The sequence below is a fragment of the Excalfactoria chinensis genome, chromosome 8, assembly GCF_039878825.1.
Source record: "Excalfactoria chinensis isolate bCotChi1 chromosome 8, bCotChi1.hap2, whole genome shotgun sequence".
Lineage (NCBI taxonomy): Eukaryota > Metazoa > Chordata > Aves > Galliformes > Phasianidae > Excalfactoria > Excalfactoria chinensis.
In genome coordinates this window covers 27,347,189-27,635,546 of record NC_092832.1, presented here as the reverse complement: position 1 = coordinate 27,635,546, position 288,358 = coordinate 27,347,189, and the positions used below count along the sequence as shown (strand labels likewise).

The following is a 288,358-nucleotide window of genomic DNA, read 5'->3' as shown; positions in this document are numbered from 1 at the left end:
TGACGATCAGAGCATGCACACCCCGAGCTCTTCCTGCACTGCACTGAGACCTTCACTGACCCAAACCCAGAGCACGGGTGCTTCTAAAACATAGTTGTAGGAATCCAAAACAGTACAGTTTACACCCCCCCAAAAAATGTAACTAATTAGATCCAGGCACAAAAGAACAAATGGCTTCTGATATGATCGCTGCCTTACCATTGCCAGAGCAGAGAGGGAAATGAGGAGATGATAGATGTGTGCTGGATGGCAGGACACAGGCATGGGCTTGCTCCCCAGGTCTCCAATCTTCAGCCTGTAGGCACACCAGGACATATGCAGCAGGGAGCTGGCTGCTGTCCCCTAGGCACAGCCTGCTGCCTTGCACCATGAGGGCAGAGCAGGCGGTGCTGCTTCTCCAGGGCTCTCCCTCCATTTATTTCCTGTACATCTCCCACAGCCCCAGCTACTTGATCCACTTTCAATCCCATTTTCCAGACTCCAGGCTAACACTAAGCAAATGCTCTTATTTTAAGAACATTGTTGCTCTGAGTGACACATCCTTCATTTCCTGTCATAATAATTTCCAATAATCTTTTTCTATTATAAAAGTTACGTGGGCATTTTCCTTCCCTTCTTGCTCAAGGTATTTCTGGTTGCTTATTATTAGCTTTGAAGCTCCCATACCACTGTCCTTCTCCCCTGAGGACACAGAGCCTATCATGCTTGGGTGGCACAGTGCAGCCGAGAGACAGACAAAGCAGAGGTGCTGGGATTGAGGCTGTGTGCAGCACCATGGGTTGGCTCCAGCATTCAGCCCTTCCCTGCTCCCACCTCATTCTTTGCCATGTGCTCTGCTCAGAGCACACCCCTTGCCCAGCCCTTTGCCTCCTGGCAGAACTGCTAACCATGCTGGCAGACAAAGTATTTTGCAGAGAGACCTTAATGTCCTGCTTTCCAAATGCAGGAGGACAGTAAAGAATTTCTCACAGGGTGGGTCTGATCCAAAGGCAGAAGGCAAGCAGAGGTTTCCCAGCCCCTTGGGAGGACTTTAGATTGAGCCTTTCTAAACTTTTTTCTTCCTTCCCTGCTGGATGTTAATTATGACAGCTTGCAAGTCAAGAATTTAGTTCTCAGTCACATCCCAATTTCATTCTCAGTGTAGATGAATGGCAAATTATTCATTCCCTCTCATCACAGTGGGGTTAGGATCTTCGGTATGCAAGTGATAATATTAATTGCCCGGCGTGTGGTCTTCTGAAGAACAGAAGTTAGAAAGAGTTTTCCCACACCCAAAGTCATTAGAACAGTGCAATTCTTAATCCGTGTGTTATTATTCCAAATGACACAGTAATAGACCCTGTACTAACAACAAATACCTTTTTATAAGCTCTGCGTTTTCCTTCATCACCGTTTTCCCTCACAGGAGCTCCATGCCATCCCAGGACAGGTGCCCTGGGGCAGATGGGTGCCCCTCAAGCTGCATGGCCATGGCTCAGGGCTGTGGTGGCAGAGAGGCCAAATGCATGTATTCCTTGTAACTGCAAATGCTTGATCTGCCTTAAAAACCCAGAGTGTCACTGATTAATTATAGCATGGCTGTGGCATTTGCAGTTTGCCCTGCTTCCAACCACTCCGTCATGCTGATGTGTCCCATGGGAGCACTGCAGCCCAGCAGTGCCTTGGGAGCACTGAGTGCTGCGGGATGGCTGCACCTGAGAAGGGAGGTTCTGTTCCTTCTGGAGAGTGTGCATGGAGACTGGGAGGGGGCAGCGCTCCCGTGGTGAATACAATGAATTCTTCAAACAGCTCATAAATCAAGAGTCACTTGGAGAAGGAGGCACTGCATCTCCTCTTCCCCCTGGGCTGCCAGCTGAGGCATACACGAACATGCTGCCAAGAGGAGGCGTATTCTTTCATATTATTTTTTCCTTTTTTTTTTTTTCTTTTTATTTTCCTTTTTCTTTTTCTTTTCTTTTTTCTTTCTTCTGCTTTTCTTCTTCTACTTTTTCTTTTTCTTTTTTTCTTTTCTTCTTGCATAAACACATCTCTATTGGTAAGGGAGATGAAGACAAAGGGGAATGGCTTTGAACTAGAAGAGGGGAGATCTAGGTCAGATGTGAGGAGGAAATTCTTCACTCAGAGGCAGTGAGGCCTTGGCGCTGTTGGCCAGAGCTGTGGGAGCTCCATCCCTGGAGGTGCCTGAGGCCATGGGTGGGCATTGGGCAGCCAGAGCTGGGGAGGTCACCAGATCACCATGAAACCCCAGAACTCACCCACAGCTTTGCATCCTTGCCTTTAACGGCAGAGGAAGGAGGCCAGAAATATTGCTGAAATCAGGGAAAGGGTTAGAGTTACTTCATTTCTTTTGTCCAACTGGCAAGAAATTCATTTCTGTCCCTTCTGACCTTTCTGGAAGTGTTGACTGAGGGAAAACCCTCCACTGCTGCTCTGCCACCAGGGCTCCTCACTGCTGAGCAGTCCCCATCTCACCACCACACGTGCTGCTGAGGAGTGCACTGCTGCACTCAGTGTTCTGGGTCAGTCTCAGCTGGTAGAATCTGCTCTTGGAAAAAAAACACGTGGAGACATTTCAGCACTGAGGTCCATTCCGTACAATAGGGGCACCGAGATGATTCTGGTGTCACAGTGGAATACAAATTGATTTATTAATGCCAGGAAAATCTGCACCCTTGAATATATCCCAAAGCAAGTTGGAAGGTATTGTGGCAGGGTCATTACTGTCTGCTCTATTAGCAGGACCTGGAAATAGATATTTTAACTTTAATTGAATTTCATATAAGTTGGAACCTGGCCTTTAACAGAGGCTCCATTTTAATTTATCGCAGACCCAGACACTTGCTTTAGGCTCACCAATTTAGCCCTCAGTGCTGCTGAAGAATTTTTACCCCCATTGCATTCTAGCATTTGAATGCAGAAACCTTAACTAGAAAATCAGCATGTTTTTGCTTTGGTGTTTTCTAATTTAGATGTAACTGTGCCCAGTGGGAACCAGATGTCTGACTTCTATTGCCTGAAGTTGTTCAAACTGTCTAGCAGCTAACTGGGTTAAATTGGCTGTTCAATGTGGAACAGAAGTGTGTGTCCTTGTGAGTGCCCAGAGCGGTGCTTCCACACAACTGGGAGCAACACCTTTGTGATGACCTCAAGTCCACAGCCAGAGGCTCCGTGGATGCCTCCCATTCCCCAGAGTCATGTTTTGGGGAAGGCTGCTGTAGGAGCCCCTGGGACCACAGGGTTTCAGATGTGGAGAAGAACAGGAAGTTGACATTGGTGGGAACTGAATAAACAGTTTTGTTGGAATCTTCTAGCAGTTTATCATTCGCTTTTCTTTATGGAAAAGGGAAGCACGAGGTTTGGGTTTTTGCATGAAAACTAGAAAATTTGGTGGACCATCCTTTTCAGTCTTCAGTAACAGTGGAGAGGTGAGGGCTCAGGAGCACCCTACAGATTGCAGGAGACTCCATCACCTGCCCTCCCCAGGCTCATGTGCCTCCTGCTGGAGCTGGGCGGATTGGGAGCTCCCTCCTTCTCCCTGCCTGGGTGCAGCTAAGGGCCTCTGTCCTTGGTCAGCCTAAATCATGGGATGATTGCTTTTGTATGGCGGCAGTGACAGCAGTGGAGAATTCCCTTCCCTTTACAGAGATCTTCCTGCTATGGACAGTCAAGGTCATGTTGGAGAACATCTGAATCCTGTTCATTTCAGCAGCACATTCTTCACATCTGAGCAGCGATGCGAATTTTGGGCTATTCACACAGCAATTCCTCAGCTGTAACATGATGGCATCCTGGATGCTCAGCTTTCTTCCAGCTCTTCCTACATTTCTCAGCTGGTAAAGGGGGGTTCAGGTGGATTCTGGGAAGAAACAGGTGAGGTTTCAAGGAATCCTGTCAGTGCACCTGCAGCTTTGCAGCGAGTTCTCAGGGCACTCCATTTGTGGAAGGCACACAGCAGCAAAGAGCAGCAGGGATGTATTGCTATTGTCTATGCACACATGTGAAGCAGCTTCCAAGCCCCCTCCCCACCACCCTGTGTGGCTGTGCAGAAAGGCAGAGCGACCAGAGGGGGCTGTGCCGTGGGGAGCAGCCCTGCAGGACCCGGCTCATGGCACATCACAGCAGAGCAGAAATAGGGATGCTGATGATGCCTTGCAGCTGCTGGGCATATGTGATGTAAGTGTTAAATTATGCCACAGAAAAGCAAGTTAACGTATTAAACACACTGGAACTGTTTTTAACTTGTTTGTTTGGAAAACAAATATCTATTCCATATTACATTACATTGCTGAATTATTTATTTACAGCTCAAAATACCTGTGTTATTCGTGCCGTCTGCTATTACAAACACCAAATTAATGTTCATTTATTTCTCCACTTACGCCGTGGAGATTGCATTATGACTTTATCAATTGGCTTTTCTTTTTTCAAAGAAACTTATTTCAATCCAATTTCTAATGTCATGTTACAGACAAATGGAAGCAAAGGCCCCCCGTATTGTACGTGAAATCTGTAATGCCGTGGCTCTGGAGTAATGCCTTAAACAATCAAGCTAAATATGTCAAGGGACTTTTTAATGCGCCGTGCTGATGAAGCAAGAGTATTAAATTTATTCAACCATGAAGAAGACTTTGATTATCATACACCTCAGCTGTGCTGTTATGTGTTGACCATGAGGAAAAAAATAATAGAAAATGGAATGTGATTAGTTCCTGATGGGCTGAAATGCCTCTAATACACCTGACATGGAGGGAATTCGTATTAAGAGCTTCCATCAAGATTTTTTTCCATATCTACCCCGCAACACAATGAATCGGTGTCTCCAAAGTGTGATAACGTCCTTATCAATATCTGAATGGAAACATATGGGATGCTGCAATCACTGCGATTTTATTGTTTGCTCCGTTAAGTGAGACGTGCACTGAGCTTCCAAGCCCTGTAAATACCCACACTGATATTTACTTTGGAAAACAAAAGCCATGATTTCTTTGTGCTTTTTTTTGTTTGTTTTCTCAGTAGATTTGATTGCACAGATTGGAGAAACGATTAAGTCACAAGATATTAAAAATTATTTTTGAGCTGCAGCTTAACAAAAGCCTGTCGGTAAGAGCTTAGGAGCAAAATGTCTGTTACACATTTCAGTGAGACATGATTATAAATCATGACACCATTGTCAGCAGAGGGAAAAACTACCAGAAAGTTTAAAAGGGTAATTATGAGTCACCTGGCTTGGCAGCACCGTGGTATTGCTTTCTGCTTCCTAGGCAGGTGCAGAGCCTGAGAGCTTTGGAATTACTGCTAATGAAGGGCCCGGTGCTTGCCTGTGTTTACATGGGAATGGCTGCACCTGTGTGGTTTGCTTCCCTGTTGCCTCCGTGACTCCTTCACACACTCTCCTAGTGGAGCTGTAAGGGGCGAAGCACAGAAATTCCACACAACTCATGAAGAAGTGTGAAATCAAGTTTAAAACGTTGAATGCTGTTAATTCATGTGCATAGTTTGTAGAGGTGGCAGTGGTGGGATTGCAGTGGGAACAGGAAACCAGAGGAGGAAAAAAATCCTGTGCTCAGGGCTCAGAGCCAAGCTCTGCTGGGGTGTGGAGGAAGATGGAATCAGGACAGCTTCCCACAGGTGTGGGGCATGGGGCAGAGATGCCGTGTCCTCCCTCTGGTTGGGGGTGGTTGGTCCGTGGGAATGGTGTGGTTCTGAGCTGGGTGCCCACTGAGTCTTGCATATGACTGATGGGAGAGCACCAGGATTTGTGCATTTTAATGGCGTTTGTGCTGAAGATGATAAATGCAGTCTCCATCTAACAACTCCCAGGTTTGTTTGTTTGTTTATTTATTTATTTTTGAGACATGCTTCTGGTTAAAAACGCTTGCAACATTAATAACACCTTGCTGTAAGGAAGATTGATATACGCAGCGTAGATACTCTCATGGTGTACATTGCCTCTGGTAGACAGGCAATATTGCTTTTGCCTTCAATATTTGGCTGAAGATTGGAGTTCAGGGTGTTCTTTCCGTTCACAGAGGAGTGTGCCCCAAAGTGGTTTCCTCATGCCTTGCTGCTGCCCGCACAGACCCTGTGTGGCTCTGCTCCAGAGCAAGATCCTGCAGCTTCACATACTTTGGGGGCAAAGCCATGGCCCAAACATCTCCTTGCCTCGAGCTAATGGGAAAGCTGTGGGGCCAGGTTTCCACCAGCAGTGATCCCACCTGCAAGTGCCCTCCGCAAATGAGCAGCATGGCACAGCATGGTTCAGCAGCATGCAGAGGAGAGAGGCAAGTAGTGCAAGACTGGTGCTGGTACTTTATTCTCCGATGACAGCAAGAAAAGCTTTCTTCCCTGTCTGTAACAAAGTCCCTTTGAGATTAATGAGACTGCTGCCCCAGCATGCAGCCCTTACTTAGCAGGGGAAACCAGCAGTGGTGCTGCTCACAGTGCCCTGTGCCATGTCTGCATGGTGTTGGTGTGCTGCTGTGGTGCTTCACTGTGAGGCTGGTCCCTGATCAGCCCTTGTGCTGCAAAGCCTGTGAGCCCCAGTGGGATGAAAGCACAGGGAAGCACCCTGCTCAGCAGGGCAAGGGCTTTCTCCTCTGAGCAAGGCACCAGGTTCTCCGAGCAGTATGATGGCTAGAACCATAGAACTATTAGGGCTGGAAAAGACCTCTGAGATCACCAAGTCCAACTCCAGCCCATCCCCACCGTGCCCACTGCCCACATCCCGGGGCATCCCTAGCACTGGGGCTGGTGTTGCGAGAGAGGAGCCTACTTAGTATTGCAGCAGGGCTCAGACAAAAGGAGAGGTAAAAAAAGGACAAATCCACAGCTCACAGAATAATATTTGCTGATTGAGAGGCGTGGGGAGTTTTTCAAAAAATATGGGGAACATCATTTGCAACTTGTTCTTGTGAAGAGAGAAGTCCCATGACAGATTTCAAATATTTGGCACAGCTTTGTAACTTTATCAAAGAAAAGCTTCAAAGTGAGAACTCGGTTCTGGAAAAAAAAGGGAAAAATAGAAACCACAACAAAATCTGAGATCAGGATAATCATGTTGTACCATCAAAAAGGTACAGTTTTTGTGCTTTTTGTGATAGTTTCTGTGTGACAGTTTGGTCTCAATGGCACAGTGAAAATAACTTTCTTGTGCCGTGATTGACAGGAAATTTAAATGCCAGCAAGCAAAAGCCAGTAGGGAAAAACCTCTCAGCTCACATATTGCACACCTTCATGTTAATGCCATATTGGATCCAACAGGTTTCCTTGTGAGTTGATGGGTAATTGGACCCATATGGAACCCAAAAAGTGCATTTTTGGGCTTTCAGCATGAGAAGTTACCTGGGAAACTGTCTCACTTTGGATAGTTACCAATATTCAGCACCACTGCCAAAAAGAGAGAAAGGAGTAAGCCAGAACTTGAGAGCAGTGGGCAGCATGGACCACTGTGTGCACTGAGATTCTGGCGCTGGCCTGGCACCATAATAGCAGATGTCAGCTGCTTTCTGCTGCAGCAACGCTGGGAGCACTGAACAGTCCACCTAAGACCATAATTAGTACCACTCCCTTTTTCAGTCTATTCTCTCCACATCTGATTTAAGGATCTATGTGTTGTTATCCCCCTCTCTCTGACCATCTCTCCAAGACATGCCCAAGTGCAGTCAGGCTGCATGCCCTGGGCACAGCAGCTTTCAGCAGCACAGAGAGGGCTGGAGAGCACAGGAGGCACAGAGGAGCAGAAACGCCCATGAGGAAACCAAGGACTCATTGTGAGCTGCTGATTTCTGGGCTCCCCTGCCCCAAACTGGGATGCCTACAGCTTAGTCATGGAGCCCAGTGCTCCTTGCCATCTCAACAGTGGCTGGATGAGCCCCATGCTGGGTAATGATGTGCCAGCTCTGCGTCCCACATCTGGGGAGCAGGCTTTGGAATGAGAGAAAAATGATTGTTTTCCATGTGTGTGTTTCGGTGTGCTGATAGGTATGTTGGCACACTGTGCTCATTAGGCTGCGAGCAACGCGCAGGGAAACATCCCTGCTTTTGGTTTGTTTTGTCTATAAAACCATAAAACAACTTTAATCATAAGAAAGGAAGGGCCTACAGTCTACTTTTGTGATATGAACTTTTTTATTAGGTCTGAGGCTGAGAGTGGCTCTTGTTAAGAAATACTGGTTTATTGCTGAGAGCTCGGAGATGAGATAAGGGAGAAATACCAAATGTGCACACATGGCCATGGAATGTGTGAAAAGTTTGAGTGATAAGGTCATTGGAGCAGGTTCCTGTTAGGGTGATGGAGATACCACGCTGTATCGTGTGCTCCGGAGAAGTTGAGAAAAATTGCAGGATAATCAATTAAAATTTGTGCTGCTGTGCCCACTCTCAGCTGTCTAAAAGCAAAGTGTAATAAATAACATTCCTCTTTGCTTTCTGCCAGCACAATGTGATTTAGCACACAGCGTTTGGGGGCAGTGGTGCTGTTGGGCTGGTCAGGCCCAGCAGGGGCAACTGTGCGTCAGGAGCTGATGGCCCCACATAGCAGTAACTCCAAAATCTGCACATCCTCCTGATGAAGTTTTGGCCTGAGCATAAGCTTCCCACCCCGTCCCCAGACAGGTGACAGCTGCCAACCCAGGGGCCATTCAGAGAGACCTGGACAGGCTCGTGCAGTGGGACCAGGAAAACCTCATGAGGATCCACAAGGCTAAGTGCAAGGGTTTGCACCCATGTCCTGCAACCCCTGCTATATCAATACATGCTGGGGATCGAAAGCATCAAAGCACAGCCCTGCAGAAAGGGACCTGGTGGTAGTGGTGGATGGCAGCTGGATGAGAACCAGAAATGTGCTGAGAAAGCCAACCATATCCTGGGCTGCACCAAGAGCAGAACAGCCAGCAGAGTGAGAGAAGTGATCTGCCCCTCTGCTCTGCACTCTGAGATCTCACCCGGAGCACTGGCTGGATGTGGAGTCCTCAGAACAGGATCGACATGGAACTGTTTAGTGTGAGCCAGGCACGTCGTGGCTGCACTCCGAGGACGTGTCCCCAAGTGCTGAGAGAGAGCGGCTGTGTTTGTCCTCAGCCCCCACGAGCGCTATTGCTGCAGCGGGCAGGTTTTGTGGTGAGATGAATTGGGCACTTTAGTTAATGCTCCCATTATGCCCACACAAAATGCTGAACAAAGCCTCCCCATCCCTGGCGCTGCACTAATGTTATTTCTCAATTACTTTTTGTTAAGCAAATATGTAGTGTGCTTTAAGTGCTGCATCCAATAATTATGTTGAACTCTTCAGTTCTGCGTGATGGCTTTCTTACAAACCCCTTCATTATACCTGTCATATGAACTTTAAACACTTGGCAAGGCAGTAAGATTACGTTTGAAAAACACGGAGATTATTTTTATGCACACCACCTGTTCGGGAGCATTGGGAGCGTACAACTCAATGGGATGGAGGCATCCCACGTGGAGAAGATAGTATGCAGAGCGACTTGAGTAAATAGCTCCGTACTTATAAAAAGAGACAGAAGTGGAAATGTTTAATACCCGTATACACGTAGGCTGTCAGGGAGGCTTTGTTGCTTGCACCCAGCTGCAATTTATGTGCTAGGAGCTGCTGGTGTTACAAAAAATGTATCTCGGTTCTCCTTATGTCGAGGCACAATTTGAGCCACAATTCCAACAAATAATGCCATTTCTCATTCTCATTAGTTTCAGCAAATAATTTTAGGGATGACTGAGTTCTTTCAATAGGATGGAGCCACTACACAATGCTACTAATTCAGAAAGTTTGCATTTGAAAAGTATTAAGATACTTTATAGGACTAACTTTAAGGGTGCGACCAACTCTATGGAGAATTCCCATCGGTTTTACAGAGGTACATCTCATTCAAGAGCAGCTCTTCTTTAGGATGCTGTTCCACCATAGCCAGGAAAAAGGACAAACACAGTGCAGTGAGGGTGCAGCACTTCAGAAGAGAGCACAGCTTGCACTGTCGTGTAATGACAGGAGAGGAGCTCAGTCAGCACGGCCCCTCTGCTCACTTCCCTCTGCCCATTAGAACAGCCCAGCTCAGAGGGAGGACACTGCCTGGTTCCCTCCGGGCAGCCCTCAGGTCCTCTGAAGCACCCATAGGTGCACAGCTCTGTGTACGGCTCAGCTGTGGCTAATGCAGGGGATTCAACTACTTCAAAGCTGCGGTTTGATTATTTCCTGTATGTTAGTTACATTTCAAAGCCAAATTGTTTTTCAGTGAAAAATCCCATTGTCATTTAAATGGCGTTCATTTGGAAACATCAAATAAAGTTCACAAAATTTTGTGTTTGAAACACTGAAATCAAGGATTTCACTGGGGCTGACACGTTTCATTTCCTCATTCGTAATGGCACTTTTGATCTTCAATTTCCAAAGAGCTTGTCCAAATAAAGTCATCAGTGCCTGTACTCAAAAAAAAGAAGAGAAGCAGGACTTTTAAAGATGAACATTATGACAACATCCCAATTACATAAAAGCCATAATATGAATGAAAATATCTTCATTCACTCTAAAAGACCTCAAAATGTGCTACAGATTTCAATTTACTTTAATTCACATTTGGAGGAGGAAAAGAATTTTGTTGAAATGGAAAGCACAGGTCCTGCATGGACACTTGGGAACGACTGCAGGCAGCTGGGCCAGGGGCAACAGTGCCCCACACTCCCCTTCCTGCAGTGCTGCAAGGTCCTATGGGTGCTGTTCTGCAGAGGGAGCCTGCAGGTCAGCTCCTGGCGCAGGGGAACAGAGCAGCACGCTTCCCTCATGGTCCATGTGCAGGTGCCCCTTCCCACAAGGACAGTGTTGCAAGTACAAGGGTAGGGAGCTGGAACTGTAGCTGGAATTGCAGCACTTGCTGCTTGCAACAACAGCTTGCTGCTGGAATTAACAGAGCAAAGCCCTCCTCCCTGCGGGTCGCTGCCTGCGCTGTGCTCTCCCCGCTCCCGATGTGCCGGGCAGCGTTAACTCAGGGAGCGGCTCCCTGCACAGAGCTCTGCATTGCAGTCTGCAAACTTAATTTAAACAAGTGTTTCCAGGAAATTTCGTAGCAGAAAGGGACGCTCCTCGGACTAAAGTGATTACATTGGCAAAGCCTGAAATCAATTAAGTGTTGCTTTGGGTCTTTATTGACCCAATCCACCATAAATCCAGGCCATTATGCAGGCAAATGCTGAGCACCGAGGGGGTGGGATTGTCCAATAGTACCCAATAGCACTGCTCAGATGGGGGCTAAGCTGAACACTCAAAGAGGAGCCCCGTGTCAGCCTCAGGAGGTGCCTCTGACAGCAGAGCAGTGCCAGTGCAGCACACATGATGTCCTCACACAGGTTTTCTCAGCAATGAGTTCACTCAGTAATCTGACAAGCACAGTGTGCCTGCTCCTTGGTCTTCAAAATCTCACAGCTCCTTAAATAATAAGTATTTATCTTAAAATATTGTCTGATTTCTCTAAATAGGGGTCACTAGTATAAGCTCCTACAGGGTTTGGTCTGTGGCCTTCGCTGCTGCAGTGATGTGTGAGGCTGGATGATGAAGATTAGTGGTAGCATTTCCAATGGGAGTTGGTTTATGAGGAATTGAGTCTTCTGCAAGAACCAATGGGCTGTTTGCTCATCTGAAATCCTTCTAAAATGTTCTTCTGTTTGAAAAGAAAGCCAACGATTTCTCCAGGAGTTTTCTGTTACTTTTTTTCTAGGGGAAACGTTGATACTTTCTTCTTTTTTCAGCCACGCATCCCCCACAAGTGGAACGTACTCTTTTAAAATGTGTGCCGTGTTCCTGTTAAATACACTTTAGGAATGATGTGTGCATGGAAACATTCCTCTGCACTGATCTATGTCACTGTATGATCATGATGCAAAGAGAAGAGCCTCCTGAGCACCAGAGGTAGCTGTGCACCCAATGCACTGTTGAAGCACTGCTGGTGTTGCTCCTGGCAGAACTGCCCAATAGAGTCTGGCCGGGGCTGGAAATTGATCCCCATCTTTCCACTGCAGCATTCGTGCCATTATGTAGCTTCCTAACTTAATTAATGGCTTGAACTTTGAGTTCTCAGAACCTCATTGATTTGGAGCAAATGTGCTCTATCAGTTTACAGAATACAAATCACACCTGGCAACAGTTTTTATTAGATGTCTGCAGCCTGGAAGCCTACCTCGTGCCATGCCAGAAATGTGAGCAGTATGCACTCGTCTGAGCTGATGAGAAGGAATAGAGAAATTTGGCCAGCAGAGCCAGAGGTTGACCTTTGTTATAGACCTGCTGGTCAGGCAGTTTGTGGTGCCTCACAAGTGAGCAGGTTTAGAGGGACAAGAGTAGTGTGGGCCTCCTTGCCAGCAGTGGTCTGTAGTGTGACTTCAGTCCCAGGTGCTCTGAAAATAATAGTTGTTATCCAAAACACACAAAGGAAGATCATGTCCTGAAAAATACTTCAGAAAATGACATCTGTCTGAGCTGTCAGGAGGCCTAAAATAAAGATGTACAGGCTGCACTTACTTATCTCAGCATGTGTCTATGGCACCTGGTAGGCTTGGAGGTATTGGAGTCCCCCAGTGCTGGCACAGACTGTGGAGCCAGTCACATTTCTGAGACAGTGATAGAACCATGGAGTCACTGAGATGAAAGGGGCCTTCTAAGGCCATCTGGTCCCACTCCCCACAGTGCACAGGGACACCGCCAGCTCTACCAGGTACTCAGAATCTGTCCCCTGACCTAAGGCATCTGCAGGGATGGGGCATCACTGCCTCCCTGAGCACTCTGTGCCAGTGCTTGCCACCAACTCTTTCCTTGTATCCAGTCTAAGTCTCTCATCTTTTTGTTTGAAACCACTTCCCCTTGTCCTGTCATTACAGACCCTGATCAAAAGCCTGTCCCTTTCCTTCTTTCAGCCCCATTTGGTACTGATGGTCTACTCTCAGCTCTCCCTGGACTCTTTGCTTCTCTCCAGCTGCACAGTCCAGCCGTCATCCTGTCCTCATAGGGAGGTGTTGCATCTCTGGGAGCATTTTTGTGGCCTTCCCCTGGACGTGCTCCAACAGCTCCATGTGTCTCCCGTACTGAGACTCCACGTATGGATGCAGTATATCAGACAAGGCCTATAATACATTGCTCTTGGTTTTAATGATTCCCCTGAGGTTCCTGGGCCCATTGCTTGAGCCTGTAGAAGGGCAGAGCCTGGTGACACAGCCAGGGCAGCTGGGTTTGCCGCAAGCAGTAGCCAGCAGCAGACCAGGTGGGAGTGCAGCACGGGGCAGGGCTGTGTCCCCATGCCCTTAGTGCTGGGCTGTGCAGCAGCCACCTGCCCTTGGACCAGCCCAGCCCTGAGCCCTACGTGCTGTAGCTGCCAGCTCCCAAGGAGGGAGAGAAAAGTCAATTATACAAGCGAGAGTTGAAATAATCAAATTATTTTTCACTTAATTACAGCTATTCTGGAAAACTATCAAATGATTGCCCTACTTTAAAAATCTTTGACAGTACTCTTTTATGAGGAAATTCATGTATATTAATGCCATTAACGGGAATGATCAGTTAGATAGGGACACATTAATTATATCACCGTGAACGTCAGGCTGACCAAGAGGAGAGCACGTACCCGTCTCCCAGGGACAGGGATGGGGCCAAGTGGGACCTCAGGATCCAGGCAGGGTCACAGCTCTGCCTCTGCAGGGCAGGAACACGTGGGGTACCTGAGAGCTGAAGCACTTCAGCCCAATGAAGGAGAACGTTTAAATTACAAATCATGTGTGCTTCACACGTAAATGTCTTTTGGAAAGATGCCCTAATGGCAGTTAACCACAAGGCATCACCATTCTGGATCAGCTTGGAAGAACCAGCACTGAAGCAGAAAATCGTCAGTGGGTCTAGAGACTGGAATTAATGAACCAGCATGCCTCGGGGAACTCATGATGGGAACAAAAAGTTCAATACACAGACACAAAATACAACTGGCAGAATTCATTTCAGATTCTAGGCACCTCGCTGTCCCCTAACCACCTACTGGGAAGCCCCTTCCTGCATGTTGCTGTGGATGGCAGCCTTGTGCTCTCTGTGCTGCTGGTGTGTTCAGCAGGGCTGGGATCCCCAGGTGTGCATCTAGCAGTGCAGTCAGGCTGGGCCTGGGGATGGGGCTGCACAGGGTTGGGTGTTCAGTGCCAGGTGCTGGGCACTGTGTTCTAGGCACTGGGGGCTTATCAGTATTTGTTGGGCACTGGGAGCTGAGCGCTGTATGCTGGGCACTAGGAGCTGGGCACTGTGTTCTAGGCACTGGGAGCTGGTCACTATGTGCTGGGGACTGGAAGCTGGGTGCTGGGAGCTGGGTGAGTGCCCCCACACTGTGGATGCTCAGCGCAAGGCAGCACAGCAGGGATGGCAGCTTCCCTCAGATCATGCATTAGTCACCATGACTTCGTTATCCACACATGCTTCTGCTCCCGAGTAATTCAATTTGATCCGGCGTTCAGGATAGGAAATAGGCTGATGTGCTAGCTTTAGTGCCTGCATGGTGCGGAGATTGGGCTCTGCGGTGTTTCCACAGAATGCTTGCTTTCTTCTATGTGAGCGTGGGGAAAAATAATGGAATTTGCTGCTGCATTTACTGCCCTGTGTTTTTAAATATAATCTCTTAGACTCCATTTGTGATATTTGGCTGGAACTCAATAGCCCAGGCAATTCTAGGAGCAAACCAGACCTCCAGCCCCTTCCTGCAGCATGCTGCCTGTGTGCCTGGGCCGCAGTTCTGCCACTTCCCACTGCAAACCTGCAGCCCCACAGCTCCTACCTTTGGCTGCCATCAGCTACCTTACTTTCCTCATGCTGGGGATGTTCTATGTCTGTAAGCCCACCACCGCACTGACTCCCATGGATCCCACCACGGGGGGATCTCCAGAGAATGACAAGATGTCACACTGGGGGTGGAAATGAATCAGGTCCAGCAGTCAGCAACATGCATATGTCCCTCACAGGGCTCTGATGGCTGGGCTTCCCTGAGTCCCTCTGCTGCAGGTGCCATGGGGGACAGCTGGCCTGAAAGCATCCTCTCCATTAATTTCACCCCATTACTCCTACTGATTTCTCTCTTCTACCACTGTAAACAAATCTCTCACATCCATTGTGTTTATGTCCTTCCAATGTATTTGTTGGCTGCTGTGCCCCTGGAGCATATTTTTCAAGTCAGTGCAGCGTCCAGGTTTTCATGGTTAAGTAAGAAACAAATGATGAGATAGCAAAGCTTTCTATTAGGAAGCGGACCAAACTGTGTGCTAATTGCTGCACACAGGCATTGTGCAGGAGGTGAGCTGAAGTGATGAGGACATGCTCTGCTGTGTCCTGACAGTGTGCAGCCCATGCACCCAGCAGGGATGGGCAGAGGGGTGTGCATTGGGTGCTGTACAGGGTGAGAGCAGAGCTGAATTGGCCCAAAGAGGGGATGAGTACCAATGGCAGGCAACAGAACGTGCACTTCAAGTGCGGGGGCCAGCAGCCAGCACAGTGAGCAGTGATAAAATCACGTCTTTGGGAAAACTGCACAGTGTGGGGAATTATATCACTGCTTCTCCAACAGAAAATCTGGGATGCACAGTGTGTTCCTGGCTCTGGGCTGCTGACATCGGCAGCATCTGCCCCAACTGCATCCGCAGCACTCAGAGGGTTCCCCTGCAGCATCCCTTGCCCCACTCCCAGCCCCACTGCATGCTGATGGAATCCCATCCTGATCATTTTGGGGTTTGTTTTGGAAGAAGCTTTCTATGCAGCAGAGGAGGACCCTGCTCTGCCAGGACAGTGCACGCGTGTGAGGCTCCAGGGCTGGTTCTGGGTGCAGTTCTCACTGTGTGCTGATGGCTCCACAGCATTCTTGTTTCCTTCAAACACCTGAGGCTGATGCCATGGGGTAATTCCTCCCTTATCCTCTAAATCCTTCTGCCTACAACAAGTGGCAGCTGCTGATGAAGTGACAATATGAGCCAACCAGTGGCAGCTGCAGGTTGTCAGCTGGGGTGACAGAGGGGCCCGAAAGGTTTAATTTCAATTTGAAATTATTTTATATGGAGAAACCATGAGTGATGGGGTTATAACAGCAGCTGACAAATACAACCACATCACTTCACGTTTGTTTCCCGTTAACTAACTCTGTCTTTCTCCCTTCTAATGTCACATACACTTTTGGAGTCATGTTTCAGCTCAAATCTTTAAACTTCCTGGGGAAGAGGTACTCCCAATGTTTCGTTTCTGCACAGCAACAAACACAGAGGGTCAGCAGCTGACACTGCTATCTGCAAACTGTAATTCACTGCTTTGATTTAATCTCAGGGAAAATGGGTAAGCGTGATTGCACATGACACCCAGCTTCCCTCTGTTGTCAGGAGCGTCCAGATCATGCCTGAATTACCAGATGGATAGAAGTGCAGTGGGCTGCTCAGCATTGCCATCCATTCTGGGGTCTTTAGAGTTTCCCAGGGGGAAACTCTCATGGGGTCCCACTCATAGGTCCAACATGAGACACCTTTCTGAGTCTGCTGCTAACATGGAAACCTGCTTTTGTTTCATTTGAATGTTTGGTACAGCCAGAACAAAATGCCACCAGATTTAAGTATTGCTTGTTTCTGCTCTGTTACATCTTGCTTCTGTTCTTTGTCTGCAGCTTTTAAGCGTTCCTCCCATTTTGCTTTCACTACATGGAAATCTGAACTCAGGAGGCTTTGGAAATGAGCAGCATTGGGGCCCTCACCATTCTGCTGTTGCTGAGTGCCCATCCCTGTATCTCTCATGGGCAAACATTCAGCTAATGTGACATTAATTATAATTAGAAAATGATGGAGCCTGCAAGCGGTGACACTGTTCTCTCTTCACAGCGTAGCAAATATTTCTGATGAGATGGCTCTCCTAGTTCATTACTGACCAACTTGCAGAGCAATATTTGTGTTGAGAGACTCTTTTCCTTTTCTCCAGGTAGTTAATAGACAAGAGTGCATTGTCATAAGCTGTATTTTAAAAGGTGAGGCTCCTCCACTGGATGAATGTTGCAGATACGGCGATTTGCTAATAGAGAATAATTGGTGATAGTTGTGATAGATAACCAAAATAATCAGCTCTCCAGAGGGTAAGAAATCAGCAAGCCTGTATTTTGCTGCAGAACTGCTGCCATTCCCCACAGGTGGCAAGGCAGCATGCTGTCTGTTTGTGAACCTGGTTTTATTGGTGATGGGTCAGTCAGGGAGAACTCTCCAATGAAGTGCTTTCCAGTCTGTGATGTAAAGCTCACCTGGCTTGTGGTAAGATGCCTATTTGTGCTTTGTCCTTTATTTGGTCAGAAGTCTCTGTAATCCTCCAGAGGTTATAATTCCTGACCTTGAGTCCAGCTGGTCAGTGGCTGTGTAACTCCACAAGGGTAGAATCATAGAATTGCTCAGGTTGGAAAAAACTTAAACATCATCAAGCCCAACCACAACCTCGCCGTACTGTGCTAACTCTAACAACTCTCTGCTAAATCATGCCCCAGAGCACCACATCCAAAGGGTTTTTAAACACATCCAGGGATGGTGACTCAACCACCTCCCTGTGCAGCCCGTCCCAGTGCTTAATAGCCCTTTCTGTAAAGAAGTTTTTCCTGATATCCAACCTAAACCTCCCCTGGTGCAACTTGAATCTGAACTAGACTAGTCCTGCAACTAGGGCAGACGTCTGTGGAGGTGAACCCATCTGCACTGTCCCCAGTGCACTGTCACCTTTCATTGCTTTTTAGCACAAACACTCCTCAAAATAGAAAAATCAGAAATCATTTTTTTTGTCAGTGCAACAAGAGAAGCGGCACATTAAGCATCAAATAATATCTATTTAACAATCCAATTAAAATATATTTTGACATAAAACCAACTCTCTGCTTCAGTCTGGGGTGACAGAACATGAATTCAGAATAAATTATGCTTCTCTACCATATTTTGTTTCAGTGCAGATTGAGGAAAATCTGATAAAAACTGCATTCTTATTAATGCCCACATTGAGCATTTCCTCCCATCTTTCCTCTGGAGGTGCCCACATGGCAGTGAGAGGGATGGTGGCTCCTCATACAACTTCTATTGGCCAATTAATTCTGAGCCCGGAGCAGGGCTTGTGTTGGCTCACACTCCCGGTCTGCTCTGTGACACCACACGGCTGGGCAGTGCATGGCATGCAAAGAGCTGCTGGGAAATGCTTCGCTCCGTGAAATGAATGGCTCGCATTTTAAGTCCTCCTTCTACAGGCTGAACAAATGCAATTGAAGCGATAATCTTTAGAATTTAAATACCACAGAGAAACAGTAACTAAATTATCAAATTATAAGTAAAGATCAGTTATTCCGCTCCAACCTTTATAGTGAAAATTATTTCCTTGTTTTTTTTTTTAAAAAAAAAAAGTCAAAGAGCCATTACTATTTTCCTGGTTTTTTAAAGAAGTAATGAGCAGTAAACTCAGGCAATTATTCACATGCAGTTATTAAATGTCACTGTTAAACAACAGCGTGCTATGAAGAGACATCAATTCACGGCAGAAACACGGGGCTGCTTTCATACTCGGTGAGCTCTCATTCCTCCGTGTGATGCCCGAATAATTTTATGCACAGCATTTCAAATAAAGGCAGGATTTTTGTGCTATCTGTTTGACGATGATTTTAATTGAACTTCTTCTCGCACCATCTCGTGCGCTAATTCAACCAGCAAAGCCCCCCGTGCGCTACTAAATGATACGAAATTAGATACTCTGTCACATGTTAAACTTGATATATAATGACACTAAGGAATTTATATTGCTTTTACCAATTCACTACCTCAGAGTTTGCAGATCGCTTTACCCACAACAGCAATTACTCCAGCAAGAGCAACTCTAATGAAATGTCACTCTTAAGCACCAAGGAAGAAGGTCAGGTGTCCAAGGAGAACCTGCTCAGATCCACAGAGGGGGAGGAGGATGGATGACCAGAAAGTTTTCTGCCAAGTGCTTTACTCTGATGGTACCTAATGGGCAATCAGAGCGATGACAAAAATCATTACTGTATTTAGTTCCTATTTAAGCTCTGATGGGGACTTCGCAGTCCACAAGAAGGAAAGGCTGGTTTCAAAGAGCAGGTGATGGCTACACAGAATTCATAAGAAAATGATGTAAAATGTCACCTCAAACCAGGGAAATACTTTTAAAAAGCACGTGCCAAAATCTGCAGGTGTGTTTGATTGCTTGGAGGGGAGGACTGAGAGCCACGGGTGCATGGAGGGATGCAGCAGAACCAGGAACCATCACCCCCTTCAGTGCAAGCAGAGGGAAGAGAGCAAGAGCCTGGCATTGTTGCTTTTGGAAGTCACTTAAAAATTAACTTAGAGACCACTGACACCAAACCACAATGAGAACCTGCATGTCTTCTGCTGAGTACTCTGCATTATTAAAAAGAACGCCAATGTGAGGGATGCTGCTGGGAAATCTCCTGGTGCTGGTCCAGTTCTGGGCATCTCTAATACTCCTGAGATAGAAGAGAGTGTTTTCCACTTCATCTGTGGCAAAAATCAGTCCAAACTACTGTGAGGGTGATCTAACAGTACAAGAGGCTTTGTAGTGAGGTAGGTGATGCACCACGCCTGCCAGTGTGGGACAAGCTTTGGATAATACCTCCCATAACACGCTCTAACTTTTGGTTAGCACTGATGTGGCTAACCAAACAGGCTGAACAGGCTGTTGGACTCAAGGCTTCTTGCTGACCCCTTCCAAATGAACTGTCCTGTCCTGTTCAATTCTATTCCATTCTGATCTGTTTTGTTCCATTCTATTTTGTATCAGTTAAGGAGTAATTTATAACCAAGCCAAACAAATGATGGTAGCTTGGATTCCAGTGATTACAGCCTGTTTACAATAACAAACATTATGGAAATGAAGTTCAGACTTCATAATGTAAACAAATCATTAAAATTTTGAAGATAGTTATGATCTTTTAAATAAACACATCCCGAAGTACATCAGAAGGTCACTATGGTGACACAGTGATTAGGGAAGAAGGCTACACTGCCTAAAAGATATCTGAACCAAAGTAATCTCAACTGACCAGAGGAGAACTGTGGATGGAAGGAAATGGAATAAGCAGAGTTTCCAATTTTTTACTCGGAATAATTCCAGCTTTGGAATTAGCATATTTTGAGATGGAAATGGAAACCTTTCCATGTGGAAAAGGAGGAGTAACCACGGCAGTCCACATCTGGGATTAATCCAGTCAGCACAGCCATGCTGAGATGGATGAAGCACTTTTCATTCTGGTATCATGTCAGGATACACATTGGAAGACACCTCCAAGGTTGTTCTTCAAGAAGCCTGACCATTTCAGTCCACCAGAATTCCTGAAGGATTTGGGCTTTCTGGGAGGTGTGGGGCAGTGATGCTGGCCATGCTGCAGTGGTGCTGCAGAGTAATGGCACTGCTGATAAGAGCCTCCACTCACAGACTGAGGGAGGGCAGTATAAATAATGCCCATTAAATAGTGTGTACATGTAACAGACCCTGTCAGACCAGGCTGATGTCTTCTTTTAATAAGATTATGAACTTGGTTGATAAAAGCAATGGCATTGGATGTCTGCACAGCATTTGAATTGGTACCAGATAACATTTTAATTAAGAAACCAGAATAATATAAAGTGCACCTAATAAATATGCAGTTCATTAGCAACTCGTTAACCAGTGGCTCTCAACATGTAGTTGTGTGCTTTCCAACCAAGGTGCTCTCATTTGGGACACTGTGGCTGGCTCAGCCCAACCAGCCATGTCCCTGCTGAATGCAGCCCCTCCTGGTCTTCTGATGCCTGTGTCACACTATTGGGAAAAGATTTTAGAACTTTAAATATTTGGGGAATGTGTTTAGAGAGGACTGTGATCTTTCTTTCTCAGATGTCATTCTCACACAGATACTTTTTATGAGGACATTCATGGATGGTTGCTCAGGTAAGAGTGTCAGTATGGGTTCAGCTGCCAGGGCTATCGCTTTGGTACCGATGGCATCCCACCCCAATGGAGGGGTTACTGCTGATCACCAGAATGTGTGTCTGAAAGCCACGAGACTGGGTACTGCACTCATCATTTGCCTCCATCTTCCCAGACGGGTGAGGTAGAAATGAGCACTGAAAAGAGCACGGACTCTGCTGGCTGCTGAGGAATGCAGGCAAAGGGGTGTTGTGTTCCTTTCCTTGCTGGAGAAATCCTGTGCAGAATACAGAAAGAATGCAGAGGAGCAATGTTTGAGAAATGACGGTGTGGCTAATTTTCCTCCATTTGTTTTGTTGTGTTTTAGGCAGTGACCCATATCATGCAAATATTACACTAACCATGAAAGATATTGAATGCAGACTGCTCTTACACAGTTATTTTGATATTGTACAATATGCTTAATAACAGATTCATTTAGAATTTGATTGATGCAAAATCGTTTCATCTTCTTGCTGGTTGTTTCCAGATGATGAGTGTGAGTCTGAATCTATTATTATGGCAATCCATTAGACACGCCCCAGCCTTCATTTCTCCATTTCTGAAGGTTTGTCTGTACATCCAGCCATACACACACACACTGATGCGAATGCTCCACACCTGAGCAGCCCTGTGGGCTTCCAAAGAAATACATAAGGAGTGGGGTTTGGTAGCTGCAGAGCTTTAGACTCTTAGTTCAATATGACAATTAGACAGGGATTTATGGGATGTCTGCCGAATATTTGTGATTTTTTTATTTTTGTTCATTTTAAATACAGTGTATGAGATTATCATTAAACAACAAAGAAAGTGCTGTCACTTAATCTGATGCTACAAAGAGTGGTTATGAGACTGAAATGTATGTTGCTGGGAAAGGCATTAAATCACTGGCTCTTTTTGCACAGATACAATGTACAGTATCTCGTTGCAGTAAAAGTAAACAGTTCAGGACTGCTAAGGGATGAGTAACGCATGGCCCAGCACCCAGCACTCAGCCCAGCCTGCCCTGTGGTGCTGCTTGGCACGGGCACGTAGGGAATCTGAGGTCATTCCAAAGCCTCTGTAGGCTCAGTTCTGCTCTTCAGGACAGTGGCAACAAAAAAAGGTCTGATTTACAGAGTGACAGCATAAACTATAACTGGAGGCAGCTGCTTCATTAAAGCTGTGCAAATAGATGTAGTTGGTATTCTGGCAGTTCCAAGATATCCAGGAGTCATCTCAAGCCAAAGTGGTTCCTTTAACCCCGTGATACTTTTCAGTGTATTGTGTGACAGTTTCAGGCATCCCTTAAGCACTGACCTCTGACTGCGGAACGCACTGACAGGTATCTCATAATGAACCCCTGAACCCATATGAGTGTGGCTCTGTATGGAACAGAGCAGGAGCTGGGCAGATTGTCGTGGAAGAAAGGAACAGATGGGGAAGCTATATTTAGAAAACAAACAAAAAGGGGTGGGCAAGGAGGTGCTTATATGTGAGAGCTTTGTGCAACATTGAACTCAGCAGTTCTTCTCATTCCCAGGTAAATAGAATGGCCACCCCATATCAGTCACCTCCAACACAGGAGGTTCAGGGACGAGTGGTGAAACCTGCATGCTCTGGAGATGGTGATGGCACCTCTGAGAGAGGCTGGGGTGGGCACATGTGTGACCCTCACCTGTCATCACTGTGTGTCATTACAGATTGTCAGCACATGCCACTGTGTGTCATCACTTGTCATTATATGTCATTTTCTCGTGTCATTGTCACATTATCATCGTGTGTTGTTATCATGTATCATCACATGTCAACACGCTTTGTCATATGTTAAGTGTTGTCATGTGCCATCATTGTGTGTCATTATCAAAGGTCATCACATGTCACTGCCATGTGTTGTCATGTGCCGTCATCACGTTATTGTCATGTGTCATGTTTCATCTCATGTCATCATATGTTGTTAAGTTTCATCATTACATGTCATTGCGTATTGTCACATCACCACATGCCATTATCATGTATCATCACATGTCGTTGCATGTCATCACTGTGCAATGTCATGTGTCACCATGCATGTCTCCGTGTATGTCGTCACGTGTCCCCACTTCTCAGGACACAGCAGAACATTTTGCTGCCTGTTGACTCCCTGATGTGTGGGAGGAGCAGAGGAATTCCCCAGTAACACACCATGCATTCCTCCCGGAGCTGTGTCCATGTGCTGTTGCAGGCAGGCTTCCGTGTCAGTGCTGAGGGTGAACCTCTGTCCTGAGCTTCCTATAAGACAGCTTAGAAGAAGCAGCATTGCTATATTTATTCCTGGCCGCCTCTCAGCACCATCTTCACACATGAAAGCACAGTATGATTTGAAGCAAAGTGTTTTCATTTTAAACAGTTTCAGAATCAGAGTTACCAAAATGTGCTATCATTTGACACTCGCAGCAGCCGCTCTGAGCCCGCTGTTCCTGCTGCTGTTTGCTGAGACAGTCCTTGTCCCCCAGCGTGACATGGTTGGAGTGAGGGGCTCATAGTAGGCTGCTGCCATGATGAGGGGCAGGGAAGGAAGAAAAGCAGCACACAGGAAAACAAGGAGCGCTCTGCCTGCAGGGAACCTGTCATCAAGTATTGGGGTTCTGCTGAGTACTGCGATGGCTTAATATTTCTCTGATGGGTGATGCTATGCGATGGAGCTCACCTCTGGGAGCCTCTGACCTGGGACTGCAAGAGATGAATGGCACGAATATTTGTGGGATGAATATAGAAATGATCTTCTCGCCCATACTCCATGCACGTGCTGGTACGGATGACGCTGCATTTTGTCACAAACTCCTTTTCCAAAGCACACATTCACTTCCGTCTATTGGACTTCAGTTTAACCTGCTGCATCTCAAAAGGCTCAATTTTGGAAAATTAAGAGGCTGAAAGGAATTCACACAAATGACAACCGCAGGGCGTGTGACTTCATGTGGGCCATCTCCCACGTCCAACTCACAGCTTCATTTATCTCCTCAATACGTAACACCCATTTGACCTCAATTAAACTCAATCATTCCTATTACACTTCACCTCTGCATTTGGCTCTTTGTTTTACGGTGCACACCAATATATTACAAAGAATAATTCCAATTATTCTCTTTGTGTGCTGATGGATTAGAGATGACATGTGGCCCAGAGGAGGATGTTCACAGAAAAAAAGGGGCAGATATGGGAGTGTGGAAAACTCTCTTCCATAGTTAAGAACCGCTATCTCTGCCAAGTTCCAGAGCCTGAGAGTGCTGCTCTGACTTTAAATTAGGGAAGCAACTGCTGCAAACTCAAATGTGCTCTTAAAGACAAAACTGAGACATTCATCCTCGTGGCCCAGCGCTGCAGGATGGGCTGTGCACAAACAGGAGGGCACCATGTTTGTGCCCACCAGCACCAAACTCGGCAGCACACTACTGTGAGGGCTGTGGGCACAGCTGGAAAAGTGTATTCACAATAACATTTAACTTTTAATAATGAACTCTTGTAATGATTTCCTTGTTAGTTCTTCAGAAATACAGTGGCTCCGATGCTGCCCTACCTGGCTTAAGATAAAGCAAACACAAATAATAGTGCTTTCTTTTTTATGGTGCAGGCAAGTACAGATTCATTGGTGGAATCACCGTGATTTATACCAGCTGTAGTTCTCACTCACAACATTTAGCAGTTTTTATTACATATTTAATCATCTCTTCGAATATTTCCCCTGATCTCTGCCCTTCTCTCCTGGGATGGGTTCCCAGGCAGCCAGCACTGACACAAGAATATCAAATGTTTATGGCCATTTTTATATGAGTTGATCTGAAGGTACTTAATGCATTGGAAAGGATTCGTCACCTGGCCATTGCAACAGAGTATGTCCTCTGCTCAGCTCTGCAAGCATCATTTACCACCAGTTTGCCACACACAGCTACAAACACAGCGGAAATTTAGCCAGAGCCCAAAGGACATCACTCCTGCTGGAGGCAGACTTGGAGGGCTGCATTCACCCACCCCTTCCCTGGGGCTGCCCCACCGAGTGCACACACTGCACCATCAGTGCTGCTGGCTGTGTCTCAGTTTGAAGATGGGCAGTGCCCTCATTGTGGGGTGGACTCGGCCTGAGATCCCACCACCATGTCATGGACTCAGCCTGAGCCAAAATGGAACAACATGCTCATGTGTGATTATCCTCATCTTTCTGCTCCAATTTGCTACTTTGGGTTAACTAAGTGAGAAGCTTTATTTTCTGAAGACATAAGCCAGCATCTTAGAATGTCATGCAATTAAGAAGAGAAATATTTCCCTGCATTGCAGAGTGTGTGTAAGTACAAACGGAGCTGGCTATTTCCAAGGCTTTAATAGACTCACTTCATGGTCTTTCTGATTATTGAGGGAATGCAGCCTTAATAACCCAAGGCAAACGGAGGAATGTGTTTCTGATAATGGCTTGGTTTGGAAGCTCTGATGCCAGGAAGCAGCCCAGCATATGCTGCTCATCCAATAGGCATACATCGAGGGATTTCCTCGTGTAAAAATAGTCATTAATTCCTGGCTTGTTTTAGCTAGCTCCACTTTGTCACAGCGTCCCGACATCTCTGGGAGTTTCTAAAGAACTGAAATGCATTTTGCCACCTGGAAATATGTCCTTGTATTTTCCTTCAACAAAGAAAATACTTGTTAATTTTGGCATACGCGATACAAATTTGTACACCAGGAATACTGAGAGGAAATTGCTCTCTGTTTTTTCAGTGGGGATTTCTGGGCAGAGTGCTCTGTATGGTACCTTCTGAATGAACATCCTGGAATGTTTCTGAATGTTCCATCTCTGAGGTGTGCTGGGTTGTGACTATGGGGGCTTCTGGGAGCCAGCAGCGCTGCAAGGCAGCTTCAGGAATGCAAAGCAAAATGGGGAGCCAAAGTGACACTGCAGCCATCGCGATGCTATTTGGTGACATGTCTTTGCCAGGTTTATAATAATAAATGGTCTACACAGAGCTGTTTTATTCTAAGAGAACATTTGCTGAATGACATAAAATTTGGAGCCTGCACTCCATTCTGTGCGCACACATCATGCAGCTCTCGGAGCAAATCAGGCAGCAAAAATGCGGTTCAGTCAAGGACCTGTTCTTGTGTTTTAACACCTCTCATTTCCCCGATTCCCATCCTCTCCTCATGTTCTCTCTAATCTTTTTCCCATCTCACACCTCTCACTTTCAGGAAGGGCTAATTTAACTCAGTAACACTCCTGCAAAGTGAGTGGAAAGGAGAAATGAAAAAGCCAGTCATAAAGATGGAGTTACATACATTCGATATGTAATGACTGTACTTAAGATGTACTTAAAGACAACGGGCAGCACCTTCATTACTGGGTTATTGCTTTTTATGGCAAAGTTGCCCTATTGCCAGGAAATAAATCCCAGAATCTCATTGTAAAATGACTGTGATTTTCCTTTCCCAAATACCACAAAAATACTCTCTATCAAAAAAAAAAAAAAAAAAAAAAAAAAAAAAAGCTATGAAAAATTGTAAGGAGAACTGAGAACAGTCAAGAAGTTCTGCATTCAAAATTGGCAGCTCTTTACTCTTGGAAATACCAAGAGATGTCACAGGATCTCACTCAGCACGAGAGCGTTTGTGGCAGGGCAGGGAACCAGAGCTGGAGCGGTGCTTTACGGACCGGCTGCTCGCATCCTTTCCAACTCAGCCCGTCTCCTATTTCAGCTTCTCGTTCATTTTTAATTTAAACGTGTGCTTGACAGAAGTGTTAAAAATGTCACGGAAATAAATTGTCACTGATACATTTTAAATTTATGTTTGCTTTAGGAGAGCTGTTGGCAGGCTCCGAGACGCTGTGATGCTCGTCTCTCTTCCGAAATCAATCAGTGATTTCAGGGCAGTGCTGGGCCTTAGGCTCAGCCCCACTCTGTCCTTCTGGGGGAGCACCCGTGGGCTGTGGGGCAGGGCTGGGGTGTCAGCATGGAACGGAGACAGTTTTCTTTGTAAATGTTGGGACATATGGGTGCTAACTGGGGAACTTTCCAGCAGAGATTTCAGCTGCATCTCATCGTAGCACTTAATGCAGCCAAGATGCCGACAAATGAAAAATAGCACTGCTTCTCACAACTGCAAGGTCACCAGCAATTGACTGTATAAATATATTTACATACACTTGCCTCCTGCTCTGTGAAGGGAACGTCTCCATGTGGAGGTGATTTGTCGCAAAGATTTGATGGTTGCTGCCCCTAGAGGGAAATGAGGCACAGACAGCAACATGCCAGCAGCCGGAAGGGGGATGCTGTTATGAAGGCAGGGTACACCTCAGACACGGGAACCTGCAAGGCCTGTACATAACAGGCAGACACAGGAAGGTTGTATGCCCACATGAGCTGTGGGCAGCACCTGGGACAGGCTGAGTGTCGGGGCTGTCCCTGCAGCCCTGCAGAACCCAGCCCCAGTGTGAGCTGTGTGGTGCCAGCTGGGGCTCACCATCCTATTCCCCACAGAGCTGCTCCATCACCACCTGTGTGAGACTCATCTCTAAGGTTCACACGTGAGAACCTCCCGAAGGTGCAAAAAGGCACAAGCAGACATTTAGAAAGGTGGCTGGAACAAGAATATTGAAAGTATTCCTATGTCTGAACTCACAAAGTGCTGCGGGAAATTGCTGCCACAGTCTGTCCTCCTTTTAGAGCTAATCATAATGAAATGTAGAAAAAAGGAAATTAGAAAATTTGCAGAGTAGAATTTGCCTTTTGCTTTGTAGCTCATACCTATAAAAGCGCTTAGCAGTTTTGTGCTTTACCCGGGGAATGTGAGTGCACATGTACTTTACCTGGTTATTATTTCTAGCAGAAGGCAGCCGTGCCACACCACAACCCACGAGTCCCAAACGATCATTATTAGCAGATCAAATCCCAGCCCATGAGGAGCATATTAACATCACAATTTTCTGGTATGGCTCTAATAACACTGAAAGACAGCGCAGTACAAGAGCAATACAGCACTGCTGCTAATGCCCCAATAAACTGTTTCCCAGGTTGTCTTGTGGAATATTCATCACTGCTCAAATTATACAGCTCTCAAAGTATTTGTACCCACTTTTTCCTTTTGAACTTCTCCAGGTGAGGGATTTTGTTCAGACTGGACCTCAGGGCCCTCCTGCTGACCACAGACTGGCTGACAAGGTTTGGCCATACACAGTCTGTCTCCAGAATGCGATGCACCTGAGTTTTAACTGAGTGCCTAAATGCCATGCTCTGTGCCGCCTTGCCTGCCACCCTGCCCCCTCCCCATTTCCATCCTCATCCCCATCTAGACCCCCATCCCCACCCCATCCCCATCCTATGCCCATCCCACCCTGTCCCATCCCCTTCTCAGCTGCAGCATGTCATGGCAGTGGCACAGAGGGAGATGGCTCCTTCTCCATGCTCTGTGGCTGCCAATCTCTCTTATTTCCAATTCCTTCTCTCTGCAGGGTACCCTGTGAATGCAGATTTCCTCTCCAGCTAGCGAGGCCCACACAGAGCCATGAGACATCCTTGAGCTGTCATACCTTTCTTGGTGGTGCAGATTAGTGTCCTCACAGCTTTCCTACACATACCACCAAACTGTGCACTGTGCCTGTCCGCAAGGCTGAGTGTGGGACCTTAAACACAAGCCACAGTTCACTGTGCTGCTTATATTCTCTGCCTTGAATTCCACCCACTGTAGAAGTTCCATTTCCTGCCATCCCTTCCACTGGTGGAGCTTTACTCTGTGGATGAACAAGCACTGTCAGCAGTGACCATCGACTATGTCTGAGCCCAGGCACAGCAGCAGGGGCTGGGGGCTGCCCACATCTCATCCTGCTGCTGCCCGCAGAGGGAGCAGTGCTGGCATTGCTGCGTGATGCTGCCGGGCTTGTTTATAATTTGAGCAAAGGCAGAGTGAGGTGAAATCACTGAATTCCTTCTCAATTGCAAGACCTGAGCCCAACTCCTTGCAGGCAGAGAGCAACTGTCCATAATCACTGTGTTGCCCGGCCTCTGCCACTTGGTGATTAATAGTCTTTCAATGGCTTCCTGGTAATTTATGGTAGATTATTTGTCAGCAGCTCAAATCTAGTTACTCACTATTGTGCCATTCAGTTCAACATTCACCAACAAAATGCTCACAGAGCCAGCAGGATGGCTGACTGACCGCTGCCCATCTCAGATGACCGTGGATGCTGTACTTTATCCATTGCAGTCAATATTTCAACCCAGAGTTCTTGTCTAGTGGGTTCTGGAGTTCATGGATGAATTATATATGAAAGGTCTTTTTTCTAAATATGCTACCTTTGTGTGTCTACAAGAATAGCTCTCCAAAGTTGTGAGAAGCAGAACAGAAAACGTCCTAATCCTAAAGCTTATGAGAAGTTCGATTTTCTCCGAAGAGCTGGCATGTCACTACTGCAGCTGAAGTTCTCTGGTCTACCAGAGAACCTTGTTTTCATTAAACTGTAACTGAAAAACAATGCCTTGGTGAGAATCAGAGTCTTTTCCCCTGCTGACTGAATGTCTGAAGCACCCTCATATTAAACAGGATCAAGTGGTTGTTCCTGGAGTTGTAAAATGGTTGGTAAGGCTTGAGCATTTTTGTCAGAGTGCTGAGTACCTCAGGTACTGTTAATCATCACAGATAGCCCAACAGATATTAGCCACCCTTTGGAGTGGCAGCAGCAGGATGGGCGCTCCCACAGCTGTGTTTTCAGCTTCCCATTCTCACTGATTTGATGCTGTGGGCATGCCAGTGGGAGAGCTTCCCTTGACTCGTCGAACAAAAATCTACCTTGACAGTAAAGCTTGTGCGAAAGGAAAACATCCGGAAACCCAGGGAGTATTAAAATAGAAGCACTTTGAATTGTCTGTTTTGTTTCTTCTCCATGCAGAGGGAAACATTTGAATGGCAAATGTCTGAGTTCAGTGAGGAATGCAAAATCTACATGCTAAAAGAAAGTTCCCTTTCTTCCCCAAAACCCGTAGGTAGGATATTTCATTTGTGCACATCATTAGTTGACACATGTTGAAATCGAGAGACATAATACAATATAGTGTCATTTATTTATACATAGACTTTTAAGTATTAAAACTCATAGAAACTTCCATGTAAATTCCTGGCCATGACTTAAATTAACCAGCTGAGGGACAGCTCCAGAGGTGCAGCAGTGGGAGCCACGTGGTGCAGTGCAGTTCTGTACGGGATGATGCCCTGCAAATGCTACCAGACCTTCGTGCCAGGGCTGAGCAGCACTCCCTGGTGACCGCTGGGCCCATAACTCAGCTCCACACTGCTTGGGCTGCTCGTTATCCCACGGAGTAGATCGTAACATCAACGATCTGAACGCTTGTCCAGTCCTTGCCATTATATAAATTATTATCCAATATTATCCCAGGCAGAAATATAGTGGCATATAAGGAAACATGGATGCTTTGTAAGAGAGGGTCATGATAGATAAAAATGATAATGGGCACTGTAGTGCCATAATCAAAGTCTAATTGTCTCATTAATTAAGAGCAATATTCAGTTATGTATTGGGTCCTAGAGTGATTATGACTCAAATGCCTACTCAAATGTGTGAATTTATCTTCTGGCTCACGGTTTTCAGCCAGGCAAAGCATTTGGTAGAGGTCAAAAGGTTCAATTGCTGCTTTAAAATGCAGTTGAACTTTAGGCATGAATAATCACCGATCTGCTGTTCAGCTGTATGGGCTGATGCCTCTGCGGCGTGAGGAAGTTATCAGCACAGCTCTCAGCCCACCCTGGGAAAAAGCTTTTCTCTCCTCCACACGTGGCTGTGGTGTGGTGTGGATCCCCTCCTCACACACATCTTTACCATGTACGTGTCCTGAGCCCTATGGCAATGGCTGTCACCTCTCTCCTCCTGGAGCCCAACCTGTGTCACTGCTTGGGGTTCTGCTTTGACACCTGGCTCTAATTTGGGATCCCATCTGACACCTGGCTCTCACTTGGTGAAACACAGGGCTGCCAAAAACTGGGCTGCAGACAAGCTATGGAAGGTACCTGGACCACTCAGCAGTCTGGTTCTCAATGTCTTCGCCAAAACTGCATGGACACATTTCAGTGCAAACACATGAAAGTTCTGCCTCCACCCCAACTTTCTGACACTGACCAAGCTCATTTTCAAAAGTTCCCTGCCAAATATGAAAAGCTTGTAACATGGGATGTTCTGGGGTAATTAGATCAAGATTCAAGCAATTTGCTGTAGGGCCTGAGCTCAGATCATCCTTCATGTGTCTCTTTGCTGGATGTGTCTTTAAATTAGATTATAATGAGCTTGGAAGCACTATTAATAATACAGCAAGATGTGATAGAGCAGGGTTTTATTTCATTTGTATAATGTGCACCGGCATGTTGCTTTTGCTTATATGAAGTTGGCAACTGCCTCAAGTTTATACCTTTTTTAATCATAAAAATCAAATAGACGAGTTTCTAAAAATTAAAACCACCTGAGCTCATTTAAAGTAACAAAATGGGCTTAATACAGAAAGTTTGATACCTTATTCTGAAACAGCATGACTTCAGTTTAGATACCAGCAGGGTGTTGTCCCAGGAGGTTAATTTATTTAAGGAGTGCAGCTCCTGGTTTTGATGAATGTGGCGGAAGAAAAGGAGTTCTGATGCTGTTCCTGTGCCTCCCAGGCCCACCTGGAGCGCTGCAGTGTGGAAGCAGGGCAGGGCTGCTCTGTGATTCAGTGACTATCTCAGTGCTTTATTTTAATGCTAGTGAGGAGAGCGGAGGTTTTGCTTAGGGACAGGTGGGGGCTGTGCCGTGGGGCTGTGCCATGGGGCTGGGGGTGCTGGGGGGGCCATCGCACCACTCACAATGAGGGATCAGCAGTTTTGTGATGTGAGTGCAGGAGTCCGGCAGGAGAGTTACCCGTGTTCTGTAATGAGGCCGGTTTAAAGTTTGATTAATTACCTGGGCATGGAAGGAAGGAGTTTGCTGACGAAATTTGCTGATGACACAAAATTGAGAGCAATTGTCAATACAGGGGAGGGCTGAACTACTGTACAGTAGAAACAGGATGACCTTAAGTACTGTAGTAATGTAATTGGGACAAAACGTAATAGCAAGCAATGCAGGAGCACGCACTGGGGGTCTGGCTGGCAGCAGAGGGAACAGAGCCTGAGCACACCAACCAGCTGTGTGGTGTTCAGCATCATCCTCAGCTGAGAGGAAGGGCAGCAGATACCAAATCTGCAACTTGTGATGCAGCCATCACTAGCAATGGTGAATTGACCAGCAGTGTGAGGTAAAGCACTCATGATCAGCTGCACACCTGTAACCAATTCTGATTTGTATCATGTTTCTAGTTTTGCTCATTATTTTCTGTAAATAGAGAAGAGCCATAATCAATGTTGATTCTTCTATCTTCTTTTAATCAAAAAATTAAGCAGTGCTGAAGTTGCTTTGAATTGCAGGTTTCAGGAGCAGCGGAGAACGCAGTGTCCTTCCGCAGCTCGGTTCCCTCCCACTTCCCCTCCCTTTGGAGAATGACCATTTCTCATTGCTTTCCTCCTAATAAAAACGTCAAAAAGAGAAATAGACCATAAACAAAAATGCTCTTGGTTTTACCGCTCTGTAAAGAGGAAATAATTCAAAATCAAGTGTTTGCATGTCACAGAAGATGGAGATCACAACATGCTCTCTGTCTGTGCCAGGAGATAGGGCTGGGATGAGGGTTTTTATTTGGTGTGTATCTGCTGGGGAGGTCAGGCAGAACATGGCCAGAGCTGGGTCAGCAATGCAGGTCTGAGCATGGCTTTGCAGCTGAAGAGGAGCTGGTGATGGAGCCCCGACAGCTTTGTGCTCACAGTCATTCCCAGGGAGGGTCACAGGAAGGTCTCCATCAAGGCGTCTGAGCAAGTCCTTATGCTCTGCATACATCACCAGCAGAAACTTACTCCCAAGGATTTCAAGTGACATAAACACCAGCGTAAGTGATCTTGCTGTTTCCTTTTTCTCACATACAGGAATAAATATAGATGCAGAGAGGGTGAGAGACAGTAAATTAAAATTGGTAAAAGAAAATGTTTCTTCACAAGTTTTGCCGCTCATTGCTATGAGAAAACATTGGGAGCATCCAATAGCAAAGAGAAAATGCTGACCCTGGCAGATATGGGACAGCTCAGGAGCCAGGGCTATCAGCAAACAAGAAAACCTTCTCACACCTCAGACATGATTCTGGGCCAGCAGACAGCCCCGTCCGTGGGACAAGCGGTGCAGAGGGCTGTGGGGCACCACGTGGGTGAAGCCTGCCTCGTTGAGCACTCAGATGAGGACTTGTCCTGATGCACACCCCGCAGCCTTCAGCTCTGTCCCAGCTATGCTTTTATCTTACCTTTCATCATAGAGCCGATAAAAGATAACTCAGGCTTTCACAGCTTGACCTGAATCTGCAAGACTGGCAGAAGCACGCATCTTCTGATCTCCACTCCAAACAATTTGATATGCAGCTCTCAGGGAGTCTAAAAAAAGAATCCTTTCATCTCAGTTTCCTGAGGTCGGTTTTTTTTTTATCATATTCTAAATTCATAGATAAAACTCCAGACGATTTTATTGGATTAAGAGTGACCACAAACAACCCGGAGTGCCTCCCTATGACGTTAATATGCTCATAAATGATATATTTGTTCAGTATTTCTCTCATTACACGGAGATCACTGCACTTAATCTCATGCAGACTTTCTCTCTCTGCATTTCCCTACACACACATGTGAGCAGGTATGTTTATTTCCAGTAGCAAAACTGAGCAGAGTGGTGAATTATCCTTTTGACCAGGGGATGAGTCCGCCCACAGTGCTGTGCTCTTCCTGTCTCCCAGATGTGAGATGTGGCCCAGTCCCCAGGCACTAATTCAACTGTGGTTCCTAATTCAATTTTGCCAGGCAAGGGGAGGTTTTTGTTTTCACTTTACATAGACTGTGGCTTCAGCTTTTATTCTGCTATTTAAGAGCAAGAATAATTACTATAGTAACCTCACAACCTGACGGCACTCTCTGCCTGGAGGAGGAATCAACCCTGCAATTAGACATGGGGAGGAATAGAGAACTTCTTCCAAGTAAGAGTGTCAATATTTTGTTCGATAGGAAGATTATGATCCCTGCTTCAGGGAAGAAAATCTGGGAAGAAAGCTTTGGTTTTTAATCAGTGACATTATCTAGAAGGGTATAAAAAGGAGCTTTTAAAAACACATTAGTCCTGAATTGCTTTGACACGACCAACTTAATGACACGTACATCTTCTCAGTCATAAAGTGTAACACTTTGAGACAAAACTTGCCTCTCTTAGGTCTGGTTCCTCTTTCCTGCCTGAGCTCTTGCCAACAGGAAAAAGCATCCTGTAGATGTCTGCAGACAGGAATATCACAGCGTCCTGGGCTATCAGCATTATTTAAACACATTACATGATAGAGATCTGAGAAGAATGGGAGGAGATCTTCCTCCAGAACACATGCAGGTCTGATTCACATCCATATGCCTCATAAGCAGCTGCCCTTTCTCCAGGCTGACCGGACGGCCAGTTCCCCTCCCATGGCAAACCTTTGGTGAAAGCCTGGTACAGTTTCTCAGGGTGGGCAGAAGCTCTCGTGTTGACTGCAGGGAGTTTCTGGTTCACTTCTTTCTCTCTCTAAGGAGGGAACAATGTACAATTTGCTCCCAGGCTCTTTCCCTTCTTCTCATCTGTAGAAAGAAGGACCGCTGGCAGGGAAGGGGAAGGAGTTTCCTTCTGACACTGGTGGCAATTAATCACAGCCATGAAAATTTGTTCACCAGCAACCCTGAGCAGTGATTGCAAACGATCATCCCAAGATAAGTCTGGGATTGTTTTAGTTTTCTTCACTCCATAGTGATTTTCCTGGCTGACTCTTCCAGATGAAATTATATTTGTTTTGAGCGTCTTGGATCTTCACAGCACTGAAAACCAAAGAAAATGAAAGGATAGTGAATTTTTGCCTGATTTCAATCCACTAAGATTTTCCAATTAGAAAAGCATAAATTGATCCTCTTTGCTTTAATATCTTGTTGGGCTTTTTAACTTCTTTCCCTGGATACAGATAACAGCTGTGTTTTAATTCATTTTAATTCTATTACCATACATAACCATCGTGCACTGTGATAAGTATCTCTCCCATGCACAAATGCCTTTGAGAACCAACCATCAAGTACATATTTAACCTCACTGTCGATGGAAATAATAGCATTTACTGTATGTGTTTATTTTGTCTCATTTCTGCAGCAAATTAACTTTTTTACACAAACACACCACTGTTTCTTTTCCCGTTGACGTGCTTCCCAGCAAGGCTCCACTCTCTGCTCTCATTCCCCAAAGGATTTTGACATCTCCATTACTGCCCCACTCCACTCATGTCACCAGAGTTTTATTTTCAGTCTTATTATTAAATATCATTAAAATGTGACAGAAAGTTTCACCGAGCTGAATGGGATCGAATCCCTGCAAGAAGTACAATGTATTTAAATAACAACGTGGGAGAAAATTCTATCTTTTAGAAAATAGGTGCCAAGTTTTTACATAGAAACACGTGTGCCGCATTATACATGCTATATAATCCTACAAAGAATAAAAGATTGTTATTCTCATTTTCCAGCTCCGTGTGACAGATTTTATCCGAGTTTTGCTGAAAGGTTAGGCATGTTAAACCAAAGGATAATAAAGAATCTTCCAGTATGAAACCCACCCCATCCCCATTGCCCTCAGTGGTTTTCATGGTGGAGCAGCTCCAGCAGAGAACCAGCTGGACAGTGAAGCCAGGCAGTGGAGCAGCCTGTCTCCCCGTGGGAAGGAGGGGATCTTTGGAAGAAAGCCTTGTTCTTGTATATTCCTCTTACATCCAGCAAATTTTATGTCTGCTTTCAAGAGATCATCACTGATCTTTGCGATTAATAACTTGCAATCACAGCACTAGCCTTTACTAGCTGCCAAAGGAGCTGATGACAGCAAATTAGTTAATTACCGATCTAATTAAAGTATTAATATCTTCCATGTTGGGAGTGGATGCACTTGTGCTCTGCCTCCACACTTGTTGCCCCCAGGCTGTGCACAGCCCACATGCTCCAGCAGCAGCAGATGGCCTCGCTGGCACCACAGGGGCTCAGATCCTGCTCCCTGAAGCCAGGGCTGGCATGGGGCTGAGCACCAGCATCCTGGGAGCACAGAACACCTTCGTACCTTCTGGGAAAGAGCATTTTCCCACAGAGCTGGAATTCACAGCTTGGGTGGTGAAACAGAAAGTGTGTCTCCATTCCCCTCCAAGAAGGGAAAAGTCACATCAAATCATAGAACCATAGAATCACAAGGTTGGAAAGGACCTACAAGATCATCAGTCCAATCATCCTCCCATTACCAAAGTAATTAAAGTAGGTTCTACTTCTGCCCAAATAACAAATATAATTGCTGACACACAGCTGAGAAAAGTAGCATGAATGCAAGTACTCAGAGCAGGTATCGACCCACACAATGGGAGAACAGAATCTGACTTCTGCACATGGAGACACTGAGCTGCTCCCTTCTGGGATACCAAACCCATTCACATTTTCTTGGTGGTGTAACATTTTCTCTGTTTGTCTGGGTTTTTTTGCTGTATTCTCACCAAGGGAAGATATTCTTTGTGGTGAGGGTGAGATGCTTTACTATAAGGGTGATGGAGCACTGGACCAGGTTGCTCTGAGAGGTGGTGGAAATCCCTTCTATGGAGATATTTGGTGCCCATCTGGATGCCCACCTGTGTGACCTATTGTAGGGTACCTGCTTTAGCAGGCGATTGGACTCAGTGATCTCTTGAGGCTGCTTCCAACCCCTGCAATTCTGTCACTCTGTGAACATGAAGTGTAACAGAGATTAGAATAAAGCACAGCATCCTCAGAGGGCTCAGGCCTGAGGGTGGGGATCCTACAGGCATCGTCCCTGTGGTGGTGGTCAGGGGATTTGACCATCCCCAGCCCAGCCCTGCACCCACTGACACCCAGAAGAGGATACATCAGTTTCCCTATCGCCCTCCTTGTCTTCTGGAAGAGGTTTTTTTTTGTTTGTTTTTTGTTTGTTTTTTTTTTTCCTCTTTCCATTTAAAATGTGGAAGTTTGAAAAGTTTTTCTGCAAATTACTAAACATGTTCATGCATTCCTGGGTCTTCACCTCTTGTCACAGAAAATAACAAAATGGAAAATATAACCATATGGAGGAGGCAGTAATAACAGGATAAAACACGGCTGACCTCTTATCGCTTTCACTGGAAATTAGCATTTATTTTTTTTCTCATTTGATGCACTGTCATTACGGAGTATGTGTGTGTTTTAGTATTTTTATTAATAAACATGGTAATTTAGCAGCCAGGTTAATGGCAGTTTTAATGAGAAAGAATATTAATTGGAGATGCTGGGGGATCTTTGGCGGTGTGGCTTTCTCCTTAGTATCTCCCTCACCCCGTCCTCGGAAATCCACAGCATATGTGCCAGGGGCTGGGGGTTTGTTTCAGTGTTGACAGTTAATGCACACAGCTTGTACTATTTTGTTTCATTTTACAGAGCCTTTTGCACAAATACGGATTGGTGCCACCCCAGCCATGGGATTTACAGATTGCTAAATCTTAAAAGGTTTGCATAAACAGGCATCTCGCTATTGATAAGACAGACAATGTGACCATCTGTCTTTCTTCTGCAGCCAAATGAAAATGACACAGAGTATGGGTCTTGTCATTTAGAGACGAGCGATTTCCCGGCTCGCGTTAGCACTGACTTCAGCACTGCTGCTCAGCGCGTCGCTTCCATTTCCCTGCTGCTCTGTGGGCTGCCCATGCTGCCTCATGTACCCTACTCCAACCACAGGCCCTGGCAGCCCACATCACCCCACAGACATCCAAAGGCAAATAAAAGCCGACAAAGCAGATCTGTGGAGCTGCTGGTGCTTAGGAGAGGCTGAGTGCATGGCAGCAGGTCAGATGTGCCGTGGAGATGCACCGCTGGGCAGCAGGTTTTCTTCAGCTCAACAGGAAATCAGAAGTGCTTTAACCAGTTTGCAATGCGACCAGATTTATGGTGATTGTGTGATAACAATCTACACTTTACGCTGTACAGTCATTCTGACAATATTGCCTTAATGCCGCCATCAGAACATTACAGACAATAATGGTGTTTTCAGGCTCTCCGTAAATCTCGCCTGGCTAATAAAGTGAAGCTGAGAATGCGGCACATAGCAGCTCCCAGCTCGCCTCCTAATTGGTGATGCTGTTTTACGATCCCAGCATTGCTGTGCACACAGAATACCACATTCTGCCTTTGGACCACTGCTGGCATCGCACTGCCACGGCCCCGCTGTGCTCCTGGCCTGGCAGCCCTCGGGCACAGTCAGCTCCAGTGCTGCTATTTCTCTTGTCAGGTCCAAAGTCAATCTTATCTTTCTATTTATAATGGTGGTTTAATTTGTTGCTTGCATGCTCCTTTCTGCCAATAGCTTTTAGGCCGGAGTTTCTTTATGCTGAAGATCTGTAGCGTGGCAGCTCTACAAAGGTGCAAGCAGTTCATGGGTGGTTACATCTTTTGGTCAGTGGAGTGCATAGATTGCTACACATACAGCAAAATACATAAATAAACAGATAGAGACCTCAATAGATATGTAAATAAAGAAGTAAAGAAATGGAGAAGCTTTGAGTAAGAAAGAAGTTGTTCAGAAATGCCATTGTGTTCCCAGATGAGCAGGCTGAAAGCTCAGCCCTGTCTGTGCTTTCAGCAGTCCCCATGATGCGAAGACCACCAGGGCAACGCAGGGCTCCAGTGCTCTCCCATTTACAGCCTGAGCACTTCCCAGAGCAGTGACACCACCTTCCTCCCCTACGCAAGGCTGCAGACCTTCAAAGTGCTGATGGATAAGGCCTGGAGTTTCTATCCAAGTCTTCCTGACGCCATCTCCAGGGATTAATCAAACGGCAGTACATGTTTCCTTTAACTGATTTTTAAAGTGATAAATGACTTTAATTGCCTAACTCGTTCCAAATGGCATAAGACTAAGGGCAATTGTGGATACAGTCGGCTGGAATAATCAAGCTTACCTGATCTTTTTTATTTTTATCTTCCATTTCTAAACTGCTCTGCTCCCTATTGTGAAAGTCAACTGTGGGATTAGGTGTGGGGTGAACAATGCTGATGCTGTTTCCCAGTGCCACGCACAGCAACATCTCACACAGGCGTTCCTCACCCCAAAGCTCTGCAGGTGCTACCAAAGGCAGAACCATGCTGACTTTCCAGTGCCAGCAAGCACTGTTGTGCAGAAGACTGGGGCATTGCCCAGCAGCTCTGGCAGGATCTGCTTGGTTTAGGACAGGATCACAGGCTGTGCCTGCTCACCACTGCATCCCCACAGCCCCCAAACTGCACGGTGCACCCCAAGCCTGCACAGCAGTGTGGGGAATTCCTGTCTGCATCAGCTCACGCAATTTTACATCACAGATCAGTGTTTTCTTTTTCACCTCACAAGGTTTTTGCTGACTTTTAGCTGTGAATTAAAGCAAAGCAAAATGATTAAATCAAGCAGAAAATGGCATGAAATCTTTTTAATTCCTCCAAAGTGAAGCAGATCTACTTCACCTCAACCAAAAGCAAGCTTTCTGTTCAGCTGCAGGGATAAAAAATCGTTATTTGCTCAAAACTATTTTAAATGTCTTTCTGTTTCCCACCTCTGCTGACGACTGCCTCCGTAGCACAGCTCATCTCCCAGGCAACCCAGCCACCCTGCGTAGGATCACTGAGGTGGGAAGGCACTCAAAGCCCTATGCCCAACCCATGCCACCATGCCCACTGACCAACCCCCACATCTCCACCTTGAGGTGCCCAGACCAGGGACTGCACCACTGCCCTGGGCAGCGCATTCCTGACCTGAAGCAGACAACTTGAATTCTGGAGAGAAGAGCTTACTCCTGCCAGGCCTGTCCCTCGGAGGCTGTCCTGAACTCAGCACGCTGCCCACTCTGCACAGTTCAGGCTCAGAGAGAAGTTGGGTTTCATGTTTGCAGGTTCAAACAGGACTTTCACAGATACCTGCACTGTAATCCAACAGAGAACCCCTTTCAGACCGGGCTTTCTCTTGAGCCGTGTTATCAAAGCAAGCTCACAATCCCAGCTGAACAGATGCTAAAAGAGAAGCTTCAAGTGAAATGCCCAGAAAATTAGATTAATCAGAGTTGATAAGAATCAAGCCAGACAATTCTTCAGCGTGAATATGACTGAAAATTGTAAGCTAACTGATAAAGCATTCCAGCGACAATATCTGATTAAAATAAACAAGTTATTATTTTCCCAATAATTTGTTTAGCAGTGTCACACTGCGCTCTGAGCAAGAACCGACAAAAGCATCTTTGTGATTGAATCACTTTTTAAAATCCTATTAACATAATTTGATCTAACTGTTTTTGAGGTGTCCCTGTTCAGGGCATTCATCCCTATGACAACAGAACTGTTTTTAAATGTTTCAATTATTTTGGGATAGAACAGGAAATGCTTTGTATCATATGCAAAAAAATTTCAAGAACCATTTCAGAGAAAAATAATATTGAGATAATCCTCTAAAAAATGGCTTTGGGCTGACAAGTGTGAAAACAGCTTTCAGTTCTCAGTTACAAAACATGAGCTCCTGAGGTTCCCCCGAAGCAGGGCTGAGAAAAGCAACCTTTGGAAGTGCAGTCTGGGCAGCACCCAACACTGCCACGTGGGACAGCACTAGTTCCCATGTGCCTGCAATGGAAGATGCCCAGTGTTTCCCGTCCTTTGTACTTCCCACAGAAGACATCTATGGGCAGATACTTCCCTATAAGCCTGAAATATGCTGACTTAGCACTTGATTTCTGAGGTAGGGATTTCTAAAGAGGAAGTTCAATTTCTTGTTAAAGATTAATCATGTCAGCTCTTCCCTGCAGAAAGACAAAAGAAAAGACAATAGTGACAAAATGCACCTTGCAGACCTTCAAGTACAAATCCTAAGTTCCTCAGCTAAAAAAACCATGTAACATACTATGGAATTAGAGTGTAATTTACTATGGAATTAAGCTAAACTAGACAAAGACTTGCGTGCTGAACAAGGCTCCACAAATTGTTTAATGACAGCTAATTAGCATTAAGAGATAATTTGAACTATATTTTTCCATCTATGTCTGTATGGATCAAACTTGAAGAGCATGTCAAGTTAATGTGGGTGTTTCCTGGAGAACTGATCCCCTCCAGACATCACTGTGTGCCTTTCTGCCATAGCTGTGTGCATTCCCACCTGTTTGGCAGCCGTGTTGGCTTTCATTGAGCTGCACTGGGCCCCAAGGCAGTGGCACGGCAGCATTGGGGCTGGTCAGACATCAGTCTGGAAGCTCCACACCTGGATGTGACCAGGCCTTTTCCAGTCTTCCATCCACATTTGTCCAACAGTTGAGGGTCTTACTTGGTGTCACACGTGGGGCCTGGAGCTGCATGTGGGTTGTGCCTTTCTTCTTGTGACCTTTTCCATAAATCAGCTCTCATTAATTCCCCTGAGCCATGATGTGGTGCAGTCATTAATTGCCACATGTAGGATGGTACCTTGTGTTCCTGGTCTGCTGTTTTATGCCTGAGTGCATAGGGCAGCTTGCCCATCTGCATGGACAGAAATGTCAAGCTGTAAGTTATCCTTGGATTCGCACTCAGATCTGGGGATTGCGTACATATGAGTTAAGCAAATTGCTTTGTTTGTTTTCCAAAGAAGAGAAAGACTGGTGACAAGCAGCGTAAAGGGAACCATGAAGATGCCTACAAAATGATAAGTACCAGAAAGTACTGAATGAAATTCAAGGAAAAAAAGTTTATGTTAATGTTTTCCCAAGGGCCCAGGGCCAAGCTGGCCACGCTGTGGGACTGCAGCTCCACAGCCCTGTGGGCTGAGGGACAGGGACAGACAGTCAGAGTCCCACCAGTGGCCATCCCATCCCACTGCCATCACCGTGGGCAACCCAAGAGCTGCTGGCTCACAGTGGGGCCAGGGGACAATCTGAGCACATCCCTGTGAACATTTAAGGACCAGCATTATGCATTCACTTCTGCTAGATGAAGCTGATTTACAGCGAGCTTTAATGAAGTATGTTGCTATGGTGAGGCTACTTTCAAGGGCATCTGTTTAAAAAAAATAAAAAAAAAGCAGTGGAAGAGTGAAGTGTCCAAATCAGATCAACAAGAAATCAATTCCTGTGCTGTTGTGCCCACTTTTGGCCAGCTCTGGCCTAGCTGGGCCCAGGCTGCGAGGGCAGATGGAGTCCTTTTCTGCCGCCCAAGGTTTTGGTGACAAGGGGAGGTCAGATGGGGTAGGATGTGCTACCAGCAGCCACTGAGCCATAAGGAACACAAGGTTCTGGCCAGGATCTGGGACTGAGAGCAGCACGGGTTGCTGCAGGTTCAGCCATTTCCTTTATCTTCCTCTCCAAGGCTCCTTAATTAACTTTTCCATTATGTACCTTGATTAGATTACTTCTCTGCCTCTAGGCTACTTTTCCCACTTTATCACCTCCTTAAAATGCAGTTGCGTAGCTTTCTAAATCATAGAGCATAATAAACATTAGTTTTAACTATTTCTTTTAAGATTTATAATACCTCTGTTGCTATACACAGAGGAAAAACAGCTGTTCATCCTCCCCACATCCACTGTTGTCACCCCACTCTGCTACACAGTGCTTCAGGGGCATTTATCTGTCAGCATCCAGAAAGGGGTTTAATGAAGCACTGGCGATGGCTGCAGTTAAGCAGAGCATCAGCCCAGTGACACATGAAACTACAGAACGGCCACCAGCTCAGGAACAGCTGACCCAGATGGAGGAGGTGGAAGCCGCCTTGTCCCAGACCCAAACACACCCCACCTCTCCAGATTTCTTCTTCTAAATGGGGACAAAAAATGCACTTTTGAATGCTATTTATAGAAGAGAAGGAGGAGGCAGAAGCAGAGAAATGCTGCTGCCCATGGCACCCGCAGAGCCATATCCATCCAAGGGACCCCTCCTGAGCAAAGGGCATCCCAGCTGGGTGTCACAACTTAAGGAAGCAGAGCAGTGAAACACAGAGCAGCCTGGCCACCTCCTACCCAGATTAGCTCAGCCTTTTAATTGTAACGTTAACTAGGTTGCTCTGTTTGCTTTCAGTTACTTAGAAGCTCCTGAAAGGCTCTCAGGCTGAAAGCTATCAGTGCGGGCAGTGGAGCACCCGAGCTGAGCTGAGCTGAGCAGACAGGCAGTTCCTGTAGACCCTCCTCCTGCACTGCCCCCAAAAGGTGCCTGTTGGCCTGTCTGGAGCAGTCGCTTCAGCATAAATCACTCAAATGAGGTCAGGTCCCGAGCTCTGTACCGTTGTTTGGGTGCTGAGAAAGTTTGCTGAGTGTTGGAGAGAACAACGGCACTTTAAAGAGGAGGAAAAATGTGTGTGTTACTCTGAAACGGAGCTGCAAAACAAAAGAGCCATTTGAGCAACAGGGCTCAGCTGGGCGCTGGGCTGTGCAGCTGCTGGGTTTCAGGCGCTGCTGGGCAGTCCTGCTCCCTTTCCAATGCGTGCCTGCTTTTTTCAGCAGCCATTTATGCACCTTTTTAATTCAGCTCTCAGATTTCCAGCAGAACTCTGTTACATGATTGAAGTAATGAGAAAGGTCGAGATTTCTGCATCACAAAAGAGCAAATATGAAGGTCCTCTCCTTCCTGTCACGAGGAGGTCGCAGCTGTGCAACGTGAGTGTTGAGACCTCAGTGAAGGAGTGAAGTGACGGCCACGGGTAGTGCTGCAGAAAGGCACCTTCCTCTGTGCTCACAGGAATAAAAAAGAGAGAGAAAGAAGTCCCCAACCTCCTTAATAGTATCCCTGATGGCTTTGGCTGAGCTGCAGACCTTACTCAGCACTTCATTACAGCCCCACTGAACCTGTGCAGGGAGCAGTACCCAGTCACCGCTTCAGGGTATTTCTGTTATTAACGCTCACTCCTCTTGCTGTCACTGAGACTTCAGTAATAGTCATATCCTTGACCAACTAATTTGGAAAGGTCAAGCCCAAACTCAAAAACGCTCATTAAGATTTTATTGGCTATATGCTCAGAGCAAAGAGCTGCGCAGAGCCAAGTGTTTCTCCTCAGTGTGGGTGCTGTGTGCTCCGGCTCAGCCTACCCCACTCCTGCAGGTGTGTTCTCTCCTGGCAACGTATGCAGTTTCATCAGGTAAAACTGAAAATCCCACTCATGCATTTGCTGTCTTGACAATATAATTTCTCACTGTTTCACCACAAATTCCATTTAACTCATTCTGGTTTCAGGATGATGTGTAGCACTCCATAATGAGGGCTACTTCCAAAGCTGCCCTGAACGCTTTTCCCCTTACCACACTGCAGAACTCAGAAGGGGTGTTACATATTCCCTCTCATGCTCTCGTCCATAGCAAACCAGCCCAGAGGATCCATCCTTACCACCTTCTCCTGGTGGTTTGGGGCTCAGAGCACTATGCAGAGCAGCTGAAGGGCTGAGACTGCTGTGTGCAGCACGGCGGGGCACTGAGGCACTGCGGGTATTACATGCACAGGTGATGAATACTTCAAAGTTTGTTTTAAGAAATATTATGGATTGGTAGGGATAAATGGATATAAAGATCAGAGAGCTCCAATGAGAAATAACTGAGACTCTGAGGATAAATTAAACACATTATTTGAAATATATTACCCACTCTTAAATAATACATGAGTTAGTTGGCTGGTGCCAGTACGCCGTCTATCACAGGTCTATTTTTCACTCGGTCCCCACTGGTTCCTCAGCTCCCCCAGCATCATTGCTGTTCCCCAGCAGTGCTGTCCCATCCCCAGCAGTGGCACAGCCGCACAGAGAAGGTTCCAGAGGGGCTCAGGTTGGGAAGGAACTGGGTCTCATGGCAAAGCAGCTGGAAGAAGGTCGTGAGAGCAAGCACAAAGGGCTCCCCTCACTTCTCCCTGTTTATCTCTGTCATTTCCAGGGCTGGAGGTCCCTGCTTTGTTTGCATCCCCTATGACTGCTGTCTAACACAAACGGACACCTCTATGCCCTGAAGATGTGAAATACCGAGGGCGCTCGCTGGGTGAGTGTAAAATGCAGTGTGCTGTGAGCAATAGAATGAACCCAGCAAAGGAATGACAATTTGGAAAAAAAAAAGAAAAGAAAAAGAAAAGAAAGGAAAAAAACCCTAAAGCTGTTACTATTTATTAGGAGTTAGAAAATAAAAGCTACTGAATGAAGGCATTCAGGTTCCACGTGCATAGAAGTGGGTGCTGCTTTAGAAAACCGGTCTCGGATAACAAGCTGCAATGAAAATCTGCTACAGATCTTGGAAAATACATCTCAAATTCAGCAAGAGATGTGGGTTTCCTATAAAGAGCTACGATTCCTCCACTTAGGGATAATAATCTGCATTGTTCTCTGAAAGCAAGATGTCAGCAGCATAAACCAAATAAGTAATAGGCACTTCTTAGGAGTCATGAGGATAATGGCCCACAAGACAAAATGAGGTGGGTTATTTTTCATTGTGAAATACTCTCGAGAGTTAGACAGTCGCCTGGGTTTTCATCCAGACATTGCAGACCCAAAGGAATTTTGTTTGAGTGTGACAGGGAGTGGGAAAGGTTTCTATCTCATGAAAATTCATTGGAAATTACATTAGTGTTGCTGGGAAGGCAATAGCAACTAGCTAGAGTGAATGCACTGCCTAATTCATACATTCCCCATTTTACTGCAGTCTGTACTATACTACTGACCCTACCCGAAAGACCATGGTACTACGAGGAGTAATTATATCACCTGTATATCTTTGGCTTTATCATAAGTGAAGCAGCAGGTGCTTATGTGTACATCCTCCTTCGACGGGAGAAATGAGGACTTGAATTCTTTTCTCCTAAGAAAATCCTTTAAGAGCTGCAAAGACTGAGGCACTTCCCCCTAAGTAGGTTCTTGGAGTCAGATGGGTCAGCATGGGATGAGGTGTGGTGTGGTGGAATGGGATGCAATGGACTGGGATGCAATGGGATGGAGCTGGATGGGGTGGCATGGCATGGGGTGGTATGGAGTGGTATGATGGGGTGGGATGGGAGATCAGCCAATACTGTGCAGCATGGGGTTCCCAGCATCTTCAGGCTGTCAGATTACCACCCTATCTACTTTGTCCTTCTGGCGTTAGCTTCAACAGAGAGCATTTTAATCCATGCAGACTTGTAAATATTAGCACAGAGTGATAGCAGAAAGCTTTGGAAAGCATACAATATCAATAAATTAGTATTTGAAAAATAGCTTGCACATTCAACTCTTTTAGTAGAGCAAGGATACTCATTTTATAAATGCACATAGAGTTGGGTTTATATTGTATATTTAGGAGAACACTGGGGAGGGTGGGAGCCTTCCATAGCTCTGGAGCCTTCAGAACGTAGCATTCCTCAGCTGCTTTGCCCTAGCTGAGTGGCTGTGTGCTCCCTGTGCCCACTTCGGCACAAGCTTCCAGCCCTCCCTTTGACACACACACCACAGGCACCCCAGCAGCCTCCCACAGTGTGCTCCTATCCATCGCTTCTAACTCTCACAGCTCTCACAGGAGAGAAAAGAGAACCCTCCTCAGTGTGTGTGTCCTGGTGTGGCACTGTTCAGGTCAGCATCCTTTTATCACCCTTCTTTTATCCCATCCCTTCTGATCCCACTGGCATTGCAGAGGTGAAAAGCTCCCCTTCATTGCAAAGGAGAGCCACAGCCCTAACCCACAGGCATGCCTTAAGCTGCAGATCCTGGGTCATGATGGAGTTGATTCTGAGCGAAGATAAAGAATTTAAATAATACTTTTTTGTCTTTATTTCTTCACAAAGAAAGCCTGTTAGTACCAGACCTTGTGCAGCTGTGCCTGGCTGTTGCCTGCACAGGCACCAGAGCACCCCAGTGCTCCCTGCACACTGACCACATGAGTGGTGACACATACCAGCAAGAGGTCTGAGGGTCTTCCTGCAGCTAATGGGCAGGCTGCAGTTATTCATTTGATAAAGACACCCGTTTGTCCCCCAAGACCATCTATTTGACACCTGTTGTGCCTACACAGAGCGTCTTCCTTTGGCGCTGCTACAAAGAGCTGCTTTATAATTGACTTCAGCAGGAGTCAGACCACCCTTCATCTGCACACACGAATATAAGATGGAAAAGAGAAGTGGTGACCTCAATCTATTCTCCAAACTTTCATCATTGCTCTCTACACCTCGAGTCCTCCTCTTTCAAAGCTCACCCAGAATTTAAAATTCACAGCATGTGTACACACACACACACACACACACACACACACACACAAAAGCAAAGCCTCAAATGGCACGAATCAACAAATATGGTGGAGCATTATCAAATCAAAGATGAGAAATAGAAATGTTTCATGTAAACTATAATCCTTGCCTTGATCCGTGCATTCCAAAAAATCAATAAAATAATGTGCAACAACCATGCAAAGCTTCTTTTAATGACTTGTGTCTTAATAAATACCATATTCATTACAAACCTTCATCAAAATATATTATCTACACTTGCCCATGCTACTTTTCCTTGATTAGAAAACTTCACCTTGCTAAAGCATGAAAAATGGATAAGAATGGAATGGAATACAAAGGGGCTGCTTCTTATTTGTCAGCTGGCAGGTTTGCCCTTTTAAAGCAGATATCAAAATTTTAAATGTGATCTTATAATAGTAGCAAATTTCTTCTGGAGCCATCTGTGACAGATGCAGGGGAACTGCAGAGTGCTTGGACATTCTCATATTAATATCAGGAACGTTGCATGTCTTCGTGGCCTCAGCGGTGACTGCATTTCTGGCTCAGGGAAGGCAGCAAGAACACCTTGTGCAGGAGCTGAAGCCAAGAGGGAGTCATTAATGCTTTGCTCCAGATCTGCAAAGATGTGGGCAAAGCAGAAACTGTGTACTTGTGCACCCCGGGCACGAGGCACTGCTGCTGGCTCCATGGTGCCCGCAGTACTTCTCACTGCAGCCAGAACCTGCAAGGATGTGTACATGTGGGTTTGGGGCACGGGTTTGTTTGCCTTCAGGTAGTGCTTTACCCACTGTGCAACAGAATGAACTCTGTGTTTGCTTACCTGAGAGCCGCCTGACTCCGTCTTCCCTCTGTGATCCATGAGCACAAGCACCAGGAGACCTAATTTCTTCAAGATATTTACCAGAAGATTTAATAATGATTGAATTGGCTTTATTGAAGAGAGGCAGCATTTTTTATCTTAAACAGTACCTGAGACCCTTCTCCCCAGCTGCTTAAACCAATTGATCTGATAATAAATTCCAGAAAATGAGCAAACAGCCAATATCAAGCTAAGCGAAAAAAGCACATTGCCCTCCTGAAATGTTGTTATCTAATTAAGACCAAACATTATTGCCATCCACCAATCTTTTCTGCCTCCATAAGCCTTTTGGATCCATTCTGCTCAGAGAGCCGCTCTGTTCCTGCCTAGGGATAGAGACCCTGGGCTTTCTGCTATGGAAGGAGACTCCATCCTTGGGGATGGGGATGGGGCTGTCCTGGTGGTGTGCGGATGGGGCTGTTCCTTCACCACAGTTCCTCATCAGAGTGAGGCTCGCAGAGGTGAATAGAAATGAATAACCAAGCTGAAAATTGCAATAAAAAGTTGCAGCTTTTCTTTTGAAGGGAGATAGGGGATATTTCGATGCAAAATGCCGTTTTGCCTCCAGTTCCCCATGAGCAGATTCCCCCTTTGCCAGCCTGCCCCAATGGAAGGGATGCAGACCCGTGAGGCCCAACCAGATTCCTGCATGTGTCCAGCTCACACTTTTGGGCTTTTTTCATGGCTATGAGAAAGTTCCCAAAAAAGAAAGTGCAAATCAAGTTCTGTTGTGCTTCTTTTTTTTTCTTTAAAGCCAGTGAATGGGATTAGTGCAAGTCACACCCTCTCTTCCCATATTTGCATTTGGAGTTCTGATGGCACTTGACTCTGAAATCATTCCAGTAAAGCGGAAAATTAATATTCTAATATGCCTACTTCTCCAGCAACGAGAAATAAATAAAGTGGAAGTAGTAGAGAAGAAAATGTTTTAGTAGTAACAGTGTATATGAATATTTATTGTAACTTGCCTTCAGACATCTGCCTACCAGGGTGTCTTTTCACTCCCATGTACTGACAACATGGTGGGATCCACAGCAGCAATTATTTCCATATGATATAGAAAAGTGGAAAACAATTAATTTTCCAGTCTTCTTGCTGGCGTTTCCCAGCAGGGTTTGCCTGAGTGTTGGCACACCCACACATCACACAGTGGAGTCAGGAGAACAACACGGCAGGGGCTGGGACCCCTGAGCCATAGACCAATGAAGCAGTGGGCAGGGCAGGATGTAGGGCCAGTGGGGTGGCACCCATGGGCTGCAGTGCCCGAGGCACAGCCCTGGGGGTAGGAGCAAAGTAGGTGACAGCTGGAGGGATGATGGTCATGGGGACAGCCATGATCACAGGGACAGCCATGGGGACAGCCACAGATGTCAAACCCAGGGTATGAGCTGCTCAGCACCTTGTACACCCAGAGATATGTACAGGGCCCACAGCATCCAACAGTACTGTTTTCTTGGCTCTTTCATAGAATCATGGAAACATGGAATCATTCATGTTAGAAGAGCCCTCTGAGATCCCAAACAACTCCCTGCCCACCCCCCTATGCCCACTGCCCATATCCCTCAGTGCTTCGTCCCCACAGCTCTACAACACCCCCAGAGGCACACCAGCACCTGAGCAGCCTTTTCCAGAGCCTGACTCCTTGAAACAATAATTTGCTAGGTGAAAACTTACATTTCCTTGGAATTCACATGTAATTGCCCTTTGCAGTGTGGAAGTCAGATGTTTACAAATGTGTTTATTAATAGTAATGCCTCTATTTAGACTTCCATTGGTACTGATAAAGACACTTGGTGAGGTCCTACTCCTTTCTGTGCCCCCCAGCATCTGGCTGTGATCACAGAGCATTGGCTGGAAGGAGTTCCACCAGGGCTGGTACTGGTGGTGCTGTGCATTGCCACTCTGTGCTGGCTGTGGTGCAACGCCTCTGGGGCCCACGCCTGCAGGATTTGGAGGAGACACTTCCTCCCGCTCCTGCTTCTCTCACCCCACAGCCCTGTGGCTCCCAGCAGGAAACACTTTGCTGCACAGATTCCTCCCCAGCAGCAGGAAACCCGCACACAACCCTCCATGCTGTGCTTTTTTGGGAGCATGCAGGCTCCCTTATAAACCCAAGGCACAACATTCACGCTGCAAGGTACATTATAATTAAAATACAATCGAAAAATTCTAATCTTATCACCCCGCTAAATAATTATGGCTTATTCACATTTTTTTCCATATTTTAGTGTCTGCACTTTGTGATGACTGAATATACAGTAGGAGTGAATCACTCATTTCCAAGTATAAAACTTGCATATCGTAAGGCTGAATTATTCATATTATTCTTGTTCAGCCCTATTTCTATTTACATTCTCGATACTGAAAAATATTCTTCAAAGATGAATTTCAGCAATTAAACTTTAAAGACAGAATCTGACAATGTGCATTATTAAATCATCACAGAGCAGTAACAATACGGCAGTACCCGGTGGCAGCTGGCAGTGATGCCAGGAGATGCTTCCAGGCGGGTCACTGTTTTCCAAAGCAGACTTAGCAGGAGTTTTGCCACCTTCTTTTAGGACACTGAAGAGCTGCACGCCATGCCTTGCCCTGTGCTGCTGGGGCCACTGCTCCTGTCCCGGTGCTCTCCTTGTGGGGCTGTTTGCTTGTTGCTTTCCTGCCCATGCAGATAGGGACCCGTGCAATAAGCCCCTATGTAAGTACAAAACGATGCTAGCAAGCAGGGTGCAATCTCTATCTGCTGTGTTTGTAAACAGAAAGAAAATATCTAACATAACAAAGCCATTCGTGTTTACATGGGCATTACAATGTAGGTGTAAATTGACTTAAAGGACATAAAACATTTGAGGTCAGGAAGCTGGGGGTGCAGCACAGCCAAGGGGGGTGGGGCACAAGCAGCCCTGCTGCACTGGTGGCTGTGTGAGTGCGCACTGACACATGGGATGGTGAAAGGGGTTATCACAAGGAATATCAATCCCCCCACTGCATGTAGAACAGTGCTATCAGCAAGGCCAAGCACTTCTCCATGAACAGCCTATGGCAGAATGAAGCTTGCCGTGCTCCTTAGTCACCAGCAGGTCCACACCTGCAGAGCAGGGGTTCAACATGTTTTATGCACTCTTTCACCTTATGCACATCCCCAGCGAGCATATGAGCACCATGGTGTGCTTGATATTACTCGTCAGCAGTTGCTGAGACCCCGCTTTTCATTCTCTGCTGATAATAGATTCTGGAGCTCTCCTCAGTGCTCATTGCACCTCAGCCCTCAGTGTGGGTCTGAGCTGGGACACCTCCGCTGCCCAAACTGGCTGCAGCACATGGATGTGAGCAGTGATGTGGGTACACTGGGCTCATTCTGCTTCTCTTCCAAAATTCAGCCAACATCACAGTCAACTTTATTGAACATTTTGGAGACATCTGTGTATTTCCACAGGAATGGATCCCAAGGGTGAGCACAGGTGGGATTTTGGAAGCTGGGAGCCCAGAGCTCACGGTGTGCCCCAGTGGGATGTGGCACTTCTGTTCCAGGGGCTTCTGGTGTCTCCTGTTCCCACCCAGAGTGATCTCCACTGATTGTTAGCAGAGATATTCCCTTCTAGTGCTTTATTATCTCCATAATAATGTTAAGAAATACTGAAGTCTCTATATTTAAATTTCTCTGGTAAAATATAATACATTAATCATAAATAATTTATACCAATCTGTCCTTTCTTTTAACAAACGGAGACACTGCATCTCTCAGCACTGTCATAGTAACATCCTTTCCATACAGTGTTTCTTTGTATTCCCTGTTAAAAGAAAAGGAAAAAAAGAGAGAGAGAGAGAGAGAGAGAGGGAGAAGGAAGAGGAGCTGAGCATTTCTCTTCTCCTCGCTCTCAGATAGGAACAATCCCCAACAGATTTCCTCAAGCCCAGCTTTTAATTTTACGTAGCTCTGGTAGGTGAAGCACAGAGCCTGCTGCCGGCGGCTCCAGCTCCTGTCAAAAGCACTGCCATTAGTGGATCTTGTTTTATGCTGCTCAGCTTACAAGAGTAATGACAGCAAATGCACTCCTGCTTTCAAGAGCAGAGTTGTATCACACACAGCATTCTACTCCATTTCATGGAAGTGGCTGGGTGTAATTTTAATTCATTTTCTTCCATTATATCTTTTTCCTGGATTGTTTATAATTTGCTGCTCCTCTCTCCCCATCTGACTCCCTGTGCAGAGGACGCTCTGCTGCTGGCACACCAGCCCCCAGGACCGCACTTGGTCAAGCAACAGAAGAATGCTATCAACATTAATGATGATTTTTCCACTATCCAAACAGCTCTTTTCATGGCGTATCGTGTTAAACCACTTGCATCCATGTCAGTGATTCTGCTTTATCCTCCAATACTGCGAGGTGGAGGCACTGACAGCACAGGGCAGCAGGTAGCAGGCAGTGAGCAGCAGGCAGTGGGCAGTGAGCAGGAGGCAGCAGGCAGTGGGAAGCAGGCAGTGGGCAGTGAGCAGGAGGCAGCAGGCAGCAGGCAGTGGGCAGCAGCGCTCCTGACCGAACTGCTTCCCTCTATTTGGGGTCTGAGGTTGGGGTGCTCCAGGAGGAGGGGGACACAGCCCATTCAGCTCTTGTTGCACTGAGCCACCCACTGGAACGGGAGGAAACAATCACCCAAATTGCACAGAAATGCAGCTAAAGTCAAGCGAGCAGCTCCTCTTGCTCCCTGGGAGATGCTCCCTATCCTGTGAAGAATGGCTTCCTTAGAACCCACACATCCACAACGATGAAACAACACAAAAGAAATTCCTTTTCCCTCAAACACAATCAAAGGTTTTATTTTGGTATGGGACATTTTAATGGAGTGAGAATATTTCTGAGAGCCTGGCCTTCCTTCTGAGCAAAACCATCCCGTTTTTGGCAAGCTGTAATTGCAAAGCATCCACTGCCTTTATTCCATCAAACCTTTGGTGACTGCGAGCCCCTGTGGGGAAGACAGGGATGGAAATTTCCAGCAGAGCTGGGGAAGAGCGGAGTTTTTTGTACTGTAACTTTCAGAGGCACTTTGACAGGCCCTACGCTGGAAAGCTAAACTTTGTTTTCTTTTTCATGCTCCCCACATTAAAAAAATAACAGAATCCTGCCCTGAAATCTTGGGAGCTTGTTTGCACCAGCACTGGTAGGAGCTGCACACTGTGTGAAGAATAAAGTATGATCTCGCGGTACATTTCAATAGCTTCTGAAACATAAGCAACCCTAATTAACATTCTTATGGTACTAGAATTATAACAAGAAAAGCAATTTAATGTGTAAAACTCTATTTGCCACAATGACAATGACTAAGAGAGGAAGAAAATGTTCAGAGGAAAAGAGGGAAGGGTAGAGGAGAGACATCTCCAGCCTGATACTGTTAAGTGGGAGATAAAAATATTGTGGAGAATGCTGGAGGCAAAGCCAGGCAATTGGGGAACTCCTTTCTCAAGTATTGTGTTCTGGGAGTTGTGTTGATTCAAGTCTCTTCCTGCTCTTAATCTTCAGATAAGAAAAGAATAATGCTGCAATACAAGCAAACAAAACCAATTCTTTTAATCTCTGCCTTACCTAAATTAATGATCATCTTTATATGTGCTTACAAAATGGTAGAGTTCAAGGCGAAGATTTTCTTGATCATTTTTAAACAGTTTCCAGGGCGCTAATGATACTCAACAACCAGGAAACTGTATCTGAATGGTGATCATTTCTGCACACCTCCACCAAGGCTGGCTGCAGTTGGAAGGCCTGGGGCAAAGGGGGGTGGAGGAGGGGGTGCCAAGCTATGGGCTGCAGTGATCAGAGCAGCAATTTGAGGGAAGCACAAGTAATTGGAGATCAATTTTCCCACCCCAAGAGGAAGGAATTATGCTAGTGAAAAATAGTTTCCTTTCTTTCCCCCTGAACATGATTTCAATTATTATTAGCTATCAAACATCTCTGCCCTGGACTTTTGTCACCCCATGCTTGGTCTCCCAAAGAAAAGTCAGGGATTCTTACATAGATGTTGGAACATTCCTTTTAGTCCCAGTTGTAAAAATGCACTGAAATAAACCAGAGCTTTAAAGACACACCACCAGATGTAGGAAGGGGTTCAAATGAAGTTGGCATGTGTACCTGAAATGAGGGCAGCTCGTGTTACAGCTCACTGATCGTATGTATGGGCTCCAGATACTGGAAAACGATGCCCCAAAGTTACGATTTCAATTGTACCACTTCTGTCAGTGGGTGAAATTATTACTGACTTTGAGTGCAGCTCCCCAAATCCAACTCCTGGACAGAGGAGGGAAGCAGCAGCTGCACACAGACAAGGGCCCACAGGCATCCCCACCCTTCCCGCACTGCTTGCTGGTTCTGTGCTTGCTGCCCACCTGTCTTCCTTTGCTGACTCCTGTTGGCCCATCTGATGGAGACCCACAGATTGAAGTGTCCCAAGGGTTATTTTTAAACTTAATTCTCCACGGAAGGATTTCTTATTAACAGGAGCACCTGGCCATGGAGGCATTGCTCATTCTTCTGAAATACAGATTGATGACGATGGCTCTGCTTTTGCAGATGCTGCCGCGATGTTTATTCAAGTGATGTCTGCCATGCACCATGCATCATCTCCAGCTAGAAAACTGTATTACTCTTTAATAAATACTTTGCCTCTGATACTTTGGTGTGAGAAGATTTGTGCACTGATTACCTCTCTGGGTGATTTGTTTGAGAACCATTTGCATGCAGAGCCATGCAGAGTTGCGTGTGGGAGAGAAGCCCAGGGTTGCTCCGGATGATCCCCATGCACCCCACAGTGCTCTGTTGGACCTCTGTTACCTGCATGCTGAGCCCAGCGCTTCTGCACTTTCTACCTGTTGATTTTACTGATTCAGAAACTTGTTTACTCTCCAATGGTGAAACTTCACAGACTGTTCAAATGGGGTTTAGGCTAAATAACGAGAGGGGAATTTGACCTGGAGAGTGAGCCCCACCATGAAGTCAGACCATGCCTATGATTGCCTTGTGTGCTACCTGTTGGCTTTACAAAGGCACATGACATTCCTTGATGAAATGTCAGTCTTTAAACTCTGAATTACATTGAGTAAGCTGAATTGTTTATCCATTAAAGAAACTCTCTAACACTCTCCTTGCTATATACTTTTTATTTATTTCTTTATTTATTCATTCAGTAATAGAGGAGATGCTGTATTACCAATTAATTTTGGATATAATTAAATAGGAAACGCTGCATTTTGTCAGGGAGTGTTAAGGCAGAGGACAAAGTTATGACACCTATGAAAGATGAGAGAATTTATTACCAATACTTTTAAATGCACTGTCATATTGGACAACCATTTCAGTCCCAGCTGATGAAGCCTTGGGGTGCTCAAGGGACATTTAGATGTACTGAGAGACATGGTTTAGTGGGAAATATTGGTGGTAGGTGAGTGGTTGATCTGGATGATCTTTTTCCAGCCCCAGTGAGTCTGTGATTGTGTGTTGAATGCGGAATTTCAGCAAATAATCTGTAACAGCCCAGCAGTTATCAGCACTGTCTGTCTTTGTGAGGTTCAGGAGCCTGTGACAGTGGGACCAGCACAGTCTGCAGGGTGCCCTGGGGAGACAGGCACCTGTGCTCATGTGTCTGCCCACAGAACTCCCTCTGTATCAGATGGGATCTACATTTCCTGCCAGCAAACAAGTAAAAGCCACAGACAGGTTGACCTGTGGGGAAAGTGCTCTGCATAGAGGCAGAGTTGGGTGCCGCTGGGCACAGGGGTACCTGTGGGGCAAGGCCTGGCCAAGGTGGGCCCAGCACCAGGCACAACACAGGATGAGGCCCAAAGCTGAGCACACCACAGGCTGGAGACTGAGGAGGAGCATCCCAGCACCCCGCAGCCCACATTCCTTGGGGTGCATTGGCCCTGCTCCCTGGGCTGCAAGGATTGGTGCTGCACGGTTGGAGCTGGGATGTTTGTGCTGCTGCAGGTGGGCTGCAGCTTGCAGCCGGCAATGCCACTTTGGATCAGCTGCACAAAGCTGATTCTGTTCCCCTGCTGCTGTGTGCTTGTAGCCAAATGCAGCCACAGACGGTACACAGAAAGTCGTTGTCTACTACTGTAAAAACCACGGGCAAGTTGCAGTGTCCACTGCTAAAAGGAAACTTCTGATTTCAAAGAGCTCAGCAGCAGTTTGAGGTTCACATCGTCAGATACGTTTGGAGCTCTGTGAGGTAATCAGAGCTTCAGGTTTCATTTAGTGGCCACTGACTTTTCAACCTACAGATATAGAATTGTATTTGTCAATGTAAAACAACAATGAAAAATCAGGAATATTTTTAGTTTAGCCAACAACCAGCTACTTACTGCGGGGTAAAGAGGGCTTTAAAAGTGCCAGTAATCCCAGTTAATGATCTCATCTCACCTTTGGGTTAATGGCAGGGACAAATAGCAGGGCACATCTGGCAGAGCTGTCGTGGCTGAGGTAGCAGAGGAGTTACAGAGCTGGCACAAAAGGAAATGTCTCACAGGGACACTTGAAAGCAGAACTTCCCTCTTGGTTTGTTTCCCATTCTATATGTTCTACTGTAGATTAGGCATCCTAGCAGATTTTTATGTTATTTATTGTTTTGTAGGATGGAAATGAATTCACACGAATTACTGCAAGGAAGTCCCCATTGTTAAAGCTCTTGCTAGGAAAAGGTTATTTGTAATGACCAAATTCGTCACTGTTTGGAATCTCATAAAGGTCACAATAGAAGGTTTTCACTTGTTTTAAATAAAATTCTGTATTTTAAGAAGAAATGTGCTTAACTTTCATTTCATAGAAATATCAAACCTGTTTGCACTGTAATTTACTTTTTGAGCTCTTGACATTTACCCAGCTGCCTGTCTTTGGAGAACAATCTCTTGATTTGGCTGGGAAGCTCTCACAAGAAAACTGTCAATTACAAATTACAGCACAACGCTGCGCAAGGAGCCCGCCTGCACTGAGGCACCCTGCGGGCCTGGGGTGGCTTCATCCATGGGGAGCAGCTCAGCCCACAGGGAGCAGCCTGGTCCATGGTGTGCTCCCAGCTGAAGCCACCGGGCTGTTTATGTAAACATGGGGTCCTCCTGGTAGGCTATGCCTTCCTGCTAAATAAATGTTGCTCAGAGTAAGAGTGAATGGGACGATCTGTTCATTTGCATGGTCATGCTATTTGCCGTATGAGGAAGGGCAAAAATGGTTTGTAGGTGGGTGAGCACCCCTGAAGACCCCACACTGCACTTCGCCCAGGGAATGGCAGCTCCTGAAGTCCTCCCCGTGCAGGAAGGTCTTGGCAAGGACACAAGTGCTGCTGTCCAGGGAACCATCAGCAGCATCATTGCAGCAGTCTGCTTTCGTAGCAGACACACGATGCAAGTATGTTACAACTTACGCAGATACAATTCAGCCCTCTGAACCACAGGTGCAGTGTTAGGGAATCACAGAATTGTAGGATGGTGCCAGCATCCCTGGGGTATGGGAGCAGCAGCCACCACAGGGCCAGAGCCACAGCACCGTGTAGCTGCTAGAGGAGGCTGCCTTCAGCAGCTGAGTTATTTTTCCAGCAACCTGAGCCTTTAAGTAATAGCCTTTCAAATTGCATATCAGAGCATTGGAGGTGTATGCATCAGGGCTTAAATCACATTATCAATATAGTGATGTGCCTAGGGAGCAGAGTTACTCACGCTGAAGCCATTGCTGTGTTAGGAGTAACAGTATTTAAAAGTCTAGTGCTGGATTATGAAAACGACTGACTTAATAGGAGGCTTATTTAAACCATGCGAGCCAGCTGAGAGAACAGGATCATTCCAATTAGTTCCAGAAATACATCTGTGTAATGTTTCCATCAGCTAACAAAGGAGAAGATAGAACCATTCTGTCACAGCCATACACGCTGAGTGCCTAAATAACAGTTATTTTCTCAGGATAACTATTAGAGGTAACTATCAGCAGCTGCTAATTAACCCCATCACGTACATACACACCCAATTTGCTCCTGCCCTCTTTGTGTTGCTCCCTCAAGACAGAATCTGCACTGCCCACCAGGCCCTTGCCCTTGCCCTTGCCCTTGCCCTTGCCCTTGCCCTTGCCCTTCCTCCTCCTCCTCCTCCCCCTCCCCCTCCTCCAAGAACAGTGCTGTCCCTATGCCATTAATGGTACCACCTGAGAGAAGTGGGACAGCTCTCAGCCATTTACCTCTCTGCTCAGCTCCTCACCCCTCTCTGAGCAGCAGGTGCCTCTTGCAGCAGGGAATGCCCCTGGCCCAGGTGCAGCACATCAGCATTAGGGCCCATTCTGCAGGTGGGCAGGGAGCAGTGCTGGGGCTGATTTATTCTGTGTCCTGGATGTGGGGGAAGGTGTGAGTGTCCATGCTGGAGCAAAGTTTGGTGTGGAAAAGAAGAATGTAATGAAACTGACTCCAGATATCCCAAGGGTAAGTGCTGTACATGTTTCTATTATTTCTTGTGCTGGCTGGACTGGTCCAAGGGCTTCGTAGGATTCTAAATAATGAGGAATGTTAAAACTGCCTTTTCCTTGCTTGAAGGAAGATTTTACAAGTGTGTGTGAAGGGAAAATGGAAACTATTGCTACTTATTTAAAGGAAAAAGGCAAGATTGAGGTTGGTTTGGAACAAAGCTGCATTATGTGAACGTGGAGGGCCTTACACGCAGACTGAAACACTTTTTGTGTTGCTGGGAAGGCTGTAAAGGCACTGGTGTGCTTCTCTCCTGATTTAACCTGGTGGTGTTCTGGAAGATACATTGGTTTGAATTTAAGTGATATATGGTGCAGGAATCACGTGAGCGTATGCTATAATCTTAGTGTAGTCATTGCTAAATGCATGTCATAAAGGACAAATAACTAACGTCGGGCGCTTGTGTTCAGAATTGATTTGGAATTGGGTACAACAAGTGGATTCTTAGTCTTTTATTCACAGTTGTTGATGGTTTTTAGCACGAAGCAGGACGGTGCCGGTGCTGGGATTAAAACGTTGAGTGCGCTGATTTTTCACTTCTGCTGCCTCGTGAGATATTTTTCATGGCTGTAGCAGAGCCCGGGAGGGGAGCCGCGGCTGCTGGGCTGTTGTGCGGGGCTGCCCGGACTCCCCCCCAGCACTAATGAGGTGTTGGGGAAGGTGAGACGGAGTTTTGTTCGTAACAAAAGCATTTGTAATCTTAGATCGCCATCGAATAAGCCTTTCTGTTTCGACGCGCGGTGCTTACGGCCCTCTTCCTTTTTATAATGGAAACAAATGGAGAACCGCTTCTGCTTTGCCCTTCCCTGTTAGCGTGCTTCTTGTTCAAGCTGGTATTTGCAAGCTCTGTGCGAAGATATTTTTCTCAGCTGAGTCTAATCCTCCCCACTTGACTTTTTGAAATGCCAGACATCTCGGTGATTGAAGACAAAGAAGCTAAAGGTGCCACAAGTGTCTCTAACGACTGTGCTTTACCAGGCAGAGGAGGCTGCGGTGCGCGTTGGAAACGCGGGGCTGTTTAGCGCACCGGGGTCCTGCTTCCTTCGGTGCTTAAAGCTGCATTGCTGGGTTGGGTGGAGTGCCATGTATCTCTGTGTGATGCAAATTGCCCTACTTATCAACCACAAGACTTCATGAATATAGCTATAAAAATAATAACAAAAATGTCAGGAACTTGTTCTTCAGCAAGCTGGCTGAACAAACGAGCAATCTGTTTTCCACCTGGGAGATATGATCTGCATCTAAAGAGAGCTTGCAAAAACGTTTTGTACGTATATCTAATTAGCTTATTCTTTCCTCCAAAACGCTCCCATTTGGGATGGGAGAGATACGCTTTGACAACTCATTTGCTGTAAGTTAAGTCTGTGCTTTATCTGCCTCTTGCAGATGGCGAAAGAGCACTAAGGGGAAACGGTCCTCTACAGGGGATCCCTGGGCAGAGGCCCGTGGTGTGGGAAGGGAGTTGTGGGCTCTGCCTGGAGGCTGTGACGGCACTGAGGCTCTGGATGGTGGCAGCCCCGTGGAGTCCTGGCAGCGCTGCTCTCAGTTGTGTGTCACCACGTAGATAGAAGGGGGGGATGAGAAGCATTGGCTAAACTGCTTTCAGATGTTTCTCCTTAAGCTTTTACTTGTTGACAAACGCACGCTATTGTTAATTACAACGGTTATGAGATGTTAAAATAGCATGAAGGCTGCTCTGAGGGAGAAAGCGTTGCTTGTTCTGGATGTAGGTCGGACTTGTGGAAGAAACTCTATAGTCACGAAGAAGTTGCAGAGAAGGTACGTTGTATTTGGCCGGCCAGGTGCAGGGAGGGTAACTCCTTCCTAGGCTGCACACCTGTTTATAGGAGGAATACGTGCATATTCATGGCACAAGGAGTGCTTATTACAGTTCTAGAAGTCCATTACAATACTCCACGCCTATTCTACGCCCCAAACTCCACCCCTAACTAATGACCCCATATCGTTCCCATTGTTCCTACTCAACTACTCTGAACCATTTTAACAACGTAACAGATTAGCCCTTTATTCGGGTGTGCAACAAGCTGGCTGTCCGAGCGTGTGCACGCTTCTTGGTTGCTGGCATCCAAAGGGTTTCTCTTCAGTGCCCATGGGGGTGCCTGCAGTCTGATGGTCAGTGCTGCTACTTGGTCTTTGTGAAAAGAGTTGCAACAACTCTGAAACAAAACCCATGGGGATGAGAAGCAGCAGCTTTCCTCTCCCAGGGATGCTTTGCACGCTGTGGTCCGTGCACCCTCAGACCCATGAGCCTGGTGTAAAGCACAGTCAGTTGGTGGGGGTCAGTCCTGAAGTGGGTACAGTACCGCAGGGTGTTTGGGTTACAGTTAAGAAGGACCGCCGTTCTTAGCCAAAGCTCTAATTGAATAAAGAAAAGATGATGCTGTGCAAAGGAAACTTTGCTCTGGTGGAAGTTCAAGCCCACAACAGCCTGAAAGCATTTATCTGCAGCATGTGGTGGTTGCAGATAAACATTTTACCTTAGGTTTTTTTTTTTGGTTTTTTTTTTTTGTTTTGTTTTTTTCCCCTAGCCTTTATCTTGTCTTTCTGAAACATTGCTTTAATGGTAGCTGGAAAGGGGGTGGGGAGCAGGGTGCAGCTGTGGCTTTGGAGTCAGCCTAGTGCACACCTGAGACCCCTTAATAATCACTTCCAACCTGAGGAAAACAGGTGAGTTTGCTATTTTGCAGTAAATGTATCCTGGGTTCTACTTGACACTTATGAAACAAAACCAAAGGCGTGCTATCTGCTAGCAGAGAAGAGCCCTCGATTTATGTATGTAGCCATTATACAGTGTGAGTGGGGAGTATCTGGGGTGTTCCAGGAGAGCAATGAGTGTGTCACTAGCCCATGGGTCAAATTCTCAGCTCCAGTGATGCAATGGATTGACTTGGGGTTGTCAAACGTGATGTGAATCTTTTCCTCTCTAAATGGATTCTAGTATCTGCTTTGTTTATGGCCACCAAATCACATCTATGAGAAACCCTTGTAAACTACTTCTTAATGACCTGCTTAATCTAATAATTGTAGGAATGAAGCCAACAAAAGGTGCCTTTTGTTTTGAACAATGGAAATCTAATATAGTGGTTTGAGCTTAATGACAGAAGTAATTTAGGTGTAAATCACCAGTCTGAGCCACAGGCCTGGGTGCTTGGAGAGGCCGTGGTGCAGCACAGTGAGACCTCAGGCTGTGCCCCAAAGGGACTCCTGCTCTGCAGTGAGGATGCAGAACATGGCCTTCCTCAAATGTGATGTGCCCTCTGCTCTTTGGGCTTTCACCCGGTGCATTTTATAGGCTACATCATTTAGTTTTCCTAATTAGGATGTAATAGAGAGGTTGATACTTTTATGATGAAGTGAATGCAACATGCCACTGTATTTATGGTTCAGTCTTACTTTTAAATAGCCCAACAGAAAATTCCAGTGAGTGTTAATGACCAAGAAGTTCAACTTTCTTCTCTCCTTCCCAGTAGTGCTTATTGGTGAGGGGTGTGGATGAAAGCCCATTTTACTTCAACACAACTAAACAACAGCGAGCTTAAAGGTCAATCTTCTGTTCATAATGACTGCAGGCTGGCATGCAGCTTGCACAAAGCTGTGGCACTGCATATTGTGAAGGCTCTGTGGGCAGCAGAGCCACTCCACTTCCTGTAGCTTCATGTCATCAGCTTGCAAACAACATAGGATGCCTATGTTTGGATACCAGTCTTATTTGAGCAGCCTGGAACTGAGGTTTGATGCTGGTCAGTGGTGGGAAGCAGCCATGAGCCTGTGAATTCCCACCCACATCCCCAGTTCCACATCCCTCAGTGCTGGTGGAGGCCTGCACTGTGGCTGGGATCCTTGCTACCCCTTCTGTGTAGCCAGCAGTTTTTTCATCTCTTTATTTTGAAGTGGGAAGTTTGGAGCAAATTACATGCTAATTATAACACTGCTTAGCATCTACCTCTTCAGAGTGTTGTGCTCAGGAATAAGGCTGTCAAAGTGATGTTAACAAATGAGGATGTCTCGCTGGAAAAGAGCTCTTTCTTGTACACATCCTGTATAAAATCTATATCTTCTAAGGTATTATTTTGGCTAAGAAAATTATTCCTTTAGTTTGCCCTAAGGAAAAATATGTAAACGTTTATAGTAGAAGCCAACAACAAAGCATCTGGATGCCAGGGTGAGGTGCATGGTTCCGTTAAGCACAACCTGCTGTTGTATGAATACTGTCACAAGATCCCTTTAAAGAGTGACTTTGGAAGGAGGGGTGTGAAAACATTGTGTTAACAGTTGAACGGGTCAAGCTGAGTTGATGGTCAACGCTGCATTGCTTTTCTGGGTGCGTATGCTCATAATTACAAGGTCATGGAAGACTCATTTCTTTTTCTTCAGTGTAAGGCTTCTTTTTCTTTCCATTCAGTTAATTGGTTTTAAATTACACTAGTCTAGCAAAAGAATTAGGTGTGTGTGGAGAGGTTAAGGTATCTTCAGGTCAAGTTAAGTCTTTGTCCAAGTACTTCCATACTGCTGTGAAGGGCAGAACTAAGGAAGGGCTGCTCGGTAGTCCTTGTGCTTGGTGGTGCTCCCAGCTCCTCTGGGTTATGGCTGGTACTGCTGTGATAGGGAGAGCAGGGCTGTGCTCAGTCAGTGCTGGCTGTGCCTCGTGGAGGTGGGCTGCAGCATGGGGAGCAGAAATGTGAGCGTGGAATGCTGGGCACAAGTGGACATGATGTACCTGCTCATGCAGGGCACAATGCCTTTATTTGTGTTGCACACAATGAGGGAATCGCCATGTGAACTAGTTATGCCTTTGCAAATATTTTTCAGTGCTGAATGATGGCATGCAAGGAAAAATGAGCAGTGTTACATAAAAGCTCTTGACTGGGAGGTTTGCTATCAGTTCATACAGAGGCATTTCCCATTACAAAAACACAGCAAGGTGGAGCCTTGTACCTATTAAACATGGCAGTGGGAAAGCTGTTTGCTAGCGGTCTTGAAGACAGATGTGAAGTGTGACTGCTGCAGGCCAGCTGGGCCTGACTTGCTCTCTGAACTGCGTTGCAGACTTTGGATAAAAGCTGCATTTCAAGTAGGCTCTGATCCTGGTTGAGGGCACCATGATAAAAAGTAATAAGAAGTGAAAAGGTGAGGATGTACTGGATACAACTGCTTCCATGCTTTAGGGCTAAGAAATAACGTGAAGGTGGAAGTTTGTCAATTGCCATAAATAATAACAGCTTTTTTTCCTTTTTATTTTCTTTTAAGAAGATGGGGGTGGGACCTCATTGTGGCCTTCCAGTACTTGAAGGGTGCAAATAAACAGGAGGGGGAATGGCTGTGAGGGTGGGCAGTGACTGGACAAGGGGGAATGCTTTGAAACTGAGACAGGGCAGGTTTAGGTTGTATCTTAGGAGGAAGTTTTTCACCCAGAGGGTGGTGACGCACTGGAACAGGTTGCCCAAGGAGGCTGTGGATGCCCCATCCCTGCAGGCATTCAAGGCCAGGCTGGATGTGGCTCTGGGCAGCCTGGGCTGCTGGTTGGTGACCCTGCACATAGCAGGGGGTTGAATCGAGATGAGCACTGTGATCCTTTTCAACCCAGGTGGCCATTCTGTGATTCTATGATCTATAATTCTTTCTTTAGCAAATTGAGTATTGACTAGAAATGAGCTGGGGCCTCTAAACTTCTGTTTGTTTTCCCCCAAGAATATAATAAGAGCTGCAAAAGGCTTTTATGGCTCAAGCCTTAGCTCAGCAAGTTCATCGTGAGCTTAGTGTATTAGTTTACAAGCTGCATGTAGTGAGTGAGCTCTGGAGGCAAAACAAACAGATAGTGCATTGGGTTGCCTGGAAGTGGGCATGAGCTGAAACATCTTTTGGAAGGCATGCAGGGAAGGCTGCCCCAAAAGTGCAGAGCAGCAGATGTAGTGCTGAGGGCACAGAGCTGCACACCTTGGATCTGTGGGAGCCACTCTGCCAAGTGATGGGAGGGAGGAGGTTCTGAGCAAAGCTGCATTGCCTCTTCCTGTGCCAGGTTAAAAGAAGATTGCTATCAGTTTGAATGCATCTGATGAGAACAGAAACTTATTCAAATGAGTTCCGTGGAATTATTGTAGCAATTGATACTCACTTTGTAAAGCAGTGTTTTGCCACACTCTGAACTTCAGGCGTAGCTCCCAGTGCTTAGAGACAGATAAAGCTGACTCCCATGCAAACACCTTGTTGCTGTCAGTCAGAAGGATGTTAGGAAGAAAACATTTCCTTAATTCAGCAAGTTCTTTGCTGCCGACTGTTACCATAGTGTTGGGCTGGGCCTGGGGCTGCTGCTCACCATCACCAAGCTACCAGGAGCTGTGTGCCTGTGTCAGAGCAGGGAGCAAGGACTTGGTCCTTGCAAAGCAAGCCTCTGTGCTCCTGCATTTTTAGACCTGATGCACACTGAGAGCATGTCGAGGTCTGTTAAATTCTCTAAAATTTCACTGCCTTTTGCTAGGCTGCTGTATTCTTCAAATGCAGGGCAGAGAAAGCAATGTTCTGTTGGCTTGTTTCCCGAGAGGCACTGAAATGTCTTTTTGGGTGCCCCACAGGTACTCTGTGCTCTCACTTTTGCTCAGTACAAATCCCAGCTTGACCCTGTGTTGCTCAGCTCCCAAGCTTGACGTTTGTCAAGCATTATTCCAACCAGGAATTTGTGTTTGTTGGTAAGTTGCATTGTACACCTGGGTGCACTCAGGCTGAGCATCGTGCCCAGTGCCTCTGCCTGGTCCTGTTCTGTCTGCAGCTCTGCAGCTGCAACCCAGAGTACCACGTCGGCAGGAAAGCTGAAAACATAGCTGAGCATCCAGCAAATGACGAAGAGCACAAATTAAACCTCAGAAAAACCAATGTGCTAAAGCTGTTCACTCAGTTCCACAGGCTTTGTTCACAGATGGTTTTATTTAGATCTATGAGCTAGTGTAAAGTGATGAAAGCAAAACACTTGCTGGATAAATCACAGCACCAGAGCTGGGACTGTGTGAACTCTCCAATTAAACTTGACAACTCCTTAAAAAATTTAATCCCACAGATGCAATATGACAATTCCCAAAGTGCAGAACAAACGTGGTGTGTTGGATTCAGCTGTTTCCTTGCAGGACTACTGAGTCAGCATCATGCTTAACTAGTAGAAGGTGGAGGAAATGCAGTTAGCATGTTGACACCATATGTGCAAGTCTGTATGTGTCACTAGGGTGCAGATTGAAATGATTTGGAACTTAAATGCTTACCAGTGGGCTTTGTTCTCCTTCCCTTTGTAACTGATAAGGACAGCCTCAGCAAGATTCAGAACGCCTTACAGTAACTGACAGCTTCTCTGTTTAATGGATAATTTCAAGGGAAAAAATAAAGCTGGGAGGTCAGTTCTTACTTGCTACTGGACAACTGTCCTTGTGCTGCAAATCCCTCTCCATTTAGTTTGAGTGTTTAGATTAAGCTTTCCAGAAACTGTGGTTGGATTTCTTCCCAGGTATCCAAGGTGTTCTGTGAGCTGGGCAGGCAGGTTTCTTATATTTGTGAAAAGAGAAGTGAGAAATGAATTGCACCAGAGGGACTCGGTCTATTTTTATTAGCAGAGCAAGAATTGAATACAAAGATCTATGAGACCCATGGAGTCACTAAGGCTGGAAAAGCCCTCTAAGATCCCTGACACAGAGGTGCCCAGGGACCTCCCCCCACCCCTGGGCAGCTGCATAGTACTAAGTGCTTTTTAGAGAGATTTTCCCCCAACAGTCAGTCTGATTGTCCCCTGGCACAATGTGAGGCCTTCACCTCCTGTCCTATTGCTGACCCCTGGGAGCAGAACAGACCCTCTCTCACTCCAGCCTCTGTCTTTCTAGGAGTGAGGGGCCCAGAGCTGAGCACAGCACTGAGCTGCAGCCCCAACAGTACAGAGGAATGGTCGCTTCCTGCTCTGCTGGGTGTAGTGGAGGCTCTACTTCATGTCCCTGTGCCCACCTGTACCTACACTGACCCCATCCTGTGCTTGGCCCTGGGCAGCTCCAGGGAGATGGAAGCAGGGAGGAAATAAGCCATGTTCAGTATAACTTCCTATGTGTAAACATTATGAATTGGAAGGAATTGGTCTCCTTAGCAGGCTCTGTCAGGTGTCTGGAGAAGGGTGCATTTGTTTTGTAGGAGTCAATGTACTTCTGTGCTGAAACAGAGCAATACTGAGGGCTGGAGAATGGGCCCTGATTTGCTTTTCATTTATTTCTAAATGGTCAAACTTCATAATCTATAATGCAATGATAAATGATCCCAGAAAGGCATTCTGTAAGCAGAAGCCCCTCGGTATTCTTTGCTCAGATTAACTCTTAAGGATATGCTTGCTGCATATCCAGAATCCTCAAGGCCAACTTCAGCCCATCCCTCCATGCCCACTGACCGTGTCCCTCAGTGCCACATCTCCACGGCTCTGTAACTTTGACACATGCAGTTCTGAGCCTGCAGCATGCAGTAGGTCAGGCTGGTGCTGCATGAGCAGGATGTGTCCATGCTCCAAGTGATTAATGACTGCAACCCGCACTTCTAAAATGCAAAAGCAATTAAATCTTTTTATGTACGCTCCTTTTCATTGGAATCAATGGACACTGAAGTGCCTCTAACGCAGTGTTTATCTTGTATTAAATCAGCTGTAATTGTAAAACCTTCCTGCAGCACCTGTTCTCAGTGTGCCTCTGTCCTTCAGTGGCAGCTCAGTGTGGGTCCCCTGCCCTGCTGTCAACGTGCCTCTGCAGGGCTGTGTGTGTTGCTGGTGTCCTGGCTAATTGTGAAACCTGAAAATACACATTCCCAGGGGGGTTGTTTGGAGCACTGAGCATCCAGCTTCCCCCTCACTAATGGTTCAGACTCTGGACTCAGCTGGAGCATCTACAGGTGGTGCTGAGCAACCTGCTTTGATGGGAGGAGGCACGGGTGGTTCCTGGGTCAGAAACAGTGCCCTGGCTGTAGTGGAAGATGGGAACATTTGCTCCCATCTTGTTGTTGTCTCCTCCCTGCTGAGCTGCCTGGTCCCACACATCACAGTGCTTCATTACCCGCTCAGCTCACCAAACACTTGTTGGAGAGATACAGGAAATAATGGAATACTTCTGAAATCGCTTACTTTATAAAACAGTCAATATGGATTTCTTTTTTCTTTTGAATGCTATTTTAGTGTGAACTGGAAATTGCATTTAAATGAGTGTTTAGTCCATGAGCCATTGAGAAAATCAATACCAAACCTAACAGGATCTCCTTTATTTTTTATCTGGCTCTCTGCTTGGAGATAGGGCTGGAGCTTCAGTAACAAACACCGTTGGAGCCCTTCCCTGAGTTCTGCTGTCAGCTCCGTGTTGCACGTTGGAACTGGTGGAGCTCAGCTCCCAGATTGATCCACACAGCCAGGCTCTGGCTTCCCTGAGTGCCATCCCCACCCCTTTCACTGCAGACATTTCTGCCCTTTGTTCAGCCCCCTGAGAACTTCCTAGCCCTCCTCGACTGCTTGCTTCTTTACAACACGCTTAGGAACAATTTTGTTAGGCTCCAGGAAGTGCTTCATATCTTTCAAGCCTGTTGATTTCTCAGGTTTGGCATGGGGGCTGAACCTCTGCTGTTCCAAGTAGTTGTGTTGCACATCTGGCCCTGACCCACAGTTTCTCTATGGCAAGTTGGGTTAAAAAAAGTACCCACTGCTCTGACCCTCTCCTTTCACTGCATCCTTCTCTTCTTGTCCCCTCCCTCAGCAGTGGGGCTCTGGTGCTGGAAGCAGTGCATGCACAATGCTCATCCCATACACCTCTGTTGCTTAGGAGTGAACACTCTATTTAATAGAGTGTTTGCTTCAGGAAAAAGACACAGGACTGCCTTGCCTTAGCAAGTGGTTGACTTCACAGGGTACCTACAAGCTGCAGCTTTTGCACCCCTGTGACTGGTTTTGTGCCAGCTCTGATCATAGCAGCAGAGCTCACTGTGGCTGTGGGTCTGTGCTATGGGGCAGAGGGCTCTGAACTCAGTTACGGTTCTGCCTGCAGGGAGCAATGGGATGGGGCTTTGGTTGTTGTTTTAAATGAGAAACGCTGCGTTACAGAAAGCTGTTGTTTGGTTTTATTTCTTTTTAAACTACTTCTGTGTTTATTTCTCTTCGCATGGTGACGGCTTTGTGCAGAGCTGAGTTCTGGCACCCAAAAACAATGCTAGGACATGGGAGCCTTCACATGATTTCCATTATGTGCTCTTGGCATTGGATGTGACAAGCTTATTGGTTGTGGGTTTTTTTTTTCTCCTAAAGCAATTCATCTTCAGCTCTGCTCAGAAATAGTTTTTATATAGAGATAATGTTGATAACATCAAACACATTTTTGTACTCTCAGGATATGAATGCACGTATTGCTTTCACGCTTTCCTGATACTCTTCTTTGAATGGCTGAAGGCACACAGGAAGCTCACAACACCCCCAAACCTGTACGGGCTGACTCATGAGGTGCCCAGATTCCTGACTCCATGACACACTTGGTTTCCATGAAAGCATAAAGCAGCAGCTCAGCCCAGCACCCAGGAAGGCTGGAGTGGCCATCTCACACAGCTGGGGGTGGGGCTGCCTGAACTGTGCTGTGTTGGGGAGCATACAGCAAACACTGCCATTACTGTCCCATGGAACGCCCTCCTGAAAGATAACTGCGTGCAGGGTGCTTTGAAATTGCTCTTCTGTGTTGCTATTGTGTTGCTTTGATTAAATAATTCTTTGTTTTTAGGAAATGGTTTGATAGCTCTGTATCTCTAGCCTTTAAAGGCTGGATTTACACCCAGTGGGGTGTGTTGTGGATACCAGGGCTTATTGGTAGTAGGGTTAATGCAACAAAGCCAGCTGGGAGTTTGTCTGAGAGTGGATGAACTTGCTCTGTGGTGAGGAAGCTGAGACAGCATCTTCAGGGCCATGTAGAGCAAGAGGCTGAGGTGCAGCAGGAAGAGCATCTCATGTCATTTTCTCCACGACCAATTTGCATGAAGGTGCGACGGACCCAAGTGATTTGGATGTGACTTTTCAGTATGTGGTTTATGTATTCTAGTTCATGAATTCAGCAGGAGAACATGGGAGGTGTTGGTTTCTTTACTGTCTGAACTCTTAGAAACCTCTGCTTTGCATCACTGCATGTAGTTGTGTGCTGGAGGCAGCTGAGGCTGTTTGCACTCCCAAAATGCAGCAGAAATCCTATGAGTCTGATATTGGAACTGATAGAAATATCAGTGGCTTAAAAAAAAAAACCAACGACTGCTTATACATCTGCACTTCTCCGTCCTGGATAATTAGCAGACTCCTGGTAGCATGGGAGGAATACATGAAGATCATGCCCATATGTTGCTTTAATGAAGCAGCCCTACAGCCCAAGAAGCCCTTGGGCTCTCTGCCTCTGATCTGCACCCTTCAGGCCTGCACTGGGTTTGGGTTTCCCCACTCACCAGAGGTTCCCTGTAGCAGCTCAGCTCCCAGACCTGGTGGGGAGGGGGTGAAGCTCTCCCCAGGGTTGCATGTTCATCCTGTAGGCTCATCTGCACCAATGGCCCGATTGCCTTAACTTGTCACATTTGCATAAGTTGTTAGAACAAGATTCAAGTCGTTGAGTTGGAGCAAGCAGTGCAGTTCTGCTGCTTTTCCCTGACTGCACATCTCATAATGCTCTTCTGGAGTATTTTTGTTAGCAGTTATAATTTGAGAGATGAGTTCTTCCTGTGTTGTTCAGAATTCCCATTTCTTTGGTTCTGTTGGAGAGGCTCGTGCCTTACTTAACTGCTTACTACATGCTCAGTTGCTTTCCATAAACCAGTTAAAGTTGTTTCTTTTTCAGCCAGTTGTGTGAGATAAGTAATACTTGCTCACTGATGGAAACTTACATTTTCATACCAAAGTGTGCTCAGAGATGTGTTTGCCTCAGATGGGAGTTCTGGGGAGTACTCAGCGGACTTTACTGGAGTTGTCTTTAACACTCCAGTTGCTTCCTCACTTTAATAACGTTAAAGGAGCTAACGAGTTAATGTTGCTGTGAAAGGGAAGTGTTCTGTGTTTTGTTGGAATGATGTGCAAGTCCCAGAGCAGAGTCAGCAGACATTAGCACACATGTTTGCGGAACTGACTTTTTCTGGTTCCATTAGCTCTGAGCATCCTTATGAGATCTTGGATGCATTCTTTGGCAACACTCTTGATGTTCTTAGTTGATAATATGTTGCATGTGTTTGCACAGATGTGTGTATATACAACACGTACATTCTTGCTGAAGTACAATTGCTTTTGGTGTGCAGTCTGCAGAGAAGAACTGCTGGAACTTGGCCTTGGTGCAAGCTGCAGTCAAACAGAGGCTGATCTCCCTCCCTCACCCCAACCTCCTGCCAGAAGCTGTAGGGAGTGATGAGGTCCTCCCTGAGCCTCCTCTGCCCCCAGATGAACACTGCAGCTCCCCCAGCTGCTCCCCACACCTGTGTGCTGCAGACCCCTCATAGCATCACTGTTCTTCCCTGAGCAAAGTCCCTCTGAGGTCGCTGCAGAGGTTGTTGCAGAGCCTGCCCCCAGACCCTGGACACCTCCCTGCTGCTGCTGTCTCCTCAGCTCTCACACTCCAGAATCTGACTTCTCTGTTCTTTTACCAAATCCTGCAGCTTTCATCTAGACCCCATGCCTGCTGCTTTCCCCCTGCTCTCTCCATGCCCACTGTTGACATGCAGGGCTGCTCACAGCAGCATGGCCATGGGAGCAGTGGGACTCCTCTGAAGCAGGTAGTGGGCATTGAGCAGGCCCACAAGTGGACTGGCAGTAAGCAGACATGGGATTGTGCTTGTCTATGTAAATACAGACCATTTGCCTTTATACTAATGCTGTTCTTAATGGACGTGGGAGGGACCCTGAGAATTGATGGGGGAAAACAAACAAAACCAGAAAGGCATGGCAGTAAATCAGGAAGTAAATAATTTACTCTTCTCAGAAATAGATCTTAAAAATTGCATTTCATTTCTTTTTCCAATAAGAAAGAAGAATGCTATTAGTCCTAGATGCCTGTTACTCAACATCTAGGCTGGGAGAGAGCCAGTCCTGGACTTGTACTTGGGCTATAAGATATTTCTGCTGCTGCCAACAATGAAAACAAATTACGGTCTCAATCAGCTGCAGGAATTTACTGAGGAGTAGAAGTTTCCATGCTCTGTATGCATTCTGAGCTTTGTTTTAAATGGAAAGAAAAACCAACAGCAACCAGCTCTGTTTCCTCCTGCTAACCCTCACTCAACATGAGTCACACTTGCTTTCCTTCTCCTAATCTTGTATAAAATCACAGTTACTTTTTTTACCTCTCAGGTCTCTGTGGAGGTTGCAGAGGACAGCAACTAAACCTTGGAAGTGAGTAAGAAGTGAATGATGTAAAGGAGATAACACAGTCACTCTTATTTCAGTATTACAGAGGAGCAGGATGTCTTCACAAAAGATCATTCAAAACTTTTGTATATATTATTGTTTTTCATATTGTTTTTATATGTTAGCTTTGTGTGGCCAAGGACAGAACAGAATGTGCTATGGGCCTTCACTTGATCCCTGTCTGGGTCATTTTAGGGCAGCACCCCTGGGAAGTACCTGTCAAAGCTACCTGCCCTTTTGAAGGCATGTATTGTATGAGGGTGTTCTCAGGCCTGGTGGCTCACTATGGTGCCAGCTCCTGTCTCAGCTTATAAAGAGGAGCTAACAGGGTACAGCTCAAGTGAGGCTGCCCCGAGGGCTGTGGGCTGGTGGCAGCCCTGGAGCTGTGGCAGTGGGGTGGTGGGATTGCTCTGGCTGAGTTGAGCAGCAGCTCATTGTGTCCACTTGGGCACACAGCGACAGTGAGAGATGCAGCGATTTCTGTTCAGAGATATTTGGGTTCTTTCCTTTTCTAATTATAATAATTAAATGATATTTAATTATGAGACTTCAAGTGAGAATTTGCTCCATCTCATTAACTGATGAGATGGGTTACTGGCAGAGGGTTGGAACTAGGTGATCGTTATGGTCCCTTCCAATCCACATTGTTCTACAGTTTGTTCTAGGACTCTGCTCTGTTTGGAGTGTTGCTGTTCCCATTGCTCTTAGTATTGTGGATGGAAGCATTCTGGGCTCCTGGATTTGGGTGCTGCTCTGTGCGCCTCAGAGCTGCTGAGCAAACAGCAGCTCAATGCAACATGCAGCTGTGAATGGTGCTTCCCAGTGTTCATTATGCAGCCTGTCATGTGCAACATTGTTATGTTTCGTACCTTATCCTTTTTTGCCTGAGCTGCATTCAGTAATTTTACTAGTGTATGCAGTTCCAAATGTTATTTTGAGATTTATATTCAAATATGTGTTTAAGCATATAAGTGTCCTTGTCTTCTATTTTATGTTGCAAAAGAGCATCGATTTTCTCTCTGTAGAGGCTTAGTGGCTCACAGGCTCTAGCGCTGAAGGCAAGCTCCTTCCATAGGAGCCCACCCCTGGTCCCATCCCTCTGCCTGCAGTGTCTTGCAGTTTGTAAGGAGGGTGATCCTCAGCCATCCCCTGCTGGAGCTCAGCCTGCAGCCCCTGCTTGGATTAATGTCAGCAGAGCCCATTAAAGGTGCCAATGCACAGTCACAGCTACACAGGAGAGAGGTCACCCTGCAGGACCCCACCCCTCTTCTTATGGCCACATTTGCTAGTGAAGTTCCTCACCTGTGGTTGGTGTCAGTGCTTCTCCTCTGGGCTCTGTGTCCTATGGTCCCCACATTCCTCATGCTTCCTTCTGCTGTGGCTGTAATGTTGATCCTCAGCACCCTTCGCAAGAGGTGTTGCATGTGCTGTGCCATCCCCTGTGTGTGTGGCTTCTTGAGGATGGAAGCAATACCTAAGAGGGCAAGAACTGTGCATGTGAGTGTGGGTTTGTTTTACTTCTTCCACTCAGAGGTCGAGGGTTTTCTTTGTGACTCTCATTGCTTTGGGGAGAAAGGCTGAAGTGCCTTGTGGAGGGTGGGGAGAGACTGCAGACTTATGCTAATGCTTTTAGGATTAAGAATAGATTAAATGGGGGAGTCAGAGGAAAGGATGGGAACAGTTTTCCATGTAGATTTTTCAGAGCCTGACATGGACTGTTTCACCCTTTCATTTCCCTGCTTGATTGGGTTGCCCTTCCTTAAGAATTTACAGTGCAGTTAATGTTTGCTACTATGGACCTGCAAGTTCATAGAGCTGAATTCCTACTTTGTGTTCTGCCCCTCCAATATTGTGCAGCTGCTCTTGGGGCACTTCTGTATCTGAGCTGCTGTGTAGTACAAGTGGTTAACTCTGGCCTTCCTGTGGTTTCCTGTGTGCATGTGTGTGCTGCCAGTATATGTATTCCCCCAGCACTTGCTCTGTCAAACCTGAAGGCACAGCCCAGTCAGCTGGTGCTGAGGCCACTTGGTGCCAGCCTGGGGATGGGGCTCTGTACTGACTGCATGCAGCTGCGAAGGGGGATGTGTGTGAGCTGGAAGCATGCTACTAAACTATGACTCCCAGGCATTTCTTGTACAGAAGGGAATCTCTTTCCATGTCTGTGTACAAGAGGAATGATAAATCTCTTTCTCTCACTCTCTTTCTCTATATATACATGTATATATAAATGAAAACCAGGATATCAAAGTTCAGAAAACTGTTGCATAGGGATAGTGAATGAAACCTGCAGAAGAAGGTTCTGATCTGCCAAGTGTGGTTTTGAGTAGCATTCCTGAAAGTGGGAAGGAGCTAAAAGAGAAATGTCGTAGGCAAAGCATAACTGCCGTCAGGGTTTCAGATGATCAAAGCCCTCCCTTGAACAGTCTGTTGTGAGATGCTGATGCTGTGTTGCAGCTCTTTGTGCCACTCCTGAAGTGGAACCAAAATACAGGTGATTTTGGAGACATGAACAAAATCATGCTTTGCTTTAAGCAAATCCAGGAAGTAGAAACACTGCTGCTTATTAGGAGTTTTACCCCTGAAATGTATCTTAACAGTTGAGATGAGGCGCTCATTACTGCGGGCAAAATGAAATCTGCCCGCGCTGAATTGCCTCTGGCGAACAGATACCTTTCTAGGGTACACAATGTTTTAAGCAGGTAGCACAGAACAAGTCTGCGGGCCAATCTGTTTGTAACTAATGAAGTATTCACAGAATGCTTCCAGCAAAAGAATTGTAACAGTGAAGTCACCTGCCAGTCACTGAGAAGCATGCAGGTAAATTTTAAACTGTGATCTCTATGGCAAGATATTTGGAATGCAAGTACAGATAAACTCTGACTGAGCTCATTGCGAAGATCTCATCAGTTGAGTATGCTTTTTTAATAAGGTGATAGATTTGATGTTTGAGAACCATGGCTTGTAAAGAATTTGAGTTTCAGGTGGCCCCGAATCTGAGCTCAGTCAAGGTAAGCCTTTAGTTTCATTTCTCCATCCTTAGTGTGGGCTCGGTGAGAAGTGCTGCTTTTCTGTAAAGAGCTGCAAGATTTTCACAGAAGTGTTGAGAAATACTCCTGAGTTGGAGGGCCCAGCCTTAAATAATGGCTTCTTTCACACCTCCCAAGGACTTGCTTTGAAATCTGTGGCACAATACCAAACAACGGAGACCAATCTTGCTGTAGTGTGCCGTCCCTATAAAGTGCGGGTCTTCCTCCATTGTTACAGGCCTATTTTTTAGCTGTGTCTCAGTGTTTCTTTGCATCAGGAAGACGGCTCTAAGTCCCAATAGCTTCAGAAAAGCCTCTTCTGTTTTCTTTGCTTGTGATGCCAGCCTGACTAGATCATGTCTAACTATTATTGGTAAGAGCGGCCCCAATAAATAGGAGAGAGATTTCTTAGCTCACACAGGTTAGAAGATTAAATGGGAGAAAAGAGTGTGAGTGACCTCACTTGATTTGTTCTCCAGCTGCTGCTGATCAGGTTCATTGCTGCAGTTTCTGTTGTAGTGGCCACTGTGCACAACCTGAAGGAAGCCTCTGATGACTTCAGACTGAGTGAGGGTGTGTGTGAATGTCCAGACAGCGCTCCAGTGGTAGAGGAGTTCTGTCCTCTGTCAGGTTTCATTGAGGGGGGCACTAAAATTCAGAATAAATAAAAAAATCTGAAATCATGGATGTTGAAATGTAACTTTTCTGATTTCCGTCCCCCTCCCCCCACCTCCGATGTTCTGATTTCTTTTAACTTCTCCTTTGTTCCAGACCTGAAGAAGAGGTTATTAGGGAACCCAGCTGCAGATGTGCCTCTGTGATTTGCTCTTTGAAGAGGAGCTTGGTGCTCCCTTGCAATGCAATCCTGAGTGATCACCTTGGCTGCACTGAGGACAGCCAAGTCCCAACAGTGCTTGCTAAATGTGCTGGGGCACCCAAATAACCCAGGCAGCCGTTAGTAACACTGAGGTTTTTCTCCAGTGTTTATGATTATGACAAGCAAGGTATGCAAAATACCTTTTGGGGTTTGAAATAAGGCATTGTTGTTACCATCGTTTATCCAGCTGTGTGAAGGCAGCTGAAAAAAGTATACATTTGTGTTCATGTTAATAAAAATATATTAAAATACTCAGAGGAGATGTGCCTCTAACCCGAAACACTGCAGGAAGCCCTGCAGATAGCTTGTTTTTAAATTTTAATTGATGTGGCTTCAGCATTAGAATGGCTTGGCATTAATGGCACCTATAATTATTAATGTTTCCATAAATACTCAGGCATTTTTGCTTTTATCCACACAGACACCTAATGTGAAGGCAATCAGTTTCCTAATGCTCTGTTCACCTCATCTGCCACTACTCTGTTAAGTACTGATAGCATCAGAGCAGGTAATGAACTCAGCTTTGGAGAGATAATGGTGTTTATCACATTGACAAATGCAAGGACCTTATGGATAGGTTTATGTATTGCTGTGCAGTGGCACAGCCATCTTGGGGCAAAGCTCCTGGATTCTTGGCCTGACACCCAGAGCAGATGAGTACTGGGGCAGTGGGATGGCAGGGTTGTGGTGTTTTGGGAGAGGTGGAAGTGCTGAACGGCAGCAGCACAGAAATAGACAGCAGGTGGTTCCAAATGACAGCAGAAGACAGAGCGAGAGCTGAGAATAAGGCTGCTCTGTGCCTCTTCAGAGTGTGTGAGCTCTTGAGAGGTCAGCCAAAGCCCGTCAAAGTGTTACTGCAGTCCGGTGATCTGCGTGTGGCCCTGATGCACGTTGCCACACAGCAGTGTGTTGTGTCAGAGCTATCAGTGCTCCTCAGTGCTCAAACACGGCTGTGGGATGGTATCACCAAGCAATCCTACGGCCCTTTCATGGTGACCTTCCTTTTCAGATGAACTTAGCTGCTGAAGTGTTGCTAATTGCGATTTAAAGACATTATTGCTGGTATAAATCTAGCTGTTATGAAGTCAGCATCTTGCCAAGAGATGATTATCTCCTTTCTCTCTCAGTGCCCCAAGCGTAGATAAGGAGATCTGCTTGTTGCCTGTCTGAATGATGGCATTGCTGACGGGAAGCCAATTGTGCAACGCTCCACCTAGCACTGAGCTGTTGGTCAATACAAGCCAACAAATCAGATTGGAATTTTATGGGATTCATCTCTGGCAGCTACCAGTAACTGCTCCACCAGATCAAGTTCCACTTTGATTGTTCCAGCAGTATCTGAGCTGCTGTTGTGGAAAGCAATCTGTTATGGCGTTGTGCAGCCAGCTTACCTTGCCTACCTGCTTGTGATGGTGGGAGTTTCTGGTCTTGTCTACATTGCTCTCCCCTGTCCTGCTGCAGAACTTGCTCCTGTTACTTGTACAGTTTCTGCAGTGATGCCCGTCGTGCTTCACAGAGAGCTATGATGATTGCAGTGATTCTCAGAGGGGCTGCCAGGTAGTGAAGATCACATTGTGGATTTTGAGTATTATTTTCATCAGCCCCAGTGCTGTGGCAGAAAGGGACGCTCAGGGTTCCTGATGCTGCCTGGCAGTGAAGTGTGAGCAGAGCCATGGGAAGCACAAATACATGCTCCGTTCTCATTCGGGATCAATATCAGTACTCACCTCTCCAGAGCTGCACCCAACCTGCCCACAATTTGAAGACTCTGTGTGCTGAGCAGAGGCTGTGACCGTGGGCAAGGGCTTGCAAATCTGTTCAGAAGTGACTCTCAAACTTCAAAAATAAGTTTAAAAAAGAATAGGATCCTGTATTGATTGCTTTCACTTCATCCATTGGATGCCCCTGCAAAGAAAATATCATCAATCCAAATGCTGAGATGAATGTAGCCTCGAGTTAAACTCCAGTGTTCTCAGTTTCACCACACTGGGATGTTTCCAGAGTGAGGCGATTCTTTCCTAGCTTTTAGAACTATAATAAAAGCCACTGGATCAGAATCTTTATTACAAATATTTCTTTGTAAAGTGCTATTCCTGGGTAAGTCCTCCAACATAATAAAGGAATTAACTTGTCACTGAGCTTATTAAGTGATGGATATTTTTGAAATGGATTTTGCCACTTATTCATGTTTGAAATACATATTGATGCCAAAGATGAAATCTTTCTGAAATCTGAGCAGGAAAAAATCCATTTGGAAATTCAGCTGTCAGACACTCAGTCTGTGTGGCATCCCCAAGACTAACTGGGCTGTTAACCCAAAGGGGCCCAGGGAGAGTCTGGGGCCTTTGGGCACCTCCTCTTCTGGACTGGGAGAGCCGGGGGTTTGGCTGCAGTGCCCTGCGTTTTGATCTTGATGATCTTGAAGTCCAATGGGTTATTCAAAATGATAGTAGTATACTTGTTATGTTTCAGACAGAAACACAAATGACCTATTCAGGAACAGTGTAACATTATTCTCAGTGTCAATTCTCAATTAATGAAGGTGAGAAGACAATTATAACAAGTTTTTCAAGAGGAAGAGGTGGAGGGTTTTGTTGTTTGGAAACCTCTGGCTTGGATGTGCTGCACAAGAAGTAAGATGATGGGGTGTAAAACCAACAGCAGGTACAGCTGACTGTGATAGAAGAACCAATTCACAGGTTCATGATACAGCTTGCTTAATTAGATTACAGACAAAACTGTGTAGGATCCGAATAAAAAAACTAATATTGGAGCTGTGAACCCAGAGCACATTACAGTGGATGCTGCAAACCATGTGGCATGGGACACTGACAGCCCATCATGTGCCACCTCATTTGTGCAGCACCGATGATGCACGGTGCAAGGTGCACAAACTGCTGTGTAACCAACATGATGTAACAGCTCCCCACAACATTTTTACTTGGAGTTATTGCATTTTTTTCCTACAGATACCAATAAGTTTTGGTTTTGTTTTGTTTTAACTGAATGCTTGTTTTAGTTGAAAATCTATTTCTATAAAGTTGCAAGCCAGTTCTACTTGTGGGACCTGCCTCTTGTTTCACTCAGTTCTTCCCACTCAGTCACTCTGTACTGCCTTTGGAAAAGGGGATTTATGTTTCTGTCTCTTTGCAGCACTGGCTGTTGATAAGCATTGCTGACTTTAATATTTCATAAATACATTGCAGCCATTGTATTGTGCTCAGGTCATCTGCATAGTCACAAATGGTAGATTTCAAGGTCCCCTATCAAAAATGCTTTGGATTTATTCAACTGAAACATTAACCAGACTCCAGCATTTAACTAGAATAATGAGAAAGGTAAGAGGCCTTTCTCTGCCCATAAAAACCACAGTTAGAACTCTTTTCTTTTTTTCTCATCAATTTGCTATAGTGATTACATTTGCTTTTTATTTATTTATTTACTTATAAGTAGTACAACACCCTAATTTAAGGGCTGACAGCTTAATCATATGTGATTGATACGTTTATTTTGGGTGAGTTAGCAGAACACAAACTGGAAAGCCGTTCTTTTTGGTGAGTGGAGGTGGCTCCTGCAGCACAGCAATGCAGGACATGGTGCTTCTGCAGCAGAGGCAGAGCTGTGTGAAGCAGCAATAAAGCCATACTCTTGCAGCAGGAGGGGTGCTGCCTCAGAGAAAGGCTGCAGCTAAAGGTTTTGAAAGGTGCCATAGAACAGATATGGAGCTTTTCTCAGCTTTGCAGCTTTACATGTTTAATGGTGCCAAGGAGGTTCTTAATACCTGGTTGCTTAAACCCCAACTATCTCTTCTTTAAAGTTAGTGTGTCGCAGTTCGGCAGCACAGATGAGGTAGAGTTGCGCAACTGCAGATGTGTCACTGCTCATCCATCCCATCTCACACATAGGACAGTATTTGTGACACAGCGTTGTCTTCTTGCAGAGCAGCCAGCACCGGAATGCTGGGCACTGCTCCTGCTGCTGAGGGAAACAGCCCGTGAAAAATGAAGGAACTGTCTCAAAATAGTCAAGGTTTGCTGCACCAAGGCCTTGCAAAAGGCCTGGAACGTGCTTTGTTACCTTGTATGACCTTCTTTCTGGCTGTCACAAACTGAGGAATGAAGTATGTAACTTTCTTGAGAAGTTGGGACAGCGTTACTGTGTTTCTTGCCTTAGATGTGCATTAGCAAACAGGGCTGGCCCAGCCTGTCACCTCCTCTGGCCTCCGTGTTCTTTGCTGTACATACATTAATTTCTCTTCCCCACCAGTGTTAATACCTCCTGGGCTTCCTCGTGCTGTGCTACCTTCAATTTAAACTACACAAATAAACATCCTTGTACTTCTGTGCTGATAATTTAGGGACCATGCACTGATTATTGTACTTCTGATACACCTTAACTTCTGGGAGTTGAGTGTAAATGACACAGCATTACTTTTGCAGCAGAGGAGTTATTTCAAGCCTCTTGGCTGATTATTAACAAATGATGAAAATTAGAACATCATTTCCCAGATTTTGCCCTGGGCAAACCTGCTTCTCCCAGCCCTTCAGTGTTTTATTTCCTGGAGGTGTTCAGATGCTGCTGGCAGTCATGGCAGCTGCTCTTTCTTCTATGTTTCCACACATAGAGAAGAGCCATGACCAGGATTTCTAAGATTTCAATTAAGCCTTGAAATTAAGTCTTAGATTTCTTACAGTTCTAAATGCTACGTTGTTTAGGTTGGTTCCTGCTGATCTGTCAATCTCCAGCATCAGAACCCTTTTTGCCTATGGTAGGTAGAGTATTTGTCTATGTGCCAAATAATTGTATTACTGCATACAGTTTGCTTTGTTTCTGCTTTATTCTTGGTTAGGTTTAACTCAACTATGCATTAGAGATTGCTCTTTATGCCACAAGTTCATCCTCCCTTTGTGACTCTCTCCAAGAGCAATACTCATGAAAACCAGCAGTCCTTTCTTCGAGCCAGCCAACCAAGTTGAGTGAATGCTAAGTTTGAATATATCTCATAAATTGAGTTTGTGTGTGTGTGTGGAGGGGAAAAAGAAAGTTACTGCTGGTTTTGTATCTGAAGGTATCTGTTCTTTGAATTCATGGTGAGAAACCCAAAGTACAAGGAGATGGAGCAGTACTGGGGCTGTAGCTGTGTCATAGGTTGCTGTGCCATGTCATGGGTTTCTGTACTTCAAAACAGATGCAAGAAATTTAGAAAGGCTTGAGGAAAATTAGGACTGTAATGATCTGGGGTCTGAAAAACACATCTTTGAAAGCAAGGATGAAATGTTGAACATTGCTACCAAGCAGTTGCATGGGAAAGGCTTCAGATGCCATTGAGATTCTTTAGCTCTGGGTATGCCTTCAGCTAATATAAGAAGTAAAGCTGCTCCAGAAAAATGCTGGAGGTGTTTGACACTTCCAATAAGAGTGACCTACCTGGAAGCATCTTGGATTCTCAGAAGTATACTTTTTGTTTGTTTATTTTTATTTAATATTTAATTTGTTTTTGAGCTAGCCTAGTTTCCCGTTATTTTGCGTTTCAAATTGAGTTCTGGTGTCTGAGAAAACATGAGCTTGTGTTGAAGGTTATTTCTCAAGAGGAGCACTTAAAAGAATTTGGTCACTTAATGTTATGACATCGCTGGATGTCTGCCATTTAGAACTTCATGTCACGTGATTGAAATCCATGTACAACCCATTTCTGAAGGTGTCCATGGTAGAGGCACGTGAAAATACCAGCGTATCTGGTGACATAAGCTTACAAACAAAATGAAACCACCATGACAATACCAAAGCTGTAAAGGTTTACACTTGATACAAAGCACTTTGTGGTGCTGTGGTCAGGCAAAATTATTTTGCTGATAGTTTAGTTTGAACACGGCACTTTCACATCTTCTCAGTAAGTCAACAGAGATGTTCCCTTTTAGGGTAATAATGCCTATCTCGATCTTCTAAAGTTCCTCTGCTTGTTACTTTAGATTTATTGTATAGGGATCTGCACAGGAGTGCTTTGTTGGCAGGTGTTACAACAGTGATCGGGTTATCTGGTGCAATTCAAAATGCTTAAATGATGTTGAAAAGCTTTTCCTCACACCGTAGCCTTGCAAACAGATTGATTTATCTGTATCACCCTCAGTAGTAGACCCCACGTTACATTTGAGTGCAATTGGTGAGGAGTATTTCTGCCGAATGGCTCTGCACGGAGCGTATGTTTGTGTGCGTAAGCGTGCACAGGCAGATGAGTTATGTACCAGAAATAAAAAGTGTGTGCGTTGGCAAGATGCACTTTTTTGATGCGTGAAGCTTATTTTGTAAGCCGACCGTACACGAGCAGATTGTGGTTCATTTCTAGTGGTTATTTCAGTTTATTTGATGGATTCCGTGTCTTTTTAAAATGCCACACTGAGGATGGGCTGTGAATACTCAGGGTACGAGCCGCACAGTTGGCCTCAGTGGGTCAGAGAAGTCATGTCTAGTGGTGGGTATTCTGTGGCATTTTATTTGTTCTGCTGTTAAGTCTCATGTGAATTCTTCATTGTTCAGAAGGATAATTGGTCCCTGATAACATGACCATGAAATTCCATTTCCTCCCTTGTCCATAAGCACAGCCAGAGTTGGGTTCATTTTCGTTGTGTTATTCATGTGTATTTCCTAGTGATGTCAGAACTCCATTCTTATTATCGAGTCCAAATGGAGCGGGTGCATTTTCAGTTAATGATGCCATGAGAAGTGGAGATTGATTTCTCAGGGAAGTGACCATCCTTCCTAATGGTGGGGCTGCAGCCGCTCCTCAGTGGCTCCAAAACCCCCGTTGTTAGTTGAAAAAAGTGACTGATATGCAAATATTGTTTCCTCCGGACTCCAGCAGTGCTGTGATTTGAGCATCAATTATGGAAGTGCTATAAGGCACTTCTTTGTAACAGCGCTCGGAGATTTACAGAGTCACTATCTGGAGATTCCTTGGGCTTTTAATCCCAATACCTGGGGAAAAAACATGCAATTCACACAGACTTCCCATCTGATATTTTATTAATGAGATTAAATGGGTAAGCTAAATTATACATGTAAATCAAATAGAGAACAGAGGGGGCTGATACAAAGTCAGCACGTTAATCAGGTTATCAAGTTGGGTTATGTGATACTCTGTGATCAGTGGCCTCTGTCTTATCACTCAGAACAGAGGGCTAGGAGCCTTTGCAGAGCAGGTTACTGTGGTACTGGGGGTGGGGGGGTGGGGCTGTGCCCTGCCACCAGCCCCACAACAGGGACTGTACCATCAGGCAAACTGTCCCAACACCCTGACCCCTCCTGCTCTGCATGTGCAGCCCGTCTGCCCATCCCACGAGGTGTGGGAGCTGCTTTCCCAGGGCTGAAACGTCTGTGTGAGAGTCGGAGGTTATTTAGACAAAATGCTCCCTGGTGAGCAACGAGATCTGAACTCAGAAGTATGGTCAGGGCTGTCGAGCACAGATTCACAGGTTGTCCACACTTGTTAAGCTCTGACAAGTAGCGCAGCCCGTCTGCTCCGAGTTGTAAACTCAGGCTGTGGTAGTGAGGGATCTCAATGCAAGCAAGCTGCTGCAAAGCACGGCTGTCTTACTTAGGGAATGTGATTTAGACCTGATAGTTTCAGCAATGGCTCTTGTGTATCTTCTGTCTGAAAATTATCTGAGGAACAGCCATGTTTTTGTAAGTTTAGAATACATACATATAAAAAAATCAGTATTTGTTTTATAAGATGACCCTCTGGTTAGTAACAAGGATACTTACAGCAGTAACAATTTTGCACTTCCCTAGTGCCCCAAATGCATTTGTTCATAAGCGCTGCATCGAGCTGCTCACGTACCTGCCTTGAGCTGGGAGAGCTGCACATGAGGTGCTGCCAGGGGCTGTGCCAGCTGCTTAGCTTCAGTTTATGGTCAAGTGACCTCTTTGCATAATGGTTCTCTATGATCCAAGGAGTTCCAAGCAGTTAAACCGTGTCTGTGCCTTTCTACTCTGATGAGTTCTTCTCTATGAAGTTCCTTGTGGATATTTTCAAACTGTACTTACTTGTATGTCTTAAAAATAGGAAAATGTAGGCTGATAGTGAGTTGACAGTAATATCTATGTATTTGGCATCAATATTAGCGAGCTTCTGTCATCTGGCAATTATTTCCATAGTATACCATATGGCGAAGAAAATGTTTTCATTCACCCACATACGGCTGCAGTTATTGATAACCTCGTGCTGCACGCAGCCCTGTCCCTCAGCCTCATCCCCCAGGAGCCCATGTCCTCTGCCAGAGGAGCACCCAGGGCTCAGCACAGCACCCCGAGTTCTGGGGATCTCCGTGCCTCCTTGAGCTGATTTGTAGGTCTCTGGGCTACTGCTGCTCTTCCTGCTGCCTCTAAATGCTAGCAAAGAAATTGTTCCAACTCTTTTCTTTACCTTTCCCGGAGCTGCTGTGGGCTGCTGCTCCACTGATGGACGCCCAATGGAAATGATTTACACCTCACGGCCACAGTGTGCAGCAGCATGCACACAGACTCATAGAATGGCCTGGGTTGCAAAGGCCCACAGTGCTCATCTGGTTCCAAACCCCTGCTGTGCTCAGGGATGCCAACCACCAGACCAGGCTGCCCAGAGCCACATCCAGCCTGGCCTTGAATGCCTGCAGGGATGCATTCTGAGTATTTTGAGTGCTTCTGGACATAGTCACACTCTGGACTATGCAGAAAATGGAAAATGCACTTTATGGAAATTTCAGCATTTGCTTTCAACCGTGTCAGCAAGAAACACCCACCTGAGTAGCAAAGCTTCTGAAATTACCTGCGGAAGAGATACTTATTTCAAACGACATCTCTGTTATTTCAGTATATGACAAAATCATCAGTTCCATTTGTCATATAAGATTTCAATATAAAAGGCAGCTGTTTGAAGATAGACACGTGAATATTTTGTTGGAACAAGTGGAAGTGGTGTCAGTGTTTTCTGAGGTTGATCCCTTCCTCAGCTCTTGCTGTTCCCAGCCCTCGGATGGGATTCCCAGAGGCTGCCGTCTGTGGAACCCTCTCCATTGACACTGGCGGCCCCAGGAACCAACGCAGGGAGAGTTCTCATGTAGTGCTGCACAGGAAGACCACAAAGGGCTCTTTGGGATCGGAAGCTGACAGATTATTTGGTGCCTTCCGTTGTCTGTTCCAATTTTAGGCAACTTGAGCCATGTGTGAAGGATGCTGAGCGGTGGCTGAGTGCTCCTTGGGAGGAGGCTTTGCACAGTGGTTCAGTGCTGCTCTGATTTGTGTGACGTGTTCATGGCAGGGCAGAGAGGCAAAAAGCAGAAACATCAGGGAAGGTTTGTACAGCAGCCTCAAAGCTTTTCAATTAAAATTTGAGAGCAGGGATTACCTTTGGGAAGGCTTTATTCATTACCTGTCAGTTTCTAACATTCTTTGGCTGTTGCAAACCTGTTTCAAAATTCCATGGAATTTGTCAATTTAGAGACAAAATCTGACTGAGAATAAAGAGTGGAGTGGGCAGGGGCTGCTTGTTTGTTTCATGGTGTTGGTGGTTGGCACTGTTCATTTTCCAAGGTGTTACCCAAAGTTCCCAAGCTGCCTGCCATCCGCTCGGCAAGCAGGAGCAGGGCTTTATTAGCAGGGATGGTGCCAGGGCAGCTTCTTATGATGGTGCTGGACAAAGACAGCCAGCAACGAGGTGGGAATATGGGAATAATTCCCAAAATGTCTCAAAAGGAAATGTATACATGGTAATGGCGCATCTGATTGTCACACAGCTTTGTAAGAACACCATGACTGGGGCTGTTAGCAAAGCTGCCCTGCTGCAGCACAACTCATAGGGCCAGGCATTCCCTGAGAGCACCACTGCTGTGGGTGCTGCTGGGAACCTTCACCAGCCAGCATAGAGCAGAGCAGAACCAGCTCCTCAGGGCCTCCAGCTTGGCTGCGGTCAGCAGCCAGTGTCAGTGTGCAAGGAACTCCAAAGAAGGAAACCAACCCGGACTCATGCAGCACTACTGCTGTGCTGGGAGTGCTGTCCTCCCCCATAGAATCACTTTATCAGCTGTGCCCAGGTCTGCTGCCAGGTCTCTGTTTCCTACTGCCCTCCTGGGCCTGGGAGCAGGTGTGGATGCTCAGGTGAATTTGGCTGCTATTGCCACCTGGGCTGCACTTCTTGCTGTCAGTCAGCAACCAGTGTGAAGGCCAGGGCAGAGAAATGCAAGAGAGAACAAAATAATACAAAAATCAATCTGGGCTATTGTTGATTGAGATTTATGTAGTTCTTTATGAAGTTAATAGGATGTTATTGTGGACATGGCTTTTGTCCTTATTTGAAGAGGAGCGAGTTATTCGTTTCTTCATTAAGGTCAAACAAAAATGATATCAAATAACCGCTCAAAGATTACAGAGCTCTCCCTAAGATCTGATCTGGCCTATCACATCATGCCTTGTGCTGGGCGACCCAAGCAGGCTATGGTCGTGGCTGTGTGTTTGTGAGCTCCATGTCTCCACAGCTCTGCTTCCTCCTGACAGCAGCCCCACATGCTTGCAAAGTGCATCAGACCTCGGAAAGATCTTTTCCCCAAAGTCTAAGAGATATCATGGGGATCACAAACGCGTTCCAAAGTGCACTATCATAAATACTAGGAGACACCCCCCCCCCTTCCCAATTATGAGCAAATGTTAGAGCTGCTGCAAGGCGATACTTTGCACGGCTGTTGCAAGCAGAAGTGGCGTTGCATTTTGGGCTGCGGGTTTCATTTGATGCATCCCAACTCCGCTTGTTCCGTTGCTAAAAATCGCTGGCACGGTGCGCTTCGTTCGGGGGGAGACCCCGGAGGGAGCGGGACACCGAGCGCACCGCGGGGCCGAACGGTGCCGGGCCGAAGGGCGCCGTGCCGGGTCGAGTCGCTCCGAGCCGATGTGGGCCGGCGCGCGCTCCCGTCGCCGCCAGGACGGTTGCCAAGCAACGGATGCATGGCAACGGGCTGCCAGCCCGGGGGCCGCCCGCCGCCGCGGCGCGCAGAGCGCAGAGCGGGCGCGCTGCCCGCCCGGTAGATGGTGCGGCGGCCGCCCGGGAGCAGCCACGCGCCGCGCTCGGCCGCCGACCGCGGGCAGCCCACGGGCAGCGCTCGGCCGCCGCCGGGCCCAGGGGCAGCGCGGAGCGGCGCGGAGATGGTGCCGCTGGTGCGGGGCGCCGGGGGCTCCCACCAGTGGCTGGCGGCCGTGCTGCTCGGCCTCTGCTGCCTGCTGCCCGCCGGGCGGCTCGCCGCGCCGGGAGGGGACTTCCCCGGGGCGGCGACGGACAGCCTGGTGGTGCGGAAGGGTGACACGGCCGTGCTCAGGTAGGAGCGGGCGGGGGGCTCCGGGTCGGGGCTCCGGGCTGGGGCGGGGGGGTGCTAAGCGCGCGGCCGTCCCGAGCCGCCCCGGAGCCGCCGCAGCGTTCCGTTGTCGCGTCGTCGTGCCGCTCCGTTCCCTCCCGGCGCCGCTCTGCTCCGCGACCGCTGCGGAGGTCCCGCTCTGCCCGAATCCCGGTGCGGCTGCCGGGTTACCCCCCGCCCTGCCCTCGTCGCTCTCCCGTTCCAACTCTGCCCGTACTTTTGTCACCGTTCCGCTGTCGCCCGCGATTTCTCGTTATTTTCAGCGCGATCGCGGCGGGTCGCGCCGCCTCCGTGCCGCTGTGCGGAGCCGCCCGAGCCGCGTTCAGCCCGCGTGTCCCTCGGCCCGCCGGGCTGCGGAGCCTTTGAAGGGCTGTAAACCCGCTGCACCGGGCTGTGGGGCTGCTACGGAACTGGGGATCGCTGTCCTGTCTGCTGCCGCCGTAGCGGCTCCCGAAAATCCAGCAGCTGTCCTCGTAGTGCTGCCCGCAGCGCTCTGCTCCAATGCCCCGCTCGCGCTCCGAGCCGGCTGGCCGTGACTGCGTGTGCGCTGCGCGGGGACCGGAGGCAGAGCGGAGCTGCGGGCGCCTCTCGCTCAGCCGGCGCTCGATGCCGATAGCGCGCGAGCGAACCGCCTCGAGAAGCACCTTGTTGCCGAATCGCGCGGTGCTCTAAGGGCTGGTGCTGGAGGCTGCCAGCTGGAATCGGTGCGGATTGCTGGGCCTGCGATTGTTGGAAACTCAGTGTTTGTGCAGCTGGGTGGGTTACATAAACGGGCTCGGGCTCTGGGGATCACAGCATCGCTGCTGTCTCGTGGTTGAACGTCCGCTCGGTAGCGAGCTGCTGCTGAACGGAGCGCGGTCACTGCTTGACTCCGGAACAAAGCAGATAGACGGGAAATAGCACGGTGTTGCGCCTGTGGGTTCTCATTCTTCTTGCACTAAGATTAATTTCTTTCATTTCCTGTGCTTTCTGTGGACTTGCTCTCAAGTAGGAGTTTGGTTTTAGCTGGTAATGCAGCTTGAAAGGGGAAGTGTGAATCCCAACAGAGAAGTGCTTTCAGAAGAGCACACGGAAGATGCGTGGGGCCGGGCAGGGCTGTGTCTGGAATCCCTGGGTGCACATCGTTGTGCTCCTCCGAACTGTTCCTCACTGCACATCTGTAACATAGATGTGTATGAGAAGCAGCGTTGCTGTTTCCCTGAGTGCTGGCAGCTGATGTAGGTGCAGGCTTGGTGAGCTGGCAAAGCGGTGCAGGGGATGAAAGGGGAGGGTTTCTTTGCAGCTCCTAGCCCAGCTCCTCTTGGTTTCTCAAGCTGCTCGGGATGGCAGGGCCCTGTCCTACCGGCACAGCTGGGTTCCCTGCACTGGGCTGCTCTGCTCCATTCCTCCCTGTGCTGTGGGAGTGAGGGCTGCAGGAAGGCACCCCTGGCCCACGCACAGGCAGCTCTGCACTGAGAGTATCTGCCGATTGTTTTGTAATAATTAATGATGGGATATGGGAGTCCTTTGCGTGGCTTGGAGTCAGCGCTTTCCTGGCTGAGGGAAGGTGATAGTGGTTTGTGGGGTGCATGTGTGGCCCCGTTGGGCTGTGGATGTGCAGCGACAGCCTGTGGGACAGAGCACAGAGGGAAGCACTCAGAGCATGGCAGGAGTGCTGTGGGAGGCTGAGCAGAGCACACCTGCTCCAGCCCTGGTCCCCATGTTCACTTTTCCTCATCTTTACCACAAGTGAGGGATGAAATCTCCTATAAGTGCTGAGGCTTTCAGAAAGAAGCCTCCAAGTGCTAACAGGAGGTAAAGCAAGTTGTGTGCATCTGTGTGGATCTGTGATTGATCTGTGCTGTCCCAGTGCTGTTTGTTTCACTGCTGATTGAAGTCTGAAGGAGTTCTGTCTGTGATGCGGCTGTTTGGTACAACGAGCTAATTTTAGGAAGCCACTTGTTTTCAGGTGTATGAATTCCATCCTGCACCTTCCTGCGTTTGTTCCAGGTAACGTGTTCGGGTTTAGTGAGCACACCTGAGGATGGGGAAAGTTTTAACATTACACGTCACTAGAAGAACAGATCATTGCTCTGTAAATTGCTGAGAATACAGGGCAGCAATTTGTGTTTTATGACCTGTGTTTCTCTGGTGACTCTTCTAAAGACTTCCTGCGCAGAGAGGGATGCAGCCCTGGGTGTGCAGTGACCCTGTGGCACTGACAGCACTCAGTGCTTCAGGAAGAGGTGACCTGCACAGAGGAGCTGGGGTGAGGCCCCATCCTCTCCTCATTTGGTAAACAAAAGCTGCTTGAAGTATCTAAAGGTACAGAGCTGAAAGTGATCAAAATGGCTTTCTCAAGCAAGCAGCTTTTTTCTCTGCGCTTTGTTTTTTTACAGCTCACAAACGATTAAAGCGGATATACCGGATAGTCCTTTCATAGTGTGCAATCACAGAAAATTAAGTTTTAGAGCATGGCACCTTTTAAAAACAAAAGGTACACTGCTGCTGTCTTGTCATAGTGTAATTTATTAAATATATACTCCAGAATACACGAAATGATGCAGCTTTTTCCCTGTAAAGGTTTAAGTCCCGATGCCCTTAGTGGGATGGATGTTCCCAAAGCATTGGGCGAGGAGCTGGGTGCTGGAGAGATGCAGAGATGCAGAGCTCCACACCCAGAGGGGAGCAGCCCAGCACCAGGATGTGCTGGGGGCACCTAGCTGGGATGTGGCTTCCAGAAGAGCAACTGGGAGTTCAGGTGCAGCAGCACATGGATGATGTTTCATCGGGTCTGATAGCAGCAAACAGGCAGAAATGTCCCTACTCTGATATTTCGGAGCGTAGCTGTAGTTTTTGTGGAGAAGAGGCCCGCTGAGCAAGATCCTCAGGGAGCTGCAAAGTTCCTCATGCAGCCAACAGACCTTGCAGGCAGTCTGTTCAGTGTCAGCAGGCAGGAGCAGCACTTCTTACTCCTGGCTCCTCCACGTGTTGTGGTTTCTCCATTTTCTCTACAACTGGTCTCTTGTTGGCATTAAGAGCACAGATGTGTAGCAGACAGCCCATCTGAAACACTGCCCATCTCTTTCGATGGCTGCTTCCCAATGTCATGTGCTAAAAGAGATCCCTTTGGTGTACAAAAGAGCTCTTCACATTAGGTGGTGCTTAAGGTACCTGAAAGTGGATGTCATTAATATTTGATGTGACCAAATATTTGAAGTGGTTCCTGTTCTCATACGTATGGTTCAGGTCTTGGATTCAGCTTTGCTTTTCTTTATTTTGCTGCTGTTTTTCTCTTGGACATACAGTGCCTTTGCTGCAGAGTGAGTTCCCCGGGTGCAGGCTATTCTCTGCTAAATCAATGAGAAATTATACACTGGCAGAGGTGTGGAGATGTGTATGAAGAAGTCATCAAAGAAAACGAAATAAATTCTAGCAAAGAAAATGAATTCATTTACCATAAACACCTCCTAAGTCCCTCCCAAGCTTGTGTCCAGATGTGAAGTGTCACAGCATTTTACAACACAGGCTTTACAAAACAAGGGGTTTGCAATTTTCTGTCTTGTAAAATATGCTTTGAGGCGTGTTAATCGCTGTCAGGCTCACTGATTTCTTTATCACCATTTGACTGGTGCAGGCACTTGCAAGCAGAACACGTGTTCTGTGTTTTCTGCCCTCCTGCTCGCCCTCTGGGTGCACCTCATGGCAGTGTCTGACCTGCTCTGAAGTCACTCTGGCGTGGGGATGGATTCTGCCTTGGCCAAGGAAGGTTGGCAGCTGCAGCATCTCAGCCCATGCCTCTGATTCCTCTGGCTTCACATGCATCCTGTTTTTTAGACCCCGTATCTAAGAGGCTGGGCTGAGGCTGGTGACTTCTGGGCTTTGTGGCTTTGTGGCTCTTCTCTTCTGACAACAGCTGCCCTTTACAGCAAATAGTCTTTGCAAAAGGAGGCACGACAGTCACGGAAAGCTGGCACCAAGTCTACAAAGTGTAATTCATCTGCCATCACTCACACTCCAGAGAAATGGGCATTTGGAATGGCGGGTCTGTGGTTGAGTAGCAGGAGCTTATAAAGTGATACGGCATATTTAAATATTAAGAGACTATACATGTTTTAACATTACAGTCCCTCAAATTCATGTCCATGCAACAGTGTTGAATGCAGTTGTCTGCATGCATGCAAGTGCAGATTTAGGGAGGTGGATAATGCAATAAATCTGAAAAATGTCCTCTTTCCTTTATGATTTCAGCTGGTCTGTTCCTGACTTCCACGCTCTTTCAGTATTCGTGTGCATCTCAGGATCATGAATTATTTGGCTGTGCGAAGCTTTGTTCCATCTCTCTGAAATATAGCTGTGTTATGTGGAGATACGCACCCTCCCCCTGCCCCCTACTCTAAAAGGAGACTCTTCTTTGGGGACTGCTCTCATGTTCCACAGCCCTACCCGTTATTAAATAAGCGTGTGTTGGCACTTGCTTCTTATCTGTGCAGTTAAAGTAAATACGTTCAGAGTCAATTGAAATAATTATTTTAAACCACTGTGAATGTTTCAGATGTTGTGCAGAGGATCTAACAAGAAGAGGAATGAGGAAAGAGTGAAAACCAGAGCTTGTTCTAAGGAATTTTCTGTGGAACAAAACACAGACACGTGAACTTCTTCTTTTAGCCATCCTGCGTGAGAGCTGATCTGGTCCCACACTATGCGGTGCAGGCAGGGCTGGGTTTACTGCAGGCCTTCAGGTTGCATTAGGCATGGTGGGAGTGAGCCTTCAGGTTGCAATGGGCATGGTAGGGCAGGGAGGTTCAGCCAGCAGTGTCCAGGAGCAGGGCAGGTTGCTCAGACTGGGTGCAGTTCTGGGCAATTCCTTGTGCTCTTGCAGGTGATGGCGGTAGCCTGCCCATGGTGACCTGCCATCTCACAGCTCAGGAAGGCAGCTGGTGTTCATGCAGGCTGTTCTTGGGGCTGCATCTCCCTGCCTCGTCGCCTGCAAAGATAAGGCTGAAAGAGCAACCTTTGTCTCCCTGTGAGAGCTCTGTTCCTCACGAGGAATAGGGGATTTCTGTCAAATAACGCTCTGTTAAGGCTCTGCGTGTTGGCAGGGTGGGGGTGGGCTGCAGAGCCCTCTCAGTTCTGGCTGTCTTTCAGCCTTTGAGAAGAGACGATCAGTACGAAATCCACGTCCTTGTGGGAACAGAAAGGTCCCACTTAGAAGCACAGGAAGCGGCTCTACGAATCTGTAAATTTTCCATTTTCCCCAACGCAACCCAGACATCAATTCAAGGTTCATTCTAACACAGTGTTGTGCTTGTTTTAGTTATTTCAATTTACAGGGCAGGCAGTCCCTCCTTTACACTGATCACACTCGTAGCATTGCTGTGTGTGCGGGGTGGGCATGCAGGGACATCCATTACATTGCTGGGTGTGTAGGGTGGGCATGCAGGGACATCCATTGCATTGCTGGGTGTGCAGGGAGAGGCTGCACGAGCTCTCTGTGGTTGCTGTGGTCTTGAGCCCATTTTGCTCTTAACCCAGGATCTACCAGGCTATCCTCCATTTTTCAACTCTGCAGAAAGAGCCTTTCCTCCTCCAACCAGATGCATGTTGTTTTCCTGAGATCAGAGCTGTGTGAGCCACCAGCACAGGCTGCACACTCAAGTAGATGAAGATGGAAAATAGGCCCAACGAAATGTTCAACACCCAGTGGTGTCTCGTGTTGATCCTTTAGTAATACAACCATGGGGGGCTCAGGAAGTGCTTGCAGTAACTCTGGCTTTGCATGGTGCATCACTTACAAAGCCAGCAGAGATCTGATGGTGACTTCATCACGAGTGTGGTCCAGCACAGAGTTCAGCCTGAAATGAGGCCACTTCAGCTGTTAGTGGTGATTCTGCAGTTTTTGAGCATCTCCAGGCTCAGTGTTGCCTCTTGTCTGTGGGTGGCTGTGGGCATATGTGCCAGGGTTGAAGTCTTATGTCATTGTGAACAGCCCAAGTTTTAGTTTTTATACCCACTAAACTCTCTCAAAAATCTGAGTTGAAGCAGAACATGCTCTGTTTTATAACAGAAAACCCGTCAATCTGTTTTAAAAGATTTTCCCTTGGCAACTGCAGACAATCTGGTGGTCAGACAGCCAAACAGCTATCATTAGTCATGCATAATTAAAACAAAGAGAGTATCCAACTGTTAGCAGTATCAGTTTTGTCTCGAAAAAATCTGATTAGCATACAATGCATGCAGAAATCTCCCGCAATTTTTCTTATGCAAATATCAATGTAAATGAAGGAAATTCTATATATTCATGTACAATAGGCTGGGTCTTTTTTTTTTTTAATATGCTTATTTAAAAATACAGGAATAAGATCTGTCCGGTTTGGCACAGCATCTCTGCTATGCCTGTTAGATTTACATAATGCAGTTCTGTCAGAAGGACGCAGGAACCTCTTTCCCTCTACAAAACATAGGCATACATAATTTACTGTACTGTTGTATGGCTGTGATACTTCGCTGGCTTCATGTTGAAAACGTTCTTAAACTGAATATAATTTATCCTCATCAATCAGTGCTTGAGGACAAGATCCTCCTTCTTTGGCCCACCGATTCCCGTTGGGTGCAGACACGGTTGCGGGTTTGATGTGAAGAAGTGCTGCAAACCCCAGGCTGTTGGCTGCTGGGGAAGGGCTGCAGTCTCCATCCCAGCCTGGTGCCCACACTGCTGGCTGGGAGCCACTTTTCCTGGGGCCATGTCCTGCCCAGTAGGTTGCAGAGCTGGGAGGTGCTGGGATGCCTGCAGTTCGTTTAGCAATGGGAGCTGGTGGGAGCAACCCCACCCACATGGTGTAACAGCAGCTGAGGAGCAAAACAGCATCCCGACACAGCGCTGCTGTTGCTCACTAATTGGAGATGGTACCGTCTATAAACCACAGGTCTAGAGACACGCTGAGGCTTTGCTGCTAGCTACAGGCTCGGTGTACTTAATTAAGCATGAGTGACACAAGGCAGCGCTCTCCAAGGAAAACACAACTGAAGAAGGGAGGGAGAAGTTTCAAACAAAGTTCTGGTTGATTTAATGTGAATAAGGTGTGTGTGGCTGTGCAGAAAGCAGCAGCAGCATCCCTGCAGGAGGCTGAGCTGGCACTGGGCTGCAGGACATGCCCTGCCCTGGTGGGTGCTCATCCTGCTTGTGTCAGTGCTATCAGTGCTTTCCTGTTGCGTTGTGAAACAGGTTCAGTGTTCATAAACCTGGTAGCTATGCACAAACCCTTACCTTTTCTTCAGTAAAATAGTTTCATTTCCGACTAAGATAACAGATATATGTTTAGGCACGCATCAGAGTTTTTCACAGATGCAGTGCTGGGTTTTTCTATTAAAGCTGTTAATTTAATGTAGTGGTTGATATTTTCTCTGTGTTTCTCCCTTGGGCTGTGGTGGGGGTGGGTGCCACAAGCAGACAGGAAGGGATTGCTCTGTGGAACACCAGTGCTGCTGGAGGAAATGAAACAGTATCATTTAAACCAGTTCTTTCCCTTTCTTCCCCTGTTTGCTCTGTCCAGCTGTGCTGGTTGCCCAGAGCTTTCTCTTAGGATCATAGAATGGCCTGGGATGAAAAGGCCCACAGTGCTCATCTCATTTCAACCCCCTGCTATGCGTAGGGTTGCCTAGAGTCACATCCAGCCAAATGCCCCTTGTAGAGGACAGCCCACGTTCCAGCAGGTTTTGTGTGGGGCAGAATAAGGCTTATGGAATAACACAATGCACCTGCAGTGTGAGTAGGCAGGTCGGTGTGACCCTTGTGACAACTTGCACAACTTTTCCAGCATGTTCAAATAAGCAGCTGCAGTGCTGAGATATCCATGGCTGAGCTTTTGGCTCCGTTTTGTGGGTTCAGAATGCAACCAGCTGGGAGCAGAGCATGGAGAAACTGCACTGCTGGGCCACCCAGGTGCCGTGTGCTGGGCTATGGGAATCAGAGGGAATGTGGAAAGGGAGGAGGCAGCTCCGCACATGGTGTTTGTTGGTCATGTGTGGCCATGATGCTGCTCACTAAAAATGTTTGGCCTGACACGGGAGCTCCAGGCGTAACCCTGGCTTCTGATAAACTGTGGTGCCACTTAATTTTAGACCGGAGCTGTGAACGTGTGACGGGAAAATGAAAATGTTAAATATCAGAGTCAATGTTTTAAGTAAGTGGCACATCGCAGTTTGGAACAAACACATTTTTCTGTCGTGTGACACGGTTCAAAATGAAGCGCATTTCATTACTGATGGAATTCAGCACCAGATGAGACCATCTGCATGGCACAATGCAGAGCAGCAATGAGCTGCTGCTGGCTGGGAGGGCTGAATGAAGGTCAGGAATCCTTTCTGACACCAGAGAACTCCCTGCTGTTGCTGTTGTGTGATCAAGGACTGCAGAGGTTTGGGTGCCCAGGGTGAAGCACTGAAGGGTGCTTGTTTTCCATAGCAGCTTTTCTGCCTGTTCTAGGAAACCCAGAACCAAAGTGCAGAGATGACAGCAGGCAGTGGCAGGGCTGTGATCCAGCTGTGAGGCTGTGCCATGTGTGTGAGCTGTGGCACAGGGTGCTGCCTTCCTCACTTGCAGCCCTGGGTGCTGCTGGGCTGCTGCAAGCACACAGGGGACTTGGCCAAAGATGGCTTCATGGCTAAGAACAAAGACCCAAGTGATGCTGCTTGCAGAGAGCTTGTTGGCTTTGTTTCATTCTCAAAGTTGTGCTGACTTACCTTAGAGCCGGTGCAAGCGTTTTCTGCTGACTGTTTGGCTTCGTGCACACATGTGGGGGTGAGCTGAAGGAGCAGGAGTGACGAGATTTGCTCTAACACATGTTTAGTTTGATAGGGCACACTCCTTTAGCTTAATTGTAACGGAAACTGGGAAATGTCCTAAAGGAGTTTGAGCAGCGCCAGCACACTTTGAGGCAAATTAAAGGCAAGGTTATCCTGGGGTGTGACTGCCTGACACCTTTAGGAGCTGACGGCTGCTCAGTAAAACCCCCAGATAACGTGATTTCCTGGGCTGAAGCAATAAGCAGTTTTCAGAGGCAGAGGGAAGGATGGATGCCTTGGCAAAATGAAGCAGATAAATAAAAGCGCTGTCTCCTCTCTTAGTTTACTGTGTCACAGAATCGGAAAGGCTGAGGTCTTCTGTGAGATAAATGAGTTCAGCCTTATTTAAAGCGTGGTTTAAAATCGGTAACTCTGTCAGGTCTAAAAGCAATTATTTTGGTTATTCTGTTCCTAACCATGATAGAGTAGCAGCTTTTAATGAGGGATTTGGATCAGATGAACTAAATTAGTTAAAAATGAGCACAGCTGTATATGAAGGTCTCGGAAAGGTCTTACATTATTAAATTGACTTATTTTGGAATCTATGCTGATGAAGTATTGAGTTACGTATTAAAGTGCATAGCTAAGCTGGGATGAAAAATGCCTTGCCGGTGATGGTTATAATTACAAGGCTTTTGAGGATGTGGTGTTGTTTACAGAACAAAACACCACATTATAAGGTAGCATGAAGACATTGATGTGTACAACATTCGTTCAGATTTTGTTCTGTAAACTTGGTAGGGTCATATAATATTTAAAAAATTGGAAGTGCTAAAAAGCAGTTATGGGCTTATTTTGATGTGTTGTGTCATAATTATCTTGGGAACTGTTAGTTCATAGCGATTAAATCGGTAAGCTGACAACACTACGTACTTAATGCATTTGTTGTAGTTATAGAAATATATAGAATCACATTGCAGAATCACAGAATGGTCTGGGTTGCAAAGGCCCACAGTGCTCATCTGGTTCCAACCCCCTGCTGTGTGCAGGGTCACCAACCAGCAGCCCAGGCTGCCCAGAGCCACATCCAGCCTGGCCTTGAATGCCTGCAGGGATGGGGCATCCACAGCCTCCTTGGGCAACCTGTTCCAGTGCGTCACCACCCTCTGGGTGAAAAACTTCCTCCTAAGATACAACCTAAACCTGCCCTGTCTCAGTTTCAAACCATTCCCCCTTGTCCTATCACTGCCCACCCTCACAAACAGCCATTCTCCCTCCTGTTTATACACTCCCTTCAAGTACTGGAGTGCCACAATGAGGGCTCCCCAGAGCCTTCTCTTTTCCAAGCTAAACAAGCCCAGTTCCCTCTACCTTTCCTCACAGGAGAGGTGCTCCAGCCCTCTGACCATCTTAGTGGCCCTCCTCTGGACCCTCCAGAGCTCCTCGTCTTTCTTGTGCTGGGGGCTCCAGGTCTGGATGCAGTACTGCAGATGGGGCATCAATATATGGAATAATAGAAGTGTTTCATTGTCTGGCTGTGACTTTGGGTCATCTGAACACAAATGGAGATGTGCTGCAGCACTGAAGACGTTCTTTACGGTTGGACTCACCAACCCACTTCTCACACCTATTACACCCCCACTCCAGCAGTGCTATTCTGTTAAAATTCTCATTTGAGAGAGTTATTAAGGAAATCTACAGTGAAATATTAGAAATATCATTGAAATGCTCATACAAACAGACATAAATTCTTTGATTGGTGGTATTTTGGGTATTGAGGGTCTCTTGCATGTCTGTTCTCATTGTAGGATGTGTAACAGGACTTCGGGTAGTGTGGGCAGTGATGGTAGGAAGCTGTTCCAATCCCTGAGTCCTTTGAGTACGGTTCATAGCAGTGTGAGTGCTGCCTCTGCTGCAGAAATGAGGGTCAAATTCCTCTTCAGAAAGAATTCTGTCCTTTCCCATTCAAGTTGATTTAATTGCTTGGCATTCTTAGCAAGGATTTTTAGGTTATAAAGTTACACAATAGCTTGAGAATTGTAGCTCACAGCATCCAATGTATTTGGAAGTGCCCTTCAGAAGATGTTGGTGTGTAGAATTGCACCATGCCCCATTAACTCCAAACATCCTTCAGGGCAGCTTCTGGAGAAAGAGGGAGCTTAAAGCAAACTGTTGATCAGATGTTCCAGCTGGAAATGAAATCATTGGCATCCTGTTCCAACACCTATCTGTCTGCCCCCTGGGATTTTGGAAGCCCACACATAACAAACTGAAGCCCATCTACTACTGAGAAGTTTGCTGGCACTTGTGGGGGCTCTCACGCAGAAGGACCTCTGCTTCTTTCCATTCTTTAACCTCACGGTGCTGCTCTCAGTCTGCCTTGCCCTCCCCAGCTTAGAGGACCAGCAGGACACCCTCCCATTGCTTCTCTCAGCCCTACTCTGTCAGCCTCAACAGCAGAGCAGTGTCACTGGGCATGCAGGCTGTTCCCAGGCTGAGAAAAGCGAGTGACCCTCTGCATCTGCCCCATGGTTGTAGAGCTTCGTGTTCAGCCTGGGCACACACTGAGGCTGGGGAAGGGCTGTCAGCATGGGGCTGTGGCCTATTGCTGGGATGGGGCTGCAGGTGCGGTCAGTTGCAGGAGCCCGGTTGCTGAGCAGATACATTATGAAAGCGGCCTAATTATGATGAGCAATTTTCCCCCCGGCTGGAACAATTGGACTAGAAAATTGTACTAGACTTTTCATTCTGAGACTATTAAATAGCAGAAGAAGAGAAAGGGAGGTACATTTCTGTCACAGCTACCTTTTTTTTTTTTTTTTTTTTAGGGTAGAATTTAATTTGCAACAAATTTAATTATGGAGTTTGATCTGTGACCGATACCCCTGCATGCTGTGTTTCCAAGGGCAGTGGGTTCTGCAGAGGAAGGTGGGATGTGGGGACTCAGAGGTCTTTCCAACCACAGTGGTCCTGTGATCCATTCACACTGATCTATCCCTGGGCAGTGGGTTGAGATGGGTCCTGACTCTTTGGAAGTATGCAGAGCACTTTCTGTGGTACTCATCAAGTGCAGCAGTTTTGCTTAATTATTTCAAGTTAATACGTGTTCTTTGATAAACATCAACTTAACTGGTGATATAAATAATGAGTACCTTAGTTTGCTTGGTGTTTCTAAGTTTGGGCACATCAGTGTGGCTTTGCTGCCTGGCATTTATTCCCTCCCTGTAGCTACAGCCTCCAGTCCCCAGCAGCATCTCACCTTTCCCTCCCACCACCTATTTTATCAGTAATGTTTGCTGCGATGGAGCTCTTCATGCCCAGAGAACACATTATTCTGTTTATGAAAATAGTAATAACCCAGAGCGCTGCACATATATCTGGGACTTAATTCAAATAACTCTTGAAGCATTGCTCTTCCAATGGATTATGCTGATTCCTGCTTTTTTTTATTATTATTATTAGCTAGGTAAAGTGAACAGCGAAGGAGGTGATTTTATAGAGCAAAATTTATTTCTAAATCACTGCTGGAATTACTGTCCTGGAAGGCACACTTTTTAATATTTTAGACACATGTGGATGCATTTTCTTTTTACAAGATTAACCAAGTGAAGGATCACAGGGAGTCATAGAATCACAGAACCATAGAATGGCCTGGGTTGAAAAGGGCCACAGTGATCATCTCATTTCAACCCCCTGCTACGTTCAGGGTTGCCAACCACCAGACCAGGCTGCCTTGAGGCACATCCAGCCTGGCCTTGAAGTATATAGTTTTGAAGCACTCAGGAGGCAATGCTGGCTTGGAGAACTGCAGAGTGAAGGTCTGGTGGGCAGCAGTGAGCTCCTGCTGCTGCTTGGGATGCTGGTGCTGAGCTTTGGCTGAGTGGAGGGCCCAGGATGTCACCCAGGCTCTGGTGTTATGTGCTGGTAGTTAATGTGTGCACCAGGGCTGCTGCAGATCACAGAGAGAACTGCTGTCTCGGTAGGATTACATTTCGCTGTCAAATATTTTTGGGGTGCAGTGCTCAGTGACTGTGAGTACATAGAGAAGAAGCAGCCACCAAACAAATGTAGGCATGGAGCTTCTGATGTTGGGTGGATGTGGCCGTGTTTGGAAACCCTGTGCTGCTCTGTGGGCTTTGGCAAAGCTTTGGAATTTAGAGACGGAGGGTAATACATGGTAATAGCTGAAAGCAATATTGGTTTGTATAGTGGCAAACAACGTGCGATATTTACGGTTCATCAAAGTTTATGTTACTTGGAATGCAATTTCTGTATAAACGTTTGCTGTCTTTGGAGGGAACTCGACATGTTAGTCATAAGCTCTAAGCCGGGAAGTGACAGTATCCAAAGCACATCTGCCAGCAAAAAGTTTGTGCGCAGGAGATCAGTACAAATATATTCACAGAGGAATAAAAGACTTTTTGTTTAAGAACATTAAATTGACTGCATATGTGTGCTGTTTAGTAATGTACATGTATACCTCTGTGCTGGCAGAGGTCAAGAGTGTTCTTTCCTGCATCTATCTGGATGAGAGTTGGTGATCTTCACCTGAAACACAGCAGGCGTTCTCTGGGCAGGATGTTGAAGATGCCAACCCCTTTGCAAAGTTACAGTGCGTTGTGCTTCCATTATAGTAGCTGGTTGATGATAATGAGAATGCCTCAATTAACAAACAGGCACCTTGAGCAGTGCTGAGGTGTCACTGGGGCCATCCTCCATGAGTGATGCCTTTCTCAGGTTGGGAAGACTCATCAGAAGGTGATGGGAGGGAGCTTTGCCCCCAGGATTGGAGCTGTGCTGAGGTTCTCCATGCCAGCAGGAGGGCACACGTGCTGCACTTTTGTCCCACAGGAGCCATGTGTGTGTGCATCTGCCCGTTCTGCTTTGGCACTGGTTTGGTTCTGCCGGCAGCACTCAGCACTGCAGCACAGGGCTTGTGTCTGGAAGGTGCTGGCTGTGGCTCAGCCCAGCAGGCTGATGGGGAGAGCCCCATCCAGAAAGCTCAGTGATTCTGGGATGGCGGGTGCTGTGCCGGGGCAGCCGCGCTCCTTACCATGCATCCATCATTAACTGAAGTAGGTGGCTGCTCTAATGGCTCTGGAACATTTCCAGAGGTGTTTAAGTAGCACTGGCTGAGTCAAGTCATGAATTTTTGTGGCAGCTCGATGAAGTGTAACCTGGTCCCACACTTAGTTTACTTTGAAATTGTCGAACATTTTCATACCGTCCCATTTATTTTAAATTAGTAGACCAATCCAATTAGATTATTTAAGGGAAAAGGCAATTTTTATTATCTTCATTGGTGTAAACTCCAATTCATTATTTGAAGTGGTTGTAAATGACAAAGCTGTTTGCGTCAGTATGAGGATCTGTTGTACTTGCTGGAGTGATGCCTCATGGAGTGAAGAATTAGGTCTGTTAACCACCATCTTTAGCAGAAGTTTTGTTGCAGACTTCCTGACTGCGTGGTTTCAGGGAGAAAGGAACCAGAAAATGTAATATGTAAGTGTGCACTTAACACAGCTCTTTGGGAGGACTCTGTTCTCAACAAAGAGGGATTTCAGCTGCAGAAAGTGATTCAGCGTTGGTCCAGCTCACCCTGTGTCAGCACAGTGCCAGTGGAGCAGCACCAAGGTTTGTGTCCCGGGCACCCAGAGGTCAGGAGGGGTTGGCAGTTGCTTAGCTTCTTTGAAGCTAAATGAGAACACAGTGTAGCAATGTTCTGTGAAGTCATGGTTGAAATGGTTGCTTCTTCAGGAGTGTGGTATTTGTTGCAGTGAGTTTGTTGGGGAAGCTGGCCATGGAGGTTTGCTTTCCATCAGAGTGGAGGTGGGAGCATTCTGGTGGTACCATGTTCTTCAGAGATGGGGCTGAGCAAGAGTTTTTCTAAGTCACTTCTAGACTCTTTAGCTTCTCCTGGAGCAAGGCCTGTATGGCAACTGAAGGGGCACTTCAGGTTTGGTGTAAGAATTGACCTGTTGGTTCAGGTTATTTACCCTTATGCCAAATGGGTGTTTTTGGGGGTACATCTGCGTATTTTTCCAAAGTAAAGATTATGTTAGACTTTATCAAATATATTCTGATCACTGCCTAGAGTGCTGTTATCATCATTAGTGTCTCATCACAAGAACAAATAACAAGAGTTTGTTATGAATTATACCTTCGCTTCATTGGAAACAGTGCAGAAGTGTCAGTTTGCATTATGGCTATGGATTTATGGGCAGTGCTCAGTTATTCTTTATTTCTTTCCTTAGACCCATACTGTAGCTGTTTTGATGATTCATTGACTATGCTTATTAATTTTAAAGGCTTTTCTTAAATAGTCTTTTAATAATATCTTGAAAAGAATCTAAGTGACACGGGAGCCTGCAGCCCATTTTCTGCAGTAGCTTTGGCAATTAGCAGCCTGAGCGGTCGCGACTTGCCTGCAGCTGAGTCACTGCTGATGCTGAGAGCAGTTCTGTGCACGGGGCTGTGGGGTGCATGGGGCTGAGGCTGGGCAGCAGAGATGACCAGGGATGTGGTTGCTCCCTGTCCGCCCCCATCCAGCTCCTGCAGGTAACCACACACCTTCCAGTCCCAGCATTTTTCCTAAAAGCCTTTGTGAGTCGATACCCAAACATCCATGGGGCCGTTCATTTTACAAAGCAGCTAAAAGTTCTCGTGCTGTTCTTCAAGGCAGAAATGATTATCGATTGGTCAGTGTACCTGGATATGCCAAGTGTTGGTTATTGTGTTCTCTGCATAGTAATTTTCTGTCAAAAATAGTTAAAAAAATAAAAATAAAAATAAAAATAAAGGGTAACAAACTGTAAGGGCCAGAAATGTGAAATGTGATTTACATCCACTCTAATGTGTTATGAGAGATAACTGATCTCATCTCTGAATGTGTTTAGCCCATCCCTGAATGTGTTTAAAAACCCTTTGGATGTGGTGCTCAGGGACATGATTTAGGGGAGGGTTGTTAGTTAGGGTAGGATGGCTGTGTTGTGGTTGGGAATGATCTTTAAGGTCTTTTGCAACCTGAGCAATTCTGTGATTCTAGAGTGGGTTTACCTATGTTCACTGAGGGAGATTAACCCTAATCCGCTGCGTTAGCTGCTCTAATAAAGGGAGAAACAAATGATTCCGGAGGGCAATCTGGGTCCCGGAAACTGGAATGAGTTTCTTGAGGTGCATGGAAATGTTTACATCCTTAAATTAAAGTAATCTGTAACCAAGGAAAGGCTGTTAATTTATGGCATCGGGGATTGAGGCGTAAACATGATGAAATGCACACAAATACTCTGCAGACAGTCATATCCCACCATGTCGTGTATGGCAGATGGGGACATCAGAGCCCCTGAGAGCTGTGCAGGCGGTGCTCAGCATGTCCCATAGGAGCACTCACACTGTGTGTGCAGGGGAAGGCAGGACATTGCCTGAACAGCCAGCCTGCATTTTCACTGATCTGTTGCCCAGCTCCAACATCACCAGCTGCACTCAAGCACTTCTCAACTTGCAGATCTCTGTCCTCTTTTGGTTCACATTTTCCCTTTCAAGAACATCTTGTTTCCTCTGGCTCCAGCACCTTCATTTCAACCTGGGTAACGTATTTGTCTTAACACTCAGGTCATCGGGTAGCAATAACCAGCCATGAAAACGAATGCTTTAATTTGGCTGCTGCCTGCTGTAATGGTGACAGAGCCCCGCTGTGCTGCCCGCACGGCCCCTCAGGCCTTCACTTACAGCTCTGCTGCCATGTTTGCAATTATGGAGCAGAAAACAATGAAGAGAGAAAGGAGAACGTTTCCCCATTTTAATGAAGGCCAAGACATGGCACTCCCTATATTTCTAAGAGATAATTTATTCCATAAATCACTTTCCCTTTTGAATGAGAGTAGTAGTTGTGGATGAAAAATGCTTGTATCTGATCTGGACATGAATGAGCTCTTGGGAAAGGTGCTGTGGGCGAGCTGGTAAATACGCATTTGTGGTGGGTGTGCCTACGTGAGACTTAAGTGTATTGAATACAGTTGAATCCAGCTCATGCTGTAATTTATAATATCCAAATGTATGTATGAATGGCTGGAGTCAGTCTGTGCTTTGAGTGCCAGGAGCTGAAGGTCATGCCATATTTCACTGGAAAGCTAATTTTCCTGATGTATATAAAAAGGTCTCACATTTGATCTCAAAGTAGTGATTACTGCAGCATTTCAACAGTCTAGTATTGTGTAAATAAATGCAAATATGTAAATATTTTTCTTGCGCTTGATGAAGCAAGCACTGTTTCTGTTATGTAATGGAGAGCAAAAGATGTAGGTGAGCCCAGCAGCATTCAGCTCTGTGAATCCTTAACCTCAGGACAGGCTCACAGGAGGACGAAGCAGAAGTTGGTGGTCCTTACCCAGGTAGGTGCCTGAGCAGCCTGCTGGATCCCTGCTTGGGGATCCCTGCACCGACACTTTGGGCTCCTTCCATTGCCATAGACTATCCAAAGCACTTCAGTGAAGAATCTGATAGATGGAAGTAATTAAGAAAAGCAATGTATCTGTGTTCTTTTATGAGGAAAGAGCTGTTCCAAATCTGTGCCAATTCCTTCAGCTGTGTCTGGCTGGTTGCACACAGTAAGCACTGCCTGTTGCTGCTCTTTGCTTTAGTACTATGAGAATCATTGGTTTTTCCTTTAAAAGAAACAACAAAGTAGGTCAAGTTGCAGTATCAGTAGGGCTGTGTTAAGTGCATTAAGGTCATCTGAGGAAAACCATCAGTGTGGGATCAATACTGAGTCTGGCAGGAAAGGGTTTTTCCATCGCTGCCATGGAGTCCACCTGGTAAATAAAAGCATTCAGGTGCTTTTTCTCCCCCACAGTTATTTATTCACTTGTCCTCTGTTCACAAACCCACAAATCCTTTCTATAAATAAGCGTTCCAATTTATCTCTAATCACCAATTTTATCTTTACACTGGGGAAGGCGGTACTTTTTGGGGCCAGTCACAGTAGTGATGGATTGGCACGGCAGCGCTGGGCTCTGCTGCCCTGCTCCACAGTGCAGCATGTCTGGGCACTGTGTGACACACTGCACTGGTGGCCTCCCAGCCCAGATGCATATCTGAATGCTGTAAGTAAGGCAAAAGATGCCTGGAGCAGACACCGTTGCTCTGTTTTTGTGTTCTTCTGGGCTCTTCCTTAGCTAGACTTTCACTTTGTCACCAGCCTGGATAATGAATGCTGGGAGAGCCGCTAGCCAAGCAGGCTAATTGGAGGGGACTGCATTGGTGGCAATTAGGGAAGAACAGTGGAGCAGATCGATATCCTCGAGAGCAGGCTTGCTGTTCTCTGGGGATCTGCCATGACAGGGCTGCTGTGTCACAGAGATTCAGGTATGACCCATTGCTGACAATGATTTATTGCTCTATCTTATATACTTAGCTTATACACCTGTTGGCTATCAGATGTATATTTTGTACAGTACAGTGCATTAGATATTCAAGTACCAAACCTTGACTGATAACCTTCCAGCAGTTTCACAGAATCACAGAATCACAGAATCACAGAATTATAGGGGTTGGAAGGGACCTCTAGAGATCATCGAGTCCAACCCCCCTGCCAAAGCAGGCTCCCTACACCACGTCGCACAGGTAGGCGTCCAGGCGAGTCTTGAATATCTCCAGAGAAGGAGACTCCACCACCTCCCTGGGCAGCCTGTTCCAGTGCTCCGTCACCCTCACTGTAAAGAAGTTCTTGCGCACATTCGTGCGGAACTTCCTATGCTGGAGTTTCAGCCCATTGCCCCTAGTCCTGTCCCCACGCACTACTGAAAAGAGACCAGCCTCGCCACTATAGCTCCCACACCTCAGGTATTTATAAACCTGGATCAAGTCCCCTCTCAGCCTTCTTTTCTCAAGGCTAAACAGACCCAGTTCCCTAAGTCTCTCCTCGTAGGGGAGATGGTCCAGGCCCTTCACCATCTTTGTGGCCCTCCGCTGGACTCTTTCCAAGAGATCCCTGTCTTTTTTGTACTGGGGAGCCCAGAACTGGACACAGTATTCCAGATGAGGCCTCACCAGGGCAGAGTAGAGGGGGAGGATCACCTCCCTTGACCTGCTGGCTACGCTCTTTTTAATGCACCCCAGAATGCCATTGGCCTTTTTGGCTACAAGGGCACACTGCTGGCTCATGGCCAACCTGTCGTCCACCAGGACGCCCAGGTCCCTCTCAGCAGAGCTCCTCTCCAGCAGGTCTTCCCCCAACCTGTACTGGTGTATGCAATTATTTCTACCGAGATGCAAGACTCTACACTTGCTTATGTTAAACCTCATCCGGTTTCTTACTGCCCAGCTCTCCAGTCTGTCCAGGTCTCTCTGAATGGCCGCACAGCCTTCAGGCGTGTCAGCCAATCCTCCCAGCTTCGTGTCATCAGCAAACTTGCTGAGGGTGGCCACTATCCCCTCATCAAGGTCGTTGATGAAGATGTTGAACAAGACTGGACCCAGCACAGACCCCTGGGGGACACCACTAGTCACAGGCCTCCAGCCAGACACCGCACCGCCAATGACAACCCTCTGCACTCTGCCAGTCAGCCAATTCTCGATCCACTTCACCGTCCACTCATCTATCCCATACTTCCTCAGCTTTGTTATAAGGATGTCATGGGGGACCGTATCAAAAGCCTTACTGAAATCAAGGTAGACTACATCTACCGCTCTCCCCCCGTCCACCCAGCTAGTGACATCTTCATAAAAGGCCACCAGGTTGGTCGAGCACGACCTCCCCTTGGTGAACCCATGCTGAGTACTCCTGATAACCTCCTTTTCTCCCAGTTGTCTGGAGATGGCATCCAGCACAAGCTGTTCCATCACCTTCCCTGGGACAGAGGTGAGGCTGACTGGCCTATAATTACCCGGGTCATCCTTCTTGCCCTTTTTGAAGACTGGGGTGACATTGGCCATCCTCCAGTCTTCAGGCACCTCCCCAGTTCTCCAAGACCTTTGAAAAATTACAGAGAGCGGCTTAGCAATAACCTCCGCCAGCTCTCTCAGCACCCGCGGGTGCACCCCATCAGGTCCCATGGATTTATGGACATTAATGTTTCCTAAGCACTCACGGACCACCTCTTCCCTGACTAAAGGGAAATCTCCCATTCCCCAGATTCTCTCATCAACCACCGGGGACTGGGATTCCTGGGGGAGAGCCCTTTCACTAAAGACAGAGGCAAAGAAGGCGTTCAGTATTTCCGCCTTCTCAGCATCCCCCGTTACCAGAACACCCCCCTCACTTAGTATGGGGCCCACATTCTCCCTAGCCTTCCTTTTGCTGTTAACGTACTTAAAAAACCCTTTTTTATTATCCTTTATCTCCTTAGCTAGATTCAGCTCCAGGTGGGCTTTAGCCTTCCTGGTCGCATCTCGGCAGTCCCTGACTACATTCTTATATTGTTCCCAGTTTCAGAACACTGCAGTGATGATATGTGTACGCTATACTGTTTTCCTCTGTAAGAATGCAGTGTGCACATACATGGCATACATGGTGTGGTATTACAGTTGTTAGGAAGGTGATCACACCTTGGCTTGGAGAACAAGCAGTGTGATGCCATGGGACAGCACCTTCCTGGTCCTGAGGGCACTGCAGGGATCAGGCAGGAACACTCTGGGACACTTAGAAGCATTTCTGTGCACAGTGCTGTGATGGATCGAGTTCTTCTGAGGCTGCTGGGTGCTCGGGAGTGCTGCTCTCATGAAGCTGCTCTCTGTACTGTTCAGGTGAGAGTTGGCTTCCCTGGCTGCTGTCTGTATGGTGCAGCAAAGGGATGGGTTCCCTGGCTGGTGCTGGTGTGGCTGTGCCTGCACAGCCCTTCCTGCCTTTACCCAGGGTTAATGAAGATATCCCATAATCCTGAGGATCCAATTTACTAGCTGTCACCATTAATGTAATCACTATAGAAGTAAAACTCTGGGTTTGACATTAATGTGGATGTAGAGAGAACCCATTTCAGGTGAGAGAAGCAGTTCAGTCTGTGAGGTACCTGTGGCTGTCACAGGTGAAAATAGTTGCTAATGAAGTGTGTATTAGTCCAGGGCAGGTAGAGAACTCCCCAAGTCTCTTAGTTTGTTGAATAATTCATTAGCTAGCACTTGTCACCCACTGACTGTCATAGGTAAATCCCAGACGGGTGCTGCTAATTAAAGCTGCAAGATGAAGAGAAGCTACTAACAAGATGCTAGACAAGTACTCCAATAACACAGAGCTAGTTTTAAGCATGTGAAGTCTTATCTTTGGTTTTCAAACCAGAGTAAGGGAATGCTGATGAATTTACCCTCATTATGAGAACTAATTAGCAGCTGTGGCTGCTGGCGCTGCAGCAATGTGTCCTGCAGAGCAGCCCCCAGGGCTTGGCCGTCTCAACTCTGGGTGTCACATGGGGGGCTTCTCAAGGAGGGAAAAGTGCAGAGTTGTGGGTTTTGTTGGCCTGCTTTGGAGGAGTGCACAGCTATAGACTTGTGTCTGCCCAAAACTCTTGTTCCCATGCGATGGGACAAGTGAATCTACAGAGTGTGCCTATGGAATGAAAACACATACATAAACACTGGGTAGTAGGAATTGGTTCTTGTTGTTTCTCCTGCAAAGTGTTGCTGTTCGGCAGCAAGGACAGCTCGAAGTCCTGCTTTTCCTTCTGCCCCACACAGTTCATGCAGCCTGTTGTGGGTTGGGCACAGGACTGGCTTTAGGGAAAGGGCAGCAAAAGGCAACACCTCAGCTGTCCTTCCCAGCCTGGCTGTATGGCCAATGTGTGGATGGCACAGCCCCAAGGTAATGGGGGAGCCTGGAAGGCTGCAGCAGGTGTTGAGGTTACAGAAAACAGCTCTGTAGCTGGCAAAGCAAACAGAACTTTAAAGTGCTTCAGCTTTTCAACCCCAGCAAGCCCTCAGCTCTGGAAAAATGAGATGTAAACTACCGTATAACCACACTTGGATCACAGGCACTATCAGGTAAATCTTTTGATGAATTCTCTGTGATTCAATGTGTTCTTGGTTTCCTGAAGGGATTCAAGCTAATTCTGTTTGCGGCTCCCGATTGAGTGTGCATGTGCCGTGTGTGCTATCCCAAACAATTACAGCTGATGAACAAACGCCGTACTGCAGCACTCAGTCATCACGCGGAGCAGCTGGCCAGCTGTCAGCCCCTCCAGTTCCCTATGAAACCGTGAGTTTGGAGAAGTTGAGCACATAATGGTTCATCATTTTCTTTGGGATATCAGCAAATGCAGAACAATCAGTGAGGTGATGCTAGGCAGGCTTCCATCTGAGGCTCTCTGCTAATTGCTGTCCTGACTGATTTACAAGTTGGCCCAGGAAAGCTTTGTGTTTGCAAGCAGCACTTGGCGATGTGTGAGCAAACGCTTGCTGAAGGTCTAACCCAGCAGTGTGCTTTCCTGGAGAATGTAATTCCTGATTGCACTCATTCAGCAGGTGACTTAGCACTGACTGAAAGCCGTCTGACCAAAGACACGTTATGATTCATTTCCTGTCAGTGTTCAAGAAGGATCTATTTTTATGTTGTGTAAGGAGCAGGTTGGCTGCAGACCGTCTGCATGCTCTCAGAATTTCCAGCTGCAGGTTGCTGAGGTGGAGCAGAGCTGTAGCTACCTAATAAACAAGGTGCTATCAATTCCCTGTTGATGGGAACTGTTGAGTCATGGCCTGAACCACTGATTGAGCACCTGGGGAAAGGACGGGGTCAGCCCTGGGAGCACAGGTGGAGGCAATACAGCTGTGGGACAGGAAGGGCTGCTGCCTGGCTGCCCCTCTCTTAGACCTCACTGTGAAGGGCTGATTGCCACTGGGGAAGGGTCTCTGGTTGGAGATCCCTCCTTGGTGGAGCTTTCCTTGTGAGCCTGGAATCTTCTGATACAGGTGAACAATCTTCCCTTCCTTGATAGCATCTTTCTATTGTGCTGGTCCTTCCATCATCACACCTTTGTTGTAACACCTTTCCCATTGTATTGCTCTGTCCAATTGCTACACCCTGCATCAGAAGAATCCACAACACTTCCAAAAAGCTGAACAAACTATCGCATCTTCTAAAAATGTGACATCAGGGGTTTGGGTCCATATAGGTGTATATATATTGAGTGTTTCACTGTTTGTGTGAGGGATTTAAGAATGAGTTTGTTTTCTGCTGCAGTTCTTGTGGCAGAACTTCATGACGTTAGAGGGAAAATGAGCAACAGTTACGTGCAGGATGGGATCAGTAGTATGTGGTATAGTTGTTGTCTGGGTTTCTGCTGTCAGGAAGCCACGCATCATTTCAGCTCCCGTTTTCAACACAGAAAACATGAAAACCAACCAAGCAACTCTTGCTATTAACAAAGAATGTACAAGATCCAATTGTTTTAGTTATGATAAAGGGGAAGGAATTAAAAGCAGCAAGCTGCAAGATGTCTTCTGGTTTTGAGTTTCAAATCATCGTTTCATGGGGTATTCTAATAGCAAAAGAACCTTCAGTGGTGTATCTTTATGCCTGTAAGGAACATTAGAAAATTATGAAGTAGTTTTAATTGTGAAATGGTCTCAAAAGCTGAGGGAACCCGATAACCCCTGCTCTGCATAGATGCTTCCCTGTGCAAAGTCCTGCCATCAGGTTGAATGCAAAGCCCTCATTCTGCAGCAGTTTTCATGCCTAAGGTGTAAAGGAGCAAACCTCTTGCGGAACCCCTTGTCCCCATGACTAAGTTGCCCTGTAGAGATCTGTTGTAGACATGTTTAAATCGTGGAATGGATGTGGTTTGGTCTTCAGGAATCTCCTAAAAGTGCAGAGATGTTTTCATTCACTTTGATCTGATGAATTTTCTCTTGATAATGAAGAGACTGATAAAGTCTGGGTGTGTTCCATCACCATGGGGATGTGGCACTGAGGGATCTGGGCAGGGAGCATGGGGAGCTGGGGGTGGATTGGGGGTCTCAGAGGTCTCCAACCAGAATGATTCTGTGGTTCTTGAGGTGTAGGGGATTCTGTATCTCAGGCTTTGTTCTAATTTCTCTGATTGCTTATTTTCCAAAAGCAATGAAGGCACATCAGCTCACACGTGCCCTGCACCCCTGCTTTCCATGGAAGCAGTGTCTCATCTACCGAGTCCCACTGTTCCTGTCTTGTTCCTTCAGTCGGAGAAGCTAAAATGAGTGCTGAGTGGTGCTTGTGGTGTGCTCTGCTGCCACAAAGCGACCCATGCAGGTGGCTCTCAGTGTGAGCCCATGCCCGAGGTGTGGCTGTGCTGCCCCACAGCAGGCAGGGCTTTCATTGGTGTGGTGCAAGTGGTTATTTGTGTGAAATGAGAAAACATTGCCATTGCGCCTTCGTGACAAAGTACATTGAATTGTAAATGAAACGCACGTAGATGTGATTTAAAATGCAAGCAGCTCTCAGAAATCAATACTAGCTATATAAAATGATTTCCAAGTGATAATAAGAATTAATCCTACAGAAATATTCATGGCAGTCACGATATGCTGATTTCTGCCAGTTGCAGCCTGATTGCATTTACAGTTACACTTGTGGTGCTCTTGATAAACCCACAGTTGGAAGATGGCACTCTGATTTGAGCCAAGTACCCCTTCGAAACAGCATTAAGACAGTGCAACACAGGGCAAAGCCCACATCTCCTCCTCGTGGCTGGCCCCAGGGCAGGGATGAGGTTCCCTCTGCCATCCAATCACTGCATCATCCATCAGCAGTGCCAGGTGATGGATGAAGCTGTGGGGCAGGAGATGGGGAAGCAGAGTCTTTGCCTTAGTGCACAACATGAGGCTGCCCAGAAGACTTTCCAGCCTGTGTTGTTGTTCTCCTGCCCGGCTTTAGCCCTGCTCTCCAGAGCAAGGTATGTGTGGTGCTTGTGGATCCAGGCCCTGTGCTTTGTAGAACTCCAAACACACCATAGTTATTCAACGCTGTGTATTCAAACAGAGTTTGGCTTGCCAGAATGCATTACAAACAGCAGATCCACGTGCCTCATGCTCTGTTCTGTTCTAATTCTATTAGGTTTTGAAAAGACCAAATGCTTGGGTGTTCATACTATGAACATTTATGTTGCTTCATTTATTTTGTTCAAGTCTTCTGGCAGCACAGCATTAGGCAGTTCCCTCTCACCTTTTGTGTTGGCTCCAGAGACTTGAACTCTTCTCTGTGGAAGCTCCTCTCCACCCAAGGACCCATCATTGCCCGCTGGCACACAAATAGTTTTGTGAGTTTCTTATTTCAAGATTACATTTAAAGCACAGAATAGATTTTAAATATCATTCTTCATCAGTAGCAACCAAGTGGTGTTTGGAAAAGGAATTAAATAACTGCAGAAACCTTGGAGGAGTGTGAAAATTTGCAGATGTTTTCACACAAGAGCTTCTTTTCATTCGATAACACGTTATTAAATTTACACAGCCACCCTAAGTGATTTCCATAGTGAAGCTTCTTTGCAGAACAGATGCCTGCTCCAGTTCCCCCACAAAATCCAACCTCTCGTGAATATTTGTATCTCATCCTCTTTTCACCACATCCTTCTGAATTCTCATCACTTACATCTTCCCCATCTGGACCTGTGCTGACCCGCTTCCACACACGCATTTCTCTGATGGGGTATTTGGTACATTTCTCAAGACTAAAGTGTGCCTCCCAAGGCCTGGTGGTGTTCTGGTGACCCAACGTGCTCTGTTTGCCAATGATTCCCTCTTTGGGGCACTGCAGCCAGGCATGGAGCTCCAAGATATGGTTTAGTGGTTTGCTGAAACTACAGTGATGGGAGGACGGATGGACTAGATGATCTTGTAGGTCTTTTCCAACCTTGTGATTCTATGATCCTATGGTGGGGAGGGGGCTGTGTGATGCCAGGACGTGGTGGAGAGGAGCTTCCACAGGCCACTGCTGCTGGAGATGAAGTTGGTATCTTCTCCTGCTCTTTCTTCCATTCTTCTTCTTAATACGAGGATTTTTATTTTGTTGATTCATAGGTTATCTAAATATGAATAGGTTCACATCAATCAGCTCTGCCAGTTCTGCAAAATGAATATAAATATTGTGTTCGGTACTTTGCGAGAAGAATGAGTATGTGTCTGAAATGTAAATCCACGTCCTGCAGCCTTTTCTCGTGAATCCTTGAAGCCGAACTTTTTAGGGTTGTTGTTTTTTTTTTTTTCTTTAAACTTTTATCAATTATTTTGCTGTGGGTTCTAAATTGGTTTGCTCGAATTTGTTATCTCTGGCTTTATGTTAATTTCTGGAGGATGGCAACGATCAGCTGTTATACAAAGTACAAAGGTTGGAAAGGAGAAATCTTCACCCCTTCCCTGGAAGGTTTGAAATGTGTATCATCTGTTCACCTTTACTGTTATTCAGTGACCAAGTCTGACCTTGCACAAGGCAGTGACTGTTCTTCATGCTAACATCAATGGAATCATAGAATCATAGAATTACCCAGGTTGGAAAAGACCTTGAAGATCATCAAGTCCAACCACAGCCCAACCATAGTACCCTAATGGAGTGCTGGGGGAGGTGGTGGTGTGCAATGCAGGCAGGGCAAAGGAGGTGAGGTGCAGGAAAGGCTGCACCATGCAGAGGTGCCAGGATGGATAAGAACGTGCAGGGCCATACAGATGCATACAGAGCTTGTACAGAGTGTGCGTGCTGCTTTGTAGTGGCTGCCATTGCCATTAATTAGAGGTATCAAAGCTGTAATTAACAGCTTCCTGCAATTCCTATCTGTGAGAACAGCAAAAGATAACTCCTTGAACCTAAAAATCTCCCCCTACAAATAGGAGCCCTAACTGTTCATTGCAGAAGGCTGGGAATAGAAAGCCTTTGGCTCCAGCTGGTCATGGGGAACACTCAGCACCGCTGCGCTGCTCCTGCTGCCCCCAGCTGGGTGTCCTGCAGGGTCTCATTTCCATGGTGCAACATCTCCACAACGCTCCTGTTCGATCTTTCTCATTAGAACTAATGGCAAACAACGCGCATAAGAAATCATTAGCAGAAAATGTGGCTGTTGTGCCTCACATGTGAAATGATTGAAGTCGGTGTTCTTGACAAATAAGGCGGCTGACCTGTTATTAATAGAGATGATTGGTGTTAGTAATTAAGAGAAGATATGAAACATAATACATCCTCAAAGTAGCCGTGCTTAATTTCTCTTCCCTCATTTGAAATCCTTCCTCGCTTGTTGAGATGGTTGTAAGGATTCTAACGGAAATATTTTACTGCATTTTGAGCTGAAAAATAATCTCCTAACCTTAACCATAAAAATTCTTGGGGATATATGGGCTTCTTTACAGCATGAGAAATCCACTTTATTGCTGTACCTTTGTCATTTAAAAATTCCTTGATGTTGGAAAGAAAAATGGTCATAGACGATGCTCTAGAAATACCGGAGCTGCCGAGCTCAGCTTCTACACTCTGTGCAACACCATAAAGAAGGGGGCTTTCCATTTGTCTGGGCACAAGGCCTGCCCCTTCTCAGCTGTCCTGTGTATGTGGAGGGGCTGCTGGAGGATCCCTGCTTCTCAGCAAAGGAGAGGAGCCCGTGGCCAAGCAGGCTGCATGCAGCCACAAGGCCAGAAGTTGCCGAGCTAATCATGTAACTTCATTGCTGTTTGCTAATTACAGCTGGGAATCTGTAATGTGCTGTTAATCAGGTCAGCAGTCTGGAGTGTTTTGAATTCCAAAAAATGGAATGTCAGGATGATGACTTCCTTTTATAATACTTACCTTTTCCTATTTAAACTTATTTATCCTACAATTGGAATTGCTATGGGTGAAAGGAAGTATCAGTGATATGCACTTGTTTTACCGATGCACCGTCTGTAACATAGCCATTCTCAAACGGTTCTTCTGCTGCAAACCAAGTTCACTTACATTGTGTTTTCATGTATGGATTAATTCCTTTCAATCTGGAGCTCATGGCATTGAGATAAAACCGGTGTTTTATAATCAGGCTTCTCCCTTTCTGATCCTCAGGAGGTGCATTCCATCCCCAGGCTGAGCTTCAGCCAAGGCTCTGGCTCTTAGAGCTCTTCAGCTGCTCTGCCCTTCCTCTATGGAGGCTGATTCCCAGGGATGTGCTCCAGGCCCTCCTTTTTGCCTCCACTTTCATGTATAAGTAACTGTAATTGTTGTAAGCCTTGATTTAATCTCTATGAGAGGGAAGTTGCACTAGGTGACCTTCTGAGCAGCCCACATTATCCAATGGCCCTATTCTATACAACCTTCTCTTCCAGAAGACTCATATTTTAAAAGATTCATGTCTTTTTTTTCATGCAGTAGATGTTTATTGAAGTGTTGGAAGCAGGAATTCATATTCCACTCTTATGCTAATATCAATGTGAGCTTGTGGTTGCTCCCAGCATTTGTGCTGTGTTTATCAGCTGAGATGACGTACCACCACCACCCTTGGTGAAGCATCAAATTCAAAGTGCTGTTTCCCAGCAGATTCCCTGAGGCTTTGCTGGGCTATGAGGAAAAGGCCGGGTCAGCAGGGTGGGCAATGCAAATATTGATGGTGAGAGCAGGGAGAAAAAGAGGCTGGGGAAGCAGAGTCACAGCAGCAGGGGCAAGTCCTAAGGTTGCTGAGTCTGGTCCCTACAGGCAGTGAGAGCTGTGTAACTCTCAGCAATGCACAGTGGGTGGCTTTGGTTTTGGATAGGAGAGCAGATCTCTGCGTTCCCTCTTGTATTATTTGTGGTGATTTTTTCACTCTGCATTAGTAGGAAAACTACGTATGCTGAGCCCTGCATCGTGAGAGATCAGTTCTTACAGCCTTGGGCACTCAGCTGCCCAGGCATCAGTCCTCGCACTGTCCTTTCTGTCAGTCTGCCTAGCAGAGCAGCAGCCTGAGCTTGTATTTCACAGCCTTGAGGATGAAGGCAGATGGCTGCTTCTCTCTGTCAGGATGCTCTGAGCAGCACACAGCTTCCAGTTGTTTTGATGGGGATTGAATCTTGCTGAGGAGCCACTTCCTAAATTTGGCTTTTGTCTTTAGGCACTTCAGGTGTCGCGTTTAACCTTGCTGCTAATGTGCCCTATGCAGCAAAAAGTGTCAGGAGTGAAGTGGGCTTTTCTCTTACTTAAAACTCGCTGAAATTTCCTTACCACGTGAATTTTCCATTCCTTCATGCAAATCATCATAGTGACTTCTGTAATATAACTGAAGGCTTTGACTTGTATCGTAGCAGAGAAGATGCAACCAATCTTTATGATCCAAAGTGGGCACTTCTGGTATTGTGTTGCATGAATTAACATTTGAATTTATATTATCTTGGATTAATTTTGGAAGTAATACTTGAATATCCAAAGAACATCATACCATGGGTTGGGGGTCAGCATCTCAAATGCCTCAGGCCCACTGGTGTGTTTCATGGTGTGCTTTTCAATGTTGCCATTCGAACGAGCTTGTATTTTTAAACCTCATCTTCTGCCCACCAGTCCATGAACTGTGGCTGATTTGAAAGGTCCTCTGTCACATTCACAAGCCTGAAAAGTAGCACAGTCTTTCTGTTGCCTGCCAACATGTGTAACATGTATGTGAAAGCAAGAATTCTCTGTGCTTACTCAGCTTCAATTTGACACCGCGGGGGTGAAGTTTCATTTGGAGATATTACCGTGTTGTTCTGAGGGAATACAAGAACCAATCTGGTTTGCCATGGACTGGGAATCAAATTATTTATCACATGATATGAGCAAATCTGTGCTTTTCCTCCTGTTCTTCCAAAGCTGCATGCGATGTGGGAAAAACATCATGCAGTTTGTATTTTCGCATCTGGAGTTGCTCATTGCAGTTAGGAGCTGGGTTTGCTGATTGAAACTTGCACCCAGGCATCCTCTTGCACTCTTAATGCCACGTGGCAGGTTCTGAGGGCTGCATCCCGAGTACCCCATCTTCAGGCAGTTCTGAACCTGTTCTTACACTTAATTGTGACGTTTATTAAGCAAGAAATTGTGGTGGGACAACTCCAGGATGTGGGACGTGGTGGGGACAGCCCCCAGGGCTATGGGTCACAGTGCTCCTCATGGAGAACGTGTGCTGCCCCAGCAGCAGCAGGAGAGCAGCAGCCACCCCTGTGGTTTTTTATTTCATTGCTTAAAAAAGTCACAAGGCTGAAAAAATAAAATCCATGTGTCTGTCTTCACTTCTACTGCAGTCAGTGCAATTGCAGCAGTTTAAAAGGGTGAATCTTACTTACACAAGGCACAAAAGCGTGTATTATGCATTACTCCAGGGCAGACCATCCTTTTTCTGGGCAGAAATTGAGATAGCTTTCACCAATTCCATCCACTTCAGAACTTGAAAGGGAAAGATCCAACAGGACAGACGTCTGTGCGGGAGGTGCCAAAGGGACCAGGTGTATCCCTGCTGAACGAAGGCTGCTTCTGGCTGCAGGAAATGAATACTCTTTCTCCTTCCTCCATTTTAGCTCTCTGCCTTCTGAGACTTTTGTCCTTTCCCATCACAAAATGTTTGCAGTGAGTCTGAATTCAGCCTGCGAAGCACGCTGTGAGCCAGCAGCAGCTCTGCTCCTTCTCACTGGCTGGAAGAGGAACGTGCTCACGGAAATACATACCTTAAGCGTGAGCTTTAACAATGTTGTTTGTGTGTTCAGAGGATCTTCATTCATCTGAGCCTCTTGACTCAGAGCCCACTGCTGGCCCTTGTTGTCAGCAGGGCAGCAATGAGTGCTGCATGGGGGTAAGGATGGGGATGGGGATGGGAATGATGTGCAGAACACCAGCAGAACCTGGGTCAGGTGGGTCTGGTGCGAGGGAGTGTGTCAGTGCAGTGGGTGCTGAGGGCTCCAAAAGTGTCCAAGAAGCTACAGCTTTTCCTTCTACCAGCACCATGAATAGATCCTCCACAGCCTGTCAGATCATTAGCATCGCATGGATCGGTTTTCCTTTTCTGATTGCCAGTCTTATTCTCCTACCTCCTCCTTTGATCCGAGTTTTCACGTATGGACTAATCATTATTAAGAGAAGACAACTAAAATGCCTTGTGTTATCTTCTTTCTCACAGTGTGAGCTCTCATTCGCTTTGAAGTATTTTATCAAAACCAACACATTTGTAATTGGGCATCTTTGCTTCCTGTAAGGCTTTTTTTTTTAAGAAGCTTTGCTCAGCAGATTTTGCTGCTGGCTCCTCCTGGGCTGTGCAGGGACAGAAGGATGGTGAGCAGGAGGCTGTGGGTGTCTCATCACTGTGGGTTCACTCAGCACAGAGCTGGGCTGCACTCTGTGACCCCCTGGGCAACAGCGCAGGGTTTGACTGGGAGACGTTTGGAGGTCCCGTCCAACCAAGGCTGGTGTTCCTTGGGGTGAAACCATGTTGCTTTTCAGCTGCTTTTTCATGTTAATTCAGATAGCTTTCATTGAGAAGTTCACTTATTTTATTCCTACACCATTATAAAATGGAACAATGATGCTAGCTAAATAGAGCCAGGAAAAAATAAGGTGTGGGGAATTGGCTGCGATTGCACAGTGGTGGAAGAAAACTGTATTTTATTGGAAAAATAATAAGTATGGATTGGTTCTGCTGCATGGAGCAGGCTGGCCTTATTAAAGCAATCTAACTATGTATAAAAGAAAAGAAAGGGCAAGTGTTTGTTGAAATGCTGCAAGGAGGAACTGGGCTTGTATTGTCCATCACTGGCTAAATGCAATTTTTATGCCTAATCCTAATTCTCATTCCGTGCCTGCGAAGTCGCTCAGCTTTTCTTGGGAGCCTCAGTGTCCGGGTGCTGCGTTCAGAGCTGAGATCTGCCAGGCTGCTTTTGCCAGTGCTGGGGGTGAGCAAAACTGGGGGCAGTGCTCAGCAGAGCAAAAAGCTTTCTGTGAGCGGGGAAGTTTGGGCTCTGCCATGCTGGGGAACATTTGTGGTTTTTCTTTTTCCAGCACAGCTTTTGGTTGCTCACTGCCATAGCTGGTGCTGCTCGTGCTGCCCCGTGCAACCCTGCCTTAGGCTTGTGTGCTCCTCCCCACCCCAGCACCAACCCCCATGGTGTATCCATCCACACCCTTTGCCTGGCCCCATCTCTACAAAACACAAGTTGTACAAGCTAGTGTATGTGCCAGATGTTAATTATTGGAAATAAAATAGAACTGCCATTGGATTATTGGCTTAGCCACTAATTGCTAATTGAGTTGTTGTTGAAACAGTGTCCTTTAAATAAGTGCTGGTTTGGTTGTATTCAATGAATTATTGTCCTTTCCTGAAAGGTGTTATTAATCTCTCATCACCATTTAAATGCCTGGATCTGCAGCGAGCCTTTCCCAATATTCCGGATATTACTCACGTTGTTAGATTTTAAAGCAGGATTTCTGTTGTGGATACCTGATGTGTGTATCTACCAGTGCGTTTATTAGCACTTGGCACCAAAGAACAGAAGCTTCTGGCTGCATATCCTCCATGTGTCCTTCACAACACCACAGCCACGTGTCCTCCAGGTTAAGCTGGAGGGAAAGAGCGTGGACTGAACATCAGCACTGAGAGCACCGTGCTTTGAGAAGCTCTGAAAGCAGAATTCTGATAGTGAGGGCTCCCATTGATTAGGCAGATACGAAAATAAATTAAGAAATCCTTCTTGGCGTGGGGGGTGTCTGCGAGTGAAACAGATTATTGGACATAAAGACCAAATCTATCGGGTATTGATGATGGAGTTAAGATACCGCGCTTCTGCAAGTGAGAGCACAGCTGCAGCTGAACCCAGATACCTGCAGGCTTAGCATGCCAGTCCAGGCTTCCTCTGAACCCTCTCTAAATCATATCCAGTGTTTAGATTTGTCTTAATGTGGTGTATTTTGCCCTTTTAACTTCTGAGAGGAATGCAGACCTTTTCTGCCCTTCCTATGCAGTTCTGTTGGTGCAGTTCTTGGCTATACAGAAAATGACTAACCTGCTCCCTAGGTCTGCACTGTAGCACTAGGATTGATGCACAGCTGCAGATACAGACCTCTCTTCCATTCCCAATTGCTACTACATTGGCAAGAAATGGGGAAGGATCTGGTACATGGTGGTTAAAGAATGGTTCTTCCTGTAGAGGAGCTGCTGTGTGGTTTCTGTGGGGGCTGTTGTTGTTTTTAGTGGAGGTTCTGATGTGCTGCTTTGGAGGATGTGGCCCTTTGTAACTGTAAAAATGTCACTAAGATTGTGGTAACTAAACGGTCACAGCTTCTAGAGTCATAGAATGGCTTGTGTTGGGAGGGACCCCAAGGATCACCAAGTTCCAACCCCCCCCTGCTATGTGCAGGGACACCAACCTCCATATTTAATACTAGAACAGGCTGCCCAGGGCCCCATCCAACCTGGATTCTTCCTGTAACATAACAGATTAAAGAGATTAAAAACCTCAGTAACTTTCTTTCCAACACGTATTGCTTTACGCTAAGTAACTCATCAATGTGTTCTTGTGCTGTGTGTTTAATCGTCTAATTCCTGGCCTGATGGCTGTGGCACTGTGCAGTGCCAGCCCATGCTCTGCACCTCAGCCACTGGTGTGCTGCCCTTCCTGGCCCAGGCTCTGATGGAAGAGAGTTGAGAACTGCTCAACACTTAGATGGCTTCCAGAGGCGCGCCAGAGTTCTCCCGTAGGACTGAAGTACAATGTATGGCCTTTGAAGTATTGTACTTAACGCCATAAAAAGAAATTCTGAGCTGGGAAATTGGTGATGATCAAGCAGCTCACTCAAAGGAGACCTGAAATTTTCCTAATGGTCTCAGAAAATTCGGTCCTTTTAATCCAGCTCCCTTTCTTTGCGATTGCTTTTAAACATGGCTACTGCAAAGGTTTTTCTATTCCAATCACTTAAAGCCCCATCTCTAACGGGCAGCTCAGCCAGGATCCTTTTTTCATTATGCATTCCTTTAAAAAAAAATAATAAATTGCCTTTTCTACCCAAGTCAATGCGTGTCAGTTACAAATTCACTGTATCTCTCTGGGTTGAAAGGCTTGTTCCTTGTGACAGGTGTCAGATCTCCGGTGATGAAAATTAATATTAAAGAACAATAAATGAATGGCAGAGGAGATCTTCAGAATCTTCTTGCCTGTGACGCTGTGGACCTTTAATGCCTATAAAAGATGAATTGCAACTAGGCAAATTATGGAAGGATTCGGGGCACTGGTATGTGAGCAGCAGGAGATCGGGCTGACAGGCTCTTAGAAACCAACCCAGGTGTTTTAGCTGCCACCTGGCTGTGCCCACAGCCTCTGTGCAGGAGTGGTACCCAGTAGCTCAGTGCAAGATCCACAATCACTGTTGTTGTTGCTCAGCTCTTATTTATTACTCTTAATTCTGTTACTCTTAATTCCACTACTCTCCTCTAAGGAACCTGCTCCAGGGGGCTGGCCTCCAGCAGTGCCTTCCACACAGCTGCTCTGTGCTTCTGTGCAAGTTGGGGCTGAATTATTTTACACATGTGTGTCTCTAAATGCTGCTGTTAGAAAAGACAGCTTTTATGGTAAAAAGCATGGAGGCGTAACGAGGACTGATAACAAGCAGAGAAAACAGGGCTAATTATCATGAGAAGTTCAGCATCTTGAGGTTTCCTCTTCCCTGGTCATCACTGGTGTTATTTCTGATACTTAGCACATGGCACATCTGTGCAGGCCGTTGCTGTGGTCTTTGGGCTGATTCATCCTTTTTGATCTGGCACTGCCATTTGATGTTTCCATTCATCTATTTGCAGTGACTTCTTAGTTGTTCCCTCAGTGTCAGTGGAAAAATCTGTCACTGCGAGTACTGGTGGTACAGATAGGTTAGATACTAGGAGGAAGTTTTTCCCCCAGAGGGTAGTGACGCACTGGAACAGGTTGCCCAAGGAGGCTGTGGATGCCCCATCCCTGCAGGCATTCAGGGCCGGGCTGGATGTGGCTCTGGGCAGCCTGGGCTGCTGGTTGGTGACCTGCACACAGCAGGGGGTTGGAACTGGATGAGCACTGAGGCCCTTTTCAACCCATTCTATGAGATTTGCTTCTGTTGGAGTCTCCCCGAGCTCCATGCTGTGCATGCTGCACTGAGGTAGTGGAGGTCCATCTGAGTAGTAGCTTGGGGTTAGTAAGTGCTGGTATGGCTGCATGCAGAGCTCTCAGGGCTGTGCCATGTCTATCACCTGCACAGGGCTGCAGGCACACATGCAGGGCCTCACAGCTCCATGCTCCATGTTGAACTGCTCTTGTCCACAGAAAAGGTATTTATTGGCATCTCACTTTGTACTGATGGTTCTCCTGCCCTTCTCTGGGCGTGCACTTTCCCGTATACTGACAGCAGGATTCCAAGGGTAGCAAGCTGAAGCTCTCAGCTCCTGGCACATCCAGAGGTCTGTGGTCAGCATGCCTGCAGATCTCCTTTTGACTCACAGTGTGTGTGAGCACAGAGGGAATGGTCCCGCACCACTGGCACGCTGTGTGGCTGGCAGCACTCCCCACAGCCAGGTTTCTGGATGCCAGTTGTGCACAGCGTACCTCTGAGCATTCTGTTTAGCTTCTCCTCATGTATTTTTAATGGCTTAACTTCTGCATTGCTTCTGGTCAATAACCCCTTTACGTTGTTGGTCATCTTTTATATATGATGCAATGAATTAAACATGGGGGAAAAAATCTTTTGAAATACGGTTTCTATATGTGCTTCTCAAACGTGGATCTGTTTAGTGAGACAAAATAAGATAAAGCAAAATAAAATACGAAATAAAATGAAATGAAATCTCCCTGAGGGGACTACATTGTATCACAAAAGTTCAGCATAAATGTGTATATAACTAATCCCAGTCGGTAAAAGAAAGAAAAGGAAAAACAGCTACAGCTCACCATAGTCCTAATACTACTTTATCTGCAATATCAGCTTTATTCTGTCTCGTAACTGTTTGACTAAATAGCAGTTAATGGTAGGAAATGAAGTCTCTTTAACAAGAACTCAGCTGTACTGGCTGGGGTGCGTTTTGTTCTGGCAGTAATAAAGGCTGTGCTGGTGCAGGAAGCTGGAATGTTAGGAGAAATCTCTTCTCCAAAGAATGGTCAGGCAGTGGCATGGGGGGAAAGGGGGACTGGTGTGTGTGTGGGGGTGTTCCAGAGCCACGGGGCACTGAGGGATGTGGGGGGTGGGCTTGGGGAGCTCAAAGGGCTTTTTCCAACAGGAATGATTCTGCCATTCCAAGGGCTGATGCTGTTGGGTTTTCTTCTCATTCTTCTGCTTTCATGCTGCTGGGTGTGGGCAATGAGTTACAGAGTGGGTGTTTGGGGTGCGCAGGGAAGCACTTGGTTGGTACAGAAAGTCTGCCAGGAATCTCGTCCTGCCTCCTGGTACAACACTCAATCATTTTGTCATCCTTCTCTATTCATTATATTTAATAAGCTTGAGGTCTGGGTGGGGAGAGGTGGGAGCTGGGATGTGTCCCCAGACAGGAAGGAGCTCTCCTCAGGGCATCTGCATGGCTGCCATGCTCCCAGCTGGGGCAGGCTCTGCTCCCACAGCTCACTGCTCACATGCTGGTGCTTCTCTGAGCACTGCATGATGTTGGGATCTGGGAAGATGTGTGCCCGGTGTCCATCCCCTTTCTGCACAGCAGACCCTTCTGTCATTGAAATTCTTACGGACGTGATGGCCTCATCTTTGGTTCTGTGTACAAATTTAGGCAATAACTTCCTAGTGAGCAACTGCACGCATGTTTTTTGCATGGATAATTCCAAAACTTCTTCCTCAGGTGTCACACACGTGTCTGTGTCCACCTTGGAAGAAGCAAAAATCACATCCCGCCAAAATTCAGCTCCGTGCTGGAAGATAATTGCAGCTTCCCATAGGAGAGAAGAATGGTTCTTTTGATTTTGATTTTCGATCCCTGGTTTGCTTTGTAACAGGAATAAGCTCTTTGGAGAATATTTGCAATAAGAACCTTAGAGATTGATGAAATGCCTTGGGGTCCTCCTGGCCATTAATCAAACTTGGCAGCCCCTTATTGCTTTGAACAGCGCGAGGCAGGAGTGATAATCCTTTAAATATAATAAGTCCCTTCAATATAATGAAGCATAAATACTGGCACGGTGATGTAGAAGTTAAGTCTTTTTAGTAATGGCATCGTAATAATATATTACTCATAACCGATGTGCCGTTTCTAAACTTGTGACAAGCACAGATGCTTTATCATTTATGTGCAAACAGTATTTACTCAGAAACTATTTACCATTTATTTCTAGTTAGAAAAGAAAAAGAAGAGAGAGAAAGAGAATGAGTTGGAGAATGGAAAGAGGAAAAAGCACACAGCCCCGTGGTCATGCAGCCCAGTGATGGCCTCAGGAGCTCCACAAGGACCTGGCTTTGCTTTATCCCAGCTGAGCTGGAAAGCTTACACCCAGAGTTCTGCTGATTTTTATCTTCATCGTTTCTAATTGTCTGCTTATCTTGATTTGTCCTGTCAGTTATTATGCTTCATCCTTCTACTCTAAACAGCACCTAAAAATACAGAATTCAGCCCTTTCCCAAGCATTCTCTGACATGCAGGCACCACAGATCTCTAAGGACTGCACCCTTCTATTCATTTCACTATGGAGGCACAATCCCATCCCATCTGTCTGGGACATTGCTTCCCCCCACAGCAGAACACGGTGCTCCCTGCTGCCTGTACTGCACCACAGACCTGAGTGCAAGCTACAGAAGAGATAATAAAGGAGATGTGGGGATCCATTTGACTTCAGTTAAAAATTGCAAGGCTAATTGCTTGCACTGGTTAGCAGTGCCAGAGCAAAGTGGCTGCTGGGGAGATCTGCTGGGGTGTCTGTCCTTCAGTGGCTGGGCTGCTCATAGCACACAGTGCCTGGTGTGAGCACACTTCTTGCATGCTCAGAAGCTGGGATCTGAGGAAGAAATGTGCTATCCTCAAAGGCAAGCAGCTCCCTCAGTTCGACCCAGCTAGGCTATTCTTGGACAACACCAGGGCTTAAACATTCTGGCTGAGGGACTGGAACAAAAAGACAAAGAAATGCCCCCATCTAGTTCCCGCAGTGCAAACACAGTGCTCTTGGGGTGGCTGGAGGAGGTGCTGGCTCAGCTCACTTATTCTGCCCCAACTTGCAACCCTTCAGCCCAGTTGACCAGATCTATGTGACCCACAGCCCCTGCCAGGCTGCTCACCCCCAGCCCCACGCTGCTGGTCTGCAGCTCACCCTGAGCTCAGCTGTCTGGGGACAGTGTAAAAACTGTAATGCAGTGTTCAGAAAGATAATCTGGACTGGGAGAGGGATTAACTCCCCATTATCCGCCTCCCTCTTTACCACCAGCAGGGAATTCCCTAACAACTGTTTTTACCCCTGGGTTCATCCTGGCAGTAACAAAAAGGCCATATCAGTGGATTCCTTTCTCAGTGGCTTGTGAGTTTATTTCACATCTTGCTGCCCACTGAGCTGTAAATCATGCATACCTTTGCTGTACCTGTGGGGATGCTGGCCTGCCTTGGGCACCACAGGTAAATGCTGCCTGCTGCCCACTGAGATGCTCACTTCCACCCACCCAAATGGAGGCCTTGTCTGTCTTGCTGTGTGTTGTTCGTGGTGCTCCGTGTCAGGGTCAGATCTTTCCTGTGTTATTTTTAATTGTCCTTCTTTTAATTGACTTCTGCAGACCATAGCAGTTGTGATCTCAGCAGAATGCTTCAGAGCCCCTCACCCCCAGTGTGCAGCACTATGGGGTAGAAAGTCTTGCCCTGCACAAAGCCAAGTTGGAACATCTAATAGGGGACTTTCTTTAAATACCTATAACATCCCCAATGAAAGTCAAATATGGGTAATAATGACTGGAGCAGAAGAAATTGCATTGCTTTTCTGTGGATAGAACTACCTGTATTTAGCTAAGATGGACAAGCCAGATACTTCTTTGCAGCTGTATACTGACAGTGGTTGAAGTACTGGATAAAGCTGTGCTTGCTGCTGCTTAGTTTTGCATATGGCAGTTTGTGTTTTGTGCTGAAAATGGTCAACACCAAAAGTTGTGTGTCCCAGAAACCAAAACCTTAATTCCACCACCTGCAATGGGCAATATCTGCCCCATCTCTCTGGTTTTATTTCACAGCTGCAACACAAGCTTTTGCTTCCTTATAAATTTATTATTTACCTGTGTTGTCAGAGCCCCCGTCTCACGTTATTTATCATATATAGTGTCTATGATTATATTTCAGCTTCACATTATTACTGGCAGATATGTCTGTTTGTTGTCACCTCCCTTTATTACACTTTGTACCAGGCAATTCATTTTTCCTGATCAAGTCAGGGTGTCAGACGTGCAGATTCCATGATTTATTACCGGCCTTCAGTCCTTTTTGTCTGGAGTCTCCAGCTGTTATTTTAGTACATGCCTTTTGGAGGGTTTTAACTGCGCTGTAAGGCCTCTAATGTAACCCATCTCCATAATCCAGTGAGATTATGTTCTGCACTGTAAACATTCCCGGTGATGTTTCTGCTCTGCTTTCTTTGTTTTGAACATCCATGCACCCTGAAGCAAATTCCTTGTAGTTCCTGCTCAGCTTAGTTGAAGCATCAAAGAAAAGTAATTTTAATTCAGGCGGTTCAGAGGTCAAACAAAACAGCGACTCTGCTACTGCATTATTACGGGATACCATACGTGTATATATTAAGCAGTGAGCTTATCTGACACGAGAGGAGCTTATGGCAGCTTCTTGCATAGAACTGAAGCCTAGCAGCTCTACAGCAGCTGTGTAAAGGCATGTTAGTTGTTGTAAGTGTTACAGATAGATTTCTTTAAGCAGCAGTGCTGGGTTTGGGATACACCCAGGGGGACTGCAGCCTTCTCTCTCTCAGAGCTAGCCCATCTGTCAGACCCCTGTGTGGGGCAGTCCGTGGCCCCACATGTGATATATGTGATATACTGAGCCCTGGGGTCAGGCTGCACAGGGTCAGTGTGTGCCGGCCTTTTGCTGGGGGGTGCTGGGTGCTGAGCTCCAGGAGCTCAGTGTCAGCTGGGTGCAGGCACGGCTGTGCTCGTGGTGCCGAGCCTGGAGCTATGCGTCCTTTTGCAGAAACCAGGTCACAAGTGTTTTCCATCCAGTTCCTGTCCGGTAGTAAATGGTTACTGTGTCTCTTCGTGCCTATCATGCTGAATACTTTGTATAATATTTGTAGTACTTTGTATTTGACAAAGCTGTTTTCTATGGACTGTTGTGTGAAGTTCGTGCTGTTGTTTGGAATATTCCCTTTGGAACAGTTTGCACGGAAGGGTTTGTTCTGCACCAGCACCCAGCCAGGTTCCTTTGGGTCACCGTGAGTGAGTGAAGGCATCATCACACCCGGATTCTATTGCTCCCACCAGCAGCGGGCAGCTCAGCCTCAGGATGACCTGCGAGCTGTGGCTGAGTGGAAGTTTCTTGGTGCAATTCCAGTACCACTGAAACGCTGCAGGAAGGTACATCTTCCTTCTGCACTGGGAACCAAACATAATCTCATGTTTGCAAAGAAGAAATTCATTACATTGAGCGCCTTAAATTAGTGGGCGGGCCAGCCTGTAGTCTGATGCTAATGAACGATTTGGTGCTGTGACGCATAACAGCAGCTCTGGATATTGCCCAATATTTCACGTTGAGTTTTTTCTTTACCTCCAAGTGTAAGAAAATATGTTCTGTGGAAACAATTTTGCTTTACCAGATTGGAATTGACTTGTATATTAAACTTAGAAGGGGAATCTTTCTTGTGTTTTAATTATACAAAGGCAGAATGTCTGCAGTGCTGTCACATTGTGTTCTCCGCAATGGCTCATCTGCATCTTGGTTTACTAAATGGGAAGTAATTGAGCAGGGATTATGCACGGCACTGCAAACTCAGCCGGTCCTTTGCTAAGCCATCTCTACAAAACCTTGTTGTGAATGAGCATAAAGTTTTGTAAAAGGCCTGGGACTAAAATCCACAGCTTCTCTGCCAAGTACTCAAACCGTGTAGCTCTGCACGTGCCTGCAAAGGCTGATCCTGAACAAACCGGGTCCTGAGGGATCGTTCGCTATAGACGAAGGTTTCTGTAGATTCCCCAGCTCTGGGATTTCCTATTTGCCAGCACTCCGAGAGCATTGTATTCTAAACGAGAACAGCTTGCTGAGCTCTCTGGTTTCGTGTTGGCTGAAAACAAATGAAGCCAGCATGTTATGATAAATGTGCACTGAAATGTACGAGCAGCTTCTTTGCCATGGAATGCATCCGCAAAGAAATCGGATGTTTAATGATTACTTCCATACTGCAGTGAAGTGATGTGTAAATGTGCTTCGGAGAGATTCTGTGCAGCAACTTGTGGCTATAGAATGAAGCATAGAGTGGCCTGAGTTGAAAAGGACCACAATGATCATCTTGTTTCAACCCCTCTGCCATGGGCAGGGTCATCAACCACCAGATCAGGCTGCCCAGAGCCACATCCAGCCTGGAGATGTCTTAAAAAGCAGACTGAAACATTTTTGCAGGGAACGTGTGGCAGCTTCAGGGTGTTCTTATCAAAGTGTGCCTGTGTTCATAATAACCAGCCAGTTCATCTGGTGTCAGGAAGATCACCCATATAATTAAAACATTCTGTGAGTCCCCATGCTGGGACTGGTTGGGTTACGGTGGAGGTGTCTCCAGAGATCCAGGGCTGCAGTTTGTGAGTTGCTCCTGGGGGATGGCACATCCCTTGGGCACTGCTCTGCTCTGGTTTTAGTGTTACTGTGTCCTGAAAAGTCTTCCAAACACCACATGGCACTCCCTATAAAGAATATCATGGGGAATTCACAAGGAAAACGGTATAAAATTTAGATGAGCCATCTTCAGTGGGGTAAATCTGCAGGACTTGTGCTGGTTTGCTAAGCTGAAGACTTCATGGAAGGCACACAAGAATCATAGAATCATAGTGGACACAAACTGCAGTCCTCAAAGGAAGTTCTCCATAACAAGTAATTCTGTTTCCTTTCAGAATTCAGTTCTGCAATCTGAAACCCACTGGAAAGGGGGTGGCCGGGCCACTGAGCTGCCTGGGGACAGGGGAGGGGCTGCCAGTGCCTCACACCAAAAAGCACAACACCAACCTATATTCACATTTATAATGGCTATTAATTGCCCAGTTTATAACCCAATTTACAAATCTCAGTGGAGTGGCCAGCTTAATTAATCAGGTTATAACTGTTCTGTGCTGAGAAAGATTAAAAAGGGAGAGAAAGATTAAATAGGGGGGAAGAAACTAAACTGAGCAGCAGGTCAGGTCTCTGGTGCTGCAGCATTTGTGGCTGTGGTGATGTGCAGTGCTGGAGCTCAGGAGGATGCTCGGAGGCACAATGGGGTCTTGTTACAAGGCCTCCAGAAATGAGCAGGATTTCTGCATAATGCTCCCTCCCTGTGAGAAGGGGACGGTCATATCTGTATAATAAAATCATTAAATACAAGTATTTGGGGCAAAACAATGCCTCCAATGCCTCCAATGCCTCTAATGCCTCCAATGCCTCTAATGCCTCTCCCTTTGCCTCTGAATATTCAAAAGTTAGGATAGGATGTGCTCTTACAAAAGCGCTTTTCAAATGCTTGTGATTCAGTTTCAGTAAACTGCACTGGTGTCTGCACTCTGTACCTGAGAGCTGTGCTGTCTTGCTACATCAGGCTGCTGGTTTCCTCAGTCCGAGATACTTTTGTGTGCTGGTGGGAACAAGTGATGAGGTTTATCACTGGCTTTTTGCCATAATTTTACAAGTGACACATCTAACAGTAGGAAATGCGTCTCTTGGAAGTGCTATTGAATTCCAGCCACTCTGTTCTGACTCCTGCACAATGCACAGATGGTGATCCTTTGCTGTGTTGAATCAGAGCAGGGCTTTCTATGGGCTGCCCACCCAGAGCACCAGGGCAGCCCTTGGGGCAAAGCACAGCCCATTCAGGAGCCTCATCACATTTAGCCCTCGAGCCTAAGATGATAAAACCTCAGTGCCTGTAGGGTTTTTTTGTAGTTATTGTGGCTTCTGACCCCAGATGGCCTTTCTCCTTGCTGTGTAAGGCTGTATTTCAAGGAGGGCTCCAAGCCTTGTTTTCGGTAGGTCCACTATGCATGGTGCCAGCTCCCAGCGAGCACCTCCAGGGCACTGAGCACCATCAGCATCTCAGCAGTAGGCTGATGGAGACCTGATGGCCACCGGGGATGTCTGATGAGCAGTGCTGGTGCTGAAGTTGGCTCTGATGGAGTGCAGGGTGTGCTGTCGGGGTGTCCTCAGCTGTCCTCATATGGAATGAGGTGAAATAACCAAATAGGCAGAGCCACGTGTAGGATACAATGGCAAAATTGTACATTGGCACGTAGAGGAGTTAAGAAAAATAACATGGTGCGTGCTTTCAAATTGGATATTGGTTCTGACAGCTCCCTTTGGAGCATTTCTAACCATCTCCATGTTAGTGCCCTGCTTGGTCCCTCCCCGAGGCTGCTGCCAGCTCTATCCTGCTGTGTGCTTCCCTCCGGGGAAGCAGGGAGGGAGGCAGTGCCATCTACTCAGCTTCTGCTGGGCTGGCAGAGGATGTAATTCGGGTAGAACACAGTACCACGCTGCAGTGTTTGCATTTCAGTATTCATTGAAGGACTTGGAGAACTTGTTTCCTGTTGTGAACTATGAAATATCCCTGCAGTGGGATAATAATAATATACAGCTGCTGAAATATCCCTGCAGTGCCTCCTTAGGTTTTAGTGGGGAAATTGCAGTTAAAAAAACAACCACGACAACACGAACAACAACAACAAAAAAACCAATGAATCAGCCAGCAAAGGGTCCTTCTTTGAGGCCAACATGGAATGGTTCCCATTTTCATTCTATTAGCAGAAGAATGTGAAAATGGGATATTACACATTAAAAAAATAAATAAACAGATTGCTTTCTGACTTTGCCATCTGATGGTGCTCGGTGGCAGCACACAAACTGTGGGGCTGGGCTGGCAGCTCTGGGCAGGCAGTGCTCACATCTCCTCAGGAAATCCACCTCAGTCCCCCCAGACCAGGCTGCCCAGAGTCTAGAGATTTTGTCTCTTAAACACCGTTTTCCAAGCTCCCAGCCTTGGCTGTGGGGACCGCAGCCACCTGTGGGGTGCTATGGAGTTGTGCTGAGACCAGAAGTGAAGGAGCTCCTCAGAAGCAACTTGAGTGGGGCAATATGAGATGTGGTTTTCTCACATGTTGTACAAATAGTGAAGAAGGTGGGATGGAACAATGAAATCCAACAACAGCAAAGTCAGAAAAGTTTGTTGTATCTGTTGCCTCTATAGCAAAGCTTTGCTTATGTAAAAGCAGTATACTTGGGACGTAAATAGCATGCCCTGATGGGGATGTGGTGGCTATACAAACATAGAATGCATTTGATTACAGCAAAGTTTGTTACTCTGCATTTACAGCATCCCTGCACGCGTACAGGGGTGATACAGAACTGGTTTAAAATCCTGCAGAAAGGCAGCTCTGCTCCAGAGGAGGGGAGGGAATGTGCCAAGGGAGGGAAGGCAGCGAGAGAGGCTGAGTGTGGGGCAGGCTCCTTCGGGCTGGAACCTTCCAGTGCCGGCTGCCCTCCTGCTGCCCGCTCAGCCTCACTGTCCTGGTGTCATCTCATGGCTGGTTTTGGAGGGAATGTTGTTAAAACCCGCTGGTACTTGCTGCAGAAGGGAAGATTCCCGTGAAAATGAGAAAAATGTCTTCAATGAGCTGCATCCCAAAGCTGTGTGAGGAGAAAAATCCCATTTTTATGATGGTTTAATTGTTCACAAACTGGCTGTTTGTGAAAAGGTAATTCAGCATCGGGAATGACTAATGGGAGTGAATTGCCGTGCTGAGCACAGAGCAGTTATTTTCCATGGTTACACAGGGAGATGCAGAAAGGTGTAATTATTCTGAGAGGTGCTGCAGACCCTGTTTACTTTTCATTCTTATCGTCTTTCAAATGTGCTTTTTCTATCTTCATACAAACAAAGAACAATTAAGGCTATTTATCCAATTTTGGTGACTGTGCATGGAATGAAAGGCTTGCTCTGGGCCTGGGCTGGCGGCCGGGCTGTGCAGTGCTGGCGGGATGGATGGAGTGCTGGGAGAGCTCAGTCCCTCGGTACTGGGGGCATCCTTGTGGCGTTTGGCTGAGACAAGCATCAGGAGGGAGCGCATCTCGGCACATCTGAACACACCGACACAGACATGGCGTAGCAAATTGGCTCCTAATTGCTGTTGTAAATGATGACAAGGCGTGTTTTTGCTTGGGTGCTTTCACAAGTCGTTCTGACGGTTATGGACCACCAGCACGGGTCCTGATACGCATTCAGGGTCCTTCTGATGCCCAGCTTGTCTATACTGAGACTTTGTGCCTCCTGCAGTTCCTTAAGGTGCCCAGCTCCAGGCAAAGGAGCAGCCCAGCATTGCTGCTCTCACTTGCCTCCCTGCCCTCCCCTTTCCATGTCCTGCTCATCCTTGAGTGCACAGCCAGGCAACTGGGGAAGGCCTTGCACCCATGGAGTACCACACAGCTCTGAACAGTCTCACTGAACATAGAGAAACAAAGGGGTGTTTTAGGTTTGACCAGCCTCAGCAACTATACAAAAACCAAAGGATGCTTTTTTTTTTTTCCCCTGAAAGAATTTTTTTCACACCGTAGTAGCAGGTTAGGTAACACTTCAAAGGAGTGCTCTCTTGGGTGCCCCTTCTCGCTCATACTGAGCCTGTGGCAGTCAGCAGAAAGGAGAAAAGGAGGGGGGATTTGTCACAAAAACACAAGCTCTTCCTTATCAACTTTTCTGCAGCCGAGAGGAAGGTGATGGCCAACATAGTGGTTACTTTGCTTTCTCACAGGCACCAAGGCCATTCCTGTTTCTAAACGTTTGCAGATAGAATTAAGTAAAGTAATGGAATGGTTTGTGACTTTTGCTTCTGTTTCATCTTTAAGAGGTTTTGTTTTAATATTTAACACTATTTTAATATTTAATACTACCAGAGCTTTTACACAAGCTTGTTATTCTGGACCCTTGGGTGTGATGCCAGGGAGCTGCCCAGCTATAGGATTATTAAAACGCTTGATAAATGGTTCTCTGGCTAGTCAGTAGCGTGCCTGACCATGAACAAAGCAAGTCAGACACAATCGGATGTCTGCTGTTGCTTTGCAGAGTTCCTCTGACAGCCGTCCTCAGCACAGTTTGTGCTGCAGACAGTGACCGATTGGCCGCTCCTGTGTGCACAGATCGGCGGTGCTGTGCTCCTGCTCTCCAAAAGCCAACAACAAAATACTCTTCCCATTTCCCTCTAAGAGCTGTGGGTGTGTGTCGTTATTGTCTGCCTGAATGGTTCTGATAACTTGTTCTCCCAAAGGTTTTCTGAGCTTCCTGACCAAAACTCAGACCTGCAAATACTTTTACCATTTGTTCATTGCCTTAAAAAAATGAATAAATTAATAACTAACCCCCAGCAACCAAATCCGAGTGACAAGATTTAATGAATGATTAGCAGCTATTGCTGTGTTACACTGAGAATTCACTGAAGCCACGAGAAATGGCTCTTTGGAACTAAACTCTGCTCAGCTGAGGAGATGTTGCAGTTATTCTGTGGTGGTAAAATTACAGATGAAAACAACTGCATGTTCAATAAATGGAGTTCAAAGTCTTCTTGGCTTTATCCAAGCAATTGTTTATATCAGATTATCCTTGTAGCGATGGACTTGGTTTGGGGGTTTGTGGATTTAGTGGAGAACTTTGCAAGGCAGGAATTAACACCCCAACCGCCCACTTTTCTCCTTGCTGATGACATCGTGTTATGTCAACTTGTGCAGCAACGCTGAGAAAGGAAATCTATCACATAAAAGCCAAAAGAAAATCTCAACCCAGATTATGTAGAGGACCTCTGCATTCCACAGATACTCGTGTTTTCGTTTCAGTGCTGTGTTTGGGTCACTGAGATGCTGAATATATTTTCAGCCATTTGTTTGAAGGATGACACATGCTGGCAGGCTGTACATTTTAGCATCCATATTCTCTCTTCTTCTACCACTAATGCTGTAAGGCAAATAAAATTCTGACTCTCCTTCAGCTACATTAGCAGCAGCAGATGACACCAGGTGCTCTTCTCACCCAGTGCCTTGGGCTGCCCCTGGCTCTTTTTCCACAGAGGAGCTCCTTGAGCTGCTGTTGTAGCTCCTTTACTGACTTCCCCGTTCCCTTTATTCTATTTTGTTTTCAGAAGCATCACGAAGGAGTGAGCGATTGCTCCTTCTGGGATATGCTTTCTAAAAATCTCCCCTTCAGGACATGGAGTATGTTTGTTGATTTTATTATTTCATGTTTGGTAGAACAAGCCAAGAGCCGAAGTGGGCTCATCACAGCACCCCGTCATAATGTGCCTCACCCATGGAGTGACATTTTCGCAGTGGATGTGCATAACTGCTTGCAGAGGTTGAGTTTGCTCAAGCACACTTCTGTGCCAGAGCACAGCTTTTGAAAAAAAACGTGACATCAAACTCTTTGTAGAATCATAGAATTGCTCAGGTTGGAAAAGACCTTCAAGATCATTGAGTCCAACCGTGACCTGACCATAGTACCCTAACAGCCCTCTGCTAAATCCTGTCCCTCAGCACCACATCCAAATGGTTCTTAAACACATCAGGGATGGTGACTCAACCACCTCCCTGGGGAGCCCATTCCAGTGCTTAACAACCCTTTCTGTAAAGAAGTATTAATGATACCCAGCCTAAACTTACCCTGGTGCAACTTGAGGCCATTTCCCCTCATCCTGTCACCACTTTGCAGAATATAAAAGAGGCATTTTTCTCCCATGCTAGACAATCTCTTTGGTTTTTTTAGCTGTCTTGGTGTTATTATTTTTCTTCACATTAAGCAATAGATGGTTTTGTGCTAACTGAATTCATTACTTATGGTTGCGTTGGTCCTTATGCTACCCCCTCGTCTAGCACTAGGAAAATCCTGATCCATTTGACTATAATGAGAATCCCCAGGACTCAACTCCAGCTGACATTTTTAGCCTCAACTCATTCTATAGTTCAAGCATATACTCTTTATGAGTCCTTCCAATTCTGTTAGAATTCCTCTTTTTGTATGTTCCTGGCCTTAATCTTGGTAAGTTATTCTTTGTGAGAAGGACAGTTGTTAATGATTCTCCTAAAAGTTTTTGTCACCAGGTAGAGGCTGATAAGAGCTGCTCCCCATAGCTTTCACAAGCCATTGCTTCCTCTTTGCCTCACTTCTTCTGAGTAGAACACAGTTTTTCCACTTCTTTTGTAAAACACTGTTCTTAAATCACCCTTCCAGTCAATTAAATTCATTAATTAAAGAAAGATAAAGATCAGTGAGTAAAGACCGAGCTAATATATGCTTAATGCATTGTTATATCATGCTTTGTCAAACATACTGGTAATTGCTCATTTAATTTATTCATTTCAGCATTACCAATTTAAGTATCTTTCTGGACTTTTTGGAGTCAGCTGTCATTTTTTTCATGTCTGCTGGCTGCGTATCAAAATGTCAGTTTGTTATGCACAATGCATTATCTATGACTTCGGTTTCCTTAAAACCCCTAATTGATATGACAGTTTTCACAAAAATTTAGTCGTAATCTGAGAATTATTTCAATTCTGATATGAAAAGGCAGCTCGGTTTGCCTGGAGGTTTTATTTATATGTCACCTTTGCATAATTGCAATGTCATGGGGACTGTTCCTCTCTCAGCTACTTCACTTCTCAAAGCATTGTTGAAGATAGTCACTGCTTCTATGTATGAGGTCAAGTTGCACGGTCCTTCACGTGACTTCTCCTGGCACGTCACATCAAGTCAGTTGCTTCTTCTGCTTGTTATCCGTGTGCAGAGAAATGTGAGTCAACATCCTGCAAAAGAACCCACTTAGTCTTCAGCAGCTCCCACTGCCTCCAAAGAAGCCACTAATCGCGGTGGCTTTGGGTGTGTGTCTGTGGAGGGGAGAAATAAAATGTTATGGAAATGATTGGAATCTTCACAAAACCTGCGAGTAAACTGAACTGCACTGGCAGCTGTGGGATAACATGAAATGATTTGAAAAAAAGTTAATTAAAATACATAATTTGGGGAAATATTTGCCTTGTGCTCAAAGGTGTCCTGCTGAGCACAGTTAGCTCTAATGCCACATCGGATCCCATCTTGGGAAAATATCTAACAAAAGCCTTGTCCTCAACAGAAGACGATTCATGAAATGTTAAAACAATTATCCTTTCAGGAAGGAAAACAAAACGGATGAAATATTTGATAAAATATCAATTTCTTAAAGGTCTTGAGACAAATCAATCATTGGAGAGCAGTGAGTGCAGTCCGTGGAGCCAACGAAAAGGAGATTTGGAAAGCAAGCTTGTAGTGGAGTCAACCTCAGTTATGTTTGTAAGGTTTTGTAAAAGGATTTCATTCTGAATGTTCAGCAGTATTTTATGGCTCTGGTGTGTGTGTGTGTGTGTATATGTGGATACACACACGTGTATAGATACAGGTATTATCTTTAAAGCTGCACATAGACATCTTATAGATAATGAGAGCTCAGATTGTCATATGGTCTTTGACTTCTCTTATGGTACTTGCTTGTACTTCAGTACCTGCAAAACAAAGCATTACTTGGAGCCTTTCTTCTTACACGTGTATAGCTTAGAGGACAGAATAACAGCAAACACCTGGATGGGATCTTTGTTCTTCTGCAGTCCAAATGACAATCAAACCAAACTGCTCTTTGATTTACAAAGACACAGCAGGAACGACCTCCAAACCTGTCCTAGGAGTACCTTGAGACTTTATTCCTGTAGTTTGGGGTTTTGTGTGAGCATGTCCCACCTCCTTCCCATACAGCCTTGTAGGGCTGGAATGGGAAAAGAGGGTCTGTGCAGGCAGTGCAACTCGGCATGTAAGAGAGCAGGGTGCAGTGTGAGAAGAGAGCAACACATGGAATGTAGGGCAGTCAAAAAGAAGATCCTCATATCTTCATTTCTATTAATCTGTTGTTTCTTCTGTAGTTTATATGGTCTATATCTATGTGTTTACATTATTATCTAGAGATGGATTCCAGCCTATATATTTATCTGCCTGACTTTCTTATATAACTGCATGGAATTCAAATTGAGCAATATCCACTTGTAGGCTGAACATTTCAATATTTGGAACTGATGAACTATTGCGTGCTGGAGGTTTTTTTAATAGCACACGTTGGTGATTTATTCATTCTTCATTTTTTTTCAAAGTACAAACAAGTCTGGATTAAGCAGTGACCAATGAAGATGCATCCAAGGGACAGTTTGGAAGTCTGTCTATTTTGCTGCAGTGCCATATGCCTCCTTTGTTGTTCCCTGTAATCCTGTGTGGCTTTCATCAGGAGCTCTTTGAGCCAAGCTCTCTTGTTTTAGCTACTTGCTGATGAATGAACTTTGCTTTGTTTGCAATGGGTAATGCCAGCATGATGGAGAGAAAGGAGGGTCCATTGCTGAAGGCACCACCCCCAAAGTAAGTGTACCTTCACAAAGGTGGGTGACAGAAAAACAAGAAAGTTTGTATGAAAATAGACAAGTGTGATGAGAAGTGCTGGTAACAGCCCAGCCTTAGGCTGCTCTGCACAGAGAGCCCTGTTCTGGAGAAGCTGCTGGGGAGCAGCAAGCTGTATGGATGTTATGAGGAGGAACAAATCAGCTTCTTCCACTCTTGGTCCCCAGTGCCTCCTGCTGCATCCAGACAGAAGCAGAGACTGCATTCCATGCCATAAGGCAATATTGTTTGAAGGAGGAATCACTGTATGGAAGGCACTGTAGTAACAAGTGAGCGTTTCATATCCTTGTTCCCAGTGCACATACAGGTCCCTTTCCTGTGCCAGCCTTGGCACAAGCTGCTCCCTTCCAGGTGCTGGGGCAGAGCAACCTGGGCCAATGGATCTGAGCGGGACAATGACTTATGGCTTCACTTCTCCTGCTGCTCCATTTTTTATGCTGTCAGGTTAAGGACTAAGACATGTTTCATCTGAAATATTAAACTTATATGAAATCTGACCAAAGGGAAAAGGCAAGGAGGAGTCACAGGTACATTCAAGTAGGTATTTTTCTGCTTTTCCCATTGGTTAGTCTCCATTGCTTCATATTTATCTATTTTAGAAATTATCAGTTCACTTTGAAGCTTTTTATCCACAAGTTTAGATTTTTAAGCAAAGAAAACAGTGGGAACAGAGCAACTGGCAGCAGTGAGAGCAGTGTCTTAGCTCAGAAAAACACGTGAGATGGAAATAGGAGATCAGCATAAGTGAATGATGGAGGGACCACTCCCTCAGCTCAGCGCAGCATCTGACTGCAGTGAGCACCATTCAGGTGGTACAGCTCTGCTGGCCAGGTCCTGCTGTTCACTCTGAGTGTTGGGCTGTGAGTGCAATACCACTTGGACTCAGGGCTGGAAGCAGTAATGGCGTGTTGTCCTCATGGAGCTGTCACAGCAGGCCAAGAAGAACAGGGCCCAGCAAGTTGGAATGGGTTGCCCAAGGAGGTTGTGGATGTCCCATCCATGGAGGCATTCAGGGACAGGCTGGATGTGGCTCTGGGCAGCCTGGTGTGCTGGTTGGCGACCCTGCATATATAGCAGGGGGTTGGGACTGGATGAGCACTGTGGGCCTTTGCAACCCAGGCCATTCTGCGAGTCTGTGAAATTCTGCAGCCATTTTTGTTCCACCTCCCACAGCTTTGCGTAGTTTGTTTGATAATAGAAAGGATGGATGTGGTACCTCTCAACCTCTACTTTTCAAGGTGGATTACACTGAGGGTTGCCCCAGCACAGAAAGCTCCAATTTGAGGATATTTTCCTTTTCTACCTCTGGCCCTCTTTCTTTCTTTTTTTTTTTTTTGTTTTTCCCTCTATTCAGCCAAAGCCCCATTATTTGAGTGCTGCTTTTAAGAATAGATATTAAACTCCCCCTGGAAATGTAAGAGCATTCAAAAATCATCTCAGAAATGTGCATACTTTGTTCTCTCATCTGCAAACACAATATGTGTGTTATTTTGTTCTAATTCTCACTTCACTCCTACTGAGGAACAATTGAAGTACGACAGCTCGATGTTTCTATCAGTTTCACCCACACTGGGTGCAAAGCCTTGCAGGAGCTGTTGTAGCAGGCAGAGGGGCTGCAGGAGCTGTTGTAGCAGGCAGAGGGGCTGCAGGAGCTGTGTGCATCCTCTCTGCACTTCTGGGGATGTTGGTTGCAGCCTAGTGGCAGCATGGCTTTCAGGGACTACTGCCTGCTGTTGAATGGCCTTTCTGTCATCACCGAGCTCTGGGGCTGGGTTAAGAGTAAGCGTGTGAGAGAGCGATGTTCTGACTTGCACGCAGTGGATGGCACACAGGATACTTGCACACTTCTTACCCACTTTGGGTTTTTGTGGTCTCTGTGGAAATCAGGAAGGCTGCAGCCATTCTCATTTGTGTGGCACCTCCATCTGCTTGCAGGATCGTGTCCTGGTTCTCATCCATGCGGCGCTGTTGGTGCCAGCACTCAGAATTCACAGCACCGGTCTGACAGCTCTGGCTTTTCTCCACAGCCACGTGCCCTTCTGCTTCTATCCCTTACAACAGAGAAATTTCAGGTTTGCAGTCTGCACACAGAGCCCCAGAAAGGAGACGTCTTCAGGCAGAGCAGTTGAGTTGCTGCAGAGGTGTGGTGAGCCCTGGCCCATTAGTATGGCACTGCAGCAGCCCGAGACGCTCCGCTAACCTGCCCCAATTGTCGGTAATTACCGCTCTTCTGATTCATTTACTGATATTGGATTTATAAGACAGTTTGTCTATGGTCCCCATAATGAATTGTAAAGTGATGCCAATGCCTTTTGAAAAAGATGTGAGGTTACTAATTGTATTTAGCCAGTGAATTGAAATTGCTCGAGTGTGTGTTTGGGAGCATTTTGGCAAGTTGCTTATTTGTGAGTAACAAGAAATGTGTATTGCTGGATTATTTTTGTTGAATTACTCCATTACAAAGAGAAGTTGTTTTAGGATAAAGTTGTAGTTAGGTTGGAAAGAAATGAACATGACAGCCGCGCTGCAAGCACAGCGATTGGGATAGATTAGAGGAAATGAAAAATGATAGGATGCAGAGCAGCAATTCAACTTTTGACAGTTTTTATAATATAAAAAACAGCTTGTCTTACATTGGAAATCTCTGGTACAATTTTTGTAAGTTCTGCTTATAAGGGAAACTGAGTGGCATCCTGAAAAGGAACAGAAGGTTCCGACCCAGGTGGATGAGCACAGCTGTGTCCTGAGGGCTGGGTGCAGGGCGTGCATGCCCCGCTGTGCTGCCTGTCCTGCAGTGAGCAGAGTGCTGGAAGTGGTGCCCTGGGTGAGGATGGATGGGACAGGGCTCAGCCTGCAGGATGCACACAGCTGCTCTCGGGGCTGCTCTCATTCTCCCCAGAATTGATGCTGGGACTGGGAGCAGCCACAGGCATGGGGGCTGTGAGCACAGCGCCTGCAGGCAGTGGGAGCCCAGGCATGGGACCCTGAGCACAGCAATCCCAAGCAGCGATGCTGAGTTGTAACTTGACTTCCATTGCTAATTTCCATGGTGTGTTTGGATGAAGCTGTCCAGAGCTGATCAAAGAGAATCTGGTAGAATTTTGATGGCTTGTATGGGGTATGGGTGGTAAATCCATCTTACATGCTCACATGGAACAGTTCTCCTGCAGACCATGGGCTTCAGCCATCGGAACCACAGAGCTGAATGGCTTGCACCTCTTTGAACCTTGCTGTTAGCTTTGGCTCACTCGTAACCAGAGAGTGACTGCAGAATGCATTGTGTGGTTTGAAATGTTTGCTGAGTTCTCAGCATAGTGACATTATGATTAAATCACAGTGGGGAAGTAAAGAGTTAATCCAAATGTACAAAATCACATACACTTTGCTAGATTGTCTTGTGTGCAGTTAGGTAATAACCATCAGTATTACAGGTATTAGATGCTACCCAAAGTGTTTACTGCCACCGCCTTCTAAATGAATTGCTGCTGATTGAAAACGCGTCATCTTTGTGTTGCACGGGAACAACAGAAAGCTGCACAGCAGAGAGCAAGGTTTGGGCCCAACACAGCTCTTCCTTCTGGAGCTCAGCCCCTCAGCCCTGTGCTCACCATGCCCAGGATCCTGCAGGTCTGCAGGCTCCTGAGGTTGTAAACAGAAGCTCACTGCTTACACCTTTAAAATGAATTGAAGTCTTTTACTTCTATCTCTGAACTGCCTTTACATAGATCAGATGGCTCAAAAATATCTAAAATAGTTCTCATTTTTACAAAGGCACAAGAACTTTAGATTTGTTCTTCTTTGGCTCCTTTAGCAATGTCCTTCTCACCTTCAGGTGGCACAGTCAATGGCACCTTCCAGTGTGAAGGTCCAATTGGAAATGTGAGCTTGCTGTGAACTTGCTCAAGGCTTTACAAAAGAGAACGGCTGGTTTAATTTTGTGCCAAACCATCGGACTGCAAAATGGAAACACACAAAGGGGTTGATGGAAGGTGGAACCTGGGGTGCTTTCTGGGAGATGGAGCTGATGGCAGCAGGGGACGGTGGGACCTGCATGCCCCCCTGCTCTGTGGGCATGGGTGGGTGTCCTACGAGTAACAAGCTACAAGGGAACAAGCACACAGCAGGATATGGTGCTTGGGGCTGCACTCACTGGCATGGCTGTTCCCTTCAGCAGGGTGAGCCCCAAACCCTGCCAGCATCCACATGCAGTTCGTTAGCAGCCATGTAAATGTAACTTGATTGCTTTTGTTTATTTTCAGTGCCAGAACATGCTTAGATCTGGCCCAAGCGCAGGGCCATTATGCTAATAACGCACATTAGAAACTAATTTAAAAAACAAATAATGTATTATTGACCATCAGATTGCACTCCAGCCTGGATCTGATCTCTCCTTCTTCTTGCTGAGGGACGGATGTATGGGGGCTGTTTATTCTGGGCCACACAAACTTTGGCTTTCTCTGTTCTGGGGACTGCAGGAGATGATCAGCCCACGTGTGGCTTTGTGCAGAGCTGGCTCATGTCTCAGTGCCTGTGTGCCAGCACTTTTCCTACTGCACAGCTCCTTCATTGGGATAATATTTTAGTTAAATTAGAGAATAATAAATTAGCTTTCATACTTGATCTCAGGAGTGAGGATCAGCCAATTAGTGGGCAGGATTGTCAGTGTAATCCTCCCAGAGCCACTGTGTCGGGAGTTCCAAGTGAGTGAGCTCTGAAGGGCTGTCCCTGCTGCACTGCACTGTTTATTACATTTCTTTTTGTGGCGAATAATTGTTATTATTTATCACAGCTATTTACTTGTACTGTGTAGGGCTGTGCAGACATTCACTCATCACTTCCACTGGGCAGCACTGCCCATGTTTGGAGTACAGCCAAGCGCTGCCTATGTCTGGAGTAGAGCCAAGCATGTCCCATTCCTGCCATGATGGCCAGAAGGAACTCCAAGCAGTTTCGCTCTCTGAGATATTTCTTGAAATGTGAGCTCACAGTTTTCTCACATCTGTCCTGCTTTAGCAGAAGCTGACACCTTGCAGAGCTGGGCCCTGTAGTGGGGCTTCACACTGCTTGCTATTGCTTCAGCCTCGTGACACCAAGAGAGGAAGTTTTGGAGTCTGGTGCACAGCATTGCTGCTAAACACAGGAGCTCAGGGCTTCTGCTTGTCTGCATGCTAACACAAGGGGAAGATAGGCTGTCAAAGGCAAGAATTAAAACAACTGTTGATGAGCTTCATTAGCAATCGGTGTGTGCAGCTTTCTGTCAGACCTTCTTGTTCTGCAGACTTCCAGGGATGTGTTGGATCACTGGGACGGCAAACAGGAAAGCTGTGAGGGCTACAGGCAGCAGTGCTGCCCTGCACAGCCTCTGCTGCTCTCCTTGTGCTCATGGGGGGGGAATCCAGAAGGGCTGATGCTTTGGGCAGCAAGGATTTGTGTTTTGTGTGGGCACAGAGGTGGATTCTTAAAACAGACAACCATAAAATCATAGGATCATTCAGGTTGAAAAAGCCCTCTGGGCTCCCCCGGTCCACCCCCGCATGCCCACTGCCCACATCCCTCTGTGCCACATCCCCACGGTTCTGAACCCCCCCAGGGCTGCTGACCCCATCTCCCCCTGGGCAGCTGTGCAGTGGTGAGTGCTCTTTGGAGCCTTACCTTTGGTTCTGGCTAAATAGCATAACTGTGAAACAAAACAGCAGCTTGGGATTAAAATGTTGGGTCTGTGCTGTCGGAAAAGCCTTTCCAGTCACTATAAGATATAAAATAGTCATTGCTAATTTTCCTTTGTAAAAAATCCTCGTTTCAATCTTCTCTAGGAAGAGCACCAAATGGGTACTCTTTGCATAGGACATTTGTTTGTTTGTTGGCACATTTTTGCTGGTACAGTATTTGCTAAACGTTTCCAAAGAGCCAGCTGTGGTTGTTCTGGCAACGTGTTCATCTCTTTAGCCAATTGATTTATTTTATTATAATGAAATTACTCAACTCAGAGCCTTGCAGGCTTCGCAGTGTTACTCTGTGGTAACTGACTGGTGATGAATGCAGCCCGCTGGCCCTGGGTTGGAGGTGGTGCTGTCTGCACTGTGCACAGTGTTGGCATCTCATCTTTATTTCTTACCAGCATTACGTGGGTGTTAGCAAAGAGCTGTCTGAAATTTCCTTGCCCTGGAGGTCGTTTGCATGTAGAACCAATATGACTGTTTAGAAAATCAAAGGTGCAACACTGTGAGAAGAAAAAAAAAAATCAAAATAATGGGAAGTATGAAGTTGTGTTTAATGGAAATCATTGACGCATTTTGGGGTGATGGGCTTCTTTTTGCCTTTTGCATTTCCCTACAAACCCAGCACAGTGTGTGACGTTTGTGCCCTACAGCTCTGCAGGTGACAAACCTGGGTGGTGCCCACAGCTCTCTAATGGAGCAAAGCCCATCTGCTGTGACATGTTTGTGTGGGTTAGCATGTAGCGCATCACTTGGTCACACCTTAACTCTTTAGTTTAGCACAGTTCTCAGAGTCGTATCCCACTGCTGGGATTTATAACTTAAGAAGATTTGGTATTCAGTGTGTTTGAATAGAAAACACACAGCTAACAGCTGCTGGAACTGTAACCTTTCTTCTCCTGTGTTGTTCCCTTTCTCCTTTTGTTTTGAGATGCTCCCATTCAGAATGGTTTGCATTCAGCTCTCCTCCCTTCGCTGTAGCAGTGTCAGTAACCCAGGCTGACACTGTTTTACTCCTGTTTAGATTCTAAATTACAAGAAAAACACTTTTCAATTCAGTATGATGTTTTGAATCCTGCAGAGTCGCCCTAGCTGCAGGTTTTGGGGCAGTGAAAACACATGAGCATAGTATGAACTAGTGGTGTGCTCAGCCTGCAGTGGCGGGGTGCAGTAAGGGCTGGCAGTTCTGCTCATCCCCAGGCAGGAACAGCCCCTGTGCTTCCTAAATGCACCATTGCTGGTAGCTCCAGTCATTACCTTCACAGGAGTGATTAATCATCAGGTCCATGGGGCCGCAGTGGAAGCTTTTTCTGTGCCTCCTCATACCCCTCATACCACCTTGTGCCCATCAAACCATGCTGCCGCTGGGTGTGCTGCACGGCTGGTGTTGAGCACCGTGTTCTGCATCCTTGGCTTTGTGTTTAACAGGCTCTGATGGACTTCTCTCCCATTAATTTGTCTAATTGCTTTTCGAATCCATTTGTGTGTTTGGCTTCCCCAGCATCCTGTGGTAATGAGTTCCACAGTTTAATTATATACAATGTGAAAAATACTTTCTTTTGTGCACTTTGCACCTACTATCTAATTCTTTTCTGACAGCCCTCTGTTCCTGAGTTCCGAGGAACAACAAGTAGCTGTTCACCACTCCTCACTTCTGCTGCCACTTGTGGTTTCCTGCACACCTTCTCCAGGCTGAAGAGTGCTGCATTTTCCCTTCCTCTGAGCAGAATGCCTCCATGCAGTTCACCATCCTTAGTGCAGCTCTCATACCTTCCCGGGTCTCCTAAATCCCATGCTGTCATCCCCTGTAGTGCTGTGCAATGGTGCGAGGTGCTTCAGAGCAGCTCCTCCCCAGCTCTGTGCAGCCCTGTGCCCACTGAGCTCTGCACTGATGCCTGGAGATACCTATGGCAGCTGCACATAGATAGAAGTACGGCTCTCTTTGTCACGAGGAGTACAAAATAATGCCATTAGTTTAGCAGAAATTGATAGCTTCAGGTGGCAAAGAAATTCAGACCAGGGTTCCTGCAAGGATTGGATGTTACCCTTCCATGCAGCAGCTGCAGTCTGCTAAACATCGCAGCATGGAGGTGCCATGCACCTCGTAGACCGTTCAGTGCAGAGAGGGGAGGGGCACCTCTTGCAGCTGATAGATATCGCGGTCAGTGCAGGCAGATCACACAGAGCCCCAGTGGCTCTCTGCTTCCCTGCACGACTCTACAACCCTGGGCAGCTGGCTGGGATGGTGCAGGAGCAGAACCCCCACAGCTCCCAGCTGGGCTTCTGTGTCCAGGAAAGGCTTTCAGCGCTGAGACATTCAGCCTTGACTATTGTCTGAGAGGTGCCAACATTTCTGTGTGCTCCTTTCACATGATGAACTTTCTGCGTAACGGTAATTCTGAGTTTGGCTGAAAACTCTCGTCAAGTAAATGACTCACCCAGAGCTGCATGCTTATCTGCAGTTCCTTGTTTCAACTCAAGTGCCTTTTAGCTCATTTCTTCTTTTATATTTTTTTTCTTTCTCTCATCTCATGCATCTGCAGATATGCTTTGTTCCCCTCCCTGTCCCAGCTTAGCTCTGTGCAGGTGCTGCATGCAGTGCAACTGTTGGCTCTGGGCCATGCACAGCCCTGCTTCTGTCTTTGCTAGTTTGCTCTGACACAGTGCTGTGCATCTCAGCTCCTCTGCAAGCCAAGGGTTAACTGCATGAATTCCTATTGACAACTGTAAACAAAAGGTTTATTTAATCAAGTCCAATGGCTAACCCATCCCCACCGTGCCCACTGAGCCGTATGCCAGTCTCCATGTTTTCCTACTTACAGGCTTAGGATTTTCCTACTTAAAATATAGGAGATGCTTTCCTTGCCCTGCTCCTGCAGGGGGACAGAGTGTCCTTCTGCACCGCTCTTAATCTCTATTTTAATCCTTGGCTACAGCATGATCCTAATGAGATCAGAGACTTGAGATGGTTTTGTGCTACATTATTTAACATACAAGGCAACTTCTGTAACCATGGTTTCCTCTGGGTGCCTTTTTCACCGGAGCAGGAGCTGTTTCAATAGGGATAAATACATTTGTCAGGACATTCTGATAAAGTCTGAATCCGATCTTGCTGATATTGGTGCAAGAACAGCCAATTTCTATTAACAAAGCCCATAGGCTTTCTGTACCCCAGTGCCATTCGCAGCAGTTGTGTCTGCAATGAGGGCACTGGCACTGCAGCCCCATGCTTTGTGCTTCTACCCCAGGCTGCTCCTTCTCTGAGGACTGTGCTCTCAATCTTCCCTCTGCTGCTTAATGGGTCTGCCAGCTTCACATTTAGTGCAGGCTTTTGCAATCAAGAACCATATTTTTGCAACCACTTCTGGGCAATGCAGAATTACCTTGTTTTGTTCTGCTGGCAGAGAAGAAAAGCGTTGCATCTTCTTCCATTCTAAATTTGAAATCAAGCCATACCAAAGCAGTACTTTACGTAGGGTTTAGATGTTTTTGTACAATTCGTATTGCATAACACAATGCCTAATTTGAGACAGATCTGCAGTATGTGCATCTTCAGTTAGGGAAAGGAATAGTGGTGAAAATGGTGACACCAAAAGCAAAAACAATTGCCCACCAACTGGACCATAGAATGGAATCACCAAATGGTTTGGGTTGGAAGGGACTTTTAGGATCATCTAGTTCCAATCCCCTGTAGGCAGGGACACCTCCCTCTAGACCAGGTAGCTCACAGCCCCATCCAGCCTGGCCTTGAATGCTTCCAGGGAGGGGGCATCCACAACTGCTCTGTCTGTAGGCTGGAGCTGGGAAACCAACACGGACAGGAGGGTTGTGTGCTACCTTTTGGGTTTACATGAGTAGTATTGGCACCTTGGGAAGCTGTAAAAGGTTTGTGTGACCATCTCCTTTTCCTGCCTGGTACCACCAGCATCTTTGTGTGAGCTTTGTGATGTTAATTGTAACACACCCCAGAACTTGCCTTGAAATCTCCATTGCTGGATCTCTGTTGTGGTGGTTTCAGGAGTCTCCTTGCAAAGACACCTTTCCTCAAGTGCTCTCGGGTGCCTTTTCAGGTCATCAAGTTGTATCGGTCCATCTCATGACAGATTCAGTAAAACCTGACACATCCATTTCAGATAGCAAGCGGTAGGAGTGCTTTTATCAGTGTGATCTCACCTTTGCCTGGTAGCCCATCCAAATATACATAACAACTTTGCCTGTTACCATGACATTTTTATCTCTACTCATGAAAAGAAAGAAATGTGGATAACCCAGAAAAGAAGTTGAGATAGGACAAGAACATGATGAACAATAAGCTGGAGGACTTAAGGTGCTCAACTTGAGCAAAACAAACCAAACTCCAGAGAGCAATGTGTGGCGTATGCTGAGCTCTGTAGGATCCAATGGGCGGTGGTGTGTTCTGCATGCAGGGAGGTTTCAGTGGGGCTGGGTATGTGGGGGCTGTGCTTGTGCTGCTGGAGGTGGGTTCAGTTTCCTCACCTCACTGCAGAGTTTGTGTTACTACCTGATTTCTGTTATTCTGTTAGCATCTGCAGAAGAGCTTACACAAGCATCAATCAAAAAGGATGTTCGAGTAGACTGAAGCCAAGCAACTGTTTTTCCCTGGTGATCAGAGCCTATTGAAAAGTTAGTTGCATGTATTGCTGTATTTCTATACAAAGAAGAAAAGCTAAAGCACCTTTAAAATCTATTTCAGTTCCAGCGCATGCATTATACCAATTCACTACAACACCTTTTAGTTAATTCGCTTTATCCTTAAAGGCTTATTTCTTTACAATTATAATTAAACTTCACTTTGTATATGGAATTCATTAATACATTCTTTTAAAAGCATTTATGGTGTGTTGTCCTTGTCCACTTTATGATTAGGAGCGTTACTGTGGTTTGTATCTCAGTAAGCAGCTGCACACCCCAGGCAGTGCTGCAGAGACCCCGAACCTCCCATCCCCAGCACAGCATCTCCTTTCCCTCCACCCCACTGCATGGTGCATTGCTGGCTCTGTTGCACAGCTCCTGCGCTGGGTCCTGTGCTGGAGGGGAGTTCAGTTAACAGCTGTAGTGGCAGCTCCTGCATTTCCTGCAACCTGTAGGATTCTGCTTTAGCTGGGGTTGGACTCGATGAGCTTCCAAGTGCTATGACTGTGAATTCCTCAGGGATGTGATTTAGCAGAGGGTTGCCAGAGCTGGGGTAGTTTGGTTAGTTGGACTTGGTGATCTAAGGTCTCTTCTATGATTCCTATTTTTCCCACTTGCCCCAGCAGGTCACTGTGCTGTGCTGTGCTGTGAAGGTTTACCCTGCACTGCCTGGGACCACCACATGAAGGAGGAGCCATCCCAGGGCAGTCCTGTTTTAAAGCAGCCCCACTCCGTTGTCACTTCTGATTACACAAGCACATAAACAAGCACCGGTGCTGTGTTAGACACATGTATTGCCTTAGGTTGCAGTGCCAAAAGCCTAAGGAAATAATTTAATTCCAACAGTGGCATCAATTTGATCGTTGCTTTAAATGGACATTCAATTTAGTGTCTTTTCTGACATGGAATAATTATGCCAGGCTTTGAGAAGAGACGTCAGCGCATGTTTGCACCATGCTGGCAGCCTGGGGCACAGTGTGGGGGTGTTGCTGTCTCCCTGGCTGTGCCGACCCCCATCTCCTCCCAGGACCACCCCCTTCTCGTTGCCAGACCCCAATCAGTGCCGAGTCTCAAGGGGTTTCCATTTGTACTGATGTCAGAAAGTTCTTCCTTTCTGAAGGAGAATGCTATTACATCCTTAACGTTCTCTGGTCTTGTAATAAGGTGTTTAGTAGCAAATAAGTGGTGGCAGCAGCAACGATGTAAATTGTATTGTGCAATTCCAGCTGTGTCCTGCCTCTGCGTGTGATCTGCTCTCCTAAAACTGCTAAACACAGAGTTCTTTTTGACCTTGGCCTTCCTGCTTAGTGCTGGATGTATCATTTTAGGCTAATTTTGTTAGGTAGCATTTTCCTTCTTCTCTGTAGTTCACTGCTTGGAAATTGGGCACCTATTTTTGCAGCAAGGAATTCATTAAACCAAACAAGCAGAGATAAGAATCTTGACTGTCTGAATTCCACACACCTCCGTGGCTGTCGTCTCTGTATGTGTAGCTGTGAGCCTATGGCAGTGTCCATGAAAGGACTTGGATTTTCAGGTTTGAAGAAGCTGAGGTTGTGTAGTTCTTACTGAAGGTAAAAAGTTGTGATGGGGATAACTTTGGGTTATTTTGCTGTGTTTTAGGTCAGTGTTGTCGAGCAAGTCTGGCTGACTTCACCTGCTGCTGAGGAGTGCAGGAGGTCCATGGGATCAGTCAGTGGCTGTCTTTGCAGCTTGATGGTTGGGATGCCATTTGCCTTCCCATAGCCTGATTTTCCCTCCTAAAGAACTGGGGCTCTACCAAGATCTGCAAATACTAACACAATTTTACTATTGTACCTAATGTTACAGCAGAGTAGAGGATATTTGCTTAACATGGTTACAGTAGAAAGGCAGTGAGTGCAGTGCTCCCAGGCACTGCTCAGTCCTTCAGGCCACCCCTCTCCCCAGCCTTCTGCCAGGAGCTGTGGGGAGCAATGAGGTCTCCCCTTGACGTCCTCTGCCCCAGGTGAACATCACAGCTCCCTTAGCTGCTCCCCACAGCGCTGTGCTACAGAACCCTTGCAGCATCGCTGCCCCTCTCTGGCCATTCAGGGCCTTGCTGTCTTTCTGGTAGTACATAGCAGAGCAGGACTGAATTGTTTTAATACAACTCTCAAGTGGCAAATTGCTCCAGCAGATCCGTGAGCAGCCCCACTCTTAATCTGGCTGCCCCACAGGCAGAGCAATTAATGCTGCCAGTATGCTGATGTGCACGGAGATGTGGGCTCACCGCTCGGGGATCAGAGTGCATTGCTGTGTTAAAGCAGCAAGGTTGACGTGGTCAGACTTTGCGTTAACGGCTATGGGTGACAGCTCTGTAATTGTCACATTTAGTAAGCAAGCAGCATCCGTGTGTTCCTGCTGGGGATGGTGCAATTCACACACCAGTAACACCGTGCAGTGCTCCAGTGGGTCTGGTTGTGCATCGCTCTGTGCCATTCCCAGTAACCCAGGGAATGCTGCCCATAAAGCTGCTCATTAGAAACTCAGTATGGAGACATCTTGCTCGCCTTGCTAATAAAACGTTCCAGTAAATATGTGCTTTAACCTCAGGTGTGTATTTTATGGCTTAAAATCTATAACAGCTTTGTGGCACCGCTTGCTGAGAGGTGTTAGTTTATGTCAGAGCGCTCAGGTCAGAGGGATTCACTCCTAAGACTCAGCAAAGAAATATGAGCACACCAGTGGCGAGAATTCACTTCAATTGACAGTTTTATTTAGAATGAAACTGATCACTGCCATTTAATATCATGTACAGGTGCTTAAAGTCTTGGTGTTGGGGGACACATTGCTCAGCTGTTGGTGTGGCTGTGCCTGCAGGAGGAGCCATCCTGGCTCTGCTTTTTGTTGCTGTTATTTTTCCTCCCGGATTTTGTTTTGTTTTTCCTCTTGCCTCTCATCAAACCCCCACTTTTGTAAAGCTTTTCCCCAGACTTTTTTGTTATTTTCTCCTCCGGTGCATTAAGATGCAATTATGTACTTTGCCTAATTGCTAGTTACTTAATGTCAAAATGCATAATGTGTCTGAAATGTCCTCGGTTTTTCTCTGTCAAAATCATCTGTAGCTCAGGAAGAAGAGGCAGCGATTAAGGTTATGTCTTGTCAAGAATTTACCTGAAAAGCTGTTTTCTTCCCAATGGAACGCGGATCACGTTTTTGGATACGGTGCTGTGATTACGAGCATCCAAGTGCATAACCTCCTTCTATCACATATTCGGGGCTCTTGAGGGACTTTATGTGTAGGATTTATTTACTCAGAATTATAAATTCCTATTTGGTTTGGCACATTTTTATGGGCTGATAGAGCTGGAATCATTTAGCGGCTAATGTGACTGGACAGAGGCAAGCACCAGATAGCATTAGGAAAATGGAAATCTGCTCTGCTCACAGCTGAACGTCCCCTTTCGTAGACACTGAATGTGTTTGCATATTTTATTTCAAATCTGTGCGTGGTAAGGGGAAAACAGTTACAATTAATAAGTGGCATAATTAATGGCAGAAATAATAGCGGCACACCTGGTTGCCTACCGGAAATATGTTTCCTTCTAAAAATGAGCTTTGTGCAGCTCCCACTGGAAGGCTGTTGTGTTCTTGTGTCGGAGCTGTGAAGGAGCTCCACGTGTAGCTCACAAACAGTGAAGTGAGCACTGGGGGACAAGTGGGGTTGGTGCTGGGGATGGGGCCCAGGAGGAGCGGCCCCACATTTTGTAGCATTCCTCAATTATGCAAGAGCAGAGATGTTCTTCACTGAGATGAGTGCACTGGCTCAGGCAGGAGCCAGTTAAAACAATCACAAAACCAGAAATATCTTGGTCTTTTCAGCCCTGCTGCCCCCCATGCCTCCTCCCCGTGCTGCAGCTCCCTGCTTGCCTTCCCCCCTCTGGCACTTGGTCCCCCACTCCTTGCCCTGTTCCCCTTTCCATACCCTTCCCAACTGTCCCCATCCCTTCCCATTAAACATGCCCCGTTGCTCTCCATTCTGACCGGACATGTGCAGCCAGCAGGGCACATTTCACTGTGCTGTGTTTAGTCAACTTGAAGCACAAAAATATTGATGTTTACAGAGCTCGTTGTAAGAATCAATACTGCACGAGGCAGAGTAGAGAAGCTCTGTGTTGTGAAGCCAGCACTGCAAGCCTGAGGGCTGATGAGGTATTGCTCAAGTGGGGGGCAAGCAAGCCCCAGGCAGTCCCATCCTCACTGTGCTCCATCCCTGGTGGCTCATCCGTGTCCCTCCAGAATGGAGGTGATGAGAGCTCAGTGTGAGAGCACTGCCATACCACGGTGCTGCCTTTTCTCTTGTTTGCAGAGATGGGCTGTTATGGAGAAAGTCCTTCTCCACCTCTGGCAAATGCTTTGGGATCTATCACCCTCAGTTCTATCTTCCTCTGTGCATATTCTCTTGGGATATTGGCTGTCTGGTAATATATGCAGGAGGAAAAAGGGAAGGGAATGAGCTCACAGGTGGCACTGATGGCTGCTGCCTCTGTGCTTGGGACCGTGAGGTCTGCCAACACTCCTGGCTGGGAGGCACAGCAGTCCATGGGGGCTGCCCATAGCCAGGGCAGTGTCCAGGCCAAGCTGCTGCAATTAGCCACCCTAATGAAACACAGCAATGAGACTGAGCTCGTTTTGTGTTATTATCACGTATGAAGTAGTTTCAGAATGAATCTTTTGGGGATCTTTCTTGAATCTCAGCAGCATTTTTAAAGCAATTTCTAATTTAAGGACTCTGCTTTCACAAACACTCTTTGTACATGCCAGAGGGAAAAAGCCAGCTATAAAATCTGTGAGTTGATACCAATACAAATTCCTCATGAATTTCACAGCTTTGTGAACCTCTAAGCTCTTAAATGCCTTTGGAACCTCTTGATCCTGGTTTCTTGGCAAATTGGAGTCAATATCTTGTGAATGTCTGTTTCCCTAAGCACTGGTTTGCCATCCACAAGCACGACTGCACCAACACGCTTTCCTTTGGAATCAGAACATTTTATCACTTCTGTTCCTTGAAAATATTTTGACGCTTTTGGTAGAACGTGAGGTTTGGTCTCTAAGCCAAGGTTTGGTCAAAACGATAAATATATGTAGATGTATTTCCTCCACTGAGAGTGGTGGTGCAGCCGGTACCAGCACAGGGACGCAGCAGGGTCCCGCTGAGGTTGGAACTCCATTTCTGACTTCAATGGTGCCTTTTTTTGCTCATTTATTTTAAGCAAGGGTTTCACGAAGGAAGCTAAGAAATCACACGCACAGTGATTCATTCATTTTTTTTGCCATATGGGAAAAGGATAACTGTTGATGAAATGTGCTTTATTTCCTTGTTCAGTCACATCCTTGAATTTAGAAGGGGAGGAAGAGCCCAGCCTCTGAGCAAACCATTAATAATTGCCAGTATCACAGTATATGTAAAATTCAACTGTGATAATTTGCTAAGTAAGTCCATATTTCTCCACTTGAAGCAGCCTTAGGGAAGCTATAACTAAGACATCATTTTTTCCCCTAATTTCTCTCAGAAGTCTATATTCAGGGATAGGTACTTCTTGCTCATTCAAGACACTTTACAGAAATTGGATGAAAGTGCTCTAGCCACACTTTTCAGTCTACGTTATGAAAATATGATTTATATAAAACCTTTCCCTTAGGAACCAAGTCTTAAGAGCGTAAGAGGAGCGTTAGCATCCTGCCTTTCTTTGTGGGCTGGATGCTGTTAACACAGGAGTGTGGGGGACACAGGCACTGCCCTCAGCCCCAAAGCTGCTCTTGTCTACTCAGGGTTACAGGAGGATCCTTGATGGGCTCCTGCACGGCACCGCAGAGCACGTAATTTGAGTAATCATTATGGATTCTAAATGTCAAGAAAGAAAACAGTTGAAATGTAGATAGTGGTTAAGCACTATAGAACACCACTGTATGTTTGGAAATGGCTTCTCTGGTTTCTTTAAATTTTCTGCTACTTGGATCTGTTCTGTTCTTTTCTGTGCTAGTCTGCTCCACACTACTCCATTCCATTCCATTCTTTCCTTTTCCTGATAAATGGCCATAGTGGATATGATGGAGAGAGCTTCTAACTCCTGTAAGGTGTTACTCCCATCATTTCCTCTCCTTGGTCAATGAATGCTGTTGATCAAGGATCACTGGGATTTTTGTACTGGCTGGGAACAATCATTTTGAGTTCATAGAGCTGCCATCGCTTAGTAGTAAGGAGTACAGGCTGGATATGAGAAAGCGTAATGTGGTCAGGTACAGCAAAAGCAATTTGAGAGATCGTGGCTTGTTTTCTTTATTTTTCCCTTTCCTCTGCTGATCTTTGAGTCCTGACAGAGAAGAGAAAGCAATGGAAGCATGTCTCTGTATGAGCTAATGTAGCTTTACCTACGGGTCATGCTACGCCCTGATGCGTCCTGATGTCCTTCTTGGACATCATGGGGGAATCCAGGAGTGTAGCATGAGAGTGGAAGGACATTTAAACAACCAGATCTTTCTCAGAAAACATTTGCTTGCTCACATCTGCCTTCAGTGTGCCGCTGGTGGGGCTGTTCCAGACAGATGCCCACAGAAAAGATCTTGCTTGTCCCTGCAGAACTCTATGTGCTCTGCCTCTGGCCCTCCCATTGCAGCACCTCTGTGGCCAGGAAGCTGCCCAGCAAGAGCAGCCAGCAGGGCAGGATCTGCTTGGGAACTGCTGCATGGTGAGCTGAGAAGGGGGCTGGCAGGGTGCTGTGGAACTGCTCTAGGAGGAGAGAGTCCATCGCTCCCTTTGGCTTGAAAGGGCTTTTAATATGAGACAGGCAGGCAAGGCTGCTATCTTAGTGGGAACGGTGACAGGAGGAAATAAAGTTTTGTGACATTTTAGGTAAGGAAGTTTGACATTTGTACAATGTTATGCAGAGAAAAGTTTCTGATGTGCCAGTGGTATTTGAGAAATTGTTGAATTGCCTTTTTAATTATTTGTCAAGGGCACCTAGAGTCTTGGAAATGTATTATTTTATGTTTTATAGGTTGGGATCTAAATAAATAAATGTTGTTGAGAGCTCAAATGACTGTGTGCACAGTGTGCAACTGCAGTTAAAATGCTTTGGTGCATTAAAAGTATGGAATGTATTACAGCGGCACGTTGAACAATGGCACAGCTCATCTGGAGCCACGCAGCCAATTTTGTTTGCCTACCCTAAGCTATAATTAAGATTGACAAGGTTATCTAGAGCAGGAGCATAAATATTACAGGGATTTTTGATGTGTTGACACATGACTGAAGTACTGTAAAAATTAAATTTCTGGACAACAAGTGTGAACACAGCTATGACAAGGTTACTGCCCAAACCTTGGGATGCCATTGAGGGAGTGCTGGTGGGCTGCAGGGCTGGTTTCTGCCCAGGGGTGCAGGAGATTTAGTTGTGGTTCTCAACTGTGAACAGTTTTAGGTGAAAAATGCTCGTGTGATGAGCTAATGCTGTTGTGTGTAACTTGATTGGCAGCTGCCTCAGTGCCCACAGAGCAGAGCACTTGTGGTATGGCTACACCTGCACCATGCATGGGGCTCACTACCTGGGTGTGGGCATGCTTTGACTGCAGCTCTCTTTGTAAGTGAAGCTGCTCTGCCCCCTGCTCCCACCTGTCTCTAACTTTGCTGCTGCTTCACTTTTTCTGACCGTAGCCAGCATCACACACGACACATTTCATTCCTCTTTCCCCTGGGGCTAACTACCTACATCCTAGTTTAAGATCTATTTTCAGCTTGCTCTAGCAATTAACATGCAGTATTGGAATAAGTCTGGCCAACAAAATTATTGGGTCATTCCACTGAAATGCCCATTATAGATAAACATGCAATCAGGCATCTGTGGCCGTGCACAAAGTCAGCCCTCCATTATCCCCCCATACACGGATAGCCATAAACACGCTTCTATACACACAAACAGAATTTGTATTAAAAATACTGGAAATAATTAAGTCTCACTCTTCCCTGGGTATAAACACAGAGCTTTCACTGCAGTTAATTGGAGCTGAGTATGTGTAACAGTTGAAAGCTAGGTCATTATTTTTTACAACGGTCTGCAAATATGTAATTTATGTGCAATTATGTAGGTAAATTCTCTGTCTTCTACTCACAAAAACAAGAAACAAAGGCTAAGCATGCTTGCTTTTAAAACCTGAAAGGTTCCCCTTCCCTGCTTCCTTGCTGGGTGGTGCCATCCTCGGAGCCATTAACAGCGGTATCTGTGATCAGACCCATCACTTTTATTCCCATGAAATACCTGAGCTTGTTGTCACTGTGTTGGTGCCCATCAGCATGGCAGGATGTGTCTCTGGGTGTCACCCAGTGCATGGACCTGGGGGCTTCAGTGCTGCTTCGTAACCACCATCTACTGCAGCACCACAGCCAGCTCTCCATCACCCCACACCTCGTCCCACTCACGGTCAGAACGCAGCAGCTTCTGAAATGTGATGATTCTGACAATATTCTGGGCTTTGTGTCTTCCACTCCTTGAGCTTTCTTAGAAAGCCCCCCCCCCCCCCCCCCCGTGATGGAGCCAGGCTCTGGAGCACTGGCATTGCTGATGTGGTGGTTGGAGAAGTCAAGCAAGCTCGGCCATTTACAGATGGCAACCTCTTTGACAGTAGGATTTAATGTCAGATATATGACTTTAACAAAAAGGAGAACATATTGCAGATACTTCCACCTCACAGCAGTGAGAGGAATTATGGTGCTGGTATCTGAAAAACGCCAACTGTCATTAAAATTTATACAGTTAATGAAAATAAATAGCATTGCTTGCAGTAAGGGACAGGTTTGGCCCATTGGTGTTTTCTGTTCCTTGCAGGCAAACAAACAAACAAGCAATCATGGGATGTGTCTGTCCTGGCCACGAGGCCATGGAGGTACCTCGGGGTCTCCCACAGCAGGCACAGGTGCTGGCACCCGAGGGAGCCTGGAGCTGGGTGCAGGAGGTGGCCTGGCTTAGGATTCATCCTTTGCACAGCCCTGAGACAGCCTCTGTTCATACATTCTTAATGGGCCAGCAAATTCCTGTTAATTACCTTTCCCGTGTTATAGATCAGACTAAATTATTGATGTTTGCCTAGTTGTTGTAAAAGAAGAAGCAATGCTTTAGCACCTCATGGTGAGAATGTGATCGTGCAGAAAAGAGGTTAATGCCCGTGTGTGTTCCTTAGGAAATGTTCTCCTTTATTATTCCGGAGTTACAGATAGTGTTTATGAGAGACAGACTGATTAGTCTCAGATATCTGTGGCTCTCCAAGATTAATAACCTCATTCTGAGCTGTGCTATTTATGGTGCAAACGTATATTTTTAAGAATACTGAGAAGATGTAGAGCCAACATCCTGCAGCCATCCCAGCTCACCACCCCGGGCTCACTGTGTTCCTCCCATTGCTGCAGCACGTTCTTAAGCCCGTGCAGCTAGTTCCTCTTGCAGCCTGCAGCAGCACCAGCAGCGCTGCACACAGCTGTGATACCGCCTGTGGGGATCGGCCTTTTTTCCTTGCTTCCTTCCTTGATGAGTTGCTAGAGAAAGGTCTTTGACCCTCATTCTCATAAGACGATATGTTTGGGAGGTTGCTTTTATTGGGGTGAACTCTCTGGTCCCATCCAGCACTTGCTGAGGCTGAGCAGCCAGGGGCTCCCCTGGAGGAGGAGTTGCACTACGGGGTGATGTTAGAGCTCTGACTGGGTGCACACCTGAGAGCAGCGCTGCTCGTTACTCTGTGGCCCTCTGAGCATTTCTCCGGTATCTGAGCGTGGCTGCTGCATTAATAACACAGCAGAGAAAGGAAGCCCAGGAATCTAAAAATGGCACGGAGTGGGCGGGCAGCTGGAGCCGTTCTGACAAGCAGCATTCACCGTGTTTGTCTGGGCAGGAGCAGGGAAGGTGGATTAGCAATCAGATGCAATGTAGCTGTTTTTAATGAAGTCAGACTTCACAAATGTCATGGTGAGGTCCCACATGGACTTTCAATTATTTCTGCCCAGAACCACAGTCAGGTTTGCTGGTTGTTTGGGTGTTGTGGTTTTTTTTCTCCATCCCAGCAGTCTGAGTTCAGTTCAGTTCCTTCCAGATATACTTAATCAAAAACCACATGGCTATTGTTCATGCTGAAAGGCTCCCAGGCTCTGTGTGGCTGTCACCCACTGCCATTCCATGTCCCACTGTGCTTGGGGTGCGAGGGGCTGTGTCTGCTCACTGGTTCCTGTGGGGCTCAGGGTTAAAGAATGAAACGTATTTCATCCATTAATTTAAATAAACACAAATACATGCGTAGGTGCACGTGTGGGTTGAATTTCAAACACGATAGGGCTGCTGCATAGCTCTTTCCGGTGAAGTGTTCCCATTTCTACTTTGGGACACTCAAAGACTAAGGGAGAGAGACCAGAACTGGGTTGCCTGGCTGGGCAGCCACTGCAGGGACACAGCATCTGGCTGCAGCTGCATGGCTGACATGGCTGCACAGCTGGCACAGCTGCATGGCATGGCTGGCACAGCTGGCACGGCAAGGTGGAACGCTGCTTGCTGTGGGGACTCCTCATGCTGCTCAGCAGCCGCCTACCAGCATGTGCAGCATGTTGTCCTGCTGTGTTTGGGCTTGGTCAGGGCTGATTTTAACTGTAACTTAGGCAGCCTCCTGAAAAGGTGTAGGAATAACTGATTTGACATAATGACTGTAGATAGAGCGATGTTGTTACCAACTCAGTTATCATTTGAAATGTGCACAGCTGTACATAACTATATGGTTATGTACACTGGATTGTCATGCAGTGTTTTGTGCTGTGGTTTTGTGGTGCGGAAGCCTATAGCTTGGGGTGGAGAAGAGCACAACTCCACTGACCGGCCTGGTTGTTCTCTGGGTGATTCTTAGTACCAGCTGTGCCGGTGGGACAGAGATGTGCCCAGTGTAGCTGGTAATGCTTTTAATTCTAGTCCTTCAGCTGTTTATAAAGCAAATGCATACACTGCTGTTCTCTGGCCTGCACTGATGCAAAAAAACATGCAAAAAAGGCACCATTTGATGTCAAAACATACGGAGATTTGTTTGCAGCTGTTGTATAGAAATACGAATTTCAATGCACTTTGCAGTGTGTTACCTGGCCTGTTTATACACCCTATATTTTAATATACCACATATGGAGTTTATCAATAATTGATTCAGCTTTGAAAAGTCTATTTGTTCCGTGACACTGGAGATGTGAAATCGTTAGCTTTCAAACTACGTGGTTCTGTCATTCCGCCTCTTTTACAAGTAAAATATCAGCTTACATATTTTGAACATGAATAAGACGGCTGGGTATTTGTTCAAAGGGAAAATATAAAGCGAAAAGAAAAAAGGAATTCCCAGCAGTTATTACTTAAAAGCCTGTTTATAGGTAATGTGTTAAAGGAAACGACGCAAGAACATTTCATTCCTACACAGAGGTTATGCAAATGTTGTCAGGTTGCATCAAACTTTGCCTCGGAGCGCTCGCGCAAGCTGCAGTCATCTCGGAGCAGATTCAAATGACACAAAGGATTTTTCAGGGCTTACACAAATATTGGCATGTAGGTAGTCACTGGATCACCAGATGGCTTTGGGGAGGGTTTGTTCATCCTTCTTCTGTGCGCTCTACTCATTTATTTATTTCTCCAGAAAAGACCTGTGGTGAGAAATGCCTTTTTTAGCATCCCAAAGGAGTGCAGTTAATTTCTGTGACTTTTTCACTGCCTAACCTGAGCTGGGATTACGCTGTGTGATGGGCATCAGCCCAAGGGCCTTGTTCTGCACAGGGACATCAGGCAGACATCAGACATTGCATACATCGCTGTGTGTAGTGCGTGGGCTTGCTTCCGAGCTCTGCAGGAGCCATGCTGAGCAACTGGTCACAGATAATTGTGATGCTGTAGTTCTGGCAAGGCTGTCACAGGTTAATATGAGGTGTTGGCCATGCTGAGGTCAACCAGGAACATAGAAAGAAGGCTGCCAAGTCTGCAGCCCATCGCCGCACCATGGACACAGAATGACTGCACTGTGGCCACAGTCTGCATTAAAGACAGGAGGACAGAGTTTCAGGTTACCCGTGTTTTTCTTCCATAAAAGCCAGGATAAGCACCAGGTGCTTTTCTGAATCATATCCATTATCTTGCATGGCAAAATATTTGTTTAAGTTTTAAATGTGAGTGATAGGGAAGACTTGGATATGGGATATATCTTGTAAGAGATGAAAATCCAAACACACCTGAGCCCACAGAGTGCTCCGAGTTCTCTGGGGCATTGCACTGCGTGAGCCCCACCAGCCTCACCTCCCTCCTCTGGGCACAGAGCTCATCCTCCCCTCCTGAGAGCTCCATTACAGCAAAGGCTGCAGCACAATTGGATTTCCCTGATTTTTATTTATTACTAAGATTCCAAACAGCAGTGTATCATCAGACTAAGTGTTCCAAGAGGGAAGCACAGATGGAGCCGTGTATCAGCTAGTAGCGGTCACATGAATATTTGGTTATCAGTTTGGGTGGAAAATTCTATTTCATGGCCGCCTCTTGAGATTTTAAATCTTCATTTCCTTTTGTAGTGGGATGAAAATAACTTCTCAGATACTTCCACAGAAGTGGAACTGGTGGAATGGCCTCAATGGCCTCTTTTGCTCACTGCCCTTCCCCAGCATGACAGGAGGTGTCTGCGAGTGCTGCGTCCCCACAAGGGCCAGTGTCTAGAGTCAGTGCCGTGCTGAGGACACTCGTCTTTTGCACAGGGCACACAAACCACGTGCATGCCCAGGGATGTGGACATTTGCTTTGTTCCCTTGTGCTGTGAGCAGCTCTGCAGTGTCAGTGTGACAGCAGTGAGGCCATGCATGCATGCTGTGCTGGCTACTTTTCCCCAACTTTTGTCTCTTCTAGAAAAAGATTTGCAATACCCCAATAATAAATGCATTCATCACCATATCTTCTGTAATCACTGCAGTTCCTGAGCTGCTATTTGGCACTCATTAGCTGAAACTCCCATTCACCTATAATTTATGAGAAGCATACAATTATGTGTTATCACTACTTCAAGTGATTACTACACTGTATGTTTTTAAGATAATGGCACGAAGCACTCCGAGATGAATTGCACCTCTCCAGGTAGCTTTGCTTCTGTCATTAACTCTATTATTTTACTTAAACCACCCTGGAGAGACCCATCCTGCAGGGCTGCTGGGAGGAGCCCCAGGCCAGAGCTGATCTGATGAGGAACATGACATGGTACACGATTATCTCCTGCCTTGTGTGTCCTATTTATCCATACACTAGATATTATTATAAGGAAATCCTAAAATCCAGCTTGTTTTCACTCACTGTGAATGTTGGTTTTTATTAAGTCTAAAGTGAATAATCGCCTCTCCAAGAGAAAGATGTGGAATGTAAAAGCTGGACATTCAGAGATCAGCTGGCGGGGCAGCAGTCTGGTCATGTTACCCTTTTCACAGCACCATGTTCTGTAGGAGAAATATCTCCTACAAAGGAGCAGTGTGCCCCAGATCCAGGGGTCACTGCAGAGACACTCACTGCTCCCACACCAACAGTGGGGCTCCCCGCTTCTCACACTCCTCTCCCATAAGGAACAGCTCAAAATAACAAAGACAAAGCCATGCAGCGAGTGGTTTGCTGACTGTTCTGCATGGGAGAACTGCATCATTTGCAGAAGCTGTTTTTTCTTTGTCACAAAAGGAGTTAATCAATCAGTAGTGGAGGCAGCAGCAGTGGGCACTCCTGGGAGTACCAAATAACACTGCTGAGCTGGGGGCTGTCACCAGCAGCATGTCCTGCTGTGGGCAGCGCAGGCTGTGCAGGGCATGCTGTTCTCTGCTGCTTTGTTGCTGAAACCATCAGGCAATGTGTGCTGGGGCAGGAGAGGCTTTGCCCAACTCCCTGCACCCTGCCTGCCAGATGTGTGTGGGGATGGGCTGGCTGGGGAACTGCTGGTCCCGGTGTCAGCGTGGGCTGAGAGCGCAGCCTTGGTGACACTGCAGAGCACATTGATGCCATCCTGAGATCATCCTTCGTGTCCTGTAGTCCGAAGGGATTTCATTTAATCCTTTAATTAATCCTTCATTAGTCATTTAATTAATAATTAATTAACCACCCTTTTCATCCTAAGATCACCCCATGGTGCAGATAGAGATGAGCACAGAATTAGAACGGTGTCTGCTTAAATGAATGTGAATGTTCTGACCCGTGTTTGGGAAACTGTTTGAAAGGAGAGTTAAAATATTTTCACAGACAGAAACACAAACAAAATTACACTTTCAGTTAAATCAGTCACACCGTGCTGTGTAGCTCTGACTCTCTACTGAACCATCCCTGCCCTGAGAGTGGAGAGGTGCTCAGGGCCATATGGGATGGGGACCTGGGCAGCCTGAGCCAGGACTTCATCTGGTGGTTGGCAGGGGGTTGGAACTTGGTGCTCCCTGAGGTCTCGTCCAACCCCAGCCATTCTGTGGTTTGGTGATTCTATGGTGATGCGGGACATGGTGATGTGGTGGTGATATGGTCACCTGGCAGAGGCGGTCAGGCCTGAGCAGCGTGGGGTAACCAAAGCAGTGCTAACACGTCTGCAGGGCCTTGAAGTGAAGTGCTGAAAAGTTCATAAGTGTTTGCTGGGAGCTGCTGGTTGCAGGGAAAAGAAGCAGAAATCTCCATCCATTAGCTCCGCTTTGCTTTACTCCTGGCTCAGCCAGTGCTGCAGCAGACATGTAGCACATACATCTGCAATGGATTTTCTGCTTGCTATGAGGCAGCAGAGGGCAGGCAGCTCAGCATGTGGGGTGAGCTGTGCAGGAAGGAGCACTCATACAAAGCAGCTGAGCACCGCTGGCGTGGTTAAGCAGAAAGCACTTTTAGAGGTAACTCTAAGTCACTGACCATACAGTGGGTTGCCATTCACTGACACTGGGTCTGCTCTGCTGCTATGGGACAGGGGCTGTGATGGTATCCCAACCCCAGCACTGCTGAGCTGCCCTGCACAGCTCCTGCCTGGCAGACCCCCAAAACATCCTGCACATCTCTTTGCATCTCTGCACATCCATGGCACAGCAGGCTCCCTCTGCAGGTTGTCTCCACATCTGCATGTTTCCTAAGGACGGAATGTTGACTTTTTGGGGAAAAAAAATATTAGTCTTGTTTGTATTTAGATGTAAAAGTTCCTTCCAACTCTCAGGATTCTATGATTCTGTGACTAAAATGCTATTGATATTTCTTGTTGTTAACCTCCTGTATGAAAACAGCATAGACCTGGGTACAGCAGGGGGATCTGGGTGGGTCCAAAACTGCTTTGTGAGAGCTGCAAAGCTGTGGGAGTCACGGGCGGTCTGGTCCCAACTGGACTGGGAAAAGAGTGCCTGTAATCACAGAATTATAGAGTGTGCTGAGTTGGAAGGGATCCCTGAGGTTCACTGAGCCCAATTCAGTCCATCTGAGCTGCCTGTTCAGAAGTTACTCCATCAGGCAGATGTTGAGATGTTCCTCAGAGCAGCCCATGGAAAACCCAGAGCAGCCACTCAGCAGCTCATGGATGGAGGCTCTGCAGAAGCTCTCAGCACGTCTCTGCACCATTCTCAGGTCTGCAGCTCAGCTGCACCATTCTCACCTTCTGTTGTTCTCCTGGGCTGAACCCCTACCCGCTCTTCTCCTCCATGTTGCTCAGCTCAAAGTCAATCTCTTTTTAAAGCCGAAGAATTTTGGCAACACTGTTTTTTTTTGCAAAGGTTTTCTTTGAATCCAAAGCATCTATAGCTCATCCCTAAACTGATTTCACAGGAGATGCATGTCAGTGCACTCCCACCCTGCTCCCCCCCGCCCTGCCACGGGGCAGCTCGCCCACTGCAGGGTGCTCCAGGGGGGTGTTAGCTCTGCTCCTTCAGCATCCACAGCTCTGCCTACACCCAACCACGAGGGCTCTTCAAGCCAAGTTCTTCTGGCTCTTCAGGGAACAGGCAGGATTCCAGGGCTGCTGGTAATTGGCACAGAAGCAGTCACAGCAGGGCTGCTGGTTTCAGAGAGGCAGCTACACCGAGGTGGGGGGCTTGTTGTCACCCTGAGCGTTCCTCACTGTCGGGGGTTGCACTTTGTGAAGGAGTGTCTCAGCGGTGCCCCATGGTGCTGTCCTTGCACCGCTCCTTCTGCTGCCTGCTGCACCCCAGGGCCTGGGGCTGAGGGGTCAGGGGGAGTGACGTGGTTACACACTGATGTGGTGATGTGGTGACATCTGAAAGGGCTGCGAGGGCTGAATTCAGCTCCAGATGTATGAGCCGGTATTTAATGCACTTATCCCTGCAGCTTTGCAATTCAGGTCAAGTCAGTAATTGCACGAGAGCTGAGGATAATGGTAGCTTTCGGTCTTAATTTAATGAAGATTGTTTTGTAATTTTTAAGTACTGACAAGTGCTATCCAGATGCAGCCCTCAGAGTGTGTATTGAGACTGCTGGAGACAAGCTGGTGTCCAGCACACCGCGATGGGGGTTTGCGTGTAGCCCCAGTGGAGCATCAGGAAGAGCCTTGTGCATGGAGATGAGTGACTCTGGGCTTTAATTACTGGGAAATGTGGCTTGAGAGCTGGGGAAGGGGAGGAACAACAGAGGATGAAAAACATGGAGCAATTGGGGCGAGAGTGTGCTTCTCCATACTTACAAATTACAGAAGATCGGCCCCATTAATAATGATTAGAAAAATACTAGAGTAGTAAAATACTTTCATCCATGTGACAGCTAGCATTAAAATCTAGTTCTTGTGCTTCCTGAGTAGAGAACTCCTGATTACAATCATCAGCTAAAAAATGAGTAGGTTTTATCCAATCTTTTAAGTATAAAAATAGGAGAAATATCTTCTGAGTGCAGCTATAAATTAATCAGTCCTTCTCCAAGCAACGCAAAGGCAAAAAGAGCAAAGATCTCCTTTGCTTAAGGATTGTGGCATTTTCCTTAGTTGTGCTACAGCACTCGTATTAACTTATAGAAATTATAAAATAGGTTGGATGTCAGGGGAAGTTCTTTACTGTGAGAGTGGTGAGCTGATGGAACAGCTGCCCAGAGAGGCTGTGGATGCCCCGTCCATCCCTGGAGGTGTTCAAGGCCAGGTCACTGATCCCTTTTTGCTGCCATGTGGAACATAGGTTGAATGTGCTTCAGTTCTCTGGAAGGCCCACAGGTCTCAAGGGTAATATTCCACAGTGCAAACCCCAGTCATCATTTCGTAACGCTCAGCTTGGTGGTTCTGGTTGGCTGCAGACTGTAGGCTGTGCATGCAGGCACCAGCCCTGAGCAGCACCTGCTCCGTGTGTGGGGATGTGCAGCTCTGCTGCCCACCGCCTGCTCCAGAGCTGTGTGTGCATTCCAGAAAGGAGAAGTGAATGGCACACAGAAATGCAGTTGGCTGCATTGAAAAGAGTTCTGAGGTGAATCACTGGATTGCTTCTTCCATGGAGTAGATGCACACTTTATCCTTCGCACACGACACGTGTACCAGGCTATGTAATGTAAAGGCTATCCTGTGCAAATGGGTTCAGCCACATTCTGCAACAAGTTCAAATCATTTCTTGCACAGTGAGGGAACTCACATGAGTTCCGATGCAGAGAAGGGGTTGCTTTGGGCACTGAAGGAATGTACAAGGAAGAAGCTGTTCCCAAAGAACACAGTTTGAATCCCATCTGTGGTTGGACCCGGTGTGCTTCCACACCTGACCTGCTCAGTGCATTTGTAGAGGTTTCTTTGAGGAAATTTGTCTTCAAACATGAAAACCTTCCTCGACAGCCAAAAATCAGCTCTGTCTGTATTCCTTGGCCTTTATGTTTCACACAGCAATTGTGCGCGGTGTTCTTTTTGTTAATTAGAGGAATGTTGGCTTTAGCAGGTGTTTGTGTCTATCCGTGACACCTGTTCCCTGTGGGAGCACAGGCATGAATGGGCGATGCTCCTTGGTTCTTTTAGAAGGTTGGACAAGATTGGAGTCCCCCAACTGCTGCAGAAACACACAGCAGAGGTTCTGGGGGGCACCCGAGCTCCCCAGCTTCCCCCAGCCTGCTGCTCACTGCGATCCATTTGGCAGAGAGCTGCTCCTGGCACTCTGAGCACATCTGGATCCCACAGAGCCCTGCTGGGATTCACAGCCTTCTGCAGAGCCCTCCACCCTCAGAGGGACACTTGGCTCTGCCATCCCCATTCATACGTCTTACACATCACACGTGGCTTCCATCTGAACTGCCCGTCTATTCAGATTCCACGATGAGACCCTTAATTAAATGACTGAATAGTTATTTTCATGATCATTTGTGAAGAATTTCAGCCTGACGCTTCTGGTTTCTTATTTCTAATGCAAATGTCACTTTTCCCATTAAACAATGCCGCCGTATGCGTAAGCTACTAAATCACCATTTTCTCCTACCTAACAGTTTCCATAGTTGCACTATTTTAATGTTTTATCAAAGAGATTTACCGCATTATCTCCTTCTGTTGGATTTCCTTCATGTGAAAAACCTCTTTATCAAATAAAAATGTCCCATTAGTCTATTGCACTTTGAATTACGTTCCTTAAACTTTTAAAGTCGTTTTAAAGCCTTAAGTTCTATTGTGCTCCCAGTAGTTAGCCGAAAATTTGCCTGATTCGCTTTCCTCATTTCCTTAAATACGGATAATACAGTTATTATTTTCCAGCCACAAAGTACCACTTTCTCTTTTTTTCCCCCAGCAAACCCCCCACGCTGCTGGATTTGCGGCTTTTCGCTCTCAGACCACTCCAGCTTTCTCTGCTGCTCTCTCCCTTGTCTGCTCTGCCTTCTCTCTATGTTTGATGTCATCTGTATGGAAAATAGGGGAGCAGCACTCATCTAGGTTTTGAGCCGCCCCTCCCAGCCTTGTGCTCCCTACCTGAGCTGTTGCTGTTCTCTTTTGCTCGGGTCTCATCTCTTCTCTCCTGTCCTCTTCTGAAGACCAACATTTCCTTGCCCATGGCTAGGAACCATGCTTGTGTTCTTCTTCCTGTGTGAAGCATCTTTGTACATCATACAGCCGTGCTGTGCAGGTGTTCTCTAGTTTTCTTCCCACCGTTGTGTTTTCTTTCTCACCCGCTGCTCCTTCAGGATTTCAGTTGCTGCTCACAGAAGTCATCCTTCCTGCTGAAGGTCGGGAGTGAATCCCTAGTTGAGAAGATTTTCACTGATCCCTTATTGCTGCCACATGGAACACAGGTTGTATGTCAGGACCTCAGGCTGGATATTAGGGGACATTTCTTCTCCCTGAGAGCACTCAGCACCAACACAGGTTTTCCAGGGGGTGGAGTCATCATCCTTGGGGTGCTCCAGAGCCTTGGAGATGCGGCACTGAGGGATGTGGGCAGTGGGCATGGGGGTGGGGCTGGGGGTGGGCTTGGGGGTCTGAGGGGGCTTCTCCAACCTCAGTAATTCTGTCATTCTATGATAGTGACACTGTCCAAGCAGTGGCTAAGCAACCGCCACAGCATGTATGGGGCTGAGGAGTGGCTATTATTGCCCTTCCTGTCCCCTGCTCTCCCACCTGTCCCTGGCGTCCTTACCTTCAGACAGAAGAGCTCAAAGCTGCTGGGCTCACTGCCACAGCTCACGGCAGGGCACTTCAGCCCCACACCCAGGGGATGTTGTGAGCTTTCCTTCCTGCTTCTTTGGGCTCAGTGGTTGCATTCAATCCAGATGCTGGGATGTGCTGCCACAATTCTTCAGTGGCTCCTTCCTGCACAAAGCCAAAGGAGGTGCCCTGGGTGCAGCACTGCCCTGGGTGCGGCTCTGCCCTTGGGACCGGTCAGGGGCACCCTTTAAAGAGCATTTCTGCTCATCCCTGTATCCAGGTGAGCAACGTGAGGTGGTAGGCTATTTTGGAGAGAGTTACAAACATTTTCTAATGCGGAGCACAAAATATCGACAATAGCAGTGCCTAATTGCCTCTGTGGAAGGTTATGCTGCCGTTAAGCCCAGCTGTAGGGTTGGTGGGTTTTCTTGGTTGCATTTCTACAGAAAAGATTTTCAATTAACGCTGACCTTTAATACTCCTACTGGTTTCTGATTCTGGAGATGCTGGAGCAGACTACAGATGAGGTTTCTCAGCACACCTCGTTCTCAGTGTTTTCCAGCTGACTGCTTTCAGGCAGCTGGCAGTACCTGCACCAGTGCACCCGCCCGCAGCTCCAGTGCTGTGTTCAGACCCCAGTGTATTGGGCAGGAGGGCTGCCTCACTCCTCAGGCAGATGTATTTTCAGTCTCTGGCTACACTTTGTACTTGCTGGGGAAAAAAAAGTGCTTGTGGAGGAACATTCATGAACTATCTTTTAGAAAAAAGGGGATCTGTCTGGGGTGCATCTGATCGTAGGGCGCTGGGTGTCACTGCCCTGATCAGAGGGACTCTGCCCTGCAGAGCAGCATTGGTGGTAACTATTCTTATGAGTGATTGTTGTACGAGTCCTCAAGTAAGGCGCTGCAAACAAATCACGGCTCCTTGTGTCAGTACTGCGCTGCTAATGTTCTAAATAGATTTTGTAGAACTGGGCTTTGTTTTTACGGGCTCTTGGTTTTACAACAGTTTGTGAATTAACAAGTGCCCCACGTAGTCTGAAGTTCAACTCCAAGTTGTTGCAGCTGTTTTCAATCTAAAAATCAATAGCAGGCTAATGGTATTCAGGAAGTCTGAGTTTTCACACCTACTGTTTCCCTTCTCCCCCCAGGTGTTACTTGGAAGATGGAGCTTCCAAAGGCGCGTGGCTGAACCGCTCGAGTATTATTTTTGCTGGCAGTGACAAGTGGTCGGTGGACCCTCGAGTTTCCATCGCGACAGCAAACAGGAGAGAGTACAGCTTGCAGATCCAGGACGTGGACGTGACAGATGACGGTCCCTACACCTGTTCTGTGCAAACCCAGCACACTCCCAGAACGATGCAGGTGCACCTAACTGTGCAAGGTACGTGTTTAAACTACTTGCAAATGGTTGTTGGAGACACGCTATAAAAGCAGCATGGTTCAATACCAAACACCAAACTAAAGAAGTAAAGACAAACAGAGGCTGATTTTGCTGTACCAATTCATAGCTTTCGTCTCATCCACATTATAGCTTCCTCATGGAAGTACTGCCTGTCATTAATTAGAAAAGTCCATTTATTTCCACGAGGCATTTTTCTGTTTCGAGCTGGGCTTCCAGCTTTACGTGTGGAGTTAATATTGATTGTGTTGTTCCAGGATGAGCAATCCTTCGTTCTGATTGTCTGCATGATAGTTAATGCCCTCGCACGAGGGGCTAAGAAAATAGTTGGAAATTAATTGCATTTATAAAACATATAAACAGGAGCTTAAAATTAATTAGGCTAACTACAGGAATATAGAGAAATAATAACTCAATAGTTAAAATATGCATAATTATTAAGCGATTGCATTTATATCTTCAGAAATGCAAAGTATAACCTAAGGCTTTAATTTATTAGTCTTTGGTGTAATCATCATTAACATTTTCTTTTGCATTTTTATGAGTGATAAAGCAATGAATATAAAACAGAGGAATTGAAATGGCAATCTCTATTAATCCATATGGCACACATACAAATGATGGGTACGAAATGCTTCCCTGACTAATTGTTCCTAACCGCCGGACCTCCTGAGCGGGGTGCTGTGTGTGTCAGCTCTACTTGGTCAGCTCCGAGGGTGTTTGTTGCATGAAAAATCTCAGTGCCACCAGAACGCCAATTCTGTGTGGTCCCCACAGCGTTCCCCAGAAACCCCTGAGCGTGCAGAACTGTGTGTGCTGCTTCTGGAGGGCTGGGGGGCACTGGCACACAGCTGGGCTGGGAGGCTGAAGGGAAGAAGCAGTGACAGCATCAGTTATTATTTCGGTTGTATATATACTGCATTTCTCCAAGACTAGTTTGGTTTTCTGCAATCATTCAGGCTATTTCTTTCCATTGTAGCTCCTATTTGGAGGTATATTTTGCTAACAATATTAAGAGTTAATTAACAGCTGTGCAGGGAGGGTTTTGCTGTGCACACCTGGCAGGTGGGCTGTCGTTACCTGCTCCACATGGGTGGGATCCCACTGTGGGTCATCACAAGCTGAGCATGGGGCTGCCCAGCTCTGCCCAGCTCCAGGCCCTCCCTCTCGTGCTGCTTTCTGCTTGTGCCTCATTGCCATGAGCTGGGCTTGGAGGGCACGGGTTTGGGGGTTTATGCATAGTGGGAGATGGAGACAGAGCTGTTTGAAAGTAACAGGCCGTAATGGGAACATCAAACAGCTAATTGGTGCTGCAGCTTATGCTTGCTTTCCTGTAGCATGGGGTTCATGGGGATGACATCATAACATTTCATGGAGGTGGTTTTATGTTTGCTTTTAATGCCGTTCATGATTTTGTATTGAAAGATTAGAAGTGACTTCTTTCTGTTGAGGAAAAATAAATGAAGGGCAAAGCAGATCTTTAGCCAAAGTGGAATCATTCCATCAAAGGGCCGGGTTCCCATCTGTGCTGTGAATGAGTGATCGGCAGCAGCTCAGGAGCAGCACATGAAATAGAGGGAGCAAAGGAAAATGTAAAGGCAACAGCGCAGCCCTTTATCACTCTCCTGCCCTACAGACTGTTCCATCGAATAACGCTGAAAGAAGACCTTCTCCTGCTGAAAAACAGAAATGGAGGAGCCAGGGGTGTATGTGGGGGTCGTAAATTGAATGGCCAATCATTTAGGTCTGATCATAAGCTCTCAAATAGGTTAAACTGCAGACTATAAAATTGTTTGCTGTGAAATCCCCGCTCCAAAAGCTGTGTCCATCCAATTCAGCCTCTCTCTCTTTTTGCTCTGTTAGATCTTTACATGTGCAGATCCAGTAGGTCTCGTTTTGAATATCTCTGCTCTGCTCCTTGGGCTGACAATTTTCAATCCTAATTATTGGAGTGTTTCAGAGAATGGATACATTTTAGTGGGTACCCTAGAGTGCCTTCATTTCCATGAGTAAAACACAGAAAGGCAAAGAGGTCCAAGCCACAGAATGGCCACAACCTGGCTAAATGTAGGCATGGCTCCTGTTTTGTCATTGGCCCCAGTGCTCAGTAGGTTCATCACACTTCTGTTACTTCCCTTCTGATTTGATCTATTTTCTGGCTCATGACAGAAGCATCCCCAAGCGCAGCTTTGGCTGTTACTCTAAATGCTGTGTGCTCACAGACTAAACCACAGGTCTAGTGCACAAAACACCGTGTCCAGGATCATGCTTAATGGCTGTGGGCTGCCTGGAAGCAGCTGCTGCCCCATGCCCACCTGGTGGGATGGGTGAGCTGGCTACCAGCAGAGCCTAATGGGGAATTCCACCTCTCCAGCCCCTGGCCAGGGCCCTAATGAAACCCCAAGACAAGCTGGGATTGCTGCTACTGACTGCATGGGTGAAGTATTTTATACCAAGAAAACAAACTGAGATAATCGGTAAAAAAGGAAAAATCCTAATGTGCCTTTAGCCCCCATTTGCATCAGAGAAAGAAAACCCACATGAAAAGAGGAAGATAATCCCGTTTCCTTTATTTCGGTGACCTTGTTAAATAGAAGCGAGAATTACGAAGTAATTAATTAAAAGTTTAGAAGGTAGGAGCTTGTAATCAGCATCATCTACATCAGAGCCAGGTGCTCGATCTGCAGAGCCGTGAACTGCAGACGATGTAACTCTCAGCTGTTTGCTGGAGTGAAGTCAAAAACTGAAATACCTCTTGCCATTCTGCATTAATTATTTTGTTATTCTGCCAGTGTACAGAGCTGGCTGCTGGGGGTGGCGCTGCATGGGTTGCAGTGCAACCACCAGGGAGGGCTCAGGTGGGCTGGGGATGCAAGGTGAACCCCAACCAGGCGCTGCTCCTCCCACATCATGCCTGCTGTGGGTATTGCCCACCATGCCCACTGCACACACTGTGCGTGCAGATATCTCAGCTGTCTCCCTAAGTGCAATTTACAGATTCAGTTGGAAACCACAACCTGTATTTTAGATTTAAGCGAGATGTAAGTGAGATTTCCAAAGTAACACTCAAGGCCCTTTTTCTGCTTAATAAACCTCTTTAATGTCCCCTAAATATTAATGTATTGATTTAGTCTTTGCAATGTTTGCAAAGTCTAATTTGTTTCTTCAGTCGGGCCAAGAGGGACTTGCGTTTGGAGTTAATGAGATAAATCTTACCCAAATTTATTTAAAGTGGGACAAAATAAATATGCAGAAGACTTCTAAACTCACATAGCAACCACTCTCCAGCTAAAACTGACAACACGTTACTCTTTGAAAGTGCCAGCGCTCGAGCAGGATGTCAGCTCTCAGTATAAGATTTACTTGCGAGTGCCAACCGCTGTTTGCGGCTCGTCCCTGCCTGGCATATAGAGGAAAAGGGTTGGGAAAGTGGGATGGGAGAGGTGTCCCATGTAGAGCTGATGAGCTGCTGCCCCACATCCCCTTGCAGGGCTGAAGGCACCAAGTAGTGCTGGATGCTCCCTCCAGGACTTGCCCTTCTCATCCGTTCATTGCATTCCTCCCACATCAGTAGCTGCAGGGGCTCGTTCTCTGTAAGATGTCTGTGTATGGCTTTTCCCCTCTTTAAAAGCCTTAAATCACAGGAAGTGTTTACACAAGCAGGTGATCTCATTACCAGGATGTAAGTCTGGAATATTTCATCTGAAATAGAATGGGGCTCTGCCAGTCTGCAACTCGTAATTCCACATGTTGGAGCTGCTTTCTGGTCACGGCTGCAGTTGAATTTCCATTATGAGCCTGAAATTTCCATCTTCTGAAATCTGCAAGTGAAGGGTAATCAACACAAAATAATCATTTGCTCTCTGGTCCAAAGTATATTAGTTCTGATACATTTGAATTAAGCTGAATGAGCTTTTTTGTGACCTGTGAGAATAAGAATCCTAGAATGGCCTGGGTTGCAAAGGCCCACAATGCTCATCCAGTTCCAACCCCCTGCTGTGTGCAGGGTCACTATCCAGCAGCCCAGGCTGCCCAGAGCCACATCCAGCCTGGCCTTGAATGCCTGCAGGGATGGGGCATCCACAGCCTCCTTGGGCAACCTGTTCCAGTGCATCACCACACTCCTTGCACCGTGCAGCAGTGCCAGAATCAGAATGGAAGGGAGGGAAGTAAAGGAGGAATGGGGAAAGGATGAGAAAAAGATGAAGCCTCTCTTACGCTGCCCAAAGCTTTGGCCTGGCGAGCTCCCACCCTATGAATGTGAGATAAGAAATACAGCCAGCTGGCAGAGCGGTGTGGCTCTCCAGTTGTCTGTCTGAAAGAAAGATTAAAAAAAGGGATTTTGGAAAGAAGTCAAGTTCAGAACAAGAACATATCAACGTGTGCTGGTGGCTGCGGCAGCTCTCCTCGGTGGGTGTCCTCAGGGCCTTATCATCATTACAGCAAACACCGGGCAGATCCATGACTTTGCATAAGAATGTCTGAAGTGGATGATGAGAACGAAAACTGCCTGGAAAGGCTTTTTGTAACTGAATCTCAGAGTATCCCGAGTTGGAAGGGACCCACAAGCACTGTCCAGTTCAACCTCTGATCCCACACAGCAGCATCCACACCCCAAACCTGGCTGAGAACACTTGTAAGGGTTTGGTTCCCTTTAAATGTGTGTGTCTGATGGCTGCTCCTATGGCTCTGCCATCCCCTGTCCGAATGCAGCCTCGTTATTTCAACTAAAGGCAATGGCTGCTCTGGCACAACTGAGCTGCTAATTATTTTGTTATTCATTACCATCACTGCAGCACCGCAAGCAGTTTTGGTAGTCTGTACCCTGAGTAAACAGTGTAATATTTTATTGTAAACAGTGTAATATTTTATTGAGCTCTCTGCTGCCTGTCACTGTGATCACTGTGATTACTGTGATTTATCTGATTCTTTTTTCATTGCATTTCCCGTTATTTCTGCTTCTGTAATTTCAGACTGTCATTTGACAGGAGAAAATAAGGTGTCCCGAGCTTTAAAGTTAATTTTTCCCTTGGAGTATTGTTAACAAAGGCAGAAAGTTGAATAGATGTGGAAATTATCCCACCTGGTGGAGGTCACAACTCAAATCTTTAGGTTTTGTCTTGCAAAAAGGGTTTCACCTAAATACTTATTGAAGCACAGCCTGGGAGCTGCTAAAGCACTTGTTTTCCTTAGGTGAGTCCAGACAGTTTAGAAAATCCTTATCTTCTGCTCTGCTGAGATTGAGAAGAGGTGGGGACTTCTGCCCATTGGAGCTCACTCTGCTTTAGCAAAGCTGACAGCCTCGTAGCACTGCCAGGGTATTTCCTAAAGCTGTGTAAGGGATCAATAGCAGGGATGTGCTTCCATTAACAGGAGCCCATCACCAGGAAAGGATGGAAAGATCTCACGAGGGAAAGCAGATGAAGAGTGGAATATATGGAGTGTAAGAACTTTCTTCAGCCACTGTGGAATCTGTCAGAGCCACTGAGTGCTGGGTCTGGGAGGAGTCTGCCTTGGAAGCAGCCATAGGCTGCACTGAAAAACCTGCAGCTGCTGCCTGGAATTCACAGGGCCATCAGTCCATACACAGCCCCAAAACAGAAAATAGGGACAGGAGGCTTTTCCCGTTAATAACAGAGGCTGTATCTCCAGGCATTTGGATTGTAGTTGCAAAGAATCAGTCTTGAAAAAGTGCGTGTATTCATCATCCTGGTCTTGGTACGTTCATATCCAGGCTGCCTGCTCTATCGCCAACGCACGAGGGAGTTTCATACATAACAAAGCTTGTCAGGATTAAGAAAACTGCTGTTCCTCCTGAGCAGTGCACAGAGGACTGTCCCTCCCAAGGGCTGTGTGTGTGTTGGAACATCTCCCACTGAGCCAGGGCAAGAGCTACCTGCATTGTGTGATGGTCCAGCTTAACTGAACATAGGAATTGGGGATGAGCTCTTTGGTTCCCACCTCCAGTGTGTGCAGGTGTGATTCTTCCTCGGTGCACATCTCTGTGTGCTTTTGTGGGCTCAGAACTTAAAGGGAAGGAATATTTTGTGCTGCGAGTTTGTTGGATTCATGGTCATGAGAGAATTACCGGGAATGAACAAGCATGGGGAGGGATTTGTAGAAGCACATCCTTCTGATACAGTGCTTTCCTTGATGTATCCTCTGCAGCTTAGTTTGGGTTTTGTAGCTTAAGTGAAGGAAAGAGGATGATGACGCTAGCTGATGTTCTCAAGCAGCAAAATCCACCACTTGGAGGGAGCAAAATCAAATGCATGTCTTTAAAAAGAGCTCATGGTGCGGGTTTAGGAAACATTCTGGGAAGGGCTGAGAACAGCTGAAAGCGGAGTCACAGGATCCTGCTGTAACACAGAATAGTAAATGTGAAAGAAAGCTCTCAGGGACAGAGCTTGAATGTTTCCTGCTTGGAAAATCTCCATTTGAAAAGCTTTGTCTTTCATTGCACGGCTTTCATAAGCATGTAAAGAAAACGTGGCAGCTTTCATGTGTCAGAGCACTGTGGGTCAGCAGGAGGAGAGGTGAGTGACCTGAGATGCAGCACATCGCAGCCTTCGGGCAACAAAGGAGCCCTCAGGTGCAGAATCACTGCCCTGTTCCTAACGACCCATCGTAATCAAGTCACTGCATGGCTCATCTGGAAAGTGCCTACATGTGGTGTGTGAAGCCATAATTATACTATTACTAATGAGCTGCAAAAAATGGTCCAGCAGTTACTGAAAGCACAATTTACTTTGGAATCTCTTAACAGAAAGTTCTGAGTGTGTGTTTGTTAGCACTTCAATCGGTTGTCCCATTCAGCAGGTGCTCATGAGCTGAACCCACCCCAGAACAGGTGGGCAGCCGCTGCTCCTCTCCAAGCAGATGCAGCAGCAGCACCCAGCTGGGGCCAGCAGCCCGTGCTGTCTGCCCTGATAACCACCCCATGTCTCAGTGCTGAGGGCTGCAGGGGAGGCTCTGAGAGCAGAGCAGAGAGGGATGGTCCCCTCCCCACCCCTATGGTTGGTTTGCTGATGTGGTTATGCCAAAGACCAGCATGTCCAGGTGCAAGGCAGCAATCATGGCCCAAAGGAAAGCAGGGAGAATTGCAGAATGGCTCAACTAACTCCAAATGTTGCCATATTGCAGTGTAGCTGCCTGCTCAAAGGATAAGCTAAATTAGAACACTGTATGCAGCAAGCAGTAAATCGAAGCCCTCCTTGAGGCAATTAGCAGGATCAGAGCCTCCTCTGAAGCAAACAGGCATGGAAATGCTGTTCTTGCACTGAGTTTTTGAATGCTTGATTTTACAACTCCCTGGAGCCCCCTGTCCCACACAGCAGTGAATTTCGTAGCATCACCACAACTGGAAAAGACTTCCAAGGCCATCCAGTCCACTTACCACCAGTACTTCCCTGCTACACCATGTCCCACCATCCCTCTCCATCACTAGTTTGGTGAGTGGCTTTTTATTCGCCCGGATAAGTAAGCGTACAGGTGACAGGAAGAAGGGAAATGGCCTCAAGTTGCACCATGGGAGGGTTAGGCTGGATATCAGGAGGGACTTCTTTACAGAAAGGATTGCTAAGCACTGGAATGGGCTGCCCAGGGAGGTGGTTGAATCACCATCCCTGGAGGTGTTTGAGCTGAAGAAGTGTGTGTGTTGCTCTCCTTCTGTGATGTTTAATCCCATCCAGTACATCCAACAATGGTTAGGAAGCCAACATTCACACTGTGCCCTGCAGTTGTGGTTTACATCTCCACCCTTCAGCACTTGAGTAAAACTGTTTAATTTTAAAGGGCTTTATGTTCACACTGAAGCTTCCATCAGATAACGCCTAAGGATTGTATCTGCCTTTATCCTGCGTGACTAAGTGGTGTGTTCCCTTCAAAGAACAAGTCGTATGGCACTAACTGCTCATTTACAGGAACAAATCCTTCATGGAAATGTTCTGAAGACTTCCTTAAAGAAACTGTGTAATGGAAACTGTATGGATTACATTACTGAGGCTGTACTTCTCATACATAGTAATTTATGATCAAATAACAATGATAATGAATGGTACAAGATGTATTACGTTTAGGTTAAGGTGTTCACTGAAAAGAAGAAAAAAACAAACCTCAGAGGAGAGCTGTGGGCTTGAATTTGCCTTTGGGATGGATTACAGAGTACTTTAGGAATTGGAACGTTGATAACCCTGTGATTTTCAGACCTACCTCGGGGCCAGCACAGCTGAAGATGTTACAGAGGGACAAAATAAATAGTTAAATGATGGCTTATCTCTAATGCTTTGCTATACTAAGGGCTGAGCTCAGAAGGGTAACAGAGTTATTGTGTCGTCCCTGGCAGATCACTGCTTTGTGATCTTTGGGATTCAGAAATGTTCTTATTTTACTTAGGCTGAAATGTTATTGACCTCCACTTTGCATTTTAAATATGGTATCAATTCCCTTCCTGTCATCTGTTAGGGAAAATGGGAAAAATGCCTTAAAAGTTGGCAGATTTCCTTTGTTATGTAAAATAGATCTGGGGGGGGGGGGGAGAATTTAAAGAAAAGGGGAACGAAAAAGGTAATAAATACAATAGTTCCATGATACAATAAAGAGTTCTTTGTGGCCATGAGTTCAGTGTGTGAAAGCATTTTGGCCATAGATATTCCAAAATCTCTATGTGTGATAACAGTCATAGCTTGGGCTGCTGCCTCTCCACTCACGTATGCTGTTCTTTGTAGGGCTCCTGGTTGCGTGTCACTGATGGCTGTACAAATGGCTTAGAAAGAAATGCCTTTTTCTCACTGGGAATGAAAAGTCAGAACTGATTTTGAAATATGACATGTCTGTATCTGACAGACTGCAGGAAATATTGGTGAAACAAATACAGGTGTCTGATGGCCTGAATTAGAGAGGTGGAAAGTGAGAACTAAGTGTGGCTTCACACAAGGATGGTGAAGCCAGAAGGGTTTGCCTATAAGTGTGCAGTCCTTTTTGGCAGGGTGATGCAGCTCGAAAGCAGCTGATAAAATCCAGACCCCATTCAAATCAGTGTTAGAATTTAAATACCATCATCTCAGCAAGATCATGATTGTCATTCACTTATCACAGGATGGCCCAGGATGGTGGGAAACACCAGTGTGCATTGCTGGCATCCTTGGGATCTTGTGGGAACCATCACTGTACATGGCGTGTTTCTGACATCTACGTCTCTTGCTTTGGCCACGACCTCGTAGTCTTTTCTAAATGATTAAAAAAAAAAAAATCAAATCCCAAGTAAAAAAAGTCCCTACTTCCCAGTTTTGTGAAGTTATCATCATGGCTGCTCTGGAACTGCAGTTGTACAGCCATGAAGGCCTCAACTGGTGACGTGGTTCTGCTCTGTGCGTCTTTAATCTATTTCCAGCATGGAGAAATTCATTAAACAGAGTCCCAAAACTCATATTTTACAGGATGTTCTTAATAACCTCCACTGCCGAGCAGCGGAATGAGCAAAAACAGTGCAGAGCAAATCCTCCAGCCTTACAGTGCAAATACCCATCTCATCCTGCCAGAAACACCCACTGATGGCAACGCACTGCTGTGGGGCTCCCGCATCACAAAGTGCCTTTTGGCAGTTGGAAGAATCTCGTTTAAGATCATTGTTAATTAAAACTGAAAATGAGGGTAGCAACCCCACACCCAAATGCACAGCACTCCATTGCACATGAGCGTCTCTGCACCCATGGGTGGGCAGTGTGGGGATGGGAGCAGCAGGGCTGTGCCTGCCTCATATCCCTCCTCTGCTCCTTGAAGGAAGGTGGGTGGCACAGATGTGGGCAGGTGGAGCCTCATGCCCCTGCTCTGCACATGCCCAGTGTTTCCCTTGGAAATAACACAGTGTGTCTGGGGCTGCAGGATGCTGGGGGGGCACTTTCTGGTGGTGCAGCACAGTGTGTGGTTGCTGCAGCCCCCCATCGCTCCCAGCCATTCACAGGGCTGACCTGCCCTGGCTCAGCTCCATCAGGGAGTGCAGGACATGCACACGGCCATCCCCAAGGTGTTCATGCTGTTTGATGCTGAAGCATTTGGATTGGAATGTTTGTGCTGTTCCACCCATTGCTCCTTTCTTCTTCACATAGTGACCATTCCTCAAGTGCTGGCATGCAGCACTGATGCTGGGACAGTCTGTTTCTGAACTAGGCTAACAGCTGCAATATTTTCACCTCTGACCCTTTTCATACTTAATAGTGTTTCTCCTTTTGGTGCTTGTTTTGCATAATGATACACCATTAAAACCACATTATCATCCAGGTACGGATGTACTACATGTTTGAGTTCACTACACCAGAAAGGATCTTCAGGAATAACCTTATGTCTAATCTACATTTGAGATGGGTACCGCAGCACTCTGCAGGTCCTGGCTGGTGGCCCCACATCCATGGGGATGGGTGTCATTTGCCTGTGAACTCAGTAAATACATCACTTACCTACAGGAGCATGGAAAGGATCTCTGATTTCTCCGAGTATTTTGTATCAGGGTGTGCTAATTTAGCTTAAACAAAGCAGCTCAAATGGGATGTTGTTTGTGGTTCAGACCTTTTACATGGCTCGCAATCAGTCACCAGCTGGGAAACCTTCAGTTTTAGCCATGGGTTATTGCTTTTTTTCCCTTCTTACTGCTTTTCACACATCGGCTTGGAGCCCCCAGCAGCAGGACAAGGTCAGAGCAGCAGGTGGGGGCTGAGCCGTGCCTGCCTGCATGAGAGGAATTCCCCACATTATCCCTTTTCTCTCCACATTCTGATAGAACTTATTTTGCACGAGCAGGGTGACACAAAGCCCCCACCTGCACCACCCCGGCCACACAGCGGGATGGGGATCTTTCCAGGAACACAACCTGCTTATAGAAATGTGGTTTTCTCTTTCTGCATCATTTTGGTTTTCCATGCAGCTTGCAGCCGCTCTGCCCCACACCTGCAACAGCACAAGGAGCTGCTGGGACCCGGCACTGGGCTGCATAGAAGCCCACCTGTTCACCTCAGCCCCACGCTCAGCCTGCAGGGCTGCCACCAATAGCTCCACAGGGGACCCCGTGCCCCATCAACTCATGCCCTGCAGCATCCTTCTGCTAGGGAGAAGAGGTGGAGAGCCATGAAAGAAAAAGAAAAGGTCGCGGGATTTTTGGCTCGGTCAGGTTTTTCTGATTTGAACCCACGTTTTTGCAAATCAATTAACAGAAATAGCTACTTTATTTTCTACATTTCTTCTGCTTTACAAAGCATCGAACCGCTGATAACAAATCCATCTCAAGGCAAAGAATATAGCTTTTCTATTTCTGTATTTTCTCAGTGATAAATTGAGTACAGTAATGAAAAAATGTAGGAGAGTGATGAAAGGGCTGCAGAGAGAACAAGTGCTGTCCTTTCCCTTCTCTCCACATTTACCGAGCGAACAATATGAGTCACCAAAAATAGGGAAAATCTATGGCATCAGAAATTGAAGAATGATTATCTGCAGAGAGCCTGCTTCTTCATTGATGGAAAAATGGTTGCATGACAAAATAACTGCGGGTAAGAGATGAAGATCCTTCGATTTACCTGAAAAAAAGAGAGCTGTCACGCTCAGCTCTCAGAGCGCTCTCAGTGCTGGAGCTGCCAAAGGCCGCCGGCAGGTCCCAAGGTGAGGCTGGGGCTGCCCCCTGCCCTGCTGCCCATGGAGCCGAGTGCTGGGTGCTGGGAATGGGACAGTCATCGGCTGCAGGAGCATCCTTGATCACTTTGTGGTCCTGTTTGGGCCCAGTCTGGGTGTATGGGTGCAGTCGGTGAGAGTTTTTTGGAGGTCTTTTACTCTCCAGCTTAGAAGAACACGGGTGGACTTTGAGCTTTAAAAGCTTTGAGAAGTGCTACATTTGTGATGTTTTCCTCACACTTCTGCTCTGACCTGAGATGAAAATTCTTGATGAATCAAGGAATAGCCATTTTGCTCCCCTGCCCTCCTGAAATCAGTTCCATCAGAGCCGGTGTCCATGCCGTGTCCCACGGCAAAGAGAGCTCAGTAACAGGAGGTGGGGAGCTGTGTGCAGCACTCCTCAATCAGCCGCTGCTGGGATCTAATCACGTCAGCCCACAGAAAGGATATTCTTTCTCTTCCCAGTTGGTGACTGATTGCTCCATAAGCAAAGGTCTGCGCCATGCGAGAACAGGCTCCTGTCTGCTTCTTACATTATTTAGTCCACAGGTTCAATATCTGTGTTAATCATACTCTTAAAGTCATCTGTTGCAGAGGGGGCTCTGGAAGCTGTCAGACATGGGGCTCTATGCATGGCCCTGTTCCATCCCAGTGCATGGCAGGAAAAACAATCTCAATCTCATGCCTTGGGATGGGGGAGCATCTGCATTCCAGTTTTTGACTGTGGCAAAGCTGAGCAGAGCACAATAATGTTTCTCGAGTGGCGATTCCAGTGCATTCTGAACAAAGCGGATGGGAACGTGGAGCTTTGTTTTACATGTTGGCAAATGATTTCAAACTGCAAAAAGCACAACTACCTTTACTTATGGTAGAGACTGTGGCACAATATGTTCAACCACAGCAATGGCATCGTAGGGGAGGGTGCCGCTGTTGTTGTTGTTGTTTAAATATGGTATTTTAGAGATGGCATTTGGAGGTGTTTAGAGAATGGTACAAATTTTGTTGGCAGGTCTGAGGGTGCAAATGGCACACGTGTTTACAGGAGAGACAGGGTTTAGGTGGGTACAAGTAATTACAGGTCACAATTAAGGGCATGTTTGGGCAGCAAAATGAACTGAAATATTGAACAGTTTGAAACAGCCTGACCCATGAGAACGTACATGTGGTGGGGTATCACTCTGACCTCCTTCACTTCCACTTTTGCTTTCACTTTCACTTCTTTTTCTGCACAAAGCTGTGTGATATGGTTGTGCTTTGTCATTCTATCACATATTGCTTCGTCCTTTCTAACACAGAAAGAATAAGAGAGGGAAAGAATGGGAAATGGTGGCTTTCTTACAAGAAGTCTTCATATAGATGCCTGGGCTACAGTTTTTGGAAGGCAGAGCCGTTTGTCAATGAGGGATGTTCCAGATGCTGCTGATCTGATGCCTGCGAAGTGAACAGTTGTATAGATTCTCAATTAGTGGCAAATGGAGTTCATCACTGGCTTTAATAACCCTCATAAGCACGTTTTAATTTTTCTTTATATTTGTCATACAAACGAATTTTTGTGTCCAAGCCATAAAACAATAATCTATTTCTTATGTCATGTTGGTGATTTCTAGATACTACGCAAGATAATGAAATCAATATGCAGATTAGGAAAGCAAAGCAATAAATCTCCCTGACTGCAGAGAGAAATCAATTCTCGTGTTTTGCAGCATCTCCATCAGTGAGATCTGTACAGGTCAACCTGAGCTGTGCTCCTTACAGGGTGAGCCCAGGGCTGGAGCTGTGCACAGAGGGCTCTGTACAGCACAGCCATCCCGTGCCCCAGCGCTGCCCGTGGCCCCTGCCATGGATCAACAGGGTTTTATAACAAGTATTTTATACTTTCCAAGCAAAATTTGGAAATGTTAGAGTTTTTTAAATGGCATAAGTGTAGAAAATGTTAGAAAATTTTACTATATCAGCGCACAAGGGAAGAAAAGTCAGATAGTGAAAGGGAAAATGTGGGGCTGCCAAACTGAGGGTGTGGGTGCTGGGTGGGAAGTGAACTCCTACTGCCCCATGCTGTGCCATCCAGAGCCATGTTCTGTAATGCTGTACCATGCCATGACATACTGTGCTGTACTATGCCATACTGAGCCATGATGTGCCATATTGCATCATACTGTGCTATGCAAGCAACAGAACAAGGGGAAATAGCCTCAAGTAGCACCAGGGGAGGTTTAGGTTGCATATCAGGAAGAACTGCTTTACGGAAAAGGTTGTTAAGCACTGGAATGGGCTCCCCTGAGAGGTGGTTGAGTCACCATCCCTGGATGTGTGTAAGAACTGTCTGGACGTGGTGCTCAGAAACATGATTTAGTGGTGGGCTGTTAGAGTTCTATGATTAGACTATGGTTGGATGTGACGACCTTTAAGGTCTTTTCCAACCTGAGCAATTGTATGATTCTGTGATTCTATACTGCACCTTGTTGTGCCATACTGTGCCACGAACACGCAGTGCATCTCGCTCATGGAGAACCTGTTGAACTCCCATCTAGGTTTTCACTATGCTGCAGTGAGGTGTTCATCTCCTACTCTGTCACAGGTTGCTCCGGCCCTGTGCCACCAATGGGTGCTGAAGGCTGGGACTGGTTGCGGGAGTGGATGCTGAAAGCTAAAGATGTTCATAAATCAGTTCTAAATGGCGTTTTGGGACACACACGTGCAAAATGAGCGTGTTCTTCAGGTCTGCATTGTGATTATGCATATATATGCTCTGGTCATAAAGAATTCCACATATTTTAGTGATCTGGACGTAATGGTCCCTAGGAGCCAGTAAACAGCAGAAAACCGAGCAGCATACCAACATAGCACGGAGCGTTATTTGGCACTGAGGGACAAGAAATACTTCCTAGAGAAGCCAATTCCTGCCATGGGCAAAGTGTCCTTTTCAGTAAATGGCTGATAAAAGTAGAATCCATCGTTTTTCACTGGCATCAGATCATAGTGAATAATTTCTGTAATTTTACAGAGGTTCATTATATAGCAGGGCTGCACTGCTGTGTTTACTTGTCTGTTGTTTTAGCTCGTGCATTGCTGGTGTTCATTTATTTTCTAGTTCTATTTTGGAAATGAGTAAATTGTGCAACCTGTTTCATTGCAATGAGACTTTCAAACATCTTCTGTGAGATTTTATTTAATTTCCCCATTATGGAGCCTGGATTAAAGCAGAACCCAAGCAATTAGAAAACAAACAAAGCATGTAAGCGAGAGAAAACCACTTAATCTGCACTCTGTGAGCCTGGAGAACTCTTCAGCCTGTGCTCTGTCACAGCTGAAATCTTCCCTTAAAATTCTCGCTCTGTGCTGCTCTGCTGTTGTGCTCCTGCATTGGTGCTGTACCCCTGCATTAGTGCTGTGCTCCTGTATTGGTGCTGTACCCCTGCACTTTTTGGTGCTGCTATGCCCCTGCATTGGTGCTGCTGCTCTCCTGCAGCTCTGCTTACAGGCAGCACTGTGGCCCTCCAGCGCAGCGCTGCAGAGTGTGGCACAGGACAACGTGGAATGCAGTGAGTGGAGGTTTTGCACACCCCCATATCACTGCTGGTTGCCTGCCCACAGCCATCAGTGTTTGCACAGATGGAGTGGTCAACGAATTAATTCTGGCCACTGAGCTGCTGAGAGCTGCGTCTTCACTCCCCCTGCAAAAATGATCACTGTAGACAGAGAGATTGGGTGTGCAGCCCAGTGTTTGGCTGAAGGACTTGGGGGCTTGTGGACAAAAAGGCCATGTCATGCCTCACTGTCACCAAAAGGTCCCTGTTTGTTGGAAGAAAAGCACACAGCACTCAGCTATAGTGATGTAGCACAAGGGCTGTGCCAGCAGCACGTGGGAGATAAAGGTGAAGACTCCTCAAATTCCAGAGGCAAAGTCCCTCTTCCCAACTCCCATGTGTGACATTTCTATGCTTATAACCAAATTCTTCTCATAGTTTTTATATATTCTATTGGAATTGTCAATATTCTGTATATGAGGGGAATTACCACATGATAATCTGAAAATGGACTTAGTGGCCTTTATTTTGCAAACATGACTAAACCAATGTATGCCAGGGTTTGCCATTACCCTTCCCAGGGATGCCTCCCAAAGCAGCAGGGCTCCCTGGCCGGGTGCATCTGCAGTCCCAGGCAGACATGCAGGCACTGGGAGCTGCAGGAGCGTTCCAGCAGAGAGCAGCACGGCAGCACACGCTGCAGCAGACAGACTGGGCGTGCTGCTCTGACTCCAGGTTATTTGCCTGATGACTCTGAATTGTGATGGAAATAAGTCATCCTCTCCCGTGTTCAAAAAGCAGCAGCATCTACAGGAGCAGTTCAGTCCTACAGTCATTCCCATGACAGCAGTAAGCTTTATTACGCAGCATCATTTATGTGCACTTGAATGTAACTGAGAATATAATTCCAGCCCTTGAAAATGAGAAATGAGGCACAGTGAAGTACAGACTCGCTGTCAGTCCCCTGCTCAATAATGGTTCACATAACTCTGGGCTCTGGGAAGAACTGTGAGCTCAAACATGCTTGTAGTTCATGGCCAAGAGGGTCTGGAGAGTCCCCCTCTGCCTGCTGCTGCTTCAGGCACCCACATGTCTGCATGTGTGTGGGGAGCAGGAGGTTCCATGGGAGTGCTCAGGAGGGAGGAACACAGTGGGGCCAGCAGGAGCCTCGGGGTGCTTCAGTCATTCCTAAACTACTTAGAGATTTGTAAATAATTTTGGAATAATAATTCAATACTGAGGTCATTTCCAATCACACCTAAGTGATGTTTTTAACATCGCAGGAGAGTGCAAGAAGGCACCCACATCCAGCAAAGCCACCTGCATCCCCCCAGACCTGCTGTCCCCCACCAGTGCTGCCGAGGGCCAGAGCTGGAGGGGGATGGGGATGGCAGTGGTGATAAGGATGGTAGGGATGGCAGGGACGGTGAGGATGGATGATGAGGATGGTGGGGGGGTGGGGATGATGGAGTTGGTAGGGAGGGCAGGGACAATAGCGGGTGGTGAGATGGTAGGAGTGATAGGGATGGTAGGGGTGGCAAGGACAATAGCCCAGATAGTGAGGGTGATGGGATAGTAGGAATGGTAAGAACAGTAGCCCAGATGATGGGGTGATGGGTGTAAGGATGATGGTGATAGTGGGAATAGCAGGGACTATAGCGCATATGATGGGGATGGAAGGAATGGTAGCTTGGACGAGGACAGCAGTGCTGAGAAAGAGGAAATAGAGCTGAGATAACACAGTGTGCTCACTTCTGCACACAGCACTGGTAAGGCTCTCAGTGCTCTCAATAGACCGTTACGCTGTGTTCCACTGTTCACGTGTCAGGATGATTCAGACAGTCCTCAAAAGAGAGAAACAAATATTATCTATCAAGCCTAACGAAAATTAAGCTTGTGGTGCTTAAATCATCTGCAGAGAAAAATGAAGAGGTGATTTATCATGTTTTATGGGTCCTTAGTCATAGAAAAGATACTTGATAGTAAGGGGAATGTTCAGTCTTGCAGACAAAAACATAATAAGATCTGATTTCTGAAAGCTGAATATAGTGAAATGCAATTTTGAAGGAAGATGCTATTTCCCAGCAGTGAGGGGTATTTAATTGCTGGAAGCGCTTCCCCGGAGTGGCAGTGTGAGCATCACCTGGAACTGCCAGGATAAGCACAGACAGAGCTCTGCAGCACAGCCTTCTGGCCAGCTCCTGGGAAGCTGCTGGTGCTGGGAATGGCTGAGCTGGGTCCAACAGCCCCGAGCTGCCCCTCCAGCCAGGTGCTCCCCAAACCTGCTGCATTTCAGTCTCTGCACACACATCCTCCATAACCATAACTTGAGTGTTGAATCTCTAGGGAAAGATTTTCTCATTGTCGGCCATTAGAACACGTGGTTTTATTAAAATGAAAACACAAAGAGGACAATACCGACGGTCAGTCGTGGCCACCCCCAGACAACAGGGTTGTGTTCTGTGCTTCATGTGAGCACAGCTGGGAGGCAGTGGGTGAGGAGAATTCCGAGCCCCGTGGGAGGGCAGGGGCAGAGGAGGGCAGTGCTTGGATTAGGCAGCGGTGGAAGGAGCAGACTGTGCTGATCCTTGTCTTGGAAAGGAGATGCTCATCAGCGCGAGCTGAATGAAGCCCGGTTGTTTCAAGGCGAGGTTCCTGCCTCCGGCAGTGCTGTCAGTGCATTCTCTTTGGAAATCTCTCTTTGGAAATTTGATTATGAGTGCTGATATGAGCCGGCTCTTCTGCTGCCGTTCAGGAGCCTCGTGGTTATGCCGGAGGACGGCAGTTGAGCACACCTGAAGTTCACATTACCATGCTTCCAAGCAGTTTTTACCCATCGGACTCAGCTCAGCGCACTGTGCAGTCAGCGGACGGCTCATGCATCCACTTCTGGAGACAGAAACAGGGAAGAGGCTGCTCTGGTCTGACCCTGAGCCTGACAAAGGCTGAGCATCAGGGGACTGTGGGGTGTCTGTGGGGCACACAGGTGCCACTGGGGAGCAGGGCATGCTGCAGCCACAGCCCTCTGTGTGGTGGCCATTTACAGCAAATAAGTTACCAGGCTAAATAGCACTGAGTAGCAGCTATGTGAAAACCCACTTACAGCACTGCATAATGGTGCCAAAGCAGAAGCCAGTCTCTATTTTTCTACTATCAAGGGCACAGAGCCTGGAATAAGAAACTGTTGGAAATCTTAGGCTGTAATATCTATTGTATCTGGAAGATATTCTTGCAATTCCAGATAGACACTACTTGTACATATTTACTTGCGAGAAGGGCTGTGCTGAGTTATTGGATTCCTTCATGTAACTTCCCACAGGTGTGTTTTCTTTCTGAAGGAATAAGAAATATGTGGCTCAGGCTTAGGAGGATATTTTTCAAACACTGTAGGCTGGATAAAGCCCCAGCATTTGCTGCACTGCTTGTGATATTCTTCCCTCCAAAGGATTTCTGCGTCTCAGCTGGGATGAGGCTCAGAGCAGCTGGGGAGCAGATCCATCCCTCCTGCTGTGTGCACAGCACTCAGAGCTGCTGCTCAGAACAGGGGCTGCCCAGAGTGAGGGCTGTGTGTCCCAGCCCTGCAGCACCAGGCTCTGCAGAGTGGGGCTGGGCAGCAGTTCCTTGTGGGGTAAACTGTGATCAATGAGTTGTCAGGATCTGGAGGTAACTCTTGCTTGTGGTTCAGCACCTGCAAATGCTGTGTAAGGACTGCGTGCTTTCCCTGAGCACCAAGTGGATAGAAGGAGGGGGACTGCTGCCTCTGTGAGTGAGGCTGCTGAGCTCAGGCAGCTTCTGCAGTTTCAGTGGCTGTGTGTAGACCTGTTTGAACTTCAAAGGATAGCAGCACCAATCTTCACTCTCATTGGTCTTTCCCAGACCTTCAGTCTCCCTGTGGGTATTTCTTTGCTAATTAACAATATGCCGCACAGACTTTTAATTTTCTTTGCTCACAAATGCGTTGCCATGGGCAAGCACAGGGAATTTCCACCTTCCTTGATGTTTTCTGACCCCAGCTCGTTCTGATGCAGTAACTTCAGTGGGTTGGAGGGCATCTGCAAGTGGAGATCCCAAAGCACACAGAACATAGACACATAAAAGCATAGAACCATGGAATTACTGAGCTTGAGAAAGCCCTTGGAAGATCCCCAGCCCACATCCCCATGCCCACTGCCCATGTCCCTCAATGCCACATCCCCACGGCTCTGGAACGCTTCTTTCTTTTCTCATGTCTCTGGTACTGCAGGCTCCCTATGGCTCTGTGCTGTTTTTGTTCTGTGTGGGGCTCAGCCTTATGACCAGATGGATGAATAGTGGGGTTTAGGGAAGAAATCCTTCTTTATCAAATACTGCAGACCTGAAAGAAACACAATAGAAACAAATGTGTTTGTTTTGGTCTCCTCGTTGAACAGATACGACTCCCTGTGTATACATGGATGTAAACACCATTATTTTTTAAAGTACAAGCAAAGTTTAATTACATTTTCTTTCCAAGCTGTCACGAGCAAGCTCAGCCTTCTCCCAGATGGGAGCACCCATCCGTCAGCAGCACTTTACTGGGATCTCATAGCAATCCCTGCTCTGCACAAAGCGGAGGAAACTGCTATTTTCCTATTTGTAGTATTTCAAGTCCCCGGGCTGTGCTGCAGACGTGATTGAAATGGCTGTGGTCACACCTTCACAAGGCTGGCGTTGTTTCTTTCTGCACTGTGACCTCCCAGCAGGTTTGTGTGGTTCTGTGGCCATGGTGATGCACAGACACAGCCCGCTCGGCTGCCACTCTGATGGCAGCGCTGTCTCGGTGGCACTGACTCAATGGCATTCCACATTCCCTTACAACATCTCCTTGTTTCCTTTCAGTTTCTCCGAAGATATTTCGTATTTCGAGTGACATCGTTGTGAACGAAGGCAGCAATGTTACTCTGGTGTGTCTGGCCACCGGGAAACCAGAGCCCTCCATTTCCTGGAGACACATCTCTCCATCTGGTAAGTGCCCCGGGCTGTCGCTGAGTCCCAGCTGTAACAGCTTTCAGAGGTGGGACAGCACTGCTCTTGCATGCCTGACAGGGTGTGTGTCTGACCAGAAGCAGAGGAAAGAAAAGCATCATCAGATTCAAGCTCTCAAGAGTGAAAGCTGTAATGCAGCTGTAACGTGGGAAGGGACAAAGAAAGGCACCTGAAGGCACGCTTTTCACTGGGGCATGGGTGGCTCCCTGGGACAAGATAGAGGCTGCTTCAGCCTGAAGAGCCCATGCTCACTTGAACAGGAGCTCATTTTAACAGGCTGCAAAGGTAACGGCTGTTTAGGAAGGTGGATAGTGATAGGAAAGGGGGAATGGTTTTAAACTAAGACAAGGGAAGTTTAGGTTGGATCTTAGGAAGAAGTTTTTCACCCAGAGGGTGGTGACGCACTGAACAGGTTGCCCAAGGAGGCTGTGGATGCTCCATCCCTGCAGGCATTCAAGGCCAGGCTGGATGTGGCTCTGGGCAGCCTGGGCTGCTGGTTGGTGACCCTGCACACAGCAGGGGGTTGGAACTGGATGAGCACTGTGGGCCTTTGCAACCCAAGCCATTCTATGATTCTATGATATAATCAGCTCATACTGAAGCCAATCCAAGGGCTCTCTGGAAGTTTAAGCTGAAACACATCGTAGCATAGCTATATGGGTGATCCCCACTGCTGTGCCAGTTCTTGTGGGGCAGCTCTGCAGTGAAGTGCCCCCTGTTTGCTCACAGAAGTTCTCTGACAACCACGTGCTGCAGGGAAGGATGGCTCCATGGGCTGCTGCTTTCTATGGGCTGTCATCGTCCAGTAGCAGTTTCCTTTTCAAAGCAAGATTCAGAAAAAAACCCCACAACTTTTGACCTTTAAGACAATGACAGTGAGTTCTGCTGGAAGTATCCATTGGGGGACAAGGGAAAAATCAGCTGCAGCAAAAAATGGATTTTAACTAAATGTCAAATAAAATTTTATTGGAAACTGCAATGATACTTCAGAGTAATAGCATAAAGCGTTAGGGGTTTTACAGGAAGGAGCCGCTAAAATTGACCTATAGAGGAAAATAGCAGAAGAGGAGAATGAGTCCACCCAGACTGAGGAGCAGGACCCCCTCACCTCGAGTCCAGGCAGCGCTGGTGCCCGGAGCACAGGGCTCACAGAGAGCCCACTGCATTTGTATGTTGGCCCAAGAGCAGGGGAGGAGAGGGGAGCTGTGGGCTGAGGGCTGGGCTGGGTGTCTGCCCATGGGCTGCTGGTTGAGTGGCCAGCACTGGGTCCCTATGGGCAGGAGCACGGTGTTGGTGTGTGTGGGCACCTCCCTCCAGTTTGGCATCAAGGCCATATTAAGTTTGCTACCCACTCGTACAGCTTTGCTCCTCGTTGCTCTGCAGCTGCACATCAGCTCATTGATTCCAATGTGCCAGTGGGAGCAGGCGTGCAGGGAGCAGAGTGCTGTCCATGCTGCAAGCATTTCAGTCACACCGTGCCATTCCTGGGCACAGCTGCATGCCCTGCTGTACTGACAGCACTGAAATCCAACTAAATGCAGGAGAGTTGAGTGTGCCAGGTTGCTGTATGGGCTCATATTATGCCTGCAGCAAATTACCTTTATCTACACGTGAGCTTCAGCTGCACTTAGTAATTTCTATCAGTTTCCCCCCATAATTCCTGGTGGCACTAATGAGGATTACACACAAGCGTCACATCTAGAAGACAACGCTAAATTATATTAAAGAATCGTATTTGTAATATTCTGAAATTGTTTGTCAAAGCTGCTGCTGGAAGATAAGGAACGGGAAAGTTGGAATACAAATGACTCAATGTAGGCTAATGCCAAAATACTATCGTGATTTGCATCGACGCGGCCTTTACTCGGAGAGGGTCAGATTGCATTTGGTTGAACAGGAGATAAAACAAACCTTTCAGAGGAATAAGAATAAAATGTATTTAGAGGTGATTTTTAACTTAGTACATAAATTATTGGCCTGTAATCTTTACGGTGCGTGTTTAACTCGCAGTCATTATGGAAATGCATTCATTATATAAATATTCATTATGCAAAGCCATTATGTAAATCCACCAAATCTACACATTCAGCACAGCACCGTAAGGAACGCGGCGCCGCTGTTTGTAATCTGAAAATCTGGTATTGTTGAAATGTCATCGGAATAAATCGCAGGTATTACTTATTTTGCTCTGACATTTAGGAGCAAAGTGCAGCATCAATAGTTTGAGAACGAACGCAGAATTGTAAAGAATTAAGGTCTGCTAGAAAACATAATTCCAGCTCTTCACACTTGTTTGCGCAGCGTGCTGGTACAGCTCCATTTTTGAAAAGCAACTCTGCAAATACTGCCACCAGCAGCAACAACAACAAAAGCCATTCGGAAGACTTGAGATGTTACTGCTGGGCAGGATTCTGGTGCCATACACGTGGAAGCTTCCTCCCACCTCGCTCTTAGCCAGACCTTCCATGCGGAGGTTCCTGCTGCAGCTCAGGGCCATGCAGGCTGCATCCTGTGTACCAGCACCGCACTGCCATGTGCTTGTGGCTGCTGAGGAATGCAAAGCAGGTTACGTGCTTTAGAGAAGCAGAGCCATTCCCCAGTTCTCGACCGGTGCTGGGCTGCAGCGTGCAGGGCATTGGGCACATCTGTATTGTGTATACCTACAGAGAGCAGCATCCATAACTGCAGGAGCAGCTTCACCCTTGGCTTCGCTTGGAGTGCTCAGCTTCACAGTCGTATTTACCACAAGTGGCTTTAGATGAAGTTGCACATGCATCACACAAATACCTCGACCCTGGCTGGTCTGTGTGTGAGCCACGGCACTGCTGGCACTGATGAGCCAGCAGTGGGGGGGGTTGGAGCTTCACAATGCTTGAGGTCCCTTCCAACCCAGGACATTCTGTGATTCTGTGATAGCAGTTGGTCTCAGACAACCCAGTGGCAGTGAGATGCAGTGAGTAATTAAGTTCCTCTCCTCATCGATGTAGATGTTACCTCGTTTGGTTGACTCTTCCTCTGTCCAGGTGTGGTGGCCAGTGGCACCAATTCACACTGCTGTCGCAGTGGGAGAACAGTCACCACTCAAGTGCCACTAAGGGGCTTGTTTGCTGGGCATGGTGGTGATGGGTTGGGTTGGTGGTTGGACTTGATCTTGGGGGTCTTTTCTAGCCTCTATGATTCTGTGAGTCTGTGGTCCTTCCCTGCTGTCTTGCCCTTTTCTCCCAGCTTTATCACCGTCACTTTTAGTCCAGTTTCCATTTTTTCCTGAGATATGAGGATCAGCACTTTGTACACACACTCATTTGGGAGTGCAGGTTTGGGTTATTCAGTCTTATCCCCAGAGGAAGGTGGCACTGAAGTGTTACCCAAAAAACAACCAACCAACCAAAGGAAGAACAGTTCAGCACACACAGAATAATGATTTTTTTCACAAATATTGTGGAAATCTGCACTTTCCTAGACATTACTGTGCTGTTAGGTTGGAATGTACCCATGTCTGCCTCCTGCTTCACACACATATTTCACTTGCTCTTGGGGTTTGGGCACAAGTGTGGTAGGACTGAGTGAAGCCTAACACCAGTCCTATCATTCCTGGACAGCCCCAAAGCCACAAAGATGTATTGCATTAATGTATCATCATAGCTCTGTCGTTCTGATGAGGTATTAGTGTAATACATCTTCAGTGCATTCATATGATAGGGCTGTCTGGGAGGAAGGGGTCTAAGAGCTGGTTCAATTCAATTACAGGACAAAAGGCAGCACCAGCCCTGAGCAGGCAGCATGATTCCTGCGGGATGCAGACTGCCACGCAGGGCTGAGATTTGAAGGGGGTGAAAAAAGCACAAAGGCTTCTTTTAAACTTCGGGCTAAATCCTAAGAAACAAACAGAAGCTCGATATGAGCTCGGCTAATGTCAAATATTTTGTTCCATTTGCACTTCTACTAGAGAAACACTATTTTTCAGATGTTATCCACACATCTGCACGTGACAGAAATAAGAAGTGTTTTGTTGGTGTGTGAGTGCTCTGAGCCGGGATTTGCAGGCTGATAATACCTAACTGACATGAATTACTATCAGATTTCCAGGGCTTTGTGAAAGTACAAAGTGCGAACTTGTCTTTCTGAGTGTTCCTTCTACTGACTCAAAATGGTTTTAAAACTAAAGGTTTCAGAAAAATAGATAAATAAATAAGGGTTTCTGGCTTGTGTCTTTAGCCCTGCTAAGCCCTGAGGTGTAGCACTGCTGGTGGGGGTTATCTCACACCCTCCACAGTTTCCCTCTGGCTTGTTCAATATGTGCACGGTACTGCTGCTGGTGGACAGGTTGCTGCTCGTACTCCTGCAGGGTGCCTCGAGCTCCTGCCCCACTGGAGGTGTGGGGCCGCAGGTGTCCCTGGCACACGGCCCTCACTGCTGGCAGATGGATGGCCGCGGCACACCGAAGGCGCAGCTCCTTCCCTCCAGGTGTCCAAGCAGCAGAATGCAAACTAATTCAGCACTCTAATCTGATAAGCAGTGACAGTGATGTGCCTCCCTTATGCCATCATCACTCATCTCGCCAGCAACAGCTTCATTATGCTGAGCTCCTCGTTCAGGTGAAGCATTACCGGGCTGAGCTGAAACATCTGCTCCTCACAGCTGGGTGGGAGGGCTGGGAGAACAGCCAGCAGCCCCCAGACCTGCTGGGGCGGTAGGCTGAGGCCAGGCAGGGGGGACCAGGCCCTGTGACTGCATTGGTCCCCGCGTAGTGCTGGCCGTGGGGACATGGGCAGGCTCTCGGCTCTCAGTCATGAATGTACCACACAAGTGCCCAACTGCTGTGACACACATCACCTGAAGATCATTCCTCATCAAACAGCCTAGCTGGTGCCCCTGCACCACATCACCTCTCAGTCTCCATGTGTGCCCTGGAGGGGCCATGCCACTCTCCTCTGCCCACTGCGGTGAGGGCGTGAATGGGACAGCAGCCCATGGGGAGCCCCTGCTCTTACACAGACAGATCCATCTGACTGCAGCCACGTGGGGATTGAGTTCTGTGATTAATGTTTCATACGCATTTGATGGCCTGGCTGGTGATTCTGAAGCGGAGTGTTCTGTTGTGAAGGCATCACGCGCCGTTCCATCAGTGCTTCCTTCATATTAAACACGCTCCTGGCAGCATCCCAAGGACTCGAGAGGAAATGGTGTGGAGCTCAACGCAGAGTAAATGAGGGGATTAATTAGCAGTTTAAAGACAGCAATGCAAATATTAGTGCTTAATATAAACGGTTGGTTGCAATTCTTTCCTTTGCCTTTGGATACCAGGAAAATAATGATCCTCCAGAGTCACACCTCTCCCATGCTAAATATGATGTCTTTCGATTTCAGGCCGTGGGCCTTCTGGCCTTTCTTTTCCTTAATGATACTCCTAACATCATTGCTGGGGGATACGCGGAGCATTAGGATCCAATTAAGTGACATCCAGTACACGATCCGTCGCGCCGGGTCGAGTGACATTACAGCGGCTGCGATTAGTGGGCTTCTGAGCAAGGATTCTTAGAAAAATGTCATAATTATCGAGACCGTTCCTGAACTTTGAGCATCCCTTCAGGAACAGTTAAAGATATTCCTAGAAATCCTCAAGTCTTCTTAAAATCTTTAAACAGACTGAAAAAAAACCCTCTCGTTAGAATGCGGTCGTCAGGAGATGAGCGCTCGCACTGAGAGGCTCCAGTAATTGGGTCTTTGTGAAGGGACTGAGGACTGAGAGTAAGATTCCAATCTCGGTGAGTTAGAGAAGGGAAAACGAAAGCCAGACAAAAGCGTCGTGCAGAAACAGTAATGACTTCTTGACAGTTTTATAACAAGAGGAACGTGCTTCTCACTTTTCAATAAAAGTAGATGAACTCATTAATAACTCATAAAATGCCGTGAAAATTAAAGTTTTAAAACAGGCTTAGTTTATTCCCTCAGATATTAGTTCATTTTTATTTGAGAAACACTGCGTTTGTGAGTGAGTGATTTATGAATCATTAAAGATATTTCAGTGAGACTGAACCTTTACTGCTGAAAACCAAGCCAAGCAAGTGCAGATTTCCTTCTCTCTCCTTCCTTTGGTGTAGCATCCTTCACCACTGCTGTGGGAGATGCTCGTCTTGGAGCAGAGTGTGCCAGTGCTGGGACGTGCACACATTTTTGGAGGAAGGATCTCCGAAATCCCAAAGATGCCTGTTTTCTATTTAACATTTCACACCCTCTTTGTAAAATATTCCTTTATGCTTACTGTTACTCTTTCTCCCTTCCCCCAGCTGGGCACAGGCTGCAGGTAGAAATGCAGGCTGGGCACACCAGTGATGCTCAGGAGGGGACAGCAAATGACCTGCAGGCACCATAGATCCATAGAATCATAGAATCACAGAATGGCCTGGGTTGAAAAGGACCAGATTGCTCATCCAGCTCCAACCCCCTGCTGTGTGCAGGGCTGCCAACCAGCAGCCCAGGCTGCCCAGAGCCGCATCCAGCCTGGCCTTGAATGCCTGCAGGGATGGGGCATCCACAGCCTCCTTGGGCAACCTGTTCCAGTGCATCACCACCTCTGGGTGAAAAACTTCCTCCTAAGATCCAACCTAGTCATTAACGCTGGAAATGACCTCAAAGTTCACCACATCCACCACTGAGCCCTCTCCACCATGCCCATTAAATCCTGTCCCTAAACCACACCTTCACCTTTCCGGAGCCTGCAGTGCTTCCATTATTTCCCAGAATCATCTCTTCCGGCCATGTTTATGAATAAATCCTATTTCAAACATGTCAAGAATTATTTTAAAACACACAAATTTTATAAAAATCAGTAATATCTCCTGAGGGATAAGAAGAAATATGAAAAATACAGTCATTAATGATTCATTTATCTTCAGCAATGCCTCTGGTTTCAACAAACTGCAGACAGGAAATGCTTGTACAATGGGAGGGATCTACGGATGTGTTTTGAGTCCATGAGTTCTCTTCAAACAGCTCACAGGGCACCCACTGCCTGCAGAGCACCAGAGCAGGAGGGCTCCTGAGGGGCACTGCACCTTGCTGTAGGCTCAGCTGCCCTCCCCAGCCCTGCTCATGCTCACCTACAGTTCCCTGGGTAAGAGGGTGTCTTCCAACCCCCCCCCCCCCCTGCCCAAGGGATCTTCATGCTGCAGCACATGGCTGCCTTCCCTCCGGCTGTGTGTGGGTCCATGGGCCAATGGGAAAGCTGGCGCTGCTGGCAAGCTGCACTTACTGTGCAGAAGCACTCATTCTTGGAGAGATCAAAAGAGATCAAAGAGTACACATGAATCTGTAAATATCCAGGTGACACAGCGTGCAGATATCTAAGAATAGTGGGTGTGTGTTCTCCCCAAATAGCAGTTAACTTTCTTCTCCATGAGCACTGAAGTGGAGCTGGCTCTTCTCTATACCAGTGCTCAGATGCTTAAGCAGGAAAGTCAGCATGTATTCTGGGTGTGCTCCCTGGTGTTTTCGCAATGCAAAACATTCAAAATTGCTCTAAATATTGTAACATATTATCTGAATGTGTCTCAGGGACGCAGTGCAGTGCAGCAGCACTCTGTGCAGACAGAAGCAAATGTAACTGCAGAGAAGGTTAACCAGGGAATGTGCCTCCATCTCCTGCAGGAGCAACCCCTGCTCTGCTCAGCCTGGGAAGCCCAGAGGAAGAAGTGGGAAATGAAAAATCTATGCGTGGTTTCTAGGTTGCCCAAGGAGGCTGTGGATGCCCCATCCCTGCAGGCATTCAAGGCCAGGCTGGATGTGGCTCTGGGCAGCCTGGGCTGCTGGTTGGTGACCCTGCACACAGCAGGGGGTTGGAACTGGATGAGCACTGGGGGCCTTTTTAACACAGGCCAATCTGTGATTCTATGATTCTAAGTTATTTCCCCTCTAAGGTTATTACAGAGTGTCAAAACTAAGGGAAAAAATGTTTGTTTTTTTTTTTTCCCCTTAAGATGTTTGAAATTTGCTGATTGATGCTTTGTGGTGAAAGAACACTTTCCCACAGTTTGATGGGGACCCATGCAGTCATGTGTCACACAGCAGTTCCCAATAGCTGGCTGAGATGTGCTCTGCCCATGCAGCTCCCAATGCTCCATACCTATATATCACACGTACGGACCTGACTTTGTTTAGCTCCACCTCTGAAACTTTCAGCTCTGTCAGCCGCTGCTCGCAGCTTTTCTTTTATCAGCACGCCTTTCTCACCAGACCGCTTTTCTTGTTTCATCTCTTCAGCAGGGAGATCTCCTCCAGCCCTCAATTTATCTGCCACTTTCAGACATTTTTGCTTTACAATTTAGCTGATTTTTCTTTACAAATGTGGAGTGTGGCATCGCTGAAGCTAAATGGCCTTACACTGACAATGTTTAAGTGGTGCCTAATGCGGTAGGCTCGTTCTAACAGACAGCAAGCTGTTCTGCTAACCCACAGCCCCCAGGAGAAGAGCACATCCTGTACAATCACCTCATTTGATGTCATTTCAAACCCTGAATGCATGGCAAGTAGTAGGAGCAGCTTCAGATCGTTGTCCTGGTTGAATCCAATTGTTTAGGCTCTTCTCAGCATCCCATGACAAGTTCTCTGCAGGAGAATAAAAGTGCCTCTGCGATCTTGTCTGAGCTCCCAGCCTATGGGACCTGATGGGCCCTGGATACTCACAGCACAGCCAGCACTCAGATGGCATCCTGATGGCATTGCCACTGGGGAGCCCAACTGGACATAGAATCATAGAACCATAGAATGGCTTGAGTTGAAAAGGCCCACAGTGCTCATCTGGTTCCAACCCCCTGCTGTGTGCAGGTTGACAGCCAGCAGCCCAGACTGCCCAGAGCCACATCCAGCCTGGCATTGAATGCCTGCAGGGATGGGGCATCCACAGCCTCCTTGGGCAACCTGTTCCAGTGCGTCACCACCCTCTGGGTGAAAAACTTCCTCCTAAGATCCAACCCAAACCTGAGAGCTTAAAAGTGCTTAAATTTTAACATTTCCAAGTGTGTGTGAGTGAATTGCATTGAGCTGAATTTACAGTATTATAAAAATACAGACACAGTTCTGCATAAGATCAATGTAACACTGGATGGGAAGAGTGCTGGTGGACATGGAGCAGGAGCAATGTGCCAGGGCCCTCCCAAGGAGCAGCCAGCACTGCACAGCTGCCCAGGGTTGGGCTCAGCATCCCTGGGGGTGTTCAGAGCCATGGGGATGAGGCACTGAGGGATGTGGGCAGTGGGCACTGGGGTGGGCTGGGGTTGGATTGGGGACCTCAGAGGGCTTTTCCAGCTGGAACAATTCTGTGTTTCCATCTTTAAGTAAGGTCCCAGCAGCTCTGCTCAGCACTGCTGCCATGTTCTGTGCAGCCCTTCCCAGGGGTGGGGGCTCTGCAGCACCCAGCAGCGTTCCCAGGCAGCCCTGCAGACCTCAGTAACCCTCCAGGCTCTCTGTGCTCAGCCTCACCTAATTGCTTTCTCTGATTATTTCATTTCAGCAAAACCATTTGAGAGCGGGCAGTACCTGGACATCTATGGAATTACAAGAGACCAGGCTGGGGAGTATGAATGCAGCGCAGAAAACGACGTCTCAGTCCCAGATGTGAAAAAAGTAAAAGTAACAGTAAACTGTAAGTCAAGTTGGTTTCTAATCACTAAATCCAATGGAGGAGAGGGCACTGCTGGGAAGAAAAATGTAATGCAGAGAACTGCTGCTCGTGATGAAACTGTAGATCGGTTTTTTGGTGGAACTGTAGCAATAAGCTTGTGGTGTGTGAGGTGTGAGTGGTTCTGACCGGAGGTCGGGAGGAGAGGACCAGGTTCAAACCTGACTGCAGTGCTGGCAGCAGTGTGGGGCCAGCATGTGGCCTGGACTGGGCTCTGCTGTGGGCTTTGAGCTTGTGGTTATTCACTGAGTAACATCTGTGAGCGCTGGGCTGAAACATTTCTGGTTTAATTTGTCATGGTTGTGCAGCAGGATAGGGAGATGAGAAATGATATGGCACTCTGTGTGGGTGTGCAAGTGGCTCCCAGCACAGGCAGCGAGTGCGGGCACTGCTGGCATAGGGAGCTGTGCTCTGCCTCCCCTCCGCTGCTGGGGGCACTGCTGTGGGTGCCAGCGTGGCCTCTTGAGGGGCTGCAGCCCACAGTTCTGCCCTCCTCGGGTGTCTGCAGAAGTGGGATGCTTTCTGATTTGGGATTGGATTTGATTGGACACTCGGTACAAAGTGGAATGTTCAAATGGTGTTCTTTTCCCTTCCAAAAATGTGAGACAAAAAAAAAAAAAAAAAAAAAAAAAAAAAAAAAGAAAGAAAATGGGAATAATTACACTAATCCACTCTAGCTGTGAATTTTCTTAGGTTAAGTGCAATTACACAGCTTGTGATTTGCAGCAGTTCCTACGCTGAAAATCACTGTGGCATCGGTACTGATTCACAGATGCTCGAGGCCCTGGATTTGTGTCCTCCCCACAACCCACAGGCTGAGTCCATCACAGTTCTCTCTATAAAGCTGTGGGCTGAAAAGCACAGTGCTGGTGGAACAAGTGCCCCTGAGCTGCATGCAGGTTGTTGTTACTGGAAGACTGTCAGGAAGAGGCGTTGTGCAGATCTATGTGCATAGATGGAGCCTTTTGGTGAGATGGGGGTGATCACCATCCCCAGGGATGTTCCAGAGCCATGAGGATGTGGCACTGATGGATGTGGGCAGTGGGCATGGGGGGGGTGGGAGGGGACTGGGGTTCTTGGAGGCCTTTTCCAGCCTGAATGGTTCTGTTGTTCTATAAATGCAAGTGAGTGTTGTGGGGTGACACCCTTCACTCAAGCTGTACCCCAGAATGTGCTGTGTGCTTTAATTAATGCTTGGTGGTAGAGGTCCAGGAGCAAGCAAAAATCAAAAACTGCCTTTGAGGAAGGGAGTGATGACTCATGGGAGCCTTAAGAAGGGTAAAGGCTCACTGCCTTGGGAGCTCTGAAGGTGACTATAAAAAGGGAGAAGATGATAGCCCTGCTTAGCACATTTTATTGAAAAAAAAAAAAAAAAAAAGAGGAGGTGGTAAAAATCCTGGAATCAGCCATTCTCCCTCGTCTTCTGAGCCAAGATCAAGACTTGCACAAGTCCTTGTTTAGGTAAATCATCACGCTCATTGGTCAAAGTCAGAGCTCTGCTTTAGCGTGAGCAGAGTTCCTGTACCAGCAGACCTGTGCCCTGTCAAGCTGTGATTGCTTCTGGTGTCAGTTCCCCAGTTTCCAAGGGACAGTCGGGGTTTGTCGTTGTGTAAGGGAAGGATCAGCCTCGTGGCATCGCGGGGAGCACTGAGGCCAGTGGGACCTCACCATGCCCCATGTTCAGAAGCGTGGCTGTCAGGCAGCTGAGCTGCAGGGGTTGGGATTTGCCCTCCTTCGACACCAAGCCAGGGGGGCTGTGATGATGGAGATGTGTGAGGGTCGGTGCCAGCCACAAGCAGGGCAGCTCGGGTCTGACAGCAGGGCACTTCCAGTCATGGTGGGAGAAGATATCAGGAAGTGTCCTTGGCTGTAGCACGGGTGCACCTGGCACTGGGTTTCTGTGCCAGACTCAGGCAAACTGCTAGGTCTGCACTGGGGACATGCAGAGCAGTTTCTCTCAGTTTCTTGCAACTAAGGAAGAAAATGTCCAAAAAAAAAAAAAAGAAAGTCAGAAGCAATGCAAAATGAGGAGCTGTCTACAAGATGGAACGGCTTGTATTTGGGAAAGATTTGTCATAGTCAGCAAACTGCACACACTTCAGTGTGCTGAATGTGCTGTCCTCACGCTCAGCACCGCAGCCCCTGCAGGGCACATCTGCTGCAGGCAGGAGCCCTGGGCTGCACCTCACTGCTGCAGGCAGTGCTCTCCCCAGCCGCTCACCATCACCCCTCTCCCCCCAGCAGCGTATCAATGAACCCTGAGAGGTTCCAGTGAACATAAGCATAATTCTGAATATGGTCTTCATTTCATACAGCAGCTGTTCGATCACCTGAGCAAACACAGGGCAATGGCCGGGTATGGCTTACTTCTGAATTTCAAGTTTGGTGGCTGGGCAGCCCCAGGCAGACATAAGCACTGTGCTGTCCACCTTGCTGCATAAACTCTGCAGCTCTCGGTGACTCTGCTTTGGGACTTTGGGTTTTTCCTTTGTGCTGTTTCATACTGCATAATCCACATTTTGTTCCTAAGTTACATATGTCCCTGTGCTTTCCCCTTTTAAAGCGGCGTCCCAAGAGGCCGTGGTGTGTCTGTGTTTGCATTCTGAGAACTGTTGGTGAGGTCGTAACAGAAGGTGGTGGGAGGGGGGAAAACTATTCCCAATCATGTTGAAATCAATAAAATAGAGTACGATTTCACTAAAAAGCAAACCTTATTAGCATTTTCTACTGTGATTTATAAAGCGAATGCTGATGGATTGCTGCTGATCTCAAAGCCCCTGTGAACAAACCGGTGCCTACTTAGCAGGAGCTCAGCAGCAGCTGTGAGCTGCCCCACGCCTGTCCCTGCAGCCCCACTCGCTCTCTGGTTTATGGTGACACACTTAGGAAGATTAAACACGACCGTCTCCAGAAGCACCACGGCTGTGCTGAGATGATGAGGAGCGAGGTGTGTGCATCACGAAGCAGGCGTTTATTTTAATTTAGATCAAATTTTCAATTACCCAAATAAATTGTAAACGTGGACTTCTAAAGTGGGGCTGTGTTGCAGCGTTCCTTCTTTTCAGATGCTACATAACTGGTCTCAAACAGCTCTGCTGTATAGCTGGGTCTTGTACCGAATTAAGTTCCACTGCTGTTGGAGAGGAAAGAGCTTTAATTTCAGCCTTGATGAACCCCATCACATGGCAGATTCAAAGCAAGTGTTCTGGGGCTTGCTGGAGAAGTGCAAATTGCAGTCACAGTGCCGAGGATGTGCAGCTGAAACAGGGGAGGAAACTGCTCTGCACATTTGGTGGGCAGCTGATAGAGCAACAGGAAGGTAACTAACCCAAACTGCTCCTGGGATGGAACAGACCGCTGCCTGCTTGCAAAACCATTTCCTTGCACAAAGATCCATTTGATCTGGAAATAATATAGAGAAAAGAAAACAGACATGAGCAAATGACCAGGTAACTTGGACCCAGCCATTCCATGCCCCTGCCTTGGTATCACCACGTGATGCTGCCATGTCACCCTGTAAAGCATCCCCAGCTTTGGGGGGTCATTAAGCAGCACACAGGCAGTATGTGCTGTTAATGCCAACCTGTTTGCTGTGCTCAGCCAATGGATTGTCCCGAAGCACTGAGCCTGGCTCTGCTGCAGCTGGAGCTGATAGCCCAGCATGCCCTGCTGACAAACCTGCTGGCAATCCCTCCTCGTCTCGGCATCTTTGAGGTGCTTTCATATCTTTGATTGCCTGAATGATTTTCTTATGGGGGTAAGGACAAATGGCATGGTTTATAATTCCCCAGCACCTGCCTGCGGTTCAGGAATGCTGCAGTTTTGCATTGGCTTCATCCAGCCCTTGGTGGCATCCATGTCTGATGGCTGCTGCCCAGCCCTGAGTGGAGTGCAGCGTGGGGCTGGGAGCTCAGCAGGCACCAAGCAGCAACTGCAACAGGTGGTTGTGTGTGGATCTGCACTGCTTCCTTCCTGCTGCTGCAATAGTTTGATAAGACATTTTATGTTGTGTTTTTAGTGTTTTGGGGTTGGTTTTTTTTGTTTTTTTTTTTAATTTTGTGAGCTTCTTGCATGAATTTTAAGTGCTGTGTTTGTTTTTGCTTGGCCAGGTTAGGGTTTTGCAGAACAGCTTAACTCATTAGCATTTCTTAGAAGTCTGCCTTACTGTTGCTATGACACTTGCATAATATTATGCACAGTGCTCTGATTTTACTTTGAAATCAGACATACTGTACAAGCCACTCTAACCTAATTACATCAGTAACCTGAGAGCTACCGGGAAACTCAAGATGGGACTCAAGTGTGTGCTGGGGCTCCCAGTGCCCAGACACAGGGCTGTGACTTTGTGTTCCCAGAGGGTGCCTTGCTGCCAGCCAAAGGAAAGCATTTCCTGGGCAAAGTTCTTTATGTACAGTCAACAAAGAGAGTTTCCTTCCATCAAGGTGAATACACTATGAAGTAAAAAGTCTGTGGTCCCTTCCAAGCTGTGCCATCCTGTGACAACTCTTCAACTAGATTCACACCCCCGGGTTGGATGAACTCATATGCCCACATCTAGCCATGGCACAGGAGGCCCTTACCTTGAGGTGGCAATGGCTGATGCTGTCCCTGTTGCATCACACTGTTCTTTAATGATGAAGGCCTGCAGCACTGCCCAGCACTGTAACAGCACGGAGCAGTTTGCAGCCCCAGTTCCCACTGACCATCTTGAGAGGCACATGTGTGCAGTGCCTTGGAAGGTTTAACTCCACAATACTGTTATGAAGTATCTAAATTACACTTTAAAAGTTAAAAGCACTCCAGAGTGCCAATTTAATTGACTTCCTGTGAAACACATTTCTCTGAATTCTCTGGTTACCTTTCAAAAATGGGATTTTGGCCCCCAAGTCACACTGGGGACTCGTCAAACTCTGGCTGCTGGTGAAAATTTGATTCTGCTCACAGATCCGTGGAGCTCAGTGAGAGTTTTCCTGGAGGCACAGCTCCGTGCACACCCTCTAGGTGCCGGCGTGCAGGTGGGGCTGGTGCATCTATGGCCATGCACTGTAGGCCAGCCTGTGGGCACAGTGCAGAATGTGGCCGGGCACGAGCTGTGACCATCGCATGGCTTCAGGTCTCCTCATTTGTCACAAATCTCCTGGTTCATTTGGGATGAAGGCTGAGAGTGTTGGTCTGCTTTCATTTTGCCCCACCAGTAGAGCTGGGAGCACATGGTGTCCTCCCTCTGCTCCACTTTTCTGTTCTGGAAAGCTGTGCTGAAAGCACCAGGGGAACCTTTTGAGTGGTAGAATGGGGCTGCCCCATGGTGTGCTGCCTTGGATGGGGGCTGGCAGGGCATGTGGGCAGCATCATGGCTGTGGGGCTTCCTGTGTTCTGACCTGTGCATCCTGCCCATGTGAAATTTTTACCTAATCCTGAAGATCAGACTGTGCTGTCCAGACGGTCTGCTTCAGTAGCTGCACCCCTTATATCAGAGCTACTGTTGTAATAAGAAACATGTGGGAAGATCCATAGCAGAAGGATGGAGAAGGCACCTTCCCTGTAGCAGCTGAAGGCAGAGGAGTAATGATGTGATTTGCTTCTGTATCTGTGGGCCAGCTCTGGAGGATGGGCAGCCACCTGCCCCAGCTAAAGGTGAGGCAGCAGCTGATACAGAATCACAGATTATCATTGAAGGTGGTAATAGAGCTTCCCTTTGGGTCCAGCCCCAGAAGAAGAGCTACCTGCCAAATATTTCACATGAAACCTGTAAATGCAGGTAGTTCTTTTGACTTAAGGTGAAGATCTTTGAAGAAATTTGTGCTATTCTTTAAATAGAATTTCTGATTGTGTGCAGTGTAATCAGAGTGAGGGCTCTGCAGCTTGTATGGCTTTGTTGGGTTTTTGGTCCGCATTAGGGCTAAACTCTGATTTATTTAAGCTGCAAATTGTCCTTATCTCTGAGCTCACATGTGTGAGTTATATGACGTACTTTCCCACAGTAACACCTAATGAAAAACAGCTTTCACCAATTCAGATCAATAAAACTGTTCATGTATTTAAATCCATCTCAATTAGAGTCGGGAGGAGAATAGAGTTGATACAAAGAAAATGGTTTTCTCCTCACTAGTGGGGAAAGGAGCATCTTCTGAAGGTAATGTTTATCATTTTTTGTCCTTCAGGTATTTTCATTAGCATTTCAGAAGTCAGATTAAAACAATATAGTTCAGGTTACCGAATCGAGAGCCATTTGGCTTTGGAATTAACATTGATTTCTTTCTGTAGCAGTTTACTGTTGGGTTCTGCAAACTGCTGAACAGTTGCTTCTTACTCTGGAAAGTGCCACTTGTACTGAAGCGTGACAGAACTGATTATAACATTCCTTCATGTAGATGGCATTCTGTTGCACAACACAAAATCAGGGGCTCTGGCAATGTGAAACGAGGCCCTGTGTTTGGAGGAGTTGGAGCTCTGGCACTTTGTATGGCCTTAAGGCTGTAGGGGGAGTGCATCTCTTGGTCTGGCCCCTCTGGGCTGCCCTTGGATTGTTTGGCAAGCCAGCCTGGCTGTGTGGCAGAAGGGAAGAGGTGCCCAGTGTAATGGCAGCACCAGCTGTGGCTCCAGTGAGAAGCGATGTGTGTCCAACACAAAGCTGGGAAACTCACTGGGAGTCAGTGCACTGCCCAGCTGTGCTCCAACACCTTTTTGCAAGCACTATTTCCTTGGGAAGCAGCCTTAGCCAATAACAGATTCTTTCTGCAGCTCCAAACTGGAGCTGGCTGTTTCGGAGGCACATGGGCACTGGTAATTTGTCATTGCTGCAGTGCTAATGCTGGGGACTGCCATGAATACCCGTCTGAGAGTAATCTGTTCCCCATCCCCAGGAAAACCCCCAGGGCCATGGAATAAAAACAGCCATATTTGTGCTCTGCCAGGAGTTACAGGTCCACATCTTGTGTCATTACGGTGTGCCAGTAAATGTTATACAGCATGTTTATGCATCTCTGGGAAACTGTGCTGCAGCAAATAATAGAACACCCACGGCAAGCTCTCCTGTTATGCATGAAAAACGTCACCAGCAGGATGCTGTAAGGGCACAGCACAGAGGCTTCGGGCCACTGCGGGGGGAACCTCAGAACAGGAGAATGAGTGGCCAAAAGCAAATCAAGAGATTGTTTCTTTTTCAATAACTGTTTAACAGTAACAATTTTGGTAACTATTTTGCTACCGCTTCAAAGACAAAATAGGGTTACAGAAAGGTTGTGGGCTCCTGTGTGCATCCTCTTCTCACAGCTCCTGGAGGCGGCAGCAGTGGCTGCAGCAGCAGCAGTGACACTGAGGGCAGTGACAGCAGTGCCATCAGCAGTGACAGCAGTGCCGGCAGCGGCTCTGCTTGGGGCTGCTGCTCCAGGCCTGCTTGGTCTCAAGGGCTCTGCGTGCAGCCCACTGTCATCAACAGAGACACGAAGGTCCTCACTCGCTGGCAGGAGAGACTCCTGGCAGCCAGCAGGATGCAGAGTGAGGGAGGGTTGGCAGTGGTGGAGGAGCAGCCCCGTGGGCAGCCATGCTGGCTGGAGTCGATGCTTCCTTCCCAACTCTGTGCCACCGCGCTCCTCAGCCTCCAGGTGATCCCACTCCAAACACTAGCTGAAATACAGTTCATGAAAATTAAAGTATTAATAGAAGATGACTCATCTGTAAAGAGCTTATGCATTTCAAGAAGCAATTTAAAGTATACAGCAGGCTCTGTAATACTCCAGACTAGAGCCAAAATTAATGGAGAGCTCTTCAGCTCCCAGGAGTGTTCACTTGCCCAGATTGCTCTTCAGCAAAAACAATTACTTAAAATATTTCTTGTAATAGTCTGCACATTGCACAGCGGTATTTCTCCTGGTGGCTGCAGTGCTCTGTGCTGCTGCAGGCTGTGCTCCCTGGCCTTGCAAGGTGGGAGTCGGGAGGCATTTGAGTGCATCTGGTGATGCCAAGTGGACTGTGCAGGAAAAGCAAAGCCAGATCTCCCAGCCCCTCCATTGTTGTTTTATCTTTTCCTGCAGCAATGACTGCCCTGAGCTGGTTGTGCATTAGAGATCTGTTCAGCACAAGCAGTGTGCATGGCATGGACATGGTGCCACGGTACCCTACACAGTGCTCCATTGAGGCACCTGGTCCTGGTAAGGCTGTAACGATGCTGATACATCCTGCTCATCCCCGGTCAGGTTGCTAAATTAGCTTTTAATAACTTCTGCAGTTTGGCTGGTACTAGCAAGTGTGTGGTGGCACAGGCATGCAGAGGCACTAAGCCTCAGCTGGGGGAGCTTTGAGAAGCAATATTTCTGCTTTTATGACTTAAAACAAAGCGGTGATATTGACACGAGAGAAAGGGAAAACTGCCAATGTTGTTCTTTGGGAGTTACGATTCATAAAGCTTTTGTCTGCTTCTTTCCTTGTTTTCTACCCCTCCTCAAACAGAAAGGAATGATGTTGGGGTTGATTTGGATGTTGGAGCTGTAGAGCTGATCCCAACACTTGCGATGAAGCTCTGACAGCCAGCAGCAGAGCTGCGCTCAGGGCCAGAGGACACGATGCTGTTATGGACTGAACTGCTTCAGTGCTTCAGCAGCCCTGACAGCAGCTGCACGCTGTGCGATAAGATCGCCGTAGTCATTTCTAGGCTGAAAGACCAGGAGTTCCGCTCAGATCGTGCTGTCTCCAGAGTATTTTGAACAAAAGTAGGATTAATATCAAACTCAGCATTCAGGTGCTCGCTGCTTCTGCACCTGGTACCGCTAATGGCAAAAGAGCATCTCAGGAATTATCTTTCAGTGTGCAGCAATTGGATGTGCAAGTGGAAAATCCCACTGCTCCAGACCTCAGGGGAAAGAGGTCACATCTGCAGCCCAGTGCTGACTTCAGATATGTTGTCCGCTGTTAAGAAGCGTGCAGACATTCTTTAACAATGAGCAATTCGAACAAAACCACCGAATGTTCATCAGGATCTGCACAGCCCTGTGAGTGTCCGCCATGGCTCTCTGGTTTCAGCTTTGGTCTCGCTCAGAGCTGTGTGTGCTTTGCTTTAGGGTTAGGACATCCACCGCACTCAGTCCTTTGGCTCTTGTCTGCTGAAACATCACAAAAGATGAAGGAATGATGTTATATGGACAATCTTCTAAGAAAATCCACAAAAGGCCCCTTCAGAGCAGCAGCTGGGCTTGGTGCCCGCATGTGGCATGGCGTGCTGGGGAGGCTCTGGGCTGCTGCAGAAGGGGTGGTTCTGTCCCTTAGCTGAGATAAGCTGCCGATCCCTGCCCCACTGAGCTGCCATTTCAGTCATCCACACAGAGGCAGTGTGTGAGGGAGGGAGAAGTGGGATGTGACTCTGAGCATGGCGGCTCTTTTCAGAGTCATGGTTCCCTAGGATAGATGCTCCCAGCATTGCTCCATCCCAGCATGAGCTGCTGCCTGTCACAGTGCCCTGGGCTTCACTCCTGCCCTTGCTTTGATCCAACCTGGGTTTGCAACAAGAAGCGCTTTGGTGACTTTGTTGCTTTGGGTCAGAGGAACATCTGTGAGCCTGACTGGGTGGTGTCTGTGTGTGCCTGCTGCCTCTCTGCACAGATTGCCCTGCTTTGGGAAACTTAGAGCTGCTGAGGGGGAAAACCTTTCTGTAAACTTCACTCCTTTTTTAATACAGAGCAAGAGCTCCTGGGCCCTTTATGGCCCTCCCTCATTCTTCATGAGATACATATGTATATCAGCTCTAGCACGCTGTCAGTGAACAGTGGTTTTCAATCAAAAAGACTGTCAGTAAAGCTGATTCACTAACAAGAAAGCTGTCAAGCTGTGACAGCTGCTGTCTTTGCAACCCCAAACAATCTGTTCGGTGCTAACTCTGACTTATGCTTCCATTTATTATACAGTAGTAATGAGTACTGTCCTTAGAAATATCATTTTGGAGAGTACACCTTGCTGCTTTGTTATGCATGTGGAATACATCAAATCGGATCCAAGCTGCACAAGTTTTTGACAAAAAAGTGCTCCTTGTCATCTGGATCATTTTTTATTTTTTCTCAATTCTAAATCTTGTTTCAGCATTTACATCATTTTTGTAGTTAAGCCTCAGCCTGAAAGTTGCATTACTATTAGAAACTGAGACAGATTTCTGTTTTCCCCATCTTGTTGGAAGATGGCACCTAACCCTGAGCATGATGCTCGTACCTACAGACCTGGGTTAGGGAGGGTCGTTGTGATGCTCTCGGTGTGGGGGGATCACACCTCCCAGCCCACAGGGAGAACTGATGCTGATGCTGCTGTCCAAGCACAGAGGTGCCATCCAAATGCTTCCTTTTGTTTTGCTTTTAATTAAATAGAAGCGCATTGACAGCCTCCTTCAGCAAACTCTTCCAGCAATAACTTCTAGCTTTGCAAACCTAGATCTCTCTTGCTTCGGTTTCAGTTGCCATTGCTTGTCTTGCCCATCAGTGAGAGAGGGAAGAGCTGATACCATTGCAGTTTTGTGTTCCACCTCCCTCCTGAGGCAGCCCCTCATCCCCACTGATCCCAGCTCCCTCTGCTTTCAAACCTTGGCCCCTCAGCTCAGCTCCCCTCGGTCCCACCAGGCTGGCACTGTGCACACGGTGTGATTCCCACCTCCCGGTGCCTTCCACCTGCCTTTGGGCTTCCTGAGCAAGCAGGGCTCGGGCAGCTTCCCGAGCTGCTGTGTGCTGTGGTTTTGTTCCAAACCCTCTTTCCTTGAAAACTTCCCAGCCGGCTTTAATTCACTTTCTCCTCAGCTGTGCTGCCAAGAGACCTACTTAGCAATTCCTGGAATTTGTTGAAGTCCATTGCTTTCATCTCCCTTAGAGGGAGAGAAGCGGCACAGTGAGAGCACTCGTGTTTGTTCTCGCCTGGGCATGCGGCCAATCCCTCCTTCTGGGTTGGCACCAACATTGCCCAGCATACCCTGACTCCGTGCAGGGCTGCAGCACGCCGAGGCTCACTGCCTCACTGCTCATGGGCACTGCGTCTGAGTGCTGCAGGCAGAGCAGCAGCACTGTGCTCACAGCCATGCGCACTGGGTGCTGAGTGGGACCCTCTGCAGGTAGGTCCTTTTGGGGCCAGCGCTCCCTCTGGGTCTGTCAGTCGAGTTCCATTGGCACCATGCATTATGTTTGGAGGCAAACAGGTTCATTCTATTGTCTCAGGTGAATGCAGACCTTCCCGTGGTCTTTGTTGATGGGCAAGTGTCAATGACAACATTTCCCTCCAATTACAGTGGTAAGAACAGCAATACAGAGAAGCACAGCTTTGTTGCCATTGTGCTTTTTGCCTCTGTTTGTTTTGAAGACTGCAAAATTTTATGCCGGATCTTCCAGATCTCAGCACCGGGAGGTTTTAAATTCAGGAAGCACCAACAGCACCACAGCCCGTGCTTCTGTGATCTGCCATAATGCAACAGTCCAGTGGGCAGAGCTGTGGGAGAGGCACAGCCTGGGGAGCCCTGCAATGCCTGCACTGTGCGGGGTGGGACTGCGGGCTGCTCAGGATCTGCTCCTTCCCTGCAGCTCCAGGTGCTCCCATGGCTCTTCAGTTCATCCATGTTCAGAGCACACGTTCTGGGGGAGTTATCCTGAATAGGAAGGAGAGAAGCACAAAGGAGATGTTGGGCCGCGTCTAGAAACACAGGGGCTGCACTGAACTCTTAATAGAGACCTTGTGTTTGCATGAAGCACTCGGGCAGACGTACACATCAAGACCCTGCTGAATTCAATAGGTTTTGATAACCCTTCAAGAAGAGATGGAAGAACGAAGGGATTGCTGCACAACGTTTGCCTGAAATGCTGCCCCAGCCCAGAGATGTTTCTGCTGGGAGGAGAGCTTTGTGAAACCATTGAGTTGGGAGCAGTGTGAAAACACTGAGCTGGGAGCAGAGCAGGATGGCGGCTGCTAGTTAGAGAAAGGGAAGTCTGTGGGCTGCTGGAAGAGCACCTTCATTATCGACAGTATGAGTAATACTGCTTCGCTCGGGAAGATTTGTTGCTTTATTGGGAAGGTGCAATACATCTACACAAAGTGAATGCATCAATAGTGCTTGTGTCTGGCTTTCTGCAAACTGAAAGAGATCTTAGGAAACCTGTTCTCTTACCTGAAAGGCTCTCTCTTAACACACCAGAGAGCAATTTTCCTTATAAAAGAACGCGTTGGGATGCCAAATTAAAGGCTGATGGAAATAAATAAAAGGCTTTTTTTTTTGACATTTACAATTAATGCCACAAAAATGTTAGTTTAATCAGACAATATGGTTAATCACAAAGGTGAAATTGAAAGTTGCCAGCCCTGAATGCTGGTGTAAAAGTTAATAAATTCAGCTCTTAATCATTATGCACATGCTAGTTATAATAATTTACTGCCCATACCAAATCTTTATAAGCATTGTAATTAAATATAAAATGCACATTAGAATTATAATAAGTAATTAGGGCAACACAACTAATATGCATAAAAGTCCCGAAGCTCATTAAAATGTTAAAAGATGAAACCTGTTGTAGCTGAGGGTTCTGCGTATCCACTGTGCCTGCCTGAATGCCGGTGTGTTCCACGTGTTGTTGGTGCTGTTCCTTCAAACATTTAAAAGCAAAGGGAAAATATTTGGGTAGGAATGCAGACTCTGCAGAGCACTGCATCATTTCTGGATGGAGCGTAAGTTGCAGAGTTGGGTTTTGCAGCCCAAAGGCTGAGTCATGCACACGTGTTGGTGGCAGCAGCCGAGCAGAGCAGTTGTAGCAGAGGGAGCAGAGCTGATGGCTGCTCATGAAGGTGCTGGGAGGGAACTGGAGCATCAGGGGCACCCAGCACTGCTGTGTCAGGCTTTGACATGAGTGCTTGGCACGGCTTGGGTTGTTTCACTGAAACAAAAGGGGATGTGCACACCCCGGGTGTGTGGGGGCACTCACTGCCACACTGATGACAGCAACAGCACCAGCAGGTCCCCAAACTGAAGACACTCCACACTGTGCTCCTGCCCTGCCCAGGCCTCCTTCTGCTGCTCCTGAGCAGGAAGGAGAAGATGAATGCCAACCACAGATCCCACGGGGACTTCTGCATGGCTCCCAACTCTGAGCAGCTCCCCCTGCAGCAGTGCTCTGCTCAGGGACAGGGTGCTCCTCATTGCTCATCTGTGTGCTTATCACCACTTACAGCACTCCCAAGGTGTGCCTGCACTGTGTAGTTTGTTCTGGAAGAAGGAAAATAACCTGACAGTGAAAACTACGACATCATAGTGATTCTAAGCTTTCTGCCTGTTCACATCAGTGTTATCCAGGGATTTCCCAGAGCAAACGCTATCAGCTGTTACTTTCCCTTCTCCTGACCTCCCAGCAAGCAGAGGCCAGGCTCATGTGGGAGGGGAGCAGGGTCACAGGGTCCCACCCACCAGCTCATGGCTGCTGGCAGAGCTCACAGACACGAGAGGGTTTGCAGAACCCTCATGCACACGCAGAAATGTGAGCTGGGATTTTCCGTTGGGATCCCATCCAGCTGCTGACTGCGGTAGATTTGGATAGTTTGTGGTTGAAATGCCTGAGCTGTCAGCAGCTCAGACCACACTTTTGGTTCAGGAAAGCCTTCTGGATGTACCGACTCGGTACCCAGCCCTGCTCCATCTCCCAGGGTTTCTCTCTGGTACCCAGACTGGAGGTGTCTGCGTGGAGCAGGATGATCCCGTAGGTTCTCAGGGTGCACCAGGCTGCTGCCACAGTAAGCACAGAATCCCAGAGCTGTGGGGGCTGGAAGGGACCTCTGGAGCTCCCCCAGACCAGCCCCCCATGGCACTTCCCTACAGCAGATGCACACAAAACATCCAGGTGGGTTTGGATCTCTCCAGAAGAACCCCCCCACACCACTCTAGTCTCTGTGTGAGGGCTCTGCCACCCACACAGTGAAGTTTTCCCCGATGTCCAGACGGAACTTGCTGGGCAGCATGGAACAGAGCCCTGACCTCCCCCCTCTTCAGATCTCAATGAGCACTGATCAGATCCCCCTTCAGCCTTCTCCTCCTCAGGTGCACAGCCCCGTGGCTCTCAGCATGTCCCCATCAGGAGGTGCTCTGGGTCCCCACCACCTCTGCACCCTCCACTGGACTCTTCAACACTTTCCCATCTATCTGGCACTGAGGAGCCCTGTACTGGGTGCAGTGCTCCAGCTGTGCAGGGCAGAATTGGAGCACCTCCTTGCCCTGCTGGCCACACTCCATGCAGTGAACCCCAGGGTTTCATTGGCCTCCTTGGCCATCAGGGCACACTGCTGACTGGTGGTCATCCTATTTGCCACCAGCTCCTTTCCAGCAGCTCAACCCCGTACCTGTACATCCCCAGGGGTGATGTGGGAAGAAGCATTATGGTAAGGCAGGGAGGCAGGACATCCCCAAAAAGGCCACATGCAGACTGTGCAGGGCAATCTCTGCCTTGCTTGGCAGGTTCCCCATCACCCGCCTCGGTGTGGGTATGCTATGCTGGGTACTGTGGGATGCTGCCATGGGGTGGTGGGCACAGCTGTATGAAAGCCAATGTTCTGCACCTCCACACACGCCTCACAGCAACATCTGCAAAATTGCTTGGGAAAAAAAAAACACCAGATTTTTATTTATAAGCTCCGTGTTTGGGTTTTTATAGCATTTTATGATGCGCATAAATTGCTGTTTAAAAACAGAAAATGTAAACGAAATTCCGGGGGGAAGACAATTGTTGTTCAGCCCTAACTTTGATAATCTCCTTCCCAAGGAGATCACTGTCTTCTGCTTTCAGCTGGTGGTTGCCTTTTGCTGGCTACTGGGAGAGTCAGCTACAGCTTTTTGACTTTATTTATATCCGCAGTTATGAGCTTGAAATGTTTATTCCCCCTTACTGTGTTCACTGTTTAAGAAGACAGAATGTATTTAAAGAAGCAAACCTGTACGAGTGTAGTGTTGGGCAGCCTTGCCACAATGTGTGGCTGTGGCTGGGTCCTGGCTGCAGAGCATGTGCATCCTTTGGTGCGTAAAGCAATCCCAGCACCCCAAGCTCAGTGCTGCTGTGAGAACCCAATGCAGAGCAGTTCTGGTGGTGGTCCTCACCTTGGGGCCACGGAATCACAGAATGGTTGGGTTGGAAGGGACCTCAAGGATCACAAAGCTCCAACCCCACCACCACAGGCAGGGCCACCAACCTGCACATGTAATACCAGCCCAGGCTGCCCAGGGCCACATCCAACCTGGTCTTGAACACCTCCAGAGATGGACGGGGCATCCACAGCCTCTCCAGGCAGCTGTTCCAGCACCTCACCGCTCCAATAGTAAAGAACTTCCCCCTGACATCCAACCTAAATCTTCCCTCCTTCAACTTAAAACCATTTCCCCTTGTCCTGCTGTTATCTGCCCTTTCAAAGACTTGAGCCGTCACTGTGCTTTGTATTGAGTAACTGAGTGGAACGGATTGAGAAAACAGACTGTTGAATGTGGGACTAATAATCTGCGTGTCTCAGCTATGTTTCTGCACCAGATACACAGATCTGTGTCAGAGTCTGCTGTGTGGGATCATTTTTGCAGTGCCGGAAGAAAACACAGTTGAACGTGACCCAAGCTGGAAAACACGCGCCAGGCTGAGTAACGTAGAGAGCGCTGAGGAGGAGCAGAGTTCGGCCGTCTTGGGATCTGTGTGCAAATGTCTATTTTACAATTTTTTTTTCAGTTGCCCCCACAATTCAGGAACTAAAGTCCAGCGGAGTGATGCTCGGAGGGAACGGCCTCATCCGGTGCGAAGGCGCGGGCGTTCCTGCCCCGGACTTTGAGTGGTACAGAGGAGAGAGGAAGTAAGTACCTGCCTGCACTGTGAGCTGCAGAGCTGCCCAGGGGGAGTCGTGGAGTTTTCTTGCAGCCTTTGTTTCTGTGCTGGTAGATGAGGTATAGTAGGACTGTCCGCAGCTGGGCCGTGATGGTGATAATTGCCATAATGAGCCTTGGGTTTAAATTTAGTAATTACAGCCTTTGAATAGAGCAGACAGAAAACGTCTGCTGGAAAAGTCTAATAAAAAGAGATTGTTTTTATGGATATGGTTTTTTTAAGCCATCTCCATAGGTTTCCTACTGTGGGTTTCAGAGGTGGCTCACGAAGGGGCCTTGCAGCCCAGCTCAGTGCCCACAGCCCTTGCACAGCAGCAGCACCTCTCTGCAGGAGCTCCCAGACTGAGCCCAGCAACCTCAGTGTGTGCCCCGGTGTTCACATCCAGCTCCGCTTCTGCGTCAGTAGTGCTTGGAAAGGTCACGGATATCTCTGTAGGATTGGTTTCAAATAGGAGATTTTGCTTTACACACTCACCTCACCAAAGATCTGGAACCTTCACAGAATGTGAAGTTTAAACACTGGTGCAGGATAAAGTCCTGGTAGAAGCTGTGCAGGTACACCTTCTAGCTGCTGGAATGTCCTGGCTTCTGAGCACTGGGTTTCTCATCAGCTCTAAGATCCCATTACACGTGGGAGCTGACATGAGAATACTAATGACCATATTTCATAGGGAACCATCTGTCAGCTCATTTCTCACTGGCCAGCTGCTCCCCTTAGGAGTGCTGCTCTCCCTCCTTCCTGACTTCCCGCAGCAGTTGCAACCATTGCACTCTGACCATAAATCAAAGCATTCTTGAGAACAGCATCATCAACCTTTACTACATGTAACAGCACAGGCTTTCCCTCTGTTGGAGAAATTCATCTGCATCCTATTTCCTAAGGTGCACTTCATATTGTACATATGTCGGGGAGGAGTTGTAGCAGAAAAAAGCTGCTGGAGCACAGATTTTAATACAGACCATGGCACCCTGGATTCAAGGATCCATTTCCAGCATGATAATCACCTCTATTTACAAAAGTCACCAATTCCCTTCTTCTTGAGTGCATTCAGTGTCACAAGAGCAGTGGGAAAGGATAAGCAGAGCATTTCAGGACACGGAAGTTGTGCCTTCTGTTTTCCGTTTCAGTTGCTGTGTCACCTGAGGCTTGCTATAATCAGCAAGACAAGCACTGTCCTATTGTGTCTCAGTGCTCAAATATTCTGTTAAATCCAATGGTACATCTCTGTTTGTCCAAGAGCTGTTACTCACTAAACACACGTGGCCACAGAGAGACTGGGAGCCTCCAAAGCACCGCTCTCAGGACAGGGAGGGCTGCACACACACTGCTCACTCCCATTCCTGGGATCATCTCATCATAAAAAAAAAAGCTAAACTCAAAATCAGAGTGGCCACAGACTGCATCCAGCTCCACCTGCCAGGTGTTTGCAGGACTGATCCTTCCTCCTCACCAGGCTTGCAGCAGTCACTGCTCATTAACTCTCCGTGCGCTCCTGCCATGCCTGCAGGAAGCTGTGCTGCATTGGGAACACCGAGCTCAGGGCTGAGCACTGCTTGGATTAAGCAGGGGAGGAACCCAGAGAGCTGCCTGCTATCCCACAGGCATGCAGACCCCACAGCCCTGGAGAGCCCACATGAGCTGAGGATCAGCTGAGGGAATGGGCTGGTTCAGCCTATAGAAAAGGAGGCTCTGAGGGGGCCATATGGGTCTCTAAAGCTCCTGGCAGGAGGTTGGGAGGAGGGGGAGTCAGCACCCAGGGAACAGCAATAGGAAGGGAGGTGATGGCTTCAAGCTGTGCCAGGACAGTGCAGGCTGGGTATTAAGAGAAATCTCTTCTCTAAATTGTGGTCATAGGGCTGCTATGGTGGCACCCAGGAAGGGAGATGGGGAAGGAGGCCAGCATAGGGACTGCTCTTGAGGGCTTTAAATTCTGAGCAGGAGGCAAAGAGCTCAAATGCATCACATTAAGAAAAGGACCGGGTGAAAAGTTAGTAAAAGCTTCTTAAAATTATGATAGCATTTGACTTCTAAAGCTGCAAAGGGATTCCCTGTGGAAGGGAGGAGGCTTTGCTGTGCTGACTCTGGTATCTGAAACTCACAACTGCTCAAGTATGTTGTGCTACGGGGCTGTGAAGAGCTGCATCTCAAAAATTAAACAGCCACGGGGAAAAAGCCCAAAAGCCACTCATCTAAAAATATTAATTCTCTTATACTTGATAAAGCAAACAAGACCTACATTAGAAATAACAGAACTCGTTATAATGGCTTAATATATTACAATAGTATGAAGTTATTCAAACGTGAAACCAAAGGTAGATACCCCCTGGGGCTGGCACTGACACATGGTGTTCTCTCCATGCATGGGAATAGTCTCCAAAATAAAAAGGAGTTTCATTTCCATGTACAGCTCATGGTACAGAGCACTGGAGTAAGGAGGTGTGTAGGGTGGCTGCACACGAGTGAAGATGCTGCTGTGGTCTGAAATGGAGCACCACACAGGTAGCAAATGTGGTGTGCAGTCAGTGAGCTGGGCAGGGCTGCAGTTGTTGACTCAGAAGTGGAAGCATCAGGTTCCAACAGCAGCAAAATCAGGTTCCTACAGCAGCAAACAGAGGTGCTGAGTGCATGGTGACCAAAGCTGGCCGTGGGCTCTGGCAGCCAAGTGGCTCTGTGCTGTGTCCCAAGCACAGCACAGTGTTGTGGGAAACACAGGGAGTTCATTGTGAGCAATCAGCTATAGCCGGTATTTTAATAACATGGGTACTGCTCCCATCTGACAAGATGTGGTTTGCTTACAACAACAATCTTCCCCTGTGCCAGAGCAGCGGTATGTCCAACATGGGCTGGAAGCAGGGCTGAAAGCTGCACAGCCCGTATGGGACAGGGCCATGGAAAGCTCAGCTCAGGGAAAGGGAGCCCAGAGAAAACAATCATGTTTGGGCTTCTCCTGCATTCCGTTACCTGATTTCTGTTTAAGTTTCTGTCTCAGGATGCAGTCCTATGGTAGCACATCCTTCCTAATTGCAACCGCAGCTCGTTGCTATGGAGGTCTCTAAAATAAATTGTGGTCACCATCCTAATTAGTCTCTTTCTTGCCTATGTATTACCAAACTACCACCAGTTGGAGGTGCAGAGGGTTGTGAGCAATCACCGGATTGTGAAAAACACCCTCTGAATGATAAGTCAGAAGTGGGCACAGTGTCTTTAGGACGGCACTCTGTCTCCTACTGCCCACCCACAGCCTGCCCTGCCCCTGGGGCACCAGTAGGGCTGTGCAGGTGGGCACTGGGGTTGCTGCTTCCAGTCCAGCCGTGGGCCAAACTGCCCGAGGCTGCTCCCCTCACACCTCCAGCACTGCCAGCAGCCTCCCAAAGCAGCCCCACAGCAGGGTCAAGTGCAAACTGCTTCCTGTGCCATCAGCTATATCTGTTACAAAAACGAAATCAAAAAGGCTATTGCTTATGGTATATAAGTTATAGACTTCTTTTTTCTTACCTTCTAGACTGATCAGTGGTCAACAAGGAATTACTATTAAAAATTATAGCACGAGATCACTTCTTACTGTTACCAATGTGACAGAAGAGCACTTTGGCAACTATACCTGTGTTGCTTCCAACAAGCTTGGGATGACCAATGCCAGCCTGCCTCTCAACCGTAAGTAATGTAGATATGTGACAAGTGTTCGTGCTCGTTTGTTTCCACATGCCTGGGTTCGAAAGCAGAAAAGTGTCAGAGTGCTTTTTCTTTGCCTCATTTTTTCCACAAGGCACACAAATACCACAGCAGTCCTCAGCAGTAACCAGGGGATAACACACCTGGCTGTTTCGTCTGTGCTGCAGAAGGGTTTCTGTTTTGGAAGCGATGCCACATTTTGGGGGCAGTAACAAATTACGGGTGTACAAAAAGACACGAGAGCTCAGCCTGCTGTGTGGCACAGACACTTAGTGTGGCACAGACACTTAGCATGGCACAACCTTCCTGGACTGGCCGGCCAAGGCAGCACCGTGAGCACCATTCAGAACTCCTTGGGAGGTCTCCAAGGTGCACTCTGAGCTGCAGCCCAGCAGCACTGCATGCCCCTGGTTGCACACAGCGGGCGGTGGGGGGAGCTTTGGGGATGTGCCATGGCGTCCTTTGATGAAGACAGTAGCCACTGGGATAAGCAAAGCAGAGCGCTGAGATGCTCTAACATGAAGCTTACATAAAATGGGTCTCCAATGTCCTACTTGAAAGATATTTATAGCCGTGACTTCATCATATTTCACATTTTTTGCCTCTCTAGCCATCTGTTAGTGGCATCCAAAGATGTTCATAGCTGAACTTCCGTGGTAATCTGTCCTGTTTTCATAGCGATAATACTGAAAGACATGCATGAAGATATTCCTTAGTGGAAATCGGAGTGCAGATTTTCATCTCCTCCAATCCTAGGGTTATTACCTTGTGACCACAAAGCTTCATTCTTGCTGTGCTTCCCCTGTGTCGGTGCTATCGGGATATTTAAACCACCACCACAGAAGTGTAATGCACAGAAGGCAGCGTGAGGTCTTTCCTTCTGTTCCATTTCAGATCTGAGCAATCATTAACAAAGTGAACACAATGCAGCACATCTTTTAAACAGAAAATGCAAAAAGTGAGAACAGAGGGATATTATACCAGAAGCAAGAGATATCTGGTGGGTTTGCAGCTCAGAGAAAGTAAAGCAGAGGTGTGGGTTAATTTTGAACAAAGCAGTTCCGTTGCTGCCAGGATTCTATCAGCTCTCTTTGCTGGGGTGATTAAGTGCCACGTGCCCACTGTTACAACGCACCCCACTGTTACAATGCACTGAGTGCAGACGGTGAACACGTCAGGTAAGTGCCAAGTGCTTTGTTAGAAACAACAGCAGCAGGTTTTCTCTGTGGTGGAAGGGGTGGGTGTGGGAAGGGACAGGAAGCGCTGAAACGTGGGTCTGATTCTGACCACTCCATTGAGATGTGGGGGAGCTGCTGAGGTGTGTCTGAAAGGCTGAGCTGGAGGGGTGTGCTTCGTGCTGCGATCTTTTTGATTCTAATCAAAACAAGGAGAGGTTCCCAAGGGGTGATCTGGATTTCAGTTGGGAATTAAGAGCGTTTGACATGGGAGGGGGCATTTATCCTTCTTCAGACTTTGCATTAGTATCAATAGAAAAGAGTTTCTCTCTTTTTAGCATAGAGGAGAAAAAAAAATGTGTCCCAAGGTAACGGCCTCTTAAACACGGATTCCCTGATACTGCAGAGGGGATTTTCTCTCATGAAACGCTGCTTGCATTTTATTTTGTTAGCAGCTGTAAAATGGACAAACTGAGCCTTGTGGGAAGAATTCAAAGCAGTAGCGGCGTTTTAAGTAACAAATGGCAGTTTGGTAGTTACTCATGTCCAAGTCCGTCCTATCATCTAGATGTGTGGGGTTTTGATGCTGCTCCTGTCCTGTGGCTGAGTGTACATGTGCAGGATCCCCCAGCAGCATGAGATGAACTGTGTTGGACGGTCCCATCCTGCCATCTATGGGCCTAATTCATCACATGCGTAGTGCTGCCTGTCTTGGCTATTCCCAGAATATTTGGTACTTAAGAAGAATGTATTATTTTCCTGTAAGGCATGGACTTGCTGATTCATTAAATCCAATTTCTGCAGAAAACGCATTATGGTATGGACTCAGGGTATGAGGTTTCATTTACCAATGAAGAATGGAGTAATAATTAAGCAGATCTTGCTTTTAAATTGGTGCCATTTTAATTTGAGACAAAAGGCAATTTCCTGCAGATAACTTTGCAAGGCCACCGTGAAGGGAGTGAGCCGTCATTAACCTCTGACAGCGAGGTGGGCTCATTCTGCCACCACTCTGAGAAGCAGCCAGAGGTGAGGTGGTGGTCAGCACTGGAGCAGCAATGTCCCCAGGGGAATGTGCCCTGTCCCCATGCAGCCCCTCCATGTCCCAGCACATGGGGCCAGGGCTGGAGTGCTGTTCTTTATCAAAGCTGGGTCACGCTGGGAGGTTGTCTCCTCTGCCTGAGCACTTGCTGCATTACAGCAGGACACGGGGTGGCTGCTGAAATCCCATGTTTTCAATACGAATGTAGATTTAATCTATACATCTGTAGGAACTGTAAATCTGCTTAGAAAGAGGCAGTTCACAGGGGCATAAAATTCCCAACAACATGTGATCTCTGTGTCTCTACAAGATAAGACACCCACAAAAGTCTGGATTGATGCAAGCTGTCACCTCACAGACAACAGATGAAAATAATCATTGTGTCTCTAGCAGATAGGGATCTGATTATTCTCAGGTAAAGGCAGTATTTTGGTTGTATTTTAAAAGCACACCTCCTAGGCACTCCTGAGTGCTTTTTATGAGTGCTATAAAGAGCTCACCTGGGAAGGGATACCTTCTTAAGAAAGCTTGCAATAGAGAAGCACCCGTGCCCATCACCGGCAACTGCCCTGGCAATGATGTCCTTCAGTGGCTGCCTTTGTGCCCCACGGGTGCTGCTGAGCATTGGGAGGATGTGGCTTATACAGAAATTAGATGTATCATCAGTAGTTGCTCTAAAATGTAAATAGCCGTGAAGGGCTGCAGCAAAGGTCAGCAGTGACATTAGGAAGGGGAAGGAGAGCACAGCGAGGCATGTGAGGGATGTGGCAGTATTTTCTGTGTTAATGTAATTGCTGCAGCTAAACAGAAGTACCTTATTGCATAAGCATCCAACTGTGAGCTTACCGGTAGCACAGCATGGTTATGATCTTGTCTCAAAGAGTTTGCATGCCAGGGAGCACCAGACCGTGCCTCCATTTACACGTGTTCGTTGCATTGTATGCTGGTTCCTACAGAAAGATTCCTAATCAAACTGCTGTGCCAATATTTTAATTGAGTTTTATGTCTGAAGTGCAAAAAATTAATATTCTTCCAAAATTTTAAGTTAACTCTTTGTAAATGGCACTGGCTGCTTGGGTCTTATGTTCACACCATTCAGTGTCATCATTAAACTCAGCCATTCCTTTCTATTGACTGAGAATTTGTGTGTCTGCCCACATGAAGGGGTCTGCTAAGTTTTAGCTCAACAGCTCTGGCTGGCCTTCCACATCTGACATTTGAGAAAGAAATTTACTCTCCCGGGAAATTCCCTTTGTGGCCACACTTTCAGCTTTCTGCGGTTACCTAAGAAATAGTTTACTATTGTACCTCTCACCCTCTGGTCCGTAGGACAAATCACAATTAAATTGGCATTGCTTTGTGTTATGTCTCAACCAGACGGGTGACACATAAAATTATACAGATATATCCATACAACCATAGAATGTGAGTGAAAACTCCTGTACTCATTAGAAGCTGATTCAAAGACTGCTGCAGTAAATCAATAGATGCTTCTTGATTTAATAATGTTTGGCTCAAGCCCAAAGTCTCCTGTAGAAGTCACAGTGCAGAGGGCTGATGCCACACAGGGATGTTTGCATCAGAGGTGTCCAGTGTCCCGAATGCTCACTCAGCTCTTGCTGAACACACAGCCCCCACAAAGCCAAGTCAGACCTTGTCATGGTGTGTTGTTCCATCTGGAAACTCGTGTCCGTGCTGCACCCCCCTATTAAGACCAAAGGAGATTTTGCTTTAGTTCTATTCTGTGCTCTGTCTTGGCTGATGGGGCTTCTCATTGAAGTCCTTACTTTACTCTCTGTGTCCAAGCTGAGCAAAGAAGCCTCGGTGCTGCGAGAGTGGTGACCCAACAAGGATGGAGCCCGAGATGGCCACCCAGCTAGTCAGTATGTGTGAATCTGGGGAGTTGAACAGCGTATAAATAAATCTGAGTGCTTTCTTTACATCACAGATATGCCTGAGGAATTAGTGCCACAAAGCAGTGCTGAGACAGGGAGCCCAGCAGAGTTAAAAACACAGCACCTTGAGTTCATGTACTCACCCAGAATAAGTCAAACGGCCAAATCTTCCATTCATGTTAGTCATGAATCAAATGTCAAGCTTCCCCTTGACATTTAGAGGCCTAGGAATGTGCTTGTGTCCGAGGGGGAGCAATTTATGTTCATCCTTATTATGGCTCCTTACAGCATTTGCCTTTTGTGTTAGTTTTTGTGAAGTTTGTGTTCGTACTCTTAAATTGTGTAGTCGTAACCATATGCTTCAGATACATATTTCTACTGCAATATGATAATCCAGAGAGGCTGAAGCATGTCTATGAGCATGTCTAGCAGCATATCTAAACTTCCATCCTAAGTATCAGCTAATTATGGTGATTAAAACATCCATAGTCATCTATGGAAGTCCCCTACAACGCACCCTGATGAGGGCGAGGAGCTCGGGAGGTCGGGGCTCTTTCTGAACCGGTGTTCCTTTTTGTGATACAGAAGGGGTAGGAAATGTTGAAGTAAATTAACATATGAGAAGAAGTGAAAAATCCAAAGTGGAACATGCGTAACAAATGGGGGAAAATGAGAAGTGTTATAAATACTGACATAAATACCGACATAAATACATTTTGTGACTCAATCTGGTATGCAGGCTGCAGGCTCGGTCGCAGAACAGTGGGGGAGGTTTGTGAAGCGCTGGTAGGAGACAAAGGATGAAAAATTCCCATGTCAGGAGAATGAAAATGAGTGCTTCTTCATTAAAATATACTGCTGAAGGGAGAGCCACGTTATGTAACGTGCTGCTCAGGCCAGAAATACGGGACTTTGAAGAAGAATCAGATACTGATCAAGAATACCAAGAGTTTTCATGAACGTCCTGGAATGGATTTGAAACTCCAGATGTCAGCGCTGTGTGCTTGCTGCTCTTTGGGTGAGAGCCCGAATCCCACTCGTAGTACCTGATGAGAGCTTCTCTCTGCGTTTTGTGTTACTTTTTGTCAACAGCAACACAAACAGCTTTGGTCTGACTGAGGGATGATTTGCCAACTAAATTCTGGGTTATTGAATAGTAGCAGCTGCTTGAAACCCATGTTTATCTCAAAAAAAGAGAATTGTTTGCATCTATCATGCCACGTGTTCTCTAATAAGATTACTAAAAATAATAGACACGGATAATCTCCACCGCATTTATTTACATTTCCCTGCAAGCTGCTGCACAGTCCCAGGCACCCAAAGAACCCACGGGATGAAGGAAATCAGAAGGAAGTCTCTTTCTGCAGGAGAGATAACAACAGATTCTGAGGTTTAAGCCCCTTTTGGTGAGCTCACACCATAAGTAACAGCTGAGCCCTGTGGTCTGCCCCCTACAGAATGGAAAGCTGAGGTGTCCCAATAAGCCTCTAAAAGAGAAAGAGAAAATATCAAATCTTGTGAAGTAATTCCACCTTAAAGTAAAATGCACCTCAGTATAGAGTGAATCACAGAGTCACTGAATGGTCTGGGTTGAAAAGGACCACAATCATCATCTCGTTCCAACCCGCTGCTGTGTGCAGGGTCACCAACCAGCAGTCCAGGCTTCCCAGAGCCATGGATCTGCCACGGATCTGCACAGTGTTTGCTGTAACACTGATAAGCCCCCAAGGACACCCACCAAGGAGAGCTGCCACAGCCACCAGCACACACTGATACGTTCTCATTCTGAATTTGCCTTCTTTCCAAATTCCCTTTTTTAAGTCTTTCTTTCAGAAAGGTTCATCATTCTTTTGACAACTGGGGAGCCACACAGCTCTGCCAGCTGGCTGTATTTGTTATCTCATGTTCTTAGGGTGGGAACTCACCAGGCTGAAGCTTTGGACAGCACAAGAGAGGCTTCATTCTTTCCTCATCCTACCCCCATTCCTCCCTTACTTACCCCCCTTCCATTCTGCTTCTGGCACTGCTGCACAGTGCAAGGAGTGTGGTGAGGCACTGGAACAGGTTGCCCAAGGAGGCTGTGGATGCCCCATCCCTGCAGGCATTCAAGGCCAGGCTGGATGTGGCTCTGGGCAGCCTGAGCTGCTGGTTGGTGACCCTGCACACAGCAGAGGGTTGGAGCTGGATGAGCATTGTGGGCCTTTGCAACCCAGGCCATTCTAGGATTCTGTGATACATTCCATGACTGCACTGGGATGTCTGCATTAGGATGCCTCATGAGGATGGCTCCAGACCTGAGCAGATCCACACCTCCAGGGCATGAAGGTGGCCCTGTGAGTGAGGGACTCCTGGAGTTTTTTGTGGTCTTTGTACAAAACACTCTACAAAACCCATTGCTCAAAGGTTTTCCCAAAGCACCTGGAAGTTTCCTGGATGCAGTGGTACACCCACACACTGGGAAGAGGTGAGGAGAGCAGCAGTGCTGCAGCAGTGACCGAGACACTCGTTATTCATCATTTCTTATTGTTCGAGGCTCTGGAAGTAGGACCTGGCTGTGCTGCTGCACATGACAGCAGAGCACGGGGAAATTGCCCTTGTATAAATATTTGAGCAATAGCGGCTGAGCAGAGTGGGAACCTGGGAGTGCATTGCCTCTGCATGTAAATCAATGCAATAAAGCATTGTGAGAAGGCCATTTAGGCCAAGGGATGAGGCCTGTCCAGAAATGAATGGGTACGATCTTGTCACCAATAAATCCCAGCTGAGCTGGGTTCTGCTGCACTCCGCCACAGTGAGCAGCAGCACAGGCAGCTGGAATTATTTCTACATGGAAGCTTAGTGAGTTTGTCAGAGGGATTTGCCCTCAGTGCTGAAGAAATGAACTTAAGGCTGCAGGTTTGCTGCAGCAAAGGCCCTGTTGCAGTGCAGCTGCAGAGCAGCTCCATGCCAGCACTGTGCAGGGGCACCTGCACTCCTCCTGCACCCCAAGGGCATGTGGGTGGCTGAGCTGGGATGTGGCCTTTGGCTGATTCACCTGCTACTTTGCAAAGCATTTGTTGCTGTCTGCACTCACACCTTGCAGTGTGTGCTTGGATCTGCTGTTCCCATATAAGCTTTTTGCAGACTTTTGCTCCTTGATCTCAGGTTCCAAGAGCTCCCAAGAGCTCTTCCCAAGAGGGGAAAGTTCTTTACTTTGAGAGCAGTGAGGTGCTGGAACAGCTGCCCAGAGAGGCTGTGGGTGCCCTGTCCATCCCTGGAGGTGTTCAAGGCCAGCATGGAAGGGGCCCTGGGCAGCCTGGGCTGGTACTACATGTGGAGGTTGGTGGCCCTGCCTGCGGTGGGCATTGCACTCCTCTCCCCTTTTTGGATGCTGGCGCAGAGCACCGCATGGCACTGTGGGGCTGTTTTCCTTGAAGAATTTCAAATCCACGTCATGTAACGTTCTCTTTCTCCAACTCTGTCCGGAGATGTGCAACCGTAACTCCGGCTTAATTAAGTTTCCTTCTGCAGAAATTACAGACGGTTGTGAATTTCATCATGGCATTGGCACACTCCACCATGTAATTTATAGAGATTTGTAATGATTCATTTGATAGGCATTGTCTGTGGATTTCGGTTCATCAGGGATCAGTAGAACTCTAATTACATAGTAATTATTAAATAACTTATTCACAAATTGCCATGCCAGCGAGATCAGATAGCGGAGCAGACGAGCAGCACCGATCAGGGCGGCCTCAGAGCACAGTGCATGGAGCTGGTGAGAGACTATAGCAGTGACAGTGCAATGCTGGGGGGGGAGGGCCACCTGTGCCCCTGTTCCTGAGGCAGGGCAGATCTTCCACCTTCCCAGAGACAGCTTTCATACAATCACAGAATGGCCTGGGTTGAAAAGGACCACAATGTCCATCTGGTTCCAACCCCCCTGCTATGTGCAGAGAGTCACCAACTACCGAACCAGGCTACGCAGAGCCACATCCAGCCTGCCTGCCTTTGAATGTCTCCAGGGAGGCCTCGGGAGCACATGCAGTAGTGAGGTGCTGTATCCCACACAGCCCTGCATCCAGGCTGCCAGCATTGCCGTTCTGTGTGAGAACAACCCCGCTGTCCTGACCAGGCTTTATTCAATTACATATTTCCTGCTTGCTGCTTATTACCATAGACCTGGCAATGCCATTCCTTCAGGGCTGTTATCAGCAGCAGGCATGCTGCCGTGAGCACAAGGAGAGGGCAGCTCTGTGGTACGCACCGTGCTGCATCTCTAAGGTCTATTTCGCCTTATTTACTTCCAGAAATACAGCGACAGTTGTGTGAATGTAAAGGATGACCTCTGAGAACAAGAATATAATTGTTGGAGTGAGCGCAATGCTAATCGTGTGTTTCTGAACAGCAAAACTCCTAACAGATTTCTGTGCCTGCATTATTCATCAGGTGCTGGTGGATACATATGAATGAAGGACCGAGCTCAAAGGATCCCCAACACTTTGTCACCTTTTCTTCATTTTGTTGTGGTCTCAACTGCTGTAAAATCATTAACGCATTCCCTGGGAAAAAAAAAAATGAATCTGAAATAGGACATAAGGAATAATACACCAATATTGTTTGTCCTCTACGATAGCGTACCCGGAACAAGTAAACAAGAATATTTCCTGTAACTTTCACAATGTGGGTGTAATTAAGGTGCTGATAGGAATGAGAAATTAGAGAAATTTATCACTTTTCTTCACCTGGTTTATTGCTGAAATCACAGACGGGTGACCCAGCAGCAGGCAGGAGCAGACTCATTAGCAGCCTCATTAGACCTTTGACATGTATAGAAGTTCATATTCATTGTAGCAGCCCTGGCAGTGAGGCTGTGTGCCTGTTCGTGCTTTTGCTCACTCTGCACAGTGGCTGTGCATCTCTCTTCTATAAGCTTGTTTAGAACAGAATGGAAAGGGCTTAGGGAATCCTAGAATGACTTGGGTTGGAAGGGACCTCAAGGATCATCAGGCTCCAACCCCCATGGCTTCAGGCAGGGCCGCCAACCCCCACTTTTAATACCAGACCAGGCTGCCCAAGGATGCATTTATAAATGGCTTTTGGAGGACTTGTAAGCACTCTTTTTACTCCTCCATGAGTAGATCCATTCCTTCTTCATTTGCTTCAATTAAAAACATGCAAGTAACTTGGAGACTTTTTCTTTGATAAGTGGTCCTGATGGGTTCTGCTGGGACAGCCAAAGCTGCCCTGCATGCTGTGACTGCAGAAGGGGTGACTGAGGCTTTCCTTGTTGGGACTTAGTAAAATTAAACAGAGGAAGGGAAAAAAGTATTGACATCTGCAGCAGAAATGCTGAGTCATGGCCTGAATCAGTGATGGAGCACCTGGTGGGAAGGCAGGGGAGCTCAGGTGCATGCAGTGCAATGCAACACAATGCACCTGAGTGACCAGAAGGGCTGGAGCCAGGATCCACCCCTTCCCAGCCCTCATATAAGTATTGGTAGTGGAGGTGAGAGCATCTCACTGGAGATCTCTGTTTGCTTGAGGCCTTCCCAAGGTAAGCAGGTTCTTTCCTTTATACCTGTATTTACGGCTGTTGCATTTGAGTTAACCCTCATTTACTGCAGCCTGGGACCTTGCTGCTCTGCTCTCATTGCTGTGTTTTCTCTCATGTTAGAACTCTAGTCAGAGCAATGTAGTGTTGTGGTGGTGGGTAGGATGGCACAAAGGACAGAATGAATCAACTGCTCAGCGACTGCAGGTTTCAGATTCAAAGGTGATGTTTTCTCTACGTGTCTCCTGGGCTCTGAGCTATTAAACGCTTGTCATCCCATAATAAGGGAACAAACGACTTAAATAAAATAAACCATCTCTTGGCAATTAAGGTGCAATAACTCAAACCTCTAAAAGAGCTCAAATTGTAATTGCAGGATATTAATGGTGAGTAAAAGGCCCAGAATAAATTAAGGGCACGTCTCTCCCCAGCCCGCTTGCACTTTCCATCCAAAAGATTTATTATTAAAGAAGTTTTTCCATTTTCCTTGTAGTGTTGTTCTCAAACACTCCTTGGCTTACCCAGGCTTAAGGAGCTTTATTTCAAAATAAATCATTAATCTTTAGCATAGCTGACATAGCCCAGGGGAGATGAGATTAAATAAGCCTGCTTAATTATCAAAGGCCATAGAGGGAAACAGTTATGAGGGTTTTTTTCCAATTAATACATGTGTTAGTATTAAACGGGGAGTGGTATTTTGGACCAGTTATTGATTTCTCCAATACGTGAGAAGTCTAAATATTATTATATCAAAATCCGATGCTTTTACTGATGCAGACTGAAACAAACAAAAAAGCTTCTTGTATTCCCTTGCTGCAAAATGCTCTCTGTGGCCTCTAGAAGCGCTCGCCTGGTAGCGGTGTGTTGTGGCACTGTTTCAGAGTTAGAAATTGCACTCTTGTTAGGGAAGGTGCTCTGAACGAGCAGCTCTCCAACCAGACATCCTGTAGTAAAACACATCATAAAGGTGGGAGTTCTCATACAGTGTGTGTCAAAGCCAGTGTACATAAATAGGAATATGTGTGCTCCTTCAGTGCTCCTAATCCAGCTGCAGTCTGATGTTGCTTTTGCTGGGCTGTCTGTACTGCCTCATTTTCTTTCTTGTCCCATAGTGGGAGACCTCTTGGCTTCTTCCCACTTTCCTCTTCCCAGCCCTCAGCAATGTTGTCTCCATCCCAAGGTGCTGCTGCTGGCTGGGGCACTGTGGCATTGTGCTGCTCCAAAGTGCCACACTTTGCAGGGATGTGGAATTGTTAAGGTTGGAAAAAAACAGTAAGATCACCAAGTCCAACCACAACAGCGAGGCGGCATGCTGGGTTTGGTCTCTTTGGTCCCAGCTTGTATAGATATTGTTTTAAAATAGCAAGGTGCTTCTGTGAATGCGTGTGTTGGTCTCTAGCAGTGAGGAGCTGCTTGGCCTTGAGCTTCCTTGAAGTGCTGAGAGGCACCAGAAGCTCTGCAGTCACTGCTGCTGCTCGTGCCCTCCGTCTCCTGCAGCTCTGCAGCACTGTGAGCCCTGGGGTGAGGCCTTTGGGTTCTTCCTGGGTCCTAAACTTCAGCTTGTTCCAAAATGTGTTTTGAGCAGTCATCCATAATTCAAGGAATAAAAAGCAAGGCAGCAAGTTTGCTGCCCAGAAGGCAGAACTGGGGTTAGGCAGGTTAACTCCAACCTGCGGGTAGGGCTGCACAGCCTTCTCTCTGTGCCAAGTAACAGAGCCCTGGGGTTTGCATGGAGAATGAAACATTGCTGGAATCAGTGGAGCTCATCAGACATCACCATGCATCCTTATTTAAATCACCGAGTCATAGAATTGCACAGGTTGGAAAAGACCTTAAAGATCACCAAGACCAACTGCAACCCAGCCACACTGCCCAAACTCTAACAACCCTCTGCTAATCACATCCTGTCGCTGAGCACCTCATCCACACAGTCTTTAAACACATCCAGGGATGGGGACTCAACCACCTCCCTGTGCATCCCATTGCAGTGCTTAACAACTTCCCGATATCCAACCTAAACCTCCCCTGGTCCTGTCACCAGTGAGAAGAGACCAGCCCTGCTCTCACTGTAATCACCTGTATCTTTCTGTGATTGCTTGGTGCCTGTGCAATATTTTATAAGTGATTTGGATGTCAGCACCGATGCATTGGTCAAGGGGGCAAATAAATGTTTTTAAGATGAGAAACGTTGATCTGTATGAGCAGAATTATTCATGTTGGTAATTTGGTCAGGAAACTGTACAACGTTTTTTGGGGACCACGTCCAGCAGTTACTGTGCTTAGAATTGTTTGGACATCATATTAAGCCAGAAAGTACTTCCTGGGGAGAAAAAAAGGTGAAACTGGGTGAGCGTGGAGCTTGTGCTCAGAGCTGCTGCTGTTAGCTGCCCCTCACGTGGGGCTGGCTGGCTTCTGGTTCCATTAGTTCCTTGTTACTGTCAAGGTATGGTCAATGATCTTTGGAGGTTGGTAATTTCGTTAAATCTTTTTCATTACGGTTATTGAATTGCTGCATTGAAATGGTAGCTTGCTTCTGTGTGAGATTGATTGGGACTGGTATTTCATTTTGCATAACGCTATACATAGCTAATAAAAGGGCACGGAATAATGAATTCTAAAGTACAATTATAACAGAATCCACAGATGATTGTTTCATTAAGCTGAATGCTGGAGAGCTTTGGCCCCTTGTTAACTTTTCCCATTGCCTGTCATGGTTGCCCCAGGTGAAGTAAACATCTCCAAAATACCTTCAGTGTTTCTGATCAATGTTTTCTTGTGGAAAGAATACAATAATTAAAAAGATGAGCATTTATAAGAGTTCGCTAAAGCACAAGACTATTCCTTAAAAACAGTCTTTGTTCAACATTGTTAACTGTGCTTATATTCATCATAACAAACTACCTTCGATAAATGGAGCAGAAAAAAAACTTTTTTCCAGGCAGGCTTCAGTATTTCCCAGGAGAAATGTGTCTGAGCTGGGGGGCTCCAAGGGCAGCTGTGCAAAGAGGGGCAGCTGTGCAAAGAGGGGCAGCTGTGCAAAGAGGGGCAGCTGTGCAAAGAGGGGCAGCTGTGCAAAGAGGGGCAGCTGTGCAAAGAGGGGCAGCTGTGCAAAGAGGGGCAGCTGTGCAAAGAGGGGCAGCTGTGCAAAGAGGGGCAGCTGTGCAAAGAGGGGCAGCTGTGCAAAGAGGGGCAGCTGTGCAAAGAGGGGCAGCTGTGCAAAGAGGGGCAGCTGTGCAAAGAGGGGCAGCTGTGCAAAGAGGGGCAGCTGTGCAAAGAGGGGCAGCTGTGCAAAGAGGGGCAGCTGTGCAAAGAGGGGCAGCTGTGCAAAGAGGGGCAGCTGTGCAAAGAGGGGCAGCTGTGCAAAGAGGGGCAGCTGTGCAAAGAGGGGCAGCTGTGCAAAGAGGGGCAGCTGTGCAAAGAGGGGCAGCTGTGCAAAGAGGGGCAGCTGTGCAAAGAGGGGCAGCTGTGCAAAGAGGGGCAGCTGTGCAAAGAGGGGCAGCTGTGCAAAGAGGGGCAGCTGTGCAAAGAGGGGCAGCTGTGCAAAGAGGGGCAGCTGTGCAAAGAGGGGCAGCTGTGCAAAGAGGGGCAGCTGTGCAAAGAGGGGCAGCTGTGCAAAGAGGGGCAGCTGTGCAAAGAGGGGCAGCTGTGCAAAGAGGGGCAGCTGTGCAAAGAGGGGCAGCTGTGCAAAGAGGGGCAGCTGTGCAAAGAGGGGCAGCTGTGCAAAGAGGGGCAGCTGTGCAAAGAGGGGCAGCTGTGCAAAGAGGGGCAGCTGTGCAAAGAGGGGCAGCTGTGCAAAGAGGGGCAGCTGTGCAAAGAGGGGCAGCTGTGCAAAGAGGGGCAGCTGTGCAAAGAGGGGCAGCTGTGCAAAGAGGGGCAGCTGTGCAAAGAGGGGCAGCTGTGCAAAGAGGGGCAGCTGTGCAAAGAGGGGCAGCTGTGCAAAGAGGGGCAGCTGTGCAAAGAGGGGCAGCTGTGCAAAGAGGGGCAGCTGTGCAAAGAGGGGCAGCTGTGCAAAGAGGGGCAGCTGACACGTGCACATCTGGAGCCCTCAAACTGCACTTTGTGGGAACAGGAAGGAAGTGTTGGGCAGGCATGGTGTGCACTGGGCAGACACGACCTGCATGCTGCCATGGCCACCAGCTCTGTGAATAAGTTGTCGTTTGTGTCTGTTGCATGACTGTTTGCTGTCTCATTCTGTATTTGTCTTCCGTGTGTGATTAATGCCCAAATGTTCTTTTTTTCCTTTTCTTTTTTTGTTTTCCTTTTCCCTTTTTGTAGAAATAATTGAGCCTACTACCTCTAGTCCTGTCTCAAGCCCAGGTCAGTATCCACATACATTCACAGAGTATGTTTGGGTACTTTTTCTCCAGGAACCGGGACTGATGCATTGCCATATCAATAGCAGGGATTGATAACGGGCAGTTCTGTTGTGGTAGTGCCGGGCTGTCTCCTTTCTGTCTCTGTGCATCCATTGATTTGTCTTTCCTCCAGACTCCTGTGTTTTGTTCTGTTCTTATGTTTCCCCTGCTGAGAAACCTTTTCCTCTTCGCATCCCTGCACTCCCTCTCCCACTCCTTCTCTGCCCCAGGGCTGTGCAGTAGATGTGCACAGGGCAATGCAGCCGTGTGTGTTGTTGTTGTGGTGTTTTTGTGATAACCTGGCTGTTCTTTCTGTGATTGTGCACGTTTGAGGCTTGTATGTTGTTGTATTGCCGCTGAATGGCCCATAGGATGGCTCTGGGTCGCTGCTGTGAGACCCTCTCTTGCTATAGGGTGCCAGAAGGTGTTCCCAATGAGTTGCAAATCCTGCCCTTGTGCTTGACCAACTGCAGGAGGTCCTGGCTGTGCATGGGAGCTCCTTGTGTTCTTGGGGCTTCCATTTCCCCTTGGCATCACATGGTAGTTCTGGTCAGCCCAGCACAGGGGATCAGGCAGGGGATGCCCAAAGCTCCCTAACTGCTGGAAGAGTATTGCCAACCATTTCCCAAAGGTTCTGGGCTGGGTAAGTCACAAATCTCACATGCTCTGCTCTGGTTCCCATTCCTCTGTGTTAAATGTATTCCCAGGATGTGACAGCAGCATCAGACCAGCCAGGGGAATGTGATTTCCCCATGCACAGTGGGGTAAGGTGTGCAGTGCTCAGGCACTGGGGAGCAGAATGAAGATGGGGGGTGAAAAAGAATGTCATCCTCTTATATCAATCCTTCTCTTTACTATGAGAGCGTGTGATCGAGAGATCTGTATTTGAAGTACAGAGTGAAATGAAGAATGTGACATTTTCAATGTAATGGAGGAAAACTTTGGAAGAAGATGGGCTGTGATGGTATGGAGCATGTGAGCTGGTCTGCCTTGAAAGGGCTGAGGGAAGGACTCTAAGGTCCATGTGCGGCTGAAAAACATTTGTTCTCCTGAAAGACACCAGCAAGAGGTGAAAGAGAAGCTCCCAAACAGGATAAAAATTAGGGCTGAGTATCACTCTGCTCCCAGAAATCAACACAGCGTCAGCAGTGGCACTGCTATTGAGCTGTACTGGTTGCCTTATGTAGTGAAAGGTTGCTTTGATATTCCCTGTACCTAATTTAAGTCTGGTAAATATCCAGATAGAGCTCTGTAGCAACAGTGCTGGCACTACAGCTGCAGAGGCAACTGAAGAGTTTCCAGTGTCAGAACGTGAGTCTGTGTGTGCTGCAGGATGGCAGGGGGCGGATGGTGGCACAGAACACTCTGTGTGATGACTGCAATGAAATAAGAGCTGTAGCTGTTGAACACTGGAATCATTTAGCAGTATTTTGGATGCCTACCTTCCCATATTCCATCTTGCGGAACTGGAAGATGGTATCAATAATGCCATTATTCTGGAGTAATGCTTTTCTTTGAGCTGGCTGAGAGCGGGGAAGGCTGCAGTGAGGCAGCAATGGAAGCGTCACAGACCTTTCTCCCAGTTAATTTTCCTTCTCATATTCCAGATAATTATTCTGAGTAATGACTGCCATTGTAAAACTTCTGTTGTTAAAAATGATTTCCAAGATATGTGTGTGAAGTTCTATCACAGAAGTTTTGTGACATTTTCCAGCTGTTTGTAAGCCATGTGACAGCAGCCTCAAACTGTCTTTCAACGGTTGCCCATCAAAACCATTGTGTTGAAAGAAAAAATCCCTAAAGATCCCTTTCTGCTCAGAGAATGAGCTTCAAACTGTTCCAAGTGTGTTTGGGAGCTGTGGTTCCGCACTGTGCCTTCCACCTCTGGGACATGTGGGAGTTTACTTTTCCTTTCTGAGATGTGCACCAAATTAGCTGCGGAAGTTAAAAGATTGGGGCCACGGTTATTACCTCTTTTGTCAGCCACTGCCAGGAGCTGCGGTTCGTTCCAGATCCCCCCATCCTTTAGTGTAATTAGTTCACAGGTGGTGTCTGGAGAAGCTTTTGAAGATGCTGCTGAATTCTTAACGCCGACTAAATAAGTAACGTTGACAGGTCAGAGAGAATAATTGAGAAATCTCCTTTGATTAATGATTTCACACGTTATGAGGTGCTTTTATAAAAATTGGGCTTGGAGAGAGAGGGCTGTGGGTTATTTAATATTCTCAAGAACAAAAGCTGTGTTTAAGTGAGCACTCTGGGCAGGCTGGATGGCTCCTTGAACTTGGGTTACTTCTCCCTGATTTGCCTCCCCGCATATCTAATGCGTTTTAAGATGCCAGAATGCCAAAATAATACCCGCTTCCAAGCATGCTCTGTTTTTTAATAGAAAACATGTCAGCTCCCTTATTTTTGTTCTCATGAAGTTGCAGTTTCTGCTTTGATCAATAAATGATTTGCCTATGGTAGATCTATAGAGTTGGACTCTGAATCTCAACCTTTGTAGCACCATTTCTCACTGTTAGTTGTATCTTTACATGATAAAAGCACCGTGCATGTCGTGCTAGAGAGTCCTGCATGAGGGCAGGTGGCCAGAGCGGCCATTCCCCAGAACAGCGGGCAGGTGGGAAATTCCAGCACAGTTTTCTCTGCCTGAAGGAGTCGGTGTGTGTGTTTGGCCCATATTGTGCAGCATTGTGTTGCTGCAGGACTGAGCAGCACAGCAGCGTGTTGTTCAGTCAGGAACGCTCTGCATTACATGCTGGGTACGCTGTGGGAAAATTGCTGCCTTACCAGCATTGTATTTACTGCTGTTACAAATGGGTGGACTCGCATCTCAGAAATGTTCTGTGAAAGCTGCATCCTCACAACCTGTGGAATTAGGGAAGCATTTCTGTTTAAGTAAAATACATGTTTCAGGCTACTCACAGTGTGCTCTCCACAGCATTCTCCTATATTTTATGTCTGCGTCGTTGCAGAAGTGCATTGCTCAGTGCTTGCTGAGCAGATGTATCATTTCATATCAGAAGGGCTACTTTCTATCAGCTGAGAAATAGGATTGGAAATAGGTCACTGTTAGTCTGTTGATTCCTCGCTTATTAAACCTGGATCTAAAATGGGAGAGATTTCTCCTGATATTACTCTGCCTGTTGCCTTCTGCCAAGGGGTGAAACCTTAAACCTTAAATAATTAAAGAGCTCCCCCACAAAGCAGCACCCACAGCAGTGGTGGAGCAGTTGCGATGCTCAGTGGGGCTTCGTGCAATAGTGGGGAGTGCTCAAGTACTGCAGTATGAGATACGCTGAGCATTTTAATCAGATATCCCACTTTAACCAAGCAGCACGCTGTGAAGTGCCAGGAGAGCCGTGCAGGGGCATCTTTGAAATGATGCCTGCAGAAAGTGAAAGGGTCAGGGAGTGTTTAAGGCAGGTAGGGACCCACAACCTTCTCCATCCATGTTGCCCAGGAAATGCTGGGAGGATGGTCTTGCATGCCTGGCAGGGGGCAAACCAGGGCCTTCTGTGTTTGGTGGCTCTCAGGTCTGGTCTGCAACTTCACTCTCGCAGCATCACCCATCTGCAGGGCTGCACTGGAAAGGCACAGTGATGCAAGTATGGGTCTCCCAGGCTGAGCTGTGACACTGCGAGGCAGTAGGGCTGCTCCAGAAGAACCCATATATACAGACATGTTGTGAACAAGCAAAGAGAAGCGGGGGATTCCAGAATGTGATTCATTAGCACAAAGAGAGCAGTCTTTGTTTTTATTTATCACACAGGGTATGTTTTATGAGAAGGTTTATCAGCCGGAATTGGCTGGCTACAGTAATTCACAGAGGAATAAATATGCATATATCCATCTAGATGAGATGTGTAGCCATGTGTAGAACTTTAAAGTGTACATATAACTGAATATATATAGCTTCAGGGAGGGTCCCAACTGCCCAGAATATCAAAAAGGCTCCAGCTGGCTGGGAGGGGGCTGACAGCTCTGGGCTGTTGCAGGAGGGAGGGTGGAGGGGGAGGGAGGGAGGATAGGGGACTTGTCAGAAAATACTCATTTGAAAACTCCATGAATGTGTCAGTTTTACCGAAATTCAAATGCAGGACTATTGAGTTTTGAGTGGGGGAAAAAGATCCTGGCTTCCTTCCAGCCTCATCCCAGGCTGTGCTGCTTTTCTTGTCTTCTCCCTGTCTGAAATTCTCCAAATGGAAACTGCAGTTTCTTGGCAGCTGCGTTTGGAGTATCTGTGCAACGTGGACGTTTTGATGCAGTTGCCAGTAAGATCTCCAGCTATGCTGGATGGAAACCAGCACCCAGAGATAACAGGATCAGACACTTCCTTACTCTGAACCCAATGACTGAAGTCATAGCTGCTGCTTTATCTTAATACCAGCCACAGGATCCACTCTACCAACCTGGTCTTTAAGTAGTTGGGTCCTTCTCTAAACTTTCCTGGTGAAATCCTAAGCAGCCAATCCTGAGAAAGATGGCATGATGCAGTTTTTTCTTCCAATAGCACCTTCTGTGTTGAATAGAAGAGTCACAGGGAAAACAGATGTGGTATTTGGGCCACACCATGTCCTTCAAGGAGTGCAGTCATAGAAGGCTTATTCAGCAGCTTTGAATAGTAAAACACAGACTGGTTTATCACGAGCTGTTGCTGCTCCCAGAGTGATGCCATCCTGGTTTTAGCCTTGGCTTTTGTGCCGAACTCCACAATAGGTGATGACCTTCCTCCCATGCACAGCAAGGTGCCTCTGGTGGAGGCACACTGGGTGACCCACTGGTGAAGCTGTGTGCTGAACAGAACAGACGCTGTGCTTGGGGCTGCCCAGGGCTCAGCACCTCACCTACAGAGGTCATATTATGTACACAAACCACCTGTATGGTGCCCTTCAACGCTGTGACCTTTGCTTCATTCCAAGTGCAGGTGTAAGCTTATGATGTCGCTACTGAAAAATGGACAATCTCCTTTCACAGATATAGGGCAGCACTCAGTGTGACCGCAGTAACACCATGAGTTTCTGTCTTTGAGTAGCAGGCCTTCACAGGAACCCTGCGTCCATTTAGGAACTCCTGTAGAAGTGGGAGGAAACACCTCACGCCCAATTTATTGTGTGCTACTCCCCTGAACTAATAAGGTTCACAAGGAAAATCCACCTTGTAGTTGTTCTGTGGTTTGTATGGTCTGTTCCTGTATGTGCATCTCTCTCATTGTCAGGGTCCGTCTCTGTGTGCATTTCTCTCTCAATCACATTCCAAATAATAAGGATGCATCTCTGCAAGAAACTATTGATAGAATGTACCCTCCTTAATATCTCTGATTGCAACTGCGGTGATTGCCTACCATTCAGCCTCCTTATTCAACAGGCACGGTGTATGAGACCACACTGAATCAGTTTTCTGCCAAACTGAGGCAATTCAGAGAACAACTCTGTTTTGAAAGATCAAGAGCATGTTCACTTGAATGAGCAGGGTATGGATTTTATAATAGGAAAACAGCACGTAATTTGAATAGTCTGCAGTAAATTGTTATAGCAAAGCACTCGAGTTATTGAGACGTTCTGAGAGTAGGCAGTGCCTGTAATGCTGTTTGTTAGGTTTCCATACCTGTGGCCTCCTGTTATAGTGTTTCATTGTAGATGAAGGAGGAGATGTGTTTGACAAAGAGGTAGAAACCCTCTGTCTGGTAAATGCAGATTATTGCTCCTCAGGTCTCACTGAGATGTGTGGAAGGTTCATTTTGTAGCAACGTGAATTTTTGCAGCTTAAGGCTTATATGCGGTACAGTTCGGAAGAATAATGGATTCTGTGTGGAGCCACTAGTGTCTCCAATAATATCAGAGGCCCTTTGAAATGACTGCAGGCCCACCTCTGTCTCCCTGAAAGCATAGCTCTTTGGAAAGGCATGGCTTAGGGCGTGCACGCAGAGCTGTGCCTCTGAAGGCACCCTTAATTCCCAGGGAGGTCAGGGGAAGCAAAATGTGGAACGCTTTCTTTCATCCCTACCTGCCTTTACTACTGCCCGGAGAGCAGCATACATCATTTCTCCATTTATTTTTTTCTACATATGATATCTGTAACTCTCTGGGAGGTTCCTGCCATTCCTGCCCAGTGCCACGTGCTGCCTTTTGAAATCCTGACTTAGTGCCAAAATCAATGGCTGAGGGGAAAAGTGCCCGTTGGCAGGCTGGGAAGCTTTTCTGGCATCCTGTGCTGCTTTCCCATGGACCGAAGGGGATGCACAGCATAGTGGCTTGCTGCCTGAAAATGCTCCGCTATGCAAAGAGCTGAGCTGCAGCTCACCTGCAACGTGAGGGTGCTGAAGAACCTTTTTGGTGCTTTATTTTTCTGCTTCAAAGTGCAGTTGGAGTCGAGGGGCCCTTTGCAACACAGGCTCACAATGCAGGGAACACTGTGAGCATCACTGCTGGTGTGGTGGGATGCCAGGAGGGGAGGGGGCTGCCAGAGGCACAGCCCTGTCCCAGATGTTATGCTAACAGGCAGAGATTTTCAAAGCTTTCAGCCTTAACAGGAGTTTTATTCCTAAAGCTCCCAGTCAGCTTTGAAAAATCTCGACTGTTTGGTTTTTTTTCCTCTCTCTCTTCTGCATGATAACACATGCAGAGCTGAGCCATAATGCTTCCAAAATCCTCTGGATTAAGCTGAAGAGCAGGTGGGAAAGGCAGGTACCCGGAAAGCCTCTGGATGCCAAATCCACCTCTGGCAGCAAAACTGCAGCCTGGGAAGCAGCAGCACCTGGAGGGCAGGGCCTGATGGGTCCCATCAGTGGGGCCCAGGGCTGCAGTGTCCTGTTGGTTAGAGCCTAGGCTGTCCCCCACACCCCTGGGCTGTGGCTGCAGTCACACTGCTCGGTCTCAACCTGCTGACCCAAGCATGGGCACCAGCAGCTCTTTGACTCACCATGCTCATGCTAACGTCAGCAAATGCTCTTTCCATCTAGCACTGTATTAGTGTATTACTGTGTAGTGAGAAAAAAGCAATAATAAGCACAAAGTAGATGTGGTTGTGTCTGTGGCCTGCTAGCATGCTGTTCTCAAGAGATACACTTCTTATCATGAGATTCACATTAGTGAAAAGAAGCAGAATTTGACTCTGTGATAAGCAGTTCCTGCCCTTTTTTTGTGTGTCTGGACTTTACGGGATGTTTTCTAAGTCTTCAGCTCGCAGATGGTGGACCCCAGAATTAAAGCAGCAGCTTTAAATAAAGGAATTAAAGCGGCAGCTTTAAAGCAACAGCTTGTGTCCCTGCACAAACAAGAGGTTGTCTGCCTCAAAGGATTAAACCTTATCTCAGAGAGAGGGGGATGTGCATGAAATTCATATGCTTACAGCAGTGTCGGGTAACACGCGCACACTGAAGACAGCTCAAATTAATTGAAACCAAGTTTCCATATCCAGTCACACTGGCAGCAGGGTGAGTTACACTGCCACAAAGAAACCAATAAAATAAAACCTTGCTTCTGGTGCCAGCCAGCAGGTTTCCGCTCCTAGAAGCAGCACCCCATGGGTACAGGTTCCTAGGTACAGGGATACCTGGGCAGCTGAATAAGTGCGGGTGTGATTTATGCGTGAGAAAAAGAGAAAGTGTGTTGTTGAAAGGAACTTTGCTAAGTGCTTTGCTATAGCAGAAGGCTTTGTGGTATGCAGAGTTAAACATATGCTAAAGACAAAAGGGTGATGTGGGTTGTATGGTAGGAGGTGGCCAGCTTGCAGGCTGCTCCTGCAGCCCCACGTGCTGCACAGCAGCAAATTGTCTTAATGGGGGTGAAGTGACAGGGGAGACGAATGCCTTCCCCTTGAGTCATTCTCTGATAAAGACACATGGCTTGGCTGCAAGATGACAAACCGTATGTTCAAAGTGACAAATCATTTAATTAAAATTTACAAGCGGTTAAATACTGTTTGACCCAAATGGAGGCAGTTATCATGAATCAATTTTGGAGGAGGAACCAGGCTTTCCAGCAGATCAATAGCTCACAGCTGCAGTACCTGGACGGTCTCTGCATTTCTCATGCATTACGAATCCTTTTGCTGGCTGCTGTGTAGTCTAGCTCAGAAAAGACCTCAATCAAGTTGAAAAGTAGAAACAATTTTACTTAGGCGGTGTTTGAACACTCAACTTTCATGAATAGTTAATGCGGTGTCAAGTGCTTGAGGAAAAATGGCCTTCTATCTTAAGAGCAAATAGCTCAACTTTTGATGAGTTATGGTTCTTTATTGCATATACAGACCGGTGGAAATTGCAATCATCTTTCATGAAAAGGCTCAGCAGTTTTTATCGTAGGAGAGTACGGGTGGCCGTTGCATTTACTAACTAATGTAGTAAATGTGAAATTGCCAGGCTAACACATTCTTTTATTTATGCTGCCAAGCACATAATGTGCTGGTAGTTCCATAAAAATACGTATTAGAAGAATTTCACATGCCAGCAAGCTGTAGATCTCTTTTATGTATATGACTTATCCAGTGTCCTTCTACTTAAGGCATCCTCATTACAAAGAAGAAGATTAAGCAGTACTGACAGACAGGGTGCGCTCAGGAAATAATAGTGATCTGGTCAGTTGTCACTGGAGGTAGAGCTGTGTTCAAACTCTTGTGGAATTAGAGTTTGAACACTTTGGCTTTGCTACTTATTTCATCTATCACAGCATTTGAGGTCCCTCGTGACCACTACAGCTCTGTGAGAGTGCTACTGATGATGAATTGACTGTCGATAGCTGTGCTTCAGCAGGCTGCCATGAGTTCAACTGGTATTTAATGTGCCTGTATAACCAGGGCGCAGTGAGGAAAGACGGCCAGGAGAAATGCCAGGGAAGTTCTTGAGAAATCCATCAGAATAGCTGGATGGAAAACAAACGCTGGGAAACCATCTGCCAGCTTCCCCAATGGAGGATCTGCTCAAAGCTTGTCAGCTCCTCCAGCAAAAGAAAATCCTTTTCTCATACACAGCCACCAAAAAGGCAAGAAACCACACACTAACCTGCAACTTGATATCCTTTGTCAAGAGCAGAAGAATGATGTTCAAATTGGCCAGAAGCTGTAAAAGTTCAGTGTAAAAATATTATAATTCATGATGTTATATGGCATAGCTGAATGTAGCAGAACCAACAGAGATATATGGGGAGTATCAAAGGTTGTCACTGAATGCGTAGATTTAATACGCTGCTTAATTCAAGCTCTTATTTACAGCGTCTCGCTTCGTTGTGAGGAAAGCGATGCTGACAACCAATCATTTAAATGCAGGAGGGATGTTTTACAAGAGGTCAGGAGTACAAATATTTTACATATTATCTTCTAATAATAAATTCATCTCCTCTCAAGGAAAGTTAGAAGGATCAGCAAAAGTCTTCAAAGCTATTTACAATATTTCAGCGTAAGACTCAGCCCCTAATTGCCGATGGAAGTCATAAATAATTGTCAAGTATGCAGATGAGCCAAAAAGAAATTTATCGAATTGAAGTAATTAGCTCTCATGCCAAGTTTCTCTGTCGCATTAAAATGCTTTTACTTTTCTTAAATGTGACACTTACAAATGAAGGGAACATTGTCAGGGAGGCAGTTATTGTAGGCTGTCAGAATTCCAAGTGTGAGTACCTGGTAGTGCACTCCGTAGGTGTTATTTTTGGAACAACCCGTACGTCTGTGTCTTGGCTTTGTAACCCCACAGCTGCTGTCAGAACATCACTCTTCTGAGCTGAGCCAATTCTTCAAACTCGATCCCTTGCAGCCAACCCAGCAGCCGCCCACCTGGCATGGAGATGTGAGCGTGGTTATCTGATACAGGCAGCAGCAGCTCTTGGCCAGGCTGACCTGGAGACCTTTCCAGACCTTGTGTGGATGGGAGCTGGGTGCCCCACATCAGGGACCATAATGCAGGCATGGGGAATAGCAAGATACAGCTTGTTTGCTTGTCCCAGTGCTTTCTCCAGTGATTTTTTTTTTGTTGTTGTCTCAGTGTAATCTTCTCCAAAGCTGTGTTTGACACATCCAGTGGAAGACTGTGACCAAATCTCCTCCATTTAATTCTGCATTTCCATGCAGAGCCCTCTATCAGCCTGCTCTAGACATGAGCTCTGTACCCTCAGTGTATTCTTTCCTATTTCATAGAATCATATCATAGAATCCTAGAATGGCCTGGGTTTAAAAGGCCCATAGTACTCATCCAGTTCCAACCCCCTGCTGTGTGCAGGGTGACCAACCAGCAGCCCAGGCTGCCCAGAGCCACATCCAGCCTGGCCTTGAATGCCTGCAGGGATGGGGCATCTTAAGCTAACATGATGATTGCTCTTATTGGTTGTTGTCATGACAGGTGATAAAGCTGAGGCCAGCTGTGTGCTGCAGACACATCGCTAGGAGGGCAGACCCATCCTCACACATTGAAACTGGCACTATGAGCAGAATGCTGCACAACAGCAGGAAACTGCGATTAATTTGTTCCCTTTGAATGATTCCTTTCAATCGCTATCCCACTCTGCTTCTACAGTTGTTGCTATTCCACATCTTCCACTTAAAACAAAAGGGGCTGGACTCAAAGAACCAAAAGGATATTTTACCATGGCTGTGTCACAGGTGACATGGGGATGTGTGCTCCCAGCACAGCTGATGGCAAACCAGAGACTTGTGCCATCGCAGAACAAATGAAGGGGAAAGTTTCAAACAGAAAGATAATAACTAGAAGAGTTAGCATCTATATGTGCTTCAAAGACAGTGTGTATTTTGTGCTCCAGGCACACAAAAAGTCACCTTTCTACAATCAGAATCTGGGAAACAAATGTGATATCCATATTTAGCCACTGAGCTCCAGGGTTACATAGCCATGGACGTCACACAGGCCTACAGTAAATGGGGCCTATAATTGCCTGGTGTATTAAGATCGCACATAAATAGGCTCAATGGAATTAGTTCTGGTATCAGTTACAAGGAAGGATTTTCAATTAACGGAGGGCTTTAGTAGTTGGCTCATTTACAGAACTGATCTGAAAGTGATTTCATCATTCTCAACAGAAGCACCGCTTTTTACTGAACTCAGAATGTGAGGTTTTGCATGCATAAGCACAGAAAGCAGCATCTTTCCCAAAACCAGAGGCAATAATGACATTCTGGGAGCTGCACATCTGTCTTCTGGATGACGGCTGAAAATACACCGTAATTAAAAATCAGCCCAGTTCAACCATCTTTCTTGTAGCAGAGGCAAACCCAAGCTGCGTTCGGTGCCTCTGCTGAGCTCACTGGTGCTATTCAATTATTTTTCTGCTGCTAGGCTGCTTTATGTTGTGCTATTCCATTTGCACAAGTCTGTATCAAGGCATCACCTTCCTTTTATATGGTATTCCAAAATAATCAGTCCAGTTCTCAATTCAAGGAGTTCTGCTTTTTTAGCCAGGAAATTCAGCAGGATTGAGGCATCCACAGGAATGCCCTGATAGCAAAACCAGTATTTCTCCTCACGATGCCTCCTTTTTCCTTTCTCTCTGGCACTGCAGTGAGCACAAGGCCAGGAACCCAGGGGTGCCAATGGCCCAGAGCTGCCCAGCACTGAGCTGAATTGCCACCCATCAGCCTGCTCACACTGATCTCATTCTTATTGCAGTACAATGCAATTGTAAGGCACAGCATTAGTGGAAACACCTGCAATTAGGCTCAGCTTGATTGGGTTTGGGGATTGCAGCAGGAAGGGATTTTGTTAGGGCTAGTTTTCACCTTGAGTTGCTTGTAGATAAGCTATGCGTGTGAGCCAGCATTGTGCCATGCCTGCATCTCAGGCTGTGGTTTGCTAGCCCCAACTTCCGCTGGAATGTGGAGATAGATAGAATTGTCACTGTTTGGTGGACTATTTTTGTTAAATTGGCCTTGTATCACTATAGCAGAAATGCTAAGTCAGGGCTTGAAGCAGTGATGGAGCACCTGGTGGGAAGGCAGGGCCAGCCCAGGGGAGCTCAGGTGCATGCAATGCAATGCAATGCAATGCAGTGCGATGTACCTGAATGACTGGAAGGGCTGGAGCCAGGATCCACCCCTTCCCAGCCATCATTTAAGGGCTGGTAGTGGAGGTGAGGGCATCTCACTGGAGATCCCTGCCTATCTGAGGCCTTCCAAGGGTAAGCAGCTTCTTTTCTTTATTTCTGTTCCTGCAGTTATTGCATTTGAGCAATCCATCTCTTGCTGCAGCCTGGGACTTTGCTGCTCTGCTGTTCTTGCTGCACTTTCCATTGCATATCACTAATAAAATCCTAGCTGGTGTTAATATGAGCTGGTGCTCATTAATATGCAGTGTCAGATCATATGAAAATGACTATCGAGCTGTATTTAACTTGTATTTATTCAACTTCTCTCATATGTGCTCCGAAGAGGCGGAGTGGGTCTGATTCCAGAAGGTGCTCTCCACTTGGCCTTTGGGCTAAGCAATAACTTTTGTTTGAAGGCAAAGTTATTTGAGTCACTGAAGATAACCTTACCAAAGAGATTACTGCTGAAATAGAACAGGAAATAATATTCATATATATATATATATATCTAAAACTTTTTTTTTTTTAAAACACCTTGGGTAAATTATTTTTAGCACTTGTGAAGGTGAGAAAAGCCTGGCAGACTCAAAGGAAGTGGAAGCTGGGGTTTATTTCAAGCTGTAGAAACAATAGAGCCCTTTGGCTTATTCATAGCTCCAATATGGGAACATTGCTGATAATTATAGGCCTTCAAAATCCAGTCCCACCAAGAAATGGGTTAGAACTGCAAGCTTATGTCAAGTGTTTGAATCTGTTGTTGTTCCTGCTCTGTAAAGAGAGAGAGGGGAAGGAGAGTTGGGGATGATGGCAGCCCTTGAGGAGGGCTGCAGGAGCCAGGCAGTGTCAGACGGCCTCAGCTGAACGCACCCAGGAACACAGGGCTCCTTCCTGAGGGGGAAACCTTCTGCTCGTTCCTTTCCTTCCACTGTCAGAAGAGGCTTGTAAGACATCTGGAAGTATAGATGAGGGACATTGCAAGATACGTGCAGTAGCAGGGCTGGATGCGATAAGCTGAGAGGTTAATTGCAGATTCTACAGCAGTGTTCATTTTTCTATGAGAATTAAAGACCTGTTTAAAGTGTTCTGAATATCTTGCATGGCACAAGCATGTCCTCGAGGCATAGGGGAGAACCTGGAGGCAGTTCCTGGGCAGGGAAGGGGAGCTCCATGCACTGCCCCACTGCAGGCTGGGCTGTGCTGCCCTGCGCTACCTGCCACCCCCTGCTCTGCTTGTCATCCTGTTGTATTGTATCTCAGGTTCTACAAAAGCTGCCTACTCTCTAACTGTGATGCATTCCTGGGTGTTTTTGTAAAAACACTAACCAAAAAAAGAATGCCCAGAAGGTTCTCCTCCCATGGCCGACAGCAGCTGCACACACAGCATCACTTTTAGCAGATATTTATCCTCACTGTTCTTAAAAGCCTGCAGTGCTCCGGATCCCTCACCCTCCATGCAACCCAGTGCTGTTTTTCTCAGTTCTTCCTCCCGCCCCCCCAGCTGCAGCTCGGTTCTGCTGCCACAAACCAGGAATGTGACTTCCTTACCTTCTCCAGGGCTGTCCTTGTGTCCCAATAGCACTCTGCCTGCTCCTTGGGCTTTAAGCTGGCCTGCTGTTTGGCCTTCCTCATGGCTGAGTGTCTCTCGGTGCTCTCAGGCTGTTGTCTGCCTGTCCACGAAGGCAGCCATCCCACCGCACGCTGCCCTGGAGCGGAGCAGCAGCCCCACAGCACAGCCCACACTTGTATGTACACATCCCAGGGAATATTTGTCCTTTTGTAGCAACACAGCACTGATGATTCACTGCAATCACAGATGCTTTTCCAAGGACTTGTCACAGAGTCAAGTCTTGTTCTCCCAGCAAGCGTGCAGTTGGCTATTTTTGTTAAAGAGCTGCTTTGAGAGGCCTTATTAAACTGGTTGGTTTTGGGTCAGATTACTGGTTGAGTTTGACCTGAATTCTGCAATGCTTGCAGCTCCTTCTCATGCAGCAGTTACATTCAGATCCCAGCTTGGCTCAACCTGGGACAGACCAGGTGCCCATGCTGGAGGACATGGGGGATGGGATTTAGGACTTGTTCCTGCTTCTGAGCTGTACAGTTGGACTCCTTCTTGGAAGGCAGCGAGACATTGGCTCAGTGCTACCAACTGGTGGATAGTGGTTGGACTAGATGATCTCACAGATCTTTTCACAGAATCACAGAATCACAGAATTATAGGGGTTGGAAGGGACCTCTAGAGATCATCGAGTCCAACCCCCCTGCCAAAGCAGGCTCCCTACACCACGTCGCACAGGTAGGCGTCCAGGCGTGTCTTGAATATCTCCAGAGAAGGAGACTCCACCACCTCCCTGGGCAGCCTGTTCCAGTGCTCCGTCACCCTCACCGTAAAGAAGTTCTTGCGCACATTCGTGCGGAACTTCCTATGCTGGAGTTTCAGCCCGTTGCCCCTAGTCCTGTCCCCACGCACTACTGAAAAGAGACCAGCCTCGCCACTATAGCTCCCACACCCCAGGTATTTATAAACCTGGATCAAGTCCCCTCTCAGCCTTCTTTTCTCAAGGCTAAACAGACCCAGTTCCCTAAGTCTCTCCTCGTAGGGGAGATGGTCCAGGCCCTTCACCATCTTTGTGGCCCTCCGCTGGACTCTTTCCAAGAGATCCCTGTCTTTTTTGTACTGGGGAGCCCAGAACTGGACACAGTATTCCAGATGAGGCCTCACCAGGGCAGAGAAGAGGGGGAGGATCACCTCCCTTGACCTGCTGGCTACGCTCTTTTTAATGCACCCCAGAATGCCATTGGCCTTTTTGGCTACAAGGGCACACTGCTGGCTCATGGCCAACCTGTCGTCCACCAGGACGCCCAGGTCCCTCTCAGCAGAGCTCCTTTCCAGCAGGTCTTCCCCCAACCTGTACTTTCTTTTCCAGCCTTAATGATTCTATGACCGCTAGCCCTGCTGTGCCCCCCAAGCAAAGCACTGGGCTGTCTTCTGTCCCCATTACTGGTGACACCTGGAGACCATGTGGGGACCTGGTGGTGTGGGCTCATCCCTGTGCTGCCATTGTTGTTTCCTCTGTGCCAAAAGCAGTCTCTGACCTTTGAGGCTGATATAAATCAGGAATTCTCAGGTTCTTAAAGGACACTTTATTTGCTCTGATATGACTCACATTTCTTCCATGGAAAGAAATCTGAGATAACTTGAGTATAAAGGATGATGTATAAAGCCAAGTTTTATTCTATCCAGTCGCAGTGATTTTCCTCATAAATACTTCTTGGTATTATGAAATATTGCTTGCAGCAGAAATCGGGTGTGCTGGGGCTGTACTGTTTTATCTTGCTAAACACTGAGGCAGTCTGTGTTCAGAGCCTGCTGCATTTATCCTATTAACGTATTAGCAGGACTCCTTTCCTTTGTGTTATTTAATGGAAGGTTTTTGTTTGATATGATCAAATCCATCTGTGTCTAAATGGAACTCCCTTAAAGATATACTGCGTATAACAGCATATATAACAGCGTATCAGGGTGTAAAAACATTTCTGTTTTTGAAGTTACACCAAAAGCATGTCAGTAATATCCGCAGGGTTTGTATGAGCCTGCTTTGCATGGGCCCCACAGTTCTGGTGGTGCAAATACCCAAAGATGTTCACTTGAAGAAACAACTGGGCAGCCAGCAGTATGGAGGGATCCATTATTTGCACTGGTTACCATAAATACAGGCTCATGCACTCGGGCTGCTGCTGGTGAGCCTCTCCCAGCACCACTGCCCCATTTTTCCTGAGTTATCAGTGTCCATTGTAAACATGTAGAGGTTGAATAACCAAAGGGACGTGTGCCTGGCCCTCTGGGAGGCCCACACAGACAGCCAGGGCACGTCCCCAACACTGCAGGGTCACGCTCCGTGCCCTCAGCTGTCACACTGCTGGGGTCTGCCTGCTATCCCAGCAGGACGCTGACACAGCCCTGCTTACAGCCTTGGCAGGGCACAGACGTGCAATGGGAAAATAATACTGCAGTCATGCAAAAGCTTTGAATTAACCCAAAATCTGTTAGGAATTTTGGCTGATTTTGGAAGTACTTTTGCTCCAGAGAGTTATTTGTGAGCAGGAATCAGGACAATCAGTAGCCTTCTGCAGGCGCTTCTCAGCATCCCTCACCCAAAACTCCACTTTCTGGGCCTTTAATAGCACACAGATGCTGAGTGCTCACCTGCCAGTGCTGGTCCTGACAACTGCAGAGCATGTCAGACACGCTCCATTGCATTAACACAAAGACAAAAGCCATCTGACTTACAGTCTGCGTTGCTGTGTATATTATTGAGCTGTGTTTAGATTGGTACGTTGCTGCTGACAACGTTTAGCATGAGTTACCTGTAGGTGTGTGTTTGGGAGGATGGGGAGCTCTGCACATGCAGGGGGAACCTGGATGCCCAGTGTGGAGCAGTTCTGGTTCTGGAGGCTGAGCTAAGTGCCCTGTGGCTTTAACCCTATAGACACACTGTTTCTGTCTGAACCAGTGTAGCCTGCCAGTTCATAATCAGATATAGAGCATGGCACAAAGGAGGTCTTCATGGCTGAGCAAGGAATAATTTGTTCTTATTTTCAGTGCATATGCTGAGATATGTGCAAACACACACAGGGCAGTGTTTCTCTTCAGTGTTGCTGACGGCATATTTATCTCAAGTGTTCACCATGCTAAGCTTTAATATTTTAATGTAGCAAATAATTGTTTTCTACTTCCACAGAGCAATTATCTCAGATTCTCTGTATTCCCTTTTACAACCACGAAAGGTTCAGATTTATCAATTTAGCTGAGCAAGTGAATCTTGCGCCACACAGTGGGTGTCCTGCTGGGTCTGTGGCTGCATATGGGCCAGGGCCAGGCAGTCCCATCCCAGGGCTGGGCTCCTCAGGGTCTCCCTACCCTCAATCCATTGCATTCTCATGCAGCCTTTGTAGATGGTTCGTCCACAGCCATCCATCCTAGGCTGCCTTCAGGTATCGGTGTGCTTGGAGATGTGACTGTGGGACTCTGGTGAGCCCTCAGGGGCTGCCGTCTCTCCATCTTCTCTTGCAACAGACAGTTTTGACAACCCAGCCTTCATCTTCTCCTTACTGCTTTGACCTTGAGTTAGTTTATCCCTTCCTTCTCTGTGTGTTTTAGGTCTTGCATACAAACTATTAAGGCTTTCCTATAATAAATCATTAACCTGAATATAGTTAACTGAAATGCTTATTAACGTCTCTCTGCATAATCCATTTAACAGAATTACTCTTGCTTATTCAGACACCCTAAAGAGGTCCATGCTTTTGTCTACCAGTTTCAGCATTAGAGCTTGTAATTATTTCTGGTTAATGCAGCCCTGGGTGTTAGCAAATGTTGGTTTACACATTTCAGCACAGTACTTTTCCTAATCTCTTGTATTAATTAGAGATACTGATATAGCATTACTTTGCTCCTTTATATTCACTACCAGGAGAGATGTCTGAGTGTAATCCTATCTGTGCCGAGAGTGCGCTCAAACACTTCCACAACTGCTAAGTGTGGCAAACCCTCAGGGTTACGTGGAGTAATTGCTGAGTTAGGGAAAGCAGTGCACATGAGCAGAGGCGGTTTGGGGCTGGGGAGGTGGCACAGGGCTCCCTGGAAACGCCGTCCTCTCACGGTAGCTTGGAGTCCATCCCCATATTCATGTCTGGGCCTCTTCCTCCTTCAGGTTTCTTTCACATCAAGTCATGCCCCATCCCTGAAGACACCCAAGGTCAGGGATGGGGCTCTGAGCTCCTGGTGGAGCTGTGGGTGTCCCTGTTTGTTGCAGGGAGTGGGACCACATGGCCCTTAGCGGTCCCCTTCTAGCTCAAATGATTCTGTGATCCTAAGACTGGTCAACCAGCCTTGAGAGCCACAGCTTTTCCTGTTATTGACACAAGTAGCCATATCTTTCCCCGTTAATTCACCTAGCACCTTTGTGCTGAAACAATGCAGCTCTGATTTAATAAGCTTTACAAACATAGTGATGGTTCATATGCGGCAAATCAGATTTACATAATTTTCCACCGGCTTTTAAAGCCACTGAAATTCAAATTATCTTTACTTGGGGAAACTCTTTTAATATGCTAAAACGAAATACCACCTACATTATGCTTGAGTTTGCTAGCTTGCCTTTTCCAATGCATTAAATGTTGATTTGTCATGCTGGTTTGTCAGGGAAAGTTCCTTTTTAATGAGAAAGGAGGGGAATGCCAGGCCCTGTAGTTAGTCATGGCTGGAAGTTGTTGGAGGAACAAAAGGGGAAGCTTTAACATCTAGAATGAATTTGATCATAGTGTTGTTTCTTTGTGTGCTGCTGTTAATGGGCACCTTGTTGGCTCTCTCTTGCTGCGGTTCAGCATTGTCTCAGCAGACTGTGGGTCATTTTAACTCCATACAATAAACAAGGCCCAGAAATCCCTCCATGGTGTTCTCAGCTCTTCCACCTTGGGGTGTTTCATGCTTTTGTGATTCCGTGAAGGAGGTGGAGTGCTGATGAGTCAACAGATTTTGCAGCTCAGATCTGAGTGTCACCTACACAACCAGTGTCTGCTTGCGCAGGTGGCACTCTTCTGTGTTTTGGGACAGGCTGTAGCAACGCAGTATCAAAAGCAAACACTGTTACCAGCATTCAGCAGCTGGTGGCAGTGGGTGTTGCGACCTCATGAACCCCATACCCCTCATACCTCCACTGCACACCCGTGGTGCTCACCTGGTGTCCAGCCCCCCCTCGCTGGTACTCCCAGCTGGGTGGGGGTTTCCCCATCATCCCTCTGGGATTTTGCAAGAGTAAAAGCAATGGTTCCTGCCTGAGCTTCCTCCCTCCCTTGCTGCTTGGAGCCTCATACCATTGTCTCACAGCTCAACACATTTCTTGACTCTGTGTGCATGCATTCTCTGCAATATTTAATTAGGGATTTGAGAGAGGCTTCCTATTAAAGCAAGTAAATACAATCTCTTCAAATGGTTTGACAATAAATATGCATCTCATTGGTTAAGCAGAATGTTCAAGCTTTGACTCCTAAAGTTAAGCAGAAAATATGTTGTTGTCCAACAAAGCTAAATATATTCCCCTCTAGTTGGTATTAGTGGAGATTTTAATGCTCAGTAACTTAAAAACTGTTACATTATTCAGATGTTTAAACGTGAAGCACTCATCTGATGTTAAGTGCTCACATTTTGGAGTGTTGGCACAAATCATGGGCTGTGCTCTGTGACACGGCCAGCACCAGCACTGCTGCTGGAGGGCTTGGCGACCTCTGCTGCATCTCTCCTGTTTTCGGATGGATGCTTTTGCTGCTCTGATGTTATTGTAGAAGAATGAATTGTAAGCACCTGGGACATGAGGGTAGGAATGGCCCCTTAACGCCTTTCTCTTCTCTCCACAGCTCCCAGTACGGCGCAGTATGGGATCACCGGGGACGCCGAGGTCCTGTTCTCCTGCTGGTACCTTGTGTTGACACTGTCCTCCCTCACCAGCATATTCTACCTGAAGAACATCATTCTGCACTGAGTGTAAAGAACCCTAAAAGGCTTTTAAGGATTCTCTGAAAGTGCTGATGACTGGATCTGATCTGGTAGAGTTTGTTAAAAGCAGCGTGGGATATAATCAGCAGTGCTTGCGTGGGGATGATCGCCTTCTGTAGAATTGCTCATTATGTAAATACTTTAATTCTACTCCCTTTTTGATTAGCTGCATTACCTTGTGAAGCAGTACACATTGTCCTTTTTTAAGACGTGAAAGCTCTGAAGTTACTTTTAGAGGGTATTAATTGTGATTTCATGTTTGTAATCTACAAGTTTTCGAAAGCATTCAGTCATGGTCTGCTGAACTGCAGGCCGTAGTTTACAAAACAGGAAAAAAAAGGAGAATATTGCAGTAAAATGGGCTTCTTTAAGGCTGCAATACAACGTTCAGTTCCCTTCTTAAATAACATTCTCTCCACGTGTACACAGGAACTTTTCTTTTTTTCTTTTTTTGATTAAAAAAAAATAATCAAAGAATATTGCCTTCAAAATATTTCTTGGGAATATTACACATATCTAGGTTTTCTTCCAGCATGATATTCAGGTTCCAAGAATGAGCCTTGTATTATAACTGCGTTGTGCAGTACTGCTTTTTGGTTTCTTCCTTTTTCCTGCAAATTCAGCATGGGTGTGCCTTCATAAAACACTGTTTTCCTCTTCCTCTCCAACAAATCTGGAATGTGCTTTGGGAAATGCTACAGCATCCTTTTGAGCATAACCAATCTCTACCTGTGAATGAAGGTGCTATTGGTTAGGGAGAACACCTCCTCTCCCATCTCCAGTGGGTTATGGGACGCTTCAGACACATATTCTTAGGCAATCAGACGAGGATAGCACTGGTCCCTCTTTAATTTTCCCCCTTCTAAGCGGTGGATGATCTGCACTAAGAATGAGTTTCCCCATTAAAAAAGAGAAAGCAAATTATTTTGAGACATCTCTTGAATGTAAGAAGGTTTCCCGTAGTCGTTCTAAATCAGAATTCCTCAGTGGTTGTAAATGTGAGAAGCTGAATCATCCCTTTTGTATTACTGGCAAAAATGCGATGCAAATTGGTATTTTTCTTGCACTTAATTTTGTACTGGTTTGGCTAATTTAGCAATGATAAAGGATGCTTTTAAGTATTAGATATCTGAAAATACATGAAGTATCAAGCAGAATTTTATATATATACAGATATATATATAAAATACAGATATATATTAAAACGAGGTTGCTCCAATAACCGTATTGAAGTGCATGCTGCCATCAATGATGCATCCACAGGCAGGACTGCATTCCTGATGTACACACTCTGTACAGATAGCTTACCACAGCGGCTCGGCCATCGTGCACGATCTCCTAGGACTGAAGTCTATCCAAATAAGGCTCTCATTAAACTCAACAAAGGATCAAGTTTCAAAAGAGCACCTAACATCGCTATTTTTTTCTAAGCAGCCCCATATTATGTCAGTGCAAAGTGTTGCTGCAGTTCATAGCTGAGTTTAAAAATGCCATCCTTGTAAGTTGCTGGGACAGGGCTGTGTCCAGCAGCCATAGAACACAACATCTCCTATTGACCCCCAATAGATGCTGATGTGCTTAAAAAAACAACAGCCAATGACGTGAATAACAAAGCCATTATATAAGTACTGCGTTCCCTCTCCTACCAATGAGGCTTGTGGTGAGCAATACCAATGGGTGCTGTACATACACAGCAGTTCCAAATACCCCTGTTTCTGAAGAGGCAAATTCTGAGTTTGGTTGGTCTCACTGTGTGCTGCCCCATGCTAAAGCTCGGGCACAATGTGCACTGAAGCTGTTGCAGTTACTGATGAGCCCAGATGTGCAAAGTGAAACATGTTGACTCCAAAATACGGCAATAAAGCATCCTAGGTCTGCTTGTGCTCGGTGACAGGTTGTGCTGTTTCTATCACGTCGTTTGCAGCTGCATGCTGAGCAGTGGCCGTTTTCAGAAGTGTGGCATTTCTGTGAAGCATTGAATAACACGATCAAATTCCCTGCTGAAGGAAACGGTTTAGAGCCAACTCAAATTCTACTACACGCAGCCCTTATATTCTGCTCTCCCTTGTATTGCAGCTTTAAAGTGCCATATTTTAGAATCTGATCGTTGGAAACAGTGGTGCAGCAGAAGACATCACGACAGGGCAGTCTTGTGAAGAAGGCAGAGGGGTGTGTGTAACCCAGCTCACCTGCTGCTCCTCATGTGAACATGAGATGGGGCTGTGCTGGGGCTGGGTCCAATTGGGCATTTCCATTATGATTTTATTTTGGTGATTCCTGACATCTGGAACAACCCCAGCAACAGAATGGAATGAAAGGCAGCTTTATTAAATGTGAAAAAAAAGGAAGTATTGGTTGTTGGCAGATGTAGAACCACTGGGTTATGTGGACGAGGCTTTCAGTCCCATCAGTTCTCCCTTAAATTTGTGGGTACATTGTTGTTGTCAGTTCCAAAAAGGAAAAGAGCCCGTGAACATTTTTGGGTGCTGGTAGCAGTTTGTCAGACAGAGGAGGTGTCTGAGCACTGAGCAGAGCTGTGTGCTTGGAGTGCGTGGGCTCAGCCCCATGTGCCCCAGTGCCAGCACTGTGCTGCTTGGTGTGCAGCCAACATGGGGCACGAGTGCTTGGCTTCATGCTCCTGCCTTGAAAGATATGATACGTGGAAACAAGCTCAGGTTCTGGCAGGATCAGAGCCTTAGGCAGCATCGATCCCATAAAGAACCTCAGCTCTGTGATTAATCTGTTCTGTGTGGTAAACCTAGTAGTGCAGTTTGGGACTTGCTGGGACATCCTTCCAGCACGGGCTGTGCGGGCTGCTGCAATCTGAAGGCCACAACATTGGGCAGAGCCCATTCACTCTGCAGTCTGTGGGGTGTGTTTGCTTTAGGTCGGACGGTATGTTCTGTGCTTCTGGGAATGGCTGACCATTACTGTTCATCTCTGTTGGTCGAATCATATTCTATTTATTCCCACCTTTAAAAAGTGACAAATAAACGGCGTAGCTCCCAGCAGTACCACTGAATACGTATATTAAGATCACTGTCCGCATTGGAAACCCTGAGGTCTGAAGTGCTGTGAGCTCCCACTCGTGTGATAACTCAGGGCTGCTAATTACCATTGCATCAGCGACGTGAGCAGCAGCAGCAATGCTCAAACAGTAGCGTTGCTGATCAGGCCATCATTCTGTTGCAGAACCAAACTTGTAACTGAGGAACAAATGCCGTTTCTCGAGGTTTGTAACTTGGCAGGAAGTGCATCCATCATTGCTAGACAGCTTTTTTTAAGCTTTTCAATATATATATTTTTGTTAGAAACTGCTGTTTTTTAAGATAGAGAGGTGTTAAACGCCGTCCCCACGAGAAGCTGCTGCTTTGCACATTTTCAAAGTTAGCGTTCTAGACCAAGTGTGGTAAATGTTACACCTACCAGAATCTCTTCTTGTTCCACGTAGGTGTGTTATAAAGAATGTGTATACCAAAAGACGTATTTACATGGGTGAACAATATGCCTTAAAGACTCAAGTGTGCGTTTGCTTCCAAGGCTGGACCAGATTTGTGCCCAATCTGGAGGCAAATGATCCATATTTCATAGCCTGCCATGGGAGATTTCGTTTCTTCAAAAAATAATAATAAAAATTTAACAAGAAAAAAGGGGGGGAGGGGGGGAGAGGGGAGAAAAGGAAACATTGATTTCTTTTCGAAGAACTTTAATGAATTTCAAAGTTCTGTCATCATCTGATGTATGTGAGGAAGTTTAGGAAAGGGGTGAAGCTTTAGCTCTAGCCCTAGCAGTGAGCAGCCTGTTGTGCCAGCATCAGGCACTGCCATAGAGACCCCGTTCCTGTGCCAAGGCCAGAGGCAGCCCTGTCCCTGTCCTCATCCCTGTTCCTGTCCCCAGCCCCATCATGGCCAAGCCATCAAGTCAGCGCTGCCTGTCCTCCTGCTTGCCCCTGCTGGGACCAGCACACCCATGGCCCCCACCTGTGCCATGGCACTGAAGATTCTTTAACACCATAAATTATTAAAAATAATAATCATCATCATAAGTGAGAAGTGTAAATTCTTAATCAGCCTTAACCGAGAGTAGATAAATAGTTGCAAGGAGGAATTTACTCTGCCTTGTGTTGATGCTGTGGACTCACATAAGCTGGGTTGGCTCCAATTTTTGGCTGTGCCTGGTGCTCCTCACTGAGCGTGGAGGGAAGGCAGGGAGCTCACTGCAGTCAGGGACACCCATAGCACAGCTGGACACCTATAGCACAGCTGGACACAGCCCAGGCTGCGGCAGGATGGGCTCAGGACAGACGGGGTGGATTCTCAGGGTCTGCTGCTCTGAAATTGTCCCTCAGCAAAGGCAGGGAGACATCATTTCCAGCACTGAGCCAACACCCATTTGCTCCTACAGCCTTCTGCCAACTTCAGGCCCAACTCTTGAAGAGCTTGGAGGTTCCTTTGTGTTAGAAAATCCTTGTGTTAAGAACTGCAGACATCGCCATGTTTTCACATCCTATAACCGTAGTTTCCGGCCCTCTATCTTTTAACGAACACAGAGCTTTCCTGTCAGCTGGTGGGACAGTCTGTACTGTAGGGTAAGCTGCAGGGCTGATCTGTCAGGCTCTGGGTGCTGGCTTGCCTCCTGCTGAGCTCATGGGCCATCTGGTTGCCTGCCAAGTCATCAGGCCATGGAGCCTGCCTAGTGATCCCACAGTGCTCCCTCTAAGCAATGCCACCCCCTGTCCCTGGGCTGGGAGAGGTGTAGCAGGGACCTTCCCTGTGCTGCTGCTCAGGCAGACCAGGGCACTCAGCAATCCAACAGGAGGACCTTTGAACCAAACTGCGAGCAGTAATGCAAAGTAACACAGCTGAAAGCCATTTTACTTGTGGTCACTTTGAACACCTGGTAACTCCTCATGTAGGCCCTGTGGCTGCTCAGGCACACCTGAGCCCCATTAGAAGAACAAATTAGATGTGTGCATGAAGCCAGAGCTTGGTGAGGAGGAGCCAGTGTGGTGCTGCCACTGCAGACACAGGAATTTCATCTTCCAAGTATAAAAGTATTCATTTTTCCTCCAAACCTTTTTTTTTATTTTTAAATGCTGCCAGATAGAAAATGCCTGTAATGATGACATACATCATATTTGCTATCTAGAGGGGGAAGTTTCTTCTCTCCTAACACACATCCATCCTTCTCTTTATTATTTTTCAGCCAAAACCAAAACACAATTCACACATTACGTGATGCAATTTATGTGCAATAACACCAGCTTTTCCACTTATCAAAACCATTACAGTCATAAGCACATAACTCCCATTAACCTCAGTGACAGCGACTTAAATGTGAACCACAAGTGAGAATAAACCTTAAAGTTGTCATTTAACAGCAGCAGCCTTGTTTTCTGGTATGTGTCTAATGGTGAGATGGGGGCTCATTTCTTCCCCCCTGTACCTTTCTACTTTTCCCTCCTGGTGCAAAGTGCCCTTTCCCTACCTGCAGTGCACTCGGGTTGGAGGTGTGGTAGTTGGGATGTGCTTTGTGCTCACAGAGCATCCCTCTGGCAGCAGCACCCAGCAGTGCCTGAGCAGCCCATTGTGTGCTAACAAGGCAGCTCTGTGCTGCAGTTCCAGCTCTGTTGCAGCTACAGGAGGTAGCACAGTTCATTAGGCTACAGTAGCTTAAAGATGTTAAAAGGACTGCTTTTCCTCTCCCATTTAAGCATGTTGGGTTGCTCTTCCACAAACTCTGAATTCACTGTTTTCTTCATTAACTTTGACCTTTTTACATCCATTACAATAAGAAAAAAAAATAGAGTTAACTTTAGAGCAAGCTACTGCAAACTCACTTTCTCCAGGCTTCTACAAAGCCTGGAGCAAGAAAGCCACTGTTTCCTATACTAAAAGGATTTAAGATTAGGGATGCCAAGCTGCTCTGAGTTGGTCCTCGTTTACTCTCAGCTGGGCACAGGCCCCTTCCACCCAGTGCCTGTGGGCAGCAGAACACAGAGGAGCACACCGGGCTGCCAGGACAGCTGCCATTTGTTGTGGGATATTTGTGTAAATCTGAAACAGCTGAGGACACAGCCATGGGCTTTAGCCATAGGTAAGCAACAAGCCCAGTTAAAGAGAGCAATGCTCCCAGTTCCACTCCTCCAGATATCTCTAGATAATCTTTGCCAACCAAGTATGGTTAGTTCTGTGGGCTGCAAATGTCAATGCTGTGACAATAAATGGAGCATGTCCCCTTTTCCCTTCGCTTTCCATTCCAGTCCAATCCTGCTGTGCTGCTGGGACACCCAGCTTTTCTCAAGTGTTGTCTTTCTCTCTTTTTTGGTGCAAACCAATGAGCAATGTGCTGCTCTGCTGCCCGTGCATCCCATCCCTCGGGGTCTGTTTCCCATGTTCCATGTTACCTGAGCAGGGCCAGAGCTGGGGGGGGTGCAGCTTCACCTCCCCAGCTGTGAAATACCTGGTGGAAGTGCACCCGAGCTTCTGCACAACATTTCTTTTACCGCAGGAGTCCGGACTGGTTTCTCAGCCTTTGTTTCAGTGCCTTACGCACCTTCTGCAGGGCAGTGCGGGTGCTGCATCCCACTGCTTCCCAGGGAGACCGCTGGGAGAGCGCCGCGTTCATCCTTGGCCATTTAAATGGGTTCATTTTTCTGACAGACTGTGATCTTGAGATGGTTGTTCCTCGCTTCTTCATCACGCGGATGTTTGTGAGAAGTAATTATTTTAGCATATGGCGAGATGTGCAATTATTACCGCTAGGCTCTTCATTGAAGACAATCTGCTTTAGCACAGCTCTCCTGTGAGCGCCGGCAGCACAGGGCTTGGCCAATTCCAGCACAGAAAACAGCAGCTGCCCCCCAGACAAGTTCTTGATTTCTCTTTCCTCCCAAAAGCCGTGATGCTGCAGTTAATGGCAAATAGTAACGGCCACGGGATGGAGTCTTAAAATGAATCACAATAGCTAGATGTCATGGGCTATTAATTGAATAACTGCTTTAAGTCGTTGTGTTCATGATTTTGGTTATGAAGGCGTTTTATCTATAGTTAATGCTCACGCTCTTAGCAAACCTGTGACTTGTAAAAAGCGCCTTAATGTTCCAATAAATCACGGTTTCCATGGCAGGATCCTCTCTCACCTTGCAGGCAGCAGGGTGGGTCCCTGCAGTGTGACAGGGAGGGCAAGAGGCACAAATTGGGTGGTAGGGAATGGCCAGCACGGGCTGTGTTTGCTGAAGGCAGGGAGATAGCATGCTCAGAGCAAAGCCAGGCTGCGTGCAGCTCCCACAGCAGCCCTGCCCTTTCTGCTGCCCAGGAGGTGGCAGCTCCGGTGCCAGTCCAAGCTCACAGGTGGTGTCTGTGTCCCTGCCCAGCTCCATGGTGGAGCTGTGTGCCCCAGAGAGGGCTGGTGCTCTCCACTCCCAGCTCCCAGCTTTAAGGCAGCGGCAGATACACAAATGCACTCAGCAGAGCACTCCCGCAGATGTTCTTATTTAAAACAACCTGAACCCACCTAAAGTAATAACCCCAAAACCGCCTCACTGCTCCCATATGTTCTGAGTCACTGCTGCAGAATAGCACAGGAATATTATTTTTATAAGAGCGAACCATTTGCTAAATAAGCCACCTGTTAAATAAACACTCCCTCTCTCCAAATATTGCTGTTTTCTTTTCCAGACTATGCACAATCTGGATTTATTTTAGATGAGAAAAGATAATCACTAAAGAAAAAAACCTGTATTTTGACTATTTGAAACCATCCATCTTGAGCACACATCTGCTCCTCCACAAGCTGGCAGAGCGCTTACATTAACGAGAATCATCGTTCCTTATTCAGCCGGGAGCTAATGAACTTCTATCATCAGACCATGGCAGTCGTCATTTATTTTAACTTCTCCGAGCCTTCCGTTGTTTCCTCTCTGCCTGGCTTGGCTTGCCAAGAGAGGTGTCCTCTCACAGGGACAGAGGGCAGCTCCAGTCTCGCTGTGCCATCACCTTTTCCATGCTTCTAAAGCCACACTGAGCACCACCTCGCCTCTGGCACTCCATGGTCATGTGCACTCAGCATCAGCTGCAGGGAATTCATGTAGGAGGGATTTGATGTTTTCTGGGTTTTGGGCCCATCGGGGTCCCAGAAGCCACAGAACAGCTCCCCGGGCATCATTCTTTCCCTCTCCCAGAGGTGGGAGAGCGATGCTTGCAGACTGGCTGCAAGGAGCTCCATGCATCTCATGTGTGTGCAGACATCAGTGGGGATTTCAGATGGCTTTGGTAGATTGTGCATCCTCGGGTCTGCAACTGGTAGCTTGTTGCAAGTAATTGTGCAGCACAGATGGAGGCTTGCAGGTCGGCTGTGAGCCATCACCCATGGTGAGCCGTGTGGGCAAAGCGTCCTGCTGAGAATGCTGCTGAGAGCAATGCTGAGAGCAATTCTGAGAGCAATGCTGAGAGCAATGCTGCACACTGCTCCCCTGCAAACTGGTGGGCACAGCCTCACAGCTGCTGGGAGCACAAGTAGGCAGGGATCACCTGAGGGCATAAGTGTGGCCAGAAGGACACACTGCTGGTGTGAGTTCATACCCAATTGCAGGCACAGAGCAGGGCAAAACTGCTTTTCAAAGTCAGCCCCATATACCCTGCTCTCTTCCCTTTGTGATAATGAACCCACTGCCATTTTGCATGGCCACATGTGTTTCCCTGCTCTTTGGCACTCAGTGCCTTGGCTCAGGCACCTTTCGCTGGTGCTTTTCCTACACATCTGAACAACACAGCAACAGAACCCTCAGTGCTCAGCCCACACCTTCCCAGCCAGCAGCCTTCACCTCGGGGCTCAGAGCTCAGCAGCCATGGGCTCATCAATGCCTGTCAAACACAACATCACTGAGTCACTCTGTGACTTTCTCCCAAGCACCTCCATGTGTCTTTACTCTGATGCAAAACGGTAGGAGATTTCACAAAGCCTGTACTACTCGTTTCCCTTTAAGTGCAGCCCACAAATTAATGGTGCCTGTTAATTAGGCAGCTAAACCCGAAGGAAAAAAAAAACCCTAAGGAGGAAAAAAAACCCGTAATGCTGCTCATTTGAAGGCACTGTGCTGCAAAACACATTAAAGACTTGAGCCAGATTTTAATAACTAAGAGGTGCTTTAATTAGAGTTGACATATGAACCGAGTACGTGTGCCATGCCCAGAGTGGGCTCACACGTGTGAAACCTACACAGGGGTGTGCATAGGTTGCACACCTGGGTGAGCGGTGCAGAGGACCCCAAAGAGGCTGCTGGCTTTGGAACCTCTGTGCTCTTTGATGATTAACAGAGGGAAGAACAACATTTTGCATACCTGAGTCTCCATTGCTTTAACAGCACCAGTGCAAAAAAAAAGTTCATTTGGAAGCATGGCAGCTACCATTAGGAAAAACAGTGCATCCATGTAGGAGCAACCCTTCCCTCCCCTCCTCATCTCATCCCGGTCTACATACAAATCCTGGATGTGCTGCTCTCAAAGAATAGACTTTAAATTTCTATACTCACGTCAGGGCAGTATTAAATATTAAAGTGAGATATTAAAATTTCAGAGAGCCTAAATTAAACCTGAGGTATTCAAAAATAAGTGTTCCTGCATATTTAATACACGAGATCTCGTAATTAACTTTAGAAATCTCTCATAATAAGAAAACGAGGAGCTGCCTAAAAACTGGTGACCACAGCTGTGACCTTCTGGAACCCGGAGCTGGGTCTGCTATGGAGGAGGCATGGATTTGTTAGTAGGCTGGAAGCAAAGTAAGACAGGGCGGATGGGGTTTGTGTGTCCCTGGAAGGTCTTCACTGCCCACAGAGTGAGCAGCAGGGTAAGCCCAGTGCTCGGCAGGCTGCTTGCCCAGCTGAGTGGGCGCCCCAGCACAGAGCATTGGGTTGTTTATTCTCCCTTCACCTGAGTTCCCAGGGCTGTGAAATAGCTCTATTTATCACACGGCTCCTTGAGATTTAAAGCCTTATATAAGCACCTGGATTTATTATTCTAATGCTTCTGTCCCTTGTGCACTGCTATAAGAGGGAAGTTGAATTAAATCAATGGTACGCCACGTTTTTAGGTCTCTTCAAGGATTCAAGCATAGCAAACAAGACCACAAGTCCTGCAGGTACCAGCAGCAGCAGCCAGCTCCTACACTGTGTGCTGAGCCCTAAGGGCTGAGTGGTTGTGCCCCTGCTTAAAACTGCATTGGATATCCAACTAATTGGATACTTAAATAGTATCCAATTAGCAGAGGCTGTGCTCTGGCTCATGAACACTGGGCTCTGCTCATCCTGCTGCCACAGATATGGGTGATCTTATCTTCACAGCCTTTTGTGTCTGTGGAAATCAAGTAGAGATCACCAAATGTGCTCCCACAGAAGAACATAGCTCTGTGACAACGGGCAGGCTCAAGGTTAGGGCACTGATTTAACACTGGCAATTTGTCCACTCAAATATGCTTTTCACATGCCTGTACAAAAGCTGTTCCATTACTATGGCAAGAGGAGTCAATCACAACACCAAGTGACTGCTCCACGTCACACAGCGGCTGGCACACATCTCTGCAGGCAGGATGGACAGTGAGGCAGCAGCACCCTGACAGCATCCCGACAGCACCCCAACAGCATGCCCTGGTTCAGAGCTCCCAGCAGAGCCCTGGGGACCCAGGCACAGCCCACAGTGCAGCACAGCTGTGGGCTGTGATTTGTTAGGATGGCTGCTAACTTGCAGTACTCGATTTCGGAGGGTCACTCAGTACAATAGCAGACCACTAGTTCTCAACTAAATGTCAGATTATGGATGGAGGGGAAGAGAAGGGGCTTGGAGGGATAAAACCATATACTGACAAAACAATAAAGGAAAAATCAATCTTTATGACAGATGAGAGAGGAGATTTACAGTGTAATCAGAAAGCACAAAGAGATTCATGGCTTGCCAGAATGGTATCCAGGCAGCATTATTCTATAGATGGCAACACAATCGCGCTGCCAGATCTGTTTGTGTTTCTGAACAAATCTCTCTGTGCGTTCTGTTGGAGTGGGCACTACAAGCACAGATCTCAGTGCTCCATCTGCACCACGTGCCTCTCCATGCACAGCTCCACAATCCTTGGGCTATTCTGATGCAATCAGCTGCATGGAGCATGCAGTGCAGCAGTGGCAGGAGATAAGAGCTGCCCGGAGGTAGAGGCAGTGCCATGCAGCTCCTCTTTGCACAGCCAGAGCAGCAATTAGTGCGGAAACCAAGGCAGCCCTCCTCTGCTAATGAGCTTCTGGCTATCAAGCCATTGTCTTAATTTCTAGGCAGTCAGATAAGATATCTGTTAGATACGATCAAAATGGCCACTCAGCTAGAATCCAAAGAAATCCTGATCTATGAGTTTAATACCATGTAAAGCTTAACATATACTTCAGCCTGAACTAGTTCAGATTGCCTGGCATTTTTTATCTAACAAGCAAGAATCACACAGCAAGGCCCTGAGGCAATTTAATCATCCTTTGCAGCAATGGAAAAGCAAAATCTTTTTTCTTTCTCTGCAAAACCCTCCTGCCCTGTGATGGCCACCCAGGCCTCTGGAGTCTGCCCCAACCCTCCAGCCCACCAGGCTTTCTGGGCCATGTGCAGTGCCCCCCAGGATGGACCTCCTGCCCTGTTTTGCCAACCCCGACCCCGAGGCCAGCAGCAGGCACAGCCACTCAGGCTGGGTGCTGTCAGCAGTGCAGCAGAGCCTACAGCCTGCTGGGCCACGGTCCATTTGCTGCAGCTCACTCCCCTGCTTGGTGTGGCATTCAGGCCCCAGCTGGGCCACCTGCAGCCACCGCACTGTTCCTTACATCTTGCCTTCATGCTCATAAGCTCACGGTGAGCTCAGGGCTCATGGTAATGACAACGAGAACAGAATTAGCGGTGAGATAGGCAGCCAAGCTCAGACCAGCCAGGAAAACTATGATGCTGAATCTTTTCTTCCCAACATCTCTCATAACATCTCAGAGGAGGGTGTCAAGTGCAGACCCACAGGGAATCTGCAAACCCTGGCAATGTGCAATTGCAAAACAAGGCATGCACAGGGGTTAAACACACAGACCAGTCTGTAGCACAGATGTAGGTTTGTAGACACTCTCACCCTGTCAATTATTTAAAGAACAGACCATGTAGAGCACCACAGCAGAACAAGTTAGAGCAGAGACCCAGCAGGCTGGTGGTGAGTGTTCCCAACCATCCCCACCAAGAACATCACCAGAGAGCCCTGGCTCTAACAGAATGACACAAGTTATGTGGATGTCAACAAAATCATTCATACAGTATTCTGAAACTGCACAGCATGGCATGCAGAACAGGAACGACTACGATACCAGTTATGCTGTTCACATATGCTGAGGAGTTAATTCATCCTCCATGAAGCTCTGCATCACAGTAGCAATAAATCAGTTGACTGATAAAAGCAGCAGCACCAAAAATTATGTGATCTATTGGCCTACTGCCTAGGTCAGGAAAATGGCAGAGAAAAAGCACAGCACACTCTTCCTTGGTCACTTTCCCCTTTGCCCCACTGAAGCCTTGCTTAGTTCCTGCTGTCTGTTATGTTTAGAAAGTTAGGAGCAGAAAAGTAAGCAGAGGAAAACCATGAAGGCATCAGGCTGACGCCGCACTGCTGCAAGTAACAGATGACTGACTGCAATCCTTCATTTCCCCAAGACAGTTTCAAAACAATGAGCTTATCATTTTCAAGCCAAGCCATTTGTGTGTGTCCTTTTCTCCTTCATTCTCAGATGGTGGGCAACCAGAATATTACTTTGCACCAAGTTCTTTGGCAGCATTCATCCATACTCATCAACAAAATAAGTTAATATATGTAGGCGACTATAATGACAGTAAATGCAGTGTAGGAGGGATAATATGTGCTTCATTGTCAGTGCTCACATGCTGAATTAAATTCTCTATTCTGGTCAAATGCTAATACACTCCATGAGCACTTTTCCATAAACACGTTTTTTAAATGTCGGATACAGAAGTGATATGAATAATATCTTGGAATAATCTGATATATGTGAGCGTAAGGAGGGGTGTTTTTTCTGCAGCACAATGCTTGGTACTGGAACTGGCACGAGCTGCATGAAAAAAGTCTTCAAGATATTATCAGTTCAGCCCTATGCTGAGTGCAGCCATCAGGGCCACAGAAGCATCAGCCCTCAGCCATAAAGGACGCATTCTTTTAACAGTAGGTTTGGCCACAGCTGGCCAAATGACGGGGATCACCCCAGTTTGAGCGCTGGTAACTATCAGTGATTCCTTCTTTCTGAGGAATCTGTTCTCTATTTAAGATGTTCTCTCTTGTGGTTTGCATCGCCGCCACAGGGAGGGAAGCTGAGGGCTGTGATGCTGTATTGATGCTCTGAGCGTAACCACCACAGACCCCACGCATCTGGCTGATACTTTAATTATTCTGCTAACACAGGGAGGACTTTAAAGAGCAGTAAACAGCAGCACCCTGAGTTAATGCCTTGCTTCTCTGCTGTCTGTTCCTCACAAAGATGTTTTCCTTAGAGATCCAGAGCAAAAGGCTTAGTATGATATCATTAGGCAACTCAAAAGAATAAGTAAGTTCACCAAGACAAAGCTCAGTATTAAAAAGACAATGTGAGAACAGTATCTAAATGGCACCACCTATTTTGGAGCTAAAAAGAGGCTCAGAAAATCAGGGCAACTTAAAACAAGTAACGTGAGCTGTTTTTAAAGGTGATCCATTAGAAACCATCCATCATTTCTGGCTTTGTGCTGAACGGTGAAATTGGAATAAAGAAATGAACTTTGCTGCTCCCCAGCTCCAAAATGTCCCCAATACCAACATCACCTGCAGACCACGTGTTGGGGTGGCAGCCCTGGCCTGGGGGTCCCAGCAGTGAGAAACCAAGGTGGGGATGTCACTGGGGGACAAAATTGTGGGTCAGAGCCCTCTGATATGTGACATGGGTGATACTTTCACTACTGAGGGAACAGAGCTCTTTTTTCATCCATCTTTCCATGTAGATCTCAGCTGTCTAAGCAGGGACCCATTAGCGATTGATAGCTCCAAGAGCTGTCAATGAGGTACTTCATGCAGTATAAAGATCAAAGTGTTATATATTTAAAAAGAATCATCACACATCATAGAATCACATCATAGAATGACCTGGGTTGCAAAGGCCCACAGTGCTCATCCAGCTCCAACCCCCTGCTGTGTGCAGGGTCACCAACCAGCAGCCCAGGCTGCCCAGAGCCACATCCAGCCTGGCCTTGAATGCCTGCAGGGATGGGGCATCCACAGCCTCCTTGGGCAACCTGTTCCAGTGCGTCACCACCCTCTGGGTGAAAAACTTCTTACTGATATCCACCTTAAACCTCCCCTGTCTCAGCTTAAAATCATTCCCCCTTGTCTATCAATGTCACAGTCAAAATCACACCATGTCCAATCAAAATTATATGACCAGTTCCAGCCTGCCAGTGGATTTCCATAGGTCCCATGACTAATGACCAGTTAATTCAGACTGTTTCAAGGGTGCTTACTCCTGATTACAAACTCCTGCTTTACTTACAAAGTATGTCACCTATAATTGCATATCTTTCCAATATCTCTTGGTCAGAAAAACAAGACAAGACCTAAAGCTGAACGCTTTGCTAGCAGAGTTTTGGAATACAAAGCAATGTCAGCTCAGATGTGCGGAGTACTTTGGAATGTGGGACAGGGAGCTGGGGTGCAGTGCTGCCCACAGCCCCGGCTGCCATGGGAGCCAGCGAGCACTGCCAGCCACAGACAGCTCTGCGTTGTCTCATTTGTTTCAGAATTAGCTCTCTTTTCAATCTAATGTCAGTACTTATTGTTTGAACTCCAATGGGCTGGTTTGCCAATTATCATCAGTGTCTTTTGTGAAGCAGCTTGCCCAGGCTTTTAAAGCACAATTACCACCCTGGTGCAGCAGATAGGATGCCTGTGACATTTTCACATGCTGAAAATAAATACATAAAATATAACAAAACAAGACTTTTATTAGTAACATACTTCTAGGAAAGAATATAAAGTAGCCATTAGGAATCCCGCTAACATCATTGGTCATTATGACAAGAAGGAAAATAGCTTTCTTAGGGCTTTGATTTCTTTTTTCTTCTTAATGGGTCCTCCCTTTTCACCATCTCCAGCAGACAATCTTGTCTATTAACATTTACTCGGCACTTATCACTTTTATATTTCTTCATAACCTCAGCAATTCAAATAACGCTGTGGCTCAGCTCTGAACCTTTACTTTGGTACATATGGATAATGATGTAGCACCAAAGATGCCCCCCACCCTCACTGCCATCACAGAAGCCGCCGGTGGGGTCATTTGGCTGAGTCAATCGTGCACCGTAAACTACATTTATACCTCATCCAAAAGGGTTCTGCAAAATAGTCGTTGCTCAGTTTTAGTTCTATGAAATCCACTGTTCCGAGGAGCTCACACGGATGGGATGTGTGCTGTGTCTGCACGAGGCAGCTCCTTCCAGCAGCAGCACCGCTCCGTTCTGTGGGGGGAGAGCCAGACAGAGGGCTCAGATGTGTCCTCTTCGTACCCCTACGCTGTATTTAATTGACACTTTGTGTGCAGTGCAAAATCAATTACAGTGCAGCACCAGATTTAAATGTGATGTCAGTGCAAATGCACAGTTTAGGTTGCCCTCTATGAAGCAGGGTCAGGCTCTGTTAGACAGGAGCTAAGCAAGAACCAGCCCGGACTTTTCCAATTAAAACTGGAATGGCAAATTATTAAAAAGGAGTCTGCACAATTTCTAATCAGATGAAAATCAGATGGTATATAGGGTGAGTTCCTTAACGACAGCCCAGAGCTGATCTCCAGGGCAAGAGGAGTGAATTATCAACACCCATGGATGCAACACAGATACCATCATCCACTTTTTTCATCTGTCCTGCAGAGCAGGTCTAGCATAGCACAACACTCAGTGTTACACCCTGGGCCCACAGTGCTGTATGTCTATTAAACTTGTCTGCATAAACGACTAGGGTGTGAAGCTCAGATTCAAAGCAGAATCCTTCTGTTAGCCTCTTAGAAGTTTTACAGAGATAACCCCATTTTAGCCATGGTACACCAGCTCTTGGCTACATGGCTCTGGAATAAAATTTGTAGTACCACAGAACTGCTTGAGTTGGGAGAGACCCTCAGAGGCCATCTGGTCCCACTCCCTGAAGTGAACAGGGACACCAACAGCTCCACCAGGTGCTCAGAGCCCCATCCCTGACCTTGGGTGTCTGCAGGGATGGGCACCACTGCCTCTCTGGGCACTGTTCAAAAGCTCCAAGTAAACTGATGAACAAAGTTCCTACCTGTTGTTCATGCCTCTCTTTCAAATAACTAATGCAGTCAGTATGAAAACGGACTCAGGTTACAAAGCCAAACCCTGTTACAAGCCACGTGCAGCAGCTTCATCATTTAAATACATTCTTGTGCAGCGTGTCTACAACAAATGATTTGCTTCCCATGGCAAGTCTCAGTTTTTAGGCTAATGAACGGATATCTCACACTCCCTGATTTGGGCCCTCCATTTCCCCAGCCCCACGTGTACAGCCTTTGTTCTGGCAGGTTTGATGTGTTTGCCCTTTACACCGCTGGCGTTTGCTGCTTAATTACCAGGCGGGGCTACAAAATGGAAGCACACAGCAGTACAGGCTGCGTGCAGCAAGATCTGGAAGTGCTGCACAGCAGGATTCCTCTTGCATTTGTGAAATCACTCAGCAGAATTACAGCTTTTGCTGGCAAAGCTACTTAAAAGCAAATAAGGTCAAAAAAGCATTAAGGAGCCTGAAGGGAAAGCCTGGCATTATTCATCCGTTCAGAACATAAAGCTTCTGTGTCAACTGCGAGCACTTACAGTAAACATTTGTACAACACTTCACCTCCGTAGATGGGGTGAGCAGTGGGGAATTATTTCTGGTTGTAGTGGGATGGTTTCCCTAGGAACCACAAACGATGGGAGCAGGTGGGACTCTGTGCCTCCCCGTGGCACAGCCCTGCTGCAGCCACATGCCGTGTCCTGGTTATGGAACCTTCATGGTTTACATGAAGTGAACTTTGCTGAGATGAGTGCAGCAGACAGTGGAATTAGGCCCAGTATATCTGCCTGTGAACTTCCCAACATGGTCTACATTGGGCTTCCCAGCTTGTCTCCATTATGCAGAAAGTGAGATAGGACCATTACATTAAATATGTGTAACCAAACGCAGACCAGCCTACGAACAGAGGAGCTTGAATCTCATTTGGGGGAACAGCAAATGAGAGGAGCTAATACAAAGCTATTGGAAAATGTTTCCCACAGTTGACCTTATTGGATGAAGTACTTCCTAGTAACCCAAAGAGAGGAGGCACGCACAGCACACTCATGCTCAGGCACAAGTCATGACTTCTAAGAAACACGGATAGGACTGTATGTATAGGAGCACTCCCATAAACACACCTTAGCTGTAAAAGAAGTCACCATTTTTTTAGCCTAGTGCCCAAAACTCGGTGCAGTTCAGATTGGGTAATTTCGTACTGGTAGCATTCATGATCAGACCAAACAAAATCAGCCACAACAACACGCTCTTAATGAATTTCTGAACAGCAAACACTGAGCTAGCAAATGCCAGCAGGCAACGCTAGACTTTATTCCAGAACAAATACAGTGTCGTATCGATAAAAGGAAAAACAGCTCCAGCCCTTATTTGTGCACGGGCGGCTTTCCTGCAAATAAACTCGCATAAATCACAGTGAATCAAAGAGCAACACTGAGTGCAGTGTGGGAACGCTGCTGTACCAAGTGCCACTCACACTGTGTCGGACTCAGATTCACATTATGGATGATACCCATCACACCTTCATCTGTCTTCTGCTGATGAAATTTGTGCTGTGAGTCAATGTACAGCATCCATGTCAAAAGATCAGATATTGTATTTGTTTGTTTTCTAGCTTGCTTATAGCTGGTAACAGCATAAGCCGAGCGAATCCAAGGAAAAATAATTCATCACAGTGCACTGTTCCCCCCTGCACTGCCGCAGAGACATTCCCATCACAAGTCTGAGTCCAACTGCATCAAATTCCGCTTAAGCATCATCCATCAGCTGCACAGAGAGCACTTTCCTAAGGCTCCTGTAGGGCTGACAGAACTGAGCACATTAGCCAGAGCCCAGCCAGGTCAGCATTCCCCCAGCACTCACCTCTGCACTGCTGCCCCTCACCAGACTCTGTGCTGCGGGGATGTCCCTGCCCTGTGCACCAGGGTTACTGCAGCCCCAGCTGCCACCCATGGATAAAGCCATCTTCACAGTGACCCCACAGACAGCCCCAGGGGTCGGGTCAGCTCTCCCTCTGCTCAGACCCCTTCTGTATCTAACTCTGGGACCAGGTTATGGATTGTACGCCGTGTCACGATTAGAAAGCGATATGTATGGGTAGATATGTACTAACCTTTTTTAGTCATTTCTAAATAACTCATCTCCAAAACAGCACGATAGGGTGAGGGGGTTGTTTTTTTAACAAGCTCTTTACAGCCACTGAATTGAACGGATGCCTTATTTGTGAGGGTGGGAGGGATTTGGAGAAGCAGCCTCTGCTGCACGGGCAGCCACAGAGCCCTGCAGGATGGACAGCCCAGGCAGCAGGGCTGGAAGGCACTGCAGGGCTGTGCTCCTGGGCCGGGCACTGTGCAATGTGAGCCAAGCAGGAGCACTGCAATGCTGCAGCACATGGGGGGTCTGTCTGCACCGCCAGCTGCATCCCATGAGGAATAAAAGAGCCTCTGCAGAACAGACAGAAAAGCTTTTTTTCCAAAGCCACTCAGTAACTGCCTTGTAACCTCACTTCTGTTTGATGGGTACGAATGGAATCACTTCCATTAAACATCGGTTAGGTGAACTTCTCCCAGGATTAAAATATAGCAATGTTTTCTTTTTCTGTTGTTTTCAATGAGTTTAACCTGAGGTCAACAGAGTCCCTAACTCTTTCCAAAACTCAGCAACAGCCCATAGGGACGAGCATACTTATTTCCTGCATCTGTTCTCCAAATTAAATCAGAAAGTGCTTATGAAGGAACATTCCTGGCAGTCCCCAGGGAAGCTCTGATGGAGACCTGCTGTGGGGGTGATGCTCACTGCTGAGATCTCCGCGCGGTGGCACGGCTGCAACCTTTCCTCGCTTTCTTCATTCGATATTGTACTAATTGTAAGGGAAATGTAACACCACCACAGGGATCAAATCTGGAGCACTGGCGAGACACCGCTTGGGTTCAATGGATCAAGAGGTTCATTTTAGGCACTACTGTGCCATGAGAGCAGTGAGCAGCCGTGCCCTCACATTGCAGCACCATTTGCATTCACTCTGGCTCTGGGAACGTGGTGCGAGGGTGGTTCAGTGGCACATGTGAACAGGAAGGCAGAGCCCGTGTGCCATTAACGCAATGCTGCTGTTTGGCCCTCATGATAACATACCGCGTGGAACCACAACCAAATGAAACCAGCCCAAACTTCAGCACTGCACAGCATCTTGTGCATCTTGTGACACACACAGTGTTTTCAGTAGCATCTGACCATGGGATGTGGGGGCTGCAGCCTGGTAGGACATACCCGTGTTTCTCGCTTCTATGTACTATTTTGTATGGGTTAGAGAAGATGGCCTCTGTTGTGCATTGTTTGTGAAATGTTTCTTATCCCAGAGAGGTGTACGATGTAAAATACGTCAGTGAAAAGTGTATATTTTATGTGAGAGGAAAATACATTTTAATAAAGGTAAAGCTTTGTTAGCTGTAAAAATGGCAACTGTTCAAGTGTACAGTAACTTCTTACTAATGTACGAAAATCTGTGATATTTTTGATTTGATTGTATTTGTATTGCCCAAATAAAACATTTTGGCTGTATTGTTCCTAACTGCTACTTCTTTAACAGGAGCAACGTGCATTTAGACCTTGAGAATGTTCTTCATTCAGGAAAAAAATAGAGCCATTTCCAAACTTTGGGCTTTCACAGTGAGTGTGCCGAGTGAAAGCCCATCTCTGCACAACCAATGCCCACATGGACATCTCTGCAGATCTCTCTAATGGTAGGAAGGAAATCTCTCTTCTCCAGGGGCTTTCAACAGAGGACTGGTAGTGGGGTGAGGCTGAGAGCCTTCCTTCAATGGGAGGGCCCCATGGGGAACCCACAGTAGTACAGCTAAGGGTGAGATGCAGCATACAGAGGACATAACAGTGATGGCAACATCTAAGCCATTGTGGCCTTCTTACTTTTTGTTTCCATCTTTAAGGGGAGGTAAATTAAAAGGATTTCACTGGCAACACAAGTCAGCAATATCCAAACATAAAAACCAAAACAAAGAGGAATGAGACACCGTTATCTTATAAGCGCAGCTGATCACTAAGCTGCTTTCAGAAATATTAACCATGACCGCTCCTGCCTAGAGCATCTGTTTGGGCACAGCCTTATAGGAGAGGTTCTATCAGTCCACCTGTGTCCCTGCAAACCTGAGCAGGACAAGGGCATGAACAAAATGCGCCCTCTGAGCACAGAGCATCCCCACCTCCGCAGCACCAGCCGGTACCAGTAGGTGCTAAAAGCCAGTGAAGCACTACTGCTACGCACTGGGGAAATAAACAGCATTGAGCACAAAACCTTCCAGCAGCCCCACCAATAGAACCAGGGGAGCTTCCCCTCCAACCTCAGCCATTCTGTGCTGGTGTGACAGCAGTCGAGCATTCATTTCTTTGTGTCCAGACTTGAAAACAAAACTATGGGCTCTCAGGCAAAACCACCACCATTTATCTCAAACACACCACATTTCCACTTGTCCGATTTGTTTCACTCTTCTCGCACAGCTACCATGCAACGCTCCTCCCTTCACCGGGGAGCACAGGGCTTATTTATCCAGATGGGAGTCAGATGATGTCCTTCTTTAACTCTGCTTGCTTTTCCCAGGGAGCATTCACCATCACCTGCTGAACGGTGCTCCTCAACTGCGCAACGGGAAAACAAATTGAATCTAATCAAAGGGTTTCTATTCTGATCACTGCCGGTCTACTTTCACTTTATAGTTACCAGTATGATGTTAAAGAGAGTATCACCGGTGGATTCGTTTTGATTGATGGCATCTGCCCACTCTCTTGCATTTTAAGGCACCTCATTATCGCACATTCAAGAATTGCATTTCTTAGCATGCTTAATAGCCCTTAAACTTGAGGCAGCTAATTGGTTCAGCTGGTGTTTCTGTGCCTTCGCTGCAAAGCTAATAAAAGGAAGCACAAAAATGAAGAATATTAATGGTTCCTCCTTTGTAAAGATAAGCTTAGTGGCCAGTTTGTGCTTCAATTAATGCACAGCAAAGTGTGCCTTTAGAAACAGAAAGATTACCATCAAGAAAAGACTGTCGTGTAATGTTTTTTGTCCATTTTTTCCCTCAGTATCTGTATGGGAACTGTTGAGTCACAGCATGAACCACTGATTGATCACCTGGGGAAAGGAGGGGGGGGTCAGCCCTGGGAGCACAGGTGAAGGCAATTGGGCTGTGTGTGACCAGAAGGGGTGGAGCCTGGCTGCACCTCTCTTAGACCCCATTTAAGGGCTGACCACCACTGGGGAAGGGTCTCTTTCTGAAGGTCCCTCCTTTTGGAGGTTTCCCTTGTAAGCCTGGCTCCTCAGATGCAGGTAAGCATTTCTTCTTTTTCACCATGATAATCTTTCCAATTATAACACCTGCAAAGTGCCATCCTAACCATGCTGCTCTTCCAACAGCACAGTATCCTATATACGCATTTAGGTATTTGAGTAGATTTTTTTTCACCTCTATCCTTTCAGATCATGAGAACACAGTTTCTACATCAAGTCCTGCACCAGCAAACAATGCACACAGATGCTTTCTTTTACTGCGGTATCTACTCCAAGAGTCATCCTTACTAGAAGGAAACTGTGTCATCCAACCTCTTTCCCAGGGTACCTGCAGGGAGCAGAGCAGAGGCAAGTCATGCTCTGAGAATTTTGGGTGGGAATAGCTGAAATGTCATTATTTGAATCCCTTGTTTTGCAGGAAGTGAAATGATGGGAATGTATTTTGGTGCCATAATGGAGGATGTTTGCTGTAAGTAATTGTTAAGCATTTTTTTGCTCCTTGTGGCTGGTAATCCAGATGAGCCCCTGACCTGCAGGCAGTGGGCAGCTCCTGCAGCATCTCCACACTCTGGGATGTATTCTGAGGTCAGGAGAGCGACTCTTTGGGTTATCCCTGACCAGGAGCCTGTCTGCAGAGGGTGCCTTCGCACCTTCCCTCCCTGCCTGTGCAACTTAGACTTTCCTCCATAGGATGTTTGATTGTTTGAACAAATGCAGGCTTTGTTGCTCATTGTTTTTCTGCAGTGAGAGGCAGTGGTAAATCCCCCACTCAACTTCTGCAGCTGTGTCAGATAAAGGCTGCTCACAGCCACAGCAGTGCCTCCCAACGAGCACAAATCTCACTGCTGCGGTGCTCTGTGCTCTTTCTTCCAAAGAACTGTTTGCTGTTGCCTTCTGCTTCCTCTGATCTTCTCATTACTGGGAGAAAAGCTCATTTTTCCAGAACCTGAGCTGAACAGAGATTATTTTCCCATGCTTTTAAAAAAGGAACAAAAACAGGAGAAAACAAACTTTGTCTTTATTAGCTGACTGCTTTCTTAAGACACCATAATGACAGTCTGTTTGTAATGCTGGTGTTGCCCAGAATCCCTGCTATCAACACAATGGAGACAAAGTGATGCTTGACAGTGGCTGTGGATCATTATACCCTTGCACGCTGCAGGGTGGAAGTTACTGATGATTTGTCTGTCACCTTACACCACACATCACCTTTCCAAGGTGTATTTTTTTCCTCCACTGCTCTGCAGTTCTATGGTCTGATATGCAGCAGGAAAAAGACAGAGAAAAAAGCTGTGGTAACGCATTGCTTCCTTTCTGAAGAAGCACGTGCCTTCCTCCTTCTTGCTATGGAATCACAGAATGGCCTGGGCTGAAAAGGCCCACAGTGCTCATCCGGCTCCAACCCCCTGCTGTGTGCAGGGTCACCAACCAGCAGCCCAGGCTGCCCAGAGCCACATCCAGCCTGGCCTTGAATGCCTGCAGGGATGGGGCATCCACAGCCTCCTTGGGCAACCTGTTCCAGTGCATCACCACCCTCTGGGTGGCCCTGCAGCCTTTGGCTGGCGTTGCTGCAAGGTCTCCTTGCTGGGGTTTTCCCAAATGCAGGGCTGTAGGTGCATGCTCTGCATTTGCAGAGTGTTGATAGGACAGGTCAGGGACAATTGGGCTCATCAGACTGCTGTGTCTAAACAGACACTTGATGCCTATTGAGCTCACTTTCCTATTCTCTGTGTAATACTTAGCTGTGACCTTGAATGTTGCTGTCTTTTGTTCATTTGTTTGTTGCAGAGATGGTTTTTCTCTCTCTCCCTATCTCGGCAAAGATGAGAAATGGATTTTTCTCTTTACATTTGTACATGAGTGCAGTACATCTCCTAACAACCACTGTGAGCAGGCAGCAGCAGCTGCCTTATTGTGCTCCATGCGGTCTCATGCCAGCTTAGGGCAGTGCTGTGTCCTGCAGGTTCCTGCTCCTGGGCAGAGCTCCCAGCAAGGTGGCACCCAGTGCCCAATCTCCTGTATGCCTGGGCTGCACCAAATATAAAATATCCTTGTCCATCCCTCTGTCCTGCAGCTCCTGTGCCTTTCTGCCTGCAGGGGCACACGTCCTGACATTGCAGCCAAACATTTTAATACAGGTCACCATCGTGCATTCAAGTATATGGGCTTTCATTCTGAAGTTTGAGGGTGCAACGGTCTGCTTACTCCAAAGGAAATCTTCAGTGTCTGATTGCAGAGTGTTTTTATTTCTGGACTTCTCACTGCCCTTAACAGCAATTTTGCCTTTGTCTCTCACTGGCAGCCTGTGAGCCTGCTTTGGCCCTACAGAGGAAACCAAGGGCTGTTCTGCAGTGGGTAAGGCGCACTGTGGGTCCTGGCTGTGCCAGGTGGGATCTGGGAGCAGCTCATGCTGACAGCTGGGCTGTGAGGCACCGCACCCATGGACGGACCTTCAACAGAAACGTGGTGCCAGCCCAGTGCTGGGATTGCTTCAAAACTGTGTTGATGGAAAGGCCAGAAGATGCGGTGTTAGCTTCCAGCAGGCTGCTGTTTCCTTTTGGAGATGTAATAGCTCTATCTTTGAGCTTTCCCACCCCTATCTGATTTCATTTTCTTTCATAATGTGCATATACTTACATTCAATAAAAGTAAACGCAGTTGTCTCTGTAAGCCTACGAGGTGCTGCCATTTAGAAATACAGCAGAAGGGACTCATAAAAGAATGAAGCCTATGACACAATGCTGCTTTTAGGACTGCAATCACTCTGCTGTAATGGGATTGCACTCATTTCTCTTGAACAGAACCTCACAGTAAACAGTAAGTACATAAGAGCAGCAGCAAGAGATAGCACAGATGAAAGATTGTTCCTCTGAATATTACAAGGGTGTACCTCTGATAAATGATTGTTGCCTGGTATTGCTTGTCCCAGATAACGGTATCCCAAAGTCAGACTTTTCCTATCCAAGCCTTCCCTCCAACCCACAGCTCCATGCAGGCACTCACAATTGCTTTTCTCTGTATGTTGTTTAGATGACAGGATATGAACAATTTGGTGACTGCTGATTTAAGGTCCTTTGCTAAAAAGCATAAGGAAACCTTAGTGCCAATGGGCATGTAGCGCAGGGAGCTGCAGCACTGTTGGCCCTGGGTCAGAGCAATGACCAGTTCAGTGACTCTGGGATGAGGTGAGGCGGTCACAGGACACCCACCTTGCCCCAACCTCCTGCCAGGAGTGATGGGGAATAATGAGGTCTCCACTGCGATTCCTTTGCTCTAGACTGATCCCAGCTGTGACACAGTGGCATGGTGTCACACACCTGGACTAACCAGCGTGGACAGCGATGTTTTGCCATGCACTGAACACAGGAGGTGACCTTCATCCCAACCCGTGTCTGCAGAGCAGCCTCTGAGGGGCTGTGCTCTTACACCTCACATCAGCAGGGTTTCAAGCTGCAGGTTGGTCTTGTTTTCTAAGTATCATTGTCTTAGTTGTAACTGAAGAGAGCTGGAGGAGAACCCGATGAAGAGTGCCTGCAGCCCTCTGGCACCCAGTGATCCCACACAGCACCATCGATGAATCTGCAAAAAGGTTCGTTTGTCTGCTGTTCCTATAGCAACCAAAAATTTTGATCCTTGTGTATTCACGTACGTGTTGGTGCCTTGTTTCCATGGCAAGAGACAGAATTTGCAGCAAAGATGGCCCTGCAGATAGGATGGCCCCACAGGTTGGATGGCCCCGTAGCAAGGATAGCCTTGCAGGTAGGATGACCTCAAGGGATGGATGGCCCCAGGAGAAGGGTGGCTCTGCCCATTGCTGTGCACTGCACTATGGGCTCCGGGCTGCTCCCTTCCTCTGCCTGATCCCAGCCCCACAGCGCCCCAACATTGCACCGACCTTCCTGGTGTGGTGCAAAAGAGAAGCAAACATCACTGGAAAGTCAAGGTTCTTCATCAGTGCAAACACAAATTCAAGGGAAAACAAGATGCATAAACCCCAGAATAAAGAAAAAACAAATCAGAGAGATCAGGCATTTCCTCCTGCCTCTTTCTTGTATTTTCTTGCTCCATAAATCATTTTATTTATATAATGGAGAACAGTAAAGCAAGGCAGATTTAGAAAACATTCTTTCCTATCTGAGAGTAAAATGATTGATGCTGTGCAAAAACAGCATCTGAGTAAAAAAAAGCTTTCAGGAGTGATTTAAGGAAGAGCACAGAAAGGTTGGGTTTGGATGCTGAAAGATGCCAAACATGCCAAATTAATTAATAATCTGGGCACGGTCTTCAACTCAGCAGAAGGAAAGAAATGGCACGAGGCTGTCTTTAAATCAGACCCACTCTCTGTACTGTACATAGGAATGACTTAAGGAGAGCAAAGTGACCTGAGTGGCTGAGGACAGAGCAGAATTCTTTGGCTCCAACTGAGGTTTAGCTCTACCTCTCTTGCACACCAGTGGGAGCTCCCAGTGAGCCCTTGGTCAGCAGGAGCAGAGGTGGGAAATGTGGGGCTTATTGCCATGCTGTATTATCAGAGCTTGGAGCACCTTCTGGGGGTCCAAACCTTCTTGTAGCCCCTTACGTAGCTCTGAGAGTTCTGTCAGAAAGCGAGTGAAGGTGGAAAGCAACAGCTGAAGTTCAAAGGGGACAGAGAGCAGATTATTGCTCACTATGTGTATGTAAATACAAGCTGCAAACCTCCCCTAATGACAGCTAATGAACCAGGCTGTGAGAGGCAACGCAAACACTGAGCAATGCTGTACAGCCATTTAGAAACGCCTTGTAGTCAACATCAAAAGCAGCTCTTTGTCGATAACGTTAACACGCAGTGAGATGGATGATGAATTCACATTTTAGTTTGCAGCTGAAGAAGTATCTCCTGAGGAGCAGCTCGGGCATCCCAGAATAGCATTCCTCAAGAAATGCTTGTTCCATCCTACGTTTGTCACAGTTCACTGTTAAACAGGAAGGTGCCACAGTGCAGCCCTGGACAACCACAAGCATCTAACCTCAAACCCCATTTAATTGCATGCTGCAAGTGATCCTGCTCCATCTCCCCAAGCCTGCATGATACAACATGAAGCTGCAGAGTCGCAGCTGTGGGTCCTTCATGGTGTGTTATGAGGAATGAGCAGAGCTGGAAACACTACCTTGGGAGCAAGAGGACAAAGCTGACTTCAGCCCACCTTTCTCTTCCATCCTGCACACAGTGCTGGTGGGTTCTGCGAGGCCCCATAGCAATGAGATGAGCAAGCTCCTCAGACCCCCGCTGGGTAGGATCCACATAGGAGATGCAGACTGGGGGATGTGGGCATAGCACCTGGCCATGAGCTGCCGTGCAGGAGGAGGTCTCTTGGTGGTCCCAGCCAACCTGCGATGCTGCAGCACCAGGCCCATGGGCTGCCCATAGGGTACGTGCCTCCAGCACTCCTTGTCACTCTGTTCACCTTGCATTGCAAAAGTACTTATTTTCCTTAGCTTGAGAAAAAGGTGATGTGCTGTTTTCCTGCGAGATTTATATACAATCCCTATCTCTTCTAGGTAAAAAGAAATGGCTTCTCTTTACCTGCATTAGTCTGATGTGGATATTAATCTCTAGAAATATCCACACAGACTCTATCACCCCCAGGTATCTGCCATTAATATACAGAGCACTGAATCATAAGCTCCTACAATCAAAACACACTAAAAATAATCTCTTTTCCCACTCTCCTCCTTCCCTCTCTTCCCCAGGCTCAGGAAGCATTACGGGTGGCGTCTTTGAGGAGGACTTTTTGTTTCTTATTTGTCTCCGACTTTGAGATCAGTATCAGCTGACTTCTGCAACAACAGAGCTTAAAACATGAAAGGTTTCTCAAAGGGAGGAGGGTCTGGGGGTTTGTTTGGGGTTATTTTTTTGCTTTAACCAAGCCACAAATAATAATACTTTCTGCTTCTTGGGGATAAATGAGCATTAGCTTAAATGGCTGGTCAGACTGTGTGTGAAGAACATGCAAATATCTTCCAGAAAACGATCCTTGTGGTAACTGCCACCCCCAGCAGAAGTCTTTGGGCTCCATTGAAACACGTTCATTTTTCATGGCTGCAGATGCTGGCAGCTGTATGGGAACACATCAGCGGTTGAAGCTGCCCAGAGTAACCAACAATCAGTCTGCTGGGAGAATAAAACACAGGAGCTAATCCCGCAACAAAGGATATGCAGATGACTTTCATTTTAATTACCAAAAAATACCGCTCAAACACAACAACACAAACCTAATGCAAAGCAAAGAAATTAGTGAACATTTAAAGACGTCTCTCCAGCAGTCTGGAGCAGTGCAGTGCCTGGGAAAGGATGGACGGCTGCGAAGGCTGCTTGCAGAGGTGCCTGGCTTGGCCTGGCCCAGCACAGAGGGGCAGAGTCGGATCCCACAGCCAGCAGCTCACCTGGCAGGACAGCTTCCAAACCTCAGCCTACAGCCACAGCAGTACCCATGAGGGCACCAGTGGAAGGAGAGCTTGGATTCAAAGTACCACGTACAGCTCAGGGAGGCAAGCTGGAGGAATCTGCTTGTGGCACTGAAGGTCTGAGGACAACCAAGTCTCTTAGTGCTAAATAACAAAGACTTGGATATGAAGGTGGCAGTGTGGCTCTGTCTGTTCTATGCACACAGACACACACACGCACCATTTCTCATTCTGCACTGTTTTTCAGACAAACAGCTCATTTATTTGTCAGATTCCACCATGCTTAGGATCATCTGAGAGCAACATTCATTCTCATTTGCTGTTAATCTGTGAGCAATACCATGCTTCCCATCGTTAACGCTAGCTGTAGCAAACGCAAAGGCTGATGCATGGGCAAAGTTCAGCCCACCTGATTTCAGCATCTCCTGTTAGCCAAGATCCAGCCTGCTGCTGTCCTGACTGTGGTTGGTAATGACTGAATTAGCAATGCAGCAGCAGCCAGTAATTGGGACAGGGATGTTTCCCTGTTTTGAAATATCACAGATTACAGAGAAAGCAGAGAAATAGGTGTGCTTTTAAATCAAGGCTTTAATTATTATCTCATTTGAAAGTGTGACTAATAATTAGTATGCATTAGTATGTATATAAATAGTTCATTATGCTGTATGTATCTGTGCAGCTTCTGTTGCATCAAGGCAGTGCACTTCACCACGCAGCACCTCACAGCACTTTGCTGCTGTAATCAGATGATCTCTGGCAATGGCTGCAGATGATGCTGTGGTGCATCTTTGTTGCTTCTGCAAAAGCACTGGCTCATTTTCTGCATTTTCTTCTTAGCAAGACCAGTATCTTCCCAGCTCTGTTCCAGCCGCACCAGAACCATCTCAGTGACCTGATCCATGCACACGATCATGCAATAGGCAGTTCGTTCAGAGGCAAAGCCCAAGACATGGCACGTGGTCTCAGCCCTCATTCTGATTAAGCAATTCTGTGCACTCTTATCAAGACGGAGCGTTCTTGTGATAGCACGCAAGGAGATTTTCTTTATAAGCTTTCTAATTAACTTCTGTTAACTTTAGTTTGATAACGAGGTTTAATCAAGTATCATCGCTTTGTGCGGGCCTTCACAAGCAAGTCTGATTGATTGATTCACCCTTTTCTCATTTGGTGAAAGAACAAAACGGGGACAGCTGCAGTAATGGGAGATGGGGGGCTGTCCTGGCAGGGCTGTCCAGCCGGGTGAGCCTCCATTCCCACCGCCCTTCCCCCCCACAGCACACTCCTCTGCTTGGAGAAGCCATACTGCTTCCACAGACCTGCTCTGCAGCACCCCCTGCTCGAGGCATAGAACCACGGAATCATTCATGCTGGAAAAGCTCTCCAAGATCCCCAGGCCCACCCCAGCCCACCCCCCATGCCCACTGCCCACATCCCTCGGTGCCGCATCCCCACAGCTCCGGAACACCCCCGGGGATGCTGATCCCCCTCCTCCATGGGCAGCCTGTGCTGGTGTCTGACAGCCCTTTGAAGAAGAGATTTCTCCCAATGCCCAGCCTGACCCTGAGCACAGTTTGAAGCAACTTCAGATGCCAGCATGCAGCTGGTCAGCAGAGCACATCCCCACAGGGACCCTAACAGATACCATTACTTCAGACAGTAGCCAATGACATTACCTTTATTGAGTAACTTTTGATCAAAGCGTGCTTGCTAATAAAATCTGAGCCATCATGTAATGAAGGAAGGGAAGATCTGGTCAACATGCAGGTTTCTGAGAGAAGTCGAGACAGCCATTGACTTCACTGGTGTTTGTATCAGATCTGTGCAAAGTAAATGAATATAAATATTGTTTACTGCAAGTGTGCAGCATGAGAATCTGTATTCTTTAAATAAATTGTGTTTTAAGAAATTTCAAAAACAACAACACATGCAAAGCTACAGATGGAGTTTGTGTGTCATTTGCTCAGCAGACAGAACATTGAATCCTTCACCCGTTCAGCGTGTCCTCGACACAGATCTGCTGCACCTGCTGCTTTACATGTTGGTGCAGCTGCTCTGAATACTGATGGCTCACTGGTGGGGGCCATCACAGCATGGCCATGGCAACTGCTGGGAGCAGTGGCCAGCAATGGGCCTCTGTTGGAGGCAGTGCCGTGCATTGGGCGTGAAGGTGCCAGGCCTGGTACTGAGCAATTCCTTTGCTCACAACCCATGCTGGATGTTACACCGAGCTGAGGACCCCGGCCCCATGCACCAGTGGGAGTGGATGGGATCCCTCTGTCCTGGAGCTGTGCCATGGGCTGGCACGGTGGCTGCTGGGACACCTGCAGCTGGGCCAAGGTTGGCCATCAGCCTTTGAACTTTTTTATCGTTTTCTGTCATTAAAAAGTGATGTTGAAAGAGTAGGAAAAGAATTATGGAAGAGAATAAAGAAAGAATAATGGCACTGGTGGAGATCCATCCTCTGATGTCCATGAGCGTGAGTAGCTCAGAGCCTCTGGTGCTCACACAGCACAGTTTGGTCCCTTTGGAGGCTCCTGAAGCTGTATCCATGGGGAGGGATCCCCCAGACCGCACCAGTAGGAGACCACAACTCATTCCTCACCACAAGGAGGGCAGGGATGGCTCCTGCACGGCACTGCTCCTGCTGAGTGCCACCCAGGCTTCCTGCCTGAGGAGTGAGCTGCAGAAGGGCTGTACCACCACTTCTGTCCTTGTTTTCCCAAAGACCCTTCCAAGCAGTAAGCAAAGATGACTCACAGCTCATATACCTGCACAGTAACTCAGCACCAGAGCTCTCTGCAGTTGCACCACCAGCCCACCTCCAGAGGGGCAGCTCCTCAACCCTCCCAGAAGCACAGGGCAGGCTGGCCCTGCTCTGGCACACAGCTGGGAGCAGCATGCTGAGCTCTCCACTTCCCAGGAATGATTTGAGGAGCATTTCTCCACCAATGAGAACAATCCCGAATAAAAAGAAGTTCAAAGTTGGAAAAACAGCTTAAAAAAGGGATCATCAAGGTCTGTCAAAGCTGAGAAGGAGAAGGTTAAGAGCAGGGTAGAGGAAGAGGCTGTGGGAATGGAAGTGCATGATTTATATACCAGAATCCTTGCGAAATTCAGAACTTGGTAACTTTTTCCATTTCCAGTGGACTCATTCACTTTACTCTGAAGACTTTAACCTTAAACAAACAAAACAAATCTTATTCTACCTCAGAAATAAATCCAAAGTCTTTCAAAGCCATATGGATGCTTTATTTTTGTCTGGAGTGTGTTGCCACGCAACTTGGAGAGGCATCGGCTCCCTTGCAGTGATTGCCACGAAACTTCCATCCAGTTCACTTCATTGTGTTACTTGATACGAGTTTGGGATGACCTCACATCCATCTGCCTGTGTTCTGTTTAGTTCTCCTCCTTCTAAACACACAAACCAGAACATCTTGACCTTTCTTTCAGAGTCGCTTCTCCTCGGCAGTGCTATTGAAGATGGTGAAGCTAGACTAGTACTTATGGTGACTATTAAATCTCAAGAGTACTCTTGATTCCTATTTTATTGACATCACCGCGCCCTGCCCCAGAAACCGGAGAGATTGATAGAATCTTTGGGAATAAAAATTGGTTTTCTGAGACATTTGGATCCAGCAAATGAAGAATAAAGGTCCGGTACCTTGAAAATAGATGACGGTACACACTCCTTAAAAAGAAATAAACATTGAAACAGACAAGCAGGAGATGGCTTGTGCTCCATCCAGAGAGGCCTGCAAATCAGAACTGTGTGTCCCTTACAGATAAGTGCACCCCTGCAGAAAGCATTTGGGTGGGATGCAGAGTCTTTGGGTGTCTGTTTGAACAGCCAGGGCCAGAAACAAGGCTGGAGAAGAGTGTTAGCACTGATTAGGAACAGTCACCAATAAAATCAAACCTAATCAGCATCCGGGAGAAGACAGACTACTGAAGTTTGCGTGAGAAAAAAGTTTGCCAGAAAAATCATTCTTATAAGAGAAATATCAGAGAAAAGGGAAGCCAACTCTCTGGTAAACCCTTTTTGTAATGAGCTTTGGATCAAGGGGCAAACTGCAGTGCATTTAGCCCCGCTGTTCAGTGCCGGCATCTGGATCTGCACCACATCAGCAGCAGCATCCGAAAGAGAAGCAGTTACCATTCTGTTAATTGGCACTTTCAGAGGGCAGGTTCAAGCACAGCATGCTTTGTTTCATACAGGATTCACTAGGGACCTGCTATCGGAACTGATGGTTTGTGGTTCCAGGTAGAATATGTAATCTGCACACAGGTGGTCCCTGTGAGAAGGGGCCATCAGCACCTCTAATGAACGTGGGGAGGGAAGGACAGCTTCCACCTTTTGGGGACATCAGGGAAAGCTGCAGCTCTGCTGAAGGGCGAGAGCAGCTCCACAGCATCGCAGTCACTCTCCCACTGCCCCACCAGTGCTCAGGGAACTGCTGCCCATGTCCCAGGCTGGGTGTAGGTGAGCAGCTGGGGCAGGGAGCAGCAGCAGCAGGCAGACGGGGATGGCTCTGCACTGCTGCCCTGTGCTGCTGCCGGGTGGAGCGCCAAGGGGGCTCAACTCACCATGGGCAGCCCCAACTAGTGGATAGATGGGCAATGCCCTTCTGCCTTATTTTGGTGGGAGAAACAAGGAATAACAGAAGGCAGTGAGTACTCCTAGGTCGTGTATCACCTCTTGGCACTGCTACTGCCAGTGCTCCATTTCTTGGGTTTGTCACAGAGCTTTTCCCCAGTACATCTGGCTAGGTTCTCCTGCTTCAGTTGGGTCCTGGAATAGTGTGGTGTTATGCTTGATAATCAGATGCTCCCTAGCTATAAAAAGTATCCTGAATATACAGCGAAGCTTCTAACTGCAGCGACTTGGTTCTGATGCACAGCTTCTCTCCATGGGGAGAACTCACAGACCGCACTGCTGAGGCTGCTGCTTGGAAGGGAGGCACCCAAACAATGCCACCTCCTGGAGCCTTTCCCTTTTCTTCTTCTGGTTCAGTATATTTTAATATGAGATAAAAGTCAAGCTTAACTGTCTCTCCAAAATGTTTGTTTGAGAGCAACATCACGGAACTGGTTTAGGGACAGCGGGCAGCCAAGCGGAGCCTGCATACAAGGCTGCGTGTCAGCAAGGAGAGGCGTACAGGAGAATAAGTCTCTGCTTGTCATTTATTATAAATTCCAATGAAAATAGAGAGCAGAATTTTGATTTCTTCCTTCTGAGCTTATGTGGAATTCTAACCGGGGCGTTTTATTAAGAAGCAGTCTGAGTTATGAATCATTCATGGCAAACGAGTGACTCCCACGCCTTGGCACAATGACCCACACTTGGCTCATTCACCAGCAACAAATAAAGCAGCACTTAACGAACCCAGGCAGGTGATTCTGATGGCACTGAGGAAGCGAAATCAGGTGCATTTTAGGATTCTGAAAAGTTCTATATTTTGTCAGGATCTCACTGGTTGTTGTGTCGGGTTTTTTTTCCTTCTTCTGAATAAATGAATGGAGTTGTTTTAACGTAGTGTTAATGCTGGGAGTGCTGGGTGAAGGAATTCAATTGAAGGCCTGTCACTGGGTGCTCTTGTTCCGCTGACAAGAGTTGTCATGTTCCCGGGACACCTGACATGCAGAGCACCAACTGATAAATAGCTTAAAGATGAAACTGTCAGTCACCATTACTTCGCACCAGCAATTATGGGACTGCTGCCCTGGGGAGCCTGGAGAAGAACCCATGTCCCTGCTGGTCCAGGAGCAGCCCCCTCACCTGGAGCCATTCACAGCCCGTATGTGGGCTCTGCGTAAGGCTTGATGGCTGATATCCTGGAAATATTTCTTCTGTGCTTACAGCGCAGAAGGGGCCAGATAAGGTTGTGACATGCAGGGTAGGAGCTGATGAAAGAGAGGGGAGAAGACAGGTATAGCTTCAGTTTGATGGGGAAAAAGGAGCTGCACACGCTTAGTCCCAAAGTTTTAGGTTGGATTTCTCCTGGGACATAATTTAAATTGAAGATTCCAGCTGCAGATGAATTTTATGTTACTCAGAAGGAAGGCGATGCCATTAACCTAGTTTGCCACCCTCACTCCCCAGCTGACAGCAGGGAAACATCTGAAAGGCAGCGCTGCTTGGAGAGGATGCCGATCGACTTTCATACCATCCCTTGGATTCGTCTCATTTCTGGCTACTTCTGGAGACTCTGAGAATGGCTGTGCTATAACCATAGCAACGCAGAGTTTTTGCACAGCATTCAAAATCTCTGCTGTTAAGAAAAAAGCAGAGGTGCTAACTCAATAAGGACAAATTGAGTTTCTAACGGCATGAGGTGGAAGCAGGTGGGTTGCACAGACCCGTTTTGTTTCTGCTGAAGCTGGGGCTGGAGCTGCAGGCAGCACAGCAGTGAGGCTGGGGTGGGAGCTGCTGGGCAGCGGTGCAGCTTTGGCCACATCTGCAAAAGCACTAAAAAGCACTACAGCACCTCCAGGAGCCCCTTCTGTGTACAGATAAACATAAGCATTTTGGAGCAATGGAGTTACACCTTCGCTCCATTTCATCGCCCACTCACTGATAGGGAGTTTGCTTTGAATTCAGTATCTGGTCCAACCTGAGGGAAAAGTGGGATCAGTGCATCTCAGAAAGATTTTGGATGAAAGAACTCTTCTCACTTGCAGAGGGGCAGAGCACTGACTTGTTTGGCAGTCAGCACATGGAAGTGCCCAGCTTCTGACAGGACACCCAGCATCTCAAGTGTGAGCTCTGAGTTCGCATTCATTTGGCTCGGGTTGGTCTGGTTGGCATGTTGGTTGGAAGAGCGATGTGAACTGGAAATGCCCTTTTAACTCTTTATTCTATTTGTAATTGAAATTTAAGGACAAACAAAGTTTATTCAGGAGTTTTCTTCCCCCCAAAAGAAGAAAGGAAGGGAAAAAGAGAAGAAGAATTCCCCTACTTCGTGGCTATTCATTTCTCTGTAAATAGGACACTTGTCAAAATGATTTTCTGTGTCTGGTGTTACTGTAATTGAGTGTTCTGGAAAAGGAAGGAGACTGTCTTCCTGCAATGTGCAAATTTGTAGCAGAATTGACTGTAAAAATGAGGACACCAAATTGCTTTTGCATTTGGCTGGTAAGCGGTGATGTATGAGAATTCACCAGTTCTCTGGTAGCAAAGGGAGGACCACGATTCTCCTCGGGCACGGCGAGGCTCAGCTTGTGTCAATGTGCCTCTCAGAAATGGGCAGCAAACACCGCAGGGCGCTGCTGCCCGTTCCCAAGGTGTGGGTGTGCAGACCATGGCCTGAGCCAGGTTCATTTCTTTGTTGTTTTCTTCTGTCAGAACAAAATCTGGGGAAGGGACCAAGTGTTCCGTTTCAGTAAGAAGCAAAAGCAAAACCTCAGAAATGAACAGTAGGTGTAAGAATATCGTTCTGAAATGGTAGGAGGGGTCGGCATCCTAACTCTGACTTTACTGAACACTAAACTGGTGTAGTTCAGTGTCCATTGATAAAGGTGTGGCTGAGAAGAGCAGTATTGTGAGTGAGTACCAAAACTTTGAGGTTCATCTGTCTGTAATTTTCCTTGACCCTTTATAAATATACTGCTGACGTGTTTCCACTGAGTGTCAGCAGACTGGATTCCCTGCATGGCCGGGAGCAACTGGGAACCTCTGCAGCCCCAAGCACTGCTGCGCTCCTCCAGAGCAACAAAAGTCAGCTGAACCTCCACAGCACTGAGTTCCATAGCAGCCTAATTAGTGATGGTGCTACGCAGCACAAGCAGAGTGGAGCAGGATGATCATGGGAAAGGTTAATCACACCTTATTTGCTTGACTGTGACTCCTTCAAGGACGAACCTGGCTTTTAAAAAATACGTATTAGATCTTCCTCACGCACGCCTCACCTTTCGTTCTGAGTTGACTGCACTTGCCCATTAAATGCTCTCACTCATATTGAAAATAAGCTTTCATGAACCATGGTAATTATAGCTGTCAATGTGGATAAGGGGCGTTATTTATTCTGCATCTCACCTACATGGTGCTCAAATATACCTTTTGAACATTATAAAGATTGGCTTATTTACATACATGCTTCTCAAACACCACCTTCCCGTAGGCAGTGGGTGCTGAGGATACGTGCTCTGCTCCTCCTGCCAGGAGCCTGATATTCCTTCATGGACACACAGCACAGACCTCTGAACACCACACATCACTGCAGCCCAAGGGAGGGTTGAGCCCCGCAGCATCTCCTGCTCCCTCCCAATCTCACCACCACTCTGCACCAGACATGGCTTCCCTT

At 46.9% G+C, this 288,358-nt stretch overlaps 1 protein-coding gene across 2 annotated transcripts; it reads left to right on the top strand.

The window, feature by feature from the left end:
• Window positions 1-87,033: 87,033 nt before the first annotated feature.
• NEGR1 (neuronal growth regulator 1) lies at window positions 87,034-271,873 on the top strand. Of its 2 annotated transcripts, XM_072343234.1 has the most exons (8): window positions 87,034-87,322; window positions 168,728-168,960; window positions 189,018-189,143; window positions 198,673-198,804; window positions 214,539-214,659; window positions 218,194-218,345; window positions 232,284-232,325; window positions 251,806-271,873. In XM_072343234.1, the coding sequence occupies exons 1-8, from the start codon at window positions 87,036-87,038 to the stop codon at window positions 251,928-251,930; spliced, it is 1,218 nt and encodes a 405-aa protein (XP_072199335.1). In that variant the 5' UTR covers window positions 87,034-87,035; the 3' UTR covers window positions 251,931-271,873. The 2 variants fall into 2 exon arrangements, with proteins under 2 accessions (XP_072199335.1, XP_072199336.1); XM_072343235.1 differs by lacking the exon at window positions 232,284-232,325.
• Window positions 271,874-288,358: the final 16,485 nt, after the last annotated feature.

What these genes read in the sequence shown, in the direction of transcription:
- NEGR1 (XM_072343234.1), top strand. Translation starts at nt 87,036, where the DNA reads ATGGTGCGGCGGCCGCCCGGGAGCAGCCACGCGCCGCGCTCGGCCGCC. An exon ending in AGTAAAAGTAACAGTAAACT is followed by an intron (nt 198,805 to 214,538) that starts GTAAGTCAAGTT and finishes TTTTTTTTTCAG; the next exon opens with TTGCCCCCACAATTCAGGAA. An exon ending in TGCCAGCCTGCCTCTCAACC is followed by an intron (nt 218,346 to 232,283) that starts GTAAGTAATGTA and finishes CCCTTTTTGTAG; the next exon opens with AAATAATTGAGCCTACTACC.